Source organism: Spermophilus citellus (assembly GCF_964194105.1).
Source record: "Spermophilus citellus genome assembly, chromosome: X".
Taxonomy (NCBI): Eukaryota; Metazoa; Chordata; class Mammalia; order Rodentia; family Sciuridae; genus Spermophilus; species Spermophilus citellus.
Window position 1 is genome coordinate 97697665 of NC_138190.1, and position 288358 is coordinate 97986022.

The following is a 288358-nucleotide window of genomic DNA, read 5'->3' on the forward strand; positions in this document are numbered from 1 at the left end:
TGCTGTAGATGCGGTTAGGGCATGGAAAATTTTACAGGGGCATGGAGATTTACAAGGTCAATTATCTAAGGTAATACAAGGAACTAATGAACCTTACGCTGAATTTGTAGATAGGCTTATTCAAGCAGCTTCCAGAATTTTGGGGGATACAGAACAAGCAATGCCATTTATAAAACAACTGGCTTATGACCAAGCAAATCGTTGCTGCAGAGAGGTCATTAGACCATGGATACATGAAGATTTAAACACATATATTAAATTATGTAGAGACATTAATGAGCAAGGACAAGTCTTGGCACCAGTACAAAAGGCTTTAGATGCCAGGCCAAAAGCATGCTACAATTGTGAACAAACAGGACATTTTAAAAGGAGTTGCCCCATAGGAGGAGGGTTTAACAAAGCTAGGTATCAAAGAAATAGAATACCAGGTATTTGCCCATGATAACGTAGAGGAAGACATTGGGCTAATGAATGCTGTTCTCAAACCACCATAGAGGGTACTCCATTATCAAAAAATGGACAAGGACCAGGTGTTTACCCACGATATCGTGTAGAAAGGCATCGGGCTCCATTGCCAAAAAACGGACAGGGGGGCCCAATGCTCCGGGGCCCACAACCACAAATGTACGGGGCACAGGAGGAACCCAGAAACACCATGGAGGAACCCAGCAATACCATCAGGGTAGTGCCCAGGACACATTATTCATCAGATCTCTCTTCAGATGAACCAGAGGGAGCGCAGGGTTGGACATCTGCTCCTCTGCCAGAGCAGTATTAACTCCAGAGATGGGAGTTCAAATCATTCCCACAGGGGTAAAAGGACCTCTTCCCAAAAGAACAGTAGGCTTATTATTAGGACGCAGTTCTTCTACGCTAAAATGACTTATGATAAGTCCCGGGGTAATTGATCCCGATTATGAAGGTGAAATAAAAATCATAGCTAGTTCTCCAAAGGGTATATCAGTAATTTCACCAGGAGATAGAATAGCACAGTTATTAATAATACCCAGCCTGCATGATAAATTTTCCAGTAGTACTATGGAAAGAGGTTCCAGGGGATTAGGCTCCACAGGTGTAGATTGGGCTATGCTGTCTTTGAATTTAGATTCTCGCCCAATGCTAAAACTAAATATTCAAGGACATGAATTTAATGGGCTACTGGATACAGATGCAGACCTTAGCATCATATCTCGTCAAGAATGGCCAAAACATTGGCCATTACAACAAGCCACTCAAATGCTTCGAGGCCTAGGAGTGGCAACTAATCCCCATAGAAGTGCAATGGTATTAGATTGGAAGGATCCTGAAGGATGTGAAGGAACTATACAGCCCTATGTATTGGATCATCTTCCTATAAATTTACGGGGACAAGATGTCCTAGATCAATTAGGTTTGACATTAACAAATAACATCAATCCAAATGTGCCCACTATTAGGGCTAGACAAGGTTTCAGGAAAGAAAAAAAGATTAGGAGAACAAGGTATAGCAGCACCAATTCGAATAGATCAAAGGATAAATAGACACGGACTGGGTTTTCAGAAGGGGTCACTGAGGCAATAAAAATTATTTGGAAATCAGATAGACCAGTATGGGTTCCTCTGTGGACCCTGACTAAAGAAAAGATACAAGCAGCCCATGACCTTGTCAAACAACAATTAGCGGAGGGATATATACAACCTTCTGTATCTCCCTATAATACTCCAATTTTTGTCATTAAAAAGAAATCTGGTAAATGGAGATTATTGCAAGATTTAAGAGCCATTAATAATGAGATGGTTATTATGGGACCTGCTCAATTGGGGATCCCTCAATTGTCTGCTTTGCCAAAAGCCTGGTACGTTTTAGCTATAGATATTAAAGATTATTTTTTTTTTCAATTCCAATTCATCCTGGGGATAGTCCACGTTTTGCTTTTACTATCCCTGCACTGAATCATGAAGGTCCTGATCAGAGATATGAATGGAAAGTACTCCCTCAAGGGATGGCTAACAGTCCAACTATGTGTCAAATTTATGTTAACAAAGCAATCCAGCCACTTAGAAATCAAAATCCTGAACTACAAATATTTCACTATATGGATGATGTATTGTTAGCACACAAAGATAAAAACACATTGCTAGAATATTATGCCACACTTACAAATTTATTAAAAATTTATAATCTAGAGATAGCAATAGATAAAGTACAATTAAATTTTCCAATTAATGATTTAGGAGTTCTATTATCCTCAACCATAGTCTGTCCACCAAAAATTCAAATACGGGTAGATCAACTCAAATCACTTAACGACTTTCAAAAGTTATTAGGAGACATAAATTGGATAAGGCCTTATCTAGGTATACCAACAGGAGAGTTGGGACCTTTATTTGATATCCTAAAAGGTCCATCAGATCCAAATTCACCCCTCATGTTAACGCCTGAAGCAAGAAATGCATTAAAAATTATTGAAACATATGGAAAATATGCATTTGGATAGAATTGATATAACTTTGCCTTTATTATTTATTGTAATACCAACAAAAAATATTCCTACAGGCGTATTTTGGCAAGAAGGTCCATTATTGTGGATACATTTATCTTATTCTCCTAACACTATTCTTACTAGGTATCCTGAGGCTGTAGGACAATTAATACTCAAAGGAATAAAAGCAGCAAAGGGAGTGTTTGGAATTTCTCCCAATAAAATTATTACTCCATATACTATGGATCAAATTGATGAGTTAGCTAATGAGTTAAATACTTGGGCAATAATCATGTGTAAATCTAATGTTTCATTTGATAATCACTTACCATCTCATCCTTTGTTGTCTTTTTGGTCTAAGCATCCTGTAGTTTTTCCAAAAATGACAAGAAAAACCCCTATCATGAATACTCCAAATATATTCACTGATGGGTCAAATAATGGTACAGTAGCAGTAGTTACCACTGATCAAACCTTTACATTTTTAGTACCCAAACAATCAGCTCAAAAGGTAGAACTTAATGCAGTTTTACAAGCTTTTGTGATGTTTAAACATTCTGTATTTAATTTATTTTCTGATAGTCAGTATATAGTTAATGCTATAGTATCCCTTGAAGATGCTGGTAGGATTTCCCCTTCCTCTACAGTTTTCTCTTTGTTTTCTGCTATACAAAGTCTAATCTGGGACGAAAAGATCCATTCTTTATAGGACATATCAGAGCACATACAGGATTGCCTGGAGCCCTTAGTTTGGGCAACGATTTAGCAGATGAAACTACACATGATATACATATTTTCTCTACACTAGAAGAAGCTACACATTTTCATAAAAGGTTCCATGTCAATGCTAATACTTTACAAAAGCGTTTTAAAATAACTAAGTGACAAGCTAGACAAATAATAAAACAATGTCAAAATTGTGTGACCATTTACCAGAAGTTAATCTTGGAGTCAATCCTAGAGGACTGATACCTAACCATATTTGGCAGATGGACGTCACACACTTGCCAGAATTTGGAAAATTATAATATTTGCATGTTACAGTTGATACTTCTTCCAGATTTTTGATGGGCTCCCTTCATGCCGGAGAAAAAACTAGAGATGTTATAGCTCATTGCTTACAAAATTTTGCCACTGTGAGCATTCCAAAACAGTTAAAAACAGATAATGGTCCTGGTTATACTTCTACCTCTTTTAAACAATTTTGCTCATTATTTGGCATTACTCATATAACAGGAATCCCATACAATCCACAGGGACAAGGCATAGTTGAAAGAGCTCATCAAACTATTAAAATGTACTTATTAAAGCAAAAAGAGGGAATTGGAAAGGGGTATATATCCCCCAAAGATAAACTTAAAATAACCCTTTTTACTCTAAACTTTTAAAATTTGGATTCATCAGGACTTATTGCTGCGGAAAGGCATATGTGTCCAAAAAATGTACATAAGCCTAAGGTACTTTGGAAGGATATTCTAACAGGACAATGGAAAGGTCCTGACCCAGTGATTGTCTGGAATCGGGGGTCTGTTTGTGTATTTCCACAGGGAGAACAGCAGCCGATTTGGATTCCAGAGAGATTAACTAAGGTCCTCACCCAGTGATTGTCTGGAGTCGGGGTTCTGTTTGTGTGTTTCCACAGGGAGAACAGCAGCCAATTTGAATTCCAGAGAAACTAACCAAAGCAAATTCTACAGACTAAAACAAAACAAAACAAAAAAAAAAAAAAGGTGATTTGACTCAAATCCATAACTGCTGATATCCAGAGCTCCAGTTTGGCTATTCTTACATCTGCGACAGTGATTAACCAGGATGCTTTGTTCAATATTTATTTTATTATTGCCTTTTCCCACATCATAAAGTTCTATTTTATTTTTGAGCTCATACAGACCTAGGTTAATGTTTTTCTGATCAGTTTTACTTTTTGACTGTGGAGTTTTTAAACATTTTAAACATTGCAATGGAGATTTCACCAAGGTAAAGCTACAAGGCCTTTACTATTGTCTTATGTGTTTAATGATATGTGTGCACACTTCTGTTTTGTGTTGTATGTATGTGCGTATGTCCATATATCATATATGAAGAGCGCTCATGAATAAATGGATCCAAATTTTTTTTATTCACATGATTTTAATGGTTTAATTTAGATTGGGTAAACAGCTGTTGACAATTGTTTTAATATGTGAACAAATAAGGAGGTTAACAGATCTGTTTGTGTACTTTCACCTTTCCTTCTCATTATACTTAATAATTCTGTTCAGGATAATATAAATTGTTCAAAAATTGTTTTCTTAGTGCCTGTTGGAATGTTACATAATTTTTTTTTTTAGCCATCATTGCCAGAATTCCTATCTTCATCCCAGTGCCGGTGAAGACAAAGATAAAACCAAACTACAGCTTCTTCGATAGTTATCACAACAAACTGGATAAACTGATGCATCAATGAATAATAACTCAACAAGTAATGCTCAATCAAGGAGTCAATTTACTTTGGGAGGAAATGGACATATTGACAGATTCCTCTGCTTTGAACTCTAACTTGCCTGGACTATGTATCACTTGTATGCATTGTGAACTATCTGTTGGTGCAGCGAATTATGGTAGTGCTGGAGTATTTTTGCTGATGGTGTCACCGGTGGTACAATTTTTCAAAGGAGCTGTCAATTGGCTTAGTGTCATGGCATTTTGCATCCTCCTCCCTTGTACTAGTGATGGTCTAAAATTTGGGGGCCAACAGAGGTGAGGCAAAGAACCTCACCCCCCCACTGGCACCAAGGCCAAATTTGGGAGCCAACAGAGGTGAGGCAAAGAACCTCACCCCCCCACTGGTGCAAGGGCCTATCCACAAGTATGGCTGTATGCTGGACCGGTAGTCAGTGACGGGTATGATCCAATTGCAGTGGTACCAACCTAAAACAGGAGGCTGACGCCTAGAAGTCAGTTCATCAGATGACAGGTAAGGACCATATGTTCAATTGGACTACCTAACAGGCACGGTCCCTAAGCCACATTACTTGTTGTTTAAGTAAACAGAAGGGGGGAGATGCTGAGAGCCATGGCTGAGTCTATATGGCCCCTGGCATTTTGCCAACAGTATTGATTGACAGGCGAGGCATTAATATGCGCCTCTGCCGCTACTATTTTGGAGTTCTCGTGGGGAATTCCGGGGATTCCCTGAGAGTTCCCATTGGTTGGGGAAGTGCAGGAGAAAGGATTTCCGGGAGGATATTTCCGGCTGGGGGTTCCTGGACGAGCCGCGTGACATTTGGGAGAATTCCCCAGGAGTGTGTGTGAGGTTTTTTCTTGCAGTTCAAAAATAAAGTTTGTTCCTGCTTCAGTGGCTCATGATTTGTGCCCAGCCAGACTGCGGCATTCTTTACGTATTTTCCTCAGAATCTTCATGTGTGCACTTCTCCCATTTTTAAAACAAGCAAGAACAAAGTCTTTCTCTAGATTACTTACATTCTGTCTTCCCTCTTAAACTAAAACTTCATACCAGAACAAGCTTTATTTTTATTTTACTTTACTTATTGTTAGTTTAATAGCCCACCTTTTATTTTCTCAGTCATATATTCATCCATCTATTTAGTATATGTTTAAGAAAACTTATCCTATAACATGCATTGTTCTAGATTCTGGAGATATATCAGTACATGAAGATGATAATGTTATTTCCCTTCAGGATGTTTATATTTTAGAAGAGGTAACAGACACATTTTATATCAATTATCTAATAGATAATAAATATATGCATGAGATAAAATATGATACAGGTTAAGTGGATAAATAATACTGGTGGTATTTAGAATGTTTTGTATTACATATGGTATCCAAGTAAGAACTATTTCATAGAATGAAAACTGAGAAGTGAGGAAATTAGCCATTTCAAATTTGAGGTAAAAGATTTCTAGGTAAAAACTATAATAAATGAATTTTTTCCCAGAATGGGTGTTCTTGATATATTTGGAGATGAATAGCTGTATCAGAGGGAGTAAGAAAGGAGTGTAGGAGTTGAAGTTAGAGAGGGAGTCATTGGAATCCTTTAGAAAATTTGCATTCCTGTAAACCATTTTAAAGATCATTACTTTTTGGTTTTACTGCAATGGTTAAGAAATTAGAAGGTTTTAGTTATAAAATCTTTTGTAAAGTAACAAGATTTTTTTGAGTGTTCTATGCAGAAATGTCTATGGGAAACAAGAAACAAAATAGGCAAATCAGTTAAGAGACTTTTGAAATAGTCTCGAAAATATTCTGATGCTTGAAGTAGTAGTTGAGGAGGTAATGAAAGTGGTCAAAGAGACGATTTGTTTTGAAGGCAAAAAAAAAGGATTTTCTGATTAATTAAATGTTGAATCTAAGAGCATATGACAAAAAATATTCAATATGAATTGAGAAGTTTCCAGTTTCCATTTATTGACCCCGTTTTTGTAGACACACAGTGTGTAAGAGTAGCTTTGCTCCTATACCTTCACCAAAAATTATTCTTCTTTATATTCTTGTTGCTTGATGATTCATTCTATCTAGAGATGAAATTTTAGTGTACTTTCAATTCTCGTTTCCTTATTTACTAAGTACATTAAATTTTTTTTCATGTATTTGTCATTTATAATTCTTCCTTTGAGATTTTTTTTTTTTGAGTTCTTTGTTTGGTTTTAAGGTGTTTTTTTTTTTTTTTTAGTCCTTTTATATCCTGATATGCATCCCCTCTCAAAAGAAGATGGCAAAGATTTTTTCCCATTGTGTAAGCTCCACTTTTACATTATTAGTAGTTACTTGAATATGAAAAAGCTTGTATATTATGGCATCCACTTATTGTTTCTGGGTTTTATTTCATAAGCCTTAGGAGTCTTATTAAGTCAAAGCCTGTATCAATATGTTGGAATGTTAACCCTCTGTTTCCTTTTACATTTTGCAGTGTTTATTTTCAAATTATAAGGTCTTTGGTGAACTTACAGCTAATTTTTGAGCAGGGTGGAAGATAGTGATCCATTTTTATTTTTCTACATATGGATGTCCAGCTTTACCAGCACCATTTATTAAAAAATGTTATCTTTTCTCCAATGTATGTTTTTGGCAGTGTTGACAAGGAGCAGCTGACTGTAGCTATACAGCTGTCTCTGTTTTTTTCTATTTTATATATTTGTCATTCATATCTGTTTTTATGCCAATATCATGCTGTTTTTTCTACTCTAAACTCTATAGTATGATTTGAAATTAGGTATTGTGATGTCTCCCACATTGCTATAATTCTTCAAGATTCCTTTGTTTATTGTGGAATTTTTAATATTCTACATAAATTTTAGACTGTCTTTCTAGTTGTGTGAAGAATGTCATTGGTTTTTTGATGGGGATTTCATTAATCTATGGATTATTTTTTATAATATAGGCACTTTGACAATATTAATTCTGTCTATTTAAAAATATGGTAAGACTTTCCTTTATCTATGGTGAGAAATGACTGGGTGATGAGAGTCTTACACCAATCAGTGAATTTCCCCCTGATGGAATTAACTGAATTAACTACTATGTATCATCTATTAATTTTCCATTTGTAAATTGGAAATAGATGTAAATGATCAGAAATTTTCTTAATATTTTGTTTTAATTAGTTATAAATAACAGTAGAATTCATTCATGTACTTTGATATATCATACATAGATGGAATATAATTTCTCCTTTTTCAGAGTATACACGTTTCAGAAACCTATTGGTCATGTATTGATATATATATATATATATATATATATATATATATATATATATATAATACACACACACACACACACACACACACACACACTAATGATATCTGTTCTATTCTACTGTCTTTCTTATCCCCACATCCCCTCCCCTCTCTGCACATCATTCCCTCTACATAATCTAAGGTAACACTAATCTACCCTAGTGCCCCCTGCCTTACTGTGAATTAGCACCCACATATTACAGAAAACATTCAGGCTTTGGTTTTGTAGGATTGGCTTATTTTACTTAGCAAGATATTCTCTGACTCCAGCAATTTACTGGCAAATGCCATAATTTAACTCTTCTTTAAAGCTGAATAATATTCCATTAAGTATATATACCACATTTTCTTTATCTATTCATCTATTGAGGGACACCTAGGTTGGTTCCATAGGCTATTTATTGTGAATTCAGCTGATAGAGACATTTGTGTGGCTGCACTACTATAGTATGCTGATTTAAAATCCTTTGGATATAAACCTACGAGTGGGATAGCTGGGTCAAATGGTGGTTCCATTCCCAATTGTTTCAGGAATCTCCATACTGCTTTCCATAGTGGTTGCACCAATTTCAGTCCCACTGGCAATGTATGAGTGTACCTTTTTCATGATATTTTTGCCAATATTTATTGTTGCCTGTATTCTTGATGATTACCATTCTGACAGGAGTGAGATAAAATCTTAGAGTAGTTTTGATTTGCATTTCTCTAATTTCTAGAGATGTTGAACACTTTTCCATTTGTTGATCTATTGTGTTTCTTCTTCTGTGAAGTGTCTGTTCAGTTCCTTAGCCCAATTATTGATTGGGTTATTTTTTTTGATGTTAAGTATTTTGAGTTCTTTATATATCTAGAGATTAATGCTTTATCAGAGGGGCATGTGGTAAACATTTTCTCCCAACCTATAGACTCTCTCCTTCTTTATTAATTGTTTCCTTTTCTGAGAAGAAGCTTTTTAATTTGAATCCATTTGATTTATTGATTCTTGATTTTATTTCTTGTGCTTTAGGAGTCTTGTTAAGGAAGTCAGATCCTAGGCTAATATGGTGAAGACTTGGGCCTATTTTTCTTCAGTTAGGCACAGGGTATCTGTTCTAGTGCCTAAGTCTCCATTCTAGTGCCTAAGTCTTTGATCCACTTGGAGTTTATTTTTGTGCAGGGTGAGAAATAGAGGTTTATTTTAATTTTGCTACATTTAATTTTGTTTCTGAGGACTTCCAGTTTTGCCACAACCATTTGTTGAATAGGCTATCTTTTCTCCAGTGAATGTTTTTGTCACTCTTGTCTAGTATGAGATAACCATACTTATGTCAGTTAGTCTCTGTTTCCCCAATTCTGTACCATTGGTCTACAAGTCTATTTTGGTGCCAATACCATGCTGGTTTTGTTACTATAGCTGTGTAGTATAGTTTAAGGTCTGGTATTGTGATGCCTCCTGCTTCACTTTTCTTGCTAAGGATTTCTTGAACTATTCTGGATCTCTTATTTTTCCAAAATTTCATGATTGCTTTTTCTATTTCTGTGAAGAATGTCTTTGAGATTTTAATAAGAATTGCATTTAAACTGTATAATGCTTTTGGGAGTATGGCCATTTTGACAATATTAATTCTGCCTAGCCAGAAGCATGGGAAATCTTTGAATCTTCTGAGGTTTTCTTCAATTTCTTTTGTTAGTGTTCTGTAGTTTTTATTGTAGAGGTCTTTCACCTCTTTTGTTACATTGATTCCCAGGTATTCTAGTTTTTTTTGTTTGTTTGTTTGTTTTTGTTTGTTTGTTTTTTGTTTTTTTTTTGGAGGCTATTGTGAATGGAGTTGTTCCTAATTTCTCTTTCAGTGGATTCATCACTGATGTATAGGAATGCATTTGATTTCTGGGTGTTGATTTTTATATCCTGTTACTTCCTGAATTACTTTATTATATCTAGAAGTTTTCTGGTGAGTTTTTTTTATCTTCTAATTATAGAATCATGTCATCATCAAATAGTGATAGGATGAGTTTTTCTTTACCCATTTGTATTGCTTTAATTTCATTCAATAGTGTATTATTTAGTCTGCATTTGTTACAGTAGCTTATTTTTTATTTTATTGTTGATTTCTAATTTCATTCCATGGCCTTCTGATAGAATTCAGAGTATTATCTCTGGTTTTTTTTTTTGTTTTTTGGGGTTTTTTTTTTTGTATTTATGAAGAGTTTCTCTGTGGCATAAGATATGGTCTATTTTAGAGAAGAAGCCATGTGCTGCTGAGATTAAAGTATATTTGCTTTTTGATGGATGAAATATTATATATATATATATATATATATATAAAGTCTAAATTATTGATTGTATTATTTAATTCTATTGATTCCTTATTTAGTTTTTGTTTGGAAGATCTGTCCAGTAGTGAGACAGGTGTGTTAAAGACACCCAGTATTATTGTATTGTGGTCTATTTGACTCTTGAAATTGAGAAGGGTTTGTTTGATGTATGCATATGCTTCAATGTTTGGGGCATAAATATTTATAATTGTTATGTCCTGCTTATATAAACTTCCCTTAAGAAGTATGAAATGTCTTTCTTTGTATCTTCTGATTAATTTTGGTTTGAATTCTATTTCATCTGAAATGAGAATGGAAACACCTGCTTGTTTATGAAACACATATGAGTGGTAAGTTTTTGCCTATCTTTTCACCTTCAGCCTGTGGATGTCTATGCCCATGAGGTGAATCCCTTGAAGACATTGTATTGATGGGTCTTACTTTTTAATCTAATCTGCCAATCAATGTCTTTTGATTAAAGAGTTTAGGCCATTAATATTCAAGGTTATTATTGAAATATGATTTGTATTTCATGTCATTTTGATTTATTTCTGTTTTTTTATTTGTCTTAGTTTCTCATTTGGTTGAATGTCCCTGCAGTGCAGATCCTCCCTTTGCTGGTTTTTCACTTTTTTATCACATCATCCTCATAGAATAATATTTTGTTTAGAATGATCTGTAGTTTTGGCTTTATAGTTGTGAATTCTTTTAATTTTTGTTTATCATGGAAAGTTTTAATTTCATCTTCAAATCTTAAACTTAATTTTGCTGGATATGAAATTCTTGGTTGTCATTCAGTTTCTTTTAGAGCTTGAAATATCGCATTCCTGGGCCTCCTAGCTTTGAGGGTCTGGATTGAGAAATTCATTGAGTTATGAATTGGTTTCCCCCATAGGTAATTTGATTTTTTTTCTCCCACAAAATTTAAGATTTTATCTTTATTCTCTGCGTTAACCATTATCATTATAATGTGTCTTGGTGTTGGTCTGCTGTGATTTTGTAAATCCAGGGTCCTGTAAGCCTCTTGTATTTGATTTTTCATTTCATTTTTTAGATTTGGGAATTTTTCTGCTATTATGTCATTGAAAAGATTGTGCATTCCTTTGGTTTGTATCTCTGCTCCTTCATGTATTCTGATAACTCTTAAATTTGATTTTTTATGTTATCTCATAATTCTTGGCTGTTCTGTTCATGGTTTCTTATCATTTTCTCTGCATGGTCAACTCTACATTCAAGATTATTTATTTTAGCATCATTTTCTCAGGTTCCTCCTTTAAAGTTGTCTATTCTGCTGGTGATGCTTTCTATTGAATTTATAATTTGGTTTACTGATTCCTTCGTTTCCGGGATTTATTTTCTTTTTTCTTTTTTATGATCTCTCTTTATTGAAGTGATCTTTCACTTCCCCTATTTTTCTTTGATTTCACTCCTTATACTATCCTTGATTTCACATATCAGTTTAACTGTGTACAATCTGAACTCCTTCTTGGACATTTCTTGTACTGTTTTATCAGTGGCTTCTGTTGTTGAAGCATCTTGGTTTGTTTGGGGTGCTTTATTCCCTTGTTTTGTCATGTTGTTAGTGTGTTTTCCCAGTTAAAAGTATGGATATAAGGCAGGATAAATTTTACCCTGTAGACCTATAGTGGCTCTGAAGGTTTTCAGCACTTCACCTTTACTGGTGAGACCAATATCAACAGCACCTTTTGTGCACAATATACAGCCTTAATCCTAATAGCTCCAACTAAGGCATATACTACTTTCTTGCATTAAACCAAAATGATGAGTTCAATAACCACCTATAGTACAAACAGAATATTTGTTAAAAAATTTACAATTTCAAATGTTACATGAGAGAACAGAGGTAGTGCTGTATGCAATATTTGCAAGGGAGGAAGAGAGAAGCTAGAAATAAAAATGCACAGGAAGAGTGGAAGAGGAGCCAACAGAGATTGGCTGTTGTTTGGAGAAAAGTTGGATAGAAATCCAAGAAAATAGACAAGAGAGAGGAAAACGAAGGATCAGAAACTTTTAATTATCTATGGACCATGCGTGTGTCCTTCATACTTTCTAATTTTTTTTCTTGTTCTATATAAAGTGTTAAATTAAAATTAAATTAACTTTAATTTCCCCATGATGCTCTTTAAGATAAAGTTGTCCAAAATGATTCTTGTGTATAAGATTTGAAATGAATTGATTCATTTTCCATATCCTTGCATTACACAGCTGTCATTCTAATGCCATTGGAAACAGATTATCTTCACAGGTGTCTACTTTCCTTTCAGGATACAGAAACAATATAAGTATTTATGCATTAATTCATCATTTGGGTGAAGCATCACATATCAGGTGCAATTTAGGGATTTCTTAAGAGAATAAGTTTCAATTTAGGGTAACATCTGCATCTTGTTATTTCAGTAGTTTTCCTTGGCTGTACAAATGCTATCTAAAATATAATTCTGTCATTCTAATCTGTTTAGTTTTCTATTGTGAGCTCCTGCCTTTGGAAGCTGTACTTTGAACCCATATTAATATGAAAATTACATAGAAACTGACAATTACACAATTTTTAAAGTCTGAAACCAGATGGCTTCTTTGGGTAAAAACTTAACTTGATAATATGATTTTAACAAATGTGTGTAACTCACTGTGTCTCAAAATAACTATTCGATTTAATTTTGTTTGTCACTAATATTAACTATATTAAAATTTTATCCCAGAACAATTGTGTAATTTTTAAATTATGAAAAAAAATCTTAGAATATAAAATTTAACATAATAATGTAAATTTAATAATGTTAAATTATTAAATAATGATAATTTAATAATGTTAAATCATTTCACAACATCTCCATAATACATCTCCAGTACCTTTCATCTTGCAAACCTAAAATATGTACCAATTAAACCAAATCTCCTTATTCCTTTTTCTAATCCTTGGAAAATATCACTCTATTTTTTTCTTTGTATTTGAGTACTTAAAGTACCTAAAAAAGTTAATACAATACATATAATTTCATGAATAACTTACTTTTCCAAGAATAATTGCTTTCAGATTGTTCCCTGTTGTTTCATATGTCACAATTTCCTTCTTTTTTTCTATTTTACATATGTACCCTACATTGTTTATCCATTCATCCATCAACAGACACGAGTTACTTAATTTCCATCTTTAAGTTATTTTTTATAGTGCTTCCATGACTATGAATGCAGATATATCACTTCACATTTCTGCTTTCATTATGGGTGAAATATATTCTCAAAACTGGAATTGCTAGATGATGTGCTAATTTTATTTTTATATTTTTGAGGAATTACCATAGTGCATACAACACCATCATCATCTTATATTCCCACCAAGAGTTAACAATAATTCCTATATTTTCAGATTTGTGTCACTACTTGTTTTCTATTTTACCTCTGTTGATTTTCATCATCCTAATGGGAGTGATGTGTAGCTCATCACGATTTTGATTTGTACTTTCATACTTATTTGAGATAGTGACTGTTGAATATTTTTTCAAATACCCATTAACCATTTGTATGTTTTCTTTAGAGAAATATCTATTCAAATCACTTTGCATTTTTTAATCAGGCTGACTTTTTGTCAATAAATTTTGTGATTTTTTTTTAATTTTCTGTGTAGTAAGCATCCTCTTCTATTGAGTAAATTGTGCCCCTCAAATTCACATTTTAAACATTAACCCCAATGTTATTATACTTGGAGCTTGGGCCTATATGGAGATAAAGGTTAAATTAGGTCATGGGGTGGGGGCCCTAATACACTGTTTAGTGTCTTTATGAGACAACTTCCAATTTTTGCTTTCTAACATGTGAGGGCACAGAGAGAAGTTGGTCATCTGTAATCCAGAAAGGAATCCCTTACCAGAAACTAACCCTTCCAGACCTTGACCTGGGATTTCTACACTCCTTATATGTAAAGAAAAAAATGGTGCTGTTATTTAGGGCATAGAGTGTTTGGTATTTTGTTATGTCAACATTAGTAATCTAACCCAATCTCTGATTGGATAAATGGTTTACAAATAAATTTGCCATATGATGGTTGACTTTTTCAATGTTTATTGTGTCCTTTGATGCAAAGTTTTAATGTTGATACAGTATGGTTTACTTGTTTTGTCTTATGGGTGTTTGTTTTACTTTATTGCCTGTGCTTTTGGTGTCACATCCAAGAAACATTGGCAAATCCAAATATAAAATTTTCCCTTTATTTCCCATCTAAAAAAATAAGGGGAGACCTTCAAAATCATATACATTTTTTATAGTTTTATTTTTTAAGTTTAGTTCTTTTATTTACTTTTAGTCAATTTTTTCTATAATTTATAAGGTATAGACCAATCCATTGTTTTACATCTAGACATCCAGTTTGGTAAAAAGAACATTTGTTAAAAAACACTATGCTTTCACTATGGAGTAGTCTTGACATCATTGTTGCAAATCATTTGAACGTGTGTGAAGGATTACTTTTGGACCCTGTCTGTACATTCTTCTACATGTATAACTTTATGTATTTATCACACACTATTTTGATTCTTATAGATTCATAAAAAGCTTAACAACCAGTAAGTGTGATTATACTCTTTCTGGATTTTTTTCTCCTTTTATGTATTCCTTATAAGTCTATATGCATTTTAGGCTTGATTTTTCTATTTCTTCAAAAGTTGGTGGGATTTAGATAAGGATCATATGAAATCTGTATATAATTTTGGCTACATGAAACTTAATGATACTAAGTATATTAATCCATGGGTACTGGTTATTTTACCATTTATTGGTATATTATATAAGTTCTTTCATATATGTTTCATAGCATTAATTTTCAAGTGTTTCACCTTTTTAGAAAGTTTATTTGTAATATTCTTTTTAATGTTATTGTAAATTCATTTTCCCTTCATTCTACTTACAGATATTTTTATGGGATAGGTATGTTAATAAAGTTGGGTATTGATTTTGTATGCTGGAACTTTGTTAAATTTATATATTAATTCTGTAATTTTTGTGTATGCATAAAATGTCTATGTCTTCTGAGAATATAGACAATTTTATTTTTTTGTCCTAAATTGAGCACATATTTTTTTCTTTTTCCTGCCTAATTGCTCTGCCTAGTTCCAGTGCTGTTGAATAAAAATATGAAAAGCAAGTGCTCTGATATAAATATGTTTCCCAAAGTTCATATGTTGAAAACTTGATCTCCAATGTGATGGTGATGCCAAGTCCTTTTCCTAGAGCTCTGAAATAATGGCCTATTTTTGGAGCACATGCAGTGAGTACAGGCTGCAGCCATGCAAAGCCTGCCATGGTACTGTACACCTGGGGCATGGCAAGCCAGGGCCAAGGTGAGCCAGGACATAATCTGTTGCACCACAGAGGCTCTGCTTGATACTGGCCCAGTGTGGATACCAGCTCATTCTGCACTGTGCTGTAGCCCTGACCACCTAAGCATCCTTGATTCAAAAACCTCATCCTCCCATTTCCTAGCCAAAAGTGAGAAAGGAAAGTACAATAGACTCAGATGAAATTTCAGACTCAAGAGTTAACCAATAGCACTAGTGTTTCCTCCAAACCTTGATTAGCATAAGTTTCATGAGTTTGCACTAATAGTGTTGACCCACGTGCTATGTAAACCTAAGACTAGCACATCCAGGTTGTAACCTGCTGTAGGATCCTGAGCTGCCTCTGCCAGAGTTTTGATTAGATTCTTCAGACTTGAATAAATTCTTTTCCTTTCACTTTTGCCTTTCATTGGACCATAAAATTCATTCTTCAGATTTCCATGACAAGAACCTGGAAAGAAGTTGGCAGTGAGCTGGTAGAGTCTATCGCAACAGTGGAAAGCATAGCTCTCATTAAGATCTGCGACATACCACTCAATGGCAGTGGAGGAGAATTGGGCTTTGCTGGCTGTGACTCTCAGTGCTGATGCCAGGAAGCATTCCCTGTTATGATTAGCTGCTAACAATAAAATTGATTTTCTAAGCTTCAGGGACCTGAAGTTTTCACAGATTCTACCCACCAACAGAAGTAGGGAATTGATACTCATCTCAAACTCCAGTTTCAGTAGTGTTACTCCCCATCTACGGCCATACCACCCTGAACGCGCCTGATCTAGGAAGTATTCTCTAATGGAAAATATTTGGGTTATGGAACCACTACCATCATGAATGGATCAATGCCAATTTTGTGGGAATTGCTTTGTTATTGTGGGATTAGGTTCTTTATAATATAAAAGAGCAAATTTGCTCCTCCCTCTCCCTCATCTCTCTCCTCTCTCTCTTTTTTTTCTTTTTCCTTTCTCTCATCTTCTGACATGTGATTCTTTCCATCATGTTATGACACAGCAAGAAGGCCCTCACCATGTGCTAGCATCTTAATCCTGGACTTCTTAGCTTTCAATTATTCTGGATCAATTTTCTTTGAATATAAATTGTCCAGTCTTGAGTACTATGTTATAACAAAACAAAATGGAATTACAGAACAGGCAATCTTTTCTTATTTCTAATCTTAGAAGACCATCTTCAGTCTATCACTTTTATTATGTTGTGGCCACATTCTTTCTATTCATATTTTTTGAACACTTTAATTTTGAAACCTTAAGGATCCATAAATACTGGGATAATCATGTGTGTATTTTCCTTCATGTTAATGAGATTTTAAAAAATTTCTTGGGATGGACCATCTTTCTATTCCATAAATAATCCAAATTTATGATGGTTTATAATTATTTTAATGTGCTATTTGATTGACTTTACCAGTATTTTGTTAAGGATTTGTACATCAATGTCAGGGATATTGTTCCATAAGTTTTTGTAGTTGTTATAGTTTTCTTTCTTAGCTTAGTATTAAACTTGTAGAACTCACATTTCATTCAGAAGTCTCCTTTCTATTTCATTTTTTATTTTGAAAGAGGTTGAGAAGAAATGTCATTAATCCATGAAACATTTTGTAAAATTCATCAGTGAAGCCATATGTTCCTAAATATTACTATTGGGGCATTTTTGGTAATTGTTCAATGGCCCAATATTTGATAGTCTGAGACCTAGAAAAACTTGAAGTTTTCTCATTTTTACAGATTAATTTTTATATTTTTTCAGTCTTTATTCCTAATGATTTAATATATGCAACTAATTATCTTATAAGCTGATATCTACAGCTAAAGCACCTTGTAAAATAGGTTAATCACAAAAAAGAGTGTCTGATCAAAAAATTATATATCATTTGCTTCTTAATATAAATTTGGTGTTACTTAGTATGGCATGAATCTTTCTGGATAAGTACTTGTGTATTTTTCTCCTGAAACTCTCTTAAATTTTTAGACTTTATACTTTAAAAATTTTATAGTTCTTGATAAATTATTTATTTATTTATTTATATGCAGTGCTGAGAATCCAACCTAGTGCCTCACACATTCCACACTACCACTGAGCCACAACCCAGCCCTAGATTTTATATTTTACATATATACAAACCAATTACTCTATTCAATGCACACATAATCACTTTGCATACATGATCAAAAACTATCACATCGATACAACATGGACTACAAAGGGGTATATTCTAAAACATGTTGTTTTTTTAATTTTGGGATTTATACATCTTTGTATAATTTTCATTGAAAATTAACTAGATTTCTGTGACCATACCACCCTGAATGCACCCTATCCCATCTAATCTTGGAGGTTAAGCAAGGTCAGACCTGGTTAGCACTTGGATGGGAGAAAATAATGATAAATTACAGATAAATTATAAATATTAATCACATGAATTTCAGTATAATTTGGGGAAAGTTGAACAGTGGTATTTAATCTTCCCTTTTAAATTTTTTGTTAGCAGCTATAGTTGTTGCTCAGTGGTAGAGCACTTGCCTAGCACATGTGAGGCACTGGATTGTATCCTCAGCACCACATAAAAATGAAATAAAAGTATTGTGTCCACATACAACTAAAAATAAATATTTTTTAAAAAATTGTTTGTTACTCCTGTTACTGAGATTTGAGTTCTTTTGATAGTGATGATAAATTTGAATTTTGATATATTACTCTAAAAAAATACCAAGAATTAAATATTTATAAAATCACAAAATAAATTGAAATCTAAAGTATATTATATGAAAACTATATGAATAAGTACAGGAAGATGGGGGAGTGGAGCTAGTACAAAAAAGAGAAATGGAAGGAACAGCTGACTGGAGAGGTTCGTGACAGAATAAATGCTCTATGGTCCAATATTTGGTAATCTGAGACCTAGAGAAACTTGAAGTTTGGTCATCAGAACAAAAAATAAGGACAGAGTTCCTTAACCCCAAACATGGACCAGGGTGGGGTGAGGGGAAGGACCAACAAAGCAAGTGGTGAGAAGAAAAGCACATAAATTCACTTCCTTAACAACATCTGGAAAGAAAAGTAGATCAAATTGAAACATGAGAGGAACAGCAAAGTCATTGAAGGATATAAAGCAGTTTAACACAAATTATAGACAGAAATCTGTGCCAAGCATGGCAGCACTTTGTGTGGCCATCAGCTGGCCAGCTACCCTAGAAGAAATTAATCAAAACAACATCAACCCATTGTCAGACTGCAAAAATATACCCAGAGGGAATAATCCTGCAGTGGGATGTTTCATAATCTGACTAAAAGGAACTTGTAGAGGGACTGCTACTAGCAAAACTTGCTGAAACCCCTTTTCCTACATTATAAACAAGGAGAGTTGGTTGGAATTAGAATAGAACTGATGATGAATTGCTATCCTAAACACACAACTCACACAATCTCTGTGGGAGCTCAACAGAGACAAAGAGGTCACCTGTGATTCTCAGCAGTGGGAAGTGAAAACTCAGAACCAGGCAGGAAAAGTCTCTGCCCTGGGCAACAGAGGAGCATGGTGCCAGTGATTCATGGATACCATGCTGCTTGCAGGTATTTGGAAATACCTCTACCTCTGTCCCAGAGGAGGAGAGCATGCCTGAAGTTCACAATCTTAGGCAGTAGAAGCTGGACAAATCAGTTGAGTTTCTTTCTTGGGAGCAGGAATAGTGCCTCGGTGACCTGTGTCAGTCAGAGGAATATTTCTGCACCGCAGACCACTAACAGAGAACATGCAACCACAGGTCCCACACCTACGGGCAGCCATCAGGCTGTAAATTACTTTGGAGAGGATAATTTGGAGGGGAGCAGGTGCATGTTGGCCTGCAGCAGTCAAAATAACAACCCAGAGCCTGCTATCCCAAACTCCTGCCTGCTATAAAATAGCCATTAGACATAGCATGGCAGCCTCCAATCATCAAGTTTCAGGCCCTGGGTTGAAAAATGAGCACTACCTTGTGGGAGGTTCATAGTAACTAAAGAAAATGGCTCCTGTGCCCAGAACATCTGTGGGGATCCAAGCCAAAGAATTATGGACATTTTCTAAAGGTCTCAAATATCAATGACATCCAAATAAAGACTCAAAAAGAATTTTCTTCACCTTGGCATGGTTTACTATAAATATCTCTAGTGTCCATTTTGATCATTTTGATCATATATATAATATTTCATATATATAATATGTATCATTTATATCATACTTCATTTTGATTTGATAATTCTTATGAAATTATTCAATATTGTACCCTCAACCCATTTAATGATATTCCTTCTAAACTTATACCTTGGCAGAAGAGGGATGCAGAAGAAAAAACCTCAATCCATGGTAATTAGGAAGGATGGGAGGCAAGGAAAGAGAAAGAAGAGAAGAAGAAGGAGGAGAAAGAGGAGGTGGAGGAGGAAGAGGAAGAGGAGGAGGAGGAGGAGGAGGAGGAGGAGGTGGAGGAGGAGATGGTGGAGGAGGAGGAGGAGGTGGAGGACAGGAGATTGATCTCTGTTCATCAAAGGCAAAACATGTACTCCAAAGGCTTGACCCTAGGAACTCACCTCTTCCAGCCACACACTACCTGCCTAGAGTTATCATCCAGTTAATCTCTATCAGGGGATTAATGCAGACCTAAATAAAAGATTCAGAATAATAGGCTTAAAATTCATTTGGAAGAATAAGAGACCTAGAATAGCCAAAGAAATTCTGAGGGAAAAAAAAGCAGTGCTATGGAGTCATCACAATTATGGAACTCAAATTATACTATAGAAATATATAAATAAAATAGTATGGTATTGTCACCAAAACAGACATAAAGATCAATGAAAAGAATAGAAGACAAAGAAACAAACTCCACATGGACACAGGAGTCAAAACATCTTGGAGAAAAGAAAGCCTTTTTAACAAATGGTGATGGTAAAACTTGATATCCACATGTCAAAGAGTGAAACTTAATCTCTATATCTCAGCATGTAAGAAAGTCAACTCAACATAGATAAAAGACCTAGAAATTAACCCAGAAACTCTGCAACTACTGCAACAAAATGTAGGTTGAACAGTTAAACATATCAGCAATGGCACCAACTTTCTTTTTTTTTTTTTAAAGAGAGAGTGAGAGAGGAGAGAGAGAGAGAGAGAGAATTTTCAATATTTATTTTTTTTAGTTCTCGGTGGACACAACATCTTTGTTGGTATGTGGTGCTGAGGATCGAACCCGGGCCGCATGCATGCCAGGCGAGCGCGCTACCGCTTGAGCCACATCCCCAGCCCGGCACCAACTTTCTTAACAAGACTTCTAAAGCACAAGAATTAAACCAACAAGCAATAAGTTAAAATGCCATCAAAGATAAAAGCTTCTTGAAAGAAAACATAACAAGATTGTGAAAAGAGAACCTAGAGAATGGGCCAAAATCTTTGCATTTTTTTTCCTCAGATAGGGTTTAATACTCAGAATATATAAAGAAGTAAAAATACTTGACATCAAAAAGAAAAATCAAATAACTCATTCAATAATTGGCCAAAAGTTCCCAAGACGCATCTGAAAAGAAGAAATACAAATGGCCAATCATATATGAAAAATTTGCAAAATTTCTAGCAATTATGGAAATACAAAACAAAACTATGTTGAGATTTCTTCTCATGCTTGTCTAAATGGTAATCATCCAATATGTAAATAATAATAATAAATGTTAGTTAGGATGTGGGGGGAAAGGCACATTTATACATTATTTGAGGGACTGCAAATTAGTACAACTACTATGGAAAGCATTATGTAGATTCCTCAAAAAACTTGAAATGGAACAACTATATTACCCAGATATCATCCCACTGAAGCTTTAAAAGGAAATAAAGATTCCCACCATCTTCTGTTTGGCATTAACTGTTGGTCCTAATCATTGAAGTAAGGAAGAAATAAAACTTATTGTTTTTATACAACATTGCTATAAATATTAAAAATCAGATTTTTAAAAATTTTATGGTCAAAAACATAAAATTGTTCTCCTACTTACCACTACACATAAAATATGTTGACTCTGTATGCTATACTTAAATTTAAACAATGAGCTGGGTGCAGTGGCACACACCTGTGATCCCAGCGGTGATATATCCTATTGCTCTAACAAAATTGGTTGTGCGTATTACAACATTTTTGAAAAAATGAGTAAGAAAGAATTCTATTCCAAACTACCATGCTAATACCATTCTAGGATGTTAATTTTAGGGAGGTAATTATAAATATCCAGAAAGTGTACTTCACTAAATACATATTCCCCAGCATAATGAAGCATAGAGATCATATCATAAATATCAGTGATTCTTTTCTCTTTCTAGAAGGACTTTTTAGAGTACTTGGGAGGTGGCTTTTATAGAGGCCTGTTAGAGGAATTCTGAACTTGTCAAATAGTCCTAGTCATTACTCCTAAATGTATCATGTCTTCTTCCATCTTCCTGGTTTAGCTTATATAATTTTCTAGATATAGAAACATCATTAAAGTCAGATGAGTATCTTATACCTTGTAGAATCATTGGTACCTGGTATAATGAATTGAATAAGAAAGTTTTCTGCTTGATTATTGATTAGAATATCTCAAAATATTTACTAAACAAATAAATGGCAGAATAAATATATTTGTGTATGTGTGTGTGTGTGTGTGGTACCACTCTATCACTAAGCTACTACTCAGACCTTTTTTTTTTTTTTACCAAATGTTCTTTTAAATTTTTTATTTGTTCTTTTTAGTTATACACAACATTTGACTGCATTTAATTTATTTATGTATTTATTTTAATTAAATATATTGACAGTAAAATGCATTTTGAGTCATTGTACACAATTGCAACACAAATTTTTATTTCTCTGGCTGTACAGTGTAGCGTCACATCCTATGTGTAGTCGTACATGTATCTAGAGTAAAGATTTCCTTCTCAGTCCAACATCTTTTCTACCCCAATACACCCTCCCCACCCTCCCTCCCCTTTGTCCAAAGTTCCTCCATTTCTCCCATGCCTCCCCCTCACTGTTTTGGATCAGCATCCACTTATCAGAGAGAACATTTGGCCTTTGGATTTTTTTTTTTTTTGAGATGGACTTACTTCCTTTGCCATGACATTCTCCAACTCCATTCATTTACCTGCATGTGACATGATTTTATTCTCTTTTAATTCTGAGTAAATAATCCATTGTGTATATATACTACAGTTTCTTTATCCCTTCATCTATCGAATGGCATGTATGTTGGTTCCACAGTTTAACTATCGTGAATTGATCTACTATGAACATTGATGAAGTTGTGTTTCTATAGTATGCTGATTTTAAGTCCTTTGTATATAGACTGAGTGAAATAGCTGGGTTAAATGGTGATTATATTTCCAGTTTTTGAAGGAATCTCGATACTGCTTTCGAGAGTGGTTGCACCAATTTGCAGTCCCACCAGCAATGTCCTCTCCAACATTTATTGTTTTAACCCATGTCCTCTCCAACATTTATTGTTGTCTGTATTCTTTATAGCTATCATTCTGACTGGTTTGAGGTAAAATCTTGGAGTAGTTTTCATTTACATTTCTCTAACTATTAGAGATATTGAACATTTTTGCATATATTTGTTGATTGAATGTATATCTTCTTCGGAGAAGTGTCTTTTCAGTTCTTTAGCCCATTTATTGATTTGGTTGGTGTTTTTGTTGTTGTTAAGTTTTTTGAGTTCTCTGTATATCCTGGAGATTAATACTTTATCTGACCTGTGTGTGGCAAAAAATTTGCTCCCAAAATGTGGGCTCTCTGTTCACCTCATTGATTGTTTCTTTGGCTGAGAAGAAGCTTTTTAGTTTGAGACCATCCAATTTATTAATTCTTTAGTTTATTTCTTATTCTTAAGGAGTCTTGTTAAGGATCTCAGGGCCTAATCCAAAATGATGATTTGGGTCTCCTTTTTTCTCTATTAAGTGAAGAGTCTTTGGACTAACTCCTAAGTCCTTGATTCACTTTGAGTTGAGTTTTATGAATCTGTCTGGTCTGCAATTTTCTTGGTTGGTAGGGTTTGATGGTGTCTTCTATTTCCTTGCTTGAAATTGATCTGTTTAAATTGTGTATATCCTCTTGACTCAGTTTGCATTGATCATATGATGCATGGATAACAGGAGACAGCAGGGAGGAGATAAAAAAAACTTAGAGGTAAATGAGAACTCTGATACAACTTATCAAAATCTCTAGGACACTCTAAAGGCAGTGCTAAGAGGAAAGTTCATTGCATGGAGTTCCTACATTAAGAGAAGAAAAATTTTTGTTTTTTCAATTTTTTGAATTGTTTCTTTAGTTTCAATTTCAGGGATTTCTGCTCTGATTTTAATTATTTCCTGTCTTCTACTACTTTTGGTGTTGATTTATTCTTTTTTTCCTAAGGCTTTGAGATATAATGTCAGGTTGTTTATTTTTTTTTTATCTCCTCCCTGATGGCTCCTGTGATCCACGCATCATTCAATAGTGTATTGTTTAGTCTTAGGTATTGGAGTAGCTACTCTTTTTAGTTTTACCAATGATTTATAATTAATTCCATTATGGTCAGAGAGAATGAGCAGTAGGATTTGTCTTTTGGTATTTGCTAAGATTTGCTACGTGGCATAACGTGGTCTATTTTGGAGAAGTATCCATGTGCTGCTGAGAAGAAAGTGTATTCACTCATTAATGGATGGAATATTCTATTTATGTCTGTTAAGTACAAATTATTGATTGTATTATTGAGTTCTATAGTTTCGTTGTTTAATTTTATCTGAAAGATCTATCCAGTGGTGAGAGAGGTGTATTAGAGGCACCCAGTATTATTGTATTGTGGGCTTTTTGTTCTTGTATTTGAGAATGGTTTGTTTAACATATATAGGTGCAGCATTGTTTGGGGCATAGATATTTATGATTGTTAGTTATGTCTTGTTGATGTATCAATCCCTTAAACAGTATGAAATATCCTTCTTTATCCCTTTTTACTAGCTTTGGTTTGAAATCAACTTTATCTGATATGAGGATGGAAACCCCTGCTTATTTATGAGTTCCATGTGAGTGGTACATTTTCCCCCCTTTCACCTTCAGTTTGTGGATGTCTTTTCCTGAAAGATGAGTCTCTTGAAAGCAACATAATGTTGGGTCTTTTTTAATCCAATCTGTCATTCTACCTCTTTTGATTGATGAGTTTAGGCCATTCACAATCAGGATAATTTGTATTCCCAGAAAATCTCATTTATTTTTTGTTTTTGACTTAACTTGGTTTATTCTCTGATTAGTCTTTTCCTTAGTATAGTTCCTCCCTTTGCTGATTTTCATTGCTGTTTTTCATTTCCTCCAATCAGAATATTTTACTGAGGATGCTCTGTAGTATGGGCTTTCTCACTGTAAATTCTTTAAACTTTTATTTATCATGAAAGGTTTTTATTTCTTCATCAAATCTGAAGCTTAATTTTGCTGGATACAAGATTCTTGGGGGCTGGGATTATGGCTCAGTGGTAGAGCACTCACCTGGCATGTGCAGGGCCCTGGGTTTGATCCTCAGCACCACATAAAAATAAATGAATGGAATAAAGGTATTGTGTCCAAATACAACTAAAAAATAAATATAAAAAAGATTCTTGTTTGGCATAATTTTCTTTCAGTGCTTGCTATATGTTGTTCTAGGTCCTCCTAACTTTGAGGGTCTTGGTAGAAATATCTGCTGTGATACAAATTGGTCTTCCCATATATTGGATGTAATTTTTATCTCTTATAGCCTTTAATATTCTATCCTATTCTCTATGCTAGGCATTTTCATTATAATGTGCTTTCCTGTAGATCTGTTGAAATTTTACATATTTGATATCCTATAAGCCTCTTGTATTTGGTTTTCCAATTCATTCTTCATGCTTGGTTAATTTTCTGATATTATCTATTTGAAGAGATTATGCATTAATTTGGTTTGAAACTCTGTGCCTTCCTCTATCCCAATAATTCTTATATTTGGTCTTTTGATGCTATCCTATAATTCTTGGATATTCTGTTCATGGTTTTTTACCATCTTCACTGTGTGGTCACCATTATTTTTCAGACTGTATAATTTGTCTTCATTATCTGACATTCTGTCTTTCAAGTGATCTAGTCTGTTGGTGATGTTTTATATTGAGTGTTGTTTAGTTTTGTTTTCTATATAAATAACAGAATACATTATATTTCTTTTATATATAGAGGACAATTTTTTATATCTTTGGTTGTATACATAGTATATTCACACCAATTCGTGTCTTCATCCCTGTACTTTGAGTAATAATGATCATCGCATTCCAACATAATTAATTACCCCATGCCACCACCCTTCCCGTCCAACCCCTCTGCCCTATCTAGAGTTCATCTATCCCTCCAATGCTCCCTCTCCCTATCCCATTATGAATCACCCCTCCTTATATCAAAGAAAACATTTGGCATTTGCATTTTGGGAATTGGCTAAATTCACTTAGCATTATCTTCTCTAACTCCATCCATTTACCTGCAAATACCATGATTTTATTCTCTTTTATTGATGAGTAATATTCCTTTGTGTATATATGCAGCATTTTTGTTATCCATTCATCTATTGAAGATCATCTAGGTTTCTTCTACAGTTTAGCTCTTGTGAATTGTACTGCTATAAACATTGATGTGGCTGTGTCCTGTACTATGCTCTTTTTATGTCTTTTGGGTATAGAGCAAGGAGAAAGATACCTGGGTCAAATGGTGGTTCCAATCTCAATTTTCCAAGAAATCTCCATACTGCTTTCCATATTGGCTGCACCAATTTGCAGTCCTGACAGCAGTGTATGAGTGTACCTTTTGCCCCACACCATCACCAACAATTATTGTTGTTTGTATGCATAATAGCTGCCATTCTGACTGGAGTGAGATGAAATCTTAGTAGAGTTTTGATTTGTATTTCACTAATTGCTAATGATGATGAACATTTTTTCATGTAACTGTTATTGATTGTATATCATCTTATGAAAAGTGTCTCTTCAGGTCCTTCATCCATTTATTGATTGGGTTATTTGTTTTTTTTGGGGGGGTGTTTAACTTTTTGAACTTTAAACTAATTTGTAGATTCTTTTTTTTAAATTTTTGGTTGTTTACAACATTACAAAGCTCTTAACATATCATATTTCATACATTAGATTGAAGTGGGTTATGAACCCCCAATTTTACCCCAAATGCAGATTGCAGAATCACGTCAGTTACACATCCAAATTTTACATAATGCCCTATTAGTAATTGTTGTATTCTGCTACCTTTCCTATCCCCTACTATCCCCCCTCCCCTCCCCTCCCATCTTCTCTCTCTACCCCATCTACTGTAATTCATTTCTCTCCTTGTTTATTTTCCCATTCCCCTCACAACCTCTTATATGTAGTTTTGTATAACCATGAGGGTCTCCTTCAATTTCCATGCAATTTCCTTTTTCTATCCCTTTCCCTCCCACCTCATGTCTCTGTTTAATGTTAGACTTTTCCTCCTGCTCTTCCTCCCTGCTCTGTTCTTAGTTGCTCTCTTTATATAAAAGAAGACATTTGGCATTTGTTTTTTAGGGATTGGCTAGCTTCACTTAGCATAATCTGCTCTAATGCCACCCATTTCCCTGCAAATTCCATGATTTTGTCATTTTTTAGTGCTGCATAATACTCCATTGTGTATAAATGCCACATTTTTTGTATTCATTCATCTATTGAAGGGCATCTGGGTTGGTTCCACAGTCTAGCTATTGTGAATTGTGCTGCTATGAACATCGATGTGGCAGTATCCCTGTAGTACACTCTTTTAAGGTCTTCAGGGAATAGTCCGAGAAGAGCAATAGCTGGGTCAAATGGTGGTTCCATTCCCAGCTTTCCAGGAATCTCCATGCTGCTTTCCAAATTGGCCACACCAATTTGCAGTCCCACCAGCAATGTACAAGTGTACCCTTTTCTCCACATCCTCACCAGCACTTGTTGTTGTTTGACTTCATAATGGCTGCCAATCTTATTGGAGTGAGATGGTATCTTAGGGTGGTTTTGATTTGCATTTCTCTGACTGCTAGAGATAGCGAGCATTTTTTCATGTACTTGTTGATTGATTGTATGTCCTCCTCTGAGAAGTGTCTGTTCAGGTCCTTGGCCCACTTGTTGATTGGGTTATTTATTTTCTTATTGTTTAATTTTTTGAGTTCTTTGTATACTCTGGATATTAGGGCTCTATCTGACGTGTGAGGAGTAAAAATTTGTTCCCAGTATGTAGGCTCCCTATTTACCTCTCTTATTGTTTCTCTTGCTGAGAAAAAACTTTTTAGATTGAGTAAGTCCCATTTGTTGATTCTTGTTATTAACTCTTGTGCTATGGGTGTCCTATTAAGGAATTTGGAGCCCGACCCCACAATATGTAGATCGGAGCCAACTTTTTCTTCTATCAGACGCAGAGTCTCTGATTTGATATCAAGCTCCTTGTCTTCCTCAAATAGTGATAATTTAAGTTCTTCTTTTCCTATTTTTATGCCTTTAATTTCTTTCGTCTGTCTAATTGCTCTGGCCAGTGTTTCGAGAACTATATTGAATAGAAGTGGTGATAGAGGGCATCCCTGTCTTGTTCCAGATTTTAGAGGGAATGCCTTCAGTTTTTCTCCATTCAGAACAATGCTAGCCTGAGGTTTAGCATATATACCTTTTACGATCTTGAGGTAAGATCCTGTTATCCATAGTTTTTCTAGTATTTTGAACATAAAGGGATGTTGTACTTTGTCAAATGCATTTTCTGCATCTATCAAGATCATCATGTAGTTCTTATCTTTAAGTCTATTGATGTGGTGAATAACATTTATTGATTTCCGTATATTGAACCAGCCTTGCATCCCAGGGATGAATCCTACTTGATCATGGTGCATATTTTTTTGATATGCTTTTGTATTCAATTCGCCAGGATTTTATTGAGGATTTTTGCATCTATCTTCATTAGATATATTGGTCTGTAGTTTTCTTTCTTTGAAGTGTCTTTGTCTGGTTTCGGTATCAGGGTGATGTTGGCCTCATAGAATAAATTTGGAAGATCTCCTTCTTTTTCTCTTTCTTGAAATAACTTGAAAAGTATTGGTATTAATTCTTCTTTGAAGGTTTTGTAAAACTCTGCTCTATATCCATCCGGTCCAGGGCTTTTCTTGGTTGGTAGTCTTTTTATGGCTTCTTCTATTTCCTCCTTTGTTATTGTTCTGTTTAAATTGTGTGTATCTTCCTGACTGAATCTGGGCAAATCATATGACTTAAGAAATTTATTGATATCTTCACTATCTTCTATTTTATTGGAATATAGGGTTTCAAAATAATTTCTAATTATCTTCTGTATTTCTGTACTGTCTGTTGTGATATTGCCTTTTTCATCCCGTATGTTGGTAATTTGAGTTCTCTCTCTTCTTCTCTTCGTTAGCATGGCTAAGGGTCTGTCGATCTTATATATTTTTTCGAAGAACCAATTATTAGTTTTATCAATTTTTTCAATGGTTTTTATTTGTTTCAATTTCATTGATTTCCACTCTGATTTTAATTATTTCTTGCCTTCTACTATATTTACTGTTGTTTTGCTCTTCCTTTTCTAGGGTTTTTAGATGAAGTGTGAGTTCATTTATTTGTTGTTTTTTTTCTTTTACTGAGGAATGAAGTCCTGGCAATGAATTTCCCTCTTAAAACTGCTTTCATTATGTCCCGTAGATTCTGATATGTTGTGTCTGTATTTTCATTTATCTCTAAGAATTTTTTGATTTCCTTCATTATGTCTTCTGTAACCCATTGATCCTTCTGTAACATGTTGTTCATTTTCCAGGTGGTGCAGGATTTTTCCTTCCTTCTTTTATCATTGATTTCCAGTTTCATTCCATTATGATCAGATAAGATGCATGGTATTATCTCCACGCCTTTATATTTACTAAGAGTTGTCCTATGGCATAATATATGGTCTATCTTTGAGAAGGATCCATATGCTACTGAGAAGAACATGTATCCACTTGATGATGGTTGATATATTCTATATATGTCAGTTAAGTCTAGGTTATTAATTTTGTTATTGAGTTCTACAGTTTCTTTTTTTTTTAAAGAGAGAGTGAGAGAGAGAGAGTCTAGAGAGAGAGAAATAATTTTTTTTTAATATTTATTTTTTAGTTCTCGGCGGACACAACATTTTTGTATGTGGTGCTGAGGATCGAACCCGGGCCGCACGCATGCCAGGCGAGCGCGCTACCGCTTGAGCCACATCCCCAGCCCAAGTTCTACAGTTTCTTTATTCAGCTTTTGTCTGGTGGATCTGTCCAATGGAGAGAGCGGTGTGTTGAAGTCACCGATAATTATTGTGTTGTGGTCTATTTGACTCTTGAACTTGAGGAGAGTTTGTTTTATGAACATTGCAGCACCATTGTTTGGTGCATACATATTGATAATTATTATGTGTTGTTGGTGGATGATTCCTTTTAACAGTATATAGTGGCCTTCTTTATCCCTTTTGATTAACTTAGGTTTGAAGTTGATTTTATTCTATATGAGTATGGCCACTCCTGCTTGCTTCTGAGGACCATGTGAGTGGTATGATTTTTCCCAGCCTTTCACTTTCAACCTGTGTATGTCTTTTCCTATCATATGAGTCTCCTGAAGGCAGCATATTGTTGGATTTGTGTTTTTTTAATCCAGGTTACTAGCCTTTGTCTCTTGATTGGTGAATTTAAGCCATTAACGGTTAAGGTTACTATTGATATACTGTTTGTACTTCCAGACATGCTTATTTATTTATTTATTTTAATATGGCTCATTTTTTCCTTTTTGGTTATATTTTTTGTTCTTCCCTTTGCTGGATTACCTCCCAATGTTAGTTTTGGGTGCTGTTTTACACTTTCTCTTCTTGTAGTGTTTTGCTCAGAATGCCTTGCAGTGCTGGTTTTCTGGCTGCGAATTCTTTTAACTTTTGTTTATCGTGAAAAATTTTAATTTTGTTGTCAAATCTGAAGCTTAATTTTGCTGGATACAGTATTCTTGGTTGGAATCCATTATTTTCAGCATTTGAAATACGTTGTTCCAGGATCTTCTTGCTTTCAATTTCGGTGATGAAAAATTGGCCATTAACCTAATTGGTTTACCCCTGAATGTAATCTGCTTCTTTCTCTCATAGCTTTTAATATTCTCTCCTTGTTCTGTATGTTGGATATCTTCATAATTATGTGTCTTGGATTTGGTCTATTAGGGTTTTGTATGTTTTGGGTTCTGTAGGCTTCCAGCATTTGGCAATCCATTCCATCTTTCATATCTGGGAAGTTTTCTAGGATTATTTCATTCAATAGGTTGTTCATTCCTTTGGTTTCATTCTCTATACCTTCTTCTATCCCGATGACTCTTAAGTTTTTTTTTATAGCATCCCATATCTCTTGGATAGATTGCTGGTGATTTTTTAGCATCCTTTCTGTGTTGACTATATTCTTTTTAAGTTGATACACTTTGTCTTCATTATCTGATGTTCTGACTTCTATTTGATCTAGTCTATTTGTAATATTCTCATTTGAGTTTTTAATTTGGTTTAGGGTTTCCTGCATTTCTAGGATTACTGTTTGATTTTTTTTTTAATTCTCTATCTCCTGGTATAGCTCATTTTTTGCCATTTGAATTTGCCTATATAATTCGTTTCCAAAGTACACTTTCATTGTTTGGACTTGCGGTCTAAAGTCTTCTCTAAGATTCTCTTCCATCTGACTTAGGTATGCCTTTAGTTCTTTCTCTGTCCATTTTTCTGAAGCCTCTAGGTTCTCCTGTGAATTTAAGTTATCTTGCATTGTTTGTAATCTTTTTTTCCCTTGTTTTTTCATGGTGCTCACGTTGCTTTCCAACTCTGTTTGACTGCTGTGTTTCTGTTTTCTTCTTTAAATTTGTTTTTGTTTTTATAGTTCCAATATCTTTCCTTTGTGTTGGGAGACAATGTTTAGAGATGTTGGGTTTAATTGTGCTTTAAGGTAAATTCATTAGTTTCATTAGAGGCCTACAGAATTTGCTGGCATTTATATAATTGAGGTTTGAACTTAGGATTTTATGATGAGGTCGGGCGCTTTGATGGTATGGACGTTAGTATATGTTAGCTTCTTTGGGGGGTTGCTCAAATGCAGGCGGATATTAACAAGAGAATAGACAGGAGTACTTGGGGGTAGTTAAGGGCTTAGGTGGACTATGGACCGATTCCTAGCATTCACCTATTTGCATTTAGTAAGTTGTATGTAATCTGGGTGGTCATGCTTAAGAGGAAAGATGGGGAAAAGGTAAGGAAGCAAACCAAGAAAGAGAGAGGGAGAGAGGAAAGAAAGAGAAAAGAATAGAAAGGAAATGGATATGATAATTTAAAAAATTATAATAAAATGCAGTAAAATAGAAATTACAATTAAAAAATAATAGTATAATTGTAGAAAAGAAAAAAAATTAAAAGAAAAAGGGACACTGTTAGGCTTCTATTTTCTTCACTTCCAGTAGGTGGTGCTGTGCCTTAAGGGCCAAGATTTTGCCCTCCGGCTATAGGAAACAGTCCGCGTGAGGCCGCTCCCTCCTCCCCCCACTGGTGTCTCTCAAAACCTGTTAGCTTAGGTTAATTCCTGGTTTCTAGTCCCCTGGCTTCTCCTGTCAGCCAGGTCTATCCCCGTGTGATACCTCTTGGCAGTTCAAACTACACTCTGTGCCTGCAGTTTCCTGAACATTGAGTACGGCTTTTGGGAACCGGCACCTTATTGTTTTGATTTCCTCCTATAGCCCCTCCTCCTAGAGCTGGCAAAACAGGTTTCGTTTTTGCCACTTGTAGGAGGGAGGAGTTGGGGGTCAGGTGCCTTTGCCTTTCCTCCACGCCTCTACTCATGTTCACTCTGTTAATCACGCCCCCGGAAAGCCGGGGAGAGATTTTATGTGATTTCCCCACTGTATGGAAGATGGTTTTAATGTCACAGACCTGTTCTATGGCTGAATAAGCTGCGATCAGTCAAAAACTGGCAATGGTGATGTCAGCTCTCCAAGATGGTGGCCACTGGCTTCCTCGGTGGTCTGACCGGTGTGGAGGATAGAACTGGACCACTTCTTTCCCCTGTCTCAAACCCAGAATTCAGCACTGAGCACAGTGAGGGTACAGCCAGCAGGCGCCCACAGAATCAGCAGCGCTGTATCTCTGCGTTGCTAGATCGCCATTTCCCTGCGCGCGCCGCAGTCTCTAGCAGTGGGGCGAGCTGCTGAATAAGCAGCTTGAATCTCCATGCAGACAAATCGCTGGCGGTTGAGCCCCAGTAACTGATCCTCAGGCAATGGAAATCCTTCCTCTAGGTTTTGGTGCACCCCAATTTTACTGGAAATTCCAACATGATAGCTTTTGCTGTTCTAACTCATCATTCACTCGCACAGTGACGCGGTACACGGGGGTGATGCACTCCATTCACCACCATCTTCCCCCTGCTGTTGTAAAGCCTTCTCAGTGGGCAATTTTCTCCCCCGTAGTTCCTGCTCCTTCTTTCCTTCTGATAGAGTTCACCTACACAACCTTTTAGTTTCTGTTCTGGGAGGTTTGGCCTTGGTAGCACTGTCCGCGGGAGGCCTGCGACAAGCCTGGCTTGGAGGGGGGTGTCGGGCTGTGTGGGTGGCAGATGACTTCTAATTACCCTTTTACCCAGTAAATCCACTTCTGGAATTTATCCTGTGGCGCAGATGGGTTCCCCAGCTCCTATTCCCTGAATCCTCCTCCTCCCCTCCTCTTTCTCTCTGTCTCTCCCTCAGTCTGCCAGAAGCTCATGGAACCTCTCTGCTTCACTCTTCCTGCTAAGATTTTCTTTAGCTATTCTGGGTCTCTTATTTTTCCAGATGTATTTCATGATTTTTTTTCCATTTCCATGAGAAATGCCATTGGAATTTTGATCAGAATTGCATTAAATCTGTATAGTGCTTTTGGAAGTATGGTCAATTTGATAATATTAATTCGGCCTATCCAAGAACAAGATAATTCTTTCCATCTTCTAAGGTCATCTTTGATTTCTTTCTTTAAGGTTCTGTAATTTTCATTGTATAGATCTTTCACCTCTTTCATCAAGTTGATTCCCAACTATCTAATTTTTTTAAGACTATTGAAAATGTGGTAGTTTTCCTCATTTCCCTTTCTGAGGATTTGTCACTGATATACAGAAATGCCTTTGATTTATGGATGTTGATTTCATAACCTGATTCTTTCCTGAATTCATTTACTAGTTCTAGAAGTTTTCTGGTGGAACTTTTAGGGTTTTCTAGGTATAGAATTATATCATCAGCAAATAGTACCAATTTGAGTTCTTCTTTTCCTATGTGTATCCCTTTAATTTTTTTCCTCTGTCTACTTGCTCTGGCCAGTGTTTCAAGAACTATGTTAAATAGAAGTGATGAAAGAGGACATCCCTGTCTTGTTCCAGGTTTTAGAGAAAATGCTTTAAATGTTTCTTCATTTAGAAGGATGATGGTCTGGGGCTTAGCAGAGATAGCCTTTATTATGTTGAGATATATTCCTGTTATCCCTAGTTTTTCTAATGTTTTGAACATAAGGGAGTACTGTATTTTGTCAAAAGTTTTTTTCTGCATCTATTGAGATGATTAGATGATTCTTACCTTTAAGTCTATTGATGTGATACATTACATTCACTGATTTTTGTATGTTGAAACAAACTTGTTTCCCTGGGATGAATCCCACTTGATCATGGTGCACTATCTTTTTGATATGGTTTTGTATTTGAGTTGCCATAATTTTACTGAGAATTTTTACATATATATTCATTAAAGATATTGGTCTGAGGTTTGCTTTTTCTGATGTGTCTTTGCCTGGTTTTAGAATAAGATTGACCTCATAAAATGAGTTTGGAAGTGCTGCCTCTTTTTCTATTTCCTAAAATAAATTGGAAGTATTAATATTAGTCCTTCATTAAAGGTCTTATAGAACTTGGCTGTGTATCTGTCTGGTCCTGAGATTTTCTTGGTTGGTAGATTTTTTATGGCGTCTGCTATTTTGTCACATGAAATTGATGTGTTTAAATTGTGTATATCATCCGGATTCAATTTGGGCAAATTATATGACTGTAGAAATTTGACGATGTCTTCAATATCTTCTATTTTATTGGAGTAAAATTTTTCAATATAATTTCTAATCATCTTCCATATTTCTGTAGTGTCTGTTATGATATTTTCTTTTTCATCGTATATGTTAGCAATTTGTGTTTTCTCTCTCCTTCTCTTCATTAGCATGGCTAAGGATCTGTCAATTTTTTTTTCAAAAAACCAACTTTTTGTTCTGTCAATTTTTTCAATTGTTTCTTGTGTCTCAATTTCATTGATTTCAGTTCTAATTTTAATTATTTCCTGTCTTCTGCTGCTTTTGGTGTTGTTCTTTTTTTCTAGGGCTTTGAGATACAGTGTTAAGTTATTTATTTGTGGACTTTTTCTTATTTTAAGGAATTAACTCCATGCAATGAACTTTCCTCTTAGAACTGCTTTCATAGTGTCCCAGATATTACAATATGGTTTATCTGTGTTCTCATTCATCCCTAAAAACTTTCTAATCTCCTCCTTCATGCCTTATGTAAGCCATTGTTCACACAGTAGCATATTATTTAGTGTTCAGGTGTTGGAGTGGATTTTATTTTTTATTTATCATTGATTTCTAATTTCATCCCATTATGATCTGATAGAATGCAGGGTAGTATCTCTCCATTATTTTATTTGCTAGGACTTGCTTTGTGGCATAGTATATTGTCTATTTTAGAGAAGGATCCATGTGCTGCTGAGAAGAAAGTATATTCTCTCATTGAATGTTGGAATACTCTCTATATATTACATTGTATATATGTAGGGGATCTATGTTTGGAATTGGGGCCTACAAACTTTGTGATTGTGACATGTTTAGTGACTAGGAAGTTTCTGTGCAATGGCACAGAATGCCTGGCTGCCAGAAAACATCTGGCTACTGGGAAACTCCTCTGCAAAAGCATGTGATGCCCAGATGCCATGGCAGTTTTCTTCACAATTTTTCCCTATTTCCCAGGCCTAGGGTGCCCAGAAGTTTCCCCTTTGAAGCTATTAAGATAACTATACAGGTGCACTATCTGGCTTCCATGGTAACATCCTTGGAAGATAGGAGCCTTCAGTTTGTACTAACCTGGACTTTATCTCAGTCAGCTAGCACTTGAGATTAAAGAAATACTAATTAGAATATAGTCATGGTAACAGGTGGTATATAATTTTTTTTGGGGGGGGTTGATAAACACGATAGCAAGAGGAGCAGCCATTCTTTTGTCTGCCATCCTTCGGTCTGCCTGGTTATACTTCAAATGTCTGTGCCTGTTCTCTGTGTGTCTCCTCACAAGCTTCCTCCACAGGTGTTCTTCACAGTGGGATGACTGGATTAAATGGCAGTTCCAGTTCCAGTTCTCTGAGGAATCTCCATACTGCTTTTGAGAGTGGTTGCACAAATTTGCAGTTCCACTAGCAATATATGAGTGTACCTTTTTCTCCACATCCTTACCAACATTTATTGGTGCTTTTATTCTTAATAATTGCCATTCTGACTGTAGTGAGGTGAAATCTCAGTGTGGTTTTAATTTGCTAGTGAAGTTGTTCATTTTTTTTTAATGTATTTGTTGATGGATCATATTTCTTCTTCTGTGAAGTTTTTGTTCAATTCCTTGGCAAAGGGTCTTTCTAAGGTGCCCAGGTTATCCTTGAACTTGCATTTCTACTATCCTAGCCTATGAAGTAACTGGGATTACTGATGTGTGCATTTGAAACCACCTGCTTTTGCTTTATTTTACACAATATTTATTCAGTTGTAAGGTATGAGAAGTTTTTACTTATAACTTAATCAATCTCTATCAATGTGTATTACTAAACACATGAAAGTTTTTTTCTGTTTTTCACTGTCTCTGAATACTGTACTTTTTTGGCAAACCACTGAGAATGATGTTTTTTTTAAACTAATAAAAATATGTAAAATATGGCTTTACATCTTTAATAATGAAAGAGAATATATAAGCAAACTGAAATGAACTTTCAATTAATGCTCAAGAGCTTAATTTTGAGTTTCACATATGTTATTAGACATGTGATTAGACTACAGTGACCCTAAGTATGCTACAAAGTTCATTCATATTTTCTAATTGATTCTACTTTTTTTCCCTCCTTAAGAAACTAAGAGTAGTTGTTTGAGGGTTTTCTCTCTTGCATTATTTAGATAAGTTTTATCTGAATAATATTTTTTTGTATATTTGAAGTAATGGACCAAAAAGCCCTGAATATGAATATAGGATTGCTGAATTTGAAGTTTGCCAAGGTAAAGAAAAGAACACATAAAAACAGAAAATACACCTGGAGATGTAGTCCAGTTGTAGAGTTTGTACCTAGGATATACAAGGTTCTAAGTTTGAACCCCAACATTGCAATAAATAAATAGCAATAAGAAATTTAAGTTGTTATGCTAACTGCAGCATAAAATCATAATCTTAATACCACAAAATAGAAGAAAGTAAAGCCAGAAAATAGGAAAAAAAATTACTCTCATAGGTAGTATAGGTAACAAGAAATATGTGGATATATAATCTTGTCTATATGTATGTATGTATGTATATGTAATTATACATAAACTTATGTGGGTATATATGAAATTAATTGAAAATTATACCAACTTTTATTTTGTGATATTACATTGCTTTTCTGTCTATAAGTACATGAAAGTGCTAAGTGCCCCTGGGTGCAATCCCTGGTATCAAAATAAATAAATAAATATATGAAAAAATAAACCTATATTTCAAGAGATATATTTCTAATATTTGTTTTGAAAAATGTATCCCATTAATGAATTTAAATATAAATCAAACTAGAAGAAATGATGGCACTTTGAATCATTTAGATTTAAGGGATAAAAACAATATTTAAAAATGACTAAGTACTTGATTTTTCTTTTTATTACTAGGTAGAATAGAAGCACTTATATAGAAATTTATGTATAAACAAAGGGATTAAGAAGAATCTATGGAATGTAACATTTTCAGATAAACACTATATATTAAATAAGATGTCTGTATTAATGAATGTTCTTCAGAGACAGATAACCAATTTTGTGTTTATTGACACCAACTGATATCTTAACTCCTAGATGCCACATGGTTCCAGTTCTCCTCCTGGAATCCCTTATGTTACCCTTACTTTCTTCTTTAATTTTTTTTACTATAAACATTTATTGTTTTCATGTTTCTATATAATAGTCACTAGAATTCTAATCACATTGTGATCAAATTCTCCAGCCCATGATCCTCTTTATACAGAAAATCTCCATCTAGAGAACCCATGTGCAGCTTAAGTTCAGTGTGCATGGATTAGGATTTATGCTCTATAAAAATTGATGGCATGCTATTCTCCCATTCATTTAAGCTAGAAACCTGAGTTTGCTAACTTTCACTGATCTTCCAACCTAATTTTCCTAACACAATAAATCTCCAAATATTCATCTTTTCAATATTTGAAATTCATGCCAAATTCATCTTTTCAATATTTCTTATAGCTACCCCCTTTTCTTCAATCTTAGGTCTAATGCCTCAATTAATTCAGGCATTCATATCTTGTACTGACCAAGGCTCTCTAAATTGGTTTCTGCCTCTGTTTTGCTTAACTGAAGTATGTTCCTTATACATTTTGACCATTTGCATAGAAAAACCTGAGTTTAAAGTTTTAGACTGCATTGAGAAACTGCTTATCATAGACAAGACATTGTAGAAAAGACATTGAAGACGATAAGTTCTTCTTATAGCTAAAGTGGAAAAAATAATCCTTTTTTATCAGTGTTCAATAACAAAATGTATATGAAGTTTTAGTTCAAGTGCTGATACAGAGTATGTTTTAAATAAATACTACACATTATTTGTATCTTTCTAAATACTTGACAGTTTTCTTCTTATAAAACACATCTTTAATGATACTTCAGGTCTTCACATAAAAACTATACCTCTGCTCACTTTGATATCTGCATATTTCTCCATCACTGTCAAATATTTTATTCCTCAGCAATACCAAAATATCATCACAGACTACTTACACTGAGGTGCTTTTTGGTATTTAAGTTTCTTCATACGGTCTCTTCTGCTTGAAATATTCTTCTCTATTCAATCTCACACCCTGGAAACTGGATATCTTCCTACCTAATGTATTCTAGCCCCCAAATAATCTCTCACAAACAGACTTTTCTGACATACTCAGAAACTTATTCCTCATCCTTCTCTCACACCAGCAGTTTTAGTAGTTATTTTTCATGCTTCTGCAATATGTTGTACATATCTGGCATTATATTTTCATATTTTATTATTATTATCCAATCCTATATCACTATAACTTTAGTAACTAATAAATCTATAGAAGGGAAGGACTACGAGGACTACATCATAAGTGTTGTATGAGCAAATAAGTTCCATGTAACATGATTATTGTTTAAAATTAAATGTAGAATCTCAACAATTTGAAACTTTATTATTCAGGATTCTTAATCTTGTCAAGACCTTCCTTGTGGATGCAAATTTTGTCATGCATTACTAAATGCATATTTTTTCAATATAGCATAGTATTTCTACTATTAGTTCTTCTACAATTAATTTTATAGGTAGATATTATATATACAGCCATCTAAGTGAAAATATATCAAATTTATCTGGCTATGTAAATCAGATTTTGTTTAGGCAAAAATTATGCCTATATAATTTATTTTCAAATAATTTCTAATATCTTATTTTTGCATTTCTGACCTATATTGTTCACTTAGCCATAACCAATATTCTTCAACACAATTTACAAAGTATTTAAATTGATTTGATCAACTTTAAACTTTTTATTACTAGTGACTGGTATACACATTTTATTAATGTGAAATGTTGAATGTTTTCTTTGCATCAGCTATCCTCCAAAGATCCTCACTGTAGTGTCCTAGAAAAAGTAAATAAAAATACAATTATTTATATGACGTGTTTTTTTATCATGTTTTTCAAAAGGGAATTTTTGCAAGAGATGTGAGTTCCTACTTCCAAGAAGATGATGAGATTATGTTTTTGTGAAAGAAGCATTCGGAGATTAAGATTTATGGCTTTGAAAATTTTTTAACAAGTTCGACTTTATAAAAAAATCGTATTCACAGAGTTGTAAATATCAATGATATCCTTCTATAGTATCATAGTATTCAACACCTTAAGCTAACAAGGGAGATACTGAGTCTATAGAAGAAAATATGATTATATCTTTATCCAATTAAATACTCATTATATTTTTCATCATCACAGGTTTGTCTTAATATATGGGTATATTTTTTGAGCACTTAGTTTCTATAGAGTATTAGGAGTCATTGACAAGTTGTTTCAAATAGTAAATAAAAAAAATAGCTCACATAGCTTAATGCTCTGCTACTGCCTAACAGTTGGTCATTTTGCCAAAAGACAGGAAATTTTTTCAATGTCAATTGTCATCACTTTCTCTAATAGTGACTCATCAACTAATCTAATAATGATGTGGGATAACTCAATTTCATTATTGTTAGATGAGGCTTTATGTTTGACAACTTTCTAGTTCTCTTAAAGTTTGCTTAGGGTGAGTGACTAGCTGTCCTTAATTCTATTCTCTTCAAATAATGTCCATTATCTTTAATTTCTTTGACAGCTAAATTGTGAATAAATGATCTCTGCCTATACTCTATATTTCCTCACTACTCATGTCCTCATTATCTCTCTAGAAATCTGATTTTCCCTTACCATTTCAAATTAATTGCTTTCTCTAAGCTCTCCAATGACCTCCTTCCGGTCAAATCCAATGACACTTACACAGATCCCTTTCAATCTCTTTGTGTTACTTGACAAAATTGAACATCTATACTTGAACTTCAACCTCACCTTTAAGTGCAATTACACATCACCTTCTTCTTCCCATTTCATTGCTAACACATGCATTTCTTCCTTGTTATTTCATTTTCTGTAATCATTCACGCAACACATATTGATAAAACTTTTGACACTAGGCACTTAAAATTAGTACAAATTATCTACCAGGAAAACATCTGCATAGATTGGGAATACAACTAGGAATACAAGTTTTACAGTGTTCTCTTTGCAGATAAGGGGTGACAACAGAAAAAAATAAAAGAAAAATAATTTGTGCCAGTTTTAAATAGTGTAAAGATTAAATCTGAATGATGTCAATGCAAATAACTATAAGCACTTACATGTGAATTATAAAGACAATTTGGATCATTGATACTTGTGGGGAAACCTGAAATTTGTTGAAACTATTAATGCCTGTATATGGGCATATGAGAATGTGTCAAGAAAAATTGACTTACAATGACAAAGTGAGACTAGCTTGGCCTATGATAAGATTTCAAAACCTGTGTGACTGAAATAGGCAAAGAGAATAGTAGAAGATGAGATCAGGGAAGGAAGAATCATACAAAATTGGCTCTGTACACCATAGTAAGTTATTTTGTGTGTAGTAAAAGTTATTAGATATTTCTAAAGAGAAGATTGTTATGACCTGGTTTATAGTATTATCATATTATTAAAAACTCTGACTGTTGTGTGGAATATAGGATGTTAATATTAAAAGTAGAAACATGAGAACAGTTTTAATATTGCTGGACTCTGGGTAGAGACAATAATTGCTTAAATCAATGGAGATGAAAAAAATGGATTTGGGATGGGGTTTTGAGGTAAAGTTGATGTATCCTGCTGATAGATTATATGTAGTGAAATGATGAGGACAATGAAATGATCACAGAAGACTCCTGAGCTTTGTGGTTGCACAATGAAGGTGACAAAACCATGAATTGAGATTTATTTATATAAATGGAAAAGAAAGTTTATGGCAAGAAAGAAAAATAATATATTTTTATGTATCATTTGGCATTTTGATCATTTCTCTTCACATTCACCTTTTCAAATGCTTTGTTTCTTCTCAAAATTTTTATACTAATGATTCAGACACATACATATCTTACTGGAATTTGTCTAAATTCTCTTGATTTAGCATGGGATGAATTTCAGTGGTAAAGAGTCCTTGGCTAAGCTCCATTAATTTATATAAACCTTCCATTGTGATATTATTACAAGAAGTGCCAGTTAATTTATATTTGAATGTGTGGAGACAAAGATAATGCTGCTCAACTTGCCAATTGGTGAAATGATCAGTTAATATTCTAACATGTTTATTGTTATTTGTAAATACTTTATAAAGTACACAATAATATTTCAAAGATGAAGTATTTTACTTTCTCTCTTAAGGAAACACATTGCTTGGAAAACAGCCCAAATTATCTATAGGCTTTTTATTCCAGAATTTCATCTGACTATTGAAAATATGTGGTGTATTTTATTTAATTCAACATTACTTAATTAACTAGTATACCACCAAATGAACCTACACAAAGTGCCATCATTAATGATTATTCAATTCCTATTTATTTTTAACTTATTCCCATATTATAAAAGCATTTGCTTTCGTATACTATAATTCATTCTTAAGACTTTTTTATTTTCAGGTGTGTCTCACTATATCAGTAGTACTAGCATTGAAAAGGTAGTAATAAAGATAAAATATTAAAAGTTAAAAAATTAAATGGAGGGAATAATACTGTTATTACTTGTAGATATAATCATCTACTTAGACTAAAACAAAACTAGTAGATAAATAATTAAAAATAAGATCTTTCAAAAAGATTTGTACTTAGAAAAGGAACTTAAAAATATCAAGAGCAGCTGGGTGCAGTGGTGCACACTTGTAGTACCAGAAGCTTGGGAGGCTGAGGCAGGAAGATTATGAGATCAAAGTCAGCTTCAGCAATTTAGAGAGTCCCTAAACAACTCAGAGAGACCCTGTCTCTAAGTAAAAAATGAAAAAGGCTGGGGATGTGACTCAGCAGTTAAGCTCCCTTGGGTTCAATCCCCAGTACAAAAAAAAAAAAAAAAATCAAAAGTATCTCACTTCCCAGAAACAGCAAACTAGAAAAACAGAGGATGTTATTCTCAATGGTGGAAACAACTATGAAGAATCTAAAAATTACACACAGACACACACACACACACACACATACACAGAATTAGATAAAGCTTCCAATGGTCTAAGATGGGGTGATTTAATGCTATAAAGAAACCATTTGTCAGCTCATATAATGGTTCTATTGTAATATTTTTTAAAATCCATTCCTTTTTAAATAATGGATATATTAATTTACAATCCTACCAGCAGTGTGCAAGCATTCATTTTTTTTTCCTTTTCCATCCTAACACTTGACCTTAGGAAGATAGCAAGGTTAACTGGTGTGAGATGTTATCTCATTGAGATTTTAATTTGTGTTTCTCTGATGATTAGTGATGTTGATCCTTCTTCCATATATCTTAGTCATTTGTATGTCTTCTTTTGAAAAATGTCTGTCCAGGTTCTTGGCCCATTTTTCAGTGTGCTATTAATTTTCTAATTATTGAGTTGCTTGAACTCTTTTTATATTTTTTGATATTATTTTATCAGATGTATGATTTAAAAATAGTTTCTCCCACTTCATAGGTAGTTTCTTCACTCTGCTTCTTTTCCTTTATAAAAGTTCTTTAGTTTGAAGTAAACTAATTTGTCATTTTTTCTTTTGTTGCATGTTATTTTGATGTCATATAAAAAAACCCAGCAATCCCACCACTGGTTTTATAGCCAAATGAAATAAAATCTATATTTCTAGCTTAAGTGAAGCATTATTTAAAAATTCAAAGACAAAAAAACAACATAAGTATACATCAAAGGAGGAATGGATAAAGAAAATGTTACACTTTGTAATATTATTCAAACAGAGATAAAATGAAATACTGTCATTTATGACAACATGGGTGAAACTGGAGAACATTATGTTATGAAGAATAAAGGCAGCTCAGAAAGTGAAATACTACATGATCTCATTCATGTGTACAATCTTAAAAAAATACCAAACTTACAGAGGCAGAGAATAAAATAGTGATTATGAGAGGCTAGTGTGAGTGACTTGTGAGATGTTGATCCAGGATACAAAATTTCAATTTTACAGGAAAAAGTTCAAGATATTTATTTATAACATGGTAATTATTGTTAATAAAAGTGTATCACATATTTGAAAATTGCTAGGAGAGTAGATTTTTGAATGCCCTCACTACAAAAAAAAAAAAAAAAGGTATACATGTAAAGTAATGCAAAGGTTGATTATCTTGATTAAATCATTATACAATGTACACACTTTTCAAAACACCATGTTGTATACAAATTAAAATACATATATTTTAATTTGTGAATAAAAATAAATGATTTATTTAAAAATTACTACATGTTGTAAATGTGATCTCAAATTTTCATTTGAAAGTTTTGAAGACATTATAAACATATTCTAAAATGTACATGTAAGGATAAAATGTACATATAAAGATAAAAATGAATGAATGGTTAAACTAATATTGAAAAAAGTAAAAGAAATTGATAAATATGGTTAACAAGGAAAGGTTTGTACTTGCATAGAGGGTGTAATTACTAATGTTCTACAGCACATTGAGATAATTATGGTTGATAACATTTAAGTGTATATTTAACAAAAGATGAGAGGAATGTGGATGCTTCAAAACACAGAGAAATGTTAAGTGTTCAATGTGATATATATGCCAATTATTCTAATCATTACATGTTGTGTACATATATTAAAACATCACACTGTAACCCATTATTGTATATAATTATTATGTGTAAGTTAACTTTAAATGGAAAATATAGGACAATTTAACAAAATAGAGTCCTCAGAAGCATATGTGTGTGTGTGTGTGTGTGTGTGTGTGTGTGTGTGTGTGTGTGTGTGTATATATATATATATAAACTTCATTATAAATTTAGTAGCACAGTGAAATAAGGAAATGCTGGGCTAGATAATAAATAGTGTTGAGAAAATTTATTCCTCATGTGAATGAAAATTTAAGCATATTACCATCTCATGTGCAAAATTAAATTATATTTCCATTTATATACTAAGTATTAATGGTGATGCTATATAATTACTTGAATTAGAACAGTATCTTTGTAACCAAGGGATAGGAAATATTATTTTCACCAAAATAATAAAGATATAATACATGATAGATATAAGGAAAACATAAAAATATGATTATATAGGCAGTAAGAATTTTGATTTGATAAAATTTGGATAAAATTAACAAACGAAACATTGGGAGAACATATTTGCAATGTCTAAAACTGAAAGGGATTGATACAGAAGAGAAAACAGGGAAGGCATTCACACCAGTGCATTGCCCAAGTAAAATTGAACATATTAAATAATTTATTGTGACCATCATAGATATTAATGATTTATAAAAAACATGAAGGAGCTCTATATATGCTAATATTCTATAGTATCCTGAAGGATACTCTCATATTTCATGCTCAGGTTAAGTTAAAATTATATGACTGCATTTATACTTCCAGTAGACAAATTATGAAGTCTCCAGGATGATGTTGAGGAATATAAATATGTGATAGGAGTATCCTCTAGGTTTGGGACATAGACTTATATGACATGTCTTCCCATATATTTAAGCTTCAAGAATATTTATGATTTTTATATGCAGCCTCACTGTACTGTCCAGACTAGTTTTGAACTCCTGTTCTTGTGTTCCTAGTGCCTCAGCCACCCAATTAGCTAGAACTAGAGGCATGTACCACCACACACCCAGTTATTTTAAAAAATTTTTTAATATTGATTTTTTAGTTGTAGTTGGAAACAATACCTTTATTTCATTTATTTATTTTTATGTGGTATGCTGAGGTTTGAACCCAGGGCCTTGCATGTGCAAGGCAAGCGCTCTACCACTGAGCAATAACCTCAGCCCTCACCCTCAGTTATTTGATGACTATTTTTTGCTCATCAGTATTAAAAACTTGACTAGATTTATAGCTTAATTACAAAGTAAATGATTTTTCTACATTGAAGAAATATACCATTCTTTTAAAGTGGTGCCAATAGTTTCCGGGCCCAGGTGTCTCATTAAATATTTTTGTTCCTTCCAAAACAATCAAGTCAATGTATATAGGTACCTTGCTTACAGACTTTATGACATACTGTTACCATGGCAGTTCTCCTCTATACAATATTTTCAAACAGAATGCTCTTTGAGCTTGCCTTCACTTTTCACAAAATATATCCAATAATTTTTATCACTACAACTTAATAGAATCATGGCACTACTAAATGTGTCTGGTTTCATTAAGAAAAGCATTCTGACAGCAATTGATATTTAGATTGAGATAATCTTATAATTTTCTATGGTAAAGTCATATAAACATAAACCAATTAAAAGTATCAAATAAACCTAAATATTATGAAAATTTATAACAAACTAATTTGAGCTCATGTTTGAGAAGTCAAAAGCAATTTTAGAAATCAATCTTAAAAAGTTTTAGCAATTTTCAAAGAATAAACTGAAGTGCTTAGTATACTAAAATGTCATGCATATTTCAGAGAACTAGAAATAATTTGAATACGAGATTATTATAAAAATACATATAAAATTAGATTAATGAAGCAGGAAAGACAATATAATTTATATCAAAGATGCCACTCTCAGAGACGGAATGTTAATCAAACATGTCTTGATTCAAATTTTCTGCAGCACATATCTTGTCATGCCACTTCTTCATTAAGATAACCAATGGCTCCCATCATTGTTAGGCTTTGTCTAAGAACTTTTACATGGTGTATAGGGATTGAAGATATATTTAATTAAATTTGAATGTGTATGTTATAGAATCCTTATATCATTTTTTATCAAATTATTGCTACTTTAATGAAGTTAATTGGGCAACATTCTAAATTTTTATTTTTTTCTCCACAAAAGAATCTTATATAAAGTGAGATTATTTATTTTCTGGAATGGATATTGTAAATAACTTTTATATTATTATTATTTTAGGGGTAGAAATGTAGCTCAGTAGCATTACAACACAGTTCATACATACATACATTAAGTAAGTATGATAATTTATATGTAGTTCTACATTGAGAGATGGAGGTATTTCTTGAACATTTAAATTTCTTTAGTAATTTTACTATTCATTTTTTTAGAAACATATCAATTTTCATTGCCTCTCTAACATATTTGCATATATTTTTTTTCATGCTATTTTACTAGGTTTTTAAATCTCACTTATATCTCAAGTCTTTGACTTTTTCCTCTTTGTTAATTTACTTTCTTTTTCCTATAAATTTTTGTAACACCTTTCCTGAGATATAATTCACATATCATACAATTAAATAATTTGAAGTACATAACATGTTTGTTTACTTTGTTTATACTCACAGAAATGTACAACTATCAACAAAATGAAATTCAGGACATTTTTCTCCCTCCTAAAATAAATTTAATTTGCTTAAACTAGTTCATTGCAACTCCTCCATCATCCCCAGTTCTAATCAATTACTAATCTATATTATTGTCCTCATGAGTTTTCCTAATTTGTGCATTTAGTATCAGTGAAATCTTAAAATATGTAACTTTTCAATTTGCTTTATTTCACATAACATTGTTTTCAATGTTTAACAATGCCATAGTATGTATTAGTGCTTCAGTAATATTTAATGCTGAATAATATTAGAGTGTAATAATATTAGACATACTGCATTGGTATGGTTTGAAAGTGAGGTGTCCCACAACAGCTCATGTTTGAAACAATACAAGAAGATTCTGAAAAGAAATGATTGAGTTATGAGAGTCTTAACCCAAAAGTTAATTAACACCCTGATAGAATTAACTGAGTTGTAACTAAAGGCTAAGAGTGTGTGGCTGGAGGAAGTGGGCATTGGGAGTATGGCTTTGTGATATATATTTTGTATCTGGCAAATGAAGTCTCTCTTTCTTCCTGCTTTCTGATAATCATGTGAGCCTCTTCCCTATGATGCACTTTTATGCCATGGTGCTTTGCCTCACCTTGAGCCTCAAGGAATGGAACCAGCTCTCTAAGGACTGAGACCTCTGAAACTTTAAGCCCCCATGTAAACTTTTTCTATTGTAAAATTGTTCTTAAAGTCTATAAGTCACAGCATCAAAAAAGCTGACTCATATTGCTTTGTAGTACAGTTTGAACTCTGGTATCGATATACCTCCAGATTCACACTTCCTGCTTAGAATTGCTTTTGCTATTCTGGGTCTTTTGTTTTTCCATATGAATTTCATGATTGCTTTATCTATTTCAACAAGAAATGCCGTTGGGATTTTGATTGGCATCACATTAAACCTGTAGAGAACTTTGGGTAATATCGCCATTTTGATGATGTTAGTTCTGCCTATCCATGAACAGGGTACATTTTTCCATCTTCTGAGATCTTCTTCTATCTCTCTCTTTAGGGTTCTGTAGTTTTCATTGTATAGATCTTTCACCTCTTTTGTTAGGTTGATTCCCAAGTGTCTTATTTTCTTTGAGGATATACAAAAACAGCATGGTACTGGTACCAAAACAGGCAGGTGGACCAATGGTACAGAATAGAGGACACAGAGACTAATCCACAAAGTTACAACTATCTTATCTTTGATAAAGGGGCTAAAAACTTGCAATGGAGGAAGGATAGCATCTTCAACAAATGGTGCTGGGAAAATTGGAAATCCATATGCAACAAAATGAAATTGAATCCCTTTCTCTCACCATCCACAAAAGTTAACTCAAAATGGATCAAGGAGCTAGATATCAAATCAGAGACGTTGCGTCTGATAGAAGAAAAAGTTGGCTCCGATCTACATATAGTGGGGTCGGGCTCCAAATTCCTTAATAGGACGCCCATAGCCCAAGAGTTAATAACAAGAATAAACAAATGGGACTTACTTAAACTAAAAAGTTTTTTTCTCAGCAAGAGAAACAATAAAAGAGGTAAATAGAGAGCCTACATCCTGGGAACAAATTTTTTACCCCTCACACCTCAGATAGAGCCCTAATATCCAGAATGTACAAAGAACTCAAAAAATTAAACAATAAGATAACAAACAACCCAATCAACAAATGGGCCAAGGACCTGAACAGACACTTCTCAGAGGAGGACATACAATCAATCAGCAAGTACATGAAAAAATGCTCACCATCTCTAGCAATCAGAGAAATGCAAATCAAAACCACCCTAAGATACCATCTCACTCCAGTAAGATTGGCAGCCATTATGTAGTCAAACAACAATAAGTGTTGGCGGGGATGTTGGGAAAAGGGTACACTTGTACACTGCTGGTGGGGCTGCAAAATGGTGAGGCCAATTTGTAAAGCAGTATGGAGATTCCTGGGAAAGCTGGGAATAGATCCACCATTTGACCCAGCTATCGCCCTTCTCGGACTATTCCCTGAGGACCTTAAAAGAGCGCACTATAGGGATACGGCCAGATCAATGATTATAGCGGCACAACTCACAATAACTAGACTGTGGAACCAACCTAGATGCCCTTCAATAGATGAATGGATAAAAAAAATGTGGCATCTATACACAATGGAGTATTATGCAGCACTAAGAAATGACAAAATCTTAGAATTTGCAGGGAAATGGATGGCATTAGAGCAGATTATGCTAAGTGAAGCTAGCCAAGCCCTAAAAAACAAATGCCAAATGTCTTCTTTGATATAAAGAGAGCAACTAAGAACAGAACAGGAATGAAGAGCATGAGGAAAAGACTAACAGTAAACAAAGACGAATGGGGGGAGAGAAAGGGAGAGAGAAGGGAAAGCATATGGAAATTGTAGGAGACCTTCAATGATACACAAAATTATAAGAGGTTATGAGGGGCAAGGGGGAGGGGGAAAAAGGGGAGAGAATTGAACAACAGCAGAGGAGGTAGAGAGGGAAGATGGGAGGGGAGGGGAGGGGAGGGGGGATAGTAGGGGATAGGAAAGGTAGCAGAATACAACAGTCACTAATATGCCATTATGAAATAATGTGAGTATGTAACAGAAGTGATTCTGCAATTTGTATTTGGGGTAAAAATGGGAGTTCAAAACCCAATTGAGTCTAATGTATGAAAGATGATATATCATTAGCTCTGTAATGTTTTGAATAATCAATAAAAAGCTGACTCATACAGAAATTTTATTGATTCAACCATCAGTTGGTGGATATGTGGACTATTTGAGCATTTTTGCTATTATTTATATTGAAGCTATGATTATATGTTTACCGTTTCATATAAACATATCTATTGATTCTCTTGAATATATATCTAGAAATGAAAAATTCTGAATCACATGGTAAGGCTATTTAACTTTCAAAAGAACTGCCAATATACTTTGAAAAGGGATTGTATCATTTTATATTCTCAGTAAGAATTTATGATTGCTCCAATTTTACACATTTTAATGACACATTTTATTAGCTAGCTTTTTAATTACAATTGTACAAATGAATATGAAGTGGTATCTCAGTGTGGTTTTAATTTACAACTCCATATGGTTAATGACATTGAGCACTGATATGTGGTTATTGACAATTTGTATAACTTCTTTGGAAAAATATTTATTCATGTTTTGCTCATTTTTTAAATGGGATATTATTTTTATTTAGTTGTAAGGGTCTTTACATGTTCTAGATGTAAGTTTTTGTTAGATATTTGCTTAAAATATTTTCTCCCATTCTCTAGGATACCTTTTGACTTTTTCAATAGTGTTCTTTGAAGCACAAAATTTTTAATTTTTGAAATCCAATTCATTTATTACTTTTCACTTGCTTATCCTTGTGGTACCATATCTAAGAAATTGTTGTCAAACAAAACCATGAATATTTATCTGTATGTTTCTTTCTAAGAGTGTATATATATATATATATATATATATATATATATATATATATATATATATATATAATTATTACATTTTGGTCTTTGATATACTTTGTGCTATTTTTGTATATGGTACATGGTAGTGCATTTAGGGGAAAAACAGTACAAGAACTAGCTAAAAAAAGGTGAAAGTACTAGAGACTAAATAAAGGGGCAAAATCAAGAGTTGTGCATAGAGCAATTTTTTAGGGATTTATGGATTGAAGTATTTCTTGGGCAGTAAAAGACAGAAGAATCTTCACACATCAAAGCAGATGGAAGTTATTTACAATCTAAGCTAAACAGGGTGGGCCAAAACTAATCAGAATGTACTTGAGCTTTCTCAAAAACTGATAACATATCAAATATCAGTCAAGAAATACTTCAGGTTTCTGGGCGCCAAAGCACACACCTGTAAACCCAGTGATTTAGGAGGCTGAGACAAGGATTGAAAGTTCTAGAGTAACACTAGCAACCTAATGATGCCCTAATTACTTAGCAAGATCCTGTTTCAACAGGAGAGGGATGCCATCTTTCACAACTTCCATTCGGCATATTCCATAAAACCCTAGGCTGAGCAATTAGAAAAAAAAAGAAATTAAGTGATACAAATAGGAAAAAAAGAGCTCAAACAATCCCTACTTCTTGATGAGATGATTCTATATTTAGAAGACCCAAAAACTCCAACAGAAAACTTCTAGAACTCATAAACAAATTCAGCAAATTAGCAGGATATAAAATCAACACCTATAAATCAATTGCATTCCTGTACACCAGTGATGAATCAGTTGCAAGAGAAATTAGGAAAACTATTCAATTCATAGTAGACTCAAAAATAAAATGCTTGGGAATCAATCTAACAAAAGAGGTGAAAGACCTCTACAATGAAAATTACAGAGCACTAAAGAAAGAAATTGAAGACTTTAGAAGATGGTAAGACCTCCCAAGTTCTTGGGTAGGCAGAATTTTAATATTGTCAAAATGGCCATACCACAAAAAGCACTATACGGATTTACTGTAGTTATTATTAAAATTTCAATGATAGTTTTTAGAGAAATAGAAAAGGCAGCCATGAAATTCATTTGGAAATATAAGAGGCCCAGAATAGCCAAAGCAATCCTTAGCGAGAAAAGTGAAGCAGGATACTTCACAGTGTCAGACCTTATATTATACAACAGAGCTATAGTAACTAAAGTAGCCTGGTAGTGGCACCAATACAAATATGAAGACCAATGGAACAGAGAAAAGTCACAGAAACAAACCTATATAAATAGAGTTATCACATACTACGCAAAGGCACCATAAACCTACATTGTATAAAACATAGCACTTCAATACTAATTCTGGGAAAACTGGAAACCCACATGTAGCAGAAAGAAATTGAACACCTCTCACCCTGCAAAAAATTCAACCCAAAGTTTATCAAGGACCTAAGCATTAGACCAGAGACAGTGTGCCCGCTAAAAGAAAATGTAAGCCCAACTCTCCATCATGTTATCATGTTGACTTAGGAACAACTTCCTCAACAGGACTAGTAAAGCACAAGAAATAAAATCAAGAATCCATAAGTGTGATAGTATAAAACTTAGAAGCTTCTTCACAGTAAGGGGCCAAAATTAAGAATGATAATAGAGACTAGAAAATGGGAGAAAATCTTTGTCATCTGCAACTCATATACAGTGTTAATCTCTAGGATATATAAAGAACTCAAAAAACTTCATACCAAAAAAAACAACACAATCAACAAATGGGCAAAGGAATTGAACAGGCATGTCACAGAAGAAGAAATACAAATGGTCAATAAGTATATAAAAAAAATTCACTTCTAACTATTAGAGAAATACAAATTAAAATCATACAGACACTTCATTTTACTCCAGTCGGGATGGCAATTAGCAAGACTACAATTAACAATAAATGCTGGCAAGGATGTGGGGAAAAAGATACACTCATACATTGCTGGTGGGACTGGAAATTAGTGCAACCACTCTGGAAAGCAGTATGGAGATTCCTCAGAAAACTCTGAATGGAACCAACGTTTGACCCAGTTATTCCACTCCTTGGTACATACATAAAGTATTTAAAATCAGCATACTTTAATGATGTAGCCACATCAATGTTTATAGCTGCTCAATTTACAATAGCTAAGCTATGAAAACAACCTAGTTGCTCTTGAACAGATGGATGGATAAAGAAAATATGATATAAATACACAATGAGATATTACTCAGCCTTAAATAAGAATGAAATTCAATAAATGGTTGAAATTGGAGGATACCATGCTAAGTAAAATAAATCATAAACCAGTCCCATAAACCAGAGACTGAATGGTCTCTCTGATATTTGGATTCTAACACACAATAAGGGGGGGTGGGACAGGCAATAGACATTCATTGGATTAAAGTACCCAAGTATATCAGTGATGAAAACTAGTGTTTTTTTTTCATTTTTTAATGAATTCTGTAGGAAATTTGTCTGATTCATTCTATTTTTTTCCATTCCCATCCCCCTTCACTTTTTTTCATTACTGATATACTTGGGCACTGCTTTGCCAATCAACTAACCATAAATATGTTTTGATTTCAGGACATGTGAGTCCTTAAACTGTAATCATTTTTAAAATATTATTTTGGTTATGCTGGGTCTTTTGAGTTTCCACATGCCTGTATTGCTTGACTTAAAAATTGGCTGTATTCTAATAAATCCATTGTAAATTAAAAATATCTGAAACTGAGTAGACATTTAGAATATCTAAACCACCAAAATTTATAGCTTACCATAATGGTACAGTGTAGAATATTGTTTGTTTATTCTTCTGATCAGCTAACTGACTGATAATTGTAGCACACTTCTACTGTCTGACATTGTGAGAAAATATCATATTATATGTTGCTAGCCCTGAAAAATGTAAAAACTAAAATTTCAAAATATTGTTTCTATTGAATGGGTATTGTGTTGTACCATTCTAAATTAAAAAGATTGTAAACTGAATCAGTATAAGTCAAAGACTGATGGTCAGATCATTCAAATAAGACAACAGAGATTCTCTACAACAATATGGAGAGCATTTTCAACTTAATAGTATTGGAAAGATGAGGCAGGAGGATTGCAAATTCAAAGCCAACCTTAATATCTTGAGGCCCTAAGCAAATTAGTGAAACCCTGTCTCAAATTTAAAAATAAGAAATAAGCTAGGGGTATGGCTTACTGGCTAAGTACCTCTGGGTTCAATTTCCAGACCTCCAAAAAAGTCTTTATATATATTAACATAAAATAGTTTTCTGTTAGCTTAGTTGCTATAAATTATAATAATTATAGTATAATTTTTAAATAAATTTGTGATATCAGAGATGGATTTATTGCCATAATTTTTTTATATTCACTCTATTGGTCAGTTTTCTTATATAGGTAATTCTATAATTTAAGGAAGAATGACCAAATAGATATGATCACTACAAATTACTGACTACTAATGCAAAGCTCTTATTTTGATAACTTCATTGCACTTTGATTTTATTAACATTACAATAGTTTATACTCTCAAATACTATATCAAGCCTCTCAATAATAAGCAATTACCAAAGTATACAAATATATATGAAGCAACTATCTTTAGGTGGTATTCAACATGACTTTTTGGTAAAATCCCTAAGATAAAGGAAGGATATGAAAATTCCGCATTTATCCTTTCCTTTTCCCTTTTATTCACTCACACTTCTAATTGTGTCATAAGGAAATTTAAAAAAAAGCTTTCACTTCCTGTAACACAGAATGAAGGAAAGAAGATGAATTTAAAACTTCAGATAGAGGAATATGCTACATATAAGAGGAGTTAACAGAATATGATAAGATGCCACATCCTTGCTGTAGGTATTCCTGAAAAACATGCAGTGTGGGAAAGCTCTAAACTGAGTACTTCCTCAAGTGTCCTTCTACAGAGGTGGCAGAAGCACAAGCTAGGAGTGACAAATTGAGATTTTACTCTGGGCAAGCCACTGGTAGTGTGCTCAGCTGAGAAGGGGGCTCAGAGCCCCAAAGGGGCTACCCCTCTGAGAGCAGAGGCAGTGAGGGTATGCTTGTACCTGGCACTAATCTACTCAGAGACAGCAGTGGAGGCCAAGACCAAACACTGCCTCATGAGACTTTCTCCAGAACATTGCTACAATTTTATACACAACTGAGAAGAATTATGGAGATCATTTTTGACAATTTGCTTTTCCTAAGGTGTATTGGTACATGGATTTGCTCTGAAGTTATTGCACTTAATAGGGTTTAGTAACTTCTCTAAAAGTGGGCTAATACTGGGAACAACAGTAAATGCACACTGAGTGGGAGTACCAATTTCTGGCATTTGCCCAGCTTGGGGCACTTAAGATGAGATTGGGCACATTCAGGGTTGTATGACCATAGATCTGGGGCACTTAAGAGAAAGAAGCCTACTAGAGTCACTTGCATAAAAGTATAGCAGGTAATCATCTCAGAAGATGGGTAAACACACAAATAATGACAAAGCAAAGAAACAAATAACCCCAAACAGACCACAATACTTTAATAACTAATCCCATTGACACAACAGGGGAGAAAATGTTGGAGAAAAAATTTAGAAAATTTGTAGGGAAAATAATGTTCAATGAGGTAAAAAAATCTAAGAAATAAATTTAGAGAGAATATACTGAAAATGAAAGCTTGTTTAAAGAGATATCTTGGAAAAAGAATCAAACAAATCATAAAAATGAATGACACAATAAATCAAATTAATAATTCAGTTTAGTATACCACCAACAGAAGAGACCACATAGAAGGCTCTCAGGCTTCAAAGAAAATGTACATAATACTGAAGATAATGATGGCAATAAAGAGAAGATATTGAAATCATAAACAGAATACAAAAGAAATCTGGGATAATATCAAAAGATCAAATATAAGAATTATTGCCATAAAAGAAAGTACCAATATACAAACTGAAGGAAGGCACTATTTTTTTCAATGATATAATATTGGAAAACTTTACAAACCTTAGGAATGAGATGGAAATTCAAATGACTGACATTTAAATCCTCAAATAAGTAAGATCAAAAAAAGATTATTTCAAGAAATACTGTAATTAAAATAATTAATATATATAATTGGGATAAAGGTTTCTAGAACCACAAGATAAAAGCAACAGGTCACATTTAAATGTAAGCCAATTAGAATTTCTGCTAATTTTTAGCCCAGACCCTAAAAGCCAGTAGGACTTGAAATAATATATTCCAATCTCTGAAAGAAAACAGATACCAAGAAAGATTGCTATATCCAGCAAAACTATTCTTCAGAATTTAAGATGAAATGAAAACATTTCTAGAAAAATAGAAACAAAAATGAATTTATAACCACTAATCCAGAATGATAAGCATAATGAAATATCTCAAGAAGAATAAATTAAAAAATAAATATCAAAACCACTGTATGGATAAATATAACTATAATAATACTCAAAGAAGAATCAAATCTGAAGTAAGCATTAAAAATAATCAAAATGGCTTTAAATAAAAGTCACCACTATATAATAGCACTGAATATAAATTGTCCAAAATATAATTAAAAAATAGATTGGCAGAATGGATTATAATACAAGAACCAACCTTACATTATTTATAAGAGACTCTTTTTACTTGGCAAAGACATCCACAGACTGAAAACAAAAGGATGGGAAAATATGTACTATGCACATGGAGACTGAAAAATAGTAGAAGCTGTTCTCATATCAGACAAAGTAGACTTCAAGCCAAAATTAATCAGAAGAGAGAAGGAAGATCACATCATAATTTCTAAGGGAATCATTCAACAACACAATGTAATGAATGTAAATATTTATGCCCAAAGTGTCAATGTATCTACATATATAAAATAAACACTACTTGGGCTGGGGATGTGGCTCAAGTGGTAGCGTGCTCGCCTCGCATGTGTGCGGCCCGGGTTCAATCCTCAGCACCACATACCAACAAAGATGTTGTGTCCGCCAAGAACTAAAAATAAAAATAAATAAATAAATATTAAAAATTCTCTCTCTCTCTCTCTCTCTCTCTCTCTCTCTCTCTCTCTCTCTCACTCTCTCTTTTAAAAAAATAATCACTACTTAATATAAACAATCAGACAAAAATACACTAATACTGGATAATTTTAATACATCTCTCCCCACAATAGTTTGTCCACAGGAACTAAGACTCTTTTGAATTAAAAAACATGCTATTAATCAAAAATCCCCAGGAAACTTCTATAGAATGTTTTATTTATGAACAACTTAATTCATTTTCTTCTCAGTGGCAATTGGAACATTTTCTGAAAGAGATTATTTTTGGAACACAAAAAAAATCTTAGCAAATACTAATAGAGATAATTTCTTGCATATTATTATATTATAATTTAATGAAAGAAAAAAAATCAATGATAAGATAAAAAAAAGAAAAAAAACTCATTTTAAAACCTGATGGAGAAGATATGAGATGAGGTGGGCCCCCAAAATTTATGTGTGAGAAAATTCAGAAAATTTCAGAAGAGAAATGTTTGGATTATGAAACTTAAATCTAATCAGTACACTAATCCAATAATGTAGATTAACTTGGTGTAACTGAAGGCAGGTAAATTGTGGTTGGAGGAGGCAGGTCACTAGGGATATTTTTGGTGTTTATATTTTGTCTCTGATAAGCAGAGTTCTCTTGTTTCACTTCCTTGTTACCATGTACTGAGCAGTTTTCCTCTTCCACATCCTTCAACTATGATGTTCTGCCTCACCTGAACATAAATCAATGCACTTTGCTGTCTATGTACTGAGATTAATTAAACTGTGAGTGTCAAAACAAAATTCCTTCTCTAAAATGATTCTTGAATTGTCTTTTGGTCACAGAGGTGAAAAACCTCACTAAAACACCAGAATAAATAGAAAACTTTTAAATAGATAATTTAATGTTACACCTCAAGGCTGTAAATAGAGAAAAATCTAATTTGAAAATCAATAGAAGACAGGAAATAATTAAGATCAGATGCAAAATCAATGAAATTACAAATTAAAAGTAATGCAAAGGATCAGTGCAACAAATAGTTGGTTATTTGAGAAGATAAACAAGATTGAGAAACTCTTAGACAAACTAACCAAAAGAAATACATGACTCAAATCAATAAAATTAAGTTTATTTATTTTTTTTTTAATTTTATTGTTGGTTGTTCAAAACATTACATAGTTATTAATATACCATATTTCACAGATTGATTCAAGTGGGTTATGAACTCCCATTTTTACCCCGTATACAGATTGCTGTGTCACATCAGTTACATTTCCATTGATTTACAAATTGCCTTTCTAGTGACTGATGTATTCTGCTGTCTATCCCATTCTCCACTATCCCCCCTCCCCTCCCCTCCCCTCCCCTCCCCTTCTCTCTCTCCACCCCCTCTACTATAAATCGTTTCTTCCACTTATATAATTTTTCTCCTACCCCTCCTTTCCTCTTATATGTAATTGTGTATAACCCTGAGGCTCACCTTCCAATTGCATGCAATTTCCCTTCTCTCTCCCTTTCCCTCCCGCCTATCATCCCTGTTTAATGTTAATCTTCTTCTCAAGCTCTTCATCTCTACCCTGTCCTTGGTTACTCCCCTTATATCAAAGAAGACATTTGGCATTTGTTTTTTAAGGATTGGCTAGCTTCGCTTAGCATAATCTGCTCTAATGCCATCCATTTCCCTCCAAATTCTATGATTTTGTCATTTCTTATTGCAGAGTAATACTCCATTGTGTATAAATGCCACATTTTTTTAATCCATTCATCTATTGAAGGGCTTCTAGGTTGGTTCCACAATCTTGCTATCGTGAATTATGCTGCTATGAACATCGATGTAGCAGTGTCCCTGTAGCATGCTCTTGTTAGGTCTTTAGGGAATAGACCGACAAGGGGAATAGCTGGGTCAAATGGTGGTTCCATTCCCAGCTTTCCAAGAAATCTCCATACTGCTTTCCAAATTGGCTGCACCAATTTGCAGTCCCACCAACAATGAACAAGTGTACCCATTTCCCCGCATCCTCGCCAGCACTTGTTGTTGTTGGACTTCTTAATGGCTGCCAATCTTACTGGAGTGAGATGGTATCTTAGGGTGGTTTTGATTTGCATTTCTCTGACTGCTAGCGATGTTGAGCATTTTTTCATGTACTTGTTAATTGATTGTATGTCCTCCTCTGAGAAGTGTCTGTTCAGGTCCTTGGCCCATTTGTTGATTGGGTTATTTGTTATCTTATTATCTAATTTTGTTAGTTCTTTGTATACTCTGGATATTAGGGCTCTATCTGAAGTGTGTGGAGTAAAGATTTGTTCCCAGGATGTAGGCTCCCTGTTTATCTCTCTTATTGTTTCTTTTGTTGAGAGAAACTTTTTTAGTTTGAGTAAGTCCCATTTGTTGATTCTAGTTGTTAACTCTTGTGCTATGGGTGTCCTATTGAAATTTCTTAAGTCATATGATCTGCCCAGAATAAAATTAAGTTTAAAGAAGCTATCACGGGCTGAGGCTGTAGCTCATAAGCAGAGCCCTTGTGTAGCATGAGTCAGGCACTGGGTTTGATCCTCCACACAACATAAAAATAAGCAAATAAAATAAAGGCATTCTGTCCATCTACAACTACAATTTTGTTTTTTTTTAAAAAAGAAGCTTACACCATAGATATTTCTGAAATGCACATAATTAAAAATATTTTGAAAATTTATATTCAAATAAACTGGAAGATCTAGAAGATATTAACACATTGCTAGACACAGATGATGTATCCAAGTTGAAATATGAAGGTGTAGATAATCTAAACATAAAGATATCCAGCAATGAGATATATGTGGCAGTTAAAAATCATCCAAAAAAGAAAAGTCCAGAACCAGATGGATATTTAGCTGAGTTCTACCAAAACTTCAAAGAATAACTAATGTAATCATCTTCAAATTATTCCATAAAATATAAAGGAAGGTAGACTCCCAAATGCATTTTATGAAGCCAGTGTAACCTTGATACAAAAACTGACAAAGACACATCAAGGATATAAAATTCAAGGAGAAAATTTGAAAACTCTTCTAGAATCAGAAATAAGATAAAAATATCCACTGCTATTCATTATATTACTTAAATCACTAGTCAGAACAATCAGCAAATAAAGGAAATTAAGTGAAAACAAAGAGAAAAAAATAAATCAAATTGAGTTTCTCAATCTAGTTTATCTTCTTTGTTGATTACATGATCCTATATCTAGACAACAAGACACAAGATTAAAATGCATGAATTAATAGTCTGACATACTTCATTAATGAATCTCTAGAAAGAAATCAGAAAACTATCCCATTCAAACTTGGGAATAAATCCAACCAAGGAGGCAAAAGACCTCAACAAAGAACTATAAAACACTGAACAAAGAAATTAAAGAATGGCTGTGGTTTGTGGATCAGTGGTAGAGCACTTGCATACCATTTCTCCATGAGAAATGTCATTAGATTTTTGATTGGAATTGCATTAAATCTGTATAGTGCTTTTTGAAGTATGATCATTTTGATAATATTAATTCTGCCTATCCAAGAACAAGGTAGATCTTTCCATCTTCTAAGATCTTCTTTGATTTCTTTCTTTTGGGTTCTGTAATTTTCATTATATAGATCTTTCACCTCTTTGTTGATTCCCATTTTTTTTGAGATTATTGTCAATAGGGTAGTTTTCCTCATTTCCATTTCTGAGGATTTGCCATTGATATTCAGAAATGCCTTTGATTTATGGGTGTTGATTTTAAATCCTGCTACTTTGCTGAATTCATATATAAATAAAAAAGAAAGAAACTAAAAAATCATAAAAATAGAATAACACATATTAATACATTCTCTGTGGAACTGCAAATTTGAGCAATCACTTTAGACAGGTATATGAAGATTTGTCAACATAGTAGCAATGAAACCACCATATGAACCAGTGGTCTCCCTCTTTGGTATTTATCCAAATGAACTAAAATCAACATGCTATAGGGATACAGGCACATTCATGCAACAGAATCCACAGTAGCCAAATTATGTAACCAGCCTGGTTGCCTGTCAATAGATAAATGTATAATGAAAATGTGGTATATATACACACAGTGGTGTTTTACTCAATTATATAGAAAATGAAATTATGTTATCTGCTGGTAAATAGATGGAACTGGAAAATATCATGCTAAATGAAATTAACCAGATTCAAAAAATGAAGGGACAAATGTTCTTTCTCATATTTGGAAGCTAGAATAAAATAAGTAAAAAAAAAAGTGAGGGGATCTCATGAAATTAGAAGGGAGATCATTGGTGAAGAGCAAGATAATATAAGGTGAGTGATAAATTACAGAAAAAAGGAGAAACACCATCAAATAAAATATACCAAGTTATGATATTTATATATGTATGAATATATTACAGTGAATCTCCAACTTACGTATATCAATAAAACACAAATTTATAAAAAAATATAAATAGTAGGAAGACCTTAAGAGTAAACAAAGGAGAATAAGGGAGGAAGGAGGAGATAAAAAGAAAGTACTGAAAACTGAAATGGAGCAAATTACATTCCATGTAATTCATTGATTCTGTACCATTGGTCTACCAATCTGTTTTGGTGCCAATACCATGCTGTTTTTGTTACTATTGCTTTGTAGTATAGTTTAAAGTCTGGTATAGTGATGTCTCTTGCTTCACTCTTCCTGCTAAGAATTGCTTACATCCACAGTATATATAATTATGTCAAAATTAACCCCATTATTATGTATAACTAGTATGCACTAATATAAACATTATAAAATCAAGAGTTTAAAATTTTCATGTGGATCCTTCATTACTATGGATGATTGTAACTATGTATGAGCAGGTTGAGACTAAATGAGACCTAGAACAGAATGGATGTTAGAAATTTCAAATGTGAATAGTAATTCTAGAGATCATGTAGTGCCTCATCATGTAGTGCCTCATCATGTTGAAATACCTGTGTCAAGAGCAAATTCCCACATTAAACACTCTAGTAATTCAATGCAACCCCGGAAAGGATAAAACTAAGGGAAAAGACTTTTTTTTAACTCCAGAGTAAATACTATTCTCATTATTAAAATACCAAATGTTGCATTAGGGAATGTGGCTCAGTGATAGAGTCCTTGTTTGGCGTGTATGGGGGGCCTGGGTTTGATTCTTAGCACTGCAAAGGAAAAAATATATTGATAAAATAAACTAACTCACCAGTAAATTAAATATCTGCTAGAACAAAATTCAATACAGTCAATTCTACTTATCCACAACTTTTGCATATGGAAACTCAAATCCTCCACACAGATTATAAATATGTGAACAAACCTTGTATCCATACAGAAAAAATACACACACACACACACACACACACACACACACATATTCTCATTATTCCATATATTTTAATTGTAGCGTACCAATTATGCATAGTGCCATGGATGTTTTAAGTAATCCAGAAATTGCTTCAAGTATATGAGAAGATTGCATTTATAATAAACAACTGCTATTCCAGTTCATACAAGGGAATTAATTTTAATATATTTTGATATTATTGAGGGAATCTAGAAAGATTCCCATGAAGATATTGAAGGATATTTAGATATTTACATAAATAAGAGAAATATTTTTTAAAGTAGGATTAAGAATGCCAGATTTTTATAGGAATGAACTTCAGTGATAAGGTGGTTAACTGAAACAGAACTGAAAACCAATAAAAGGACAGATACCAGGCTCAGCAGAAAAAAAAAAAAAACTTTATACAGCTATCATAAATACATCTAGCAATCAATAATTTCAATTGATTTAAATCCATATAACTTAAATAGGAGGACCCCATAATTTTGTTATTTGTACTTTCAGGGCATTAACCAGAAGCTCAAAATAAATATTAGACAAAAATCATCCTGTGATTTAGCAGCTGAGAGTAAAATTAATCATTTTGAAATATATTGAAACATTATGTTTTTCTTAACAATTCTGACCTTCAAGAGAAACTATGTTACCATATCCTAACCGAATTGGGATTAACATCACCAAATTGGAGAAAAGAGAAATACTTAAGTCCATCCCACTGTATCCATATGGTTTCGATTAAAAGGGAATTGTTGAGAATCTATAATTCACAGTTCAGCATCAAAGGATCAACAGAAGCATTGCTGTAACTGTTAAGATTATGAGAACTGTTTGAGAAGAACTGAGCAAATTTTGCACTGTAAGATGGGTATGAACCATTGGAGGATAGGGGAAGACTGTTATGGTTTTTAATCTGAAATGGTTCCCAGAATCTCGAGTGTTCAAAGGTCAGGCTTTGAGGAAGTGATTTAATCGTGAAAACTCATCAGTGCTGTATAGACTATTGAAAGATAATATCTAGTTGGAGGTTCTATGGGCATGACCTGCAAGAGTTTATCTTTTGTCTGGCTCCTTAATTTTTTTCTCTCTCTTTCTCTCTCCTTCCTACTCTTCTATGTCTTTCCATATGATTTCTCTTCACCTCAAGTCCAAAGCAGCAATGCTAGTGGACCATAGAAAAACCTCTGAAACAATGAGCAAAAATAAACTTTTTTTTTTTTCCACTCAGAGTTGTTTATATGAGGCATGTTGCTCACAACAATGAAAAGTTGATTAACCCACAAGGTTAGGATATTCAATATTATCACTTTTAGTTGAGACTTTCTTTGAGGTCCTATTCATGTAGTAAGGAAATAAAGGCATAAAAATTGGAAAAAAATAAGTGTATTTGTCTCTCTGAAGATGACATGAACATTTTTGCATATAAAGAGGAGCGGACTACAGAATAACTAAAAAATATATGTTAGTAAATTTTCAAGGTCATACAATACAAGATATTTGTAAAAAATATTTTATATAAGAAAAATGTAAATAACATCAAAATATATATTTTATAATATGATAATAATAATAAAATATTTAGGAATAAATGTAATTAATGCAATATTTATTTTGCATCCATGCAGAAAACTATAAATTATTGCTAAGTGAAGTTTTTAAAAAAAAAAAAACCTGAATAAATGTGAACACATATTTTGTTTATATATTGGAAGTGTAACTATTGTTAATGTGTCAATTCTGCTATATTGAATTATATCTAAAACAATTCCTTTCAAAATATCAATAGAAGTTAGCACTATTATTTTAAGGATGTTTTACAGACAAAAAAAAATTTAAAAAAAGAAAATATAAAACCAAAATGGCTTAAAGACTTCTGGATTTGGCAATTAGTTTTTGGATATGATCTCAAAATGACAGGCAAGTAAAAGCTTAAAAATACATAACTTGGACTGCAAAATTAAAAATGTTTGTTCATTAATATTATCAAGAGTAAAAAAAAGGAAACCCATGGAATGGGAGAATTTATTTGCAAATCATCTGATATGAGATTGACATCCAGAATATATAAAGAACTTGTGCAACTCTACATAAATAAACAGCACTAATTATAAATGAACAAATGAACTAGATAAATTAAAGCCCATGTATATTATAGGTAAAATGTAAAATGTTGCAGCTGCTATGGAAAATGGCAAGGCAATTTCTCAAAAAATTAAATATAGAATTACCATTTAAAAAAAAGAAATTTGTAATACATCAAGTATTACTATGATATTATAAGAAAGAAGACAGTGTTGCTGGGTAAAATGATAGGAAAATAAATCAATAAAATGCAATATTAAGTTTTGATATTTTCATAAATTCTCCAAATCAAATAAATTAGAAATGAAAATTATTTTATTATATGCTGTTAGAACAACTGGATATCCTTATGGAAAATGTTTGGTAAAACATGATCTTTAATCCTGACTTTATGCCACTAATGCATACACAAAAATATTTCATGATGTATAATAGAACCACATTCAATAAATGAATCAATACAACTTACACTAAAGAGATTAATATCTTCATAACCTTGATATACAACAAACTGTCTCACACAGGACATAGAAATTCATAACCAACATTTAAAAAATACATAGCTAAAAGTTCATCAAATAAACTTTCCTGGTCTTTGAAAAGTACCATTTGGAAAGTAAATAGCAATTCCATATTCTGCTACAAATCATTCCACTGTATATTTGATGAAGTCTTTGTATCATGAATATATGAAAGTTCCATATAACTTAATAATGCAGATAAAAGCAAACTTATTGAAATGTTACAAGTTTTGAATACACAATTAATAAAGAGAGATATGTGAATAACCAACATGTAAATAAAAAAAGTACTCAAAATTATGACTCAGAGAAATGCAAAATAAAACAAAGATATACTACCTCTGACCCACATTAATTTGCTAAAATTAAAATACTTAAGAAATTCAAATGGTAGTGATGATTTTAAAAAATCTAAGTTCATATATACTGTTCGTCAGGTCTAAAAGTACTAAAATATCTAATAGTCACTTTTTAGATTTCCAATAAAAGTAAATACTCATTTATTCTGTAATACATAAATTACTGTAGTTACATGAATTTATTAAATAATACACAGATATCTACACAAGGCTTGCATGTGAATATTTATAACAGCATTATTTGTAACAGCCAAAACCTGAAACAAGACCATATCTTTCACCATACAAAAAATAAACAAACAAATTTTGGGTTATTCTTAAAAAGACTAAAACTTTGCAAGAATAATGAATTAACCACTTTTACTTGCAACTTCTGAATGAATATAGAAATATACTCAATAAAAAAGTCAGCCACAAAATAGTGCATATTATATGATTTCATTTATACAAAATTCTCAAATAAGCAAAATAAAATATTTTAATACAATTCTGAGCAAGGTTTATTCTGCAAGGGGATTCAGATTTGGACTGGAAAAGAGCACTTCTGTCGTGGTGATGCTCTGTATCTTTTTTAAGTTTAAAAATTGCTTGAATATATAAATTCATAAAACTCATTAAGTTGTACATGTATGCTCTATGAATTTAACTGTATTCAAATAATATGTATAAAAATATAAATGTAAATTCAATGCATAAGCATAAAATGCAAAATGAAACATGATAGAAAATGTAAGAAATATATATTTGTTATTTCTTAAAAAGTATCAGAAATTTTAATCCCATTCAAAAGTCATTTTTCATATTCTAGACAGATGTTACACAGAATAAGTTCTCCTAAATTTGAAAACAATCCATTTATGTAAATTGAAGCCTGTAAAACTAGAGATTTATAAGGGTTCTAAGAAAATGTTTTCATTTAGATTAATTCAATTTTAAAATCCAATCTCTAGCATGTTACTGCAACCAAACATTTAACCATCTCCCAATTTGGAGAGCTATAAATTGTACTGATGTATGTCTGACTCTTATGCTGTCCCCATGAGTCCACTGAATAAAATCAATTCATTTTACAATCTTCCAACCTCCTAAAAGACCCTCAAGTTTTTTGTAGACAAAAACTTCTCAGTAGGGTTACTCATTTCATAAAACTGAAATCATACAACTATGTCTGTAGCATGACACATTAATTAATTTGTAAACATTGCATTGGGAAATTAATTATATTTAACTATATTTAAACCCATGTGGTATTTCCTGACACTTAGTTTTCACTTAGTGTGACCTTTGACGATTCCTTTATACCTGTCAGTTAATCAAATTCTTGCAGGTAGATTTTCCTTTCTCACAAACATGTAGATATTATTTTTTTTAAAAGTTATAATCACAATATAATCAACATAGGCTTTTTTTGTACCAGGAATTGAATTCAGGGCCACTTGAACACTGAGCCACATCCCCACTCCTATTTATTTAGAGACAGGGTCTCACTGAGTTGGTTAGTGTCTCACCATTGCTGATGCTGGCTTTGAACTCATGATCCTCCTGTCTCAGCCTCCCAAACCACTGGGAGAGAAAAATTTTGACCCCGTGTTTCCAACTGTTAGTTAAAGGATTCCTCAGTAGCTTTCTCAATTATGATATTGAATCCCCTTAATAATTTTATATATTTTTTTATGAAAACATGTAATAAACAACTATTTTGGGTGTGAATTTTTGCTTTCTCAGAGAACAAAAGTTTATCTGGATATTACTTTATTGATATGAGTTCAGTGAATAATATATAACATTGAAATTACAAACCAAAGTCTTTTATCAAGGGGTTATTTTGATATTCATAAATGTTTTTGCTCATTGAAAATAGTCATTAATCATCAAATTATGTTTCATTCAATTATTACATTTAGGAGGTGAAATAAGCTTTCAAGTTCTTTTTTGTAAAATGATAGTAACAAATTTATTTTCTAAGGAATATATCCCAAGGGTCTCAGCAGTAGAGCATTCTTCTAGCACATGTGAGGCCCTGGGTTTGATCCTCAGCACCACATAAAAAAAATAAATAAAATACAGGTATTAGGTCCAACTACAACTAAAATATAAATATTAAAAAAATTTAAAAAAAGAATATGTCTTGAGGGGGCAAAATTGTGATGTATGCAGTCAAGGGGAGAAATAAAGAATGTCCATGTGCTTCTGCCCCTTTCAATGCTTTATTCAAATTACTCAATACAATTTCACTCTATTGTTTCTTAATCAAGAAAAATGACAATCATTAATGCTGGCATTCCAATGATCATAATCAATTCACAGCAACCAATTCTAGATTAATTAATTCACAGAAAACAATTCCAGATTAATTATAAGCACTGCAAAACACACTTAATCATGACAGGCTAATGACAGACATTCACTCTGCATGCTAAGATCAAAAGTCTTAAGCCTTAGGCTTTATGTCCAGCAGATGCACACCCACTCAGACTGCCGTGATCAGGTCTGGAACCAAGGCAGGGTTTTCCTGGGGTAGAGTGAACCACCAGATGAGGAGAGCATCTAGAGGGTCTTAGAGAGAAGTTGCAGCTCTCACCAAGGTCCACAGGAGGCAGTAGAGTTTGAAAGTAGTGAGGATCATGCAGAGGATCAGGAAATGATGACAAGTGATGAGATGTCAGGTCCTCACCAGCCTCTGCAGCTCGAGCACATCCTTGTTTCCGCTGGCTAAATCCCTGTTCATTTGCTCTATTGTTTATACTAAATATTGGGGCTTTTGACCCCTTTTTCAATCCTTATCATCTACCACCAGATTTCTCAGTGTCATCATTTACCTTGGGGTCTGAAACATCTGGTCTGATGGTCTCTACCCTGATCTTCTCGCCCTTCCCTCTTATCAGGCAAGGACAACCTGCCAGGGGCTTCACTCTGTTTATCAGGGTGAGGGGAAGTAACTTGTTTGAGGCCATACTGGAGGGCTCTGTGGGTGTGCCAGATGAGACTGCATGTTTCAAACTAGAGTTTTTAAAATGGAGTTGCTTAGGCTCAGGCCTAAGGCCATCCTCACAGTATATATCCCCAAATCTTCATGTTTAATTCTCCAAAATGGCAGGCTTAAAATTTTCACAAATATTTTTCACCTTCCTAAGAAACTTAGGATTCAAAAATTAGTCTTAATTACATTACAGCAAATAGCCCCTTAAAAACTCCTTTCAACTTGTAAAGATATAAATTTCAATTAAAGGATTTCCTAGTCCTTTAAACCACCAATTCTAATGAATTTAATTATTGCAACTTAAACTCAAGTTATCTCACCTAATGCTGCCTTTACTTATTAACATTTCAAATTTCAGATAAGATTTTATCCCCAAACAATTTCATTTGCCATATTGATGTCTATAAGAAAACTGAAGAAAAAATAATCATTCACAAACAAGACTTCCCTCAGTGCATGGTGAGTTGCAACCATATACACTTCTGACAATTAGGAATTTATTTTGTCCCATCATTGAATAAAATTTTGAATGGAATTTGATTAATTTTGTACTGCTGGTATAAAAAAATAACAAAAATTTAGTGGCTTAAAATAGCACATATTATCTTTCAGTCAGAGATCCAAACTCGGTCTCCCATTATTAAAGTCAAGATTTCAAACTGGCTGGTTCCTTCAGGAGAAAAGACAATCTGCCTCCTTGACTTTACTAGTTTTTACAGGCTGCCTGAATTCCTTTGAAGATGGCTTCTTCCCTGGTTTTCAAATACCATAGGGTTGTTTCATTCTGTCAGTCTTTTTTATTCCTTCTAGAGTTCCATTACCTGATTTTTACTTTTATGCCCCAACCCCTTGATAGGGCCCTCATGATTACATTGTGTCCATTTAGATAATCTAGAATCACTCTCTGTCTCAAGATTCTAAACTCAATCATATCTGTAAACCATTTGTGCCAAGTAAGGTAACATATTCAGATTCTGGAGGTTAGAATGGGAATATCTTTGGAGGGCCATTATTTAGTCTACTACAGACTAGTTTGCAATTGCAATAAGCATTAGGCATTTTTTATCTCATAATTTTTACTTAAATATACACTGACATTTGACAAGAACTATAAGAAGATATATTTTATGTCAAATACAATATTTGGACATCACTTTTTAAATTTTTTGAAAAAATTTTAATTGTAGGTAGATGCCACTGCTGTGCCTGGAGGTCTCTTCTCTGGGCAAGGCCTCAGTAGCATCAGAAACTACTTCCCACACTACCTTGTGCTTGCTGCTGCTAAACCAGAAGTCTCCTGTCAAGTCAATCAACTGCTGCTTGCACTGCTACCACCATCACTGCTGCCTCTGATTCCACTACTGCCAGCCTGAAGTTGCCTGGAGGTCTTCTTTCTGGGTGCTACTGCCCTCACAGTTGCAACCACCTGCTGCTGCCACAGAGAAGACACCTTTGCCCCACATGCAACTGAAGCCGACACTGCTACTGATCCCCAGAGATTGCCTGGTGATGCTCCCTCCACAGCTGCAGTCACTGCAGTCACAATTGCTACTGACCTGCTGCCTGCTGCCAACAACTGCCACCACTGCTGCTGCTACCATGGCCTATAGGACTACTGTGGAGAAGACTCCAGGTTTGGTTGCACATGGCTACACCCATTTTGGGACACCAGCCAGGGCCTGAGGCCCAGGTGCCAGTAGGTTTACTACCACAAAAGCCTCTGGGGACTCTAGCCAAGACCTGCATGTCCAGTGTAGGGGTGCTTGCAGGTTTGGAGGAGCCTGGGGTCTTCCTGCTGAGATTGTTGGTGGCCCTTGTCTTACTGCTGCATCTTGGGGTTACTCCTTTGTAGGAGTGTACCCCTGGTGATCTCTCTGCAAGTATGAGCAACATTGAGATCTTGAGACTGCAGCATGACCTAGCCTAAGGTATCTGAAGCCCAGATCAGTGAGATAGTGGCTGGGTTTGTGAGGATTGATCTGGGTTTGGTGATCCTGAAAAACATCAGAGACAGGGCTGAGAAAAGATTGAACACTAACAGAGATAGTTTGATCTTCCAGTAAGATTTATTTTATTTTATTTTATTTTTCAACTCACTACCATGTCAACCATATTTGGAATAGAATATTTTTCATGCATCAGTGTGTGGGGGACAATGATATATGAATGGTGTTTTAAACTTTTGTTGTATACTTATGTCTTTAATTTTTCTTTGTTAATATTCTTCCTCTTCATGTCTATTTTGTTTCCAACTTTTCTCCAAACAACAGCCAATCTTTGTCAGCTCTTCCTCCACTCTTCCTGTGAATTGTTACGTTTAACTTCTCTCTTCCTCCTTCACAAATATTGTGTACAACACTACCTCTGTTCTCTCATCCACCATTTGAAATTGTAAACTGTTTTAACAAATTTCCAGTTTATACCATAGATAATTGTAGAAATCATCATTTTGGTTTAATTCAAGAAAGCAGTAGACACTTTGGTGGGAACTATTAGGCTTAAGGCTATTATTGGTTTATAATGAGTGTTTTTTTATATTGGTCTCACCATTAAAGGCGAGGCACTGGAAAGCTTCAGAAAAACTATAGGTCTACAGGGTAGAATTTATGCTGCCTTAAATCCATACTTCTACATGGCAAAACATTCTAACAACATAAAAAAAAAAAGGGAATAAAGTGTTCCAAACAAACCTAATTTATTAACAACAGAAGCCACTGATAACACAGTAGAAGAAATGTTCAAGTAAGAGTTCAGATTGTACATAGTTAAATTGATATGTGAAGTAAAAGATAGTATAAGGAGTGAAATCAAAGAAATAATACAGGAAATAAAAGATCACTTAAATAAAGAATTAGAGATCATGAGGAAAAAAAGCAGAAACCCTGGAAATGAAAGAATATATAAACTGAATTATAAATTCAATAGAAATCATTATTAACAGGCTAGACCACTTGGAAGATAGAACCTCAGACAATGAAGACAAAATAAATAATCTTGAATGTGGAGTTGACCATGTAGCAAAAATGATAAGAAACCATGAACTGAACATGCAAGAATTATGGGATAATATAAAAAGACAAAATTTAGGAGTTATCAAAATAGATGAAGGAGCAGAGATTCAAACCAAAGGCATGCACAATCTTTTCAATGATATGATAGCAGAAAGAATGGAATGGAAAATCAAATACAAATGTCTTACAGGAACCAAAATTTACAAAATTACAGCAGACCCACACCAAGACACATTAAAATGAGAATGACTAACAGAGAATAAAGATAAAATATTAAATTTTGTGGGAGAAAAAAATCAAATTACATATGGGGGAAACAAAAATTCAGATCTCAACAGATTTAAACCCAGACCCTCAAACCTAGGAGGCCCTGGAAAAATATATTTTAAGCTCTGAAAGAAAATGGATCCCAACCAAGAATTTTAAATACAGCAAAATTAAGTTTCAGATTTGAAGATGAAATTAAAACATTCCATGATAAGCAAAAATTAAAAGAATTCACAACTAGAAAGCCTTCACTACAGAACATTATCAAAAAAAATATTCCATGAGGATGAAGTGAAAAAGTTTTAAAAAATGAAAACCAGCAAAGGGAGAATCTACACTAAAGGGACACTCAACCAAATGAGAAACTAAGAGAAATTTAAAAAAAAGCAGAAATAAATCAAAATGACAGGAAATACAAATCATATCTCAATAATAACCTTGAATATTAATGGCCTAAACTAATCAATCAAAAGACAGATTGACAGATTGGATTAAAAACAAACCCATCAATATGCTGTCTTCAAGAGACTGAACTCATGGGCAAAGACATCCCCAGGCTGAAGGTAAAAGGATGCAAAAAACTTTGTCACTCATAAGGATTGCGTAAACAAGCAGGAGTTTCCATTCTCAGGTAAAGTAGACTTCAAACCAAAGTTAATTAGAAGAGACAAAGAAGGGCATTTCATACCTCTACAGGCAAGTATATATAAGCAAGACAAAACAGTTATAAATATTTATGCCCCAAACAATGGAGCATCTACATACATCAAACAAACCCTTCCCAATTTCAAGACTCAAATAGACCAAAATACAATAATACTGGGTGACTTTAACACACTTATCTCACTAATGGACAGATCTTTCAAACAAAAACTAAATAAGGAAACAATAGAACTAAATAATGCAATCAATAATTTAGAATTAACAGACATATAGAGAATATTTCATCTGTCAATGAAAAAAATATATTTTCTTCTCAGCAGCACATGGCTCCTCCTCTAAAATAGACCATATCTTATGCCACAAAATCAACTCTTAGTAAATACAAAAAAAAAAAAAAACAGATAATATCCTGAATTCTATCAGACCACAATGGAATAAAATTAGAAATCAATGATAAAATAAAAAATATAAGCTATTGTAAGAAATCGAGACTAAATAATACACAATTGAATAACACATAGCTAGTAGAAGAAATCCAGGATGAAATATTTTTTTAAAAAATATTAGAGGTAAATGAGAACAATGATACAATATATCAAAATCTCTGGGACACTATAACGACAGTACTAAGGGGGGGGGGAATTTATTGTATTCAGTGTATTCATTAAGAAAATAAAAACTTGGACATCATCAGACTGCGGCGGAGGTGATAACTTCATTGAAACCTGTGGCTACAGCATCAAATAAATTTATAGGAGTAAACAGTAACTCAGCAGTCAAACAGAACAAGAAGTACCATGAGCAGCTTCAAAAAGCAAGGAAGAAAAGGAGTACAAACAATGCAGGACAGCCTAAATATTCAGGAGGACCTAGAGTCATCAGAAAAATGGTCATATAAAGAATTCAAGGAACACTTTAGACAGATGGAATGGAACCTTAAAGAGGATACAAGACAGCAAATTCAAGCAGCGAAAGAACACATTGAGAATGAATTACATAAACAGATAAAAGAAGAAGTTAAGCATCTTTATCAGGAGATAGAGATTATACAAAATAATCAAACAATAATTCAAGAAATGAAGGAAACGATAAACCAAATTAAAAACTCAATTGAGAGTATCACTAACAGAGTGGAGCAAGTAGAAGCCAGAACGTCAGATAATGAAGACAAAATATATCATCTAGAAAACAGTCTAGCCAACTCAGAAAGGCTGGTAAAAAATCACGAGAAAAACATCCAAGAGTTATGGGATAACATAAAAAAACCAAACTTATGAGTCATCGGGATAGAAGAAGGTACAGAGATTCAAACCAAGGGAATGAGTAACCTGCTGAACGAAATAATTACAGAAAACTTTCCAGAAATAAAAAAGGAAACAGATATACAAATTGAAGATGCATACAGGACACCGAGCACACAAAATCACAGTAGTCCAACATCAAGACACATTGTTATGAAGATATCCAATATACAGAACAAAGAGAAAATATTAAAAGCTACAAGAGAAAGGAGACAGATTACATTCAGGGGTAAACCAATAAGGTTAAAAACGGATTTTTCATCACAGACGCTGAAAGCGAGAAGGTCATGGAACAATGTATTTCAAACACTGAAAGACAATGGATGCCAACCAAGAATTCTGTATCCAGCAAAATTAAGCTTCACGTATGACAACAAAATAAAAATCTTTCATGATAAACAAATGTTAAAAGAATTTGGAGCCAGAAAACCAGCATTGCAAAGCATTTTGAGCAAAACAATACACGAGGAAGAAATGAAAAACAATAACCAAAACCATCAATAGGAAGTGCCTCGATAAAGACAGAGGGCGAGGGGAAAGATAATCATGGAGAAACAAACTAAATTTTTTTTAAAAAAGGATAAATAATCAAACATGGATGGAAGTACAAACCATATATCAATAGTAACTCTGAATGTTAATGGCTTACACTCTCCAATAAAGCGACATAGGCTGGTATCATGGATTAAAAAAACAAATCCAATAATATGCTGCCTCCAGGAGACACATCTGATTGGAAAAGACATACACAGGCTGAAGGTGAAAGGATGGGAAAAAGTATACCATGCACACGATCCTCGTAAGCAAGCAGGGGCGGCCACCCTCATATCGAATAAAATCGACCGCAAGACTAAGTTAATCAAAAGGGATAAAGAAGGACATTATATACTGTTAAAAGGAACCATTCACCAACAAGACATAAAATTATCAATATTTATGCACCAAATACTGGTGCTGCAACATTCATAAAACAAATTCTCCTCAAGTTCAAGAATCAAATAGACCACAACACAATAATTTTGGGTGACTTCAACACACCTCTCTCACCATTGGACAGATCCTCCAAACAAAAGTTGAATAAAGAAACTATAGAACTCAATATAACAATCAATAACCCAGACTTAACTGACATATATAGAATATATCAACTATCATCAAATGGATATACTTTTTTCTCAGCAGCACATGGATCCTTCTCAAAAATAGACCATATATTATGACATAGGACAACCCTCAGTAAATATACAGGGGTGGAGATAATACCATGCATTTTATCTGATCATAATGGAATGAAACTGGAAATCAATGATAAAAGAAGGAAGGAAAAATCCTACATCACATGAAAAATGAACAATATGTTACTGAATGATCAATGGGTTACAGAAGACATAAAGGAGGAAATCAAAAAATTCTTAGAGATAAATGAAAATACAGACACAACATATCGGAATCTATGGGACACAATGAAAGCAGTTTTAATAGGAAAATTCACCGCCTGGGGGTCATTCCTCAAAAAAAGAAAAAACCAACAAATAATTGAGCTCACACTTCATCTCAAAGCCCTAGAAAAGGAAGAGCAAAACAACAGCAAATGTAGCAGAAGGCAAGAAATAATTAAAATCAGAGCGGAAATCAATGAAATTGAAACAAAAGAAACTATTGAAACAATTAACAAAAGTAAAAGTTGGTTCTTTGAAAAAATATATAAGATCGACAGACCTTTAGCCATGCTAACAAAGAGAAGAAGAGAGAGAACTCAAATTACTAACACATGGGATGAAAAAGGCAATATCACAACAGATGCTACAGAAATACAAAAGACAATTAGAAATTATTTTGAAAACCTATATTCCAATAAAATAGAAGATAGTGAAGACATCGATAAATTTCTTAAGTCATATGATTTGCCCAGACTGAGTCAGGAGGTTACACACAATTTGAACAGACCAATATCAATGGATGAAGTTGAAGAAGCCATCAAAAGACTACCAACCAAGAAAAGCCCAGGACCGGATGGGTATTCAGCAGAGTTTTACAAAACCTTTAAAGAAGAATTAATACCAATACTTTTCAAGTTATTTCAGGAAATAGAAAAAGAGGGAGCTCTTCCAAATTCATTCTATGAGGCCAACATCACCCTGATTCTGAAACCAGACAAAGACACCTCAATGAAAGAAAACTACAGACCAATATCTCTAATGAACCTAGATGCAAAAATCCTCAATAAAATTCTGGCGAATCGAATACAAAAACACATCAAAAAAATTGTGCACCATGATCAAGTAGGATTCATCCCTGGGATGCAAGGATGGTTCAATATATGGAAATCAATAAATGTTATTCACCACATCAATAGACATAAAAATAAGAACCATATGATCATCTCGAAAGACGCAGAGAAAGCATTCGACAAAGTACAGCATCCCTTTATGTTCAAAACATTAGAAAAACTAGGGATAACAGGAACTTACCTTGACATTGTAAAAGCTATCTATGCTAAGCCTCAGGCTAGCATCATTCTGAATGGACAAAAGTTAAAGGCATTCCCTCTAAAATCTGGAACAAGACGGGGATGCCCTCTATCACCACTTCTATTCAATATAGTTCTCGAAACACTGGCCAGAGCAATTAGACAGACGAAAGAAATTAAAGGCATAAAAATAGGAAAAGAAGAACTTAAATTATCACTATTTGCAGATGACATGATTCTATACCTAGAAGACCCAAAAGGGTCTACAAAGAAACTACTAGAACTAATAAATGAATTCAGCAAAGTGGCAGGATATAAAATCAACATGCATAAATCAAAGGCATTTCTTTATATCAGCGACAAAACTTCTGAAACGGAAATGAGGAAAAACACTGCATTCACAATATCCTCAAAAAAAATAAAATCCTTGGGAATCAACCTAACAAAAGAGGTGAAAGACTTATACAATGAAAACTACAGAACCCTAAAGAGAGAAGTAGAAGAAGATCTTAGAAGATGGAAAAATATACCCTGTTCATGGATAGGCAGAACTAACATTATCAAAATGGCGATATTACCAAAAGTTCTCTATAGGTTTAATGCAATGCCAATCAAAATCCCAACGGCATTTCTTGTAGAAATAGATAAAGCAATCATGAAATTCATATGGAAAAATAAAAGACCCAGAATAGCAAAAGCAATTCTAAGCAGGAAGTGTGAATCAGGCGGTATAGCGATACCAGATTTCAAACTATATTACAGAGCAATAGTGACAAAAACAGCATGGTACTGGTACCAAAACAGGCAGGTGGACCAATGGTATAGAATAGAGGACACAGAGACTAATCCACAAAGTTACAACTATCTTATATTTGATAAAGGGGCTAAAAGCATGCAATGGAGGAAGGATAGCATCTTCAACAAATGGTGTTGGGAAAACTGGAAATCCATATGCAACAAAATGAAACTGAATCCCTTTCTCTCACCATGCACAAAAGTTAACTCAAAATGGATCAAGGAGCTTGATATCAAATCAGAAACTCTGCGTCTGATAGAAGAAAAAGTTGGCTACGATCTACATACTGTGGGGTCGGGCTCCAAATTCCTCAATAGGACACCCATAGCACAAGAGTTAATAACAAGAATCAACAAATGGGACTTCCTTAAACTGAAAAGTTTTTTCTCAGCAAGAGAAACAATAAAAGAGGTAAATAGGGAGCCTACATCCTGGGAACAAATTTTTACTCCTCACACGTCAGATAGAGCCCTAATATCCAGAGTATACAAAGAACTCAAAAAATTAGACAATAAGATAACAAATAACCCAATCAACAAATGGGCGAAGGACCTGAACAGACAATTCTCAGAGGAGGATATACAATCAATCAACAAGTACATGAAAAAATGCTCACCATCTCTAGCAGTCAGAGAAATGCAAATCAAAACCACCCTAAGATACCATCTCACTCCAGTAAGATTGGCAGCCACTATGAAGTGAAACAACAACAAGTGCTGGCGAGGATGTGGAGAAAAGGGTACACTTGTACATTGCTGGTGGGACTGCAAATTGGTGCGGCCAATTTGGAAAGCAGTTTGGAGATTCCTGGGAAAACTGGCAATGGAACCACCATTTGACCCTGCTATTGCCCTTCTCGGACTATTCCCTGAAGACCTTAAAAGAGCATGCTACAGGGATACTGCCACATCGATGTTCATAGCAGCACAATTCACAATAGCTAGACTGTGGAACCAACCCAGATGCCCTTCAATAGATGAATGGATAAAAAAAAATGTGGCATCTATACACAATGGAGTACTATGCAGCAATAAAAAATGACAAAATCATAGTATTTGCAGGGAAATGGATGGCACTAGAGCAGATTATGCTTACTGAAGCTAGCCAATCCCTAAAAAACAAATACCAAATGACTTCTTTGATATAATGAGAGCAACTATGAACAGAGCAGGGAGGAAGAGCAGGAATAAAAGATTAACATTAAACAGAGACATGAGATGGGAGGGAAAGGGAGAGAAAAGGGAAATTGCATGTAAATGAAGGGAGACCCTCATTGCTATACAAAATTACATATAAGAGGTTGTGAGGGGAATGGGAAAATAAACAAGGAGAGAAATGAATTACAGTAGATGGGGTAGAGAAAAAAAAGAAAATAAAAACTTAACAAATAAATGATCTAACACTACATCTCAAAGACCTAGAGAAAGAAGAACAAGTCAACACAAAAAGCAGTAGAAGACAGGAAATAATTAAAATCAGAGCTGAAATCAAAGCAAAAGAAACAATTGAAAAAATTGACAAAACAAAAAGTTGGTTCTTTGAAAAAAAATAAAATACCTGGCCATGCAAGTGAAGAGAATAAGAGACAAAAACTCAAGATTACTAAAATACAAGATGTAGAAGGAAATATCACAATGGACATGTCTGAAATTCAGAATATTATTAGAAACTATTTTTAAAATTTATATTTCAATAAAATAGAAAATATCAAATATATCAACAAATTTCTAGAGACATATGATCTTCCCAAACTGAATGAAAGGGTCATACAAGATTTAAACAAATCAATTTCAAGTAATGACATAGAAAATGCCATCAAAACACTACCAACCAGGAAAAGTCCAGGACCAGATGGACTCTCAGTGGAGTTCTACAAAACTTTAAAAGAATTAACACCAATACTCCTCAAAATACTCCATGAAATCAAAAAGGAGGGCACCATTTCAAACTCATTCTATGAGGCTAATATCACCCTGATACCAAAACCAGACAAAGACACATCAAGGAAAGAAAACTTTAGACCAATATCCCTGATAAACATAGATGAAAAAATTATCAATAAAATTCTGGCAATTTGCATACAAAAACATATTAAAAAGGGAGTTATCCACAATCAGGTGGGGTTCATTTCAAGGATGCAGGGTTGTTTCAATGTACAGAAATCAATAAATATAATACTTCATATTAATATACTTAAAAACAAGAACCATATGATTATCTCAATAGATACAGAAAAGAATTTGACAAAATACAGCACACTTTCATATTCAAAACACTACATAAACTAGGGATACTAGGAACATACCTCAACATTGTAAAAGGTATATATGTTAAACCCAATGCCAGTATCATTCTAAATGAAGGAAAATTGAAAGCATTCCTGCTAAAAACTGAAACAAGTCAAGGATGTCCTCTTTCACCACTTCTGTTCAACATCATCCTTGAAACTCTAGCCAGAGCAATTAGACAAAAGAAATAAATTAAATGGATAAAAATAGGTATAGAAGAACTCAAATTATCACTCTTTGGTGATGACATGATTCAATATCTAGAAGATCCAAAAAAATTCCACCAGAAAACTTCTAGAACTAGTAAATTAATTCAGCAAAGTAGCAGGATATAAAATCAACACCCATAAATCAAATGCATCCCTATACATCAGTGATGAATCCAGGTAGTTTTAGAAAAATCTACCCCATTCACAATAGCCTCAAACAAAATAAAATCCCTGGTTATCAATCTAATAAAAGAGATGAAAGACCTCTACAATAAAAACTACAGAGCACTAAAGAAAGAAATTGAAGAACACCTCAGAAGATAGAAAGATCTCCTGTGCTCCTGGATAGGCAGAATTAATATTGTCAAAACAGCCATATTACTAAATGCATTATGCAGTTTTTATATAATTTCTACTAAAATGCCAATGCCATTCTTCATAAAAATAGAAAAAGCAATCACAAAATTTATTTGAAAAAATAAGACATGCAGAGTATCTAAAGCAATCCTGAGCAAGAAAAGTGAAGCAGGAGGCATCACAATACCAGATCTTAAACTATACTACAAAGCTATAGCAACAAAAATGGCATGATATTGGCACCAAAATAGACTTGGAGACCAGTGGTACAGAATAAAGGACACATAAAAACCCCACATAAATATGGTTATGTCATACTAGACAAGGATGTCAAAAACATTCTCTGGAGAAAAGATAGCCTATTCAACAAATGGTTCTGGAAAAACTGAAATTCCATATGTACCAAATTGAAATTAAACCTCTATCTCTCACCCTGAACAAACATCAAATGAAAGTGGATCATATACTTAGATACTAGAACAGTGACCCTGCACCTAATAGAAGAAAAAATAGGTCTAAGTCCTCACCATTTCGGCCTAGGATCTGACTACCTTAACAAGACTCCTAAAGCACAAGAAGTAAAATCAATAATTAGTAAATAGGATGGATTCAAATGAAAAACTTCTCCTTAGCAAAAGAAACAATTAATAAAGTGAGGAGAGAGTTTACAGGTTGGGAGAAAATCTTTACCACATGCACCTATGATAAAGCATTAATTTCTAGAATATATGAAAAACTAAAAAAAGATAAACACCAAAAAAACCCAATCAATAAATAGTCTAAGCAATTGAACAAATACTTCACAGAAGAACAAACACAATTGATCAACAAATGTATGAAAAAGTGTTCAACATCTGTAGCAACTAGAGAAATGCAAATCAAAACTATTTTAGGATTTTATCTTCTATCAAAATGGCCATCATCAAGAATGCAGGCAACAATAAATGTTGGCAAGAATGTGGGAGAAAAGGTACGCTCATACATAGCTGGTGGGACTGCAAATTGGTGCAACCACTATGGAAAGCAGTATGGAGATTCCTCAGAAAACTTGGAATGGAACCACTATTTGTCCCAGTTATTCCACTCCTAGGTTTATATCCAAAAGACTTAAAGTCAGCATACTACAGTTCTGCAGCCACATCAATGTTTACAGCAGCTCAATTCACAATAGCTAGACTATAGAACCAATCTAGGTGTCCCTCAATAGATGAATGTATAAAGAAAAAGAATACTCAATGGAATGTTACTCAGCTTTAAAGAAGGGATAAATTATGGCAATTGCCAGTAAATGGATGGAGTTGGAGAATATTATGCTGAGCAAAATAAGCCAATCCCCCCTCAAAAAAAAAAAAAACAGCCAAATGTGTTCTCTAATATGTGGATGCTCATTTACAATAAGCTTGGGGGCACTAGAGAAGAATAGTGTTACCTTAGATTAGGTAGAGGGAAGTGAAGGGATGGCATGGGAGGGGATGTGGGCATAGAAAAGATAGTAAAATAAAACAGATATTATTACTTTATGTGTGTGTGTGTGTGTGTGTGTGTGTATATATATATATATATATATATATATATATATATATATATATGACTGCATGACCTATATGATTGTACAACATGTACACTCAGAAAAATGAGAAGTTATATCCCATCTATGTATGATATATCAAAATGCATAAATGCCTTCTACTGTCATGTATAACTAATTAAAACAAATTAAAAATAATTATAAAAAACCCTCAATTGTGGATGTGTAACCGATGTGATTCTGCAATCTGCATTTGGGGTAAAACTTGGGAGTTCATAACCCACTTCAATCTAATGTATGAAATATGATATGTCAAGAGCTTTGTAATGTTGTGAACAACCAATAAAAAACCCTCAATAACATTTTTGTATGAATTTCATACAAATGAAATTCAGTATGAATTTCATATTGACATGATAATATTTTGGATATATGTAGTTAAACAAAATATATTAATAAAATTAATTTGACCTGTTTTGTATTAAAAATAAATGTAGTTGTAGATAGACAAAATACCTTCATTTTGTTTATTTATTTATTTTTATTTTTTATGTGTTGATGAGGATTAAACTCAGTGCCTTACACATGTTAGACGAGTGTTCTACCACTGAACCACAGCCCCTGGGATCTTTGACAGTACAAATGAAACCATTTTCTAGTTACCCTAACCACCATGGGTTTTCATATTCCTGCAAATAAAATTCACTCGGTTTTTACTACTTTGGAAAATAAGTTTTTGTCTTTTATTTTCCCCTAGAGATCTCAGCACATATTCCCAGGCTGTCCTTAGTGGCACCATGGCTTTATTGGAATGAAATTAAAGCAATTCCTTCAAAAAATTTACTTTGAAATTGCTTTAAGCTGAAAGACACCGAGACCCATAAGCTGTCTTGCAGTGGAAACAACCTAGGCTGCCCTCAGAATAAAATATCCTCCCCAGCCCTGGTGAGTGGTGTGTCTTACTGTACACTAAGAACACCCTGCATACACACAGAGCCACTGCCTATGACATAGAAGAATCTGGGTCTCCTCAATCACCTAGACACATAGTGCTTCTCTCCGTACACCAAGGACTCTCCAGATGCCATGGAGGTAGCTGGGCATCTACCGCCACCCATCCATGTGGTCTTTTTCGGGGTTCACACAGAGCCATGACACAAACAAGTGAAGGATCAAACCACTAGAATAAGAATACAATGGCACCAGCTCCTGTACTTTCTCGGAGGGTCCACTGGTACCTAGGGATAGAGCAGAACTATGAGAGCTGATTTGCCTATGCTGGAGGAAGGAAAAAGGAGCTGAGCAGCCTTCCTCCACTCTCTTCTTTCCCCTTATGATGTTTTGCCTGTTCTTAAACCATGAGTTAAAATAAACTTCTCTAAGTTTTCCTTGTCAGGTGTTTTGGTCACTATCACACAAAGCTGTCTAACATAACATTGTTTTGTAGAGAAAAGATAACAACTCAGAGGAATCCAGAGTGATGCAAATTTCCCAAAAGTTAATTAAATCTGCAGTTATATTTCTGCAAACTGAGACCAAATAACCCCTGAGGTTACACTTTCAAGTAGGTTGGGGTTTTTCCCATACCAAGATACAATCTGAACATAGAAGAGAGAAAGGGAACCTATTGGAACTATGAAAAGTAGAGAAGAACAAAGAACAATTCCATTTGAAATTGCTAGACTGATCTGTGTGGTAAAGAGAGTGTCTGATAGGGGAAAGATATCTGGGTCTGAGCAGAATAGGACTCAAAGTGCCTTTCCCCAAGCATGGCAAAGGAACTCTTAGAATAAGAGGTGTAATTCAATCCACATCAGTCTACAAATTAATCACTTGAAGAAGATGTCAATTCCCCTGACAGACGTAAACTCTCACCTCTGAACACAGAAACAAATTCATTCTGAGAGAGAAAAGCTTATTCCCATCCTATGTTCTCAGTAGAGGTAGCTAAGCAAGAAAACAAATTCTCCACAAAGATTCACACGATAAGTTTGACTGGTTGGGTCACAATTGAAACCAGGAAATGGTAAAATAGTTTGCCTTTTAATGACTACTTCATAAAAATTTTGAAGCACTAAATAAAAAGACTTTATTTCAAACACATTAATAACAATTGGAACCACTGAATTATAATTAATACATTAACTAATTGTTAGTAACTTAAACCTAATGTCTCCTATATACAACAATTCTACTTTGTCATCTTATTTTCCACCCACTTAGCCTGTCTCCTCTCCCTAGCCTACACACTTTCATTCATGCTTCTTTTTTTCTTTATTCTCTTTGTTCTATTTTATTTTATATCATCCTCAATATCAATTTGACCTACAGTTATTAATGTTTAATAATTTCAAAGTATTTAATACTGATCCTCATCCAAGTTCCTTTGAAGAATTGAAGAGATCATTAATAGTTACATTTACAGTATATGTTAATAGAAATTTTAATTTTATATTATCATTCATATGTCTGGCACACTCATTTTAAAAAGGCATTGTAGTTTGAAACTAACACTTAGGTTATGCTAAGCTTATGTGTTGAAACTAAAATAAAAACAGCATAGAATGTATGACAAAAAAACTATTTACCAAAAGATGCCCACTTAAAAGAGAAAGAGAAATCCATCACAAGAGATGTGTAAGTCTAAGTCATCTAAAAACTTGAGGAAATTCAAACAAGTCTCCCCTTAAAATTTATAATATCCAAATTAAAAAAAAAACATGGATTTTGGAAGGGGATGAAATTATAGAAAGGGATTATAAAAAACAGATTATTATTTGGGGCTGGGGATGTGGCTCAAGCGGTAGCGCGCTCGCCTCGCATGCGTGCGGCCCGGGTTCGATCCTCAGCACCACATACCAACAAAGATGTTGTGTCCGCCGAGAACTAAAAAATAAATATTAAAAATTCTCTCTCTCTCTCTCTCTCTCTCTCTCTCTCTCTCTCTCTCACTCTCTCTCCTCTCTCACTCTCTCTTTAAAAAAATAGATTATTAAAAAAACATTATTTTAATAGATATTTTAATAAAAATAGATTATTAAAATAATTAATGACCTAAAATTAATTCTAATTTAAAATTAACCACAAAACACAGGCGATAGAAGACCACTGCAGTAAAGATATAGATTCTTAAGAAAACAATTAGAACTTCTGGAAGTGAAGAACACAAAAAATCAAATTCTGAATTTAGCAGAAAATAACATTGATAGATTACATTAAAAATTAAAAAAACACACACAACTTTTACAGTCATTGTAATTGAAGAGGAAAATGAAAATATATGCTAATGACACTAAGAAACATTTCAGAAAAAATAATTTTAAAAAATCCAAACTTTAGGAATGAGATGTATATCCACGTGCAAAAGGCCTATAGAATAAAAAAAGTATAAACATGATAAAAAGGACATCTCCAAGACATTTTGTAATCAAAATCCCTTACATAGAGAATAAAGGATGGAATATTCAAAGCCATCATGTCACATTGAGAGGAAAATTATTGAAGATCAATTCTTACTTGTTAGCCCTGATTCTAAAATCCAGAAGAGATTGGAATGAGATAACCAAAAGTTAAAGAAAGCAATTTCCAACCAACATTGATAAATCCATCAAAGCTATACTTCAAAATAGAATAAGAAATAAATACTTTCCTAAAATAATGATAAACTAAAAGAATCCAAGTTCATTAAGTCAGAAAATACTTAAAGGAATGCTACATAGAAGAACTTCAAAACAAATCCCAAAGGTTCTAAAATGATGATGCACACTAGAAGATCAGGCAAGCAAATGAAAGTTAAGATAAATATAAAAAAAATTAAAATGACAAGAAATAATAAACATCCCTCCATACTAACTGTGACTATAAATGATCTCAATTCACCAATTAAAACACATGGAATGGAAAATTTAATTAAAAAATAACACCCTACCATATTCTATTTTCAAGAAATTTATAGAAAGAAGCCACAGGTTGAAAGAAAAAGTATAGATAATGATATTCCATGAAAACAAGCAGAAGTAGTGATTATTCAGAAAATAAAATTTAAAGAAAAAAATGATAAAGGATGACCAGCACTTTATACCAAAAAAACGGGGGAAAACACAATGAGCATATATAATTACTGTAAATATTTCTGCCCCAAAAGTTGGGGCATATACAAACTCCTTGATGTAACTACTTAAATAGAACCAAAGGCAATAATACTGTGAGATTTCAACAAACCCCTCTCACCAATAAATAATCTATAAATACACTTCACATCTATATGAATAATACACATCAAATGGACCTAACAGACTTCTAGAAAATATTTTATTTAACAACAATTGAACTCACTTTATTCTTTTCAGCACATGAAACCTTTTCCAAATAGGTCAGATTTTTGACACAAATTCAAAAAAAACAAAAACAAGATAATTGTCTTGTTTATTTTTAGATTGTAGTAAAATAAATTTCTAAATTAGCATCAAGAAAAACTATAGAAATCACAAAAATGTTTGATACTAACTGATGCACATTAAAACAAAATTATTGGAGAATAAATGAGGGTAGAAGTTTTTAAAAATCCTAGAATTAAATAATGATAAAATATACCCAAATATCTGAGCAACTATGAAGGCAGTTCTAAGAGAAAATTTTATAGCATTAAGTGCCTACATTAAAAAAAGAAAGATCCAAAATAAACAGCCTAATATTTCATCTAATGTCCATTAAAAGCAGGAAATAACTAAATCCAAAACCAGTAGAAGAAAGAAATTCAAATCTGAGATAAAATTAATGAAAAAGAGAATAAGAAAACAACTCAAAGGATCAGTGGAACAAAGAATTCATACTTTGAAAAGGAAACAAGATTAATGAACCCTTAGAACAACTAACCAAAAAAAAAAAAAAAAGAGAGAGAGAGAGAGAGAGAGAGAGAGGGAAAAACAAAACCAGCAAATTTAGAGATGGAAATGTATATTTTGTCACAAACAGTTCTAAAACCGAGAGCATCATTAAGGATTATTTTGAATATATTATATTTAGTAATCTATGTTCTATGTTTAAGTAATCTATATTTAATTTATATTTAATCTACATTTAAATATATAAGTCTAGAAAATATTGAGAAATCTCTAGACATATATTATAAGTCAGGTCTTGTCCTAGAGCTGCAGAGTGGAACACCAGGTGGGCTAGAATGCAGGTATAAGTGAACCTAAGTATGGACCACAGATATGTGGAACCTGCCACACCTGTGTGAACCTGAGGCACAGCAATCTAGGGCTAGGCCAAGCCAGGGCTTCCTGACCTGTCATACTGGGGCAACCCAGCCCAGCCTGCTGTGGAATCCTGCTCTACACAATACTTGAACTCTAAACCTCCTGAGCATCCACAATTTGATTACCTCAACCTCCTGCTTCCCAATGGGTTGAATGAAACTGGAAGTGGGCAGATCTGAATGGGATTACAGGACTAACGAATAGCAGTGTTACATTTCCAAACCCTGATTAGAATAAATTTGCACCAATAACCTTAGTATTTTTCCAAATCCTTATTAGCATAAAATTGGACCAATAATATTGATCCAAGTGCTATATAAATCCCAAGAACTGCAAAATCGAGTGAAAACTCCTAATGGGTTTCCCTCTTGCTCCTGCAAGAGGTCTGTTTCTATTCTTCACACTTGAGTGAATTCTACTCCTTTCACTCTTGCCTTTCATGGTCTCATGAATTTTATCCTCAAGATTCGTGAGATGAGAACCCAGAAAGAAGTTGGTGTTTAGCTTCTGTGGTTGGTTGTAATACTGGAGGATGTAGCCCATAATTTAGAGCTGCAACACTATGACCTGCAATACACCACTGGATAGTAGTGAAGAATTGCTGGCTGTTACCCTTGGAATAGATGCTTGTAAGTATCCCCTGCTATGATTTAATGCTAACAATAAAATGGGTTTTCTAGGCTGCAGAAGCCTGAAAGTTGCATATGCTCCACCTGCCAAATTTCAGAAAATTGATTTTTATATCAAAATCCATTTCAATATAACCTACCAAAATTGATTGAAGACAATATAGAAAATTGAAACCTGACAATACAAAGCAAAGATATTGAAAGGACAAGAAAAGCCCAGAACCAAATGGAGTCTCAGTTTCACTCTACAATTCCTCTAGATAAGAACTAATTATAATACTCCACAAATTATTTCAAGAAATAGAAAGGGAAGTAACATTTCAAAATATGTTCTATAAAGCCAATGTCAATCTAACACTAACACAAGTTAAAGATATATCTAGGACAGAAAATTACAGAAGAATATTTCTTATGAATATAGAGTCAAACATTCTAAAAATATTTTAGTAATTTTTATTCAAAAACACAATAAGAAGATTGCACATGATGACCAAGTTGGTTTCATCTGTGTAATACAAAGTTAGTTCAACAGGAAAATATAAATATATATAATTTGTCACATAAGAAAAATTAAGGATAAAAAAATCACATGATCATTTCAAGAGAAATAGAAACAACCTTCATCAAAATTTAATACCTAGCTGGGTGTGATGGCATTTGCCTGTAATCCCAGTGGCTTGGGAGGCTAAGGCAGGAGTAATGTGAGTTCAAAGCCAGCTTTAGCAAAAGTGAGGCTCTAAACAACACAATGAGACCATGTCCCTAAATAAACTACAAAATAGGAGTAAAGATGTGGCTCAGTGGTAGAGTGTCCATGAGTTTAATCCCTACTAAACACTCCCCTAAAAAATTCAGAATGCATTCTTGTAAAAACAAAGAAAAATCTGGGGATAGAAGAATTTTTTTTTCCACAACACTATATACAATACACCCAAAGCCAATATCATAATGAATCTAGAAAAAATGAAAACATTTTCAAAATTCAGGAACAAGACAAAAATGTTCACTCCCACCACATTTATTCAATATAATACTTATACTTTATCCAGATAAATTTGTCAAAAGAATGTAATTAAATAGATATGAACAAGAAAGAAGAAGCCAAATTACCTGTTTTATGATGACATTATCTTATATCTAGAAGACAAAAAAATTTCCACCAGAAGACTTGTAGAGCTGGTACTAAAAATCAGCAAAGTATTAGGGAAAATATTAATATAGAAAAATTAATAGCATGCCTTTATAACAAAAGTGAACCCTTTGAGAAAGAAATCAAGAAAACAATTTCATTCACACAACTCTCAAAAACATAAAATATCTGACAATAAAACTAATGAAGTGTTGATCAACCTATACAATATCAATTGTAGGACACTGAAGATGAAAATTGAAAAAGATAATAGAAGGTGGAAAGATGTCCCATGTTCATAGATGAACAGAATTGATATTCTCAAAATTACCATATTACTGAAAGCAATATAGAGATTTAATGCAATCCCCATGAAAATAACAATGATATTCTTCACAGAACCATAAGAGCCAGTCTCAGAATTTGTATTTAAGAATACAAAATCCATAATAACTAAAGCAATACTGAGAATAAGAGTAATACTGGAGACATCATAACACCTGATCTCAAATTATACTACAGAGCTATTGTATTAAGAATGGCATGGTATTGGCATAAAAACAGACATAAAATCACATGGAATAGAACAGAGTGCAGAAGAAAAAATTCACATTGAAACAGTCATCCTATCCTTGGCAAAGGAGCCAAAAATATATGTTGCAGAAAATATAGTGGTTTTTTTTATATTTATTTTTTAGTTGTAGTTGGACACAATACCTTGATTTTATTTATTTTATTTTTATGTGGTGCTGAGCATGGAACCCAGGACCTAGCCCGTGCTAGGGAATCACTCTACTGCTGAGCCACTACCCCAGCCCCAATATAGTGTTTTTAATGAACAGTGGTGCAAAAGTTGTATAAATATGTGCTGAATAATGAAACTAGTTATCTCTAAGTCACACAAAATCCGTTTGTTAGTCTAGAAACAATGAAACTTCCAAAAGAAAACATTGGATCAACACTTCAACATATAGGCACAGACATATGCTTCATTAATAAGATTCCTGAAGTTCAAGAAATAAATCCAAGAATCAATAAGTGAGATGGCATCAAGTTTAAAAGCTTCTGCACAGCAAAGGAAAAAAGAATGTGGAGAAAGTCTACAAAATGAGAACAGATCTTTGACAGCTAATCTTCTGACAGGGAATTAGTATCCAAAATGTATAAAGAGCTTAAAAAGTAACAACAAAACCCAAACAATCAAATAACCCAACCAATAATTGGACAATTAAACTGAACAGATATTACACAAAAGAAGAATTGCTATGGTCATTAAATGGATGAAGAATTGTTTGATATCCTTAACAATCAGGGAAATTTTTATCAAAACTACACTGAATTTTTATTTCACTCCAGTTACAATGGAAATCTTCAAAAATGCAAATAATAATTTCTGGTGAAAGTGTGCATGAAAAGCACACTTACATGTTCTTGGTGAAACTTTTGATTAGTTCATTCATTTTAGAAAAACATATGTAGATTCCTTGAATGTCCAAAAATGGTACTGCCAATGACCTAGCTATCTCACACCTTGGTATTTACCAAAACTTCTAAAAATCAGATTATTATAATGATATATCCATATTATTTTTAAAAAATTTTTAATTGTAGGTTGACACAATATCTTTATTTATTTGTATGTGTTGCTGAGGATCAAACCCAGTATCACACAAGTGTAAGGCAAGCACTCTACCACTAAGCCACAACCCCAGCCCTGTATATCAATTGTCATAGCAGTAAAATTAACTAAAGCCAAGCTGTGGAACTAGCCTAAGTGCCCATCAGTAGTAAGAAATACTACAGAAGCTATAAAAAAATATAGGGACAATGACCAATACATTTTGCAATTATAAGTGGATAATTGAAAATCCAGGGATAACTTTTTTGTTTCCTAAAATTGAATAAAATAGAAACACAATTATCAAGAATCTGTGGAATACACTGAAGGAAGATCTAAGATGGAAACTTACACCTGAGTGTGTACATTACAAAATAAAGGAGCTCTCAAATAACCTAATAATGTGTCTTAACATCCTAGAAAATTAAGAAATAATGAACCTCAAATCAGAAGAAAAAAATAATAAAGATTAGAACTGAAATTAATGAAATAAAGACTAAGGTATCATGACAGGTTTCAATGAATCCAAGAGATGATTCTTTGAAACAATAAAGAAGATTCATAAACCCATACCAAAACTAACCTCAAGTAAGAAAGAGAAGACCAAAATCAATAAAATTAGAGATTAAAGATGGTACATAAATATTTAGCTGTTAATGCTTTTGCTCTAATGGGAAAACTGCCAAGTAACAGGATTTCTCTGGTTCTCATAAACTGATAAAAGAGGAAAAAGGAAAAGAAAGTAGAATTGAAAATATAAACATAAATTTTAAATATATATTGTTGAATTTCAGCTGTATGCAGTTACTCATCCATTAATAGTAATCTGTAGAGAATATATTCCAATAGAGTTATTCATCTCAACTAAAGAGAAAAATTTATTAAGCCTTCATATAAAACACTATATAAAGATTACTTAAAAACAAATAGATTCTTACCAAGGCTATGCATTGGCAAATAAATGCCTATATTATGAATAAACATTCTATATTTTAAAAATATTATTGACATTTTAATATATTTACAAAACAATGTGAATTAACTGTTAAATAGTTAAAGACCTTGGAATTAGTAGACTAGTGTAAGATACCCAGAGATCCAGTTAGAAGTCTTTGGTAATTTCATCAGTCATTATTTAAAGTTACATTTACCATTTATTTTTCCATGATTTTATACAAATACTAAGGGTTTTTTTTGTTCAGCTTTGCATTAATTGGCTTAAAAATATAATTTCAATACTTGAATAATTAAAATATTTCTAAGGATATATGCTATAATATGTAGTAAGAAATGTCTTTGTACATTTATCTATAAGTACTTCTCTTATTTATTAGAACATATTCTTAAAATGGAATGGTTGTTAAAACAGAAATCTACAAATTTAATTTTAAAGTTTTTATTAATGCATTAGCGTTATACATAAGAGTGGGGTTCATTTTTACATAATTATACATACATGGAATATAATATGCTGCATTTCAGTCCCCAGTATTTCTACTTTCCTTTCCCTCCTCCCTCCCCCTATTCCCCTTACACTACTTTATTGTTCTTTTTCTAACATGACTGTAGTAAACTATTCTTACAAAAATTATACCAAATTATCACTTTATATGCTTATATTTGTGAAGAGAGAGAAAAAAAAATAAAAGAAAGCCTTTTCCAAAATGAACCTAGAATGTCTTTAATGAAGAAGGATTTATGGATGCATCAAGCTGCTGCTCTGGGATAAGAATTTTTGGTCACAGTTGCCCTTTGTAAGTATCCAGAAAAATACATTGTGTTCAAACACTCAAGATCTGCATCAGGGGTTTTCTAACAATTGTTTCACAAACCTTTTTTAGATGTAGACACTTTTTAAAATCTTCTATCAGTCACATAGGTTTTGTGGCCTTTGCATTCTTTCCCAACTTCAATATAAGTTGAATTTTCTTCAATTTTAATTACCTTGCAATTATTTAGATTTTTTGAACACACCAGCTCCTGCTTTCTCTTCTATCATGTGGACATTTTTATAGTTATCTTAATCTGTGTCTCTCAAAGTGCAACTTTTAAGGACCCAAATAAAGTCTTTGCTCTTGATAGACTCTGTGTTTAAATTTACCAAAACATCTATTAGCTTTTGTTAATACTACTATGAACAAAATATGACACCTTAATAATTATAAGGTGCCTTTTTTCATTTAATATGCATTTGTTTAGAAATTGATATTTTATGTGTAGATTATTTTCATTCATCATTTTTAAATTATTTGCTGATGTTCTTTTAGTCTTTATTTATGAAGAATTAAGTAAGTCCCATCTAAAAAAAAAGATGATTTTAGGAAATGGCTGACATAGTTGTCCTTTACTTAATCTTCACTGTGAATAAATGGGAAATATATATATATATTTAGCAATTTTTACCTGTTTTTTTATATACCCATGGAGTTGAAATTCTTCCCAGAGATCATTTTACAGTGATTAAAAATTCTCAAGTCTTAGCTCATAATGTCATGTATTGGACCCTAATTTGGTATGCCAAAGTAATAAAGATGAAAGTTGCACCAAAAAGAGAAACAACTCAATGGGAAACTTGTACTATTTGTCCTATTTCTAAATTTAGGTTGTAGTAAATTTCTCCCACATAAAAGAATATCTAAGTAAACATTCATAATTGGTGCTACTTAATCTTTTATCATTGTTATCAATTTTGGGATTAAAACAAACACTTAAACATAGACTATAATAAATTAAAAAATAACCTAAACAACTTTATAAGAATACCTAGGATATGTAAATTATAGGGAAAATGTGAAATATGATTTCAAACTAACAAATATAATCCTAGCTTTTATCTCTATCTTAAATCAAATATCAATATGCAACTTATTACCCTCTAGTCCTAGAATAGTTACTGTTACACCATGCTGTTTCCCCTGTTTTCATTCTACCTAAAACTTTTTCATTACACCCCAGAAATCCCTTGCATACTTTAAATCCCAATTTATGTTCTTCATTTCAAATCTTCCGCTCTCTCAATGCTAGTGTGCACTGTTCTATAATGGAATATAGAGGTTTTCTCATTAATATTTTATACCAAACCTTAATTTATTAATTTATGAAATTATCATTCTGTGGTTCTATCTAACCAGATAAAAGAAAACCAGGCCAATTATCAGCTTATTCAAATTGGAAATATATGTTATTGACTTTTATTGTCCTTGCTATTTGATTATATGTTTCTTTTAGTAATCTTGGAAGTACTTCCTGATAACCTTTAATTAATTAATTAATTAATTAATTTTTTATACTGGGGCTTGAACTCAGGAGGGTTTTAACATTAAGCTACATCCCCAACCCTTCTTTTATCTTTTATTTTGAGCCAGGGTCTCACTCAGTTGCTGAGGATGGCTTCAAATTGTGATCCTCCTACTTCAGTATTGTTAGTTACTGGGATTACAAGTTGCTTGATCATTTTGTCCTACTCTCTAGTACAATTTAATACATTCGCCATTTACTAAATTTGTGTTTGAAGTGTTTCCTTTAGTATTGTGTGTTGGTTTCTGTGTGTAGTAGGTGTGATATGGAAATGAATAAGCCCACAGTCTATAATCTCAAGAAATTTATAATCTAGTGGAAGTAAAACATGCATATATAAATAATTAGCAATATTATATTTTCAGTACATTAAGTAACAAATGAACTAGAAATAGATACGTGAGAAATGGGTTGTTAATATTCCCAATAGCTTTTAATAAAAAACACTTAATTGAAGGAAGCCTGAAAATAAAAGTAAAATCTTAATGGAAGAGAGAGGCAAATAAAGAGCAGAACGAACTAAATAATATATTTCTATTGTGTGCTTTGTCAACTAATATTAATTTTGTAAAAAAGCCATAATAAGAAAAGAGTGAGGAATGAAAATTAAAACAAATTTGTGTTAAATTTAAATTTTAATCTCTCCATAATGAAGTTCAGACTTTGCATTCAGTATCAACTAAGCCATTATGAGTGAAGGAAGTACAGAAATTGTTGTCTGCTCTAAAAAAGTTAATTTTGGAGGTTGGAGATGTAGCTCAGTAATAGAGTGCTTACCTTGTATGTGTGAGGTCCTGGGTTTAATTACCAGTAATACAAAAACAAAAAAAAAATAACTTTTGTCACAGAGGAAATAGAACAAGCAGTCCTCAAAATCTGCAGCACAGAGGAATTAAAAGACTATGGCAATATTAAATGACAGATAATTTCCCAGGCATGATGGATGTAGAACAGATAAGATTTGGTGATCTTTTGAAAAGAATAGACCACAAAGCCCAAATGTGTGGCATTTTATAATCAACGATGAAAAAAAACCAATATATTTTACGACATAAATATTCAATGTGAAAATTGTATTAAAAATTTATTTCATGGTAAAATTCCCACAAAATCTCATGCCGTTCATTTATTCTTGCTTAAAAACTATATTATGAGTAAATCAGCCTATAAAATTCAGTTGAAATTATAGAACAATTGTTATTGAAATGCATTTGAGACCTCCTAATTATATTGATATTTTCTATTTCAAAAACTCTCAGTTCTTGTCTTTTTCTTTACTTATTTTTTTACTATTTTTTTATTTCAATGTTCTCCTCGTTACATTAAAAAATTCAATAAATTTACCAAATATGGGATATCAGGTTCTCTCACTTCCATTCAAAATTGATATTAGTGAATATATTGCTTCATATGCAACTGAATTAGATCTCTGATATATGGATGGTGGGAAAGTAAAATGATACAGGACCTCAGAACAATTGTATCCTAGTTCATTGTATGAATAAACATGAACTATCATATGGGAGAGTTATCTTACTTTCAGAAATTTATCCTAAACAAATGTTAATACATGTCTATACAACAATCTGTTTTAAGCAACTTTATTTGTAGTAGCTCACAACTGGAAAAAATAGATATTATTCCATGAGTGCACTGTTAAACAAACTGTTGCATATCTATATGTTGAAAGAGTTTTCAGTGATAAAAATCAATTAACAAGGGCTGGGTTCGAACCTCAGCACCACATACAAACAAAGATGCTGTGTCTGCCGAAAACTAAAAAATAAATATTAACATTCTCTCTCTCTCTCTCTCTCTCTCTCTCTCTCTCTCTCTCTCTCAAAAAAAAAACAAAAATTAAAATAAATCAATTAACAATAAGATATGTGCAACAAATTGGATGAATCTTCTGGGAGTTAGAATGAGTAAAAAAAAAAAAAAACAAAATAAAAGACCACATAGTATATTTTCTATTGAGTAAATTTTGTTTTCCTCCTTCCCAAATCCATATACTAAAATCCTAAATGCTAATATGATGGTATGTAGAGGGTAGGCCTTTGAGAAGTAATGAGGTTCTTAGGATTGCTTCCTCTAGAAAAGATTACTGCTCTTTTACAAAAAGAACAAACCTTCACAGCATTCTGTAAACAGGAAGAAGGCTCTCATCAAAATGTGGCCATAATGGTCCCCTGCTTGTAAACTCCCAACCTCCAATACCAATGGAAATGCCTGTTGTTTAATTCACACAGTCTATGGTAATTTCTTACAGTAGCCCAAAGTAACAAAAAAAATGGTTTTATGTATGTGTATTATTTATGAATTTTCCATCACTATAATAAAATACCTGAGATAATGAACTTCTAAAAAGGAAAGGTTTATTTTGGCTCATAATTTTGAAAGTTCTAGCCAAAGTTTAACTGGAGTGATTGCTTTAGGTCTCTGCAGGGCATTACAGATATTAGTGGTGGAGCCCATGTAGTAACTGAACTGTTCATTTCACATTAAGGAAACAAAAGAGAAAAAGGAAGTGGCCATAGCTCGACAATCCCCTTGGAGTGCATGCCCTCAATGACCTAAAGATCTATCATAATTCCCCACTTTCTAAATGTTCCACCACCTCCCAACATGGGGGACCAAGACTTTAAAACACAGGCATTCAGAAACTCTCATTCAAGACATAGAAGATGTTTTTTTGTTAAATGGCAAAATTATAAATAATGAAACAAATTTTTGGTTTCCAGTGGTTAAGGATGGTGTTGGGTGAGAAGGAAAGTGTGTTTCAACAGATAATGGAACAGTTCTGTGCCCTGATTGCAGTCAGAGTTAATCAGAATCTAAACATGTGAGGAAATGGCATAGAACTACATGTATATATTATAATAAATCATTTTTCTCATTTTAATATACTCTTATTCTGAAAGGTGTAACTAATGGGGGAATTTGAGTAAAGAGTATATGGGACCCTTTTATACATTTTTTGCAACTTATCATGAGTCAATAATTCTTTAAAAATAAGCTGTCAAAAAGTATTTTAAGACATTTTTTTTTCCTTCAAGGCTAGTTTCCTCCAAGGCAACCCATGTATGTACATAGGATCTCACCATCAAAACGACTCTGAGTTTATTTTAATGCTGTTCTGTTGCTATGTTGAAATTCCTAATAACTTGTGTGTGTGTGTGTGTGTGTGTGTGTGTGTGTGTGTGTGTTTGTGTGCACGCATGTTTGTGGTGCTGGGGATTGAACCCAGGGCCTTGTGTATGTTAGGCAAGCACTCTATCAACTGAGCTATATCCCCAACCCTTCCTAATAATTTCTTTTTTAATTAGTTTTTAAGCATTTTTTTAGTTGTTGATAGACCTTTATTTTATTTATTTATATGCAGTGCTGAGAAATTAACTCGGTGCCTCACACATACCAGGCAAGTGTGCTATCACTGAGTCATAGCCGAGCCCCCTAATAACATCTAAAAAGGATTTTGCATTGTTATTTTGCACTAGACTCCACAAATATGTATTCGATCCCTGCTTCCATCATTTTTTTCCTGATATATATTTAAAGGTAGTTTTAAAATTTTCTACATGGTCCTTAGGGAACTTTACACATTACTAAGTAGTAATCACCATGGTTGTTTCCATTACCATGTTAGAATGAAAATTCTATCGTAATTTTCTTTTTCCACAAATATTTCAAAAGGGGTACAATTCTTAAAAGTTGACACAGACTCTTGAGGCAATACTAATGTTTTATATCTCAGAATTAAAACATAATTTGATTTTTATTTAATTTAACAGAAGTCAGATGACAAACATAAGGAAATAACTTTAAGGATATATTCTCAATATATGTTATTTTTCAGATTTAAAAAAACAACATACATGAAGAACATTTTGATTCATGGTTGTTTAAAAAAGTGTTACTTTTTCTTTTTCTTTTCTTTCTTTCTGTTTTTTTTTTTTTTTTTTTTTTTTTGGTACCAGGGATTGAAGTCAGGGGCCCTGGACCACCGAACCACATCCCCCTCAGCCCTATTTTTGCATTTTTAAAATTTAAAGACAGGGTCTCACTGAGATGCTTAGTGTTTCTCTTTTGCTGAGCCTGGCTTTGAGTTTGTGATCCTCCTATAATCCCTCCCAAGCCTATGGGATTATAAGTATGTGCCACTGTGCCTGGCTTTACTTTTTTTTTTTTTAAACAACAGTGAATCTTCATAAAGCTCAGGACATTTTTCCTTCTTTTTTATTTGAATCTACACATGCCTTTTGAATTGGATATAGTATACTTCTTTGTTTGAAAAGAAGAATCATTTTAGGTGACTTATTATACTAAAAGCAATGATAACAATTTAAAAATTTTTAATTGATGTTTAGTAGCTATATTCATTACACATTTCATGCATATTTGAATTATTTATTTTGATATTAACTTTACCTGCATATTAATTATCATTTCAAAATAAGAAGAGAATATCACATGAGGAATATTAAAATAGTCCTGCTGTAGCTTCTCATCCCTAGTGCCAGAGAGAGGAGCATCTTACTCCACATCTACTAGTGCTAAATGGAAGAGAGGTAAGGGGAAAAAAACAGGAATAGTTTAGACACAAGACCTAAGTATTCTGCTTTCTTTTTTCTAACTTTACATTTTTATTTTGCCAATTCCAAAATTAAATATGTCACAGCAATTTTTTTTTGTCTCTTGTCATTTTCTCTTACACTATTTTCTTATTCTCTTCATTTTTCTTCTTCTAATACCCCCAGAGAGGCAGTGGTTCAAGAAAACAAGTAGTATTCAAGTTCATTATCATCATCAATCCTCAAAATTATGGTAATTAGAAATATTCATTTCAATTTTCATTTAATTTTTATCACATGTATTTTACACTCCTTTTCTTCTGCTTCCATATAATATTATTTTAAATATAAACTTTCATTTTAACTAGAATAATTACTTTACATACAAGATACAAGAAAAATATTTTTATACATAAAACTATTATAAGTTCCTTTGCAGTCTCTGAGAAGGAGAGCTTTAAGGAAAAATTGACATTCTTTACAAAAACAGTTCCTTTTTTTACATTAGCATTGAATTATCTAAACTACAAAGTGAAGTCATTTATGGTAACTCCCAACACACTCCAGAGAGAGAGAGAGAGAGAAAGAGAGAGAGAGAGAAGGAAAAAAAAAAACCAAATAGTTAGGAGTTAATTTATCTAAAGAGGTGAAAGTCTCTGGTTTGTACAATGAAAAATTATTAAACATTGATGAAAGAAGTTGAAGACAACTCAAATATTTTTAGTATTTTAAATATGAACTGATGCATGTAAGGATTAACAATAAAGGGAAAGCTATGTAAATTTATTATTTTAATGCATAATGGTGATTTCAATTATCTACACATATGTAACATTTATGTTATTTTTATTAGAATCCAAAAATTTCACTGATTTCATAAAGAACTAATATCTTAGGAAAAGTACTATAATGATTTTTTGATATTAAAACTGTAATAAACATGAAAAAAATTCAAAGGAAATTGTGTCTCCATATATGAATTCAGAATTTTAATTTGTTAATGGTAATTAGGTAGGTGAAATTTTCTTTGAAAACCTAATACCTGTCTATCTGGCAGCAACAAACAAGTAAAAATTTGAACACCTAAATAAAATCAAAGAAAGAAACAAAATATAATGTCTAAACATTCAAGCGTAATGAGGGTAAAATTATAATGGTTTTGTTATTGCCATAAATATCATGCCCAGGAGGAATTAATTGCATATAGAATTTCTATCTGGAAATTATACCTGCTGATCTTTTTGCATAATTTTATTGGCTCTCTAGAGTTAAGTAAATCCTACAGTTGGCTACTTAGGATACAATTAAACTTGAACTCTCCAGAAAATCTCTTCAATAATGATATGAAATAAGTACCTTAAAAATTATGGTGAAGTAAAATTTTACATATGAAATGAGGAAAGTCAGTAATTATTTTTAACTACTCTTATTTTTAATAATGTACTCAAGCAGAGTACTGTGAATTTTAGTGCTATACTATAAGCCATGAAAAATGACTTTGCTTTACTTATGATCATATTTTAAGGAAAGTCTATCAGTAATAGTTTCTTTTTCTACTCAGAAATTTCTGACTTTTCTTAAAAGATACTGTGACTTAATTTTTGATTAAGAAAAAGGTACAAGCTTTTATCATTTTAAATAATGAAAGGACGTAAATATTCTGCAAGGTTTCTGGAATTCAAAACTTTTCCACAAAATTGAACCATCAAATAACCGAAAGGCAGTTTGTTGCAATCTTAACATGAACAATTTATTGTCAAATCATTAACAAAACTTTGAACCAATTTAATTTATTTCCATACCATAAAACAGAATATGGATGAGTTGAAACTCAGTATTCATATGTTGTCTACATTTGCAATTATGTACAGCTTTGTTGCAAAACATTCATTATTGTTTCAGTGACATTGCCTCCATGCCCAATTTATCACATTTTTCCATTCAGGGTAGAAAGACAGTAAGTGTGAAAGATTAATGAACCCCATATTTTTAAATGACAATTATTTTAAAGTCAATTCATTTAATAAATAGTTACACATATTCATTAGATCAACAAAAATGTATATGATTTCATTTTGACCTCCCAAAAATATATTTGAGAAAAAATAAACCAAACTAAAATTATTTATATTATGATTGACTTTAACTTATTCATAATTTCAAGCCCAGGGCTCTAGAAATTTTGGTATTCAGTCTATTTTGTGATGATATTAACCTTTGGACTCTTGTAACTTCCCCCAAAGACAAAGGGCAGGACATGAAGGGTAAAATGAACTGAAAAAAGACTTCCTTTTTTATAAAAGCTCATACTCCAATATATAGTCTATAAGTTTTTTTTTTTAATTTTATTATGTTTCCTCTTGACAAAATAACCAAGTAAACTTCCAGAAGAACAATAAAAATCATGAAATTGCTCAACTAGAATTAAAGGTTCTTCTGAAGACTGAGGTGATTTATTTTAAGACAAATGAAAGGGATGAAATTGCTGAAAATAGCCTCCCATAAACATACCCATTTCTTTACCCCAAGGTATAAAACAAGATGGCACTACCAATGGATATCAATAGACTAGTTATCATTGGAAAATCTATAATAATTCATTAAATAAACTGAATTAGTTTCTAAGGTTAAACTTTTATTCATAATAAGTTGTTATAAAAGTAACAAAATATCATGATTAAGTTCTTTAATTCAGAAAATCATATTGAGAACAACATAAATAAATAAATAAATAGATATTTAGATATCATCCATGAAAAAATGTTCAATATTTTGTGATATATCCTTCTGTTTTAACTTATTTTGTATTTTGTTTCCATTTATGTATACAAATATTTATTGAGGACCTATAATAGGCCAGATACTAAGATAAAAGTTTGAGCGAAAGTTCATTTTGCCCCTACCTTTATGGAACTTGCAGTTTAAGGGCAGAGACTGTTATTAATAAACTAACTGAAATAACAAATTTAACAACATTTCCATTAGATTGAGTTCAAAGAAATCAGATATGAGACTTTTGATGAACCTTGGTGAGAAAAGCGTTTGGTTTATGGTTTTATTTGCAATGGATGCTAGTATAAAGGTTTGTAAGCTTTGTGGATATTGATATTTATGTATACATAATATTATAATTTGATTCAAAAATTTTCACCCAAACAGCTCATAAGTTAGTGTAGCAATGTTCATGGATGAAAAGATTGAATTATGACAGATGTAATATCATCAGTAAATTAATGTATTTGATTAATGATTTGAATGGATTACTGGGTGTTAACTATAGGTGGGTGGGGCTCAGTTGGAGGAAGTAGGTCTCTGGAGGTATAGACTTGGACTACATTGTGTTCCTGGCTGTTTGCTTTCTCTCTGTTTTCTGGCTGGCCTAAGGTAAGCAGGTTCTTTTCTCCCATGGCCTTCTGCCATGCTGTTTTGCTTCATCCAAATCCTGAAACAATGAAATCAGTAGACCATAGACAGAACTTCTGACACTGTGGGCCTAAAATAAACTCTTTCTCCTTTAAGTCGTTCTTGTCAGGTATTTTGATCACAGTGCCAAAATGCCAACAAACATACCCCATTAAGTAAAAAAAAAAAGAATTTGGATCATTTTTTATCATATCTCAATGGTATGTTGTTTTCAGTCAGCTTTTTCAACACTGAGACCTAAAGACCTGAAAAGAACAACTTTAGAGGAGAAAAAGTTTATTTGGTACTCATAGTTTCAGAGGTCTCAATCCATAGCCAGCTGAATTCATTCTTTATGGTTTAAATTGAGGCAAGAAATCATCGCAGAAGGGTATAGAGGAAGAAAAGAGCTCGGGTCATGATAATAAGGAAGCAGAGACACACAGATCTCTGCTCAACCAGGACAAAAATAGAAGCTTCAAAGGTACATCCTCAGTGACCCACCTCCTCTAGCCACATCCTACCTGCCTATAGTTATCATCCAGTTAATAGATTCAAGTGGATTAACACATTAATTATGTTAAGACTTTCATAACCCAATCATTTCACCTCTAAATTTTCTTGCATTGTCTTATACATGAGCTTTTGGGGTGACATCTAATATATAAACCATAACATATATTAATGGTATGTTAGTAGTATTAACAAGTGGTTTAAGATTTTAAATTTTTTTTTGTTCCCCCTCATGGAGCTTTGTATAATTACCCTAGCATAGCCAGGCTTACAGTAATAAAAGCACTTTAAAATATTTGCTACAAGGAAAAATCATAATTTACTGTGGAATTATAAGAAATAATCTAATTTTAAATTGTTACTAGTTTAGAGAGTATTTCACAAAATTACTCAGTCCCCCATATAGGATTTATTGTAACTAACTAATATAATAAAAATATTAATAATTTTAAAAATTTAGAGATTGAAAATCAAGATTTATAATTACCAAACATTTTACATATTACATATTTGTTCCTACTCCACAATGCACTTTAACTAGTTAAATTTTTTATAAAGTAAATAACATTTTTGAGTCAATAAAAATGAATGACTTGGAATGAAATTTTCCTCTCCTTTATATAATTTTTTCTCTTAAATGTAACATTGAAGGGTTGTTTTTCAAGATAATTTTTCTGTAAAAATCAGTATTTTCAGAGTTTTCCTATCAAAGCTCAACTGGTTGTCCAAAACCAGACGACAGTAATAAGGATCTTGTGGTCCTTCTGGAGGCTGCCTCCACCTCCCATCTGGGCCACCAAAACTCCTTACATAGGTTACAGAAAAGTGAGTTTTACCAAAATGAATCCTTCTTCATTTAACTGATCAAATGGATGAATCTGACCCTCTAGGTTTCTTTCCCCAGCGGGGAGCTGGTCTGAGTATTGACTGTTGGCTTCACTGAAGCATCTTACCCTGAAGGCCTGAAAAGAAGCACAGTGGCCAAGCTGGGCTTAACTAGTAAGCCGCGGTTGGCCACGGCTGCTGGAGGCTTCCTGCTCAGAGAAGGAGACAGGGAACTGAAGGAATAGTCAGGGGGTCAGAGAGACTAGGTTGAGTCTGGTTTTCCAGATGAATGAGAAGGAAAGGATTGGTGGAGGGTTTGGTGCTACAGTCGGAAGATTTGCAAATGCTAACACATTCCTGTGTGAGGCCCATCACCATTTGTCAGTTATTGTGAATATGTGTATTTTAAGCAATAAGATTCAGCTGGTCAGATTTTTCTGGGCAGTCTCAGTGACGAATTTCCTGTGCTGTGATTGTTCTGAAGACAGAGTGGCTCTAACCACTGTGAGAAGCCCAAATAAAAATTCATCCCCCCCCAAAAAAAAAAATCAGTCTTTTCCTAATACCTCACATGACCTTCATAAAATAGCATATAATTGTAATTCAAAATCTCTGCAAAACAGCATTCTTCATATATTGTAAAAGTGTGGTTTAAGTAAAACCTGGTTATGATATAATGTGTCACTGTTTCAATTTTTAACTTTATTCAATAAAGTCGAGAAAAAAATATGCTCAAAAGATTTAATATTTTAGAGTTCTCTTCAAATGATATATATCTTTATTAGCCTGATTTTTCATGTATCTTGTAAATTTCACCTTTCTTAGACTGGTTTTGTAGCAATTTTGCAGCAATTTTTCCTCTTTTTAATATGATATGAAAAATATTTGATATGAAAAATATTTTCCTATAACAAATTATAATAAAATTGGTAATTTTATCATTTATATCATAGATACTTTGATGAACAATGTAATTAAGTTTTCCACTAGAAAAAATATTATCTTAGGTATTAAAATTCTTTTGAAACATGGTCCAAAGGTCAATTTTTATTCAGTATTTTATTTCTCTTGTCCTTCCCTATCCAAAAAGGGAAAATAGTTTCCTTTGTTAACTGCATCTAAAGACACTGAGATATTGTTAGGAAAAAAAAATAGATAGGAATTGACATTTGCCTCCCTCAGGAGAGTTTGTAAATTGTAAATCAGTATTTCATCACTGGCCTAGTTTGATCACAAGCTAAAAGTGAGCCTTGCTTTTTTTCTGACTGTTAAAGGCCCATCACAGTACTAAATTTGTTTAATGAGAAAAAATGTAATTCAATCACAAAACAATTACTTAGAAAAGTGTTCTAATTAAATCAGAGAACTAGTTACTAAGAATGTTTTAAAAAATAACACCTAGTAATGTTTTCAAACCAATTAATGTAGTGGGTATAGACATTCACACATCCCATTTTGCAATTGGAATGTATTTATTTGCATTTCTAATTGAGAATTTGGTGACCTGTTCATCTCTGAATTGATAAAAGAGTATATTCATATTACTGTGTGTCACCAGAACAGACTATTGAAATTATCAAATTGCTTGTGGAAGCATAAACAATTTTTTTTACACTGCTTCCAGCTTAGGGAATTTTCACAGTTTGTTTATAGTTATCTGCACACTATTTACTCTTAAACTTTGATTTAATAATATCCTTTAAATTTCTAAAACTATATTATTGGAAATAAAGCAACTTAATATAACATGCTCTTAAATATTGACAAAGGCAGGGGAAATTAAATGGAATAAGGCATGATATTCTTCTCGATATTAAACGCAACTGAAAACTGGAATAAAAAGGAATGCAACCTTAAGGAAGTAGATAACAAACTCACACAAATTACAACTTTTTCTATAGCTAATGCATCCATTATTTAAAATATACTCAAATATGCAGTATATTTTATAGTAACCTATTTTAAGGTATCATGAGTTAAGCAATAAATGTGTACATTCATTAAGTATACTTAAGTATGAGTTGTGAAGACAATTTGATCTTTAATTAGAAACATATTATTTTAAGGCTTATGTATGTGATGACATTCCCTTGAGGAAAATAAAATAATACAGACACCTCGGTAAAGTTTGAGAGGAAATGGATTCTGAATTAGAAAAAGATCTAGTCCATGCTTGTATAATTATGTCAAAATAGATACTATTGTCATGTCTAACTAAAAAGAACCAATTAGAGAGTGAGAGTGTGTGTGAGAGAGAAAGAGAGAGAGAACAAAAGACAATGAGAAGTAACTACACAAAAGGGATGCTCTCTTCTCTATGCTCTAGTTTTTGTTGTTGTTTTGTTTTGTTTTGTTAATGCTATCCTTACTTAGACTATCCCATTGTAGAATGAAATGGATGTTAGATTCCTAGAATAAATGAATAGGTGTATATAACCCTAGTCCAATGTTGTGATAAATAATCACTTAATATGGATTATCCCTTGACTACCTCCTTTCTTTAGTTTAACAAACTATTTTATATTCCCATGTTCTACTTAAAATTCTGTTTCTACCAAGTACCTATTCATATATATTTGTGTTACTCAAATAAGAGTACATTCATTCAGTGGAAATCATAAAGGCACAACCTAGATTGATTCATCAAATTATAATATTGAATAAAGAACTGTGTTCTAAGGTAAAAAAGAGCAAGACACATGGGGAAGAAAAAATTATCTAAATGTTAATAACTCAAACTCTTATTTAAAAATTTTGACTTGAGAACAGTTCAAGATTACTTGTTTAGGAGGACTAAGAACATTAAAAATACCATAGGGTAGATTAATAAAGGTATATTTCAACTTTATTTAAGAATTATTTATTGACCAAATTAATGAAAGGCAGGGACAGCAAAACTGGAGTTGTAGTTTAGCAGTCATTAATTAATTGGTCTATTTGGTTTTACAAGGTTAATGGGGAAAACATTTACAAGGTTAATGGAGAATCTGGGGAAACTTTTTCATTTTGTGTCATTTTCACAAAGACAAGTTTGGTAAGTGAAGAAGTCCCAAAACAGATGGGACTTAAGGGAACTGATATGAAATGTCAAGTCTGAGAAGAGTGAAATATGCTATTTATAAACAAAGAGGCCAGTATAAGAATATTGGATGCCAAGAATGAGGTGTGCACAGAAAAACAAAGAAACAGGAAAACAGAAGACACTGATCAAACACAAAATCCATTCTGACTATTTATTCTACTTAAAAAGATACCTGTTTTATATTATTTGTTTTATAAAATCTATTAATAGCTCTAAAGGTCCAGTTTCAGGAAGAGCAGAACTTAAAATTCCTTGGTTAACTCTAGAGAAGAAAATCAGGATTGTTTATTTGAATTAATCCTACCTAGAGTCACATTTAGCTTTCAGAACAACATTTTAGTTAGGAGAGCACATTTCAGTTTGTGCTTTGTTGTATTTCCCTATAACACATTTCAGTTGTCAGTCAAAGGCTTTATGACAAATGCTAGTACTAGACACCTTGGAGTTAACAAAGAAATAGACCTGAAGGAAGGAAAAGATGGGACCTCTAATCTGGCCTTTCTATATCTCCAACACCTTAGGGATTTTTCTTACTTCAGGCTTCTGTCACATATATTGCCACCAAAACTCAGCAGAATATTTTTCTTTAATACTTTAAGGTTAAAGCCTGTAGCAACTTTTATTCAGTTATCACCTTTGTCCTGTTTCTTAGAGCCCTCGGTTATTCATCCTTCACTGATTCCTGGTGTGTTTTTTGAATAAAAGAAGAGCCTCAGTAATACACACTGCCAGGACATTGGGCTATGTAGAATGTTCTTTTCTATTTCCTTCTTAAGTGTTTAACATATAATAAAGAGGGCTATATGAGTTCACTAAAGCATTCCTGGAGTTAGAAACTGCAGGCACAGTTCACAAACTCTCTCCAAAATCTCTGTGCTTGGTAATGATCAACTGGAAAGATTTTTCAAAAGATAATTAAAATTATTTATTGTTAATCTTCCCTGATTGACCTAAGTATAAATTAAAGTAGTTACATTGTCCCTTAAAAGAGATAGGGCATCCCTTTGCTGTGTTGTGTCTTACTATGCTATATCACTCAGAAATAATATATTTTCTTTTGAACTTATTTATGTTACCTCCAAAATCTCACACATCATTACAACAATTACAGACTTTTGTCAATGGGAACCAGGAAAAAATGCAAATAATGAGTTCATTAAAACCTATTTTCAAGGTTAGGGAGCAGACATTCAAGCAAAGTTCACTGTTTTATAAATCTTTCAAGTTTAATTAACTTATTTCTAACCAGATAAAAGACTTACCTTGACCTTATAACAGTTTAAAATTATTATGTTACTCACTATGCAGTTACCAAATCCTAAGAAATCCAAATGCTCTCTCACATGCTTCACACTTCCATAAAATTTATGACGTTTTAACTTTAAATGTTCACATTTGAAATAATGTAGATATTATAGTTTTTAAAGTATAACATTGTGAGCCAAAAAGTTATATTTTCATTTATTGTTAAGTTATAGAATATATAATAATGAGTTAAACTGTTATAATTTAGAGAAATAAGACTATATTTCTCCACAAAATGTGTTCATGTTTTAAAGCACACATTATGCTATAGAATACAAAAAAATCTAGTGTAACTTTAAGATAATTATTCATGAAATTGGGATGATAATGTGACTAGGTGATAATACATATGACAGTTGGACAATATAAAGAACCATATTTAGTTAGTAAATTTACTGCTATTTGCTATAAAGTATGACCACAGGGAAGCTATAATATACTTGAAGATAGAAACAATACTATGAGAAAAAAAATGTTCATTCTCCATTCTCTCCACATTCCTGAAACACTCAGCCAGTCCTATTATGAGCAGAACACTCATCAAAAACATAAAAGGAGCCCTTGGGAAATAAAATCTACCTAAGATCTTGGCTAGAGTAGATGGTTGGACACATCACTTTCTTGGGCCCTCTGAATCTTCTCTTCTCATAACTCTATGCACAAGATTTTAATTTTTATTCTGGAAAACAGAAACATCTTTATCCTACTACCACTGATACCACCAGTTTATTGGAGATGAGTTCTGCTCCTTCACATTTTGAAGTATAACATTACAGAAGCACGCTGAGGCAAGCATATAAAACAGGGTTTATTTTAAAAAGGGGTAACATAGACTTCTCCCAGGCGGGAGAAGGAGGCCAGAGCTGGTATCTGGTATCCCAAGAAGTGAGCGCATTTTGCCTTTTTATATGTATTAGACTTCCTTAGTTCTCCTGTTCTTTTCCCCCTATCTCTCTCCTTACTGTGTATGTGACTAGGCCCAAGAGATGTTCAGTGGGATGGCTAAAAAAGGTGAGTAGCAGGTGGACTGGAAGGACCAAGTTCCAAGAAGAAGTGGACAAGAAGTGGGCATAATTAACAACTCCCTGTAGGGAGGGACAATCCCTTAGACAGGTTACCTTAGCAAGAGGTTGGAGCAGGGTTAGGTTATCTTGATAAGGGTGGAGGAAAATTTTTGAGGGAATTAACATTTCAATTCCTCCATTCTCTGAATTCCATACTTCCCTATCTGCCTGTCTAATTCTGGCTTGACCACCACACCCACCAACTAATAAACTGCTGTATCTATTCAATCTATGCCATTCTTTCTTCATATTCCTTTGAAATGTGCAGCTTTTTAAATAATGAGGGCTTTTCAATTATTCTATTCTCATTTCCAGTGCAGAGTTGTAGCACAAGATCAAGGTCAATCTTCTTTCATCCCCTTCCAAACTTAAGATATAAAATTCAGGTCATGTCTCCATTTGACACTACTTTCTTTGTTACAATTTCCAATCCAGCATGAATATGACAAATAAACTGAGGAATATTTAAATGGGGAAGAAGTATGGCATGGAATTCAATATATAATTGTTCAAGTCTAAAACTTGCTGTTCATTAGCTATATAGTCTTGAGAAAATAATTTCATTTTTTTCAGACTAAGTTTCCATATCTATAAAGTGAACATTATGAAATCTAATTTTCCTTTTGACTAAAGCAATCTCTCAGTGGAAGTATTTTAAATTAATTTAGTTAGAAAGCCAAATATGTGTGATTGATAATCCACATGGCAAGCATAGGACATAGTAGAGGCCAAGAAAGACCAAGATATCAGAAAGTATGAGTATTGAACACTTTGGTGGGTATTGTAGTATGGATTTGGAATGCCTCTCAAAACCTCACGTTAGTGTTGATATTCAGGTTGCACTATTGAAAGATGCTAGAAACTTTTATGAGATGGGACATAATGGGAGGGTCATGGTCGCTGGAGGCACACACTTGAAAGGGATAGAAATACATGAAGTCTCTTCCTTTCTCACTCTTTGTTTCCAAGTTGCTACTAGGGGAGTAAAATCTTACTCTATGCACACCTCCTAAATGTCACGCCTCCCCACAAGCCCAAAAGCAATAGTGCCAATTCACCATGGACTAAAACCTCCAAAACTGTGAGGTGATAAAAACCCTTTTCTTTTCTAAGTTGATAATTTAAGGTGTTTGGTTACAGTAATTGAAAGCTGACTAATAGAGTGAGTATAGTAATTCAGAGAAGTGAAATAACATTAGCAAATAAATTAATCAAGATAGGCTTCTGAAGATGTGGAAAATTCTTAAAGATACTAAAAGAACTATGATATCTGGATTACCAAAAAAAAAAAAAAAAAAAAAAAAGAAGTTCACTGAGCAAGTTGAAACAAAGGCCAGAGGTAGGAATAAATATGATATATTGAATATAAATTAAGTGGAATAGGTTCATTGAAATATAAGGTTATTATTTTATGGTAGTGAACGATCAGTCTTATTTTAGATGATGTAATAACTAATCAATAATAAATCAAAGGAAAAAATATCAGGAGAAATATGTGGCACAGTAAAGAAAATCATACTTATTAATTTCCTTTTAGTTAGAGCACCTAATCTCAACCCAGATGAGACATTGATACCTTAAAAAATTCTCTAATGATACATTACATGAGCATATTTTTAGTACCTACTATGAGCTAGGTACTCTGCTAGTTGGAGGAGATACAGTTATATTCTTAGATTGTGAGGAATAGAGGTGAAAAGTAAATAAATTATATATTAGAAACATCATTACATAGTAGAAAATTATTAACTATAATATATCATAAGAGAATAATTTATTTCTGTGTTGTATAGAAACAAAGTTTAGGGTAGGCTCCCATTATCCAAGACTCTTGATGCTTACCACTTTGTTTAATTAACTTTCACTTGAATTCAGCTTGGACTTGTGACTTATGGGTCAACAACTGAATAAGACAAAGGTGATAAAATGCCATTTCTGTGTTACGTAGTATTGTAAATTATGTCTTATTAACAGACTTTCTCACTTGTTAATTTTGATGAAAGTTTTCATGGTATAAGTATTTAGAACTGAAGATCTCATTGTATTTCACTAAAGAGACAATAATGTATTTGTTATAACTTTAATAGGATATATCAAAAATGGATACATGTGACTTGGCTATAATCTATTGGTTCAGCAACCTGTATTGATACATGTATGTATTTAATACAAATTTATAAATATATTAGTTATATCTTACAGTTCATAAATATTAGTACCTTAGTTCTGGCTCTGCACTAATTAGGTGTTTACATATAGTCACATAACTAACAATTTTTTGTCCTCAGTTTTTCCAACTACAGTATTAAGGAGACTTTCAAAAACAGTTCCTTTATAAAATTCTATGGTTGGTGATAAATACATGTAAACAATTAAAATGAATAAAATGTAGAATTTTTCCTTCTAACTCTCAGAAACATTTCCTCCATGAAGTTTGCTTTCCACCACTATACAGATTTCTAATTTGCAAAGGAAGTCTTAGAATGGTCAAGTGTCTATTTTGATGAACCACTCTTACATAATTTTGCTGAATTTTAATTAATGTCACACGGTGCTGCATTAATTTGTGATATATACAGTATTTATTACAGATTCTTCTGTATATGATATCAGGAATGATTAAAGTTATCACAATAAGTATTCTTATATAATTTTATATTAAAATCATTCTGTATTAAAGCACTGTGTTTGACATTTAGATTAAAACATAGGGAGAAAGAAAAGAATATATACTCCTATGTGTACTCCTTGGATGAAAGTTAAATTTAAACATATTATTTGTTAATAACCATAGTCTTCTGGCTTTTCCTATAGATTGACTTATTCTTGTAATATGGAAAAAAGATTTTGTAATATTGTTATTGTTTGGATAGGAGGTGACCCCCCCGCCAAAAGCTCATGTGTTAGCCAATGCAGGAACAGTCAGAGGTGAAATGATTATAAGAGCTAGAACCTAATCAGTTAGTTAATACATTTAATGGATTAATAATTTGAGTGGACTACTAGGTAGTAATGATGGGAAGGTGGGAAGTGGCTGGAGGAACTAGGTTACTGTGGGGTATACCCTTTGGTACCATATTTAGTCCTGGACTCCTTACAATATCCTTATCCTTATCCTTATCCTTCTTGGCTATCATGAGTTTAGCAGAATTCTTCTACTATATCTTTCCTCCATGATGTTCTGCCTCACCTAAGGCCCAGAGCAATGGAGAAACTGAATATGGTCTGTACTATGACCTCTGAAACCATGAGCCAAAATAATGTTTTCCTCCTCTAAATTGTTCTTGTCAGATATTTTAGTCATAATGAAAGAAAATAGAATAAAACACAAGCAGATTAAAGAATTTCAAGATACCAATGAAAAACATCATTAAACAGACAAATGATCAGATATATGACCAAAAATCCATGAAAGAATGTATCAGAAGGTAATGAAACTTAGCATAATAGTCTTTAGATCTATCCATTTATAGGCAAATGTCATAAAGTCATTCTAGTTTATGGCTGAGTAATATTCTATTGTGTATATATACCATATTTTCTTTATCCATTCATCTATTGAAGTGCACCTAGGTTGGTTCCATATCTTAGCTATTGTGAATTGAGCTACTAAAAACATTATTGTGGCTGTATCCAAAGAAATCAAAGGTCAGATGTTCTCTCTGATATATGGATGCTAACACAAAACAAGGGGGCAGGGATAGAAGTTTAGTGGATTAGACAAAGCAGAATTAAGGGAAAGAAGGGAGGGTAGGAAGGACAGTAGAATGATTCTGACACAAAGTTCCTTTATCCATATATGAATACACCACAATGAATCTCCACATTATGTATAACAAGACTGGGATATCAGTTTAGAATAAGATATTCTCCATATTTGTATAAATATGTCAAAATGAACCCTAATGTCATACATAGCTAAAAAGAACACATAAAAATGTACCACAGTGGAAAATGAAGGGAATGGCATATTAAGTGCATTCAAAATCACTAATAATTAGGTACAAAAATTTAAACAAAATGACATACTATCTCACACTTGTCAAACTGCCAGAATTATTTAAAATATAGAAAATAGTGGTGATGACAATATGGAGAAATAATAATTTTCACCCACTATTAGTGGAAGTATAATTAGTACAATTCACTTGATATGCAATTGAAAAATATCTAATGAGATTAGAATTTTTTTTAATATACAACAACTTTCTTTCCTAATTATCTCTAGTAGAAAAGCTCAGACATACGAAAAATAATACAAATAAAATATTTGTTATGTGGCAACAGTTATAACCATATTTTTAGTTCTCCAAAGAATGAAAAGTCAGAGCACTTAACACCATCAGAAGCTCAGGTGAGCCTAGAAAAATTTTTGAGTTATCATGTGTCAAAATAGCTGTGTAAAGCAACATAAAATGAGGCTTTAGTCTTTGATTACTTTCTGCAATGGTCCAGGCAAGAGAAGAAACTAGAATAAGTGTTCTTTTTTCCTGTTCTTTTTTCAAGATAGACCGACACACTAGTTGAGGTTCAGGTGAATCAGCACAAATGAGAGATCTCTGAACAAAAGGCCCTGGCAGTTTTATGAACCCAGGGGCAGAAAGGAAGAAAAGAAGAGGGGGCTAGGAGTGGAATGAACTGAGTACTATTTTAAATTAGGGACAAGAGTCTTTAATGTTTCTTTCTGTTAAAGATAAGCATAATTTGATAATAGTTAAAAGTTATAAACAAAATTTATTCTGTAATCATTGAGAGTACCAGGATGAACTGCACTCCATTCCTGCACTCCATTCCCACTGTGCAAAACAGACAATCTATTAGAGAGAGACTGATGAAAGGAGTTCAGAAATGCTATAGAATCAGAGAAGTTGAAAAAACTATAAAGGGATGGTCAGTGTGTGATTAGGCTTGGTGTGTCTGCTATCTGGTAGTTCTTGAAGTAAAGATTTTATCCTCCAAAGAGACTAGTAGACAGATGCCTTATTCTTCTTGATGATTACATTTCAAAGGAATGGATCTCAGATCCTTGAGAGAGATGCTTCTGAGTCTTAAGAAGCATTTGTTCAGAACTGTAAGTGCTTTTTAGTAAATGCACTAAGAAAGATCAAGAGCATGTCATCTGACCTTGACTAGAACAAATAGTACATTTTCTTGATATCACTGAAGTTCTTAGGCAGGCATTTTAATGGTAGGCTGGGTTCATCCTAAGGATATGGCTTAAGGCTACCAGAAGCCATGTAAGCATTTGGGCAGAAGTTTGAATGGGGTATAATATATACTGAGAGTCTTGTAGTTCCCACTCCTCATTCTCCAAAGAGAAGGTGTTGACAGGGGTGCTTAAAAATAACTCAAACAAATTATTCAGATAAAAAGATCTAGAAACAAAGGCACTAGAGCTAAAAATGCAAATATATAAATAGCATGAGTGGCAAGGGAACCTGAAACCTTGGCTGTATCTCTCCTTAAAGTCTGCAGTGTACTTGCTGGCCCCAGATCTGGTGTAAAGAGGGCAAATTTCCCTTCAAGTTCTGACAGCTAATGTATTTGTAATTGCATATAATTGTTCCTAAATATCACATATAGTATTTAACTAGGAGTCAGAGTTCTCAAATATGCCAAGTAGTAAGAATATGAATAAATTAGAAACAAAACAATAAATCTAATATATTCAAAAAATAAATCATTTGAAGCAATTAAAACTGAAGTATAACTATGTGTATAAAAAAACATGGATTTCCAGGATATAATTTGTGGAAATAAAAGAAAACTCAACAAAAATGGAAAGTGTGGGTTGGACATAGTGGTGTGCACCTGTAATCTCAACTGCTCAGGAGACTGAGGCAGGAGGATTGAAGATTCAATGCCAACTTGTGCAAATTTATGAGATCATGTCTCAAAATAACAAAATAAAAACAATCAAACAAACAAAAAGGGATGGATATATACCTCAGTGGTAGAGTGCCTCTGGGTTCAACCCCAAGACCAAATTTGAAATAACAACAAAAAATAAGTTAATTTTTACATTGGAGAGTATGATGCCATAGGCACACATATAAAACTATATAAAATGCCCAAATATATATTTTACAAATCTTAATATATAATGAAACCATATTCGAAAAAAATGAACAAGAGGTTATGTGCCCATTTCATATTTGTTGCTTTCTGAGAGGGAATATTGGAAATAAAACTTGGGATGGATAAAGTATATTTCCAGATGATATGACATTTTATATAATCTGAAGTAAATATTCCAATAGAAGAATTTGATTTGTTAACTCTGGGTGGTATGTTAATAGTGTATTGTTATTTGTTTTCTGCATTTTAACTATATTAAAGCGTTTTCAAAAGTATATGACTATATATATGTATGTGTATTCTATCTGAGTAGTAAGCTATGTGGTAGAAAACATTTCCAAAAATGAGAAAGTGAGGTTCTGGTTCTCCATATGGTGTGTGTGTATGTGTGTGTGTGTGTGTGTGTGTGTGTGTGTGTGTGTGTGTGTATATATATATATATATATATATATATAATAAAAATGAGAGAATTTGCTTCTAAGACAGCACTATAACATATTTTGATTGATTGATTGGTGCCAGGGATTGAACTCAGGGGCACTCCAACACTGAGCACATCTCCATCCCTATTTTGTATTTTATTTACAGACAGGATTTCACTGAGTTGCTTAGCACCTTGCTTTTGCTGAGGCTGGCTTTGAACTCCTAATCCTCCTGCCTCAGCCTCCCAATTGGCTGGAATTACAGGCTTGCACCACCATGCCTGGCTGATATTTGAATATTGATTCTTCATTTTTATCATCTTCATGTTTTAGTCTCTAGAGTTCTCATTATAATATTTAAAGGAAAGATGGGACAAACAAAGCAAGAAATTTAAAATCCATTGCAATTAGAGAAATGTGTGTGTGTGTGTGTGTGTGTGTGTGTGTGTGTGTGTTTCAGGATATATTTCTATTTTCCAAATCTTGTTTCCTAAAATATCACAAGCAAAACTGCTTTTACTGCTTACTGCTTACTATCTTAACAGTTTTAGTATTGTACAGAGTGGGAAGGATAATATCCCAATACTGATGAGGTTTTAGGGTCTTTTCAATGTGTGGGCCTGGTTTAGATTGGGTAAGGATTATGCTATTAAAAGTTATTTATCATTGGACATGAGGTAAGAATTTTGAGATGACAAATTGAAATAATGCAGAATTTGTTTCTAACTATTGAAAAAAAATGATGAGTTTCATATAGATTATATTGTCTTCCTGGGAAAGAATTAGAATAATAAAGCAGTATTAATGTACCAGTCTAATAGTGTGGTGATAATAACACTGACAGTATTCTGAAGGTGTTTGGTTTTCACTTTAAAAATGTAGTCCTAAATCATGATTTCTTCATCTAAAGATGATGATTAGACTGATTTCTTTAGATAGTTTATGATGAATTATAAGGTTTAGATGCTATTATCTAAATCTTACATTTTAAGTTCATATCTTTGAACAGTGTGCAATATTTTTTATAAATAGAAATCCTTTCAGTAAATACATCAAATATAAAATAGGTATTTTTTGTTGTTTTACATTAACCCTTTTGCTTCTATTTTATTCATCTCTCCATTATAACTATTATCAAAGGTATCCTGTAAGAAGGGAAAATACAACATAAAAACTGACAATCTAGGAGAATTGATTTTTTTTTATTTAAACATGGGGAGAAAATGAATAAGGATGTAGGTTAGATAACTGTTACATATTTTAAGATACATATTTATTCATTCCAGAGTTGACCTTCAATGATAAATGAAAGACAAACAAGAAATAACATAAAGAGTTTAAGGTGGGGTTGTGTATTTAACATGTCTCTATCTTTTATAAATTTGAATTTTTATCATTTGTTCCACATGCATATGCTGGCACACCTTATTCTGGAAAAAAAAAAAAAGAGGGGACAAATGCACCTGTCTTTGGTGTTCTACTTTCCTTATTGATCCTTCTCCTTGGTAACAGTACTCATTTTGGTTCATGTTTTTTGAATATACCAATTAATCCACAGCCCAAACATCCATCCATCTTTTTATCAGGCAATCATATTCTAGGCCACTATTTTCTTACACTTATCACTCCATGGCCAAGTTCCAGACAATTAGGGAATGGTCCTAAGTCTCAAAGCCCACTAAAATTATTAAAATGTGCCAATTGTAAGCCTGCTTGCAATGCCTAACCTTTTCTTTTCCATGAAAACCACAGTGAAGGCTCTTCTCCCCCTGCCCCAGATTGATCTCAGTGCTTTCATGTATTGCCCACCTGAGGACTGTTCTTTCTTTTGGGGAACTCTAAGTAATAAACTCTCTCTTTAATGACAATTTCTTTCTGTTCTGTTAGCCTTATTATACTTTAATTTCCCCACTAGCATACTTAATATAAAATAATATATAGAATACACTTATGCATGTGTGTGTGTGTGTATGTGTGTGTGTACATGGACTAAAGCCATTATCCCCAAATAAAGTTTTTCTCCTGTATAGTGTTCTTGTTATGTTTTATATTTTTTTTATATTTTTCCTTATCATATGCATAGCTTGAAAATATTTTCTCTTTATCCATAAGATGCATTTTTGTTGGGACAAGTGCATGGAGTACTGTATACATGGCATACATTAAGGTCATCTAAGTGGCAAACCATTCCCCTGTGCTAGGCATGTGAGCAGTAAACCAGTTATCCCATACAAAGCCCTGAGCATGAAGCTTATGCTTGCTCCACGGCCTGCTCCTTAATTGTTTGCTACAAGAATGGTTGGCCAGAAATTGTAATCTGCTTAGCTACTGCCTGAATATATATAGTAACTGTGCAGCAATAAAATCAGACCTGCTTACTGCTTGGTCTCCAGAGTTCTTGATTAGTGACTACACAGCCACACTCTCCTGTACCCTGTTCCATTGACTTCCTTGCTGGAGAAGAGAGCCCACGTAACTGGTGCCTGGGCAGGGACCCAAGGTAAGCCTATAAGACAGGGTGTGGCTCCTCACAGAGCGGTGAGGAAGTGGAAATGGGGAACCTACCAAATTCCACCAAAGACTCACAGCTACACTCTCTTAGATACTAAAGGTTTGACCCTGAATAAGAGAGAAGCCCAGAATTTCTGGGACATTGTGATTGTGATTGATATCAGTCTATGGATAAATGCTGCTGATTTTTTTGATCCTAGGACAAGATAATGGCAAATTCATGGCAAACTGAAGTGAGACAGGGGTATACTTTACCACTACTTTTTTTTCCTATTATGACAGCCATTCAGCATAGTTTAGGGGGCCCTGCAATAGACACTTGTCATATAATGGTGGCCCTGAGGGAAAATCAAGCTGTGAGAGACAGAAAAGGGGGAAAAAAGCAGGGGAAAAAATCTACTTCAAAGCAAGAAACCACAGCAGGCACAGGAAAGCAGGGGTGAGAATCTATCTCAAAGCAATCAACCACCACAGGTGCAGGAGGGAGAGAGGCAGGAAATAGTACTCTAGCCTTCATGGTTCAGGAAGAAGTGACCACAAATGGTGCAAGCGTGCCTTCTACTGTCAGGCAAAGATTATAAACTTCCCTGAGTCAATGGCAACTGCCTCCTTATGAGGCAACACCAAAGCCAGCAAGGGACTGTGACAGCTTAGAAATGACAAGGCCGCACAAGCCATGGTCTCCCAGAAATCCATTCCAGGAGGCCAGAGATCGTTTTGAAGATCTATGTAGGATAAGAGATAAAAAGTGGGGTAAGGGAATATAAGCCTTTCCAGTCATCATGACCCCCACACCACACCAGAGCACTTGGTATCCATACCCATTGGGTACCCTGAAGGAGTTAGAAGGCAGTGAAAGAGGATGGGCCCTTGGGGCCATTTTCAGAACAAATGCTTGAATCACTCAGTATTGAACTTAATTGCTCTCAGGACTGGAAAGACCTAGCCAGAGCAGCTCTTGAGCCTACAACATTTTTGAAGTGGAAGGCATTTTTCTATGATGAATGTGAACAACAGGGGGATAACAACCACACCACAAATGTTAACCTCCCTGAATGCTTGCAGGGAGAAGGAATACACAAGTTCCCCTGTGGTACAAGCTACAGGCCCACCAAATTATTTCAATCAGGTGCGGTTCTGTGCTCTCAGAGCCTGTAGGAAGTTACCAGCTGGGGAAAGTACAGTTTCTATATAGGATTTAAGGCAGAAAGCCACTGAAGACTTGCCACAGTTTACTGACAGAGTAAATAAGGCATTAGAAGGAAAGTTGTCTCATGAACAAGCTATGGAAGCCTTAGAAAATGAATTGACCTGTGATGGTCTAAATAAGGAACACAGCACCAGTGGTAGCAGTGTGAAATGGCACACTTGATGACTGGATTTTGACCACCCAGGACATAGGGACACAAGCAGCTCAAGACTCTCTGCTGGCTTCAGCCATAGCAGTTGCATAAAATCAGCATTAAAGACGCTTGCAAACAGCTAGTCAGAGACTGCAAAAAAATGTGCAGCATTTCTTCCCATTGGCCCTTTAAAACCTGCTGGAGTGAATCTCCAAGTGTAAAAATCTAATGCTTTATGGCAAATGGATGTCACTCATTATGTACCTTTTTGGAAATTAAAAATATATTCATATAATCATTGATATCTATTCAGGGTGTGTGATGCCATAGCTTCCACAGGAAAAACCACAAAGATGTCATCTATCTATTATCTACTTAAATGTTTTGGAATTATGGATGTTCCCATGTCTATTAAATAGACAATGCTTGCAGGGAGAAGGGGCCAGCCTATACTAGCAAGATTTTTCAAGTGATTTGCAATGATTGGCATATACAGCACTTAAATGGGATCTCCTATAACCCTCAGACTCAAGGCATATAGAAAGAACACAAAAGGAATTAAAGACCATGCTACAAAACAGAGGTGAGAAACTATACCAAGTCCCCTTGTGATGCCGTGAAGGAAACCTTATTTTCATTAACTTTTCTTTCAATTTCAAACTTTTCTACAGAAACAACAGTCCATAAACATTGCCCCCCCCCCATGGGGCCCTCTCATCTACCTATGGTCACATGGAAGGGGATCCCATAACAAATGCATGGGATGGTCTAGAGCCCCTCCTAAACATGGGTTGAATGTTTCCATATATTAACAGGAGCCTCATCCCATCTGGGTGCCTGCCAGAAATTGAAGCCCTGGGCCCCTAGAACCACCACCCAAGAAGATGAGGGGCCTAACTTTGGAGGAGAAACCCCACAAGCAAAGGACTGAACAACACAAATGGGCCTCATGTAAAGTAACCTGTGGTCATCTTAAAGGTCTTGTTGACCAAGCCACAAGATTGGCTCCTTTGCCTGATGGCAATCCCATCCCTGGGCCTATGATGATGGTCCTAGTGTGTGCAAGGCTCACTGCTAACAGTGAAGCCTCCCATCAGGCAAATTGAGCATTGGTCATTAGGCCACCAACTTTAGCATTTGCTGATTGGGAAGGGGCTTTAGCCAAGCTCCTCTCTAATAATCCCAACCTTATTGATCCTGCATTATCCATCCAGGAGGAAACTGTACCAGGAATGCCAGCATTTCGATACTTACTCTGCCCATTGTTTCTCCATAGTAGATAATGAAACCTAAAATCCAGGGAGTCCCCTCTCTTTAGCTCTTGCCAAAGAAACTATTTTAGATAACTATAATAAGTCATATGTTGGGCTTTTTCTCATTGACCTTAGAGTTATAATTAATACTACCTATATCCATAAACTCCCCCATGGAAAATGCAGGAAACCCTTGCTGCCAATATGCCCCACAACGCTTTTTGGAAAGCCCTCCTCAGATAATGATAGCATCCGGTTGAATCAATGTGTCACTGACATACTTATCTCCTTGATAAGTGAAATTTATTTGAGGAAGAACAAATCTATGTACCTGGGCAGGCACAGCCTCTGGCATGTAACTGATGTACCCCCAAACCACATGGGTTACTGCAGTACCTGCTACATGGGACAAGTTGTTACCAACTGCTATGCAGAAAATCAGTATGGCATGATGGGTATCACACCAATATTGCTAGCTGGTAGACTCATCAAATGGACAGCAGCTGGCTGTATGAATGGGTCTATATTGAGTCCAGATCCTGACCATGGATTTGTCTTGGTGCCAAATTATACCCATACCCACTATGCACAAGCTTGTGTTACACAACCCTTTGCCATGCTAATAATCAATGATACAGATGGCATAAATATTACTCATACAGATATCCCTTGTGCAGTCAACACATCCTGCTAGCTCACAAATTGTCTAACCTCTGCTATGAAAGCTAAACATATATTTATATTCAGAATGCCCCCAGCAATCTGGCTTTCGGTGAAACTGTTCAGAGAGTGGAGGAGTCCATGGGACATGGAGATGAAGAATCTTCTGAATGAGATCCTACACTGGACAAGGCATGCAATTAGCCTCATCATCGCTGGAATTCTTGCCCTGGTAGCCACCATTGCCACCACAGCCACTGCAGCTACTTTGCTCACTCAGAATATTCAGACTGCTGAGACTGTAAACAATTTGTCTATTGCCATGGCAGAAGCCTTTGTCATTCAAAGTGACTTAAATAAACTGCCCCAAGCTGCTATTTTAGTCATTCAGCAAGAACTAGACCTCCACCAGGTTATGTTGCAAAAGCTCACTTATGACCCTGAATTTCATAGTATTTTTGTCACCCAATATACTGTATCTGAAAATATGACCTTACATTTCTCCAATCTTTCTCAGTATATTAAGAGCTCTTGGGATGATAACTATGCTATGACTATTAAAACCTTACCAAGGCAGGCAATTGTCAAAATCAATGAGACTAAGGTGTCTGTCTTGACAGTCTGTTCTTTCTTCCAAGTATTAACTGAACATTGAAAAACCTGGTAGCCAAATTATCTAATCCTTATAATGCTATTACCCTGGCCCGACTGTTTATAATAGTGATATTTTTTTCCTGCGTTGTGAGGCACTTATGTAATCATGTAAATGCCACCAAATGAAAAACAGCAATGCTGGCTAAAGTTCTTGCAGCATAATCAGGGGGAGAGATATGGGGACAAGTGCATGGAGTACTGCATACATGGCATATGTTAAGGGCATCTGAGTGGCAAACCACTCCCCCATGCTAGGCTTGTGAGTGACAAACCACTTACCCCATAGACAAAGCATTGGAGGTGAGACCACTTGTTGCAGTGCCTGCACTTGCTCCATGGCCTGCTCCTCAATTTGTTGCTGCAAGAACAGTTGACAAAAAACTGTATTGGAGGCTGCCTGTAATCTGCTTAGCTACTTCCTGATTATATGTACATGGTAACTGCCCCCCAAAAATCAGACCTGCTTTCTGCTTGGTCTCCGGAGTTCTTGATTAGAGACTCCACAGCCACATTCTCCTCCACCCTATTCTGTGGACCTCCTCGCTGGCCAAGAGAGAGCCCATGCACATTTTAATCTTGTTGTTTGCTTTGATGTACAGAACTTTTTAATTTGTTGTACTCCCACTTGTATACTGGCTTTTGTTGCCTTGGCTTTTGATGTTAAATCCAGAAGAATCACTGCCAAGTCCAATGTAATAGTATTGACCCCTTGCTTTCTAATATTTCACAGCTTACATTTATTTCTTTAATCCATTTTGAGTCATTTTGTGTAGGTTATTAAAAAATATCCAATTTAAAAATTTTGTATGTGATTATCCAGTTTTCCCAACTGAAATTTTTTTAAAAAGACTATCCCTTTCCTGTCTATATTCTTTTTTTTTTAAAGAGAGAGTGAGAGAGAGAGAGAGAGAGAGAGAGAGAGAGAGAGAGAGAATTTTTAATATTTATTTTTTAGTTCTCGGCGGACACATCTTTGTATGTGGTGCTGAGGATCGAACCCGTGCGGCACGCATGCCAGGCGAGCATATAATATTTTAATAAATATTAAAAAAAAATTCTCTCTCTCTCTCTCTCTCCTCTCTCACTCTCTCTTTAAAAAAAAATATTATAGAACAATTATATTTTTCTTATATTTGGGTGCCCAGTTTGTCTTATAGATTTGTATTTCATAAAGAGCACTCTATAATTCTTACATAACTAACATGCCTGCATGGAATGCTTGATAGCTCACAAAAAAAATCAATGTACTCATCTATGGGAATTAATATACATCTTTTTAGATAAATATCAACTTTATACCTGTTAGCGATTCTGATAAACACATAGGCAGCTCACTGTTTCCAAAATATTTAACTTTGCATCAAATTAATATTTGATGGTATAGAATATTGAAGGAACACAGTCATATTTTAAGAAGCTTTAGCAACATGAGAATGAAAATCTGCTATCATTTAAATGTAAAGTTGTCTAATAAAATTTTTGAGAATTTAAATTTTATGTAACATTTTGATCTATAGTAAGTCATTTTAAATATCCAAGCCTCTGTTAACTTATGTGTACAATGAAAATTATGATAGTATAAGTTAATACAGTAGTCTTTATTGAGATTACAAAACTTACTAACATATTTTTCCATTTTGTTTATGACATATCTATATAATAATATCATCAAGATTTGAAAATAAAGGTAGAATATACAATAATATTCTCTCAATTATCTTGCTTTCAAGAGATCATTTCAGTTAACCTTGTTAAAAAACCAGAAAGGATGCATCTTATGAAAGAAGTAAATACTTTCATGAAATTCGTGAAGCAAAAGTTTGTAATTATGAATAGGTAAGAGTTTTATTCTGCATGTGTGAGTGTGTGTGTGTGTGTGTGTGTGTGAGAGAGAGAGAGAGAGAGAGAGAGAGAGAGAGAGAGAGAGGAGAGAGAGAGAGAGAAGAGAGAGAGAGAGAGATACTTAATTTTTTAAATTATACCTGTTTCAGGAGAATTCTATAACTTTGCATGTGGTGTGACAAATAGTGCAAACAACCTGTTCCTTTTTTTTTCTTATTTTCTCCAGTGGTATTAATTGTAGAAATATAACATAATATCATAAAAGTAACACTGACATTGATATAATCTATATGCTATTCAGATTTTACCAGTTTTGCAATCATTCATTTGTACATATTTAGTTCTACGCAACTTTTTCTTACTTTTCTACAATATTAGATTTTCATGCATTGCTGGTATTTGTTTGGTAATGAGGTAAATGTTTTATAAAATCTCCTTTGAGTGTTAGTAAGCTTTCTATAACTGTGACAAAATACCTGAGAGAATCAACTGATAAGGAGGAGAGTTATATTCTGGATCAGTTTCACAGATTTCAGTTCATGGACACTCATCTCTGTTGTGTTGAATTTGTGGCAGCATAGTTCACCATGGAGGTAACATGGTAAAGGAGGCCTGTTTACCTTATGGCTGGTGGGATGCAAAGAGTGGTATAGGGAGGAACTAGGCTCCTAATATCTGCCCCAAGGGCAGACCCTAATGACCTAAGTTCTACCCACTAGCCCTCACCTAGTTCTACCACTTCCCAACAGTGTCATGGGCTAGGGATAAAATTGTTAAAATGTTTTTATTTGGGGGATGTGGTAAATCCACACCATAACACTTGGAATTAATGAGCACTGGGACATTACTCTTAGGGTTAAATACCTGTCATCATCATTTATCTACTGAACAATTAACAAGCATTTTTTTTTAATTTAAAGACCCCTTGTTTTCTATGTATTGTTTCTATTTAAAAACACTTAATTTAGTGTGTATTTTTGATTCATTAACATTGAACTCACAACCAAAGGTATTGTAATTCATTACTGAATGAAGCTTATCTTAACACATGCATTTTCTTTATTAGGTACATCCAATGCTTCATCTTAATTTTTTGTTGTTGTTGTTCTTTGAGATACACATGACAGTAGAGCATATTTTGACATTATATATATATACATGGAGTATAACTTACTATAATTAGGATCCCATTCATGTGGTTGGACATGATGTGGAATTTCACTGGTAGTGTAGTAATATATAAATGTAGGATAGTTATGAATGATTCTTGAGCTTAGAGACACTAGATAGCTGTTTAGCATTATGCTTTGTGGTCATTTTTAAACAGCAAAATAACCAACAAAAGGCACAAAAATGTAAAAAAAAAAATATGGGACTACACACATCACAAAAAGCCTATTTCTTTAAAAAAATAACTAAAATATGAAGTCAGAGGAGGCTTATGCAACCACAAGTAAGAATATATATATATATATATATTGTAGAATTTTTATTTTCCACAAAATGTGGAATCTGGTGATTTTTTAATTGTATGTATATTGATAAGAGGTATAATTTTTTCAAAAAATCATAATAAAGTGTCTGATTTTCTCCATTGTTTTCCCTTTCCCTTTATTGTTTACTGTTCTTATTTTAATATGTTCTTTCTTCTGTTTTATGTATGATTATTTTGCTCACTGTTTTATTTCTTTAGATAAGATGTCTTTTTTTCTAGTGTAAACATTCGGTGCTTTAAATTGTTATCTCAGCAATGTTTCAGTTGAATCTGGTTTTGATATTTTATACTCTCATTTTCATTTACACTTTTGTATGTGATGATTTTTTAAAAATTTTTATAAGACTTTAATTTTGCTGCATGAAGTATTTAATAGGCTGGCAGTTTAATAATTGTTTACATGTTCTTTGAAAGTGCTGATTTTGGGCTGGGGATGTGGCTCAAGCGGTAGCGCGCTCGCCTGGCATGCGTGCGGCCCGGGTTCGATCCTCAGCACCACATACCAACAGAGATGTTGTGTCCGCCAAGAACTAAAAAATAAATATTAAAAATTCTCTCTCTCCTTTCTCTCTCTCCCCTCTCTCACTCTCTCTTTAAAAAAAAAAAAGAAAAAAAAAAGAAAGTGCTGATTTTCCTATCAGTCTTCTGTTATTCATTTTAATTTTTATTTCCTTATAATCAAATAATGCATTTTTTATGATTTTAGTACTTTTAAATTTGTCATGTTTTGTTTCATGACCTACCTTAATGGGTGTTCTTTGGTTTCTTGAAAGCAAAGTTCTGTTTTGTTTTTTTGTTTGTTTGTTTGTTGCTTTTGTTTATTTGTTAGTTTTGCTGTTGTTGGATGAAGTATTATAAATACATCACTTACTCATATTGATTAATTTTGTTTTTTATTTCATTATCCATATCCTTTCTGATTTTATAATTCATATTTTGGTATATTGCTAATAGATTTGAAAGTCCATAGATTGTTTGTTTGTTTACAAAGTCACAAAATTAAATTTATTAACTTACTAGGCAAAGGATAGCATGCCAGTGAAGAAACACACTGATTTGTTCACTGAGAGAAAAATGCAGGGGATTTGAAAATGGGGGATGGGTGTAGTTGTTATGTTAATTAAGGAGTTAAAACTAGTACTTGGAATGCAACAGAATGAATCCATAGGTATTATGAGGTTGGTTTACTCAATTCCTATCATTCATTGGTGAAGAAAATATCAGTTAGGTCCAGTGTCTGGCTTACCAACAGCATTCAAAGCATGGTCTAATATCACTTTTTGCTGGTTACAGTCAGTCATAGTGCTATCTTCTAGGTAAGTGCTGCTACAAGTGGAATATCTCCCCTTGGATTTGTCTGTAGCTCCTTTTCTTCTTATCAGTTTTTTTTTTTTTTTTTTTTTGCTTTTTGAGATTACTTTTTGGTATATTAACATTTATTATTACTATATCTTCTTGTAATGTTGATTTATCATTATGTTGTAGTTTTTCAAATCTCTAGTAACATTATTTTCTCTAAAGTTTACTTTATGAAATATTAATATAACACTATTTTCAAAAACTATTTATTTGTTATATCTTTTTCTATTATTTACTTTAAACTGATAGATGACATTGTTTTTAAGTGAATTTCTTGTAAACAGCAAACAAATGGACATAGTTTTCTTATTTTCTCTCCTAACATCTGTCTTTTAATTATTATATTTAGAGCATTTTCATCTAAAATATTATTGATGAATTAAAGCTTAATCTATCATTTCATTATGTTTTCTGTTTGTTTATCTTTCTCTGCTTCCCTTTCTTGGGAATTAAATTAATATTTTTAAAGCTTTATTCTTAATTTATTTATATTTTTTGAATATTTTACTTTGTACATTTTTTAGTGGATTGTCTTGATATCGCAATATAAAATAATAAGTTTCTCTATTGGTACTGATGTTTTAACAGAGTGAGGGAACTCTTCTTTTCATTTAGTTATCTGTACCTCCCCTGTAAAAAGTGTTGGATATTTCTTCTGTATCTATTGTGCAAGATATAAAATGCTATTATAATATTTGCTTCAGCAATAAAATATAATGTAAAATATAATGAAAAGGATGGATTTACCATTATTTATACACTTGTCTTGGTTTTTGATTCACTTTCTATTGCTATTCACTTTCTGCTTGGGTAACTTCTTTTGGTAATTCTTTAAGAGTTGATCTACTAATCACAAATTTTATCAATTTTCTTTCAATTGAAAAATATCTTTCCATTTTCTTTAAGTCCTGAAGAGAAATATCACTTGATATAAGAGTTAGAGTTAACAGATCTTCCCTTTTGTAGCTTCATATAAATCTATCATCTCAATTGATTTTACTCAATAGGTAATATGTCATATATCTCTGGTTGACTTTAAGACTTTGTCTTTCATTCTCATGTGCTTATGATGGAGGGAGTTTGTTTAGTTTATTGAATACGTATACTGTCTTTTACAAAATATAGACATTTTCAGCAGTATTTCTTATCATACACTTTCAGTCTCACTCATTCTTATCTTTATAAAATCTAAAGATATGAATATTAGATTTTTCAGTATTATACCAGAGATCCTTGAGTCTTGCTAATTTTTATTTAGTTTGTTTACTTTCTGTTTTTCATGAGTAAATAGATTGTATCCTTTATTATTTACACACTGTTATTGTGTTTCTTCAGCAAGTTTTTTTAAAATATTCAGTTTTTAAATTTCTCAGTTCAATAATTTTAAAACAGGTAAAAACCTGATTTATATATATGAATATATCTGTGATTTATTTGATGAGAATTGTTTTCTTTCTTTCCCCACCCCCTTTTTTTTTTGGTACCAGGGATTAAACCCTGGGGCTCTTAACCACTGAGCCAAATCCCCAGCCCTTTTATTTTTTATCTTGAGAAAGGTAACTAAGTTGCTTAGGGCATCACTATGCTGCTACAACTGGTTTTGGGCTTGTAGTTGCAATGCTCCTGCCTCAGACTCCCAAGCTGCTAGGATTTTTGTCATTTGTTTAACTGGAATTCATAAATGTGGCTGAAGAAATTTTATGATAGCTAACTTAGAATCCTTGTCAGACAGTTTATATATTTGATCATCTTGTAATACTATTAATTTATTTTCATTGAAGTTGTTCTAGTATGATTCTAGTATTTTGAGTGATTTTAATTGCATCCTAAACATTTTTATTATGTTCACTGAGGACTATGTGTATCTTATTTAAATGTATCTCTGAACAACTTGTTATCCTAGGGATACCACTCAGAATTTTTGTTTGAATTATTGGTATATCTGGTGTCTCTGAATTCTGAAAGAATATTTTATACTGTAGCCATTCTGTTCAGTCATTTGTTTCCAAAGCACTTCTCCATCCTGCCATCTCTAGGTGGAAGAAAAGAGTCTATTACTCATAGCAATGGAAGGAAAAATCCCAAGACTGAACCCAGGATACTGGCATTTCTAGTGAATCAATGCAACCTCTATCCATTGAGTAAAAAAATGCTTTCCTGGTTTGAGCTATTTGCAGTTATAAAAATCCCATATTCTGGTTCCAGTAGAGATTATGTATGTGTGTGTATATATATATATATATATATATATATATATATATATATATATATATATATATATTTTTTTTTTTAAATTTAATGGAAATTTATTTTCCATTTATTTTAATTAAAAAAAACATTATATATGTTGTTCTTCAGTCCTAACATGTATAATATATATGGAATATATATCATACACCAAATATATATATTTAATATGTATATACATATATATACACACAACTATATTTATGAAATATATAATTTTAAATTATATAAATACACACACACACACACACACACACACACAAACATACATATGCATTGTTAGTTAGTCCTGAACTACCTACCAGTTTGCCTCAACATTTCCACCTTTCAAAGTCCTTCTATCATTGCTTGATATATTATTTTCAGGATATGTCATTATATTTAAGAAGAAAACCAAAGAGAGACAAGTCTACACCATTATATCTGGACTTCAAGTTCTAATTTTTTAAAAAAATAGGTTTTGGGAAGTTTTCTCTTTGTTAATATTTTTGACACTCATAGAGTGTAGTGAAAAAAAAAAACACACATGAAAGCAGTATCTGATTCAGAGAAATTGTTGAGTGAATATGTGCTCATAATTAAAGGTAACCAGAATCAAGAAAGAAAACCTAAAGGATATACAAAGCACCAAAATCGTAAAGTTAATTTAGGTGCATCTCAATCACAGCAAGAATAACTACATCATTTATGAAATGTGAGTCATAGCCATTTAAGAACCAATGAGTCCTGAAATATCTCAAGATCTTTGCAAAGGATCATAGGGAAATAAGGCTAGATTAATGTCAAATGTCATGTAGAATTAGAATGGTAAGGTAAAAATGATATTCCTGAGAAAGGATGTGTCTGTTTTTTAGTACAGTTAGAATCTATATGAATTAATTTTCTAAAATTTACATATCTTCCTCTCACTTTATTACATTCCTTAGAAATGACAGATCACATATAATTTTGTTGGAACATGATAAGTTCTATATTGAAGAAGGTAATAGGAAATAATAGATTTAACTTCTGTAAATAATGTCTGAAATAAGTGACCATAGAAAATATAGAATTCCTAATCTTAATGTGCCACAATTTTTTTTTAAAAGAGAGGCTTCTGATTCTATGTAACATTTGTTATACATTCATTTCTTTTTGACATTGCACTGTATAAGCACCATGTAAATGAAATATGTAAAATTCCTTAAAGTTTTTGAAACAATCTAAATAGCATATTGCCATGAGGTATAATAGGTATTTTAAAATTTATTTTTATTAGTTTTTTATAATTAAACACAATGATGGGATTCATTACATCACATTTATTCATGCACACAATTTGATCAATCTCATTCTCCAGTACTTCCTCCCCTTCTCTTTCACCCTGATCCACTTGTTCTAATCTACTGATCTCAGTTTTGTTATTAGTAGCAGTATGTTAATTAGTGCAATATAAGTATATACATATAAGAAGGATTCATTGTATCATACATGGACATAGTATAATTGGTAGATTTGTTTCCCAGTATTTTCCTATCCCCCCTCATACCTCCTCCTTGTTAACCTTCCTCAACTTTATTGGTCTTCCTTCTATTTTTTTGAGATCTCCCCATTTTATTATTTTCCTCTCTCCCCCTTTAGGCTTCCATATATGAGAGAAAACATGCAACCCTCGACTTTCCGCATCTGGCTTATTTCACTTAGCATGGTGCTTTCCAGTTCTATTGATTTACCAGTAAATTGAATAATTTTTCTTCTATTTTTCTGGATAAAATCCCATGGTGTGTGTGTGTGTGTGTGTGTGTGTGTGTGTGTGTAGTATAAACATACCACATATTCTTTATCCATTCATTTGTTGACAAGCACCTGGGCTGGTTCCATCACTTGGCTGTTGTGAATTTTACTGCTATAACATTGATGGGCCTATGTCAATATAGTAGGCTGATTTTGGTTCTTTTGGATAAATTCCAATGAGTTGGGTCATATGCAGGTCTATCCCTAGTCTTTTGAGAAACCTCCATACAGTTTTTCAATGTGGTTGTAGTAATTTACACTTATGCCAACAATGTATAAGTGTAACTTTCCCCCGCATACTGGTCAGAAATTGTTATTTATACTTTTAATGAAGACCATTCTAATGAATCAGATGAAATCTTACTTGTAGTTTTGATTTACATTTCCCTCATCGCTAGCCTTCTTGAATATTTTGCATATATTTGTTGGCTCTTTGTATTTCGTCTTTTGAGAAAAGTCTGTTTAGATAATTTGCCCCTTTATTGACTGTGTAATCTATTTTATTTTTGGTGTTAAATGTTTTGAGTTATTTAAAATCCTGGATATTAATCTCCCTGCCAAAAGAGTAGCAGGCTGGGGTTGGGAACATAGCTCAGTTAGTAGAGTGCTTGCCCCACATGCACAAGGCCCTGAGTTCAATCCTCAGTACCACACACACAAAAATAAAAGAGTAGCAGGCAAAGATTTTGCTACCATTCTGCAGGCTCTCTTGTCATGCTCTTGTTTATTTTGTTGTGCAGAAGCTTTTTAATTTGATGTAATACCTCACTTACTGATTCTTGTTGTTTTTTTTTTTTTTTTGAGGTTTTAAAAGTCTTATGCCAATATGTTCGAATGTTGATCCTATGTTTTCTTATAGCAGTTTCAGTTATTCTGGTCTATGTCCTAGGTCTTTGATGTACTTTGAGTTCATTTTTGTGTGGGCTGAGAGATAGGAATAAAGCTACATTCTTCTATATCCAGGTTTCTCAGCACTGTTTGCTAAAAAGCTGTCTTTTTCTCCAACATATGTATTTGGCACCTGTGTCAAAGATCAAATTACTGTATCTCTATGACTTCTGCAAATTTCTTTGCAAATATCTGAAACACTAATTAGCATACATTATAATATGTATAATAGGTATTACAGATAAAAATGTTTGAGGGTTAGTTACTTCCATCAAAAACTATGTTCATATATCAATATACCATGGTAAAACTCCACATCATGTACAACCACAAGAAGGGGATCCTAATTAGAATAAGTTATACTCCATGAATGTATAATATGTCACACCATACCATCTTGTATATCTAAAAAGAAGAAATAAAAAGAGAGAATGCAATTATTTGAATAACAAACTAGCAAAGGCAAATTAAAACAAAATGATAGGTTTATTTAGGCTGCTTGAAGCATGAAATTCAAGAAGCTGCCTATTGAAGGTTTGTGGACTATATTCTTGACATCTGTTTTTAAGTTGAGGAACAGTATATGATAGTATAGACAGTGAAGTAATAATGATAAGAAATTATGTGTTTTCTATCCCTTTTAAGTTAAAAAATAATGTCATTGTCTGTATACACAATTCATGAGAAATACCTGCTTATCCAATGTTTATGCAATAATCCCACACAGAATTTATTCAATAGGCTTCATCTGTATATATCAAAGGAGCTGATTTCCTCTCTCTTTCTCTCTCTTTCTGAGGAGCTGCTGATTATTAAGGCTGGAAATAAAATGATTTGAGGTAAAAGTCCAGCTAAGTGGAAAGGGTTCAGTCATTAGCTTTTCCTCCTAGGACACCAACTGACGTATTATAAATTTTATGAAATCATGGGGTGGTTGTATTCTTTTTTTTTTTTTAGAGAGAGAGAGAGAATTTTTTTAATATTTATTTTTTAGTTCTCGGTGGACACAACATCTTTGTTGGTATGTGGTGCTGAGGATCGAACCCGGGCCGCACGCATGCCAGGCGAGCGTGCCACCGCTTGAGCCACATCCCCAGCCCCGATGTGGTGGTTGTATTCTTGATGTTTTGATGTTTTGATCATACGTGTGTTCTTGAATCTACATTCTCAACTTTTCTACAGGTTTTAAGATCTAAGTATCATCTACTCTAAAGAGAATGTCTCTGTACAGCATTCAGTTAACATTCAATCTGTTTGGGCTTACATCCAGGACTCTGCTGTGAAAACAAACCTGGTTGCCACCAGAGAACCTAACCACTGAATATGTCCATACTAGTAATTTTGTGTGGGGGTTGGGGGGTGGGGGTGGGATTATAAAACAGTTCATTAGCAAGCAGTCTTATTTATCCTTTATCCCATTCTCCTATATTAACAGAGTTGGTTTAGGCATAAATATACTTAGTATCTAAAGAAGAACAATATTAGCAGTCTATAGGTATAGCTATCCATCCATATGTACACATGTATTTGTATGAAAGCAAAGTAAATATTTGATAAAAGAAATTTAGAACATTGCTATGTATTATCTTACATTCTGGACACTCACACTTTTAAAAGCAAATACATTATATTTTTGATGTATTAATTTTAGTAAATTTCATCTCTATGATTAATGAACATTATACTAAAACGTGCTGTACTGTTAAATTGCATTTACTATTTATTTGAATTTAGAATATAACATTGCATTTAGAGAATCTTGTATGTGTTTTCAATTTCCAATTTCTACCTGTTTTCTACAATGCCAAACTCAATACCCTGCTCCTATGTAAAGTATTACTCTAATTTAACAAATTCCACATTATCTGTATTAGCATATTATTTATAGTTTATATAATCAAATTAGCAATTATTCTTTATCAAAAATTTGATATTTACTATGATAATCATAATTTAGGGTTCATTACCTCAATGGTAAGTTGTTGAATTTTTTTTTATTGTTTCATTCTTTTTTTAACTGAAAGTTCACATATAGTTAATCATCTATTTATGCATCCAGTTGTTATGTTTGTTTTTTCCAGTCTGTTATTATATTATGTGTATTTGTTTGGAAATACGTTGCAGTGCTGGGTATGGTGGCACACACCAGTAACACCAGCTACTTAGGAGGCAGAGGCAGAAAGATTGCAAATTCAAGGCCAGCCTGGTCAACTTGGCAAGATCCTGTCTCAAAATTTAGGGGTTGGGGATGTACCTCAGTAATCAAGTGCTTGCTTAGCATGTGCAAGGCCCCAAGTTCAATTTCCCCCACATTATAGGGGAAAAAGTTCTATCTTGTTTGGAAACATAATGTAGTTAAGTTTGGTTTAAAAACTTTAAAAACCTTAGATGATAGTGGCAGATGTACACAACAGTTGCACTTGTAAACAAAAACAAATGAAAAGTTATTATGGCAGTTCTACTCAAAAGTCAGTGTATCTCAACACCAGTGTATCTCAACACCAGAATAACTTTGTTTTACTAAGTTACAGTTGTAGTCAACTGAAAAAGTCAAGAATTAACTGTGCCCTTCTGTGAATTATAAAATGTAGTCTCATTAGAACTTGCTCTATATTCTTCATATCAAGATATTATGCACAAGTAAGTTGAATAGATTTTATATCAGAATTGGAACTAGGATTCCTGCTTGGTTCTCAATACAGTGTCATGCACAGTATTCCTTGAAGGGGAAAAAATCAATAGTAATGAAAGCTGGAGTCGATTATTTTTAAATTAACTGCTTTAAGATTTGAAGTTTTAGACCCTTAAAGTGATGGCTCCAAAAGTACCTTTTGTAACAAAAGTCTAACAATTATAATTGAAACAATGTTTATTTTTGTTTCATAACATCTTTTTTTTAACATAAACAGGATTTACTTTATTTTAAATTTTCATTTATTGTGTACAACTTTTTTTTATTGGTTGTTCACAACATTACAAAGCTCTTGACATATCATATTTCATACATTAGATTGAAGTGGGTTATGAACTCCCAATTTTACCCCAAATGCAGCTTGCAGAATCACGTGGGTTACACATCCACAATTTTACATAATGCCCTATTAGTAATTGTTGTATTCTGCTACCTTTCCTATCCCCTACTATACCCCCTCCCCTCCCCTCCCATCTTCTCTCTCTACCCCATCTACTGTAATTCATTTCTCTCCTTGTTTATTTTCCCATTCCCCTCACAACCTCTTATATGTAATTTTGTATAGCAATGAGGGTCTCCCTTCATTTCCATGCAATTTCCCTTTTCTCTCCCTTTCCCTCCCATCTCATGTCTCTGTTTAATGTTAATCTTTTCTTCCTGCTCTTCCTCCCTGCTCTGTTCATAGTTGCTCTCATTATATCAAAGAAGACATTTGGTATTTGTTTTTTAGGGATTGGCTAGCTTCACTAAGCATAATCAGCTCTAGTGCCATCCATTTCCCTGCAAATTCTATGATTTGGTCATTTTTTATTGCTGCATAGTACTCCATTGTGTATAGATGCCACATTTTTTTATCCATTCATCTATTGAAGGGCATCTGGGTTGGTTCCACAGTCTAGCTATTGTGAATTGTGCTGCTATGAACATCGATGTGGCAGTATCCCTGTAGCATGCTCTTTTAAGGTCTCCAGGGAATAGTCCGAGAAGGGCAATAGGAGGGTCAAATGGTGGTTCCATTGCCAGCTTTCCCAGGAATCTCCAAACTGCTTTCCAAATTGGCCCCACCAATTTGCAGTCCCACCAGCAATGTACAAGTGTACCCTTTTCCCCACATCCTCGCCAGCACTTGTTGTTGTTTCACTTCATAGTGGCTGCCAATCTTACTGGAGTGAGATGGTATCTTAGGGCGGTTTTGATTTGCATTTCTCTGACTGCTAGAGATGGTGAGCATTTTTTCATGTACTTGTTGATTGATTGTATATCCTCCTCTGAGAAGTGTCTGTTCAGGTCCTTGGCCCATTTGTTGATTGGGTTATTTGTTATCTTATTGTCTAATTTTTTGAGTTCTTTGTACATTCTGGATATTAGGGCTCTATCTGAGGTGTGAGGGGTAAAAAATTTGTTCCCAGGATGTAGGCTCCCTATTTACCTCTTTTATTGTTTCTCTTGCTGAGAAAAAAACTTTTTAGTTTAAGTAAGTCCCATTTGTTTATTCTTGTTATTAACTCTTGGGCTATGGGCGTCCTATTAAGGAATTTGGAGCCCGACCCCACTATATGTAGATCGGAGGCAACTTTTTCTTCTATCAGATGCAACGTCTCTGATTTGATATCTACCTCCTTGATCCATTTTGAGTTAACTTTTGTGGATGGTGAGAGAAAGGGATTCAATTTCATTTTGTTGCATATGGATTTCCAATTTTCCCAGCACCATTTGTTGAAGATGCTATCCTTCCTCCATTGCATGTTTTTAGCCCCTTTATCAAAGATAAGATAGTTGTAACTGTGGATTAGTCTCTGTGTCCTCTATTCTGTACCATTGGTCCACCTGCCTGTTTTGGTACCAGTACCATGCTGTTTTTGTCACTATTTCTCTGTAATATAGTTTGAAATCTGGTATCGCTATACCGCCTGATTCACACTTCCTGTTTAGAATTGCTTTTGCAATTTCCATATGAATTTCATGATTGCTTTATCTATTTCTACAAGAAATGCCGTTGAGATTTTGATTGGCATTGCATTAAACCTATAGAGAACTTTTGGTAATATCGCCATTTTGATGATGTTAGTTCTGCCTATCCATGAACAGGGTATATTTTTCCATTTCTAAGATCTTTTTCTACTTCTCTCTTTAGGGTTCTGTAGTCTTCATTGTATAAGTCTTTCACCTCTTTTGTTAGGTTGATTCCCAAGTATTTTATTTTTTTTGAGGATATTGTGAATGGAGTGTTTTTCCTCATTTCCATTTCAGAAGTTTTGTCGCTGATATACAGAAATGCCTTTGATTTATGCGTGTTGATTTTATATCCTGCCACTTTGCTGAATTCATTTATTAGTTCTAGTTGTTTCTTTGTAGACCCTTTTGGGTCTTCTAGGTATAGAATCATGTCATCTGCAAATAGTGATAATTTAAGTTCTTCTTTTCCTATTTTTATGCCTTTAATTTCTTTCGTCTGTCTAATTGCTCTGGCCAGTGTTTCAAGAACTATATTGAATAGATGTGGTGATAGATTGCATCCCTGTCTTGTTCCAGATTTTAGAGGGAATGCCTTTAACTTTTGTCCCTTCAGAATGATGCTAGCCTGAGGCTTAGCATAGATAGCTTTTACAATGTCAAGGTAAGTTCCTGTTATCCCTAGTTTTTCTAATGTTTTGAACATAAAGGGATGCTGTACTTTGTCAAATGCTTTCTCTGCATCTATCGAGATGATCATATGGTTCTTATCTTTAAGCCTATTGAAGTGGTGAATAACATTTATTGATTTCCGAATACTGAACCATCCTTGCATCCCAGGGATGAATCCTACTTGATCATGGTGCACAATTTTTTTGATGTGTTTTTGTATTCGATTCGCCAGAATTTTATTGAGGATTTTTGCATCTAGGTTCATTAGAGATATTGTTCTGTAGTTTTCTTTCTTTGAGGTGTCTTTGTCTGGTTTCAGAATCAGGGTGATGTTGGCCTCATAGAATGAATTTGGAAGAGCTCCCTCTTTTTCTATTTCCTGAAATAACTTGAAAAGTATTGGTATTAATTCTTCTTTAAAGGTTTTGTAAAACTCTGCTGTATACCCATCCGGTCCTGGGCTTTTCTTGGTTGGTAGACTTTTGATGGCTTCTTCAATTTCATCCATTGATATTGGTCTGTTCAAATTGTGTGTATCCTCCTGACTCAGTCTGGGCAAATCACATGACTTAAGAAATTTATCGATGTCTTCACTATCTTCTATTTTATTGGAATATAGGTTTTCAAAATAATTTCTAATTGTCTTCTGTATTTCTGTAGCATCTGTTGTGATATTGCCTTTTTCATCCCGTGTGTTAGTAATTTGAGTTCTCTCTATTTTTCTCTTCGTTAGCATGGCTAAAGGTCTGTCGATCTTATTTATTTTTTCAAAGAACCAACTTTTAGTTTTGTTAATTGTTTCAATAGTTTCTTTTGTTTCAATTTCATTGATTTCCACTCTGATTTTAATTATTTCTTGCCTTCTGCTATATTTGCTGTTGTTTTGCTCTTCCTTTTCTAGGCCTTTGAGATGAAGTGTGAGCTCATTTATTTGTTGGTTTTTTCTTTTTTTGAGGAATGACCCCCAGGCAATGAATTTTCCTCTTAAAACTGCTTTTATTGTGTCCCATAGATTCCGATATGTTGTGTCTGTGTTTTCATTTATCTCTAAAAATTTTTTGATTTCCTCCTTTATGTCTTCTGTAACCCATTGATCATTCAGTAACATATTGTTCATTTTCCATGTGATGTAGGATTTTTCCTTCCTTCTTTTATCATTGATTTCCAGTTTCATTTCATTACGATCAGATAAAATGCAAGGTATTATCTCCACCCCTTTATATTTACTGAGGGTTGCCCTATGGCATAATATATGGTCTATTTTTGAGAAGGATCCATGTGCTGCTGAGAAAAAAGTATATCCATTTGATGATGGTTGATATATTCTATATGTGTCAGTTAAGTCTAGGTTATTGATTGTGATATTGAGTTCTATAGTTTCTTTATTCAACTTTTGTTTGGAGGATCTGTCCAATGGTGAGAGAGGTGTGCTGAAGTCACCCAAAATTATTGTGTTGTGGTCTATTTGATTCTTGAACTTGAGGAGAATTTGTTTTATGAATGTCGCAGCTCCAGTATTTGGTGCATAAATATTGATAATTGTTATGTCTTGTTGGTGAATGGTTCCTTTTCACAGTGTATAATGTCCTTCTTTATCCCTTTTGATTAACTTAGTCTTGCAGTCAATTTTATTCGATATGAGGATGGCTACCCCTGCTTGCTTACGAGGACCGTGTGCATGGTATATTTTTTCCCATCCTTTCACCTTCAGCCTGTGTATGTCTTTTCCAATCAGATGTGTCTCCTGGAGGCAGCATGTTATTGGATTTGGATTTTTTAATCCATGATATCAGCCTATGTCGCTTTATTGAAGAGTTTAAGCCATTAACATTCAGAGTTACTATTGATATATGGTTTGTACTTCCATCCATGTTTGATTATTTATCCTTTTTTAAAAAAAATTTAGTTTGTTTCTCCATGATTATCTTACCCCTCGCCCTCTGTCTTTATCGAGGCACTTCCTACTGATGGTTTTGGTTATTGTTTTTCATTTCTTCCTCGTGTATTGTTTTGCTCAAAATGCTTTGCAATGCTGGTTTTCTGGCTGCAAATTCTTTTAACTTTTGTTTATCATGAAAGATTTTTATTTTGTTGTCATACCTGAAGCTTAATTTTGCTGGATACAGAATTCTTGGTTGGCATCCATTGTCTTTCAGTGTTTGAAATACGTTGTTCCAGGATCTTCTCGCTTTCAGTGTCTGTGATGAAAAATGCATTGTTAACCTTATTGGTTTACCCCTGAATGTAATCTGTCTTCTTTCTCTTGTAGATTTTAATATTTTCTCTTTGTTCTGTATATTGGATATCTTCATAACAATGTGTCTTGGCGTTGGTCTACTGTGATTTTGTGTGCTCGGTGTCCTGTATGCATCTTCAATTTGTATATCTGTTTCCTTTTTTATTTCTGGAAAGTTTTCTGTAATTATTTCATTCAGCGGGTTACTCATTCCCTTGGTTTGAATCTCTGTACCTTCCTCTATCCCGATGACTCGTAAGTTTGGTTTTTTTATGTTATCCCATAACTTTTGGATGTTTCTCTCGTGATTTTTTTACCAGCCTTTCTGAGTTGGCTAGACTGTTTTCAAGATGATATATTTTGTCTTCATTATCTGACGTTCTTGCTTCTACTTGCTCCACTCTGTTAGTGATACTCTCAATTGAGTTTTTAATTTGGTTTATCGTTTCCTTCATTTCTAGAATTATTGTTTGATTATTTTTTATAATCTCTATCTCCTGATAAAGATGCTTAACTTCTTCTTTTATCTGTTTATATAATTCATTCTCAATGTGTTCTTTCTTTGCTTGAATTTGCTGTCTTGTATCCTCTTTAAGTTTCCATTCCATCTGTCTAAGGTGTTCCTTGAGTTCTTTATATGACCATTTTTCTGATTACTCTAGGTCCTCCTGAATATTTAGGCCATCCTGCATTGTTTGTACTCCCTTTCTTCCTTGCTTTTTGAAGCTGCTCATTTTACTTCTTGTTCTGTTTGACTGATTAGTTACTGTTTACTCCTATAAATTTATTAGATGCTGTAGCCGCAGGTTTCAATGAAGTTATCTCCTCTGCCGCAGTCTTAAGTTGTTGAATTTTGAAAGTGGTCATATGATACAAAATCAAGTTAAAAAAATTGATTAAACACATAATGTCTGGTATTCACAGGTAGACATAATGTGTTTAGCATACTAAGTGGCTTCTTAATATGTACCTCATTATTTGTCCAATAGTATAAAATGTGTTATCCTCCAGAAAACATCAATTAAATCTGGATCAATCTTAGTTGAATGGATGTAAGGTTTTATTAGAAGATAAAAATCACTTCCCCTGAGGTGTTTTTAATATCAATAGTTAAGTAAACAAAGGCTTTGAGAAAGTTTTACAACTCAATGTGAAAGCAATGTGTTAATGAAGAGAACTTTCTTTGTATACTTTATTTTCTAAAGTATAAAAATCTCATTATTCCATATTTTCCTAATCTTTTCCATATGAGAACATTTATAAGAAAGTTATAAAAAGCTTATTAATTGCTATTAATATTAATATGATTTAGATAATTTTCATAGTTGATTTTTGTATGCTACCAAAAATTTAACTTTATTCTAATTGGCCATATTTTTTGGTAATTTTAAATTAAGAATAATTTAAAATGTATTGCAGCAAAAAGCCATCATTTATATGACATGAATCAAAATTGATAATAAAAACAAATTATGCTTATCCTTATATTAAGAAAGAATAATACAGTTATATTTTACTTTCAAAATACAGTATAATGTATAGGTCAAAATAATAATTTTATTTTTATGGTTTATCTGTGTAAATGAATTTTCATTTTCATTAATGTCATATGAATAAAGAAAGCTTTTACTGGAAACAAGGCACAAAGCACATAATCTTTGCTGGTAAGACTGCTTTTTAACATCAAGGTAGCAAGTCACTTAGCTTTTTATATTCTTCCTAAAGTGTGTGGTTTTAAACTACACAATGTAAATAACTTAAAAGCCAAGGTCAAAAGGCCTCTATGAGTAATGCCATCATTATTAAAGAATATTTTTTTCAGAAACAACTTGAGGCTTTATATTTTTATGGTTGAAGATAAACCTATTTCTAAATAGAAATGAATTTCCATGAATATTTAAAGCTTGATACAAAATAAAATGCATACTCATTTGATCATCTCTTTCCTCAGAATGAAAATACTAACATTCTATCACTTTCTATGAACAATAATTTTTAATGACAATAATAAAGACTGACTCTCAGTTTTTCTTCAATAGTAGCCCATAGAAATGTAAAAAATATCAACATGTCAAAAGTGCATATTATCAACTGTTTATAAAGTAATACAATGGGAAACAATGAAAAATACCTATTTATTTTTTTAAAGACAGAGTGAGAGGGAGAGAGAGAAAAATTTTTAATATTTATTTTTTAGTTTTCGGCGGACACAACATCTTTGCTTGTATGTGGTGCTGAGGATGGAACCCAGGCCGCATGCATGCCAGGCGAGCACGTTACCGCCTGAGCCACATCCCCAGCCTGAAAAATACCTATTTAGAACTACAAAAGCCTTTATTCTCCATAGAGGAAAGAACTGATGTACAGATACTCTGAAAATCTGTTAAAAAAAAGAAAAATATACACTTATAGAGAAGAAATCTCTAACCCCAGTAGAGTATTAAATTCTATCCAAAAGAACAGAGTAGATATCTTCCACAAGCTGATGAGTTAGATTTAATTTAAAAGACAAGGAGTATTTAAATAAATAATTTTCTGTATAATAGGTGTATCAAAACAATATTGAGACAATATAAACAATATGTTAGATTATAAGATGGTTGATGAAAAAGCATGATGGAAGACATTAAGGTAAAATAAAAAATTTGGAGATATATCAGTCATCTATTTGTGTAATATTGAAAATGGGCCTAGTGTCACAACATAAACATTCAAACTTAGACAAGTTAACATTAAAATTAAGTCAATGGAAGTGATTTCAGTAGAAAAAACAGTCTAGGCCCCCAATACAAAATAATGTTTTTCAAATATTTTGTATTAACCAGAGTTGTCTTCTAAACCAAATTATTCTTACCTTCCAGTATAAAATGCATTCTTTCCTAAGAAATTCTGGTGCTGATTAAATTTTTGAAGTTTCTTATGCTAGTTGCTTCCAAATCCATCATATAGTTACCTGAAAAGTTTTAGTAGGAGAGTAGATTTTTCCAGGTTTCACTTCAGAAATGAAAGAGAACAAATTTTTCTTTCTGTTCCTTAGAGGAGGTTGATATACAACAAGGTTTGTAATCAATGACTTAATGATTGTAATGGTGTTTAAATTTATACTTCTTGGATACATGTCCTAGTTCTGCCACTCTGTGTATTTTATGGAAAAGGGACAAAGAGAAGGTGTGGCATATCTATTTTGTAATAAATATCTGAAGATGGAATTTTTATATTTTGTTCATTTATTGATTGGTTTATTTTGGGGGGAGTGGGTAATTTTTTGCATTCTTTATATATCCTGAAGATTAATGCTGTATTGGATGTTAAGGAGGATATGATTTTATTCTATTTTGTGGGTTTTCCATGAGCTTGATTCTTTATTTTCCTATAAAGAAGTTTTTTTTTTTTTGATACTATCCCATTTATTTGTTCTTGATTTTAGTTCTTGCCCTTTAAGACTCTTATTGAGGAATTTTATTCCTAAGCTAACATGATGGAGATTTGGGCCTACATTTTCTTCTAATAGATGAAGGTCTTTGATCCACTTTCAGTTGAGTTTTGTGCAGGGTCCTCGTGAACTCTGAAAAGTTGTTCTGCTATATTTTTTATTAAATATTTTCTGACAATATGTCAGTCATTCTTATTGCCTTTTTCCTGCATATCCTTTATGGTTTCTTAGATTTGACTTTCTTTGCATTCAACTTGGGTATTAGTAAATTTTTGCAGTTGTTCATTATTATTTTTCATCCAGTTAACTTTTTTTCAGGTAATTGCCAGGTGCAGTGGCTTACACCTGAAATCCCAGTGGCTCAGGAGCCTGAGCAAAGAGAATTGCGAGTTCAAAGCCAACCTCAGCAAAAGTGAGGCACCGCGCAACTCAGTGAGCCCCTGTGTCTAAATAAAATACAAAATAGGGCTGGGTATATGGCTCAGTGGTAACGTGCACCTGAGTTCAATCCTTGGTAACAATAAAAGAAAAAAAATAGCTAATATTTCTTTTCAAGTATTTTCCCATTTGATTTTTCTTTATTCCCTCCTTACCTCTGAAAAAAAGAAATATATATACAAAAAAACTTCTTGTTCTACACATCATTGAGATAATTTATTTCATTTTCTATATGTTTTAATTTGGAGAATTTCTACTTACTTGATTTCTATGTCAGGTAAATTTTCTTTCTGGCATTTTTTCTTCTACTAATCTTATGTCTTGAATTTTCATTATGAATATATCAGTTTTAAGAACAAAGATGTCTATTTTGTTCTTTTTAAAATTATTCCTTTTCTCTCCTAAACTTCTCCATGTCTTCAATAATTATATAGAGCTTTTTTTTGTGATTCTTTAATGCATTTATTGCCAGTGTTTTAAATCACACATCCGTTAATTAAGGATCTTTCTCATTTGTGCATCTGCATTTGTTCATTCTATTCTTTTCTCCCTTTAATTTTCTGTCACGTTTTCTTCCTTCTTTATTTGTCTGGTAATTTATGTTATCTGGTAATTGTATATATTGAACATTGGAGTCAGTATTTTGTAGACACTCTGCCTTTATTTTCTTCTATAGAGCATTATGTTTTCTTCTACTGAATGATTAAATTAGTAGCAAACACTTTGATCTTATGGAACCTTCATTTTCTAAATTGGTAGACTTTGTTCTCTTAATTTCACTCAACTCTACAAGGTTTCCCTTAATTTTGTGATGCTTTTCTCCTATGACATGATCCTTTTACAGATTCAATAGACAATTTTAGGCATCTACTCAACCTTTTTACTGGCAGCATATAAAAGCCCATCAGCTCCTTGAAGCTACTAAAATCTCTGTACAACTCAATCTTTTTTTCAGGTTCTTTCTTTCAGCCATTTCTTTCTGATAATCTCCACAAGTTTTGCTTACTTCTCTTTCAAAATATCATAAAAATTTTTCTAATGCAAAGGATGGTTATCCTGGAAAAGTGGAAAAAAACATCACAAGGCAAACATGAGCTGTATTGCCAGAGTGTGAACTGTGGTGGAAAATATCTAGAGTTAGAATTCAGAATTGCTGTTAGAATGTTATGCACTCCACGTCCACATACATGTGGGCTCTAACAGTGAATATATCTGCTCAGTTTTATTTCCACATTTTGATTAATTTTATACCTGTAGCATGATTATTCATTTATGAATAATTGACATCCTGGCCTTGGAATTCTTTTGACTTTCCAGTATTCTGTGACACTATGTCAATAATAAAGTTCCTATTTATATAAAACGATTCTTTCTTCACATCAAATTGTTTTATAAGACATTTAATTTAGTGGACTTTTCTATTGTAAAAAACTTTATCTCTTCCCTTTCATAACAATTTTTAGTAAGCTATTTTTCTTTAGTTTGAATACAAATTTCTCACAAATTATTCATCATATTAATATCATTCATTGATATCAAGTGTCATTATTTATTATTATTTTATATGATTATGATCAATTATTTTATTTATTTATATATTTATTTTTATGTGTTGCTGAGGATCGAACCCAGGGCCTAACACATGCTAGGCAAGCACTCTACCACTAAGCCACAACCCTATCCCCATGATCAATTATTTTAGTACTGTGGAATTTCTGTTTATTATGGATCTATAGAATTATGGCAGACTACATGTGCTGTTTGGCCAAGATTTGGAGAATAGAGAACCTTTGTATATGGTTGATAAAAATGTAGTTAGTACATCCATTATAGAAAACAGTAAAAAATGGTGCACAAACATTGGTAAGAGATGTATCATGTGATCCAGCAATTCCACTTGGTTATATATAAAAAATAAAATAAAATAAAAACGACATTATTATGCAGCAGAGATATCTGCACACGCAAATTCATCAGAGTACTATTCACAATGACCAAGAATTGAAAACAACCTGCAGGTCTATAAACTAACAAATGGATAATGAAAGTGGACATATTCATGCAATAGAATAGTATCCAGCCATAAAAAGAAAAAATTCTGTATTTTCTAACAACATGGATGGAAATGGAAATAATTAGTTTAAGTGAAATAAGTTATGCAAATAAAGACAAGTACCTCATGAACTCATATAAAATCTAATAAGATTGACCATATAGCAGCTGAGAGTTAAATGGCGGTTACCAGATTCTGGGAGATTGGTGTGAAAGGGAGGACTGGGAAATGGTTGATCAATGAGTACTAATTCATAGTAAATAAGAAGAAACAAGTTATTCCTATGTGCTATTAAAAAGAATGCTTGAAAAAGAAAACAATAATGTACTGTACATTTTTAAAAGATAGAAGAAATTATTTTGAAAGATTTTACCATGAAGGATGATAAATATTAGAGGAGATATATTTAATGTAATTTAAACCATATTCAAAGTATACATATATTAAAGCATGACACGATACAGTATTGATATGTAGAACTTTAATTTTTTATCTGTCAGCTTAAGGATAAATTTAATTTTAAAATAAAATCAAATTGATTCCTTCAAAAAATAATAAATAGTAGACATGAGGGAAAACATACATGCTTGACTAATGTGGTGAATTGAGCAAACGGATATTATGTAATAGAACATGAACAATATTCTCTCTAATATAAAAACACATGAAGAAAAGCATTTTAGCTAATATTCTGAAGCTGTTTATTTGTGTAATGCTTTACATTTATTTAGAATCAAATTTAGAACCTAAAGTGAAACTTATGGTTTGGGATTGTCTCAAAATTTTGACCATATGCATTACTGATCTAGTCATTCTGGCTTCATGAATGACCACATAAGATTGCCAAATGTTCCTTTAATCTATTTTCAACATTAATTGTGATGATAGTACAAACTAAGGAATATATACAGCTGGTACTTATAAATGAGCCTGACAGCATGTATTTTTATATGTGAAATGTAATATATGCATATTATATTTTCTGTATTATATTTTGCATTTTATGTAAGATAAGCCTTTATTCATGAACTTAATATGGTTTCTTCTCTAAATATTTTAAATTTTTTGATTTATCTTCATTATTTTAGGAAAATCAACTGCTTAAGGAGTATGTATAAGTTTTTATTTGGGGTTGCAGTATTAATATCTTGGGTTTGCAGTATTAATATCTTGTCTAGTAACATACAAATAGTTGACTAAATAATTTTTCTCAGAAACAAACACCACTTGATAGAAAAAGTACAGGAAGCAAATATTATATTATCTATCCTATATTTCTAAAATCAATCAACTGAAAACTATAAAAAAAATACAACTCCATCAGTACTTCTCATGGGTTCTGGTAGAGAAATCAACTTTAAAAAGAACAACTAAAGGGGGAAAAATATAACTTTTGTTCTAATATCCCAGGAATGCTAAATAAAAGTTATGAAATAATTCAAAATTATTGTGGTAAAATAGTTAATAATAACACTTTAATTTTGTTGTTTTATATATCTATGAAAGCTGCTACATTAGGTAGAAAAATTACTGGGCTGTCCAAATAATTAAAAGACATTAATTTAAAAAAATGTGAAAGGAAAGATTAGTTGGTGACTGAAGCATTTCCTAGGATTTTCTTTTACTTCCTCAAATACAAATCTATTACCATTATGGAGAAAATGTGATATGGGTCCCAGAGTACATAGCACTATTATCCATATAATGTTTCCTATTCAAGTTCTTTTGAGAGAAGCTACACTATTTTTGTATTCTGTGTACTTACAATGCAATATCATAAAAACCTACAAAAAAAAATACTAGACTGTCACTTGGCTATATTGCCACAAATTTTGTGATATATTTTCTTTCATGATATGTATACATAAATAATAAATTTGTACTTGAATATTATAATATCAAGTATGTGCAAAATTTTATGAATATATACATATAGAAGAAAATTAAAACTATAACTTCTAAAAGTATTAGAGCAGTTTTCAGGAAACAAAACATGTTTACTAATCAGTATTACCTTCCAATTTATGCCAGACTGAACACACTAATATTTTAAAGTATTCTAATATACTTATTTAATTGTTGCATCCTCATTCACACCTATGCTCTTTTATTTATTGTTTTACTGTTTATTTTTGTTAGAGATGTTAGTATCACAAAGTGCTTGGTAATATTTTACATCCATCTTACTACTAAGAACTAATTTGATTTGCTTTACAGTTGAGTGAAAAGCACACATGTTATTTTATTTCAATGATTTGTTGATTACTTTGGTGATCTGTGTTGTGTATAGAATTTTAATTTTTTCACATATTAATACATGATTCTCTTCATTGATTTTCTACATTCTACATTTTAAAAATAATATCCATAGAGACTTATTTTTTAAATTTTTAATTATTTTTATTTTATTTTTACACCAATGTAACACAACTTGTCATTTCTCTGGTTGTACATGGTGTTTACACCATTCATGCAATCATAGCCATATATATGGTAATAATGTCTGTCTCATTCCACCATATTCTCCCCCACACCCTCTTGTCTCCTCTCCCTCCCCTCTGCTCAATCCAAAGTTCCTCCACTCTCCCTCCCACCAGTATGGATCAGCATCCACTTATCAGAGAAAACATTTGGCCTTTGCTTTTTTTTGGGGGGGGAGGCATTGGGTTACTTCACTTAGCATGCTATTCCCAAACTCCATCTATTTACCTCAAATGACATAATTTCATTCTTAAGGCTGAGTAGTATTCCACTGTGTATATAAACCACAATTTATATAGATTATTTACTGAAGAGCATCAAGGTTGTATCCACAGTTTAGCTATTGTGAATGGAGCTACTATAAATGTTGAGGTGGCCGCATCACTGTAGCATGCTGATATTAAATCCTTTGGGTATAGACTGAGGAATGGAATAGATGGATCAAATGGTGGTTCTATTCCAAGTTTTCTAAGGATCTCCTTTGGTAGGTTCTCTATTCACATTCTTGATTGTTTGTTTTGCTGAAAAGAAGCTTTTTAGGGGGCTGGTACTGTCTCAGTGGTAGAGTGTTTGCCTAGCATGTTTGAGGCACTGGGTTTGATCCTCCAGACCACATAAAAATAAAGAAATAAAATAAAGGTATGGTATCCATCTACAACTAAAACAATATTTACAAAAACAGAAGCCTTTTAGTTTAATTCTATCCCATTTATTGGTTCTTGATTTTACTTCTTGTGCTTTAGGAATCTTATTAATGAAGTAAGTTTCTAAACAGACATGGTGAATATTTGGGCCAACTAGGGGCAGAGTCTTCTATTAGGGGCAGAGTCTCTGTTTTAGTGCCTAAGTCTATGATCCACTTTGAGCTGAGTTTCATGCAGGGTGAGAGATAAAGGTTTAATTTCATTTTGCTACATATATATTTCCTGTTTTTCCAGCACCACTTGTTGAAGAGGGTATATTTTCTACAATAAATGTTTTTGTGCCTTTGTCTAGTATGAAATAACTATATTTATCTGGGTTTGTTTCTGTGCATTACAAAGCCATGGTAATAAAAATGGCATGGTATTCGCTCCAAAACATAAGCTTAGACCAATTGTGCAGAATATTCTTTTTCTTTTTATTAACCTTTTGCTTTTTATTATAAATTGTATTATTTGTTGTCATATTTGTTCTTTTTTGGTTTATTTGTTCATTTTTCTTTTGATTGCTTTGTTTCACTTTCCGTCCATTCTCCCTCTAAGTCACATTTCTATATTATTTTTCTCTCTTTATATGTCTTAATTTTATTCCCTTTCTTTTCTTCCTTCTTTTCTATGTTCTTTTTTTAAAAGAGAGAGAGAATTTTAATATTTATTTTTTAGTTCTCGGCGGACACAACATCTTTGTTTGTATGTGGTGCTAAAGATCGAACCCAGGCCGCACGCATGCCAGATGAGCACGCTACCACTTGAGCCACATCCCCAGCCCTTTTCTATGTTCTTCATGTGCAAAATCTCTTCTGCTCTCTGTCTTCTTACCTACTGAACATTCATACTTTCCTGTGGCCTTTCTACACTATACTCTTTTCTCTTCATACACTATATTTTAGCATATTATAAATTTGCCTAGTTTAGTCCTTCAGGAAATAAAATAAGTCAAATCAGACAAACATAAAATATCACAGCAAATCCCCAAGAATGAATCAAAGCAACAGTTCTGCAGTGACAGATTGAGCCTAAAGAGCTAATAAAAGCAAGGGCACTTTCAATTGGAAATTGAGTTCTGGCACGACTTTGGCTGAAATACAGGGTACCAACATAGAACAGTTTGGGTTCAGACAGAATGCAGGGTACCAACATAGAACAGTTTGGGTTCAGACAGAATGTGGTAAATCCTGAATCAACTCTTCCAAAGTTAGAAGGGGCTAGCATAAAGGATGATGAATAACACATACTTTCCCAAAGCAATTAACTGAGGATATCAAAAGAAGTGGTGTGATAGAGCTGGGCAGTCAAGAAGGTGGTAAAATGTGAATACAGATTTCCCTAAAGTGATTGATCTGTTTGAGTCAGAACTGGGAACAAACTGCTTGCTATCAAAAACCCCAGAGCAAAATGACTGTTTTAATCATCTCAGCAAGAAAAATGTAAACTAAATTTTGTCAATTGCTTGATATTAATTGATGCACAGTGTCTCCAAATCTCCCAAAGTTTTCTGTTTTGTCATAATTGCATATAATTTGAGATATTTTGTCAATTGATTGGCCCTCTCTTAATTGCTTTGTCTTCTTTCAATCTTCATTTGCTTCCCTTCTCTTTGATCATTCACACTCACTTCATTTTAATTTCTTTCTCCCTTCCAACCCTCATGCTTTTTCTTTATTTGTCCTTTTCTCTTTTTTTGCTTGATTTTATTTTTTATTATCCTTCTCCCTATAAAATTTAGTGAAATATCATTAACCCTTAATCATCTCAGCCTATTCCAAAACAATTCTTATACATGTTTGTCTTTAAAATTTGCATAGCACATGTTGCTATATAGTGTGCTCTGAAATTATTACTGTTACTGGCTGTTACTCTTTTAATTTAGTGCAGTAGTGGAATTTAAAATTAACACTTAGGTTACTCTGATTGTAATCATTGAAGATAAAATACATTCCTAATCTAGAGCTTATATTTTAGTGAAAACTACTCATTAGTGGTCCCTCACATAATATTCCATGAGGAAGAAATTAAAAACAACAATGAAAATAAACAGAGGGAGGTATTACACTAAATGAAAAACTAGTCAAAGGAGAATCCTAGACAGTTAAATACCAAAAATAAACAAGAATGTCTAGAAATACAAATCATATGTCAATAATAATACTGAATGTTAATGACCTAAACTCACCAATCAAAAGACATAGACTGGCAGATTGGATTAAAAAAGAAAAAAGACCCAACAATATGCTGCCTTCAAGAAACTCTTCTTATAGGAAAGGACATCCACAGACTGAAGTTGAAACATTAGAAAACAACATACCACTCACATGGACTGTGGAAACAAGCAGGGGTTTCCATCCTCATATCAAATAAAGTAGACTTCAAGCCAAGGTTAATCCAAAGGAATAAATAAGGACATTTCATACTGCTCAAGGGAAACATACATCAAGAAAACACAGTAATTATAAATGTATATGCCCCAAACAATGGAGCATCTATGTTCATCAAACAACTCTTGTAAAGATCAAGAGTCAAATAGACCACAACACAATAATTCTGGGTAACTTTAACACACCTCTTTCATCACTGTATACATCTTCCAAATAAAAGCTGAACAAACTATAGAACTCAATAAAATAATCAATAAATTAGACTTAACTGACATATGTTGAATATTTCATCTACAAATGAGCAAATACACTTTATTCTCAGCAGCACATGGATCTTTCTATAAAATAGACCTTATATTATGCCACAAAGCAACTCTTAGCAAATATAAAAAAGTAAATACATTGTATCTATCATATCATAATGGAATGAAACTAGAAATCAATGATAAAATTTGAAAACTACTCCAACACTTGGAGACTAATGATATGCTACTTAATGAACAATGGGTTGCAAAAGACATCAAGAAGTGATTTAAAAGTTTGTAGAGGGAAATGAGAACAACTGATAAAACATATCAAAATCTATAGGACACTATAAAGACAGTACAAAGAGGAAAGTTCATTGTGTGGAGTTCATTCCTTAAAAGAAGAAAAAGTGAACAAATAAATGAATTAACATTACATCTCAAAGCCCTAAAAAGTAAAGAACAAATCAACACCAAAAGCAGTAAAAGACAGAAAATAATTTAAATTGAAGATGAAATCAATGTAATTGAACAAAAGAAAAAAATTGAAAAACAAAAATTTGGTTCTTTGAAAAAATAAGTACAATTGATAAACCTTTAGCCATGATAATGAATAGAAATAGAAAGAGAACTCAAATTAATAACATACATGATGAAAAAGGAAATATCATGATAGACTCCACAAAAATACTGAAGATTATTAGAATTTCCTTTGAAAATTTGTACTCCAATAAAATAAAAAATACCAAAGGCATTGAAAAATTTCTAGAGTCACATGATTTTCCAAAAACTGAATCAGGATGATGCACGCAATTTAAACACATCAATTTCAAATAATGAAATAGAAGGTTCTATCAGAAGCCTACCAACAAAGAAAAGCCAAGGAATTGATGGATACACAGCTGAATTTTCCAAAACCTTTAAAGAAGAACTAATATCAATACTCCTCAAATTATTTCATGAAATAGAAAAACAGGGAACACTTTCAAACACATTCAATGAGGCCAATATCACCCTGATTCTAAAATCATTCAAAGACACATTAAAAATAAAAGAAAATTTCAGACCAATATCTCTAATGAACATAGATGCAAAAATTCTGAGTAAAATTCTATAAAATTAAATACAAAAAATATCAAAAAGATATTGCACCACTATCAAGTAGTGTTCATCCCAGAGATGCAAGGTTTGGTAAACATACAGAAATCAATAAATGCAATTCACCACATCAATACACTTAAAGATAACAATCATATGATCATCTCAATAGATACAGAAAAAGAATTCAACAAAATACTACACCCCTTCATGTTCAAAACACTAGAAAAAAATAGGGAAAACAGGTACTTATCTCAATAATTTAAAAGCTATCTATGCTATTCCCCAGGCCAATATCATTCTAAAAGGGGAAATATTGAAGGCATTCCCTCTAAGAACTGGAACAAGACACGGATGCCCTGTTTTACCACTTCTACTTAACATTGTTCTTGAAACACTAACCAGAGAAAATAGACAGATGAAAGAAATTAAAGGACTACAAATAGAAAAAGAAGAACTCAAATTAGTACTATTTGCCAACAATATGATTCTATACATAGAGGACACAAGAGATTCTACCAGCAAACTTCTAGAACTATTGAATGAGTTTGGCAATCAGCAGGATATAAAATGAACAGCCATAAATCAAAGATATTTCTGTATATCAGTGACAAACCCTCTGAAAGAGAAATGAGGAAAACTACCCCATTTATAATAACCTAAAAAAATAAAATATTTGGGAATCAACTTAATGAAATAAATGAAAGACCTGTACAGTGAAATCTACAGAATGCTAAAGAAAGGAAATGAAAAAGACTTTAGAAGATGGAAAGATATACATTGATCTTGGAAAGGCAGAATTAATATTGTCAAAATGACCACACTACCAAAATTACTATACAGATTTAATGAAATACCGATCAAAATCCCAATGACATTCCTCAAATAAATAGAAAAAGCAGTCTTAAAATTTATCTGGAAAAATACGAGATCCAGAATAGCTAAAGCAATCCTTAGCAATAAGAGTGAAGCAGGTGGCACTATTATACCAGACCATAAACTAAACTACAGAGCTACAGTAACAAAAAAGCATGGTACTGTCACCAAATAGACTTACAGACAACTTGTACAGAATAAAAGACACAGAGACTAAACCTATATAAATACAGTTATTTTATATCAGACAAATGTACCAAAAATATATATTGGAGCAACAATAGCCTCTTCAACTAATGGTGCTGGGAAAACTGAAAATCCATATGCAATAAAATGAAACTAATCCCTGTCTCTCACCATGCACAAAACTCAACTCAAAGTGGATCTCGGACTAAGGAATTAAACTAGATTCCATACACCTAATATAAGAAAAAGTAGGTCTAAATCTCCATCATGTTGGATTAGGCCTCAACTTCCTTAATAAGAATCCTATAGCACAAAAATTAAAATCAACAATCAATAAATTGGATGGATTCAAACTCAAAAGCTTCTTCTCAGCAAAATAAACAATTAGTGGAGTGAATGGAGAGCCTACAGAATGGGGGCAAATTATTACCACACACACATCAGATAGAGCACTAATCTCTAGGATATATAAAGAAGTCAAAATTATCTTAGCACCAAAAGAACAAATAACTCAATCCATAAATGGGCCAAGAAACTGAACGGACTCCTCTCAGAAGATTATATAAAATGAATCAACAAATATATGAAAAAATGTTCAACATCTCTAGCAATTATAGAAATACAAATTAAAACTACTCTTAGATTTCATCTCACTCCAGTCAGAATGGCAACTATTAAGAATACAAACAATAAGTGTTGGTGAGGATGTGGAGAAAAGGACACATTTTTTTCATTGCTCGTGGGACTACAAATTTGTGCAACCAATTTGGAAGAAATTATGGAGATTCCTCAGAAAACTGGGAATGGAATGATCATTTGACCCAGATATCCCACTCCTAGGTTTATACCCAAAGGACTTAAAAAGAGCATTACTATAGGGACATAGCCACATCAATCTTTGTAGGCGAACAATTCACAATAGGAATATTATGGATCCAATCTAGATGAATGATAAACAAACTGATATATATATATATATATATATATATATATATATATACACACACATAAACAAAATGGAATATTACTCAGCATTAAAAGGGAATAAAATCATGGCATTTTCAGGTAAATAGATGGAGTTGGAGAATATAGTGCTAACTAAAATAAGCCAACCCCCCCCCCAAAACAAATGCAGAATGTTTTCTCTGATATAAGGATACTGACTCATAATGGGGACACTGGGAAGAGCATGGGAGGAATAGAAGAACTTTAGATAGGGCAAAAAGGGGGAAGGGAAGGGAGAGGGCGGGGGTAGAAAAGATGGCAGAATGAAATGGACATCATTACCCTAAATAAATGTATGAAAACATGGTGAGACTCTGTGTTCAACCAGAGACATGAAAAATAGTGCTCTATTTGTGTAATATGAATTGAATTGCATTTTTCTGTCATACATAAAAATTAAGATAAATAAAATTTTAAAAAATTTTAAAAGAGGAAGAAGACTATATCTCAGTAGTTGTAAATAAACCAGGTTATCAGCAAATATAAAAACAAACAAACAACAAGATAATTCCAAAAAATAAATAAATACATAAATAAATAAATAACCCCTCTAACAAATGAACTCACAAGGATTAATGTAGAAGAAATTCCAAAGAACTTAAAATGTTGATAGGTAAAAATATCAAAAAAACTAAAATAACTTTAAAGAAATGAGATAAGAGAAAAATGCTGAAAGAATAGAACATTTTGAAAAAGAAACAGCAATTCTGAAAAACAATAAATCTTTAAATCAGGGAAGAAAATATTCAATATATCAAATTTTAAAATTCCTTTTTAGGTAAAAGTAAAATTAGACCCTGCATAAGATGTTCTGGCCACAAAGTCAGGGTTCATGAACTTGAAAACAGAATCAACAATAAAAATAAAAAGAGATAATGATCAGAATATTCAGAAAATGTGTGTAACCTAAGGAGATGAAACATAAGAATCATTGGAATCAAAGAAGATTCTGAGATAAAAAATATGTGCATATGAAATTGCATATTATTTCAGTGAAATAGTATCAGAAAGTATTCTGAATCTTGAGAATGTATTTAATATATGGTTATAGAAGGCATTTAATAAACAAATAGACAAAATGATAAAAGAATCTTTCACATATTTTAATTAAAATACCTAACACAGAGAACAAAGATAGAATTTTATAAGTCTCAAGAGGAAAATGTCAGTTCACTTTTTGAGGCAAAACAATAAGAATAACCTCTGGTTTCTGAACACAAATACTAAAATTCTAGGAGGTCTTAAAACAATGTACAAAAACTATGAAAGTAAACTACGAAACAATGAACAAAAATTGATAGTCAGTAAATTTATCCTTAAGAATTGAAGATGAAATTAAAAATCTAAGATAAAACAAAGAAATGTATGACTCCTAAGATATATATATATATATATATACACACACACACACACACACATACATACACATACACACACACACACACACACACACACACACACACACAAAGAAATCCTACACAGAATAAATTAAAAAACAAACTTTAGCACCACTGAATGGATGAATATTATTAGACTAACAATTAAAAAATGAGAATTAAAACTGAAATAAACAATAAAATAGAAGTAAAATGGCAGGTAACAATAAACATTGTTTTCTAAAATAATGATGAATGTAAGTGGTTTCAGCTCTCTAATTAAAAGACAAAGTAGAAGAATGGATTGAAAAGAAAGTTCCTAGTATATATGTTGTTTGTAAAATACTAATTTTTATAGGCAAAGACATTCACACGCTGTATGTGAAAGTATAGAAAAAGATATTCAATGAAAATGAGAATAAATGTATTCCTATATAGGAAAGAAGACTTGAAAACTGATCAGAAGAGAAAAAGAAGGTCACTTCATATTGGTAAGGGGAGACATATGGCAATAAGATAAAATGATAGTATTTATGCACCAAATACCAGTCCACTTAATTACATAAGTCAAATATAAAGACTTACATACATTAAGTATGTAAGTCTTTATATTACAATACTAGGTGATTTCAACAGAGCTGTATCACCAATAGATAAGGCATGCATATATTAAATCAGCACACAGATTCTTCAGACCTAAAAAGTATTATAAATCAATGGACCTAAGAGACATCCATAGATTATTTTACCCAAAAACAACCAAATTCACATTCTTCTCAGCTATTCATGTAATTTTCTCTAAAACACATCATATTTTAGGACTCAAAGCAAGTCTCAGTAATAAAAATAGAAATGATATTACTTTTGCATCATATCAGATCATTTGGGAATAAAATTACAAATCAAAAGCAAGAAAAACCATAGGAATTACATAAAACCATGGAGAATAAATAGTATACTATTGAACAATAAATGAATAATTGAGGATTTTTAAAAATAACATAAACATGATAAACTCAAATTACAATGGAGATATAATATTCTAGATTCTCTGGGACACAATGAAGGCAATTATAAGATGTAAGTTAATAACTATGAGTGCCTGCATTAAAAAAAAATAGCAAGTCTCCAAATAAACACCCTACTAATTCAATTAAGGATTCTAGAAAAACAAGAACAAACTATTTTCAAGTTAAGTAGAAAGAAGAAAAATAAAAGCCAAAATTATTGGATAAAATAATAAAATACTCTAAATCAACAACTTGGTTCATTGAAAAGAAAACTAATACTAATAAACACTTAGTCTAAATAACCAAAAGAAAAATAGAGAAGACTCAAATCAACAAAACTACAGATGAAAAAGAGACACCACCACAGACATCTCTGAAATATAGAAAATCATTACTGACAAATTTGAAAACTTATATACCACTAAATAGAAAATACAGAAGAAATAGTGCTATTTCTAAACACATGATCTACCAAAAGAGAACCAGGAAGATATAGAAAATGTATACAAATAAAAAGCAATGCAATTAAAGCAGTAATAAGCAGCCATCTAACAAAGAAAAGATAAGGACCATATAGATTCATATCTGAATTTTACCACAACTTTAATGAAGAACTAATGCTCAAAACTTATTCCACTAAATTGAAAGAGGGGGAACACTCCAAAATAATTATATGAAGACAGATAACAGCATATCATGTAAAGAAAACTATAGACTAACATGCCTTATGAATATACAAAGCTCTCAATAAAATATTAATAATTCATTTTCAAGAACACATTAAGAAGATTATATGTCATAATCATGCCACTTTCATTCCAGAGATGCAAGCATGTTTCAACACATGAAAAACAACATATGTAATTTGCCACAGTCTGGCTGGGCACAATTCAGGAGCCACTTGTCAAAAGAAACTAACTTTATTTTTAGAACTACAAACGCCAAACAAAACAGCTCTTCAGGAAAAAACCCTCAGAGCCCAACTGCCACTACCGGCTTCCCACAAGCCTCTCACCCCCACACAAACCTCACCACCTCCCACAATCCTCCTGTTCTTGAGGCTGATTGGCTGGGTCGCATGGGCAGAGCCAAAGAAGTCCCCTAATGAGCAGCTCCGTGGAGGAGCCAATCAGCTAGATGTTGCTGGGGCCACTGTGAGCCAATCATCAGCTGGCAGTCTGAAGGGCAGGGGAATAGCCCAATGAACATCACCGCAGAGGATCCAATCAGCTAGATGTTGCTGGGGCCGCTGTGAACCAATCATCAGCTGGCAGTCTGAAGGGTGGGGAAACAGCCCAATGAACATCACCTCAGAGGAGCCAATCAGCTAGATGTTACTGGGGCTGCTGTGAGCCAATCATCAGCCGGCAGCTGGAAGTTTGCTGGCAGCTGGAAGTTTGCTGGGGCCACTTTGGCTGTGGCTCTCAACAGTAATTCATAACATGAATGGAATTAAGGACAAAAATTTTATGTTGATCTCATAAAATACCTGTATTAAAAGTTTACTCAGCCCAAAATGTGAATAGAAGTTGAAAATCATAAGCTAGACTATTCCTCAAGAGAAAGAACACTTTTTAAACATGAGAATGCTTAATTATATATAAATATATATATATATATATATATATATATATATATATATATATATGCAATTAAATTGCTTGCACGCATTATAGCAACAGTATTAATCTGAAATATATATCTTCCTAGAAAATTTTTGTTAATTTTTTAATATTTCTCGGATCTTATATCCTTGATGAAACTCTTTCTCTGGAAATTTACTGTGGACCCAACATTAAACATTTAAACATGTTATTCCTTTCACTGTGCTGCTTTTCTATGCAGCATTCATATCAATATTTTTGTTTGTTGTTATTATTATTATTATTATTATTATTATATTTATAACACTGTCATATGTTTATTTGGCTAAAATAACTCTTTGATACCATATTGAAGTTACATTGAGAGCTGACACTCTTTCATGTCCATTTTCTATCACTGAAATTTAGAACATTACCTAATGAATACTTATTTTACTTATATCAAGTTGTGCTCAATTGAACTGTATGAAAAATAATTTCTTATCTTTGATATGACATTTTTTTTTCTGCAGCTATAATTAAACAGTATGATCAAAATGGCCATTCAGGGCTGGGGGTTTTGCTCAGTGGTAGAGCAATTGCCTAGCACGTGTGAAGTTGAATCCTCAGCATCACCCAAAAAATTTAATTAAAGCAATTATTATGTCCATCTTCAACTAAAAATGTTTTTTTTTAAATTACTATAGAAAATTGGTATTCAGCAATTGATCACCTCCTCAAGTTACCTTAACAATGAGGTCTTGCATATTTGACTAATTTCTGGTTCTAAAGGAAAGAAAAAAATAGCATGAATGGTGAAAGGAGACCCTCATCACTATACAAAATACAGGTAAGAAGATGTGAATTTGGTGTCAACATACCTTATATATAATCAGAAATATGATAAATTATGATATAATGGTATATTAAGAATCGTAATGCAAAAATAAATAAAAAAATGGTAACCCCCCAAAAAGGAAAGAAAAAATATAGGTGCACCATTGAATTGCTTATTTGTTGTATTCAAAGAAAATCATCTACTCTTTGTCTTTCCTAAATATTTTAGTCACTGTTTCATGACTGTGACCAAAAGACCTGACTAAAACAATGTAGAAGAAGAAAAATGTATAATGGCTCACAGATTCAGAAGTCTAAGTGCAATGATTAATGGTTGACTCCTTAGCTCTGGGCTCTAGAGAACATCCTGGCAAAAGAGCATGGCAGGGGAAAGCAGCTCAGGACATGTCAACAAGGAAGCAGAGAGAATGCTCTGCTCATCAGGAACAAAATATAAACCCCTAAGGCATACCCTTAGTGACCTACCTCCTCCAACCACACCCTATCTGCCTACAGTTATCACCAAGTTAATCTGTATCAGTTGATTAATCCACTATCCACTATTTAGTTTATAATTCTCATATTCTTTTAACCTCTGAAAATTCTTTTTTTTTTCACAGATTGGAAGAATTTATTTATTTTTTTAAATGTTTTTATTATTAGTTGTTCAAAACATTACAAAGCTCTTGACATATCATATTTCATACATTTGATTCATGTGGATTATGAACTCCCATTTTTACCCTGTATACAGATTGCAGAATCACATCAGTTACACTTCCACTGATTTACATACTGCCATACTAGTGACTGTTGTATTCTGCTGCCCTTCCTATCCTCTACTATCCCCCCTCCCCTGCCCTCCCCTCCACTCCCATCTTCTCTCTCTACCCCATCTACTGTAATTCATATCTCTGTCTTGTTCTTTTTTCCCTTTTCCCCTCACTTCCTCTTATATGTAATTTTGTATAACAATGAGGGTCTCCTTCCTTTACCATGCAATTTCCCTTCTCTCTCCCTTTCCCTCCCCCCTCTCATCCCTGTTTAATGGTGATCTTCTTCTCATGCTCTTCCTCCCTACTCTGTTCTTAGTTGCTCTCCTTATATCAAAGATGACATTTGGCATTTGTTTTTTAGGGATTGGCTAGCTTCACTTAGCATAATCTGCTCTAGTGCCATCCATTTTGCTGCAAATGCCATGATTTTGTCATTTTTAGTGCTGAGGAGTACTCTGTTGTGTATAAATGCCACATTTTTTTATCCATTCATCTATTGAAGGGCATCTAGGTTGGCTACACAGTATAGCTATTGTGAAATGTGCTGCTATGAACATCGTTGTAGCAGTACCCCTATAGTACGCTCTTTTAAGATCTTTAGGGAATAGTCCAAGAAGGGGAATAGCTGGGTCAAATGGTGGTTCCATTCCCAGCTTTCCAAGGAATCTCCATACTGCTTTCCAAATTGGCTGCACTAATTTGCAGTCCCACCAGCAATGTACAAGTGTACCCTTTTCCCCACATCCCCGCCAGCACTTGCTGTTGTTTGACTTCCTAATGGCTGCCAATCTTACAGGAGTGAGATGGTATCTTAGAGCGGTTTTGATTTGCATTTCTCTGACAGTTAGAGATGGTGAACATTTTTTCATGTACTTGTTGATTGATTGTATGTCCTCCTCTGAGAAGTGTCTGTTCAGGTCCTTGGCCCATTTGTTGATTGGGTTATTTGTTATTTTATTGTCTAATTTTTTGAGTTCTTTGTATACTTTGGATATTAGGGCTATATCTGAAGTGTGAGGAGTAAACATTTGTTCCCAGGATGTAGGCTCCCTATTTACCTCTCTTATTATTTCCCTTGCTGAGAAAAAAAACTTTTTAGTTTAAGTAAGTCCTATTTGTTGATTCTTGTTATTAACTCTTGTGCTATGGGTGTCCTATTAAGGGATTTGTAGCCCGACCCCACAATATGTAGATCGGAGCCAACTTTTTCTTCTATCAGACACAGAGTCTCTGATTTGATATCAAGCTCCATGATCCATTTTGAGTTAACTTTTGTGAATAGTGAGAGAAGGGGATTCAGTTTCATTTTTTTGCATATGGATTTCCAGTTTTCCCAGCACAATTTGTTGAAGATGCTATCCTTCCTTCATTACATGCTTTTAGCCCTTTTATCAAATATAAGATAGTTGTAACTTTGTGGATTGGTCTCTGTGTCCACTATTCTGTACCATTGGTCCACCCGCCTGTTTTGGTACCAGTACCATGCTGTTTTTGTTACTATTGCTCTGTAGTATAGCTTGAAATCTGGTATTTCTATACCGCCTGATTCACACTTCCTGCTTAGAGTTGCTTTTGCTATTCTTGGTCTTTTATTTTTCCATATGAATTTCATGATTTCTTTATATATTTCTGTTCAAATTGTGTGTATCCTCCTGACTCAGTCTGGGCAAACCTTATGACTTAAGAAATTTATCGATGTCTCCCCTATCTTCTATTTTATTGGAATATAGGGTTTCAAAATAATTTCTAATTGTCTTCTGTATTTCTGTAGCATCTGTTGTGATATTGACTTTTTCATCCCGTATGTTAGTAATTTGAGTTCTCTCTCTTCTTCTCTTTGTTAGCATGGCTAAGGGTCTGTCGATTTTATTTATTTTTTCGAAGAACCAACTTTTAGTTTTGTCAATTTTTTCAATAGTTTCTTTTGTTTCAATTTCATTGATTTCCACTCTGATTTTAATTATTTCTTGCCTTCTGCTACATTTGCTGTTGTTTTGCTCTTCCTTTTCTAGGGCTTTGAGATGAAGTGTGAGCTCATTTATTTGTTGGATTTTTTTTTCTTTTTTTGAGGAATGACCTCCAGGCAATGAATTGCCCTCTTAAGACTGCTTTCATTGTGTCCCATAGATTCTGATATGTTGTGTCTGTATTTTCATTTATCTCTAAGAATTTTTTTTATATCCTCCTTTATGTCTTCTGTAACCCATTGATCATTTAGTAACGTATTGTTCATTTTCCATGTGATGTAGGATATTTCCTTCCTTCTTTTATCATTGATTTCCAGTTTCATTCCATTATGATCAGATAAAATGCATGGTATTATTTCCACCCCTTTATATTTACTGAGGGTTGCCCTATGGCATAATATATGGTATATTTTTGAGAAGGATCCATGTGCTACTGAGAAAAAAAGTATATCCACTTGATGATGGTTGATATATTCTATATATGCCAGTTAAGTCTAGGTTATTGATTGTGTTATTGAGTTCTATAATTTCTTTATTCAACTTTTGTTTGGAAGAGCTGTCCAATGGTGAGAGATGTGTTTTGAAGTCACCCATAATTATTGTGTTGTGGTCTATTTGATTCTTGAATTTGAGGAGAGTTTGTTTTATGAATGTCACAGCACCATTATTTGGTGCATAAATATTGATAATTTTTATGTCTTGTTGGTGAATGGTTCCTTTTAACAGTATATAATGTCCTTCCTTTTCCCTTTTGATTAACTTAGTCTTGATGTCGATTTTATTCGATATGAGGATGGCCACCCCTGCTTGCTTACAAGGACCATGTGCGTGGTATGTTTTTTCCCAACTTTTCACCTTCAGCCTGTGTATGTCTTTTCCAATCAGATATGTCTCCTGGAAGCAGCATATTGTTGGATTTGTTTTTTTAATCCATGTTACCAGCCTATGTCGCTTTATTGGTGAGTTTAAGCCAATAACATTTAGATTTACTATTGATATATGGTTTGTACTTCCAGCCATGTTTGATTATTTATCTTTTTTTAAAATTTGGTTTGTTTCTCCATGATTAGCTTTTGCCACACCATCTCGCTTTACTGAGGTACTTCCCACTGCTGGTTTTGGTTATTGTTTTTCATTTCTTCCTCGTGTAGTGTTTTGCTCAAGATGCTTTGCAATGCTGGTTTTCTGGCTGCAAATTCTTTTAACTTTTGTTTATCATGAAAGATTTTTATTTCTTTGTCATACCTGAAGCTTAATTTTGCTGGATACAGAATTCTTGGTTGGCATCCATTGTCTGTCAGTGTTTGAAATACGTTGTTCCAGGATCTTCTCGCTTTCAGCGTCTGTGATAAAAAATCTGTTGATAATCTTATTGGTATACCCCTGAATGTAATCTGCCTCCTTTCTCTTGTAGCTTTTAATATTTTCTCTTTGTTGTGTATATTGGATATCTTCATAACAATGTGTCTTGGCATTTGTCTACTGTTATTTTGTATGCTTGGTGTCCTGTATGCATCTACAATTTGTACATCTGTTTCTTTTTTTATTTCTGGAAAGTTTTCCATAATTATTTCATTCAACAGATTTCTCATTCCCTTGGTTTGAACCTCTATACCTTTCTCTATCCTGATGACATTTAAGTTTGTTTTTTTTTATGTTATCCCATATCTCTTGGATGTTTTTCTCATGATTTTTTATCAGCCTTTCTGAGTTGGCTAGACTCTTTTCAAGATGATATATTTTGTCTTCATTATCTGATGTTCTGGCTTCTACTTGCTCCACTCTGTTAGTGATACTCTCATTTGAATTTTTAATTTGGTTTATAGTTTCCTTCATTTCTAGGATTATTGTTTGATTTTTTTTAATAATCTCTATCTCCTGATGAAGATGCTTATTTGCTTCTTTTATCTGTTTATGTAATGCATTTTCAATGTGTTCTTCCATTGTTTGAATTTGCTGTCTCATGTCCTCTTTAAGATTCCATTCCATCTATCTAAGGTATTCCTTGAATTCTTTATTTGACCATTTTTCTGATGCTTCTAGGTCCTCCTGTATATTTAGGCTGTCCTGCATTGTTTGTACTCCTTTTCTTCCTTGCTTTTTCATGCTGCTCATGTTACTTCTTGTTCTGTTTGACTGCTGAGTTACTGTTTACTCCTATAAATTTATTTGGTTTTGTGTATCTCTGGGGTCTCTCTTTTGTGATGGGAGACTATGACTAGAGATGATGTGTTTTGTTGGACTTTAAAGCAGATTCTTCATTTCTTAAACTGTGTACGGATTCTGATGGCATATAGTGGTCTGCAGTTTGGTCTTGGAACTTATATTTAGGTAGAATGATACGATGGTATTGAGGTTGGTATCTCTTGGCAACCTTGGAAGGTTGCTCTACTGATGAGGGATATTAACAGGAGAATGGTCTGGAGTATTGGGAGGAAGCTAGGGACTTGGTAGCACTATGTAAAGCCTCAGAACATTTACCTATACATATTTAGTAAATTACACATAAACAGCATCGTGATGCTTGGGAGGAAAGGTATTAGAAGGGGAGGGAAGAAGTCACTAAAGTGAATGAGAATAAACAGGTAGAATTCAAGGAAAGGGGAAAAAGAAAATTGAAAAGAAATGAAAAGACAAAAGAAAAAATAGAAAATTAAAAAAAAATTATAAATATAATTAAAAAAAATTAAAAATAAATTAAAAAATTAAAATTTAAAAAATAAAAAATATTAAATAAATAAATAAATAAATAAATGAATAAAAAGAGAAAAACAAATTTAAAAAATTTAAAAATGCAGTCTTAGAGTTCGATTAACTTCTCTTCCAGTAGGTGGAGCTGTGCCCAACCGGGCCAAGCTTGTCCTCTCTATACATAGAAACCAATCACTGTGCAGCAGCTCCTCCTCCTCGACTGGGCGGGTCTCCATCCTGAGTGCCTAGGGCCTTTTCTTGTATGTAGTCACTTACCCACTTTTCCTCCAGCCAGGCCCCGCTCACCGGTGATGCTCACCACAATACTGGCTACACACCAGGTCTGTTGCTCCTGGGAGCCCTATTTTCTTGAATGACTGGGCACAGTCTCCCTGCTTGCCATTCCCTCAGAGCCTAAGGTTGTGGAGCGTGGGGCTGAGAACCTCTGGTAGCCACGCCCCGGGTAGCTGGTGCAAGAGACCTCAGTTGTCAGCGCTGGTGGGAGCAATAGCCGGGGGTCCGGCACCGCGGGTCCCATGCCGCTCCTGGTTCCCTCTGTCTGACTATCGCACTCTCAGGAGAGCTGGGAGGGGCCCTTGAGGTTTCCCCACTGTGTGGAGAGGGAGGGCTAGGGGGTTACACACCTGCCACAGCCAGTTTCAATGAAGTTATCTCCTCCGCCGCATTCTGGTGATGTCAGTTCTCTGCCATAGTGATATCCCATACGAATGGCAACAGTTCATTCCCTTTGCCAGGTGTCCGATGCAACAGGTGGGTCCTGACCGGCTCTCCCAAGCCCCGTCTCAATCCTGTGGCCACTGCCTATGAAGGCTCGGTTGGTATTAACCTCCGCATGTTCAGGAGTAACGGACAAGTTGAATTAGCACTGAGTCACAGCAGTTTGTCTGCGAGACGCAGGCGAAAGGGAGCATGGATTCAGCCACTCTGGGCTCCGTGTGTGTTCTGAGAAGTGCAAACTGTTCGCCCAAGATCCATGTCAACTCAGCATTGCCTAGTGATCCTCAGCAAACAGCATTTAGACGGTTTAAGACTCCCTATGTGCAGGGGCCATGCTAATCTTCTCTGTATCGTTCCAATTTTAGTATATGTGCTGCTCCAAATTCCTCAATAGGTCACCCATAGCGCAAGAGTTAATAACTAGAATCAACAAATGGGACTTACTCAAACTAAAAAGTTTTTTCTCAGCAAAAGAAACAACAAGAGAGGTAAATAGGGAGCCTACATCCTGAGAACAAATCTTTACTCCTCACACTTCAGATAGAGCCCTAATATCCAGAGTATACAAGGAACTCAAAAAATTAGACAATAAGATAACAAATAACCCAATCAACAAATGGGCCAAGGACCTCAAGGACCTGAACAGACACTTCTCAGAGGAGGACATACAATTAATCAACAAGTACATGAAAAAATGTTCACCATCTCTAACTGTCAGAGAAATGCAAATCAAAACCACCCTAAGATACCATCTCACTCCAGTAAGATTGGCAGCCATTAGGAAGTCAAACAACAACAAGTGCTGGTGAGGATGTGGGGAAAAGGGTACACTTGTTCATTGTTGGTGGGACTGCAAATTGGTGCAGCCAATTTGGAAAGCAGTATGGAGATTTCTTGGAAAGCTGGGAATGGAACCACCATTTGACCCAGCTATTCCCCTTCTGGGTCTATTCCCTAAAGACCTAAAAAGAGCATGCTATAGGGACACTGCTACATGGATGTTCATAGCAGCACAATTCACAATAGCAAGACTGTGGAACCAACCTAGATGCCCTTCCATAGACGAATGGATAAAAAAATGTGGCATTTACACATAATGGAGTATTACTCTGCATTAAAAAATGACAAAATCATAGAATTTGGAGGGAAATGGATGGTATTAGAGCAGATTATGCTAAGTGAAGCTAGCCAATCCCTAAAAAACAAATGCCAAATGTCTTCTTTGATATAAGGAGAGTAACTAAGAATAGTTGGGACGAAGAGCATAAGAAGAAGATTAACATTAAACAGGGATGAGAGGTGGGAGGGAAAGGGAGAGAGAAAGGAAATTGCATGGAAATGGAAGGAGACCCTCAGGGTTATACAAAATTACATACAAGATGAAGTGAGGGAAAGGGAAAAATAATATAAGGGGGGGAAATTAATTACAGTAGAGGGGTAGAGAGAGAAGAGGAGAGGGGAGGGGAGGGGGGATAGTAGAGGATAGGAAAGGCAGCAGAATACAACAGACACTAGTATGGCAATATGTAAATCAATGGAAGTGTAACTGATGTGATTCTGCAATCTGTATACTGGGTAAAAATGGGAGTTCATAACCCACTTGAATCAAAGTGTGAAATATGATATATCAAGGACTATGTAATGTTTTGAACAACCAACAATAAAAATTAAAAAAAAAAAAAAGACTCCCTATGCCTGCGCAGCTGAAGAGGTCAGAGACTTGATCTCTCCACGCCCGCCGCCATGTTGGATCCCTGGGATTGGAAGCTCTGAAAATTCTTGCATTGTCTCACACATAAGCTTTTGGGGGACACTTCATATCTAACCTATAATATCAAGATTTATATGTAGAAGACTTATATAATTAAAAGGGACAATGTTTCTGTTATTTTTCTCTGGGTTCATTTTGCTTGCAGCAGTTGGAGAATTCAACTAAAAAACTGCCTATGAAAATTTCAAATATTAACATTAGCTTTATAAATGAAATTGTTAAATTGACAAATAATTATATTTCTGAATTTGCTTATTTCCATACTCAGTTACTTCTAAATTTATCTTTTCAATTATTTGAATAAATAAAAATGCTAGGTTCAATTTTACATTAATAATTAATCTTATCAAAGAAGGGAGACTAAGTTTTGCACTCTTGGGTATGTTCAGAGTGGAAAAATAAAAAGTGTTTTCATAGACTTGTGGCTTTAATGCATATCATTCCAATGGAAATGAAAGGCTGAATTTAGACAATTATAATATCTGGTAGACAATGGTATGTATCCAGAAAACAGAACTAATTTATATACAATATAATTTTCTTTACCTATCTAATAATTTAACCTAGATCAAGTGTACTTATTTATGGGCTACTAAACAAGATTACAGGCAATTGCCAATTGCTGCTGAACTCATCATTGGATTCTAACCTACCTAAAAGGTAAAAGGTCATTATTATTTAATCCTCTGTATAAGCAGAGATAGGAGGGGTAACAACTCTTAAACTTCAAACCTGAGATCTTTATTGATGGGCCAACGAGAAAGTTGATTAAGTTTCACCTATCTCTCAGGTAACAATCTCCACCCATTAATGCCTACCTGCTGCTCTACTTGTGGAAATTTAGTTTTTCCTTGTACATTTTTATATTATATACATAAAATATATATTGTATTATATATTTAAATGTATATTATATATTTATTTATTTTATTTATAGATTTTATTATAACTTAATATATATTTTCTTGCTAGAATAACATCATTTGATTTTGGTGATTTAACATGAACTAAATTGCAAAGAAATTTCTGTGGGGTCATTTTTTTGTTGTTGTTTTTCTTTTTTGGTCCTCTTGTTATTGTTTTGAACATTCAATCTAGTCTTCAGCATATGTAGGTAACTATTTCAGTGGGGAAATATTTCTTCACTGACTATATTGGCATTTTGAGAAGTTTCTATTTTGCTCTGAATTAGAAGAACTGGAAAATGCAACATCATCCATTGCCTACTTTCTACCATAACCAAGTACTAGATGAGCTTCTTTTTTATCTGTGTGGTGATGAATAAAACATAGTCCCCAACCTCAAGGAGCATATAATTAGTGATTTTTCATAAACAATAGTTGTCTTTCACGGATCCTGGTGAAAATAGCCCTAGAATGTATCCATGAATACATATTCTAAAGGCATTTTTAAAATGACAAAACTTCTTTTAAGCAAATAAGATATTAATATAATTGACTAATTTATTAAAAAAAAATTTATGGGTATATTAATTATTATTAGAAATACATTTTGACTAACAAATAACATGTTGGCAGTATTCTATAAATTAAAGTCCTGAAGTCACATGTATAAACATGCTAAATATTTTGAAAAATTGAATGTTTTTCTCAACAGGTGACTAATATATATAAACAAACTTGGATTCTATTTTATGGTTTTTGTTTTTGTAGTCCTGGAGATTGAACTGAGGACCTTGAACATTCAAGACAAGCACTCTATCCCTGAGCTGTTTCTTACCCCCATTTTTTGCTTGATTTTGTATTCTTTTAGAACAGTCTTATGTAACCGAAAAAATAATCATAAAGTACAGACTGTTTCCGTATATGTCCCTCTTTTCCCCAAGGTTTTCCCAGTTATTTACATATTAGTGTAGTACATTTTCTATAACTGATGAACAAATGTTGGTACATTATTAACTAAAGTACATATCTTAACAGTAAAGATCACTCTTAATGACATGTGTTCACCATTATAGCTTCATCATTTATCTATTTTTAAGCTGTGCTATGGTGTGGTTCATGTGTCAATAAAAACTAAGTTTGTAGTCTGGTGGTACATGCCTGTAATCAAAGTTACCTAAAGGCTTAAGCAAGAGGATTGAAAGTTCAAGGGCAACATGAGCAACTTATTTTTACAGCATCTCAAAGTTTACAAAAAGAAGAGGGGAGTGGAGGTTGTAGCTCAGTGGCAGAGTGCAGGAGGCACTGGCAATAGGGCATGGCAGGGGAAAGCATCTCAATTCCATAGTCACTATCACAAAAACAAACAAAAAAATAGAAACAACTATTCTTGACATATGATGAGAAATGGGAATAAATGTCACTTGAAGATTTACTAACTCATATCAATAATCAGTAAGTGAAGCAAGAGGCATTAAGTACAAAGGAGCCTTCAGAAATTAAGCAAGAATATATTAATTGTGAGCACTCTGAGTGAAGCTGTAAATTAAGGACAGATTTTAAAAATGAATTGCCAAAGAAATCTCATTGACAAATGTTCAACATGGGATTTATGCTGAATATACATAAATAAAAGTGGCAAAAATTGATTTTTATGAAGTAAGAATGATACCTACTCTCAAATTCTATCATGTATTCCTCTCTTTTGCAAGTGCCCAATGTCCTTCAGTCATGAGATCCTTACCAGAAGCTGATCACCATGTCCTTGAACCTCCAGGATTGTGAGACACCAAGCCTTTGGTACTTTGTTATGCAGTGCAGTTATAATATAGGAGTGATTTATATAGAAAGTCATTTGAGTATAAAACAATTGTATGTAAATTTCTTTGCAAATTACAACCAAAGAATATTTTCTTTGATTCATAATATAAGTCAAATCTTCCTGTTCATTTGTTGTTAAAAAGACTTTAAATATAAAATACCTACAGACAACAACAACAACAAAAATTCTTATATATTCAATCATACTTTTAAAATACTGACTTCTCTATTTGCATTGTTATTCCATGTGTCAAATAATGTACCAGATATAATTTTAAAAATTTATGTTCTGTTTCTTCAATTTATGGGTAGTATTGGCAAAGTATCACTGTAACTAAAATTGATAAATGCCAGAATGAAGATCATATTTTCTTTCCTTACAATTTATATTAAATAAAATGTCCAAATTGATAAGGTGTCTTTTTTCTATTATAAGTTAAATAAATGAAATTTGCCTTTGTAAAAGAGATAGACTATAAAAATTTAGTAGAATCTGTCCTTTTTGTTTTACTCAGTTTTCAATGGCATAATTATAACATGTCTCAGCTTTATTGAAAATATTGTATAACGCATTATGCTAAGTGAAGTTTGCCAATCCCAAAAAAACAAATGTCAACAGTTTTCTCTGATATAAGGGGAGTGACTCAAAGTGGGGTAGGGAGGGAGAGCATGGGAGGAAGATTATTTCTAGATAGGGAAGAGGGGTTGGAGGGAAGGGGAGCGGGAAGGGGAATAGCAAGGATGGTGAAATGTGATGGTCATCATTATACAAAATACATGTATGCAGATTTGAATTTGTTGTCAACATACCTCATATACAAACAGAGATATGGAAAATTGTGGCATATATGTGTATTAAGAATTGTAATGCAAAAAAAGAGTATATGTATAGTGCCATAATTTGGTATGAACATACTTTATATAAAGAGTTATGAAAAATTGTGTTGTATATGGGCAATAATGAGTGTAATGCATTCCACTATTGTCATGTATTTTAAAAATAAATAAATAACGAGAAAATATTGCATAATCCACAATAGTGCAGATTCCACTTGTGCTTAGTAGAACTCTAAAACTCAATGAGTGTGAGTTTAGCACAAATCACAATGATATATCGAGTACAAATTTATATCTTTCTAAAATAACAGCAGTGACTACATTAAAAAGTAAAACTTGACCTCTGAGTAATAACATCAAGGATGAAAACTGCATTAATGTGAAACTAGTGCCTCATATAGATTTTTGTTAAAATATAGGTCTTCCTATAAGTCATTTCTTTTTATACTAAATGTACAAATATAGATACACTGAAGTATTTACCACATTCACTCTCACATACCACTGAAGGACATGTTTCAATAAGGATTTCTATCATAATTACATAAAAACTCTCTGGCTACACATTCTGGGAGAAAAACTGTTGACTTGTAAGAGAAAATTTTTGGCAGGTGGGCACATTGGATTTTGCCCCATTTGAGATTTTAATCAATGCTGGCACTGTCACTCATGCTGTCATCATCAGTAATCCTGATTATGTTGACAGGAGAATACACATCACGGATGAAGTAAGGAAAACTTCCAAACACAAGAGGAATTTGTATCACAGGAGAAATGACTGTGTCAGTCACTGCATTCCCGGTTAATGCTATAGTTCTTGTGGTTATTGATGTTCTGTTTACATTGACACATGTCTACAGAGTTGTGCCCATTTTTTTTCTGTTGTTCAAGCTGTTATGGAATTAGTAAAGTCAACAGAAAGGAAGCTATATTTGTTCACAGAGACTGATGTGTGGCAGGCCCTCAAGAATCCCAGTATTTGTGAAAGCAGAATGAAAGGTGTGACTGGAGAATTGAGCACCAGTTGTGTTAGTCAGCTTTCCAACAACTTAGAAGAGAAAATGTTTCATTTTGAGCTCATGGTTTCAGGGTGTCTTTCCATGGTCAGTTGATTCCATTGCTCCAGATCTGATGTTAGTCAAAATATCACAGCCAAAAAGCATGTTGGAGGAAAGCTTCTAATCTCATGTCAGCCAGGAAGCAGAGAGAAACAGAAGATGCCAGAGACAGATATAGTTAAATGTCACACTGTCCAGAGATCTACTTTCTCCAGCTGTGCCCACTTGCCTAAAGTTACCATCCAGTAGTACATTAAGGTATCATGTATTAATCCACTGAGGTGATAGCTTTCATCATCCAATATTTTTCTAATAGCTATATCTTTGAACCTTGCTTGTTGTGGACCATGCTTTGAAAACATGAGGTGTTCTTGAGGTCAAATCAATATCCAAACCATAACACTGGTAGAAAGGCTGATATATGGACAAAAAGCTTTTCAGTGGATTTGTTAATACTTTTATGTAAGAAATCTGGTTTTGCTTCTTAAACTCATAAAATGAATCCACACATTTCAACTCTTCCCCTAAACTACAATTGTTCCTCAGGTGTGCTACTCAACTTCAGTGATATTTCTATTTATTTATTTACTTATTACCATGGATTGAACCCAGGGGCAAACCCAGGGGCACTTAACCACTGAGCCACATCCCTAGCCCTTTTCCAATTTTATTTTTAAGTGGTATTTATCAAATCAGCATATCATATTCAAGCAAAATTTGCTGAAGGAAAATTTAACATATTTTCAATTATTGTAAAAGAAATAAAAGGTAGCATTTCTTTGCCTTTCTTAATTGGTGCTTTATGGAGGCCACTGTAAAATTATAAAATTCATTGAGAAGTTAAGAAATCTTTCCTCTATCACCTTCAGTAGTGAATAGATTTTTTTTCAAAATGAGAAACTTTCTTGACAACCTCCTATTAAATTTCTCATCAATGACTATAAACCTCTATAGCAGAGTGTGATATAATACATGGTTCAGGTTTTGTGAGCAAGGGGAAGGTTGTGTACTAAAAGACATACCTTACTGAGGATGATTTGCAAATATTATTCATGTTTTTTAAGACATTTTCTTCAGGAGTATAACAACTATTTCATATTATTTATTAAAAAGTAATGAGCTGTTCAGTGAAAAAATGATAGAGTTTCATAGGAATAAAAAAGTAAAAAGAACAAAAAGAATATTGGGGGAAAAAAGGCCTTCCAGATACAGTGGCAGTGTAATCTCAGCCTCTCGGGAGGCTGAGACAGAAGGATATAGAGTTCAAAGCCAGCCCCACCAATTTAGAGAGACCCTAAGCAGCTTACCAAGACCCTATTTCAAAATAATAAATAAAATTGAAAAAGGAATGGGAATGTGACTCAGCTGTTAAGTGCCCCTGGGTTTACCCTTGGGTTCAATCCCTGGTAATAAATAAATAAATTAAAAACAGATAAGGCCTAATATTCTGAAGAAATTGCTCTGCAGAAATAGTGCTCTCATAATTAATTTTGAACAAATTTCTTTCCTGTTCATACAAACTGGATATTACATTATAAAATTAATTATAAGAAAAATGAATTTATTTCATAATCATAAAAGTAGTACATGTATTCAATGTGCTGTGCACTGTGCTAAGTTCTTTATAGTGAGACTCAGATGTCATCATGAGGACAACACTGTAATGTAGTTATAATTGCTTTTTTTAATGAAAGGCCCACTATTCCAAGCATCCAAATTTATGTACCCAGTGAAATGAAAGAGCAAGAACTCTGACCCTGAAAAATTCTGTGGGAAATGGTCAACAGATTTTACATAAAGTATGTCTCATAAATTTTGGGGGGCTTAGATTAAGAAATGTGCATAGATGTGTTCACAGTTTGGTCCAAATACAATGACAAACCTTAGGAGTAGTGACCTTTATCAAGGGACCCTGAATTTCCAAGCAGATGGATTCTTCACCATTCACCAGGAATATCTCAAGGCAAAGAGTATACCTCTTCCCTTTCTTTAAATGCATAGTGAAAGGGGAATTTAAAAAAAAAAAAAAGAAATAGTGCTCTCAAAGGAATTCTCCACTCTAGTCAAGCTTCCTCCCCAAACACTATCAGAACTAACTTGTTTACCTAGACTATTTGAAGACTCAAACAGATTTACTTACCTGCTTTGAATTCCTCCACATTCTCAATTTTATTCTTTGTTTCTTCATTTTCTCTCCCCTTTGTTCCATCAATCTATCAATAAATTTTTTATTTATTTTGCTTCTTTTGAAAAATAGTTTTAGAGAGGGAACATGGCACGGGTGCTGAAGGAGCAATCCCATGACCTCCTTAGCTACCCTGGAAAAGAGAGACTTAAGAATGACTGGATGCTGTCTGCTCAGGAACATCCAGCAATGTTGGGTTGAGACGGAACATAAGCGAGGAGTTTGAGCTTCTCAGAGGCCACAGCACACTCGAGTGTGGGTAAATCCAGGCCACTCCACACGCGGAGCTACTGGCTGGTTGATTTGCGACCTGCTGCCAACCCACAGCAACTCAGTGCTAGAGAGACCGTCCAGAGGAGTAGAGAAAAAAAAAACTTCGGAGCTTTGCGGGGTCTTTTGAGGTGGTGCTAACTGAGCCTCCATGGACCAGTGGACTGAAATCCTAGGTAGGATTTAGGAGAGATAGACCAGACCCAACCTTCCCATTGTACACCCCAGCAAGGAGACCGGCATCCACCATGGCAGAGAACTGACATCAGAGTTCAGCTGATGTATTGCTCCACAGCAAAATCGGCGACCACAGGTGTGTGACTCTCAGCCCTCCCTCTGCATACAGCTGGGAAATCTCAAAAATCTCTCCCCAGCTCTTCCTGAGCGTGATTATCGAAGCTGAGGGAATCAGGAGGGGCACATGACCTCCATCTCCTCCTCCCACCAGCACTGACAGCCGAGGACTTTTTTGCCAGCTCCCGGGAGCGTGGCTACTGGAGGGAATCAAGCAAAATAAGCCGACAGCCCCCAGCTCCCACGCTCCACAACCTCGGGATCTGGATGAATGGCCAACAGAGACAGTGCCCAGTCATTCAAGAGAACAGGGCACCCAGGGGGCTGTAGGCCCAGAGTGTAGCTAGATCTGCAGAGAAAAGCACCAGTGAGTGGGGCCTGGCTGCAGGAGAAGTGGGGGGCTAGAGACCAGGAACTGCCCTGGGCGACCAGGATTGATAAGATGCCCAGCTAGGGAGGAGGAGCCGACTCACAGGAATTGTTTCCTGCATCTTGAGGGAAGAAGCTTGGCCTGGATGACACAGCTCCACCTACTGGAAGAGAAGATAATCGAACTCTTAAGACTGCATTTATCTTTTTTTTTCATTTTTTTTTCATTTTTCCCCTTTTCTTTTATTCTTCCTATTTTTCTTTCTCTCTTTCTCTTTAGTGACTTCTTCCTTCCCCTTCCCCTACCTTTCCTCCCAAGCATTACGACTTCAATTATGTGTAATGTACTAAATGCATATAGGTGAATGTTCCCAGGCGGTTTATAGTGCCCCCAAGTCCCTAGCTACCCCAAAATATGCCAGTCCATTCTCCTGTTAATATCCCCCTTCAGTAGAGCAATCTTACAAGGTTGCTAAGATATACCAACCCCCATAACATCACATCACATAAAGTCCTAAGACCAAACCAAAGATTGCTATATGCCATCAGAATCCATATGTCTTTTATGAAATGAATCAATTTGCTTTAAAGTACAATAAAACCCAATATCTCTAGACATAGTCCCTCATCACAAAGGAGAGATCCCAGAGATATACAAAACCAAAACAAATTTATAGGAGTAAATAGTAACACAGCAGTCAAACAGAGCTGCAAAGTAACATGAGCATCATGAAAAAGAAACAAGGAAAAAAAGGATTATAAACAATGCAGGACAGCCTAAATCTACAGGAGAACCTAGAGGCATCAGAAAAAATGGTAAGATAAAGAACTCAAGGCATACATGACACAGATGGAATGGAATCTTAAAGAGGTCATTCGACAGCAAATGCAAACAATGAAAGAACACCTCAACAATGAATTACATAAACAAATTCAATAAGCAAATCAACAACTCTACCAGGACATACATGTTATAAAAAAAATCAAACAATAATCCTAGAAATGAAGGAAACTATAAACCAAGTTAAAAACTCAAATGAGACCATTTCTAGTAGATCAAGTAGAAGTCAGAACATCAGACAATGAAGACAAAATATATCATCTCGAAAAGAGTCTAGTCAACTCAGAAAGGCTGGGAAGAAACCATGAGCAAAACATCCAAGAGATATGGGATATCATAAAAAAATAAAACTTAAGAGTCATTGGTATAGAGGAAGGTATAGAGGTCCAAACCAAAGGAATGAGCAATCTGTAGAATGAAATAATATTAGAAAACTTTCCAGACACGAAAAATGAAACAGATGTCCAAATCCTAGAAGCCTACAGGATGCTGAACATACAAAACCACAATAGACCAACTCCAAAACACAGTATTATGAAGATATCCAACATAGAGAAAAATGAGAGAATATTAAAAGCTAAAAGAGAAAGGAGGCAGATTACATTCAGGGGTAAACCAATTAAATTAACGGCTGATTTCTCATCACAGATGCTGAAAGCGAGAAGATCCTGGAACAACGTATTTCAAACGCTGAAAGACATTGGGTGACCAACAAGAATATTGTATTCAGCAAAATTAAGCTTCAGGTTTGACAACTAAATAAAAATCTTTCATGATGAACAAAATTTAAAAGAATTTCCAGCCAGAAAACCAGCACTGCAAAGCATTTTGGAAAAAACAATACACGAAGAGGAAATGAAAAACAACAACCAAAACCAACAGTGGGAAGTACCTCAGTTAACGGGGGGGAGGACTAATCAAAGAGGGAAAACAAACCAAATTAAAAATAAATAAACAAATAAACAAACAAACATGACCAGAAGTACAAACCATATATCAATAGTAACCCGAAACGTTAATGGTTTAACCTCACCAATAAAGTGACATAGGCTGGTAACCTGGATTAAAAAAACAGATCCAACAATATGCTGCCTTCAGGAGACACATCTGATAGGAAAAGACATGCACAGGCTGAAGGTGAAAGTTGGGAAAAATCATACCACTCCCATGGTCCTCGGAATCAAGCAGGGGTGGCCATCCTCATATCAAATAAAATCAACTTCAAGCCTAAGTTAATCAAAAGGGATAAAGAAGGACACTATATACTGTTAAAGGGAAACAATCACCAACAAGACATAACAATTATCAATATTTATGCACGAAACAATGGTGATGCTACATTCATAAAAAAAAAAAAAAAAAACTCTCCTCAAGTTCAAGAGTCAAATAGACCACAACACAATAATTATGGGTGACTAAAAAACACATCTCTCACCATTGAACAGCTCTTCCAAACAAAAGTTGAATAAAGAAACTATAGAACTCAATATCACAATCAATAACCTAGACTTAACTGACATATATAGAATATATCAACCATCATCAAGTGGATACACTTTTTTCTCAGCAGCACATGGATCCTTCTCAAAAATACACCATATATTATGCCATAGGGCAACTCTTAGAAATTATAAAGGTGTGGAGATAATAACATGCATCTTATCTGATCAAATTGGAATGAAACTGGAAATCAACGATAAAAGAAGAAAGGAAAAATTCTACATCACTTGGAAAATGAACAATATGTTACTGAATGATCAATGGATTACAGAAGACATAAATGAAGAAGTCAAAAAAATTCTTAGAGATAAATGAAAATACAGACACAACATATTGGAATCTATGGGACATATGAAAGCATTTCTAAGAGAAAAATTCATTGCTTGGAGTTCATTCCTCAAAAAAAGAAAAAAACAGCAACAAATAAATAATCTCATACTTCATCTCAAAACCCTAGAAAAAGAAGAGCAAAACAACAGAAAATGTAGCAGAAGGAAGAAATAATTAAAATCAGAACTGAAATCAATGAATTTGAAACAATTGAAAAAATTGACAAAACTAAAAGTTGGTTCTTTGAAAAATAAATAAGATCAACAGACCCTTAGCCATGCTAAGGAAGAGAAGAAGAGAGAGAACTCAAATTACTAGCATATGGGATGAAAAAGGCAATATCAAAATAGACACTACAAAAATACAGAAGATAATGATAAATTATTTTGTAAACTTATATTCCAATAAAATAGAAGATAGTGAAGACATCAATAATTTCTTAAGTCATATGATTTGCCCAGATTGAGTCAGAAGGATACACACAACTTAAACAGACCAATATCAATGGAGGAAATAGAAGAAGCCATCAAAAGACTACCAACCAAGAGAAGCCCAGGACCAGATGGGTATAACAGAGTTTTACAAAACCTTTAAAGAAGAACTAATACCAATACTTTTCAAGTTATTTCAGGAAATAGAAAAAGAGGGAGCTCTTCCAAATTCATTCTAAAAGGCTAACCTCACCCTGATTCCAAAACCAGACAAAGACACTTCAAAGAAGGAAAACTACAGACCAATATCTGTAATGAACTTAGATGCAAAAATCCTCAATAAAATTCTGGCAAATCGAATACAAAAACATATTAAAAATATTGTGCACCATGATCAAGTAAGATTCATCCCTGGGATGCAAGGCTGGTTCAATATATGGAAATCGATAAATGTTATTCACCACATCAATAGACTTAAATATAAGAACTATAAGATCATCTTGATACATGCATAAAAAGCATTCGACAAAGTACAGCATTCCTTTATGTTCAAAACACTAGAAAAACTAGGGATAACAGGAACTTACCTCAACATTGTAAAAGCTATCTATGCTAAGCCTCAGGCTAGCATCATTCTAAAGAGAGAAAAATTGAAGGCATTCCCGCTAAAATCTGGAACAAGACAGGGATGCCCTCTCTCACCACTTCTATTCAACATAGTTCTTGAAACACTGGCCAGAGAAATTAGACAGATGAAAGAAATTAAAGGCGTAAAGATAGGAAAAGAAGAACTTAAATTAGCACTATTTGCAGATGACATGATCCTATACCTAGCATACCTAAAAGGTTCTACCCAGAAACTTCTAGAGCTAGTAAATTAATTCAGCAAAGTGGCAGGATATAAAATCAACATGCACAAATCAAAGGCATTCCTGTATATCAGTGACAAATCCTCTGAAATGGAAATGAGGACAACCACCCCATTCACAATATCCTCAAAAAAAAATAAATAAATAAAATACTTGGGAATCAACCTAACAAAAGAGGTGAAAGACCTATACAATGAAAACTACAGAACCCCAAAGAGAGAAATAGAAGAAGACCTTAGAATATTGAAAGATATACCCTGTTCATGGATAGGCAGAACTAACATCATTAAAATGGCGATATTACCAAAAGCATCATTCTAAATCAAAATCCCAATGGCATTCCTCGCAGAAATAGATAAAGCAATCATGAAATTCATCTGGAAAAATAAAAGACCCAGAATAGCAAAAGCAATTCTAAGCAGGAAGAGTAATACAGGCATTATAGTGATACCAGACTTTAAACTATACTACAGAGCAATAGAAACAAAAACAGCATGGTGCTGGTACCGAAACAGGCGGGTAGACCAATGGTACAGAATAGAGGACACAGAGACCAATCTATAAAATTACAGCTACCTTATAATAGTCAAAGGTGCTAAAAGCCTGCAATGGAGAAAGGATAGCATCTTCAACAAATGGTGCTGGGAAAACTGGAAATCCATATGCAACAACATGAAACTGAATCCCTTTCTCTCACCATGCACAAAAATTAACTCAAAATGGATCAAGGAGCTAGGGATCAAACCAGAAACTCTGCATCTGATAGAAGAAAAAGTTGGCTCTAATCTCCATCTCATGGGGTCGGGCTCCAAATTCCTTAATAGGACACCTATAGCACAAGAGTTAAAATCAACAATCAACAAATGGGACATACTCAAACTAATAACTGTTTTCTCAGCAAGAGAAACAATAAGAGAGGTAAATAGAGATCCCACATCCTGGGAACAAATTTTTACCCCTGGCACTTCAGATAGAGCCCTAATATCCAGAGTATAGAAAGAACTCAAAAAAATAAACAATAAGAAAACAACCCAATCAACAAATGGGCCAAAAATCTGAACAGACACTTCTCAGAGAAGGATATACAGTCAATCAACAAATACACACACAAAAAAGCTCACCATCTCTAGCAATCAGAGAATTGCAAATTAAAACCATTCTAAGATACCATCTCACTCCAGTAAAATGGCAGCCATTATGAAGTCAAACAACAAGTGCTGGTGAGGATGTGGGGAAAAGGGTACACTTGTACATTGCTGGTGGGACTACAAATTGGTGCAGCCAATTTGGAAAGTAGTATGTAGAGTCCTTGGAAAGCTGGGAATGGAACCACCATTCGACCCAGCTATTCCCCTTCTAGGACTATTCCCCCAAAACCTAAAAAGAACATACTATAGGGATACAGCCACATCAATGTTTATAGCAGCACAATTCACAATAGCTAGACTGTGGAACCAACCTTGATTCCCTTCAATAGATGAATGGATAAAAAAAGTGGCATCTGTACACAATGGAATATTACTCAGCAATAAAAGATAACAAAATCATGGCATTCGAAGGGAAATGGATGGCATTAGAGCAGATTATGCTAAGTGAAGTTAGCCAGCAATCCCTAAAAAACAAATGCCGAATGTCTTCTTTGATATAAGGAGGGTGACTCAAATTAAAGCAGGGAAGAAGAACAGGAGAAGAAGATTACCATTATGCAGGGAGGAGAGGTGGGAGGGAATGGGAGAGAGAAGGGGAATTGCATGGAAGATGGAAGGAGACCCTCATTGTTATACAAAATTACATATAAGTGGATGTGAGGGGAAAGGGGAAAAAAAGAGAGAAATTAATTACAGTAGATGGAGTAGAGAGAGAAGAAGGGAGGGGAGGGGAGGGGGGATAGGAAGGGGATAAGAAAGGCAGGAGAATACAACAGACACTAGTATGGTAGTATGTATAAACGTGGATATGTAACCAATGTGATTCTGCAATCTGTACATGTGGTAAAAATGGGAGTTCATAACCCACTTGAATCAAATGTATGAAATATGATATGTCAAGATCATTATAATATTTTGAGCAACCAATAAAAAAATAAAAATAAAAAATAAAGTTAAAAAAAAAAGTAGGGCTAGATGGAAAGAAGGAAAGCAAACTGCTTTGCAGAGCTCATAGATTATGACCCTGTTAAAATAAACAGACTTTTGTTATAGTAGATATTCTTTGTGGGCCTACAGTTTAGATGCCAATAAATGTGAATGGTTAAAAAATAATAATTTTCTTTTAAAATAACCCATTTTCTAAAATATGCAAATCAAGACCAGCGCAACAAATATATAAGAGGTGTCTTAAAAACAGAATCACAGAACCAACCTGAGGATCAATTATAAAATTTGATGCCTCTTAAATCAAATAGAGCAGAGCCGATGCCAGGAAGGCTCACCACCCATTACAAGGAGGAACACAGAAGTGCAAGGAGGGACCCATAAAAAACACCAGCGCGTGAAACACCGCCAACCCCATGTGGTTGCCAAGGAGAGCACGTAACTGGGCTGCATTCTCATGCTTCTCTCTGCAAAGTATGCTGAGTGTTAATTAAAATGTGTAAGTCGATTTTTGAGGTAGCTGCCTGGGAAAGGGGATCCTGCTAAGAAGTCTCTTCTGCTGATAGACTTCATTTGGAATCCTGCGTTTTCTGCAAATAAAATTGTCTACAACAACAAAAAAAAAAAAGAAAGACAGTTGTATAAGAATAAATTAATGGTTACTCAAATAATTAAAACCCTGGACTGTTATTAACTTTGTGGGCTTAAGAAAGATAATATTTAATTTTTTTTTAAATATGTATTAATATTTATTAGTGTATTATAGTTCAATATTATTGCATCATTCATTTGACAAATACATATAATTAGCTCCATTTCAATCCCCAGTATTACCTCTTTCTCGCTTCTCCTCCCTTCACTTGCTCCTCTTTCTAATAAAATTGTTGAAATTAAATTATGTTAGTGTGTGAATATATCACCATGAATTTAACCTTTACATAGAAGTATAATGTATTAATTTTAAAATCTAATTAATAAGAAGAAGAACAAGGAAATAGAAGATAGCTGTTTTATAAATCTAATTTTCCTCATCTTTAAAGTATAAAAAATAATATATATTTTACAAGTTTCATGTAGGAGCTAAAATTGTAGAAAATATCTAACACAATGTTGTGCACAATTTTGATGTTTAATAAGCATTAATTTATTTTATGTGGTAGACAAAATAATGCCCACCTGAAGACTTCCATGTGTTAATCCATGGAATATGTGATTATATTAATTTACACGGAAAAAATGTCTTTTCAGATGTCATTATATTCACCATGCTGAGATAGCAATGTTAGGGGAGTCCTATTTTAAATCTAAGGGTCTCTAAAAGTAAAGAAAAGTCATGGTTGAGAAAAAAAATTGTGCGCAACATTGATTCTTTCTTTCTTTCTTTCTTTCTTTCTTTCTTTCTTTCTTTTTGTACTAGAACCCATGGGTGTTCTACCAGTGAGCTATAATCCATATCTCTTTTTAAATTTTATTTTTATTGATTGATTTTATTTTGAGGCAGAGTTTCACTAATTTGACTAGAGCCTCCAAGTTGCTGAATCTGACCTTGAATTTGTGAACCTCTTGCTTCAGCCCTGGAGCTACTGGGATTATAGTTGTGTGCCATCTCACCTGGCACAACATTGATTTTGATGATGAAGAATGGAATCTAAGGAATGTGAGTAACCTCTAAAGCTTACAGTGATCCAAAGGTGGCATCTGGAAAGGTAACAGGTACCAAAGTCCTATACTACATGGAAAAAAATATCCTGTAAACACTATTATGATCCTGAAAGTAGAGTCTTCCCTGGAATCTTGAGTAAGGAATACAGCCTTGTTAACATGTGTATGTTAGCTTGATGAGATCATGTTATATGTATGATCTACAGAACTGTGAGGTAATAAATTTGTGATTTAATATACTTACTCATGTAGCCATAGTGAGGTAGAATTTAATAAATAAAAGGTAAGTAGTAAGACATAAGAAAGGATAAGGAAAATCTAACTTTAATATAAGAGCATTGTGCTACAGTTTCTCCTGTCTTTTCTCCCCAAACCAGTTCTCACTCCCAGGCCTATTATTCCCCAAGTCAGTTTACTCCAAGATCTTCCACTTCCAAATTTCTGGTAAATCTGCAAATCTTAGTTATCACACATTCACTTACTTATGAAGGTTACTTTATACACTCTCAATTAGTTTATGTAATAAACAGATCAAGCAAAGGGATTTATGATATTCTAAGAACCCTGTAAAACAGGGTACTTTTAAATTTTATATACTGATTATATAGTAGAGACCATGCCATGATCCTGAGAAATGCCAGACCACCAAAAATCATCTTGTGATCACCAAACTCACATCATTTTCACATACCTTTCCATGACCAAGTTTCCTTTAATAGAGACTGAGGACCCCCAAACATAGTCCATTCTTGAAATGTCTCACATTCTCCCTTGAAAGCATAACCCTTAACTTATTGTGTACATTTCTATATTTCTAAATGATATTTCCTTAAATTCATATCTGAAAATTTTTCAAGAATCCCACTTGTCCTTAGTAGAGTGCACCTTTACTGGGAACTCCTTGGACTCTTTCCAGTGACAATTTCTCCAAATTCATAAATTATTGGTTGGAGAAGTTTAGAAATAAGTCCCATCTAGTGTCTATGATGTGATATTGTGAAGTATTTGATCTTTATTCACTTTTTTTAGCATAGGTCTCCAAAAAAATCATAGGAATCTTCAAAGTAATAAGTGCATTTTATATTAATAATTTTATTGATGACCAGAAGCCCCTGGCTAGCTTAAAAATGGAAGCTGTTCACTAGAAAGAACTTCTATGTGCTCAAAGGATTGAGATTTTTAATTCCAACCCTCCACCTGCAGAGAGGGGAGAAGCTAAAGGTTAATTTGTTTGCTGATGGCCCATAGTTTAATCAATCATGTCTGCATAATGAAACTTCCATAAAATTCCAAAAGGACAAGCTTTAAAGAGCTTCTAAATAGCTGAACATGTGCAGTTTCCTGGAGGGTAGAGCACCTACAGAGAGCATGGAAGCTCCAACTCTTCTCACATACTTTGGCTAATGACTTCATCTAATATGTGCTCTTATTCTTTGTAATGGCCTTTAAAAGAAACTGAGTTATTTCCCTCAATCCTGTGAGCAGATTTACGAAAATACATGAATCCTAGATGGGTTTTATGACCACATTTTATATCAATTTATAAGCAGCCAATTAGATGTTAAAAAAAATCAGGGCTTAGAATTGACATTTGAAGGAAAGATGTCTTAAGGTCTGATCCCTCAACACGTTGGATCTCATGGTATTTTCAGGTTGATAATGTCAGAATTGGATTAATTAGAGGACACCTAACTGGTGCCTGCTGCTGCAACATTGCTTGCTTGGTGGTTGTCGTAAAAACCCATACACCAGGTATCAGAAAAATGTTGTGAGATTACAGTGGAAACAAAATTATATATATGTGTATATATATATATATATATATAATATATGTGTATATATATACACATATATATATATATGTGTGTGTGTGTGTGTATATATATATATATATATATATATATATATATATAAGAGTTAATTGTTATTTTTGTCATCAGAGTGAAATTTTTATTCTGAAAAATTGATCTTAGTAGAATCAATAATTAATCCATCCAGATAGCTATTCCTATGTTAGCCTGTAATTTAAAACAATCAAATAGCTATCAAATCAAAATTTTAATCTAATGACTTTTTAAAAACATTTGCTTTTATAAAAAATCATATATGTACACATATACAAAAATAGAATCACATGAAAGACATCTGTATATTCATTCTTCATTCTCAACAATTATCTGTTCTTCCTCAATCTTATTTCTTATAAACTGGGCAGTGTTTTTTACTTTATTTTATTTTTTCTTTTCTTTTTGGGGATTGAATTCAGGGGCACTGGACCACTGAACCACATTCCCAGCCCTATTTTGTATTTTATTTAGAGACAGGGTCTCACTGAGTTGCTTAGTGCTTCACATTTGCTAAGGCTGGCTTTGAATTTATGATCCTTCTGTCTCAGCTTCTGAACTGCTGGGATTACAGGTGTGTGCCTCCACACCTGGCTGGGCACTGATTTTTTAAAACAAATCCTAGATGTTTTAATCATACTCTCTGTAGACACTTCAATATATACCTTTAAAAGACAAAGATTCTTCATCAGGTAGGACAGGGAAAGCAAGATCTTTTTCTATTAACAAATCAAAAAGGAATAAACAAAGAAACCCAACTTCCACATCTTTCCCAGAAAAAAGCATAGGAAGGCCTAAGTAATTGATTTATTTTCCAACTGAAATGAGCCTGTCGAGACCAAAACAAAGAGTTCTATTTGTGGCCCCCAACTGAAGACAGCAGATGACTCAGATAAGATTTCAATTTCTAAATACCTTTTTTTCATTGAAGGCAATCTGCAGAGACTGGATTCCCATGCCACACTAGCACTGGAAGGAAATACCTCTGACTTCCAAATGACAGAGTGAGAGGACAATGAGATGGAAGAGGAACCTGGAGAAAAGAGATATTGAAAGCCAGAATGAGAAGATCTGAGGAAACCCCTTAAGACCCAGATGTGAAATTCACCAGATTTAACATGCCAAAAGTTTGATTAAATAATTACAATTTTGCATTTCACCCACATTTTCAGTGGTCTCTGAATAGTACATAAATGAAGAAGACCCAAATACAACCTCAAGGACTATGAAAACTAAAGTTATACTGGAACAACAGCCCACAAGTTAGGCAAAGGTTTTTCTCTATAAATATACAATATGCTTAGTTTCAAAAGTATAACATTTAAATTGAATCAAGAGTCTACTAATAAAACACCTGAAACCTCCATGATTTAATTGAAAACCATTTTATGAAGTTGAATGAGAAATGAAAATCAATCCATACTGAGATATCATATAAACTGGATTTTAGGTATCATATGAACTGGATTAAGTAATACACAAGTAGCTGGGAAAACATTGCTTGCTGTCAAAGCTTTATTTCTTGTACTAGAGATTGAATCCAGAGGCATTTTACCCCTGAGCTGCATCACTAGCCCTTTTTATTTCTTCTTCTTCTTAATTTTTTTTTTTAATTTTGAGAAAAGGTCTCACTAAGTTGCTTAGAATCTTGCTGGGGCTATCCTTGAACTTTCAATCTTCCTGCCTCAGCCTCCTGAGTTGTTGGGATTACAGGCATGTGCCACCAGGCCTGGTACTGTCAGTACTTTAATAGGAACTGAATACCTTTCTCATAGGCAAAACCAGATAGTTTGTCTGGAAGGCCAAAATTTGGACAGGAAATAATAGAAAAATTATTCACAAAAAGTTTGGAAAGAGTTAGGCAGATAGCCACCTTTGAATGGCCAAGGGATGTGAAGACATTTGTGTTGAATGTAAATATTCATAAAAAAATGACCTCAGCAGAAGAGACATTTAATAATGTAATAAATAGGTGATCCATTCTGTGAGTAACAATCAGCTTCTTTACCCAGTCACCTATGTAATCACCGAATTGCTTCATGAATACACATGTTGGAGAGATGGATCCCATAAATGGACTTCACAGTGCAGATTTAACTCACCAAATGTGGCCTTACTTTGGCCATAGTATTGTGCCAGGCACAGATGAGTGCCTGATTTACCAGCAGCAGAGACCATCGCTTAATCCTAATATGGGATTATTCTCTGGTGTTATCAGAAGTTACCTAAGGGATAATTAAAATAGATGATTTCCATTATGAAATGGGCAATATTTTATTCTTATTGGAGTAGATATTTACTTGGTATATGAATTATCCTTCTCTGTATTAATGCATCTATCATTATTACCATGTGTGTAATTACAGTATATCTTATCCACTGTCATGATATTTCATTTAGCATTGCTTTTGATAAAGGAACTCACGTTATAGACAAAAATGTATACCAATGGACTTCTACTTATAGAATGTATTGATCTTATCATTTTCACCATCATCATCCTAAGGTGTCTGGTTTTATAGAATGATGGAATGGCTTTTTTAAGACACAGGAACACTAGCACCTAGTCAATATTCTGATACTGGCAGAAATGCCTTTACCAAAACTATTGCCATGCTGTTTGGACAGTCAACCTTCAAAATTGTAAGATAAATATAACCCTTGTTATATATCAGCCAGGCCCAAATACTTTGAATAAACTGATAAATAAATATGATAGTGATTCTCTTTATAGCCAACATTCATGGGTCAAGGAATCAATAGTTATGATCTCACACCATTATTCCTAGGGTCACACTAGAAAAATTTTAGCTTCCTGTTCCAATTACTTTATGTTCTGCTTGCCTGGAGGTCTCAGTTTCAGAGGGATAAATAAAACACAATAAATATTTTTTTAGACATTAACTCAAGATTATCACCAAGGCACAAAATGCCTTCTTGCAGCTGGGTCAGCAGGCTAAGAGGGGAGTAATAGTGCTGACTGAAAGTGGTTGATCCTGACTACTAAACGGAAATTAGATTTCTACTTTCTAGTGGAGATAAGAAAGATATGTCTGGCATATATAAGATAAAATAGGGTGACATGGGGTGTGATTATGTCAATTAGAAATTAGAATAACAATCCAGACACAATTACAAATGGCTCAGACACTTCAGAAATAATGACTTGAATGAGGCCTCCATATGAAGAATAACAACCGGCTGAAGTACTAGCTGAAGGCAAACGGAATACAGAATAAGCAGCTGAATAAGGAAGTTATAAACACCATTTATGATCATATGACAAGTTAAAGGAATGGGGTCTAAAATTAGCATGAGATTTCCACATTAGTTTTTTTTTATTTGATCTAATTAGTTATACATAGCACTAGAATGCAATTTGATACATCATACATAAAGGGAGGATAACTTCTCACTTTTCTGGTTGTATCTGGTGTAGAATAACACCAGTCATGTAGACATATGCACAAGGGGTAATAATGTCTGTTTCATTCTACTATTCATTCTACCACAATAGCACCTCCCCTCCTTTCAATAGCTCTGCCTAATCCAAAGCAACTCTATCCTTCACTGCCCCCACTCCCATATTATGAATTAGCATCCATATGCAGACAAAATCAGGCTTTTTGTTTTTTGGATTGGCTTATTTTGCTTAGCATGATGATTTCCACCTTCATCAATTTATCAGCAAATATCATAATTTCATTCTTCCTTAAGGGTGATTAGTATTCCATGGTGTGTGTGTGTGTGTGTGTGTCTGTGTGTATGAATTTATATATAATTCATATATATATGAATTATATATGTATATAATATAATTATATATGTATATAATTATATATGTATATAATATAATTATATATGTATATAATTATATATGTATATAATTATATATGTATATAATATAATTCATATATACATATATATACACACACACACACACATATATACATATACAGGGTGTTTGTGTATGTGACATTTTCTTTATCCATTCATCTGTTGAAGGGCACCAAATTAGTTTAGCTAATATGAGTGGAACTGCTTTAAACATTGATGTGGATGTGTCACTGTAGTATGTTGATTTAAATCCTTTAGTTATAAAATAAGGACTGGGATAGCTGAGTCAAATGGTGATTCCATTCCAAGTTTTCTGAGGAATCTCCATATTGCTTTTAGAGTGTTTGCACCAATTTCTAGTACAACCAGCAATGTATGAGTGTACCTTTTCCCCCCACAACATTGCCAACATTTATTTTTAGTTGTAGTCTTACTAATTTCCATTCTGACTGGAGTAAAATTGAATCTCAGTATGGTTTTAATTTGCATTTCTTCTAATTGATAGAGATGTTGAATATTTTTTAATATATTTGTTTGCCATTTGTATTTCTTCTTCTGACATGCCTGTTTAATTACTTTGCCCATTTGTTGATTGGGTTTTTTTTTTGGAGTTTTTTTTTTTTTTTAATTCTTTATATATACTGAAGACTAATGCTCTATCTGAGGTACATGTGGTAAGGATTTTCTCCCATTCTGTAGGCTCTCTCCTCATGTTCTTGATTGTTTTCTTTGCTGAGGATAAGCTTATATAATTTGGATCCATTCCATTTATTGTTTTTTTTTTTTTTTTTTTTTTTTTTTTATTTCACTGCTTGCATGATAGGAGTCTTGTTAAAGAAGTCAGTTCCTAAACTGACATGATGAAGATTTGGGCCAACTTTTTCTTCTATTAGGTGCAGGGGCTCTGCTCTGGTACCTAAGTTGTTGATCCATTTTGAATTGAGTTTCATGCTATGTGAGATAGGAGTTTAATTTCATTTTGCTACATGTGTATTTCCAGCTTTCCCAGCACCATTTGTTGAAAAAGATATCCCCTCTTTAATGAATGTTTGTGGTGCCATTATCTAGTATGAGATGTGTTTATGAGTTTGGTTTTATGTCTTCTATTCAGCAACATTGGTCTATGTGTCTATTTTGGTGACAGTACCATGTTGTTTTTGTTACTCTGACTCTGTAGTATACTTTAAGATCTGGTATTGTGATGCCTCCTGCTTCACTCTTCTTGCAAAAGATTGCTTTGTCTATTCTGGATCTCTTATTTTTCCAAATAAATTTCTTGTTTGCTTTTTCTAGTTCTGTGAAGAATCATTGGGATTTTAAAAAGAATTGCTTTGAATCTGAATAATGCTCTTGTTAGTAGGCTCATTTTGAAAATATTAATTAATTCTGCATATCCGAGAGCATGGGAGATCTTTCCATCTTCTAAGTTCCTTTTTAATTTCTCTCTTTAGTGTTCTCTAGTTTTCATTGTGTAGATTTTTCACCTCTTTTGTTAGATTGATTCCCAAGTTTTTTTTTTTTTGAGGCTATTGTGAATGTGGTAGTTTTCCTAATTTCTCTTTCAGTGGATTAATCACTTATGTATAGGAATGCATTTGATTTGTGGTTGTTGATTTTATATCCTGCTATTTTGCTGAACTCATTTGTCAATTCTAGAAATTTTCTGGTGAATTTTTTAGGTCTTCTAAATATAGAATCTTATTCTCAGCAAATAGTGATAGTTTGAGTTCTTATTTTCCTATTTGCATTCCTTTAATTTCTTTCATCTAATTGTCCTAGCTAAAGTTTCAAGGACAATGTTGAATAAATATGGAGAAAGACATCATCCTTGTCTTGTTTCAGTTTTTAGAGGGAATGCTTTCAATTTTTCTCCAGTTACAATGATGTTGGCCTTGGGATTAGCTAATTTAGTTTTTACAATGTTGAAGTATATTCCTACTATCCCTAGCTTTTCTAGTGTTTTGAACTTTCAAGGCTGCTGTATTTTTTTAAATGCTTTTTGTGCATTTATCGATATGATCATATAATTCTTATCTTTAATTTTATTGAACTATGTTTATTGATTTTCATATATTGAACAAACCTTGCATCCCTGGGATGAACGCCACTTGCTCATGGTGCACTATCTTTTTAAATAGGTTTTTGTACGCAATTTGCCAGAATTGTATTGATATTTTTTCGCATCTATGTTCATTCAGGTTATTGGTATGAAGTTTTCTTTCCTTGATGTGTCTTTGTCTAGTTATTTTAGCAGGGTGGAACTAACCTCAAAGAATGAGTTTAAAAGTATTTCCTCTTTTTCTGTTTTATGGAATGATTTTAGAATTATTTTGTTAATTCTTCTTTCATGATCATAGGATTTATCTGAGATTCTGTCTGGTCCTGGTCCTTTCTTGATTGGTAGGCTTTTGATGGAATCTTCTCTTGCATTGCTTGAAATTGACCTATTAAAATTGTTTATGTCCTTCTGATTCAGTTTGGGTAAAAATTTTTTGATGTCTTCAGGATTTTCTATTTTATTGGAGTATAACATTTTGAAAAATAGCTTCTAATACTCTTCTGTATTTCAGTAGTGTCCCTTGTAATATTTCCATTTTCAATATGAATTTTAGTAATTTGAGTTTTCTCTCTTTCTCTTCATTAGTGTGGCTAAGGGTTTATCAGTTTTATTTATTTTTTAGCAATACATATATATTGATTTTAGAATCTATGTGAAAAAGCAAAGTAGCAGAATAATTTAAAAAACAGAAAAATGGAAGCAATCACACCACCTGTGATTAAGATTATATATATACATATTTTATAATTTAGTATCTGATATCTCCCAAAAGATCATGTGTGAGAGAACACCAAAGGGTTTAGAGATTAAATTATTGGATTATGAAAGTCTTAACCCAATCAGTGAATTTATCTTTGACAGAGTGGTAACTGAAGGCAAATAAGGGGTGACTGAAAATGATAGGTCTTTGGGTTTATACTTTGGGGTATGTATTTTGTATCTGGCAAGTGGAGCCTCTTGGCTTCCTTGTGTCATGTTCCCAGCTGTTCTCCTCTGCCACACTCTTCAGCCATATTGTTCTACTTTATCCTAGGCCCTGAGGAATAGATTCCACCATACTAGGGACTGAGAACTTTGAAACTGTGAGACCCCCAAATAAACTTTTCCTCCTCTAAAATTGTTGTTGTTGTTGTTGCTCTTCCTCCTCCTCCTCCTCCTCCTCCTCCTCCTCCTCCTCCTCCTCTTTTTCTTCTTCTTCTTCATCTTCTTCTTCTTCATCTTCTTCATCTTCTTCATCTTTTTTGATGGTGCTGGGGATTGAACCCAGGTCCTTGTGCAAGCATTCTACCAACTGAGATATACAATAATTCTTCTTTAAAAAATTAATTGTAGATGGACATAACATTTTTATTTATTTTTACGTGGTGCTGAGGATCACACCCAGTACGTCACACAGGCTAGGCAAGCACTCTACCACTGAGCCACCACCACAGCCCCTCTAAAATTGTTATTTTCAGATCTTTTGGACACAGAAAAAAACTGACTAAACCAGAAATTGGTACCAAGAAGCAGGGTCATTGCTGTGACTAACCTGATCAGGTGGTTCTAAAGTTTTGGGAGATTTGGGGAATTTATGAGAGAAATTTTGGAAAGTTTAGTAAGCTGGAAAAGTTTCATATTGTTGTAATAAGAGCTTAATGAGTGTTTCTGGTGGGAGCTCAAAAGACCAACATGCCAATGGGATTACACACAATAAAGACAGAGCTTAAGAGGTTGCAGAGGAAAAGAAGGACATTATTGGTCATTGTACTAGAAGATTTTATTGTTACCTTCTGACTAAGAAATTTCTACATTTTGTACATGTCCAGAGACTTTCTGTGAGGCTGATTTTAAAAGTGATGAACTTCTTAATGGGGCAGAAGAAATTTCTAAGCAGCATAGTATTTAGGCAGTAGCATGAACATTGCTGGCAGCTTTTAGCCACATTTATTGTGATACTCAGAAACACAAAGCAGAGAAGAAAGATTTAAAAAACTTGGACTTGAAAAGTGGAAGTAATACTGTTGCTAAGGAATGTGTGGTTGTGAAAGGGTTTACTTCCACTAAAGAAATTCTTTTGCCCAGAGACAATAATAAAGATGGATTGAGGGCATCTCAAAATTTAGCAACACAGCTGTCATCTGAGGCTCAAAGGAGTAAAAGCAAAAATTCCTTTGAGAAGCCCGCACAGTGGCATACACCTGTAATCCCAGTTCCTCCTGAGGCTTACAAAGGAGGATCACGAGTTCAAAGCCAACCTCAGCAAAAGTGAGGCACTAAGCAACCAGTGAGACCCTGTCTCTAAATAAAATACAAAATAGGGCTGGGGATGCAGCCCAGTGGTCAAGAGCCCCTAAGTTCAATCCCTATTACCCCCCAAAAAAATTCCTTTCAGAAGAGACAAGTGTGACACCATGCTTGCACAGGGAGACTTAGGAAGTTGTTTCACCATGCTCAGCCACTCATTTACTCAGAAGCTTCTGGAACCAGGTACCTAGAGGCTTGGCTACTGCCCAAGATAGCAGAAGATCTTGGTGGTAACCATTTGGTGCTGATTCTTCAGGATTGCAGAATTCTGAAGTTCAGAGATCATGGAGACTTCCAACCAAGATTTTACAAGAAGGCATGGGAGGCCAGGAAAAGTGCCCCAGGGTCAGAATCCCAGTGGGCAGTCCATTTTTTATAGGGCAATAAGTGAAGATGTGAGGGGGAAGCCAAATCTGCAGTGGAGAGCCCTGAGATTAAATAATGCAAGTATCATGAACATCTGCTGAAGAAAATGCAGGAATCTATCAGAAACAAACCGTGAGAGAGGTCATATGGGCTGCAAGTTATGGGAGTGGAGCTATACAGTTCTTTGGGAAGAATATCATGATATCATGTACTCCAGATGCTGAACATGAAACAATAGAACTTGTTTGCCAAGCTGGAATCTGATCTTTCTTTGGTCCCATCCCTTATTTCTATACCCTTATTTTTCTGAAAGGAGATGTTTACTCTAAAACTTTATATATTGGATACATATAACTTGCTTTCAATTTTTGAGACAGTTAAGACTATGGGAATGATTGGAAATTAACTCAATGTATTTTGCATTCTATGAGCTTTGGGGGACCAGAGGTGGAATGTTATGCTTTGGATAAGTGGTGTACTCCATAAACTCATGAGTGAGATAATGCAAGATGATTTAGAGGTAAAATGATGGTGTTAATGTAATCAGTGAATATATCCCCTGATACAAATTAATTGAGTGGTAACTGAAGGCAGGTAGGATATGGCTGGAGGAGATGAGACATTGAGAGCCATGTCTTTATAGTGTATATTTTTTATCTGGCAAGTGAAGTCTCTCTTTGCTTTTTGGTGCCATGCTTCTAGCTGCTTTCCTCTACCACCATCTTCTGCTATGACGTTCTGCCTCATCCCAGGCCCTGAGAAATGGACTTGGTCATCAATGTACTGAGAACTCTGAAACTGCAATACCTTAAATCAGTGTTCCCCTCCTAAAATAGTTCTTGTCAGGACTTTTGGTCACCTTAGCAACAAAGCTAACTAAAGAGCAGATAGTCACAGTAATATAAACAATTTGGTATTTTCAGAGGCATAGACACTTAGAAAAATGCAATAAAATTTTGGTACAATAACAGTCTTACAAAAAACTTACAACTGATATCTGACATAGGCATAAAAATTATTCCATAAAGAAATGATTTTCATTTCAAGAATAGTGCTGAAATATATTGAACACTGATATGCAGAGAAAATTAATATTGACTTGGGCCTCACATACTTCACACAAATTAATTTAACATACATCATAAATCTAAACGTAATGCTATAATACATTTCAAAAAAATTAGAGAATGAAAGGTTTGAAACTCAGGGTTAGTCAATGTTGCATAGACATGACACCTATAGGAGAGAGGATAACTCTTTTTATGACCTATTAGGAGGTCAGAAAAGAGATTAGGAGGTTCATGTTTACCCCACATGTTAAAAAAAAAATGGGATATTAAGAGAAAACTGTACAAATGTATTTAATGCAAGTTTCACATAATGTAGAGAAATTCACAATGAAATGACATCCTAGAGACAAGTAAATGTGTATTTTTATTTTTAGGTATTATTAAGAGTAGATATTTGCAGATAAATATAATTAGAGAACAGAAAGGGGGTGGCTTATTGGTAATATACTTGGGGTAATACATAAAAGCCTATTTATTCATATCCTTCTCTATTAGTTATATTCTAATAGGTGAAACTATAACTCTGTTATTATATGGAGATTGATTGTGCTTTATTGAGATGCATATAATTCCAGGTTGAAAAAGAATGTACTACTGATGATTTATTTGGAGTGTCAATTTGATTGAAGTTAAGGATATCAAGATAACTGGTAAAGTATCTTCAGAGATACAGATTTTTTTCCCCTCTGGGCATAGGAATGAACCTCTTTTTGGAGTATGTTATGCTTGAAAGAAGAAGAGTGGGGAGAGATAACAGTGCCTTTTCTGCTTCTGCTACTGTCCAAGATGCCAAAGTTGCCATATTTGAGAGAAATGTGTCCTAAATATCTTCACAATGAAAGTACAAACCACAAAATTAATAATAATAATAATAAAAAATTAAACTTTACCAAAATTCAAAACATTTGCTTTGAGAAAAAAAAATGATAACTGAAAAGTAAAGTAAAGTAAAGTTTACAGGCAAGTAGAAAATATTTGTGCAACAAATATATATATATATATATATATATATATATATATATATATATATATATATATATATCTTGTATCTAGGATAAAAAAGGATTCTCATATTATAATATTAAAAAGATAATCAAATAATTTAATTAGAAAATGGACAAAAGACTTAAACAGACATTTCAAAATAGAGGATATAAAGATGGAAAATCAAGCACATAAAAGATGATCAACATCATTAGCCATCAGAATCATTCAAATTAAAACCACAATAAGGTATCACTATATACCATTCTGAAAGCCAGATGCAAAATAGAGCACAACTCTAAATGTTTTTAAATATATAGAAAAACTGAAACATTTGTACATTGGAAATGTATAATGTTACTGACAGATTGTTTGAAAACCACTAAGCAGTTACTTTTAAAACTGAACATACAACTCCCATATAATTCAGCAATTATACTCTTGACTTTTATCAGAGAAATTAAAATTGGCAATTACACAAAAAACTGCATATTAATATTTATGACAGTTTGTTTATAAGACTCAAAAAATGAAAACAATCCATATGTTTTCAGGGGGAAATTATCAAAAGCATTGTAGTTATACATAGTAGCTGGATTCATCCCAACAAAATAATAACAGGCATGGTATCTGCCCTACTCCATTTCAGTCCTTGTTTCTCCCCCTCCCACCTCACCTCCACTCCACTAATCTTCCCCTTGCTCATCCATTTATCATTCCTTAATGGGTGCTTTCCACACACATATATCGGTGAAATTCCCTGTGGTATATTACATATGCACATAATGTAAAATGAATTGTTAAATTCATTCCACATTTCCTCCTATTTCCCTTTCCTACTCCCTCCCTCTTGATCTCACTTCTGCTGCACTGAATTTTTCTGTATCTTTGTGATATATCATCCTCCATTCTTTGCCTTATTTTGCTCTAGCTTCCACATATAAGAAAAAAGAATTTTGACAAATGATTTTTATTTTCTGAATATGGCTTATTTCACTTAAAATAATGTTCTCCAATTCCATCCACTTTTCAGCCAATGCCATAATTTCATTCTTCTTTATGGCTGAGTAAAACTGCCTACTGTGTGTGTGTGTGTGTGTGTGTGTGTATAAATCTATTAATCTATGGCCGGACATCTAGACTGACGTCATAATTTGGCTATTGTGAATTGTGCTGCCATGCTAATTTTAGTTCTTTTGGATAAATGCCCAAGGATTTGGTACAGTTGACTCATATGGTGCCTCCATTCCTAGATTTCTTAGAGGAATCTCCATACTGCTTTCTGGAGTGGTTTTATTAATTTATGTTTCCATTGACAATGTATGAGTGTACCTTTTCCCCCACATCTGGACAAATTATTAAATGAATTGTGGTACATGAAATGCTACTCAGCAGTAAAATTGAGTAAGTTGTTGATACACACAACTTGAAAGAATCTTGAGTGAATTATACTGAGTAAATATTCTAGTAGCAAATTTTTATTTATTATATATACATATTAAATTTATAAAATTATGGAGATGGAAAGCATATTTTTTCTTGACAGATGTTAAAAATAAGTGAAACAATAGAGAAACAATGGAGGTGGATAGAGTTATAAAAGAGCTGAATAGATCTTTGAGGTACTAGAACTATTCTGTATGCTTACTGACCTTGTGATCATAGAAATCTACATTTGATGAAATTTGATAGAAGTAAATAAACATAAAAACATGCATTTGCACACCATGAGTACATGTAAAACTAATGATATCAGAATAAAGTTGGCATCTGTATTAATCCAATTTCCTGATTTTAAGCATTTATTACAATTATTTATGATAAGTGAGTGAAACAAGGACTGTTGTACAGGGAAACTTTATCTAATGGTTTAGCAACATTTTGCAACTCTATAATAATTTTCATTAAAAATGATTAAGAAACAATGACTAGTCTTCAAGAAAACTTATGAATGCAATGACATTATTACACATAAAAACTAAAAATATTTTCTTCATATCATCAAATATCCAGTCAATGTTCAAATTTCCAATATCTCATTCTTACTCTTTTTCTCTCACCACATCCCCACACATGTTTCAGTATACATTTTAGTATTGATAAAAACAATGTAGATGCCATGCAGTTGGTTTTATATGACTCTTAAACCTTTTTAGTATATGGGTTTTCTTTTAGTATACTGGGAAGAGAGATTCAAGTTGACTGAATAGAGAACCAGTGCTCACCTCCACTTGTAAGAGTAAGAACCAAATTAATAGTCTGATAGCTGCATTTTTTAGGTGAATGACTATAATGGAGCACTGGAAATTAATAAGAGAAGACTAGAACCTGGTTATGTTTGCAGACCTGGTACAGTAGCATGATAAGAAAAATATAATAATATGGCATGTGCCATCCCAGCTTCCCATGTGCAGGCCTGAGTGTTAAAAAGAGAGTCCCCCGCCAAAAAAAAAAAAAAAAAAAAAAAAAAAACACTATATTATTACAGATGCTGGCATTTATTGCTAGTGGGCAGTTTCAGAATCCTAACAGGCTTATGGCCATCTGACATAAGTTATTTGAGATCTGAAAACTAGTCTTGCTTTGAAAAAGAATCTCACATCATATCCCAGTGAACACACAATATGATTTAGCCAAGAACCATCGTGAGAAATTAGCTATTATTTGAATTTGGACTACTCCAGGGATTACAAATCCTTGCATAATCCCATCTCTGGGATGCCGCAGATATTCCTCTGCATTGGCATGGGGAATAGCTGACTCACAAACTACATATGACCAAGCAGAAAAAATATGACCTAAGCCCACTGGGGATCCTGAATTTTAGAGTAAGGGAATTGCCATACAGAGCAGAATAGGATATGCCACTTTTGTGAACCAGAAGATAAGGTCATTTACTCTTTGAGACAATAGATATGGCCAGCCACATGCTGAGTTCGTAAGTGCTAGGACCAAAGGCAAGAACACATATGGTTCCCATGAACCCTCTTCCCCACACTGTACTCAGGCACCTGCTATTGACAAGGTGGGAAAAGAACACCATGGTTCTGCTCTTACACTGCCCAGAGGGATGTACTAAGGCATCTCTGAGAAACTCCATATGTTTAATCTTCCCCACCCATGCATACATGGATACAGAAGAGCCATGTAAGACATAGCATGGGTCTGCCAAAAGTTCTATTACTAGGCAGACTTTACCACCAAGGCAGAAGAAACAAATGCATAGTTCCTGATGCTACCAAATCTACATTGCTACTACCACTTGTCACCGCCATGCTTTGTCTTAAAGCATGTCCTCTATCAGGACTTGAAATGAGAAACATTGACAGAGTGGTGTAGTTCCTGCCACTGCTTTTCCCCATTTAGTGTCTGCAACTATATCTTTGATTGTTGAGAAGACAAGTGCTTAATACCATTTGCCATGGTGGTACCTGAAACAGAGTCTCTTGCTAGTAGCAAATTTAGCATCAATGGTTCCTGAGGAAGCCCCCATTTTCTATTAATGACCACCACTGTAGGAGTCCACACTGTAGGAGTAATTACATAACTACTTTGAACCAACTATACCCTACATCACAAATGTGTGAACTACTATGGTGTCCCTACCCTTGCAAGGCCAACAAATACAGCAGGTGTATCTGATTATACAAGTATTCTCTGAGTGCAAACACAATATTTGCCAAAGGAACTACAGGGAGACTCTGCATTAGTGCCAAACCAGAATCAAAGCCAACATTGAATTAAAAAAACATACTATACAAAACAAATGTTCAAGAAAAAGCCAGTTACTAAGGAGCCCACCCCCAAAAAGCAGTAGAGATACCTCATCCATCAGTTAAATGGCAAGGTAAGAACACAAGAAAAGGCATATTAATATAATGCTTGAAAGAAAACATAATAACTCTAACAATAGGCTCCAAGTAAAGCAAAATAAAAATATATTAATGAATAGAAAAGGAGGAAACAAAGTTATGTGTATGATGATGAGATGATTCTATACATAGAAAAAAAGTGAAGACTCAACCAAAACACTATGAGAAGAGATAAACATAATTCAATAAAGCATATAATTTAATACAGTATATAAATTATTCACATGTACTGTAATTCAACACAGTACATAAAATTAAAATGAAAAAATCAGTAGTTTTTTATATACCAATAATAATTGTGAAGGGAAAGAAACCATGAAAGCAATTCCATTCACAGTAGTTATACAAATAAATGAAGTATCTATGGATAAACATAATGAAAAAAGTAAAATACCTCTAAAATGAAAAATTCAAAGTGCTAATGAAATTAATTGAAAAATATACAAAACATGGAAAGAGTTCCTATTTATATTGTTAAAATATCTATACTTCCTACAGCAATCCATAAATTAAATGCAATCACCATAAAATCCCCATAACATTTTTCACAGAACTAGAGAAAACAATTCTAAAATTCATATGGAAGCACAAAAGCACTAAATAATGAAAACAATCATGAGTAAAAAGACAAAAAATGGATGCATCACAATTAATATTTCAAGACATATTACAGAGTCATAGTCACTAAAACTGTGTGGTATTTCATAAAAACAGACATAAAGACCAATGGAACAGAACACAGATCCACAAAATGAACCTACATAGTGGGACACCATAGTAGTTCACACATTTGTGGTGTAGGCTGTAGTTGATTCAAAGTAGTTATGTAATAACTCCTACATACATATCTATACCTAATTAATTCTTGACAAAGGAAACAAAAATATACTTTAGAGAAAGGACAGTCTTTTCAACAATGGTACTGGGAGAAGTGGATTTCTATATGTAAAATATTGATAGTTAACACCTATGTTTGACTTTGTACAAAAAATCAACTTAGTACAGAGGAAAATCTTAAGTATATGATGTGAAATTCTGAAACTATTAGAAGAAAGCATAGAGAAAGCACTTCAAAACATTGGTATGGTCAATTATTTTCTGAAGAAGACTCCAAAACTATAGAAGATTTTTTTAAATGGCAAATGGGATTACATCAACCTAAAAAGCTTCTGGGACTGCAAAGGAAACCATCAACCAAATTAATGAACAACCTATTGAATGGGAGAAAATATTTGGAAACTATTGATCTTATACAGATTTATTATCCAGAATAATCAACGAGCTAAAATCTTAATAAAAACCAGGTATCCATGTTTTTTTTTTTTTAAATGGATGAAGAACCTGAATAGTGACTTCTCAAAAGGAGAAATACAAATGGCCAACACATGTATCTAAAAGTGCTAAATATCATTAGACATCAAGGAAATTCAAATCAAAACCACATGAGATATCATATCAACAATGTTTGAATGGTCATAAAAAAATTAAACAATAACAAATATTTGTGAGGATTTGGTAGAAAGATGTTCTTATATAGTCTGAGAACATAAACTTCTTCAGCTACTATAAAGAAAAAAAAAGGAGTTTCCTCAAAAAACTAAGATACAGACACCATATGATCCATTGATATACCTCTAGATATAAATGCAAAATAAATTAAATTAGCATAGCAAAAAGTTACCTGCAAAACCATGTTTTTTTGTGGTACTATCCAAAAGAGTTATGGTATTAAATCATACTAAATGTTCATCGACAAAAAAAATGGATAAAAAAGTTTTTTATATACACACAATGGAGTATTTTTAAGTCCTAAAGAATGTAATTTTGTAATGTGTAGCAAAATGGATAGAATTAGAGACCATTAGATTAAGTGAAAAAGAACAAAGAAAGATAATTATGGCATGTTCTTTCATATTTGGAAACTAAAATAAGAACAATGATTATTAGAGATTGGCCAGGGTTCAAGGGACAGGTAGAAAAAAGGGTTACTGAATTTATCAGTTCATATTGTATGCATGTATAAAAACATTATACTGGGATAAATATGTATATTAATATGTGATAATAAAAATTTTATATGAAAATATATGAATCATGCATTTGGTATTATTTGCCATGCTTTGTACTTCTGTGTTTGAAATACTGAGGTGGTCTTTATTTAAATTATTTATGCTTTACTTAGACATAATATTTTCACACATTTATGAGGTAGAATATGATAATTTGATACATGTATACCATTTATAAAAATCAAATCAAGGTAATTAACCTTTATGTTAGAGTGAAAGCAGCCAGAAACAGCTATATATAAGGAATTCATTGTGGTCATATTTAATGTGTTCTTCTGTTTTCTGCAGGTCCTATAAATTTGTAGTCAGATGCATAGGTCAAACCAGTTTTAAATTTTCTTCCAGGATAAAGAACAGATTAATCCATGGGTTTGTTGTCATCCAGAAACATTTATGTCTGGTTAGTTGTCTTTCATTCTGTGATATTGTGACACATTCACCAATATCTAAATCCATTAATTCACTAGAAGATGTGAACTCAATTTGTTCTTTGGGTTTGCAATTAACAACAAATTTTGCATTCTGTAATTATGTTTACTTATATCAACTCAGTATTTGTGCCAGTGTGCATCCATTGCATGCTTAATTAGCTTTCAGATCATTACATGATTACCATAAATGTGTGCCTAATTACCAATTACCTAATTTTCTACAATTGGCTGTGTTAATGTGAAAAGTTTTGAATGGAAAATTGGAGGTCAATACCTAAAAAGAGAAAATATTTATAATCATCATAATTAGCAATCAACAACATATATAAAAGCACTTAGGCTTTTTTGGCCTCTCAAGACTATTCTTTTGTGAGATATTTTACATGTAACATGTGGGTAAAAATAGAAATATGATAGTTGTATATTTATTAAGCTGTTACACAAAGGTTCTAATGCCTAACCATGAACTGGAAAATGTTTCTTCTGATTATCTCTTAGAATGACCCTTACAGTGGAGAAGGATATTGCATAAAGTATTATATAGATACAATAATACAATTGTTTGTGTCTATTGTTTTTATAGTACTAATAAAGAAAAATTTATTGACATCAATACTATTTGAGATTTGGTGAGTGAATAAGAAATAACCAATACCTACACTAACAAAAAAGACAGAAACTGTATAACTGAGGCTTTTAAAATATTCTTTAGCATAATATATGATGAAAATAGATTCTTTATATGTGTCCATCTAAGTGCAAAAAAAAAGGACATTTAATGGGTATTTCATAAGGAAATTAATTCAGCAATTAAATTCTTATGTTTTTCAACTTTCAAATTATATAAGGGAAAGGATTAAAGGTATGATGAATTCTTTGATTCTTTGATTTTTAACTTCTAGTCACATTTTTTATTTAAGCAAAAGCAAAGTCATCATTTTTCCTCTTTCTTTTCTCTTTCCAACCTCCACTGCTTTTTGACTTGGAAATCTCTAAGATTTCAATGCCTCATATACTTCTAGAAAAATGTCCATTCTACTTCAAAATCTAAATAATGTGGAAAGTCTATAAAATATTTCCTTGTCCCTTGACACCCCTTCACCATAATGGTTAATTACACTTTTCTCTTATTTCTTTATTTATCAATGATTTATTGTATAAATTGGTGGGATTTTTTTGTTTGTGTTTTGTTTGTTTTTAATTTGCCTTGCTATCCTTTAGGAGCATGAAGTTCTTTGAGCCAGATTTAGCCCAGCCCTGCACAGAAACTGCTGCTCAAATAGCGGCCTCCCTCCAGTCTTGGCACTCTGTCAGGAGCCCCCAAGGAACCAGTGCATGCTGCTGGCTGAGAGGGAAGCGAGGCTTATGGATTCTCCTCATCTTTCTCCTTCTGCTGCTGCTGCTGCTGCCACCTGTGCCCAACCAGTGAGCACCCCAACACCTCCACTAGCAAGGCTTTGAGGTCTTAAACTGACCTTAGCAGCTTAAAAAATACTTAAAGAGATTTCAGCAAGATGGCAGGCTAGAGGAAAAAGGCATTTCTCATAGCTCTGGTACTTGGATTCAAGAAGTTGGATTACTGTTTCTCTGCAAGACAACTAGCCACACAATAAAGCACCAGGGGCCTCACTAAACCTAAGACCCACTTCTGAGAGCTTCATCTATAAGAACTCATCTCACAGAATCCAGCTTTGACTTCACCCTGGAGCATAGATCACAGTATTTCTTATCCCAAACTATATCATCTGGATGAGAAGGATAGCACAGAAGTTTTGAACTCCAATTGGCATCTTAGTGAACAACATAATAAAAAGAAAAGATTGGACAGCCTGTAACCTCAAGAATAATACATACTTCAAGAAGAAATGGAAAGAAAGATAGTTAGGCACAGAGAGTGAATATATATATATATATATATATATATATATATATATATATATATTTTCTTATTTTTTATTTGTGTTTTTGACATATGTGACAGTAGAATGTATTTTAACACATTATACATACATGGAATATAACTTATTCAAATTAGAATCCTATTCTTGTGGTTGTAAATGATGTGCAGTTACAATGGTCCTTTATTCATATATAAACATGGAAAGTTATGTCAAATGCATTCTGCTGTCTTTCCTATTCCCATCCCACTTTCTTTCTCTTCATTTCTCTTTGTCTAATCCAATAAACTTTTGTTCTTCCTTTCCTCCCTTATTGTGTGTTAGAATCCACATATCAGAGAGAACATTTGGCCTTTGTTTTAGGGGGATTGGCTTATTTCACTTAGCCTGACTGTCTCCACTTACATCTATTTACTGGCAAATGGCTGAGTAATATTCCATTGTGTATATAAACCACAATTTCTTTATCCATTCATCTGTTGAAGCAGACCTAGGTTGATTCCTAGCTTTGCTATTGTGGATTGAAATGCTATAAACTTTGATGTGACCACATCACTATAGTGTGCTGACTTAAATACCTCTTGATATATACCAAGGAATGGGATAGCTAGGTCAAGTCGTGCTTCCATTCCAAGTTTTCTGAGAAATTTCCATACAGCTTTCCAGAGTGGTCGCACTAATTTTCACTGTCACCAGTAATTATATAAGTGTATCTTTTCCTCCACATCCTCACCAACTTTTGTTATTTGTATTTTTGATAAATGGCATCTGACTGGAGTGAGATTATACATTCAACATATAACATATACATTCAACATATACATTCAACAATTAAATTGAAAGTGATGTAAGAGAAAAAGCATCACTGAAACCTGGATTAAAAAAAAGTTTTTCTAGAATGAGAGAATTCTTACTCATATTAAACACAGAGAAATACAACAAAGAATTCACCAAACATTTCCACCCCCAGGAAGCGGGAAATTCAATTTCACAGGCCTCAACAATTACTCGTTATAACATCATTTGTAAATTAAAATATCTCTAGATTAATAGCCATATGAATTTGTCCTTCATATTTTAATACTACTAATACATAAACAACACAGTAACCAATAATAACCTAACTTTAAAAAAATCTTACTTGGTTTACAGTATTGTATTAAATCAACATTATTTTTTTAGGAACTCCAAGAATTAATAATTATTAAAACATCAATCTTTAATAAAAGGTTAATGACATCCCAACAAATGTGTTCATAAAATAATAGCTAAATTTCTAAAAATATTTTCATGGTTAACTGATGCTGATAATACACATAAATATATGTACAGTTGACTTTGATTTCCATTATTGTAAATAGTATGCTTAGTAACAATTTGCTGGGTTAGATAATCTGGATATGAATACTTGTATTTAGAATTTTATGAAGGTAATACATTGACTTGCTAGGGTAATACAAGTGGAAGAAAACTATTATAGGGTAGAGGAGAGTTATTTGTGAGATAGAATTATTTCCATACCCCAGAAACTTAAGGTGGCAGTGGTGAATTTAAGGTCAGTGTTTTAGTCAGATTTCTTGCCTGCTGTGTCTAAAGACTGACCAGAACAGGTTTTTTTTTTTTTTTTTTTTTTTTTTTTTTTTTTGTGGGTGGGAGTTTATTTAGGATCTCACAGTTTCAGAGGTTTCAGTCCATAAGAGGCTGGCTCTGTTCCTCAGGGCTAGAGGTAAGACAGAATATATCATGACTGAAGAGTGTGGCAGAGAGAAGCAGCTCACATGATGGTCAGAAAGCAGAGAGACTAAGTTCATCTCACCAAATATATACTCTAAAGACATGATCCCAATGACCCACCTCTTCCAACCACACCCTACCCACCTTCAGTCTCCACTCAGTTAGTCCCTATCAGGGGATTAATTCACTGATTGTGTTATGGCTTTCATAAACCATGATTTCACCTCTGAATATTATATTATTGTATCACACATTAGATTTTGGGGAACACCTCACATCTAATCCATAACATTCTTTCAATGTCTCCCAAAATTTTATGACCATCTCATAGTGTGAAATACATTTTGTTCATTTCCACAAGGCCCATAGTTTCAGAAGTTCAAAGATTGTCCAAAGGTTCAAGTCCAAAGTCTCCTCTGAGACTCATGGTAAGCTCACAATGTGAGTTCCTGTATCAAAAGAGATTAACAAGTATTCAATACATAAAGGTACAGAGTAAACATTTCCACTCACAAAAATACAGACATGGAAATAATCCATAGGACCAAAGCAAGACTGAAATCCAGCTGGGCAATCAAGTCCTATAGTTCTGTGTTCGACATCTGAAGCATATGGCATCATGATATTTCCTCTTAAGGGCTTGTGTAGATCTACCCCTGTGGCCTTGTTGGTTGTAGCCCAAGTGGCCTTTCTGTTGGCTTGTCTTTGCTTGATTCCTGTAGATTTCCTCAATGGACATTCCAGAGTACTATTGTTTCTTAATTTCAGTGTCCTCCAATGCAGATTTGGCTTCCTCCTCACATCTCCATGTTTTGCCCTCTCAGGGGCTGTCTGTAGGGACTGAACTCTGAACGTGCTACACTTTGCTTAGCTGCCCTGGCCTTCCTTTGAAATCTTGGTGGAAGCCTTCATAACCCCTTAACTGCAACATCCTGCATTACTGCATAACAACCATGTGATTGCTACCAAGGTTTGACTCCATCTCAGACAGTAATCAAGCATCCAAGTACCCTGGCTACAGCAGTCTCTGAGCACCTGTGTAGCTAAGCATGTTGAAAAAACTTCCTAGGGCTACTTGTGCAAGAAGGGTACCCCACCGGTCTCTTCTCAAGACAACTTTTACTTTTACTTCCTTGAATCTGAGATGAATGTGACCTTGCTGATTACAGAGATGCCCTCAAGCCATCTTTCTTATTGTCTCTGGACAGAGTCTTTAATCTTTAATGGCAATAATGTATTTAAAAACAGCAACTTCCTTAGCCTCAGTTTTACTCCCACCTTTCAAGTCCAAATTTTTCAAATCTTTCTTTTGTGCTTTCTGCTCCTGAATATCACAGCAAATGTGACTAAAAGCTGCCAGCAATATTCATGCCACTGCCTGACTGATATGTTATCTAGAAATTTTTTTTTTCACCAGGTAAAGAAGTCCATCACTTTTAAAATCAGCTTCACAGAAAGTCTCAAGACACTGGCAAAATGCAGACAACTTCTCAGTCAGAACATAACAGAAATGGCCTCCAATCCAATTATGAAAAATGTCTTTTATTTCTTCTAAAAACTTTTGAGCCTTGTCTTCATTGTCCATAGTCCTATTATCATTCTGGTCTTCTGTATTCCCACCAGAATTTCTCATTAAGCTCTGCTGACAACAGTCTAAAGAATTTCCAGCTTGCACTGCTAAACATCTCAAAGTTTCTCCCATCAATTTCAAAGAGTTCCAAATGCTTATGAACCACATGATCAGGTTAATCAGAGAAAAGACCGCCCTTCTTTGTACCAATTTCTGTTTTATTCCACTCTTTTATTGTTGTTATTGATGTTGTTCTTGTGACTAACATGTCCAACTAGAACTATTGTAGAGAAGGACAAGTTGGTTTAGGAGCTCACACTTTCAGATCATTCAGTCCATAGGAGGCTGGCTCCATTCCTCAGGGCTCAAGGTGAGGCAGAACATCATATTAGAAGAATGTGGCAGAGGGCAGCAGCTCACATGATGATCAGAAAGTAGAGAGAAAGACATAACTCAGCTCACCAAATATATAACCTAAAGACACACCCCCAATGACCCACCTCTTCCAACCACAACCTACCCACCTGGAGTTACCACTCAGTAAATTCCTCTCAGGGAATGCATTCACTGTGTTAAGGCTTTCATAACTCAATCATTTCACCTATGAATGTTATTGCATTGTCTCACACATGAGACTTGGAGAAACACCTGACATTGAAACCATAATAGTCAGCATTCTTAAATATAAAAACTTTGTTCTCTATGAAGGAAGATGGTGGGTCAGAGGGAGGCAGAATTCTGTGTTGCTCTGTGACCCAGATCTCACCTAGTCAGATTACTGCATCTCAGAGAGTGTAAGAGGACCCCATTACAGCTGATTTCCACAGAAATCACCAGGGCTATGACCCCCTTGCAGGGCTCAGAGCCTCAGTTTTTGAGTAGGACTCCAGACTCCTGGCTCCCTAAACCCAAAGCCCACAATTCTAGCCCATGCACACCTCTCAAGAGGCTTGAATCACCTATCAACACCTCTACAGAACTCCAGACTGTGCTATGCTCCCATGAAGGGCTACTACCTACACACAGCACAACGCCATTGCCAGACTCTCCCCCACTTCACCAGACACCACTGGGCTGGAAGCAGACTGCCTCTATGCTGGATAACCTTTCTCACTATATTTGGTGGGGGAAGCTCTCAGATTGGATCTCCATCTGGCTAGGTGCCAGGTATCCAACCCCTTCCCCCCATCAGCAGTAACTCAGCAAATTTATTACCCAACACAAAAACAGCTCTCAATTGGGCAGGTGTACAGTGTGAATAGGGCGCTGCCCACCTGGTGGGAGCTTTGGTGTGAGAGATCCCGAAGTTGGGAACTGTAAAGTGAGAGAAGGGGCTAAAATTGGGAGCCTAACAGAGAGATCAGGAACTGGGAAATCTCCAGGAAAGAGAGGGAGATAGTACCAGGCACTCAAGTCAGACAAGCAGTCCCAAAGAGACTCGTGAAGTGCAATCTCCCTGCAGGAACTGGCAGGTGGCACTCCCCACTTCCAGATGCCCTACAACAGGACCAGTCTTTCCACCCCGGTTACCTCCTGACAACAGAGACACCAGTTTACAAAAGACAACCCCATCTGGATGAGAAGAGAAACAGAAAATATATGGATATCTAAAACTAGCAATAGCCTTGGTTTTTTCTTTCAAGTATTTTTTTCTCTTTCTCTTCTACCCCTCTATCCTCAACCCCTCAAAACCCAAAATATCGGAAACCAATAACTTTGCATAAAATAGGATTTTGAGGACTGAGTCATCTGAAAAATATAATATAGAGATGTAGTATATGCCCCCTTTTTTCTCTTTTTTCTTTTTTTCATTTTTTCTTGCCCCTCCAAATTTTACTATTTTAACATCCTATATTTTTCTAAATACATATGTGTGTTTGTTTTATGTACTCTACTACCTTCCAACGTATTTATCTACAATAAATTACTTCCTGTTTATTCTCTTGCTACTAAACCTCTTCATTAGATTTCTCTTCCACATTTCCTAAGATATATTAACTCTATATCCTCACATCCTTCCTCCTCAGCATATCATCCTATGCCCCACCTCCAGTTGATTGTCCACCATCAGAAACTGTAAACTATTTTACAAAACTACTGATTATATTTTAGATAATAATTGAATCCAAAAATCCTGTACATTGAGACTAAACTGTAAACATCTTAATAACAACAATTTGTTCATAAGTGGTATATTGTTGATATTGGGATCTGTTAACATTGTCCTTCCCCACAAAGGAGGAATATTGGAACCCTACAAGAGCACTATAAATCTATAGGGCAAGAACAATAACACCCTAGACTCACAGAGCTGGAAAGGAAGACACCTGACTTAGGCAGAAGACAGACTTAACTGACATATCTAGAAGATTTCAACCCACATCAAGCAGATACACTTTCTTCTCAGTAGCACATGGATCCTTCTCTAAATTAGATCCTATACTATGTCACAAAACAAGTCTTATAAAATACAAAAATGGATAGATACTATCATGCATATTTGTCATATCATAATGGAATGAAATTGGAAATCAATGACAAAATAAAAAATAAAAAAATCTCCAACACCTGGAGAATAAACAATATGCTAATGAATGAACAATGAAGACATCAAGTAGGTGATTAAAATTTCTTAGAGGTAAATGAGAACATAGACACAACATATCAAAATCTCTGGTACAGCATGAAAGCAGTTCTAAGAGAAAAGTTCATTGCATGGAGTTCATTACTTAACAGCAGAAAAAGTCAACAAATAAATGACCTCAAACTACATCTCAAAGCCCCAGAAAAAGAAGAGTAAATCAACAGCAAAAGCAGTAGGCAAGAAATAATTAAAATTAGAGCTGAAATCAATGAAATCAAAACAAAAGAAACAATTAAAAAATTTGACAAAACAAAAAGTTTGTTCATTGAAAAAATAAATAAAATTGGCAGACCACACTTCTATTTAACATAATTCCTGAACCACTTGCCAGAGAAATTAGATAGACAAAAAAATTAAAGGGATATGTATAGGAAAAGAAGAACTTATATTAGCACTATTTGCTGATGATATGATTTTATACCTAGAAGACACAAAAAGCTACACCAGAAAACTTTTAGAACTAGTAATTGAATTCAGCAAAGTAGCAGTATATAAATCAACAACCATATACCAAAGACATTTCTGTATATCAGTGACAAATCATGTGAGAAAAAAAATGAGGAAAACTACCCCATTTACAATAACCTCAAAATAAAATAAAATAAAACACTTGGGAATCAACTTAACAAAAGAGGTGAAAGATCTACAGTTGTCAAAACAAGAAATAAAAGCCTATACATTCTTTAAAAAAAAACGATCTGTAGAATGAAAAATACAGAACCCTAAGGAAAGAAATCAAAGAAGATCTTAGAAGATGAAAAGATCTATCTTGGTCTTGGATAGGCAGAATTAATATTATCAAAATGATCATACTTCCAAAAGCAATATACAGATTTAATGCAATTTCAATCAAAATCTCAATGGCATTCCTCATAGAAATAGAAAAAGCAATCATGAAATTCATCTGGAAAAATAAGAGACCCAGAAGAGATAAAGCAATCCTTAGCAGGAAGAGTGAAGCAGGTGGAAAAACTGTACCAGACCTTAAACTATACTACAGAGCAATAGTAACAAAAAGAACATAGTATTGGCACCAAGACCGAATGATAGACCAATGGTACAGAATAGAGGACACAGAGACTATCCCACAAAATTATAATTATTTTATATTAGACAAAGGTGCCAAAACTCAATTCACAGTGGATCAAGGACGTAGAAATTAAACCAGAGATTCTGAGTCTAATAGAAGAAAAAGTAGGCCCCAATCTTCATCATGTGGGATTAGGTCCCAACTTCCTTAATAAGACTCCTATAGTGCAAGAATTAAAACCAAGACTCAATAAATGGGATGGATTCAAACTAAAAAGTTTCTTCTCAGTAAAGGAAAAAATCTGTGAAGTGAATAGAGAGCCTACATGATGGGAGAAAATTTTTACCCCTCACACAAGAGATAGAGCACTAAACTCTAGGGTATATAAAGAACTCAAAAAGCTAAACACCAAAAAAACAAATAACCCAAACAATTAATGGGCTAAGGATATGAATGACACTTCTCAGAAGAGGATGCACAATCAGTCAAGAAATATGTAAAAAATGTTCATAATCTCTAGCAATTAGAGAAATGCAAATCAAAACTACTCTAAGATATCATCTCACTCCAGTCAGAATGGTAGCTATTATGAAGACAAACAACAATAAGTGTTGGTGAGGACGTGGGGAAAAAGGTACACTCATACATTGCTGGTGGAACTGCAAATTGGTACAGCCAATATGGAAAGCAGTATGGAGATTCCTTGAAAAATTGAGAATGGAAGTACCATTTGACCCAGCTATTCCTCTTCTTGGTCTATACCCAAAGGACTTAAAAACAGCATACTACAGGGAAACAGACACCTCAATGTTTATAGCAGCACAATTCACAATAGCTAAACTGCGGAACCAACCTAGATGTCCTTCAGTAAGTGAATACATTAAAAAATGTGGCATATATACACAATGGTATTTTACTCAGCAATAAAAAAGAATACAATCATGGCATTTGAAGGTAAATGCATGGCATTGAAAAAGATGTTAAATAAAGTTAGCCAATTAAAAAAAAACACAAATGTTCAATGTTTTCTCTGATATAAGGAGACTGATTCATAGTGAGGTAGGGAGGGGGAGCATGGGAGGAATAGACGAACTCTAGAGAGGGCAGAGGGGTGGGAGGGAAAGGGAGGAGGCAGGGGGTTAGCAAGAATGGTGGAATGTGATGGATATCATTATCCAAAGTACATGTATGAAAACACGAATTGGTGTCAACATGCTTTATATACAACCAAAGATATAAAAAATTGTGCTGTATATGTGTAATAAGAATTGTAATGCATTCCACTGTCATTTATTTTTTTAAAAAATCAATTACAAAATAAAATTTTAAAAATAAGACTTTTTTTCTAATTCTATTTTTCTTGTGTATATGTGAGTAAAATCCTTAGTTATCCAAGTTTAGTGGAATTTTGGAAGTGAACATATATATACAAAGTAATGTGTATACATGTATATCTGTACATGCTTTGAATAATGTGAAAGTGATTTTAAACTCACATGTAGTTGTAATGCTTTTAAAAATTATAATAGCACTTAAAAATCTACTGAGTATTCTGAGCATTTGACTGTGCATACTTATTCAGAATAATGTTCTGTTGGTTGACTCTAAAATAATGGCTCTGGTTGTATCAACCAGATAGCCATTAGCTTATTGCTATTACAAAAATTTTATTGATTCCTTAAGCCAAGAGAAAGCATTATTAATTGTAAAAATGATTACTAATTGTAATTTCTTATTTTTAATTCAGTAGTAGAAACTAATTCATTTATTTGTTTATATTAATTTGTTATACTACATTTTATGTTGTTTTCTCTCACCATATTAAATCTAATGATAATCAATTTATGAAGTGAAAAGTTGGTTTTGGCTCATAATTTTGGAAGGTTTAGTCTATGACTGATTGACCTTACTGCTTTTGGACCTATAGTGAAGCAGTAAATCATGGGAAGAGCACAGGATAAAGAAAACCCACTCACTTCATGACTGAAAAATGAAAAAGATAGGAAGAGGATTAAAGAAAGATCTCACAATACCTTTCAATGACCCAACACCTCCTAAGAGACCTAAACTCTTGAAGTTTTTGCTATACCCAAAAGTGCAAAGCTGGGGAGCAAGCCTTAAACTTGTTGGCCTTGGGGCACATTTAAAATCAATAATATAGCATCCTCTTAAGACTTCTTATGATAAGCTTATCTTTCCATTTCATTTATAGAACTATTTCTTACTTAAAATATATTATGTAAACTATTCCCTCATCTTTTTTGCTTCCTCATTCATAGAAATCCTTTATTGAAAGCATACTTCCTCATGATTCATATTATTCAGTGATTCACGTTTTTATTTTGTGTATCAGAAAAAAATGGTACTTTCTAAATTAAGGCTATGGCAAAATGAAGAAAAAAAATAAATGAAATTAAACAGGATGTTTTTGATATGAATGGGCAGAATACAAAATCAGAGAAAAAAAACAATGGAAGTTGCCAAGGGACTTTGCAAGTAGACTGAACTAATTTAGAGATACTAAAAATATGGCATTTTGAATTGCAGATTATTTGAATAATAAAACAATTATAAGAAGAGAAGAGCACTGGAAAGGCTTCTAATGAAAGCAAAATAATGTCAATTAAACATAAAAGGAAAATTAAAAGAAAAATGAAAGAAATAGTTCAAAGAAAAATATAATTCATAAAACAATGAGGAATGAGACAATTATTAATAATGACATTATTGAGTCATATTATGTTGTACATTGAAATATCCACTTTGTTAACAAAATTAATGAAATAACAAGAATGCTTTTAATATTACTTCACATTCTTGATTGAAACAAGAAAAATATGTTTCTATAAAAGTGCTTTTAGTGGGAAAAATAAGGTCAATTAGGAAAGAGTTAGGCCACTAAAATCCTAATTAAAGGAATGCTGATTTTTTAATAATCACCGTGATTATAGTGAAATTACTTTACCTCAAAGGGGAAACAGCTTACTTCAACTTTCTGGGATTCTATTTCATAGGCAGTTTATATTACATAGAAGACTTGAGTTCTTAGCAACCATGGGATTGCCTTGCATTTGCAAACTAATTCAAAACTTTTGGTAAAGATATAAGAAAACACATCAAACTATTGTTTCACAAAACAAAAAATAAATGCCATTAATATAAACAAACAATAGTTTATATGTATTTTTATTCAATAGATGCTAATGCTGTATATCATATCTGTCACAGAAAAAAGATTTTTAGAGATACTTCATGCACTGATCTATTATCTTTATTCTAAAATTCTCTGGAGTATTTTTAAGGAAATGGATAAAAATTTATTATAGTTACTTATCCAAACATATATTTTTGTGAAATATTATTTTTTTCTTTATCAGTTTTTGCTCAGAAATGAGAGAAGGTGAGAGAGAAAGAAGAAAGTACTTATAATCCAATTACTTAACAGTTATTATCTGGAATTTACTAAAAGTTCTATATTCTGCTTTATTCCTTTTTTAAATAATTTTTAGTTGTAGATAGACAAACTTATTTATTTATTCATTTTAGATGGTTCTGAGGATCAAACCCAGTGCCTGACATATGCTAGGCAAGTGCTCTATCACTGAGCAACAATAACAACCCCTCTTCTTTGTTTTACATCCTGTAAGTTTTATATTCTCTGAAAATTTGAAAATGAGCTTTTCCTTCTACTTTGATAGGTATTTTTATAAATTAGCTTTATTTTACTGTCTCTCCTGGATAAACATTTTTCAGATAATAATAAATGTCATTTCTTCTAGAAAAATGTGGTCCAATACTTAAAGTTACCAGGTTAAAACTATAAATACAATTTACATGATTTCCAACTCTTCTGTCCTTATTTTCAAAATTTTTAAATGCTGCAGGCACAAAAAAAAATTGTGATATCTTCTTCATCCATCCTAAGAGTCACAGAGAATATTCCTATAGCAAAAGATAGTTTTATAATAAGAATAAAAAATATTTAATAAAAGTTTAATGTGACACAGAAGCATTCAAAAATGAGGACCTAATAGAACCAGAGAAAACTGTCTATTTTTATGTTTAGACCAATGAAGAATGTATAGTCCTACAAAAATATGATTGTGTAAAAGGGTATTATTTAATAGCAATAAACCAGAGGGGAAGACTGAAATGCCTGCTTGTGGGATTATTTTTGGCATCTCTATGGGTTATTCCTCCCTCCTTTGTACATAGGATAGATCTTCTCTGAAATAAGGTTCTTAAGACCTAATATCAGACAATGTAGATAAATTAATGATTTTATGTCCATGTCTTACACAGAAAGATGATGGATGGTTAAATTAATGTTTCTAAGTTTTATGGCTTGCTTTGCAAAACATGGGTTCAATATTTTCTATTGCCCACCTTAGGAAGAGGTATTCTGGTTTCTGTGAGTAGATTTGAAGGAAAGGATAGGTTAGAGGAAAGCTGGGGAAGGTAAGAGAGAAACTTTGCTCATGAGGCTGCTTCTGGGGCTTTCTAATTTTCCTTAGCTCAAAGTACTCAGAATTTCAAAGTACCATACTCAGGAACTATTTTCTGAGTCCCCAATTATGCCCACCACTTTAACCAATGTTACTCAATGTCCAATGTAGTTCAAATTCTCTGTGGACACTTCAATGTACATTCATTATTCATTAATAATGAGACTCAGAAATACTCAATGAATTTCAAAGTGAGGGTAAGCATGTGTGCAAATATTATCTTACCAAAAAATGTGGAGTAATAATTGAAACAGTTAATTGGATACTCTATTTAAAAATAATAAAGTTCTTCAATAATGTTGGCAACTATACAATACACTATTAGGTTTTCACTTGTGAGTGAATAACAACTATAAAAACTGGAAGAAAAGTATTCATGAGCAATTAGATTTGAAGTATATTAATGGGAAAATTTTTTTCAAATGTTTGGATTTGTCATTGAAGATGCTCTACAACAGGTTCTCAGGCTCCACTATTCCTTTCTGAAAACAATAATAGTAGAACCTCTCTGTTTTGTCTTGTTCCTCTTTCTATTCACTTCTCCAATAAAAGATAATGTGCTTTTTCACCTCATGTTTCTCAAAACACATCCCTCTTGATTACGTTTTAAACTTGGAAGATTCTACGCTACATTTACATATTTGGTAGAATGTAATTATATTAGATGAAGCATCAATAATTTTCTGCTCTTTCACCACCTCATCCTTATGAAAATTCCACAATCTGAAGCCATTTTTGTCTAGTCAGCTAATTTTTGTGTCACATAATTCTACTGTCTTAACTGTAGCTAACTGTATACAAGAATGAGTCATCTATAGGTTAATCACCAAGTGAGCAAATATGTTGATGGAAAGATCTTCACCCATATAAATATGATTTTTATAAATGGAAACCTTTGACTTCAGGATCAACACTAGAGGCAGGGAAAGATGTTGGAATTTTGCAATGGTGCTGAAAGAAGCAAACATGCCTAAGGTAAACAATGATTTACCACTGGTAAGTGTGCCATTAGTAGAACTTGGCAACATCTCATTTAATCCTCATACCATCTTCACAGGTACATATTAATACTATTACTTCCAAATGAAAAGTGTCAGCTTTAGTTAATTTACCTAAAATCATGCTTTTAATGATTGATAGAGTGTAAAATTATCTCCAAGCAATTTTCATCTGGAACCTTTATTTATAACCACATTATAGCTTTAAAAGTCTCATAAAAAAATCTTAAAATTTTCTGGAATTCTTGGATATACATGAAATTCTTTAAATATTTCTGCTCTGACAGCCTATCTCAATAAACTTTTCCTTTTCTTACCTGAACCAGCAAGAGCTTGCATAATTAGACAAGACTCTTAAAAACAAACATTTACCAGTGTGAATACATTTTTCACTGAAACACCAGGAAGTTAACTTGCCATTCCAGTTCAAGTATTGGATCCTCAACTTCTATAATACTACCCTTCCATTTACTTGAGTTGATAAGATTTATAAAACAAAAAGGTTTATTTTTTCATGTTCATATAAATGTAAATGATGAACTTAAATTTCTAGTACAGAAAATGCTATATTTGTTCAAAAGAGAAATCTAAAAATTATCAAAACAACAAAATATGAAGAAACAGTAAAATATAGACAAAACCCAGAAAACTAAAAAAGCAATGATATATTTAAACACCACTAAAACATACATGAAAATAAATCTTAGCCCTTTGTGAAATTATGAAGACATAGGGAAAATTACATTTTTTGGTGGGGGTTTTTGACAATAATAGTATAAAATTGCCATACTGGGTCTGAGAATTTCATCTCTGAAGGATGTTTTAGATAGAAATGTATTTTTCTAAGAATGAACAAATAATATTTAATGAAAATGCAGTACCAAGATTTTTCTTCTTTTAACTAATCCTGGTCCATATGTTAAGCAATTACTATTTTGCAATGATTTTTTTATTATTTCAATTCACATAGCCACAAAACATGAGTTGGCTGGTTTGTTTTTATAAGAACTGCTAGTGTGATTAAATTACTTATCTAAAGAACAACATTGAGAGTATATGAAAGAGAAAATAAACTTTCAAATTGCTATGGTATGAATGCTAATTAGGCATCAAAATGACCCTAATTTACCACCTAGCTAACCCGTTCATCACTAAGCCTGCCAAAATTTACCAGTAAGTACTTATATCACTGCTTCATTTCCCAGGGTGATTCACTTTTCTATATATTTTTTAAAAGTTATATTATGTTAGCTTAAGAAAATACAAGTTAAAGTGTAGAAGCAAAATTCACAAAACACATTTACAATAGCACCTATAGAAAGAGTGATCCTTTACTGCCATTAATTGTCATAAAACATAAGCATGAATTTTGACAAGCTAAAATAGTTTGGCACAGTGCCCTAGGAATAGTAAAAATGAACGTTAACAATTCCTTGACATAATTCAGGGAGAGATCATTCCCAAATAATCCAACCACAGATAATCATCATTAAATCTTTAAAAAATATTCATTATTGGTATCACATGCTTAAAATTGTCAATTAACTTTATCCAAGTGAAAACTAAAATGCATATATAATGTGCATTTATAGAGGTTTTTGTTGTTGTTTGGGGGTTTATTTTTTTGATTATCAAACATTTATTTAAATTACATTACTTTGGGTAATTTTGAAAACAATAGTCAGCATTTAATTACTTCTATTTTGATCATATGTAAATATATAGTATAGATAATTCCCAGCAAACATGATTATTAAAAAATAGAGGATAATATTTAGGTATTATAATAATTGATACTAGGTCATGTCAGACTTTTTAAAAAGAGTAGTCTTGGAGTAAAGGCAGTGAATTTTTAGTTTTTGTCTTTTAAAAAACATTTTGTATGAATATATTTTCTTGAAGTAATAAATTAAGTTTCTTTCATATACAATGGAAATTAAGAAATCAGGTAATTATTTTAAAATTAAAACAAAAATAACTACTTTTGTCCAAATAATCTCACTGTAGGTATGTGTAATTGTGTTTACTTTGTGATTTACTGAGGGTTATATGAGATTTATTAAAAGATTTGCCCCAATTACCTTTGCAATTGCTTTAGTCATTAGTAATAATGACTTTTTATTTGCTTGTTATTTCAAAAGGAAGCAGAAAATTTAGAACCAATACATTTCTATTTAATATAGCCAGCTTTGCATTTATATTAATACCTACTATAAAACAGGAGTTACACATGCAGTATAAAAAGTTTTGAATACTGTCATTTCAAATGTATAAAAAGTTTTATATGAACCTGTGCAAAACTTTAATAGTGAGCATATCTGCATATGACACAGACATACACACTCTTATGGCCTAGTACGGTGAATTAATTGTTCCTTACAATATTCCTTTTTGGATGACAATTTATTCTCTTAAGATTTGCTAACAGTAAACAAAGACGAATGGGGGGAGAGAAAGGGAGAGAGAAGGGGAAAGCATATGGAAATGGTAGGAGACCTTCAAAGATACACAAAATTATAAGAGGTTGTGAGGGGCAAGGGGAGGGAAAAAATAAGGGGAGAGAATCGAACAACAGCAGAGGAGGTAGAGAGGGAAGATGGGAGGGGAGGGGAGGGGAGGGAGGATAGTAGGGGATAGGAATGGTAGCAGAATACAACAGTCACTAATATGCCATTATGTAAAAATGTGAGTGTGTAACCGATGTGATTCTGCAATTTGTATTTGGTGTAAAAATGGGAGTTCAAAACCCAATTGAGTCAAATGTATGAAAGATGGTATATCATGAGCTCTGTAATGTTTTGAACAATCAATGAAAAAAAAGAAAAAAATAATGAAATGAAAACAGTCTTAAATATTATCAGCATAATATTTTGAATTTAATTTATACCTTTTCTTTGTATTTGGTAATCAGCTTTCAATACATTTTTAGTGTGTCAAGACATGGATACTTTTGTAACCTCTGAAAATTCTTTTTATTCTTAAGACTTTTATATAATAAAATATTAAAAGTTTCCTCATTGTAAAAAAAAGGATATGTCAATTTGCATTTTTCCTTTTAAATAAATTATTTTCAGTAAAGGACAATATTCCAGTTATTGCCTAAAACATACCATTTAACTTTGTGGATTTTCAGTGTCCCAATACTTTGATAATTTTCTGTAGCACACAATAGGTCACTTCCTTTATAATGAGGTAAGATCAATAGTTTTATTATATTTTTCAAATATATCACATCAGAGATATCAAATGTAAGCAGCCAGATTAATATTTCTCCTACCCCACTGCTTTTATGATGAGTTCTTGCTAATTTCATAGTATTCTAATTTATGATTTCTATATTCAATGTTACAAAATGTTACTATAATCTTCAAAGGTTATTATAATATGAGCATTTTTAAAATTTGGGATAATTTCAAACGTCATTAAAATACAGCACAAGAAATAAAACCCTTGAATTTTCATTTTGATAAGCACAAATGTATCAAAGTGATGACATCAAAGATTTTAAATAAAGTAAGCTTAGCAATAAACAGAATACCTATCTTCATTCTTATTTAAAGATGGTCTTGTACACCATGTGATTCCTATTTCTCTTATATTCATACCCACCTTCTGGAAGTTATACACATTTTTTCTTGGGTATATGAGTGTTCTTGTTCTTGAAAATTTCTGTCAAGAAACTTAACTCTGGGGCTGGAGTTGTGGCTCAGCAGTAGAGCGCTCACCTTGGATGAGCAAGGCCCTGAGTTCAATCCTCAGCACCACATAAAAATACATAAATAAATAAAATAAAGGTATTGTGTACAACTACAACTAAAAAATAAATTAAAAAAAAAAGATAAAAAGAAACTTAACTCTGTAGTTACTGCTCCCTTAATAATTTTTTATTTCAAAATCAATGATCATATAGGTATACCTATAATTGTTTTCATAAAAATAAAATCCACTGATAAATTATTATATTGCATATTCAGAAAATGAATATATAGCTACTAGATAATTTGCAATGCATTTAGATTTATTTTTTAAAAGTTACAAAATAATAGAGTTCATGTACCACAAATAATTTTTCCTTATTGCTAATATTTTACATTTTCATTATGTATTTGTCAAAAGTAAGAAACCATGGTTAGCATGTTATTGTTAATTAAACTTTAGACTTCACGTAAAACTCATATAATCCTTTTCCTGTTACAGAATTACATCCAAGATATTATATTATATTTAGTTGGCATACTTCCTTGGACATGCTTAGAAAGTGAGTTTCTCTGACTTGTCTTATTGTTGATGACCTTGACAGATTTTTTTAATATTTATTTTTTAGTTGTAGTTGTACACAATACCTTTATTTATGTATTTTTTATGTGGTTCTGAGGATCAAACCCAGGGCCTTGAACATGCAAGTCAAGCGCTCTGCCACTGAGCCACAACCCCAGCCCCCCTTGACAGGTTTGAAGAGTATTGATCACATATATTGTAAAATGGCATTCAATAGAGAATTGTAAGATGTCATGTCTAAAGATTAGATGTGGTATATGGGTATTTGGTAATTTAAAGTGCCATTTTCATCATATAATATTAAGGTTACATTTTATCAATATTCCATATCACTATTGATGTCAATCTTGTACTATTGTTGAATCTAGAAATGTATACCTAAAAGCTCATGATCCCCAGTGCAGCAAGTTGAAACTTTTAAGGGAGTGATTAGAACTGTAATGTCATTAAATGATCAATCAATTTGATTTATTAATAATTGAATGGACTATTGGTGGTAACTATAGGCAGACTGAGCATGGATGGAAGAAGCAGGTCACTGGAGATCAGAACTGCATTAACTAAAAATGTCCATGGAAACTTGTTCTCTGTCTGTTTAATGGCTGCCATAAACTGAGCCATGTTTTAAACCTCATCTCTGGCCCAGAGCAATAGAATTACATTGACTGAGAACTCTGAAACCATGAGACCAACTTAGTTTTGTCTCCTCTAAGTTGTTTTTTTTTTTTTTCAGGTACTTTGTTATGGTGATGAAAAGCTAACTCACACACTTTGATTCTCTGGCTGAAGTATTTTCTGTCAAATTTCTCCACAGTATAGTTATTCACCCTCCCCCCAATTTTATGTTGGGTATTTTCTGGGGGCAGGAAGAAAATCCCTAAGAATAGCCCATACTCAAGAAGAGTATGGTTAACTTCTGCCTCTCAAAATGAAAGGAAGTATCTGTGTAAGGTATTTGAAATTCTTTTTATAGATTTGTTTCTCCTCATTTTTATACAGTTATTTATATTTATATGAATTCACATTTATTTACAGCTTATGTTAGAATTTAATACTAATTTGTTTTTTTTCTTTCTCAAATTACTTTAATTAAGCAATTGGAGGCACTTTTAATTTGGCTTTTGTATTCCTTTAACATGACCCATTCTTTTGATTTTGAGTATTTCCTTATTTTCTGGCACTTCAAGACTTCCAGTTCATATTGTTTTTTTGTTTTTTTTTTTTCAACTCTTCAAACTAGGAATCAAATTTCCCATACATAAAAACAAAACAAAACATATATCAAAGTCTTCACTCTAATACCTTACAATTTAACCTTATTTGGAAATAGTTGCTGAAGAGGTATTAGATAACATAAGAGATTAGCATGGATTCCTTGTGCAATAAATCTAATTTCCTTGTTAAATACACAGAAATACAAACTAAGATAATCATGTGAAAACAAAGGCAGAGACTAAATCTATAAGCCAAAGAATACAGAAAAATTGCTGGTAAAAAACAGAAATAGAAAAGGCAAGGAAGGATTCCCCTGTGAAGACAAAAGGAATTTCTCACCTCCAGATCTATGAGACATCATTTCTGTTGTTTTACATCATTCAGTGTGTGGTACTTTGTTACATCAACTCTAGCAAACTAATATATTGGAAATCAAAAATTTCTTCACAAGCACTGATTTCTGTAAGGGGGAACATTATTAATAAAGATCTGAGCAATGGAAAAGTTCATTAGTAATGCAGTTTCACTGCTTCAAGTTTCTAGTTGCTTTAAATGCAAAGAGTTAAATGGTGTGTATGTATGTATATAGATGTATATGTATTTATTCAACCACTGCCATTAACTGGATAAGTTTGACTTATCCATTATTTTAAACTAATAAAATGATAAAACATTTAGTATTTTGATTCTGGGTTCTTTTTCTTGGGAAAATTCAATGTTAGTGCTTCAAGTAGTAGTCTCTTCTTTTATATTGTTGAATAGCATCCCATTGGTTGTTCCTATTTTCTTAGAAATTATGAATAAAGTTTTTGTGTGAATCCAAGTTTTCTTTATTCTTAGCTAAACCATTGGGAGTGATATTGCCAGATTTCATGACAAATATGTTTTATAAAAGACTTCTAAAAAATATGTTTTTGTTGTTGTTTTATTCACACCAATAACAAATGAAGACTTCTTGTTTTACAACCTCATCAGCATTCAGTGTTGATAGTTTTAGAATTCAGTCTTTAAAAAAACTGTATAGTGGCATGTCATTTTCATTTTCTTGCCCTAAATACAAATATTGTTGAAAATTATTTTTATCTGTTGCAGCCATACCATTTTATACACCCATCAAGATTTATGAGAGGTTCTATTTCTCCATATTCTTGAAAACATTTATTATTTTTCTGGATTTTTAATTATAACCATGCAAGAAATTATAAATGCTTGCTATCTTGTTATGATTTTTTGAAAATGACCAACAAAGTTGCATATCTATTCATGAACTTATTGACTATTTGAACATCTTCTTCATAGTGATATTTCTTTAAATATTTTGACTATTTTCAAATTTGGCTATTAGACATCTTATGACTGAATTATATGTGTATTTTTTTGTATTAAGGATATAAGTCTCTTACAAAATATATTATTTACTAAATTTTATTCCTATTCTTTCACTTTCAGCTTTCACTTTCATCTGCTACACAGTTTTTCTTTTTCTTTCTTTTTTTAAATGTAGTTCATTATTTCTGATTTTTCTTTTGTTACATTCAGTTTGATGCCATATCTAAAGATACATGGCCTAACCCAAGGTCAGAAACATTTTCTTTTATATTCTTTTTTATAAATTTTATACTTATAAGTATTTAATTTTATGATATATTTTGATTTAATTTTTGTTTATGGTGTAAATTTTGGTCAAAATAAATTGTGTTGTATATGGTAAACTTAATTTCCAGTACTATTTGTTGAAAGACCATTTCAGGGGCTGGGGTTGTGGCTCAGTAGTACAGTGCTTGCCTAGCCTGTGTGAGGCACTGGGTTTGATTCTCAGCACCACATGAAAATAAAATAACAATATTCTTTCCATCTAAAACTAAAAATACATTTTAAAAAGACCATTTCATTTTTATTCAACTTTTCTGAATTCTCTTCAAGCTGCCTTTTGAGAAACTGGTTGAAATCTTTAAGTCTATGAATACTCCAGTATGACTTCAAGTCATAGGAGCCTCACAATTTCACACTAGAACACGGTTAGCAACTAGTAATTTAATAGAATATATCATTTGATTTTTTTTACTAGTGTCTGTGGCCCTCTGTGATATCCATCCCTTATAAGAAAATGATTGTATTTTGTTTCTCACTGAAGATGATTGTTCCTCCAGAATTTGGGATGTTTGTTTAGCCTGAAATTTAAGTTTCCTAATAGGTTAAAAAGCCCATTAATTGTCTACCTTTTCAGTGTCTCTGGTATAAAGATGGAACCAAAGTCTTTTTAGCTTTCTATATTTTTCAGCTGAAACTACTCATAGATTTTTTTTTGGTGTTTGTATCTCTAAATCATATCACCATTGATTCATGTCATTTTGATTACAGATATTTTTATTAGGTCAACATTCATTGATAATTTTTATACAATACTGTCATTTATTGAAGTAAATGTACTATCAGATTAAAAGAGATATAAAAGCTATCATTAATTGATTTTAATGTTAACTAATGGACATTTTAACTTAGATATTTAACATAATACATTTATTTTTTTTTTTAAAGAGAGAGGAGAGAGAGAGAGAGAGAGAGAGAGAATTTTTTTTTAATATTTATTTTTTAGTTATTGGCGGACACAACATCTTTGTTGGTATGTGGTGCTGAGGATCGAACCCGGGCCGCACGCATGCCAGGCGAGCGCGCTACCGATTGAGCCACATCCCCAGCCCAACATAATACATTTAAATGAGTAACCAAAAGGATTTTAATTACTGAATTTCATTTTTTACAATTTCTCTACAGTATTTTAAAATTTATACTAATTAGTTTTACATGAGAGTAGAATGCATGTTGATACACCATACATAAATGGAGTATAACTTATTCTTCTGGTTGCACATGATGTAGAATCACACCAGCCATGTAATCATATATGTATATAGCATAATAATGTCCAATTCACTCTACTATCCTTCCTATTGCCTTACCCCCTCCCCTCCATTCACATTGTTCTGCATAATCCAAAGTGCCTCTATGTATGGGTTAATTTGATTTGTCAACTTGATGGGATTAAGAGATGTCAATGATTAAGAGTCTTCTGGATGTGTCAATGAGTGTGTCTAGGAACAATTGGCATGTGGAATAACGAAATGAAGTGGAGACCCTACCTATGCGTGGGCAGCACCAAGCAATAGGATGGTGACTTGGATAGAATAAAATTTGTAATAACAAAGAAGCAGCAGCAGATGCAAACTCGATTCTTCTTTAATGGGTTCTTGACTGCTGCTGCTATCGCCTGAGGATATCAGATCTCACTCCTTTACTCTTCCAAAGTGGACTCTGCCAGTGTTTCTCCAGGGAGTTTCCAGAAGACTTTGGTCTCAGACTAGGGTAACACCATTGATCCCACTTGTTCTGGGGCTTCAGCATCTTAGACTGCACAACTGCTGGTTCTTCCAGATCTCCAGGTTCTGATCACAAAAGCCAATGTAATAAATCCCCTTTTTATTTTCATACTCCCCATGGATTCTATTTCTCTACATAACCCTGATTAATAAACTCTATTTTACCCTAGGACCATTATTGTGAATTAGAATCTGCATATCAGAGACTGCATTTGACCTTTGGTTTTTTAGGATTGGCTTATTGGGCTTAGCATGATATTCTTCAGCTCCATCCATTTAGTTTCAAATGCCATAATTTCATTATTCTTTAAGGATGAGTAGTATTCCATTATGCATATATACCATATTTTCTTTATCCATTCTTCTGTTGAAGGTCACCTAAATTTGTTCCGTAGATTGGCTATTTTGAATTGAGCTGCTATAAACATTGAGGAGTCCACATAGTTGTAGTGTGATGTTTTTAAGTCTTTTGGAATTAAACCAAGGAGTGAAATAGCTGGGTCAAATGGTGCTTTCATTCCAAGTTTTCTGATGAATCTCTATACTGCTTTCCAAAGCAATATACCAATTTTCAATTACACCAGCAATGTATGTGTGCACCTTTTCCCCCACATCCTGGCCAACACTTATTATTTCCTGTATTCTAAATGACTCCCATTCTGACTAAAGTGAGATGAAATCTTGGAGTACTTTGATTTGCATTTATCTAATTGCTATATATGTTGAATATTTTTTCTTATATTTTCTGACCATTCATATTTCTTCTTCTATAAAGTTTCTGTTCAGGTACTGAGCCCATTTATTGATAGAGTTATTTGATTTTTGGTATTAGTTTTTTTAATTCTTTATATATACTGAAGATTAATGCTCTGACTGAATTGCATATGGTAAAGATTTACTCTCATTCTGTAGGCTATTTCTTCATGTTCTTGATTATTTTCTTTGCTGAGAAGCTTTTTAGTTTGAATCCATCCCATTTATTGATTCTTGATTTTCTACTTGTGCTTTTAGGAGTCTTGTTTAGGAAGTCAGTTCCTACACCAACTTGGTAAAGATGTGGGCCTAATTGTTCATCTTCTTGGCTAAAGATCTCTCTTCCAGTGCCTAAGTCTTTGATCCTCTTTGATCCTCATACAGAGTGAGAGATAATCTTTTAAGTTCATTTTGCTACATATGAATTTCCAGTATTCCCAGCACCATTTCTTGAAGAGGTTATCTTTTCCCCCATTGAATGGTTTGGGTGTGTCTAGTATGAGATAAGTGTATGTAAGTGGGTTTGTCTCCATGTCTTCTATTCTGGACCATTCGTTTATGTGTCTTTTTTTGTGTAAATATCATGCTGTTTTTATTACTGTGGCACTTTAGTATTTTTTAAGTTCAGTATTGTGATGACCCCTGCTTCACTTTTCTTGCTAAGGGTTTTTGTGGCTATTCTGGGTCTCTTATTTGTCCAAATGAATGTCATGATTGCTTTTTCTTCATCTTTGAAGTATGTCATTGGGATTTTAATAGAATTTGCTTTAAATCTGTATAACTCTTTTGGTAGTATGGCCATTTTGACAATACTAATTCTGCCTATCCAAGAACATGGGAGATATTTTCATCTTCTAAACTCTTCTTCAGTTTATTTTCTTAGTGTTCTGTACTTTTCATTGTAGAGATCCTTCACCTCTTTAGTTAGATTGATTCCCTCTTTTCTTTCTTTCTTTTTTTTTTTTCTTTTGAAGTTATTGTGAATGGGGTAGTTTTCCTAATTTATCTTCGGTGGATTCATCAGAGATGTGTAGGAATGTGTTTGATTTATGGGTGTTGATTTTATATCCTTCTACTTTGCTAAATTCATTTATTAGTTCTAGAAATTTTCTGGTGGAATTTTTTTGGATCTTCTAAATATTGAATCATAGCATCAGGAAGTAGTGATAGTTTAAATTCTTCTTTTCCTATTTATATTTGTTTAATATCTTTCTTCTCTCTTTTCTGGCTAAAGTTTCAAGGACTATATTGGTTAAAAATAGAGAAAGACAGCATCCTTGTCTTGTTTCAGTTTTTAGAAGGAAGACTTTCAATTTTTTTTTTTTCATTTAGAATGATGTTGGCCTTGGGCTAGGCATAGATAGCTTTCACAATGTTGTGGTATGTTCCTACTATCCCTAGATTTTCTAGGTTTTTTTTTTTTAAACATTAAGGGGGTGCTGTATTTTGTCAAATGCTTTTTGTGCATCTAACAAGATGATCATAAGATTCTTATCTTTGTTTATGTGATGAATTATATTTACTGATTTTCATATATTGAAACAACCTTGCATTCCTGGGATTATCCCCATTTAATCATGGTGCACTCTTTTTAATATATTTTTGTAGGCAATTTGCCAGATTGTTATTAAGAATTTTTGCACTCATGTTCATCCAGAATATTAGTCTAAAGTTTTATTTATTTGATGTGTCTTTGTCTGGTTTTAATTTCAGAGTGATACTAGCCTCATAGAATGAGTTTGGAAGGGTTCTTTCCTTTTCTATTTCATGGAATAATTTGAGGAGTATTGGTGTTAGTTGTCTGTTGAAGGTCCTGTAGAAAGAACTCAGCTGAGAATCTGTTTCTGGGCTTTTCTTGTTAGGTAGGGTTTTTTGATGTTACCTCTATTGCTTGAAATTTATCTATTTAAATTGTGTATGTACTCCTTATTCACTTTTGCCGCAGTCTGGCTGGGCACCGAATCATGAGCCACCACACACCTTGTAGATTCAAACAGCAATTCTTTATTCCCGAACTCACACCGGCCCTCTACAAACACGTTCTGGGGAAATTCACATTCTGCCGCAAAATTCAGGTACTCCACCAGGCTTTGAATCCCAAATACTTTCTGAATTCCACGAGAACTCAATGGGAACTCAGGCAGCAGGATACGCCCTATTCCCAGCAGGAATAACCTTAAACCTGGAACCGCCCTAAACCCAGATTGTTCTAAACTGGGAATGCCCTAAACCCAAGGAGCAGGATACTCCCTGAAACCTGATCCGCCCTAATCCAGTAGGATCCTCCTTAAACCCGGATCCATCCTGGTCCTTGAGCAGGGTCACCTTTCTCAAGCATACATGCAATGTCACAGCGAATGTCCAAGGCAAGTCCATTTCCACGAGTCCTTCCTCTAAGCAACATGGGGTACGCTGGCAAGGAAATTTCGATGCGTCATTCCTACTTGGCAATGGCCCTCAGCACACTTTGGGAGATCATATTCCTCTAGAAATTTGTTGATGTCTTTGATATTTTCTATTTTATTGTAGTATAAATTTTCAAAATTATTTCTAATTATCTTCTGTATTTCAGTAGTGTCTGTTGTGATAGTTACATTTTCATCATGAATTTTAGTAATTTTATTTTTCTCTCTCTTCATTAATGTGGCTAAGGATTTATAAATTTCATTTTTTTTTTAAAAGAACCAACTTTAGGTTTTGTCAGTTTTTTTAAATTCTTTTGTTTCAATTTCATTGATTTCATCTCTGATTTTATTTATTTCCTGTCTTCTAATGCTTTTGGTATTGATTTGTTTTTCTTTTTCAAGGACTTTGAGATATAATATTACATCATTTACTTGTTGACTTTTTATTCTTTTAATAAATGAGCTTAATGCAAAGAACTTGCACCTTAGCATTGCCTTCATAGTGTCCCAGAGATTTTTATATGTTGTATCAGTGTTCTCATTTACCTCTAGAAAATTTTTTTTAATTTCCTCCATGATTTCTTATGCTATCCATTCATCATTCAATATCATATTTTTTAGTCTCCAGGGGTTGGAGTAGCTTCTATATTTAATTTTTTCTTTGATTTCTAATTTTATTCCATTATGTTTTGATAGAATGCAGGGTAGTGCATAGTGTGTGTGTGTGTGTGTGTGTATATATATATATATATATATATATATATATATATATATATATTGTATTTACTAAGAGTTGCTTTGAGGCATAACATGGTTTATTTTAGAGAAGGATCCATGTGCTGTTGTAAAGTGTATTTGTTCATTGATCAATAAAATATTACATATACAATGGAGTACTATGCAGCAATAAAAAATGACCAAATCATAGAATTTGCAGGGAAATGGATGGCACTAGAGCAGATTATGCTTAGTGAAGCTAGCCAATCCCTAAAAAACAAATACCAAATGTCTTCTTTGATATAATGAGAGCAACTATGAACAGAGCAGGGAGGAAGAGTAGGAAGAAAAGAGTAACATTAAACAGAGACATGAGATGGGAGGGAAAGGGAGAGAAAAGGGAAATTGCATGGAAATGAAGGGAGACCCTCATTGCTATACAAAATTACATATAAGTGGTTGTGAGGGGAATGGGAAAATAAACAAGGAGAGAAATGAATTACAGTAGATGGGGTAGAGAGAGAAGATGGGAGGGGAGGGGAGGGGGGATAGTAGGGGATAGGAAAGGTAGCAGAATACAACAATTACCAATAGGGCATTATGTAAAATTGTGGATGTGTAACCGACGTGATTCTGCAATCTGCATTTGGGGTAAAATTGGGGGTTCATAACCCACTTCAATCTAATGTATGAAATATGATATGTCAAGAGCTTTGTAATGTTGTGAAAAACCAATAAAAAAAGGAAAAAAATATTACATATATATAAATATGTATATATATATATATATATATATATATATATATATATATATTCTAAATTAGATTGTGTTATTTAGTTCTATAGTTTCTTTGTTCAGTATTTCTTTCTTTTTTTTCTTTTGTTGGAAGATCTATCCAGTGTTGAGGGAGATGTGTTAAAGTCACCTAATAGTATTGTGTTGTGGTCTATTTGATTCTTGAAATCGAGAAGGATTTTTTTTTTTTTTTTAATGTACATAGATCCTTCTTTGTTTGGAGTGTAAATATTTATGATTGTTATATCTTTCTGATATATGATTCCCTTAACTAGTATAAAAGGTCTTTCTTTATTATTTCTGACTAAATTTGGCTTACACTCTACTTTATCTGATATGAGGATGGAAATCCCTGCTCGTTTACACAGTCCATGAAAGTGATAGGACCTAACCCATCCTTTCACCTTTCATCTGTGGATGTATTTTCATGTGAGATGAGTCTCTTGGAGACAGAATATTGTTGGGTCTTTCTTTTAATGCAATTTGTCAGTCTCTGTCTTTTGATTGATGAGTTTATACAATTAATATTCAGGATTATTATTGAGATACTATTTGTATTCCCCATCATTTTGGTTTATTTTTGTTTTTTAACTTGACTTGGTTTCTCCTCTGATTGACTTTTCCTTTAGTATACTTCCTCCATTTGCTGTTTTTCTTTTTTTTTTAATTTCCTCCTCATGGAATATTTTGCTGAGTATGTTCTGTAGTACAGGTTTTCTAGTTGTAAATTCTTTTAACTTTAGTTTTTCATGGAAAGATTTTATTTCAGCATCCAATTTGAAGCTTATTTTTGCTGAATATAAGATTCTTGTTTGGCATACATTTTCTTTCAGAAGTTGGTATATGTTGTTTCAGGACCTCCTAGTTTTTTTTTTTTTTTAAATATTTATTTTTTAGTTCTTGGCGGTCACAACATTTTTGTTTGTATGCCGTGCTGAGGATGGAACCCAGGCCGCACGCATGCCAGGCGAGCGCACTACCGCTTGAGCCACATCCCCAGCCCCAGGACCTCCTAGTTTTAAGGGTCTGGGTTGAGAAATGAGCTGAGATCCATATGTAATCTGATATTTTTCTCTCATGGCATTTAAAATTATATCCTCATTCTATATGTTAGTCATTCTCATTATAATGTGTCTAGGTGTTGGTCTGTTGTAATTTTGCACCTTGTGGTCCAGTAAGCCTCTTATATTTGATTTTCCATTTTATTCTACAGGTTTGCAAAATTTTCTGATATTATTTTATTGAAAAGAGTTTGCATTTCTTTGGTTTGTATTTCCACTCCTTCTTCTATCCAAATAAATCTTAAATTTGTTTTTGTTTTTTCATGTTATCCCATAATTCTTGGAAGTTCATAGTTTCTTACCATTTTCTCTGTGTGGTCAACTTCATTTTCATGATTATATATTTTTTCTTCTTTCCCATTGGTTGTGTCTTCCAAGTTGTATAGTCTGTTGGAGATACTTTCCATTAAATTTTTCATTTGGTATTTATTCTTTCATTTTGAGGTTTTATTTTTTATTTCTTTTCAAAATCATTCTTTATTGAAGTTATCACCTCCTGAAATTTATCTCTGATTTCACTCCTTACATCATCCTTTATGTTGTGGATCAGGTTAACTCTGTACATTCTGAACTCTCTGACATTTCTTCTACTGTGTTGTCAATACTTTATATTATTGGATCATCTTGGTTTGGGGTGACACTTTTTCCTTTGGTTATTCATGTTGTTTGTGTGTTTTCCAATTTAGTTATGTGAATCTGAGGCAGTACAGCTTCTACCCTGTAGAATTATAGTGTCCCTAAAGTCTTCCAGTACCTCACCTTTAAGGTGGAAATTAATATTAATATCACCCAATGCAAACAATATACAACCTTAAACAAAATAGCTCCTATTAAGACATTAGGCTGTTTTCTCACAGTCCTAAGGGTTAAGCACTGGGACATGAGTGCCCATTGTGAAGAGCTGTTTTGTATAAGGAAGATCAGGACCTGGCACTGACAGCTGTCATCCATGTATCTGTGAGCACTAGGCTGGGTTTGTTGTTAGGGAGGTGTTGGGAGACTGGGGATTGGGGAAGTGGAGGGCCTTACTGGGTGCCAGATTCATGCTGGAACTGGCAGGACCAGGGGAACCATGGATGGTGGACTGCAGAGGGAGTCAGGGACCAGGCTGTTTCCAGGGCCCATGGAGTGCCAGCCCAAGTAGGTCCTAGGATGGGTGCTGGACCAGCTGCGTGGGCAAACCAAGAGCAAGATGCCTTCACACCCTCCTTCAACTTTCCAAACTACTGCAGCCAGTCTTGTCCTTCCTTGGTGTGCTACAGGACTCAAGGAGCTGGAGAGAGCCCAGCTCTCTCCCACCTCTGCAGCAAGATGGTGGCTATCAGCAACACCCAACAGAAGACCTCAGGTGCAATCAAACCTGCAGGCACCTCAACAATGGACTTCCAGGCCCTGGCCAGTGTCTCAGATATAGGGTGGTGGCCATGAGTGCCTCCAATAAAGCCTTTTTGAAAAATGTGAAATCATATCAATTGTTATTGAGCATAAACTGTATAAAGCATTATGGCAGACAATGTAAAAACTGATGTAAAATTGTTTAGTTATGATTCAAACTTTCAAATATTTGAATATTTAGGGGAATAAGAAATAAATTATAAATAATTCTTTTGAAAATTATTATAATAACCACATAATATGAAAAAGGGAACAAGGTGATTCGTAAGCAGTTAACATGGTAATGATAAAGTCATTGAGTGCTAAGAATTTAGAAAAAAATATTGTGGACAAAAATGAATGATATTAAGAAGCTTTATGAAAATTAAGAATATCAACTGTTTGATGGTAGAACTTTTCTAGGAAGAGCAAAGTGGAAAAATCTGAGGTAACTTAAAGGAAATAAAAATCAGAAAGCACGATATCATTAGCTTCCGAAAACATTGTTTATTTGGAGTGATGTAGTTTTTTAAAAAAATAAATAAAACATAATTTTATTATAAACTCATAAGATGATCATTTATGTTAATCTACTCACATTCAGAAGAATATGAGGAATTTTAGTGGTTTTCGCATTCAACTCTTTTCCTCTGAACAAATATAACTCAGAATTCTGATGTTTGAGATACAACATAATAACAGCATTCTTTAGACAATGTTGTGGGAAATATTTTGGTTCTTTGACAACTGGAGTATTGGGGAATCCAATGAGTAAAACATTATATTTTTGTAATAATTAGGATATTTAACATTTATTTTACCACAGAAAACTCTAGAAAGTGTTGTAGCTATACACAGAGATAATACAAACTCATATGAACACAAGTTAGGAGTTGGTAGTGAACAATAGAAAATTCATTTCTAAATATAATGGGAAGCCATTGAAAGTTTGTGATAGACTTATGGATTAAATCAATATTTTAGGAATATTAAGCATATTGTGAGTTTTCCAGTATCTAAAAAATAGTTTAGCAAAACATATACTATTTAATTTCTATTATATTTGAATAATATTTTTCAGAATGAATATGTAGCATTAATGTATATTGTCTTCTTACAGAAGTATCATACAGACACTCCAAAACTGCCGAGTTGAGCTCAATTAAACAGATGTCATATTTTCATATAATGTTATGAAAGCACATGTGTAGGCCTGAATTGCCTGGAATTTAAAACAATGCTTAAGGTCATGTCTGAAAGCACTAAATCACATTGGATGTCATTCTCTAACTGCAAATTCAGAATTTCTATGAAATCTCATTACTAGTAGATTTTTATTGAAATTTTGTAGGTAAGTGAGGTATTATGGGAGCAACAAACTCTTCTCATTTCACAAAGCTTGAACATAATTATGTGGACAAGATCCAGAACTATATGAAACACTTTAATAATGAAGAATAATTATGTTACTAAAAATTTGTTATAGCCTTAGAATTTTAAGAATCAACATTACATCTGTAGTTAGTGGAGTCCTTGGACTTGTAATAATAAAACAGAGTAAACAGACATACTGTTTTTTTTTTTATCTTAGCATATATTCCTAAGTCATTTCTTGTTAAATATAGCTTAATTAAATATTTAATTTTCATTAAATAAACATTTATATGTTACAGAAAATTACATGGTAGGTGACAAAGAAATATCATTGCATGAAAAATAAATCAAAGGCAATGTAGAACTCCTTATACTTACATATCATCTGGAAAATATAGAATTTTTCTCTGTGTTCAAATAAATTCAAAGCTTTTGCATGAGACTATCAAAGTTTATTAAGCATTCTAGCGAATTCTTCCATGTTGTATTATCTTTTTCAAATGAATTTTTTAAGAAAGATTTTTTGTTATTATTTTTATGATGAAAGAAACTAGAAATTCATCAAGTTTTTATATATATACTTATATACACTTTGTTTAAGACACCAAAGTTCTGACCCATGAATTATTCAGGATTTTTATAAACTAATCTTGAAGCCATCAAAAATTGAATGGAATCCTATATTTAAAAATAATTACATCAGTTTTTTGAATTGCTTTGATCAGACAATTTTCTGTTTTTGTATTTTTGTGTGTGTGAAGATAACACTATTGTGTCTTGAAGCTTAATTTTCTAAACTTTAAATGAAACATTTGAGAGAAGAGACATAAAAAATTTAGAAAATTGCACATAAGGGTTAAAGGTCTTTGTCAGTACTTTACAGAATAATTTTATTTAAGAACATTTACCAATGGCATTATCTTAGGTGTTTAAAAAATATAGATATGTAGAAAAGGATACCATCTATATTTTTAAATTAATGAAAGGAGTCACTTTTTGTGGTTAATGGCATAATGGCAAAAAAGAAACTGTATATACAGTATAAATTTTTTTTTAAAAATATTTTTGCCAATATTGCCTACATATGCATCTTTTTCAAAATATTTTTTAGTTGTAAATTGACATAATATTTCTACTTTTATTTATTTTTTATGTGGTGCTAAGGGTTGAAGTCTACCACTGAGCTACAACCTTAGCTCCTACATGCCCATCTTAATTCAGCTGTGGCTTTTCTTAAATTTTACCAGTCACTTTTTTTTTCAATACAATGGAAGCATGGGAAACATTTACATTTATAAAACAAAATATTTCATGATAATGAAACTCAACTCCCACCTTATCCCTGAAGTAACAAATGTGCTTTGTTATAATGTGTAATTGTGTAATAGTGTGTAATTCAAAGGATTTTTTATTATACCTTTGATACCATAATGACCTATCTTGTTTTGTTTGACATAAGTAAAGAAAAAAGGTTAGGTATTCATTAAGAAAACAATAATATGTTTGTTGGAGCTTTAATAGAACTAATGGAAAAAAATATATGGGACTTGGTTATTATCAGTTCAGCAATTTGTACTTGTATTTGTATATAGTTAATACAAATTTATAAATTTATTAGCTATACCTGCAAGTTCACCAATATTGGTATATTAGTTCTGGCTCTTCACTAATTAGGTGTTTACATAGAATCATACCACTGACAATTTTGTGTTTTCAAATTCTCCAACTATAAAATTAAGGAGCATTCAAAGATCTGGTTCTTTTATAAAGTTCTATAATTTTTGGTGAAACATAAATGCAGATAAACCAAATAAACTTTGGTATTTTTTTAACTGTTAGAAATGTCTCCTACATGAAATAATTTGCCATCACTTTAGATTTTCTTTAATTTACAAAACAAGTTTTAGGTTAAATATTTCTTCTTACATATTTTTATTAAATTTAAAGCAATGTCACAAAGTGCTGCATTAATTTGTAATTTTCAGTATTCATCAGGGCTTCAATATATTGTCTAATTATCATATTCTGACTTTACTTATAGTTTAACTGATTCCAGTTACATGGAAAAAGATTTTTTTTTAATAATGTTATGGCTTGTATAAGAGGTGTCCCCATAAAAGTTTATGTGTTTGGCAATAAGATTCAGGTGGATGATTAGATTATGAGATTTTGATGTCATCAGTGGATTGATTCATTTGAATGATTTGACTATGGGTAGTAATATACACATATAATAATTGAAGGAGGTAGGTCACTGATGGCATGCCCTTGAGGATTATATCCTATCCCTGTCTCTTCATACATTCTCTCTCTCTCTCTCTCTCTCTCTCTCTCTCTCTCTCTCTCTCTCTCTCTCTCCCCCTTCCTGACTGCCATGGACTGAGTAGCCTTCCTCAACCAAGTCCTTCCACCATGATGTTCTGCCTCATCTTAAAGCCAGAGCAAAGGAGTCCGTTGACCATGGGCTGAATCTCTGAAAATGTGAGTTAAGAATGAACTTTTCCTCCTCTAATTTTTCTTGTCAGGTATTCTTATTACAGTGATGAAAAAATGACTAATAAGAATGCCAATGTTGGGCTGGGGAGGTGGCTCAAGCGGTAATGTGCTCGCCTGGCTCTGGGTTCAATCCTCAGCACCACATAAAAATAAAATAAAGATGTTGTATCCAACTAAAACTATAAAATAAATATTAAAAAATTCTCTCTCTCTCTCTCTCTCTCTCTCTCTCTCTCTCCCTCTCTAAGAAAAAAAGAATGCCAATGTTAAAATCTTATTACAGAAAAAAACAGGATTATTGTTTCCCAAATATATCTTTAGTTATTATATTTTTTCATGAATGTTATACTTTGAAATTGACTATGCTGGAAAGAAATAAGAACTAGTTTTGCTCCATATCTAAGCAATTGATAATTTAGATTAATTTAGATCAAAAATCCTTATCCAATTTTAAAAGTACACATTTGGATTGTTGATATTTGTAAATAGTGCATTAGCAGTTTAATATATATTTAGTCTTAAACTTTTAAGTAGAATAAAGCCAGAGAGAAAATATATTTTTCCCAAATTTCTAAGTAGGAGAAATAAAATTTAAAATCTGTCTAGAAAATTATAAGCATTTCTCAAATAAGATTAATATTGAAACAAAAGAAATTTCAGTTTTTATGAAAAACAATAAGAAAGCTAGAAAATACACACTAAAATAATATTAAAACAAATTTTGTTGATGTGCTTTTGGAATCATATTCAAAAATTGTTGCCAAAACTAATATTAAGAAATTATTTCCCTATATTGTCTCCTAAGAATTTTTTTACAGTGTGTTATATCATCTTTAATCTCTAATTCATTTAAGTTGAATTTTGCCTATTGTATAAGGTTCCAATTTTATTATTTTTATAAGAATATAGTTTTCTTAACACCACATATTCAAAAGACTATCCTTTCCCTCATTGTATATTCTAAGCATACATACTGTCTAGTTTCTGTCATTGTTCTATTTATCTGTTTTCTGAGAGCATCATTCTGTTATCCTATAGCTTTGTAATATAATTTGAAATCAGAAAACATCATGCCTCCAGTTTTGTTTTTTCTCAAGATTTCTTTAGATATAAGGGGTCTGTGTGGTTCTATATTAATTTAGCAATGCTTTTACTAATTGTGTTAAAATGTCTTTGAATTTTAAGAGAGATTTCATTGAATATTGCTGTGGGATATTCTGAACACTGTGTGGCTACTGATACATAGAATGCATTTTTATTTATTTGTATCTTACACAATTTATTTCACCAAGGTTGGATAGCTTTCAGCATAAAGATCTTTCACAGTGTTAGTGCATTTGTGTAGTGTGTGTGTGTGTGTGTGTGTGTGTGTGTGTGTGTGTCTGTGTCTGCGTGATAACTGAAGTTGGAACCCAGGAGCATTTTACCACTGAGGTACATCCACAGCTGTATTTTATTTTTTTATTTGGAGACAGATTATCACTAAATGGTCCAGACTGATCTCAATTTTGCAATTCCTCTGCCTCAGCTTCCTGAGTAGCTGGGATTTCAGGTGGGTAATCCTGTGTTTGACTTATTTCCTTGATTAAATTTATCCCTACATATTTAGTTCTCTATAATAATGTTGTAAATTAGATTATTTTAAATTATTTTAAATTATTTATTACATTTTAAGAAAGTTTATTGTTAGTGTGTAGAAATACTTCTGAGTTTGATATATTGATTTTATCTTATTAATTTAATTAATTTTAAAAATTATTAGGTATTTTAATGGAGTCTTATAATTTTGTTATGTGTGAGATCATATAATCTGCAAATACAAAAAATTTTGCTTCTTCTTTTCCAATTTGGAGGCCTTTTATTTCTTTTTCTTGCCCAAATACCCTGACTAAGGAGGCAGGAAGACAGATGTTCAATAGGCAGCCAGGATAAGGGCCTTAGCGATGGAAAGGAAGGGAGGGAGATATTATGCCAGCCTGAAAGGAGAGAGAGATTTCATTGTCTGAAAAACAACTTGTGACACGCTACTTCCTGCCAGTGTTAACAACAATGCATTCTCCTTAGTTAAAGTATGTATTCCTGTTTCTCACAGCTGAAACCACAGCAGCCCTTCTTTAGTTACCCTTACCCTTATTCCCAGCAACAGGATACTACAAGCGGACTCCTACCCAAAATGCTTCTTCTTTCTAACAGAACTGTCAAAAACTACCAGGGAGACCTTTCCTATTAATAAAGGATTAAAATTATGCACTTCTAATTGGCTTATTTGATGTGGAGCTTTGAGAGCTTCATTGGTTCATGCCAGAATCCCTCACCCCACCAATCACTTGTGCTACGCCATCAGATATGCCTTTAGAAACCGGTAAACAGCAGACACACATTGGCATCCCTCTCTTGGGGCCCTCTTTCCTCCAGGAGATCTGCTTGCTTTCTTTCTATTACTCTAATAAATCCTGTACTTTTCTCTCACCCTTGTGTCCTGGATTTAATTTCTCAAATTCACAAGACAAAGAACCCAGCTTCTTAGATCCGTGTTACACTAGGACTTCTGGTACTATTGTGAATAGAAGTGGTAAGAGCAGGCATCCTTTTCTTGTTCCTATTGTTAGAGTAAAAGCATCATATCTAATGCTATCTGTGATCTTGTATACTATGTGGCCTTGATTAGGTTGACAGATATTCTTTCCTTACATGATTTGATGAATTTTCATCATTAATCTTATTAAATATTCTTTCTACATTGTTAGAGAATATCGTATTGTTTTTGTCCTTCATTTTCTTAATGGGGTGTAATGCTTGGATTTCCTTATGGTGACTCATCCTTGCATCCCAGGGATAAATATTACTTGATCATATTGTATGATGCCATTTATGTGCTATTGAATTTGTCTTGCTGAATTTTTCTCTAGCAAGATTTTTATATCAGAGTTCACCAGATATTGATCTGTAATTTTCTTTTTATGTAGAGTCTTTGGCTTATATATAAGAGTAATGCTGGCCTGATGTTACGAGTTTTTAAGTTTTTATTTATCTTCATTTACTTTTTGAAAAGTTGGAGTAAATTCTGTATTCATTCTTAAATATTTCATAAAATTGACCAGTGAAGGCCTGAGATCTTGGGCTTTTCTTTTTTGACAAGTTTAATTACTGATTCAGTCTCCATGCTCTTGAAGAGTTTGCTCAGATTTTTAAAGACTGTTTTCATGATTCAATCCTGGTATGTTGCATGTTTCCAAAAATGTATCCATTTTTTTAAGTTATCCAGTTCATTGTTATAAAGTTGCTCATAGTAGTATTCCATGACACATTGCATTTCTATTGTAGTATATCTTCTTTAAATTATACTCTTATATGCATCTATTTTTCTTAGTCTAGCTAAAGGTTCTCAATTTCAACTTTCCTAATAACTAATTCCTATTTTATTGGTCTTTTCTGTTGTTGGTATTTTGTTGTCTTTATTTTATTTAGTTTTATTATAATCTTCTTACCTTTGGCTAACATTGGGCTTTGTTTTTTAACATGTTCTTTGACATGAAAATAAAATTGTTTATTTCACATTTTTATTGTTATTTATTTTTTTATTGTTGGTTGTTCAAAACATTACATAGTTCTTGATATATCATATTTCACACTTTGATTCAAGTGGGTTATGAACTCCCATTTTTACCCCGTATACAGATTGCAGAATCACATCAGTTACACTTCCATTGATTTACATATTGCCATACTAGTGTCTGTTGTATTCTGCTGCCTTTCCTATCCTCTACTATCCCCTCTCCCCTCCCCTCCCCTCCGCTCTTCTCTCTCTACCCCCTCTACTGTAATTCATTTCTCCCCCTTGTATTATTTTTCCCTTTCCCCTCACTTCCTCTTGTATGTAATTTTGTATAACCCTGAGTGTCTCCTTCCATTTCCATGCAATTTCCCTTCTCTCTCGCTTTCCCTCCCACGGGCATTTCTTGTAGAAATAGAGAAAGCAATCATGAAATTCATATGGAAAAATAAAAGACCCAGAATAGCAAAAACAATGTTAAGCAAGAAGTGTGAATCAGGCGGTATACCGATACCAGACTTCAAACTATACTACAGAGCAATAGTAACATAAACAGCATGGTACTGGTACCAAAACAGGCGGGTGGACCAATGGTACAGAATAGAGGACACAGAAACCAATCCACAAAACTACAACTATCTTATATTTGATAAAGCTGCTAAAAGCATGCAATGGAGGAAGGATAGCATCTTCAACAAATGGTGCTGGGAAAACTGGAAATCCATATGCATCAAAATGAAACTGAATCCCTTTCTCTCGCCATGCACAAAAGTTAACTCAAAATGGATCAAGGAGCTTGATATCAAATCAGAGACATGGCATCTGATAGAAGAAAAAGTTGGCTACGATCTACATACTGTGGGGTCGGGCTCCAAATTCCTCAATAGGACACCCATAGCACAAGAGTTAATAACAAGAATCAACAAATGGGACTTACTTAAACTAAAAAGTTTTTTCTCAGCAAGAGAAACAATAAGAGAGGTAAATAGGGAGCCTACATCCTGGGAACAAATCTTTACTCCTCACACTTCAGATAGAGCCCTAATATCCAGAGTATACAAAGAACTCAAAAAATTAGACAATAAGATAACAAATAACCCAATCAACAACTGGGCCAAGGACCTCAAGGACCTGAACAGACACTTCTCAGAGGAGGACATACAATCGATCAACAAGTACATGAAAAAATGCTCAACATCGCTAGCAGTCAGAGAAATGCAAATGAAAACCACCCTAAGATACCATCTCACTCCAGTAAGATTGGCAGCCATTAGGAAGTCAAACAACAACAAGTGCTGGTGAGGATGTGGGGAAAAGGGTACACTTGTTCATTGTTGGTGGGACTGCAAATTGGTGCAGCCAATTTGGAAAGCAGTATGGAGATTTCTTGGAAAGCTGGGAATGGAACCACCATTTGACCCAGCTATTCCCCTTCTGGGTCTATTCCCTAAAGACCTAAAAAGAGCATGCTACAGGGACACTGATACATGGATGTTCATAGCAGCACAATTCACAATAGCAAGACTGTGGAACCAACCTAGATGCCCTTCAATAGATAAATGGATAAAAAAATGTGGCATTTATACACAATGGAATACTACTCTGCATTAAAAAATGACAAAATCATAGAATTTGGAGGGAAATGGATGGCATTAGAGCAGATTATGCTAAGTAAAGCCAGCCAATCCCTAAAAAACAAATGCCAAATGTCTTCTTTGATATAAGGAGAATAACTAAGAACAGAGTAGGGACGAAGAGCATGAGAAGAAGATTAATATTTCACATTTTTAATTTTTCTTTTTATTAATTATTATACAATTCCTGCTTTGAATGTTTCTGCTGCTTTCCAAGGGTTTTGTGAAATTTTTAAATTACTTTTATCTCAATATATTCTTATTTCCCTTAGTATTTTTCTTTCACTTACTGAAAGCTTAAGACTCTGTAAGGTAATTTCTATATAGTTGTGAATTTCCCAGTATTTCTTCTATGATTAATATTCAGTTTTATATTACTAGGTTAGGAAGATTCTTGGTGTCTACATTATTGTGTATGTGTGTGTGTGTGTGTGTGACCTAATACATGGTCTATACTGTTGAATATTCCAAGTGACTTTGAGAAGAGCATACATTCTGCTGCTGTTGGGTCATAAAATCTGTATATGTTCATTAGATCCATTTGTTTGTATAATTTTGGTCAAGTCAGAACTTTTTATAAATCATCTGTCTGGATGATGTATCAGTTGTGGAAAATGAAGTTTTGCAGTCATTTATTATCATATTGCTATTTCTCCATTCAGGCCTGTCATTATTTGCTTTGCATATTTTGGTACTCTAATGTGGGGTATGTATATATTTAAAATAAATACATCTTCTTGATTAATTTGCCTATTTATCTGCATATAATGACCTTATTTGTTTCTATTTACAATTTTTGATTTAGTCTATCTTATTTAATATAAAAATAAAAATACCTTCTTTCATTTGTTTTCAATTTTCATGAAATATTTTCTTCCATTACTCTTTTTGCCTATGTATATCTTTAAAGCTAATGCCTCTTTTCACCAGTACATAGCCACATACAATTTTATTTACTCTTTAACACACTCTCTGTTTTCTAATTATAGCATTTAAATCATTACATTTAAATATACCTAAAATATTGAATGTAGAATTAAATAAGGTTACCAATTTGTTTTAGGAAGGTAGTATAACTCTGATATCAAAGCTGATATCACACATACACAGACTTCTATGAAAAGTATTGACATCTCATTTATGAATAAAACTAAATGGTAAACAAAACATTCAATCAAGGGCTGGGGATATAGCTCAGTTGGTAGAGTGTTTACCTTGCATGGGTTCAATCCCCAGCACCACCAAAAAAAAAAAAAAATATTCAATAAAACCCAGAAATATATTAAGAGATTAAAATACCATAGCACCAAGTAGATTACTCAAATGTCAAAATCTTTAATATCAGCAATCCATAAAGTATTCTATATTAATAAAACAATAATGTAGTGTCTATATAACCATCTTCTTAAATTTGAATGTATCCCCCAAAATTCATCTGCTAAACGTAATCACCAATATAATAATATTAAGAGGTGAGCATTTACAGGGTAACCCTATTAGGATATGTTTAGTGTCCATATAAAAGAGGTGCAATTGAGCAGCCTTTTCCTTCCACCATGTGAATATACAGCAAGGTGCCACCAATGTGGGAAACAAAAAGTAAGCCTTTGGCAGACACTGAATATGCTGGTGCCATAATCTTGAACTTCCTAGCCTCTAGAACTGTGAGAAATAAATTTAGGAAGCTTCTAGCTTCTCAGCATGGACAATGATATCAAAACCACAATAAACAAATTCAAAACTTAAAAAGTTGGATTACATCATAATAAAAAGAATTTACACAACAAAGTACAAAAATGAAAATGTAATTTTCATCATAAGAGATAATGCTTGCCAAATGCATATCTGTTAAGGTATTAATATCACAAACAACAACAGAATGAAAACCTAAAAATCAAGAGCAAAAATACAATTATGCTTATTAAGAAATGGTCAAAGAAGCTAAATAGACCAATCTCCAAACAAGATATAGAAATTTCCAACAGGTATATGAGAAAGTACTCAACAAAAATCATCAGAGAAATGCAAATCAAAATCACAATTAGATATTACTTCAAACCTAATATCAAAAAGTTATAGTATAAAAAATATTTGCAAGGATGTTTATGAAAAATAACACATACCCAGTTGGGGGATTGTAAATTTGTATAGCTATTATATAAGAGAATGGGGGGAGAAGGCGTGGCTCCACAGAGAAGGGATTAACTGGTAAGCAGGGAGATAAGTGGCTGCAACACGGTGGTATCCCACCAGCCAAGCCCGCACTGACCCCCGGGCTGACTTCGGGATTGCAGACGGGGAAGGAAGCGGTACAGTCCCATCTCCCACAAGGGACACTCCACTAAGGCAACCAGCGGCCACCATCTTGGAGAGGAGAGCTGAAGTATCCACTGCCACTCTCCGACAGATTGCAACAACAAAACAGGTGTGTGTCACTCAGTTTAGCCCCCATACATAGGGGGATTTCGCATAAAATCTCTCCTAGACTTTCAGGGGAAGGGAGTATCACAGTGAGCTTGCATAAAGACTAAAGGAGAACTAGAGGCACCTGACCTTCAACCCCCCCTCCCATCAGCAGCCAAAACAAAACCTGTCTAGCCAGCGCTGGGGGAGGGGTAAACAGAAAAAATCAAAACCATAGAGTGCCGGGGATCCCAAAAGCCAATGGTGTGACCCCGGAGATCCAGGCTGTCTGATTTGTGCGGCCTGCCCCACGGCTACAGAAGGCGTGGCAACGCAGAGAAGGGATTAACTGGTAAGCAGGGAGATAAGTGGCTAAGAAACGGTGGTATCCCACCAGCCAAGCCCGCACTGACCCCCAGGCTGAGTTCGGGATTGCAGACGGGGAAGGAAGCGGTACAGTCCCATCCCCCACAAGGGACACTCCACTAAGGCAACCAGCGGCCACCATCTTGGAGAGCTGAAGTATCCACTGCCACTCTCCGACAGATTGCAACAACAAAACAGGAGAAACCAAGACTAGCAGGAGAAACCAGGAGACTAGAGGCAAGGCACTCGCGACTGGGCAGCTGTAACTGCAGGACCGCCGGCGACAGTTCACCCACTGCCCGCGTAACTGGGCGGTAGGAGAACGCCCACCCGCTGGCGATTGATCACCTGCCCACGGCCTGTGATACTGGGTGGCTGGAGACTGCCCGCCTGCCGCGACCGGGAGCTGAAACCAAACAGAGACAGTCCAGTCACACCCCCCCATTAGGGCACCCCGGCAAGGAGACTGGGGCCCATCATAGCAGAGTAGTGTCGTCACTGGAGCTCGGACGCCGGAATTCCTTCCCAGCGGAATCCACGTTAGCAGGCATAGTTTAACAACACAAAGGAGAGACATCAGAGTGATACAGAAACAAAACAAATCTATAGAAGAGAGCAGAAACACGACAATCAAAAAGAGCTGGAAAGTAACATGGACAACATGAGAAAACAAGGGAAAAAAGGATTACAAACAATGCAAGACAACTCAATTCTACAGGAGGACATAGAAACATCAGAAACAGGGATAGGGAAAGAACTCAAGGCATACCTAACTTGAATGGAAAGGAATATTAGAGAAGATATGAGACAGCAAGTCCAAGAAATAAAAGTATATTTTGAAAATGAATTAAACAAACAAATTCAAATGGCAAAGAACGAGCTCTACCAGGAGATAGAGATCTTAAAAAAAATCAAACAATAATCCTAGAATTGCAGGAAACTATAAACCAAATTAAAAACTCAAACGAGAATATTACAAATAGACTTGATCAAGTAGAAGTCAGAACATCAGATAATGAAGACAAGGTTTATCAACTTGAAAAGAATATAGTCAACACAGAAAAGATGCTTAAATCCCACGAGCAATCTATTCAAGAGATATGGGATGTCATAAAAAAACCAAATCTGAGAGTCATAGGGATAGAAGAAGGCACAGAGATTCAAATCAAAGGAATGGACAGCATATTAAATGAAATAATTCTAGAAAACTTCCCAGAGATGAAAGATGGAATGGATTGCCAAATCCTGGAAGCCTACAGGACCCCAAACATTCAAAACCATAATAGACCAACTCCAAGACATATAATTATGAAGAAAGCCAACGTACAGAACAAGGAGAGAATATTAAAAGCTACGAGAGAAAAGAGGCAGATTACATTCAGGGGTAAACCAATTAGGTTAACGACCAATTTCTCATCACAAACTTTGAAAGGGAGAAGATCCTGGAATAATGTATTTCAAACGCTGAAAAATAATGGATTCCAACCAAGAATACTATATCCAGCAAAATTGAGCTTCAAATTTGACAATGAAATTAAAATCTTTCACGATAAACAAAAGTTAAAAGAATTTGCAGCCAGAAAACCAGCACTGCAAGGCATTTTGGGTAAATTACTACAAGAAGAGGAATTGAGAAATAGCACCCAAAACTAACAGTGGGAGGTATCCCAGTAAAGGCGGAGAAAAATAACCAAAGAGGAAAAACTAGCCAAATTAAAATAAATAAATAAATAAACATGCTGGAAGTACAAACCATATATCAATAGTAACCCTAAATGTTAATGGCTTAAATTTACCAATCAAGAGACATATGCTAGTAACCTGGATTAAAAAAAACAGATCCAACAATATGCTGCCTTCAGGAGACTCATAAGATAGGAAAAGACATACACAGGCTGAAGGGGAAAGGTTGGGAAAAATCATACCACTCACATGGCCCTCGGAAGCAAGCAGGAGTGGCCATACTCATATCAAATAAAATCAACTTCAAACCTAAGTTAATCAAGAAGGATAAAGAAGGTCACTATATACTGTTAAAAGGAACCATCCACCAACAAGACATAACAATCATCAATTTGTATGCACCAAACAATGGAGCTGCAACGTTCATAAAACAAACTCTCCTCAAGTTCAAGAGTCAAATAGACCACAACACAATAATTATGGGTGACTTCAACACACCGCTCTCGCCATTAGACAGATCCTCAGACAAAAGCTGAATAAAGAAACTATAGAACTCAACAGCACAATCAATAACCTAGACTTAACCGATATATACAGAATATATCAACCATCATCAAGTGGATACACGTTCTTCTCAGCAGCACATGGATCCTACTCAAAGATAGACCATATATTATGCCATAAGGCAACCCTTAGTAAATATAAAGGTGTGGAGATAGTACCATGCACCATATCTGATCATAATGAAATGAAATTGGAAATCAATGATAAAAGAAGGAAGGAAAAATCCTACATCACATGGAAAATGAACAATATGTTATTGAATGATCAATGGGTTATAGAAGACATAAAGGAGGAGATGAAAAAATTCTTAGAATCAAATGATAACACAGACACAACATACCGGAATCTATGGGACACAATGAAAGCAGTTTTAAGAGGGAAATTCATTTTGTGGAGTTCTTACCTCAAAAAAAAAAAAAAAAAAAAAAAACAACAAATAAATGAACTCACGCAACACCTCAAAAACCTAGAAAAGGAAGAGCAAAACAACAGCAAATGTAGTAGAAGACAAGAAATAATTAAAATTAGAGCAGAAATCAACGAAATTGAAACAAAAGAAACCATTGAAAAAATTGATAAAACTAAAAGTTGGTTCTTTGAAAAAATAAATAAGATAGACAAGCCCTTAGCCATGCTAACGAAAAGAAGAAGAGAGAGAACTCAAATTACTAACATACGGGATGAAAAAGGCAATATCACAACAGACACTACAGAAATACAGAAGATAATTAGAAAGTATTTTGAAACCCTATATTCCAATAAAATAGAAGATAATGAAGATATCGATAAATTTCTTAAGGCATATGATTTGCCCAGATTGAGACAGGAAGACACACACAATTTAAACAGACCAATAACAAAAGAAGAAATAGAAGAAGCCATCAAAAGACTACCAACCAAGAAAAGCCCAGGACCGGATGGGTATACAGCGGAGTTCTACAAAACCTTCAAAGAAGAATTAATACCAATACTTTTCAAGCTATTTCAAGAAATAGAAAAAGAAGGAGCTCTTCCAAATTCATTCTATGAGGCCAACATCACTTTGATCCCAAAACCAGACAAAGATACTTCAAAGAAAGAAAACTACAGACAAATATCTCTAATGAACTTGGATGCAAAAATTCTCAATAAAATTCTGGCGAATCGAATACAAAAACATATCAGAAAACTTGTGCACCATGATCAAGTAGGATTCATTCCTGGGATGCAAAGATGGGTCAATATACGGAAATCAATAAATGCTATTCACCACATCAATAGACTTAAAGACAAGAACCACATGATCATCTCGATGGATGCAGAAAAAGCATTTGACAAAGTACAGCATCCCTTTATGTTCAAAACACTAGAAAAACTAGGGATAACAGGAACTTACCTCAACATTGTAAAAGCTATATATGCTAAACCTCAGGCTAGCATCATCCTAAATGGAGAAAAACTGAAGGCATTCCCTCTAAAATCTGGAACAAGACAGGGATGCCCTCTATCACCACTTCTATTCAATTTAGTTCTCGAAGTACTAGCCAGAACAATTAGACAGACAAAAGAAATTAAAGGCATAAAAATAGGAAAAGAAGAAATTAAACTATCGCTATTTGCGGATGACATGATAATATACTTAACAGACCCAAAAGAGTCTACAAAGAAGCTGCAAGAGTTAATAAATGAATTCAGCAAAGTGGCAGGTTATAAAATCAACACGCATAAATCAAAGGCATTCCTATATATCAGCAACAAAACTTCTGAAATGGAAATAAGGAAAACCACTCCATTCACAATATCCTCAAAAAAATAAGATACTTGGGAATCAACCTAACAAAAGAGGTGAAAGATTTATACAATGAAAACTACAGAACCCTAAAGAGAGAGATAGAAGAAGATCTCAGAAGATGGAAAAATGTACCCTGTTCATGGATAGGCAGAACTAACATCATCAAAATGGCGATATTACCCAAAGTTCTCCAGAGGTTTAATGCGATGCCAATGAAAATCCCAACGGCATTTCTTGTAGAAATAGACAAAGCAATCATGAAATTCATATGGAAAAACAAAAGACCCAGAATAGCAAAAGCAATTCTAAGCAGGAAGTGTGAATCTGGAGGTATAGCGATACCAGAGGTCAAACTGTACTACAAAGCAATAGTAAAAATAACAGCATGGTACTGGTACCAAAACAGGCAGGTGGACCAATGGTACAGAATAGAAGACACAGAGACTAATCCACAAAGTTACAACTATCTTATATTTGATAAATGGGCTAAAAGCATGCAATGGAGGAAGGATAGCATCTTCAACAAATGGTGCTGGGAAAATTGGAAATCCATATGCAACAAAATGAAATTGAATCCCTTTCTCTCGCCATCCACAAAAATTAACTCAAAATGGATCAGGGAGCTAGATATCAAATCAGAGACACTGCGTCTGATAGAAGAAAAAGTTGGCTCCGATCTACATATTGTGGGGTCGGGCTCCAAATTCCTTAATAGGACACCCATAGCCCAAGAGTTAACAACAAGAATAAACAAATGGGACTTACTTAAACTAAAAAGTTTTTTCTCAGCAAGAGAAACAATAAAAGAGGTAAATAGAGAGCCTACATCCTGGGAACAAATTTTTACCCCCCACACCTCCGATAGAGCCCTAATATCCAGAATGTACAAAGAACTCAAAAAATTAAACAATAAGATAACAAATAACCCAATTAACAAATGGGCCAAGGACCTGAACAGACACTTCTCAGAGGAGGATATACAATCAATCAACAAGTACATGAAAAAATGCTCACCATCTCTAGCAATCAGAGAAATGCAAATCAAAACCACCCTAAGATACCATCTCACTCCAGTAAGATTGGCAGCCATTATGAAGTCAAACAACAATAAGTGTTGGCGGGGATGTGGGGAAAAGGGTACATTTATACACTGCTGGTGGGGCTGCAAAATGGTGAGGCCGATTTGGAAAGCAGTATGGAGATTCCTGGGAAAGCTGGGAATGGATCCACCATTTGACCCAGCTATCGCCCTTCTCGGACTATTCCCTGAGGACCTTAAAAAGGCGCTCTATAGGGATACGGCTGCATCAATGATTATAGCAGCACAATTCACAATAGCTAGACTGTGGAACCAATCTAGATGCCCCTCAATAGATGAATGGATAAAAAAAATGTGGCATCTATACACAATGGAGTATTATGCAGCACTAAGAAATGACAAAATCATAGAATTTGCAGGGAAATGGATGTCATTAGAGCAGATTATGCTAAGCGAAGCTAGCCAAGCCGTAAAAAACAAATGCCAAATGTCTGCTTTGATATAAAGAGAACAACTAAGAACAGAACAGGAAGGAAGAGCATGAGGAAAAGACTACAGTAAACAAAGACGAATGGGGGGAGAGAAACGGAGAGAGAAGGGAAAGCACATGGAAATAGTAGGAGACCTTCAATGATACATAAAATTATAAGAGGTTATGAGGTGCAAGGGGGAGGGAAAAAAAGAGAGAGAATTGAACAACAGCAGGGGAGGTAGAGAGGGAAGATGGGAGGGGAGGGGAGGGGGGATAGTAGGGGATAGGAAAGGTAGCAGAATACAACAGTCACTGATATGGCATTATGTAAAAATGTGAATATGTAACAGATGTGATTCTGCAATCTGTATTTGGGGTGAAAATGGGAGTTCAAAACACAATTTGAGTCAAATGTATGAAAGATGATATATCATGAACTATGTAATGCTTTAAATAATCAATAAAAAAAAAGAGTATGGAGGTTCTGCAAAATTCCAAAGTTAGAATTAAACATGATAATCTGAGGAGAGGGATATCTGGGTCAAATGGTGGTTCTGTTTAGATCCAACCTAGATGCCCTTCAGTGGATTAATGGATTAAAAAAAAATGTGGCATATATACACAATGGAATTTTACTCAGCAATAAAAGAGAATAAATCCATGGTATTTTCAGGTAAATGGATGGTGTTGGAGAAGATAATGCTGAGTGAAGTTAGCCAATCCCCCAAAATAAAACAAATACTGAATGTTTTCTCTAATATAAGGAAGCTGACTCATAGCGGGGTAGGGAGGGGGAGCATGGGAGGAATAAATGAATTCTAGATAGGGAAGAGGGGTGGGAGAGAAAGGGATGGGGCAGAGTATTAGCAAGGATGGTGGAATGTGATGGACATAATTATACAAAGTATATGTATGAAGACATGAATTGGATGTCAACATACTTTATATACAAACAGAGATATGAAAAATTGTGGTATATATGTGTAATAAGAATTGTAATGCAATAAAAACAGAGTACATGTATAAAGACATGAGTTGGCATGACATACTTTATATACAAAGATATGAAAAAATGTGCTCTATATGTGTAATAAGAATTGTAATGCATTCCACTGTGGTTTATTTAAAAAAATAAAATAAATTTAAAAAAGAGTTAAAACATGATCCAACTCTAGGTATATATACAAAGAATAGATAATTAGTACGTACAAGATATTATCTGCAATTTCATGTTAAATGTAGCACCATTCTTAACAGTCAAGATTTCAAAGCAACTTAAATGAGGTAATATTACCATCAAAAAGGAGGAAATCATGCTGTTTACTCCAATGAAGAAGACCCTAAAGAACATTATGGTAAGCAAAGTAAATCAAATAAAAATACTGCATAATCTCACATGTGGAATCTGAAAACAAAGAACTTTTAGAGAGTCAGAGGTGGTTGACAGAGTTTGGGGGATGTTGGAAATATGGCAGGTTTTAGTTAATAGTGACAAAATATCACTTATAAAAGTATAAATTCTAGAAGTCTTAACGAACAAAATTATAGCTCTTATTAATATCAATGTGCTATACATATGAAATTTTCTAAGAAAGTAGATATTAAGAGTTATTACCACAAAAATAGGGTAACTTCATGAAATGATATTTTAATTTGTGTACTCACTTCAAAATCTATGCATATGTCAAAAGATCACAGTTTACAACTTAAATATATATATATATATATATATATATATATATATATATACACATACATATATAAGTTATGTATCAATAAATTTGGGAAATTTATTTTAAAATCTTATTGACAATGTGGAGAAAAGGGAACCATTTTGCTCTGTTGCTGGGAATAATTGGTGCATAGTTAATGGAAAACAATATGAATATTACTTTAAAAATTAAAACTAAAACTAACATATGATTCATCCATCCTACTTCTAGAACTATGTTCAAAGAATTAAAATATATGTATTAAATAGATTTTATGCTCCCAAGTTTATTGTAGCATTATTCACAATTGCCAAGGTATGATGGGAAACTCTATATGTCGATGGACAGATAAACATGTAAGGAAAATATGATATTATGCATAAAATGGAATATTATCTACCCTTAAAAATACTAAAATCATTCCATTTGTGACAACACAGATAGACCTAGAGGGCATTAAGCTAATGACAATAAACCAAATACAGAAAGGTAAATGTGGCATAACCATGTGTATATGTGAAGCCTAAAAGCATCCAACTCATACAAGTAGAGAGTAAAATAGTGGTTACTGGTGATTTGGTGGTGAGGGGAAATGCTGTTAAGAGGGAACAAAATTTCAGTTATATAAGATAAATTATTTCTGGATATCTATAGCTTAGTACATATAGCTAACGATATTTTTATTATTTGCTGAAAATGTGCAAATAGTTTAGATATGTTAAATGTTATTATCATAACATAAAAGTAAGGGGAAGTGAAATAAAACTTAGGGAGGCAATAGATTTATCTATGGTATTGATGATGATGAGAGTTTCACAGGATTATATGTATCATTCAATTCACTGAATAAAATACAGCAAGTATATATAACTTTTTACCTGTTAATCATATCTCAATGAAGTGGTTTTGAAAACTGGGAGATATAGATTTCAAACTAATTAAAATTAAATTTATATTATAGATATATAATCTATTTCTTATAAAAATCAAATTTTCTATAAATTAAAATCTTAAAGGTAGAGCATTTATGTATTGCCAACAGAATATTAGTTTAAATATAATAGTAGTGAAGTTACCGCATGTCTCCAGCTGAAAAAAATATTTTGTTCTTTTCTTGCTTAAGGCGACAATTATCACCTCTAGGGGTTCATTGCAATTGAAATATCTTTCAGATTCTACAATGTGAATTTGGATTATTTTCCTTATGTTTAAAATTCTTTTAAATGATGATTATCAAAGAAGCATAAACTTTTTCCAGTTTCCATATGTAACTTCTTGGCTTTAGTGTGAAGATTGTAGTCAGTTTTTAAATTCCAGTTAACTGGGAATGATTTATATTTTCCTTAAACATTAAAGCACTAGGCTAAGTGTTATAAAGAGAAGAAAATGTGTTAAGTTCTCACAGTGTAAATTTGAAATCTTTAAAAATACTTGTTTTTTAGTTGTAGCTGGACACAATATCTTTATTTCATTTTTATGTGGTGCTGAGGATCAAACCCAGTGCCTCACACATGCTAGGTGAGCACTCTACCACTGAGCCTCAACCCCAGCTCTAAATTTGAAATTTTAAATAATGTTTAATAAATATAAATTTAAATCAGAAGCACATTTTTAGTAATGAGGAGATTGATTTTTTAATATTTTGAATTTCATAGTGTTTTGAATGTATTTCAATTGCTTGGCCCTCTACTTGATGATATACTTAGTCTGAAATTTAGAGTGATGTGGTAGTTTCTTCTTTAAAAATGTATATTTTAGCTCCAAATTTGAATTGATGATGTACTGTATGACTGATTTAAATATGTTTATCATTAATAAAATTTGAAAATTAATTTGTATGTTATACTTTTCATAACCAAAGTCACAGAAAAAGTGATCTTATATCAGATACATTTTTTTTCATTGTGATCTCAAGGCAAATTTTATGCAATCCCATTAACATCTATCACATTTAAAGGATTTTGAGATATAACACTCTATTAGCATATGCTTATTTTTAATGAAAGTATTATTAAAGCAATAAGTGTTTTACAAAACATATGCATAAAAAGAATAAACAAAAGCCAATTTATACTTATAGAATAGAATAGTTCCATTGATATTTGACATAAAAAAGTAGTTAACTTGGGAACTATATAAATATATCACTCAAAATAGTTATCGGTACAAATTTATAAAAAGTGACTTACCAGAGAAGGAAGTAATTGCTAGTGAATCTTCTATGAGATTATAACTCCTTTTTGTCATTAAAATACTTTAGTGTCAATAATCAATATATTGAATTCCCTCATGCAATAATTACTACCTTTAAGTGGTCACATTCTCTTCTGTCTGTCCAAATCCAGTTACATATTAATAAAACTCCATCTAAAACATGCAAATTTATAAAACTTTTTAAAGCAGGTTAATTATTGTGAAGCCTTACTTTCATTAGAAATAACATCTCTTTCAGTTAAAAACACTATGTCAATACTACCTCTATAGATTGAATATGATATAATTTGAGTATAAATGTTTCTGAAACATGATGAGAGTTATACCTGTAAACAGAAAATGATTTCACTACTTAAATCTAACCATATTACAAAGCTGAAAAGTACTTTAGAAATAGCACATTTGAAAAAGATATAGCACTAGTAATAATGTACATGTCAAGGTTAAACACTGAATATATACATCAAATAGTATTAAATTTGGGGAAAAAGAGATATAAATTTGAGTATACATATCACTATTTACAAGCAGGATGAAACTACACAAGTGAATTTACCATTCAACTTCAACATAATCAGATGTAATATAGACTATTTTTCTTAAAAGATGCTTGAAAATTTTAACAGTGATATTTTTGAAATTGCTTACTCTAGAAGTTGTCATATAGTAGTAACTCAGCCACTTCAAAAAACTAATTGTAACAAGCTGTAATAGCACTCACCTGCAATCCAAGCTCTTCAGGAGGTTAAGGTAGGAGGATTCCAAGTTCTAGGCCAGCCTAGGAAACTTACTAAGACCATATCACAAAAAATAAATAGATGATAGATAGATAGATAGATAGATAGATGATAGATAGATAGATAGATAGATAGATAGATAGATAGATAGATGATAGATAGATAGCTGAGGATGTAGCTCAGTGATATGAAGTAGCTCCCCTAAAAGCAAAAAGCTTGTGTTAGGCAATGTAGCAATGTTCAGAGGTAAGATTATTACATTATGGGAGATATAACCTAATCTGTAAATTAATACATTTGATGGATGAATAATTTGAAAGGATCATTGTACTGGGTGGTAGCTACATGGATTGTGGAGTAAATAGATCACTGGGTAATGTCCTTGGGGACTGTATTTTGTCCCTGACTCTTGCCACTTTCTCTGCTTCCAGTCTGCTAAGAATTGAGCAGCTTTCCTTGGGCATGCACTTCTGCCATGAGGTTTTGCTTAGTTTCTGTCCCAGAGCAATCAGTCTGCTCATCATGGACAAAACTTCTGAAACCATGAGCCCAAACTAAACTTCTACATATAAGTTATTTTTGTCAGATATTTTGGTCACAGCATGAAAAATCTGACTAGCACAGAAATTAGTACCAAGAAGTGGGGCCATTGTTGTGAGTAACATAACAATGTGGTTCAGGGACCTTTGAAACAGGTTTTCAGGAAGAGTTTGGAAAAGTTTGCAGATGCAGGCTGGAAAAGCATTAGAATGTTGTAAGTAGAACTCAGTGGGAAATTCTGCTGGGAGATCAGACCAGAAAGCAGATAGGAATGTGGACAGTAAAGATTGCCCAAGAGGTTTCAGATGAAAATGAGAACTCAATTGGGAATTTGACTAGTGGCCATTTGTGTTACATCCTGGCAAAGATGTTTCTACATTTTATCTATGTCCTGAGGCTTTCTGTGAAGATGAATTTAAAGGTGATTCTTTAATTAAACTAGTGGAAGAAATTTTGAGGCAGCATAGCATTCCATCAGTGGCATGGGTATTGCTGTCACTTTTTGCCAGGTTAACTATGAGAATTGAGAGAAAAATGTGGAAAAGAAAGATTTGAAAAACTTGTAGTTTGTTCAGAGAAGCTCATGTAAAACTGGGGCCAAGAAAGTTGTGGTTTCTGAAGAAAGTATAGTCAATAAAGAGAAGTGTTTTTCAAAGGCAATAGAAAAGATATCCTACTATAATGTATATTTTAAAAAAAAAGAAAAAGATAAAAACAAAAAAGAATTTGAGATCAAGAGTGGGCATTCACATAGGCCTCAAAGTGTGAAGGAGGTTGCTAAACTCATATTGAGAAAAATCCAGTGTGACTGAAAGGGAGAAAGAGTGAAGTGGAGAGGCTGGAAGCTTGAAAGGTCAGTTTAGTGAGCAGTAAGACATATTAAAGGGCTTTAACCAAGAAATGAAAATAAATAAATAAATAAATAAATAAAAGATTCCCTTAGGTTATCCCAGGAATTAGCAAGACCACACCCATGGAAGGATTAAACTTGTAAAAGGAAAAACTATTATGAGCAGAGACACTAGGGGCACCCTCCTCTCACAGGGTTGCCTAGGTACTTATTTTGCCAGAACTTGTTTCACCAAGATCAGCTAAACAGACACTCAGAGGCCACTGTAACTATAATCCAAGGAGGCCTGTCTACTGCTTAGGCTGGTATCTGACATTGGCATTATTCAGCATCATTCAGGATGCTGCACTTAGGGGGTCATGGAGGTTTTCACCAAGATTTTGAAGAAGACCTGGGAGGCCAGACTAATTGTGGCAGGATCAGAATTCTTGTGGCCACAGTCCCTGAGAAGATGATGTATGAAAATGTAAAAAAAAATATTGAAAGCTGCACTAGAGACTTTAGGAATTGCCAGATGTCAGTAATATGGACAGTTTGTGGGAAAAAAAGCTACTGGATGTGTATATTTCTCACATCCCACATCCCTTGGTAACCACCATTCCACCCTAATTCTATGAATTATTTATTTCACTTAGCTTAATAACCTAAAGGTGCATTCATGTTGCATGTGGCAATATTTTCTTATATTTTAAGATGGAATAATATTCCATTGTGAATATATACCACATTTTCTTCATCCATGCATTATGATATTCTTTTTGTGTAAAAAATATATCAGCATTCTTGTCCTTGATATTTACCTGTTCCAACAGAATATATTTAAAAGTGCCTGAACATATTTACCTTAAAACAATCAGTAGAAGAAACAAAGAAAAGTACTATGAAAGACTTTCCTTAAAGGAACTGACAGTATAGCATGGGGCTATGAAGAGAGATGGGGAACCCAAACCCTGGGGCCTAAATTTTAGCTCACTTACAAATTGAATCTGTGGCTTTAGGTAATCAAATTTTCTGTTTTAATTTTCTTTCTATAAAATCAGGGATAATAATAGGACCTATCTCTTACTATTTCTGTAGGGAATAAATGTATAAACAACTTGATATTTCATATGCCACGTATGTATTAGCTATGGTGATTATTTTTCCTTAAAAGGCCCATACTAATGGATAAAATTTCCATAAAAATGTTTCTGTTAACTCTTCCTGGTGTGAACTCATGAATGAATTATTTATTGATTTTAGCTACTCTTTCAAGATAAAAGACAAATTTTTATTTTGGGTATTTGGAGTTCAAACATATAGAACTCTGTTATCTCTGAGGTTATCTTAATAAAAAAGTAAATGAATTTAATTCATTAATATGATAAGAAGAGATTACCCAACCATTTCATATAGGATTGACTTTAACATGCTCATATTTATGCCTCTCAAAATTTCATCAGTCTCTTTAATCAGGGCCTTTACACAAACACAATACAAACCTGCTTTGAAGGCTTTTTTTCTTGGATATAGACAAGCAGTTTAGGCCCTTAAACATTTCATCTACAAACAGGGAGCTTTAGGATAATCTGACTAATTTAGAACATTTTTCAAGAGGCCAAAGAGAAGTAATTGAGTCTTTACTTCTTTATAAGTAATTAAGGCAATGTAAATCAAAGTAAAAATGCTATTTTGGATTTGGTCCTGTTTAATGTCACATAAATTTATGTGGGACGTAAGCTTATGCAGTTAAAGCATAAAAATAATAATATGAAAAAAACATACAAGTGTCATATTGATATTTTACTTTAGTAGTATAAGAAAGATGGGAGTGGCTTAAAGAAAAATGATTAGATACACGACCACACAACCAATGAAACTCCCCATCATGTACAACTGCAGGAATGGAATCCTAATTAGAATAAGTAATACTACATGTATGTATAATATGTGAAAATTCACTTTACTGTCATGTATACCTAAAAAGAACAAATAAAATAAAGATAATTAGGTGATTTCAAATGTATTATGATTTTTTTTATTTTCCTAAATATTTATAGGAAGCTTATAGTTTTATTCATTATTAATGTGATGAAATATAGGTTTTGCTATTCCTTTAATTATCTATAACTTTTTAATAGAAAATCAAATAAAATAGAGCAATGCAAAAAAGTAGAGAATATCAAACACATAATATACAGATGACATATGAAATCCTTAAATTTAGCCAACTCTTTTGCCTGTAAATTATCTAGGAAATGATCATAATGGCTATTGACTTAATAATACATTTTTTATTTCCTTTACAAGCTGTTGTAGTATTACCATGTAAATAATTACAATTGACCTCAGGCATTTTCAACATGTTCCCCACTCAAATTTCATTTAATGAATGCTGCTTTTCTATTTTATGTATTCTGGGAAACAAATTGATAGGTACTAGTATTATTGTGGTCTATTAAGTTCAGATATGACTACTTAAAACTTATTAGTGCTTCTTCCTAGTTGCTTCTATAATATAACACCATCATTATACAATATATAAGGAAAAATTACAGAAAGTGCCTGGCATGAGCAGTGTTAAGGGGAAATTTCAAAAAATAGGATGTGGAAGGTCAGGGGGTAAAGATAAAATAGATAAATAGAGACTGAATTATATGCTTAGCTTTATATTTCAGGTTTGTGATGAATGAAAATGATAGTTATAACCCTGGACACACAGAAATTCACTTAATGCAAGTCATAGTAAGAGAAAATTGCCAGTGGTAGGAAAGTGATAGGAATTTGTTACCAATTGGCCTGCTGTGGTATTTGTGTCATACAATCAAGTTGATGGTGAAGGATAACAATAATATCCTGCTCATTCAAGAAAAGGGCAACTAGTTCCCTTGACCTTTCCATGGAATATGTAGAGGATTAGACAAAACCATCAAGGAAGTACTTATCAACATCCACACAGACCTATGAGAAGATGATTTATGATCAATCATTTTTTTATTTCAAAAGATAAGTTATTGATTTTAGTAAATGACTACTTTAAGTAATGTGTGTGTGTGTGTGTGTGTGTGTGTGTGTGTGTAATGGGGAGATTGAATCCAGGGTCTTGTGCATGCAAAGCAAGCACTCTAGCAACTGAGCTATATCCCCAGCCCAACTCTGACTACTTTGAATATCTGAATAATCATAAATAAATTGAACTGGAGAATCCAGGCACAGTGGCACACACCTGTAATCCCTGCAGCTCAAGAGGCTGAGGCAGGAGTATTACAAGTTCAAAACCAGAGTAAGCTATTTATTGAGGGCCCAAGCAACTTAATGAGACACTGTCTCAAAATAAAAAGGGCCAGGGATGTGGCTCAATGGTTGAGCACTCCAGGGTTCACTCTCTAGTACTAAATGAAGAAAATAAAAGGAAATTGAACTGGTTACGAAAATATTTCAAATACTGGTATTTGTAAGTAGTAAAATTACTCAGTAATTGAGCTATCTATATAATAAATATTCAGGTTCACTAAAATACAGATACACCTGTTTCTAAATATATATTTTACACAGTTCCGAATAATATATGCTTTACTATTTTCAGATTCTGGCATTAGATATCAATCCATCCCAAAAAATGATATTGATGAAAATTGTAGGTTGTTTGTATTAATGCCATCCTTTATTCTAAGAAATTTTACTCAGTAATAATTACATTCCTTCTCATTTGATTCTGCATAACCATTTTTCTTATTGTGCACATAATTACATGTTCTGCATCAAAATGATACACAAATTGAGTTTATATCTTTATGTATGCAGCAATGAATTTTGCCAATTATATTCCTATTATAATGTTTTTTTCCTTATTTTTTAAAGAGAGAGAGAGAGAGAGAGAGAGAATATGAATCTTTTTTTTAATAGGTGGACACAACACAATGCCTTTATTTTTATGTGGTGTTGAGAATCGAACCTGGGTCCCACCAGACCTAGGCGAGTGCTCTACCACTGAGCCACAATTCCAGCCCAACTTTTTATTGTATAATTCTTTGCAGTCCTGTATTCAGCTTCATCACTCTTCTATGAATAATTTTTGCTTTTGTTTAGTAAAATCCAGTCTTTTCTCTGCTACATTAAGGTGACAGGTTTGGGGTTTTGTTTGTTTGTGTGTTTGTTTTTTAATTTGGGGCACAGATATGATGGCTTTCAGTTGAATTATTGCTTTGACATATATTAATAACTCTTCAAAATAACATAAATTATGTAAATACACCGAGTGTGACATTATGTTTACTTATTTTGGGGAAGCCATTGCCTTGAGCGAGCACATTTGAAAGTTGGTCAGGTAATATGTTCACTATTAAGGAGTGTTCTACAAACATTACATGAAAAATAAACACCCTAGAGATTACTTTTGACACACCTTTTGAATCCCAGTCTCTATATATCTCAATCAATAATAATGCTGTGCTCGTTAGTGAACGCCAAATAGGGATACTTTTTGGTTAACAATAATAAATGGTAGTATGTGATAGTAGCATAATGAATGCTAGTAATGTCCTCTATTAGTGGAATTGAAGTTATTCATTACTAGCATTCATTATCAGTAAAAATATGATAATTTGGATCAGCTAAAATATTTTAAGATTGTCTTTACCCTCACATGAAGAAAGATGTAAAATTCTTAAGATTTGTATCATTAGTTATTATGCTCTAACTTAAGTTGCTAAGTTTTTCTATGTCAGCTGTGAACTCTGGATGCTGTTTGCCTACTGCTAACTGTATAGGTGAAAGAATCAAGGCTCAGAAATCTTAGACTTCGCCTCTAGGCAATCTTATAACAGGCAGTACTAAGAGCAGTTAAAACCTAGGGGACATTGAAATTTCTCAATAAAAAAAATAAGTTGTTGCAATTATTTATTTTATACAACTCAACCTAAATATTCAATTAAGATGTGTCCATTTTGAAATAAGTGTTTGTAATAACTTGATCTGAGATTTGGTACCATTATAAACATCTGCTATTCAATTATTTAGTAGCTAATTTTAACTACCAGAAACAACTTAAGGAGTTTTACATGACCAAATATTTTAGGTCGATTCATAATTGCTTCCTCTGCCTCTCTCCCTGATGCCATCATTCTGAAAGTAATAACTCATTAATAAATGTTGTGTGTTCATTGAGTGTAAAAATAATTTAGAGCTGGGCATAGTAGCACATGCCTGTAATCCAAGCAGCTCAGTAGTCTGAGGCAGAATGATTGCAAGTTTGAGCAAAGCCTCAACAATTTAGCAAGGTCCTAAGCAACTTAGTGAGATCCTGTATCAAAATTTTTTAAAAAATAATTAATAAATAAATAGGTCTGGGTATGTAGCTTAGTGGTAAAGTTCCTCTGTGTTCCACCTGAGTAATTCTCAGATATGTTTTCTAATTTTAGTTAATCTTCTTAAACTGATAATACATATTATTATTTAGTTGTCTATAGAGCTTTGAGCAGAATCAGTGAGTAGGTCTCAGCATAGTACATAAATAGGTAGATTTCTTATAAACTAAATGTGTAATTTATTATCAGCTCTTTGACAAAAAGTGACTGGAAAAGTACAACATGCGTGAAGATTTGGACTCCTGGGCATATAAAAGAGTATGATAAGAGCAGTTGACTGTTCTACTTAAGATCATTCACACAGTGTTATATGGCTATATTAAAAGACAAAATTATGAAAAATCTAGTTTTGTAGTTCTTAATTGTGCTTCTAAAATCAAGCCATCATCAGATAAGAAGGGATTCAAAATTCTTTAGCCCACAATATGCACAGATTATATTTATAATCAGAGAAGAGAAAATGATGTAGACAACATAAGGGATGTATGCAGAGACAAATAGATTTATTGCAATGCAGCATTTGCCTTATTTGAACAAGGTTTAAACAGTTGGCTTCCTATGATTGACTGAAGGTCAACCATTGTGATTTGGTTGAGACTCAGGTATTTGTCACAAAGGCAAATATTTATAAGTTAGATTTTCAGTTCATTTATGTAAGTTAAGCTGCAGCTTCTTGTCTAAGGACTCATGCAGATGATTCTTCAGGAAAAATTTAGTTTTATTTAGTAGTTATCAAGTTTATGCAACTACTATTTAGGCAGTTTTTTGCTGTAAGTGTACTTTCAGAATAATATACATTGTGAAAATGCTCCAAAAACTCATAAATGTAGATATTGATGGAATTTACTTAACTGTAACTTCCTTTGTATCTCTAATGAACAATTTTTAAATTATTTCATAGATTTCATAATAAGTAAAATTTTAGAGGCAATTCATTGCCTTTTTTTTTTTTTTTGGTATGAGAGATTGAACCCAGAAGAGCTTAACCACTGGCCCATATCTCTAGTCTTTTTATAATTTTTTGGTGTTTTTTTTAATTATTTCTTACATACACCCAATAGAGGAGTGCATTACATTCATAATTTTTTTGCATTGCAGTTCTTAATATACCTTTATACCACAATTTTTCAAATCTTTGTACACAAGGTATGTTGACACCAAATTCACATCTTCATACATGAATTTTATATAATGATGACCGTCTCCTTCCAGTAAACTTGCTATTCTCATTCTCCTTCCCTTTCCCTCCCACACTATTCCCTATCTAGAGGTAATCTTCCTCCCTTCTCCCTCCCAACCCCACTTTGAGTCAGCCCCCCTTATATCAGAGAAGACATTCAGCATTTGTTTTTTGAGGGGATTGGCTAACTTCACTTAGCATAATCTTCTCTAATGCCATCCATTTCCCTGCAAATGCCATGATCTTATTAATTTTTAATGCTGTGTAATATTCCATTGTGTATGAATAACACTTTTTTTAATCCATTCATCCACTGAAGGGCATCTAGGTTGGCTTCACAGTTTAGCTATTGTGAATTGTGCTGCTATAAACATTGATGTGGCTGTGTCCCTGTAGTATGCTGTTTTTAGGTCCTTTGGGTATAGTCCGAGAAGAGGAATAGCAGGGTCAAATGGTGGTTCCATTCCCAGCTTTCCAAAGAATCTCCATACTGCTTTTCCATTGGCTGCACTAATTTGCAGTCCCACCAGCAGTGTATGAGTGTATATAAAGAGCTCAACAAGATAAGCACCAAAAAAATAAATAATACAATCAATAAATGGGCCAAGGACCTGAACAGTCTTTTTTTTTATCATTATTTATTTTTTTTTTTTATTTTGAGCCAGGGACTCACTAAGTTGCTTAAAGCATTGATAAGTGGTTGAGTCTGGCTTTGAACTTGTCATCTTCCTGCCTCGGCCTCCAGAGCCATTGTGATTACAGGTGAGCACCACTGCACCAAGCTAATTTGCCTTCTTTATACATAGGTTTAGCATGGAATGCCAATATTTACTGATCAAAGGACAAAATAATTGGAATAAGAATATCTTTGATTAATTTCTGTTACTATCATTAATATGTTGTATATGCTTAAGTAGGTCATTTTGTGAAAGAACAAAAATGATATGGTGCTGGGTTGTGGCTCAGTAGTAGAGTGCTTGCCTAGCATGTGTGAAGCACTAGGTTTGTTTTTCAGTACCACATAAAAATAAGTAAATAAAATAAAGGTCTATCAAGTACTAATAAACCTATAAAAAAGAAAGAAAATGATACATATTCTATGTCCAAAAAATGATTATTTCAGTTAATAAAAAAAACTTGTTTGGCATGGTGGTGCATGCCTGTAATCCCAGTGGCTCGGGAGGCAGAGGAAGGAGGATCACAAGTTCAAAACCAACCTTAGCAAAAGCAAGGCACTAAACAACTCTGTCTCTAAATAAAATACAAAATAGGGCTGGGGATGTGACTCAGTGGTCAAATGCCCCTGAATTCAATCCACAGTACCTAAAGAAAGAAAGAAGAAAGAAAGAAAGAAAGAAAGAAAGAAAGAAAGAAAGAAAGAAAGAAAAAAAATTCTCCTAAATTGCCTCAAAAATATAAGATAGCTAAGCAGCTATAAATTTTTAAGATAAAAATCTATTTCTTAAATATATACCAAGTGTTCTTAAACTTCAGGTGCTTTTAGGTGTTCACAGAGACTAGGGAACACAACCAGAATCTAGCATAAAGAAGATGCTATATCTGATATGAATAGTTCAGTCCTGTTAAATGGAAACTTGTCCTACCCAAAGTACCAATAGCTTTCTAGTTGACATTTTGTTAGAACTTAACTGCTTCACCTTTAGCCCTATAAGCCAAATTACCTTATCTATCATAAGCTTAGTTTAGATTTTTGAGCAAAACTATAAATGGCATAGTTTGGTCTGATTCTTTTCACTATGACATCTCTTAAACTCTCCACTATCAGTACCATGAGCTATTATTACACTTCTTACATTTACCTTACTGCATGCAGACTCATTTTCTGGAAACCATGTTTTTATGCTTATTTAGTTTTACTGTTGATGTTGCAATACCTGGATCCTCATTTCACAACATTCCTGGACATTTTTAAATTTTGGTCTCTCTTTTGTTTTCATGATTGTCTAGTGTGTTATTTTATATAATGTCTCCCCATTTTAAAACTTGGCCCAGAAAAAGCATTGCCATTTCAACCTCTTTTATTACTGTTTCCAGATTTTTCAACTCCTAGTTGGAAATAATATAATTTGAAGTATTTTAAATTTGGGGAAGCCAGTCAAGGTTTACCCATATTCTGTACATATAGAATTTTAGATTTGAAACATAGGTATTTCCACACCAGCTTCATAATTAAGGTAGAATGTATCTATATTGTATGCTCAAAAAAGGTAAAGTCTTGGTATGAAAATGCTCAAAGAAATATAATTAGGTTACTCATAATCACATTTCAGTTGTTCTACATTTAGGAATTTTTTATAGTGAAAGGAAAAGTCTTTTCATAAATTATATCAATTTGTTCTGAAACTAATCTCTAATTATATAGGTAATATCTGACATTTCTTCCACAAAACATTGAGTTTTTTATAATATATATCATATCTACAGTCCAGTTCTTAAAATTCCATCATATAAACCAAATTCTAAAATATTTAAGCTTCAAATTCAAGAAAATGTCCATGTTTTGATCTTTTGTTAAATGTCTTTCATATATTCATACAACAACATATCAATAAAAAAAATTGAAGCAACACATAACAAACTAATAATCCCTGTAGATTGCCTTTAAAACACTTGTCTGTAGTTTGGCAATGCTTCATTATTCCTTAAGTAAGTAATCACTTATCTGTCATGACAGTCAATTCATAATTTCTCACTTTGTACATAAGAAAAATTATATAGCCAGGCATAAAATCCTTATCTAATTATTTAATAACCTATAAGAAAATAAAGTAAAACTAGCTAAACAAAGATATTTTCAACTAATATTTATTTTGGACAAAAATGTGGTTGACCTCAGCAAACCTAAGGAATTAGATAAAATTCAGCTTTCTCCTTCTGTATGTTTTCTGTGTGTGAATTCATTCAGCTCTACATTTATCTCTTTTTTTACACATAAAGAAGTCACTGCCATTATTCATATAGCTTCACATTACACAGCTTTAACTACTTAGAGAAATGCTATTGTTCAAAAGTCCAAAATTCCCAATTAAAAGATTCATTTTTGGCCAGACATGGTGGTACATACCTGTATCCCTAAGTGAATTGGGAGGCTGATATAGAACGATCACAAGGTCAAGGCCAGTCAAGGCAACTGAACAAAACCCTGAATCAAACAAACAAACAAACAAATGGCTAGGGAAGTTGCACAATATTATTTAAAAAAAAAAAAAACTAGGTATGAAAAAATTTATATGTCAGGTTGATTTCAATGTTCATTCTTAAAATAAAATACCTATGGACAGAAACAGCCCAATATGTGTATACCATAGTTAGTTTCTGGGGTAAGGGGACATGAGAAAAAAGCAATGAAATCTATAAAAAGATGTTGTAGTGTTAGGCATGCAATTCTAATTACATCCATTTTATTGGTATTTTGTAAAAAAAAAGAGGAAAAAATGAGATTAGTTAGTTTTAGCTAATACTTAGTCAACTAATCTACAATGATTGACTAACAGTTATTTGGAATATTTTAAGTTTGTTTTAGATTTCTAATATAATCTTTTAAAATTTTTTTTTAGATATTTCCTATGCATTAGTGTTAATCTCACTTTCTTTTCTTTATGAAATCTATTATATTATCCTCTTTGAAAATCATGACAACTTCAGAATTTAATCATTTGTAACTCTACATTTTAGGATCTTCAAAGGTTAATGTCAAAGGCTAACAAAATTTTTTCTTGTTGATAAGAAAGAAGGATTAAATTTGGCGTCTTCTTTTCATTTGTAATTTCTTAAAAGTTACAATATCTTTCCTAACCCTTCCTATTCCTGATTTTCTTCTTTTTTACCCCTTGCCTCCTACTTCTCTTTTTCCATCTACTTCTTTTTTTGTCCCTTAAAACATAAAACATGATATCTAAAATTCACTGTCAAAGCCCATTCTAAGTCATTGTATAGAATATTTTACTTTAAATCACCTAGCAAAAATCCTATTCAACTTACTCAAATTTTACACATGAAAAGTAGGCAGGGGGAGGCAAGAATGGGAAAAGTTAGATCAATAGGTACTAAGGTATAGGTAGATAAGAATAAGAGGTTCTGGCGTGGTATTGAACAGAAGATTGAGTAAAGATGATGATAATATATGATATATTTATAAAAGGCAGAAGAAAAGATTTGGAAGTTTTCACTACCTAGAAATAATAAACAGATAAATGTTTGAAATGGTGGCTATGTTTATCTCAATTTAAACATTATGCAATATGTGCATGTGTAAAACATCATACAAAACCCATTAATTTATATTTAAATATATGACCTATGGCAGATAAACACAGATGCCCCATTATCTCACTCAGTATGTTTAATCTAAAAGGTTGATATTATACAGTTTGATAGTAGAATGTGTGGGATAGATGTGGAAGAGTTGATCAATGTAGAATAAGTTAGAGTTATGTGATAGAAAAAAGATATGAAATGATATTCCCTAGTAGGGTGGATATAAAGTACAATAATGGAGGAGATTCAAGATGGCAGATTAGAGGAAGTCTACAGTCCTAGTTACTCTGTGGCTTCGGTTTCAAGCAGTGGGAGTACTGCTTCTTAATAAGGTGGATGAAAGGAATTTTTTTGGTGAAGAGACTTTCAATTTTCATTAAGAATTTTTTTTCAGGGGTGTGTGAGAGTATGTATGTTCTTACTATGTTAATTGGTTCATGGATATATAATTTGTTCTCATTCTTAGCAATTTTAATGGAGTTACTTTAATTTGCCTTGTCTTTTGAGGTTTAGGGGTTTTTATTTATTTATTTATTTATTTATTTATTGGATTGTTATTTATTTCTCACCTATATCTATTTCTCTCCTTTCTTCTCCTAATTACAGTGAAATTCTCATGTTCTTTCTTTCTCTCTTCATTTGATTTGTTTTTTTTCTTCCCCCTTCCTTATAACCATATCATGTTATATTACTTTTGCATTCTATCTGTTGACATTTTGAATACTATGAGCTCTCTTCTACCTTCCTATCACATTTTCTTTTTATAAAATGAACTGTATTTTTGTTACAATTTATAACTAATTGTTTATATAACACCTGCCCCACCATTCATGTTTTTACAATCATTGCTGCTATGAATGAAATAGTTGATACCTACTATATGTTTTAATTTCAGATCTAGTTCATGGTTATCTATTGCTTTTGCTCTAGGAAATTGCTGACCCCACCATTTCTGTTTTTGTCATAATTAATTTTGTAGATGCCATTGTAGGAACCAGATATTTATTTTAATGCTATATATTGTTTACATCAGTTGTTGATAATTTTTGTTTCCTACTTTTATGGGTGGTGCTTGGAACCTACAGGGACACTACAAGTTCATAGAGTAGAAACTCTGCTGCTGAAATAAACAGCCTAAAGACATTGCACTTTGCTTCACACACAAATTAATGGCACTTGAATTTCAACTATACTTTCATATAAAGATTAGAAGATATTAAAACCCAAGCTAATGATTCGATTCCAAGTAGAAAGGGCTATGTTTGGGTCCTCAAGTCCCATGTATATACATCAACTCTTACAGCAAAAACAGAAAGCATTAACACAAAGGATATGGATGTCACACCTATGGAAGGGATCTCAATATAGATCACTCTAGAACACTTTACCAAAAGAAGACCATACCCAAAAAAGGAGCACACATAAGAGCTGAAGAGAAATTATTCCCAACTAATGGATAAATTCAAACATAGGATCACAAGAAATTTGAATAAACAGGATGGCATGATGCCTTCTGAAGATCATAATTCACCAGCAATTCATCCAAAGGATATTCAAGTGGACACAGTATTGATGGAAAATTCAAAAGAATGATTATAAAAATGTTCAATCAATCCCAAGAAAACACAGAGAAACAAATGAATTAATATGAATAGAAATTCAATGAGGATATAGACATGTTGAAAGAACAAAAGAAAAATTTTGGAAATAAAAGAAACAATAAATGAAATAAAATGTGGAGTTGAAATCTCTCTAATAGAGTATACCATGCTGAAGACAGAATCTCAGATCTGGAGACAATGTGGCTTTCTCTGAACACTCAGACAATATTAAAGAAAAGAAAACAAATAATCATGATGAGACTATACAAGAAATATGGGACCACATTAGGCGAAACAATTTAAAAATTGTTGGAAATGAGGAGTGTTGTGAGATGCAGACTAATGCTATGGATAACTTCTTCTGGGCAATAACAACCAGAAAATTTCCCAAACATTGAGAATGACATGGACATCCACATATAGGAGAGATTCAGATCTGTAAATAAACAAAATCAAAAAATAACCTCTTCATGACACATACTATTAAAATGCCTAACATATAAAACAAGGATGGAAGTTTAAAGTCCTCTATACAAAAATATCAAGTCCTATTTATAGGTAAATCAATTAAAATTATATCTGATTTCTCAGCATAAACTCTAAAATTTAGACAGATAGACTTGGAATAATGTTTTCCAACTCCTGAAAAAAATAACTGTCAACCAAGATTGTGATATCCACCAAAGCTTCCCTTCAAAATCATAGAGAAAATAAAATCCTTCCACTATAAGTATGTAGGGCATGATGTAACATCTGGGGCATGTTGCATCAGAAAACAGGAAACTTAACTTGCTGGCTGCTACCTGCTTCCCAGTCCTGGGGCCACATGTAGCTAAGAGAGCACCCAGTAATTAGCCAGAAGGCATTGCCAGTGGGTTGTGATGAAGAATCAGACCACCTCTAGGATAGGCTCAGAATTCTTCTGCCCTCATGGACAGCTCATGTCTCCCATTACTGCCTGTAGGATGGGTGTAGATGTAAATTCTCCCCACCCTGCTGACCTTTACCCTGACTGGCTCCTGTACATTATATTAGCTGTGTGTGTTTTCTTAATAAACAAGATCCTGCTTTGACTGGTCTCCCTGGCGCTTCTGATTGTCCTCCAGTAAGGGAGGGCTGGGTGTGGGCGACCTTTGCCTTTCTCAGCTAGTCCTGGTCAGGGTGTGCTAGGCTAAAAACCCCTGACATAAGTAGAAACAAACACAAAAAAACAAACAAACAAACAAATTCCCACTACTAAGCCAGCACTACAGAACTTAAAAAATTCACACAGAATTTTAAAAAAATCCTAGAGCTCACAAATGAAAAAAAATCTCATTTGAAAAACAGCTAAGCAAATGAGAAACAGGATCACAAAACCAAAATAAACATTAGAAATAAAAATAAAAGGAGTTAATATTTATCCTCATATAATAACATTGAATATAAATGATTTTAATCCTCCTATTAAAAGGCATAGGCTGACAGAACAGATTAAAAACAAGACACAACTCTGTCTTATTTGAAAGAGGCCCACTTTACAAGCAAAGACACCCACAGACAGAAAGTGAAAAGATGGAAATTTATGTACCTGGAAAAAGGGCCTAAAAACAAGCAAGATTAGCTACTCACATATGTAACAAGGCAGATTTTCAACCAAAATTAATCAGAAGCAACAAAGAAGGTCACTTCATACAGGTAAAATAAATAATCCAACAAGAACATACAACAGTAATAAATATTTATGCCCCAAATAAGGGTGTAACTAATTACATGAAAGAGATGCTACAAAAAGTAAAATCTCAGATATACCCCAGTACAATAATTCTGGATGATTTCAACACACTTTTCTCATCAATATATAAGACATACAGACATAAACTTAATAAAGATTCTTTGGACCTGAAAAACATTATATATCAAATTAACTTAATAGACATTTATAGAATATTTCATCCAACAATAGCTAACTCTACTTTCTTCTCAATGCCTCATAGAACTTTCTTTAAAAGAGACTACATTTTAGGCCACAATGCAACTCTTAGGAAATGCAAAATAATTTATATAATTCCTTGTATCTTATCAGACTATTATGAAATGAAATTAGAAATCAGTACCAAAAACATTACAGAAAATACACAAACACATGGAGATTGAACAATACACTTTTGAATGATGAAAGGATTATAGAAGAAATAAGGAGAGAAATTTTAAAATTTTAGACACAAAAGAGAAATAATGAGGAAAGTTTATAGCCATGACTGCCCATAAGAAAATTAGAAAGATCTCAACTAAAGAATCTAATGATGCATCTGAAGACCCTTGAAAAAGAAGTACAAATTCTAAAGTCAGTAGGAGAAAGGGCATAATTATAATCAGAGCTGAAATCCATGAAATTAAAAATACAAAAGATGGATGAAAGAAAGAGTTGTTTCCTTGAAAAGATAAAGAAGATTGATAAGCACTTAGCCAAAATAACCAAAGGAAAAAGAGGGAAGACCTAAATTAATAAAATTAGAAATAAAAAGAATAAATCACCACAGACATCACAGAAATCTAGCAGATCAGTAGGGAGTATTTTGAAAATTTATACTTTGAGGAATTGGAAAACTTATAATGGATAGATACATTTCTACACACATACAACTTGCCAAAATTGAATCAAGAGAACATAGGCAACCTAAACAGATCAAGAACTAGTGATGAAATAGAAGCAGTAATAAAAAGCCTTCGAACAAAGACAAGTTCAGGAGATGGTTTCAGCTGAATTTTACCACAACTTTAAAGAAGAACTAATGCTAATGCTCCTCAAATTATTTCATGAAATGTAAATTGACAGCACACCTCCAAATACACCGTATAAAGCCAGTGTCACACTCATACAAAAACCAGATAAGGACACACAAGGAAAAAAAAAACTATAGACCAATGTCCCTGATGAACTCAAATGCAAAAAAATCTTGATAAAATATTAGTAAATTGTAAAAACTAGATATTAAGAAGATTGCACATCATGAGCCAATTAGTTTTATTCCAGACATGCAAGCACAATTTTACATACACAAATCAATAAATGTAATATATCATATAAATATAACTAAGGACAAAAATCACTTTGTCCTTAGTTATATTGATATGAAACTAGGGATAGAAAGAACCTACCTCAATATCATAAAGTCAGACTGTGGCTGTGGCTCAGTGATAGAGCACTTGCCTTGCATGTGTGAGGCATTAGGTTTGATCCTCAGCACCACATAAAAATAAATAAACAAAATAAAGGTATTGTGTCCATCTATGACTAATATATATATTAGGGCTGGGGATATAGCTCAGTTGGTAAAGTGCTTTCCTTACATGCACAGGGTCCTGGATTCAATCCCCAGCACTATAAAAAAAAGAGTATTGAAAAATAATTATAATATATTGTAGGCTATCTACAAAAACCCAAAGTCAACCTAATAATAAATGGGGGAAAACTGAAAGCATTTCCTTTAAAAATCTGGGACAATGATGTTCATTCTCACCACTCCTATTCAGAATAGTACTAGTAATTCTAGCCAGAGTAATTAGAAAATAGAAAGAAATAAAAAAAATAAAAGATGAGGTCAAATTATCACTGTTTTTGAAAATATGATCCTATACTTAGAAGATCCAAAAAACTCCACCAAAAGACTATTAGACCTATGAAAGAAATTCATCAAAGTAGCATGTTACAAAATCAATAAATTTTATATATACTAGCAATGAATCTACTAAGAAAGAAACCAGGAAAAAATTTCCATTCACAATAGCCTAAAAAACAAAACAAGAAATAAATCTAACCAACAAGGTGAAAAATATCTACAATGAAAAGTATAGAACATTAAAGAAAGAAATTGGAGAAGACACAAGAAGGTAGAAGGGCCTCCCGTCTTCATAGACAAAATTTTTGTAGAAATTCAAAATCTTATCCTAAGGTTACATAACCATTTTGATTCTAAATCATATAGAATCAGAAGAATGATAAGTTATACTCCATTTATGTATGATATGTCAAAGTGCATTATACTGTCATGTATAACTAATTAGAACAAAATTTTTAAATGGCAAAAAACGTTATCCTAAAGGCTGGGGATATAGGTCAGTGGAAAAACACTTGTCGAGCATGTGTAAGGACATGGGTTTAATCCCTAAGATTACACACACACATACACACACACACACACACACACACACATACACACACACAATCTATCTTAAAATTCATGTGACTATCAAGGTAACCCAGAGTTACTCCAAAAGAATATTGACATATCTCAGTTGGTAGAATGCTTTTCTCATATGCACAAGGTCCTGGGTTCAATACCCAGCACCAGAAAAAAAAAAGAGTATTGAAAAATAAGAACATAAATGAATGTCGCATGCACACAAAGTTATAATAAATGCAAAAAAATGCAATGTGGGACTAGAATGTAGACATATATACAAACAGAATATTATAAAAGCCCCAAAATAAACTATCATGAAAATATTCCCATGCCTATACAGTTGGGGGAAAGGCATTGTACTAAACAAATAGTGCAGGGAAACCTGTATATTTACATTCAAAGAATGAAGTTGGATCCGTTTTTCATACTAGAGACAAAAAAATAACTCAAAATTAATCAAACACATAAACTTAAGAGCTGAAAACATAATATTCCTAGAGGAAAATCCAGGGGGAAATCCTTCATGCCACTGCATTTGTCAGTGTTATCTTGGATATAAAAATGAACATATGCAGACAAAAGAAAACAATATAGAAGAATTGGATTTTTTCAAAATTAAATAAATAAAACTATACATCAAAGCTTGCTATCAATGAAATAAATTAAGAATTTGTTTAATGGGATTTTTTTTCAAATCTTACATCTTGATAATTTGTTAATATCCATAATATAGAAAAAATTCTTATAGCACAAAAAAGGCAAATTTCCAAATCATAAACTAAAAACTTTGATATTTTCTAATGATGATATGCATGTAGTACTGAGCACATTATACAAATCCCAAAAATACAAATTGTTAGAAAAATACAAATTGCAGTCATGTGATATCACTTCATAAATATTAGGAAAATTATAATAAAAAATTAGAAAATAAGAACTATTGATAAATATGTGGAAAATTAGAACCCTTGAGAACTGCTAGTGAGACTATAAAATGATGCATCTGGTATGGAAAACAGTAGGGTGGTAACTATAAAAATTAAAAATAGAATTATTAATTTATATATGTAAATATAATTCTATTTTAGTATAATTAAATGTTCCATTAATTCCATTTTGGGATATATAGGCAAGGAAGTTGACATCAAGACCTCAAACAGGTATATTTACTTTCATGTTTATGGCCAAAAGATGAGTACAACACAATTTTCCAGTGGCCCATGAGGGGATAAACAAAACCTGTAGGCATGTAATGAAACATTCAATTTTAAAAAAGAAGGAAATTCTGACATAAGATTTAACAGAGAAGAAATATGAGCACATTATTCTAAGTGAAATTAGCCAATAAAAAATGAACAGATATCTTATTAATCAACTTGTATGAAGTACCTGGAGGAGTCAAATGCATCCTCACAAGTTATTCAAAGAAATCTCTTTCAAACTGTCCTCCTGTTAAGAACAACTAGACTAAGCAAGGACTGTCATATTTTCTCCTATATTTTCTTTTTCAATATGTTGCATGGAGTTATCAATTGTCAGAGCATCATTTTATAAAATATTAACTTTTTATATCTAATTTTAGGAGTAAAGTTTTCCAAAATTAATTGACCTAAAACATAATTTATTACTGAGTTTTAAATTATGTTCCTTTTATTTATGTGTGTATTTATATGCAAGTAATACACTATTTTAATAAGTGTAGTTTCTTAATAAGTTTTGACCAGGAGTAAGGAACACATTCCAAATTTGTTCTTCATTTTAGGAATTTTTTATAATTCTGGTTTTGTTGCACTTTTCTAGAATTTTTTAGGTCAGCTTATCAATATATTCAGGAAAAAACGTCTGAGAATTTGATAAGGATATACTGAACTGCACATCAATATAGAAAAAATTGTTTTCCTCTAATATTTACTCTTTCAATAAATAAACATTGAATATCTCAACATCTATTTGGTTGTTAATTTCCATCAGTAATATGTTGTAAAATTTAGTGCCTGATTTTTTTCTTTCCTTTTCATTAGTGTTTTTATTATATTATATCCTGTTGTGAATGGAATGTGCTTTTCTGAGATGATCAGAAAAAAGGCAAATTTCCAAATTTAGAGTAAGAGTTGCATTTTATTCCATGTTTTTGAGAATTTTATTAAAAAATGATTATTATATTTTTATCTACTAGGAGGTTAATCATTGTAATACTGTATTATATACTATATTTTTCCATTATTGGGAATTTTTTTGAATGAATAGATATTTTTTAATAATTATAAAATCACTTTGATTTATAAAATAAACTGTTTCTCATCAGTAAGAGTAACACCTAGAATTTTTTTAAATAGGAATTGTTTTTGACTCATCTTTTTAGATTCCATTTATCCTATTAAGTATAATAATACAATTATGCATATTGATAAACTTTTCAATTAGCAACCTTAACATATTAATAATGTCAATCATTTTAGTGTTATTTAAAATGTCTTTTCTGATTTTTACATCTATGTCAAAATTAAGTTTTGCTTTGTATCTTCATATTGTGTTTTGCTTGATTTTATATCTCATAGTTTTTGTTGAAATTTGAATATTCTGTGTGTTATAGTGGAGGTTATTTATTATTGCATAAATTATATTTTTATAAAATGGATAATTTTCCCTCTCTATTTTCTTTTTGAATTATTATTATAATTGTACAAATTCATGAGGTACAATGTAATAATTTCATAGTTGTGGTACTTTTCTGTGTGTGTGTGTGTGTGTGTGTGTGTGTGTGTGGTGCTGGGAATTGAACCCAAGCCCTTGTGCATGTGAGTCAAGCACTATACCAACTGGGCTATATCCCCAACCCCTAATAATTTTCTACTTGTATGCCATGTGAAATGATCAAACCAGGGTATTTACCACTTAAAACGGTTGCTTTTTTCTTTAGGTAGGTGTTTTAGCATTTGAGTCAAATCCATTGAATAACTAAGCTCTCTTATTTTGGTTTCCACGTTACTATTTTTATTCTTCTTACATCATAAGCTTTAAATTCCTCTGGTATTGGTCTAAGTTAAGGACTGGTTGTCTGGTGGATTCCATTCAATGACTGTTCTAACCTTAGTTTTAAGCATTCCCTTTGCAACTGCACCCCAGGGGATTTCTCTGTCCCTCCTGAGGCAAATTTACAAATACTCTACAAATAGAAGATGTGTTGTTTTTCACTCAATGATGTTAGCCTTGATATGAGTAGAAAGAGGGCACTCACTGATGTATTCATTCTGCATCAGTCTTAGGCAATTTCTAAGCCTTCAATTCTCATGGTTGGGGGAGATCTCTCCCTTGTGACTATTTGGAAGATTATTTAGTCAGGATAGTGGACAGACAGCTGTTGTGTTGGGATCATGAGGATAAGGGAATAATTTTATAAAATGGGCTCACCGCCCTGAACACCATATGCTTTCACCTTCAAAAAACAATTTAACTGTAGCCCTGCCTGATGTAAGTGGACAGAATATGTTACATTCCTCAGCAAACCATCTGTTATCTGCAGAGAATTGTGGGCCCCAAAATAATTCCATAAGTGGAACACAAAGTTACCCTGAATGGGGAGACTATTGTAAGCCTTACACAGACCAGATTTTAGAATTCAGGGAGATAAAGATAATTCCTCCTGGCCATTAAATGTGTAAGAACAGGTTCCAATTAGAACTGGTCAGAATGGGCCAAGTGGCCTAGAATTGTAATGGCAGCAAGGTCTTAAAATTCTGATTTCACCTGGCTGTCAGTCGAAAGTCAAGATGTGAATTTAGAAGGGACTCTCTGGAAATTTTCCTGGGACCCTCAGGGAAAGTAAAGGACAGGAGAAACATGCTCTTCCTTTCTTCTCTGAGAAGACCCACTCTCTCCCTTATGAGTGTCCCTTTTTTCCTTTTTTCATACCTTCTATTAAACTCATATATGTTACTCTGATCAAAATGTTTGAAATCTTTCTGACTTGATCACAATAATCAGAGTTCAAAGGAGGTCTTTGTGCTGCCTCAGTTTCCCAAAAGACTCCAGCCCTGTGCTTCTATGTAATCCTGTTCCTCCTCAACACACAGAAAAATTTTTCAGTTACTCTCCTCAACTGCAATGGGTCTTCAACTTTGACCTAATGACAATATTTGTCAACATTTACCCAGCAGCTTATGACTTTTGTTTCATAAGAAAGGGAGAGAGTGAGGGAAAATATGTATGAGACAGTGTTTTGCATGAAGCAACTACTCTTCCCTTCAAACAGCTCTGCAACAATAAAGGAAGCTTTCTCAGAATTTTCAACGTGTTGTCAATCCTATCAAATAAATTATGAGGTCAAAGGTGAAGAGCTTGTGAGTGGATACAATTCATTTTTCCATCTAATTTTTTTAAGAGTATATATTTAAATGCTAACCCATAATCAACCTGTAACAATAAAAATAACAATTTTTCTCACTGTACTTTATGATGACCATTTTCTAGCATCCACCTAATCCATGTAATCAAATGCTTTCCTTCCATCTCTTTAGGGCCATACCAGACTTTTGTTATGTTTCATGTTAGTTGGTTGTCTTGAAACCTGTTCTCTCTGTTATATTCCAAAAATATAGTGTTCTTCTGATTCAATAGAATTCTGTTGCTCTGCTTATATTTTGTCGTTGTTCTTCTTCTTCTTTATAGCATTCTATATCTTAAGTGAAAGCTAGACTCCTATGGATACCTTTTGAATTGTTTCATTTTCTTTTGTATTTTGAGAGTTTAGTTAAATACCTTTGATTTCTCAAGAAAACTACACTAACAGAATGTAACTTCCAAATAAATAATGTAGCTGAAAAATACAAATTTAATTATTATTAAAAACTGAGCATGAATGTCATTATTAAAATTTTGTTTTACAAGTTCTGCCTTAGGAGTATCATTGTTTTTCTCAATAATTATTGAGTATCTAATATCGTCTGGGAATAATATTAAATTCTAAATAAATAGAGGAAAACAAGAAATACACAGTATCTACATTCACAGTGTTTATAGTGTAGCTTGGGACAGGAGATAGATCATGTTGATAGGGGACAGACAAATCTGAGTGTTGGTAACAGATATTAATGAAATAAATATATAAAATGGGCCCACTGTGCTGACCCCCATATGCTTTCTTTTCCAACAAGCAATTTACCTGCAGAACTGCCTAGCTTAAGCAGACAGGATACACCACATTACCCACAAACTAACTCTTATCTGCAAGAGAAATGCAGATCTGAAATTCTGTAGATAATATTATGTAGGTTAGTTAACCAGAAAAGATCCGTGGAGGGAAAGGACAATCAAAGACAGACATCAGGACTATACACCAAGAAAAATTCATAAAACTTAAACAGTGAAGAAACTTTTCTAAATAGTTAAGCATTTGGGAATGAGATCAGAATGTCCAACCTGCCCCAAGCTATAAGGAATCAAAATCCCTTGAGGGAATTGTTGCTTAAAATCCTGAGGACCATAAATAAAGCAGATAAGCATCAGAGAAATCAGAGAAGTGGGGTCTGGTACATCAAGATTCCTGTCCCAGCTACAGTTCAAGGGCCACTGTTGTTTCCAGAAAAAAAAATAGTCATAATAATCTTTTGCAACCAAGTTACTGGAACCCTCCCTTATTACTGAAACTGTGTCACAACCATTTTCTCAACCAGAATATAAAGACTCTCACAAAGAAAGTTGCTGAGGGTATTTCAAGTGTAATAAATTAAGGGGGAACAGGGAAATCAAGGCAAGTACAAAGGACTCAATTTCCCTAAAAATTCCAGTCCTGTGGGTAAGTATAAAATGACAGATTAAGAACTAAACAGATTTAGGAAAGCCATTTATTTATTCATGGACTTGGACACCATAAGGGCTAATTTTCTGGATGCAAAAATGGCCTTTGGTTACAGAGGGGATTTTAGTTTTATAAGGTACACTTAGGGTGGTTTAATCATTGGAACTTGTGGATGCACCTTTCGGATAATCAGAGGCTAGTTGTATAGGTTAAAACTTTAACTTAGGAGGGCAGTTGTAAAAAGGTTGAAACTCTTTGTTACTTGGACAGATGGGAGGCCAGATTTCCAAAGATGAGTACTTAAATTTTGCCCATTCCTTTTTTTTCTCTGGGATTCATTGTCTCCTAGAGTTTCAATATTTAGTGTGTTTCTGTTTAGGACCAATTTGCAATGCCCCACCCTTTCCTTCAGAGCCCATTGTTACTGGGAAATAATTTACTGGGAGGTTAAAGTTTGGTTAGTTCCCAACCCCTTCCTCTGCACCATCTCTCTGCTTTTTTTTAAGGAGTATTTTGTAGGAATATTATTTTCCATAACTTTATTTTTAGTTGTAATTGGAAACAATACCTTTATTTTTTTCTATTTATTTTTATGTGGTACTGAGGGTCAAACCTAGGTCCTCCAACATGTGAGGTGAGTGCTCTACCACTGAGCCACAACCCTAGCCCCTATTTTCCATAACTCTTCAATGTGAACACTACATCATTCTGTCTTTAAGGCAGTCTGTGTGATCCTTATGCTGTACATTACCCTTGCTTCTCACTCTCTTTTTCAAATTTTTGCTTACTACTCTGTTTTCCTTGGATTCCAACTGGCAGAGTCACAAGAAGCAGCACCCAAGGACTGTGGTGGCTGCCCCAGCTCAATATGACAGCCATCCCAGCCCCATAACCACAAGAGGAATCCAAGTTACCTTAAAGGGGGAGACTTTCATGACCATTTTTCCTGACCAGATCACAGAACTCAGGGAGATAAGGTTAATTGCTCATAAACATAAAATACATAATTTACAGTTAAGAATCCAATTAGAATCAGTCAGCATGGACCATAGAATTGTCATGGAGTGGGGAATTGAAAGTCTGATGTTACCCTGCTGTCAGTTAAATGTCAAGAGGTAGAACTTGTCATCCCCAACAGAAGTGGAGTGCAGGAGAGACGTGCTGTTCCTCTCTTGACAGGACACACTCTCTCCCTTGAAGGGTCCTTTTGATAACACTTGTTATCCATAATGAGTCCTGCTTCCTCACATGTTAAAGTTTGAACATTAGAGAAGCACACTAAGGCAAGCATATAAATCAGGTTTTTTTTTTTTTTTTTTTTTTTTTTTTTTTAAAGAGATAACATAGACTTTTCCCGGGAGGGAGAAGGGGGCCATAGCTGGTACCTAGTATCCCAAGAAGCAAGGTGTTCTGCCCTTTTTATATGACCTAGGCTTCCTTTGTTCTCCTGCCCTCTTCCCCATATCTTTCTCCTTCCTGTGTAGGTGACTAGGCATTTGACTAGGCCTAGGAAATATTAGGTGGGATGGCCAAAAGGTGAGAAACAGTTGGGCTGAACTGGAAAAGGGCAGAATGGAGCAGCCAAGGACACATACATATTAATTAACAACCTTATAGCTTCCTGTAGAGAGGGGCAATTCCTGGGACAGGTTACCTTAGCAACAGATTGGAGTAGGAGGAGGTTCTTTATAAGGATGGAAGAAAGGCTGTGAAGGCATTTCAATCCCTCAGGAGACAGGCTCCAACTCACTCAAAATTGCCCTCCTTGATCCAACCTGACTCTTTTTACTTATATATACTGACTGCCTGTCTAATTCTGGCTTCATTCCCCCCTGTAACTTTAGGAACTCCTTACTGCTGTAAGGAAATGGGATGATGACCATTCTGGCTTTTTGGAGTTGGAAGGGGACAGTGTGTGGGGCAAGCCGTTTTAGAGTTCCCTTTTAGAAGTCAAGGCAGACTGAAGTCTGGTTAGGGAAAAACAGATTGTAAAGTCATCTGGGGATGGGTGCTTCTATGACACAGAAACAAAACAAACAAAACAAAACAAAACATGAGTACTGAATAAATGTTGCAGCATCTGGAACATGTCAGTGTATATCGTGGAGATTATAGAAGTCAATAATCTCTCAACAGGATGTGTGAAGGCTAATAAGTTGTTTCTGTAACAAGGTTGGAAAGAACAAGGCCTCATTTGGGGATATAAATCTTTAACATTTAACTTTTAATGTTATAGATATCCATCCCCATAAGATGTAGTTAAGCTACTTAATGTCATCTGATCTTGTAAAATCTTTCTACTGGTATTACCTGTGTCTAATAGATAACCCCTTATTTCTGTTACTTAGGTCTGCATAATCATACTAGTGAACATCAATCCTACCTGTATAGGTTAGGAATATCTGTAGGCCTTAAACTACTAAAAACTTCTATCTCTGGCAGTACCTCTTGATAGTTATCAGGCATTCCTGCCTAAGAATCTCTCTTTTGTAGGCTCCAGTCTTACTTATTCCTAGAGATCAACACAAGTTATACACCTTAAGTTACATTTAACTATTATTTTTTTAATGGCCAGGAATAGCTGTGTTTTGGTTTTAACTGTTTTTGCTAGGTTTTTAAGATGAAGCAGGTTAAACTGACTTTTATTTCTATCTGTTGTTAAGAGTCAGCTGAGTTTCCATGGGAGTCACTCCTGGAGGAACTTGAGAGAAGCTTGTAGTTTGGTTAGTGCCATTTAGGCTAGGATGGGTCCAGGTCTTGCTGACTGTGTGGCTTCCCTTGGAAGCATCAAGGATGTCTCCTTTCTCCAGTGACCCTCCTCCTTTTCATGGTAATTGCCCTGATTGGCTTTGTGTTCTCCAGTGGTCTCATTAATTTTCTTGAACAGGAGGTTATGTGGCCCAGAGTTGCAAAGCTCTTTAGAGAAGTTCCCTGTTCTCTGGGTTCAGACTGACACTTCTACCTTTTTCTTCTTCTTCTTCTTGGGCCTCAGATCAGTCTCCTTCTGAGCTTACAGGCTTTTTTCATTTGCATTTCAATGTAAGTCCTAGCTGAGGTCTGGAAGTAGCTGAAGGAAACTGCTATTTTGAGCAGAAACTTCATGCTTTATTTAAAAAAAAAAAAAACTGGTAATCAGACAGGTTTGAATGAAAATTATGATACCTTAGTTTTTATTGCTTTTGATAACAAAGCTAGGATGTTAAGCTCCTTACTGAGATAAGCTATTGGCTGTTAAACATGTTTATTATTTTTGTGTGACCATATCTAGTGTTATTCCTTCTCTTTCAGAGTCAAACAAGTTGCTTTCTCTATAGGTAAATTGAGTACGGAGGGTCAAGACAAAGCCCTTCTTTAATGTCTTAAAGTCTTTTAAAGCCTGTTCATAACTCAGAGGTGAGTAAACCTTTTTGATATCCTTTAAAAGTAGGTGACCCTTTATGCATTCAGGATTTAGAGTGGTGTGTTTTTACTTCTTCCCTGAGTTTTTCCATGAAAATAGCAGGGCTTTCCTGGGGGCCCTGAGTAATTTCAGAGACCTTGGGACAATTAATGGCCTTTTGTTAGATCCTCCTGATGGCTTCAAGGACCAACATTTGGAAATGTGTAATCTCCCAAGCATTCTGTTTATCATTTGGGTCCCAGTCAGAATATTTCTGGGAATTGCCTGTGCTCTAGAAGAATAATTAGGTTTGTTTCTAGTTTGGGATGCTGGGGCATAGGCAAGGTGTAGGCCCATCCCCAAATTCTTTAGCTGCTTGCTTTAGGGTGGTCTCCTTATTTGAGGCTAAAGATTGGCTAAGTAAAAACATAATATCTTTCCACATGATTTCAAATACCTGGCATAAGTTCTGAAATATATCAATATACTTATCTGGATCCTCTGAAAATCTCCCTAAATTTGTTCTTATTTGTTTTAAGTTGTGGGTGTCCCCTTAATTTTTTTTCCTCAGTAGGTGATTCCTTAAGGCCTTCTCTCATGGTAGAGATTAAGGTTAGGCCTGAAAACACATGAAAATGAGGCATGTTTCCTGATCATTTGTAATTTCCCAGTATGTAGACTAGTGGTCAATCTACAAACTGACTTGAGAGAGAAGCTCCCACCTGAGTGATGGAAAATTCAAGTTTTCTCCCACATCAGATAAAACTGTTTATCCAATATATTAGATATATTAGGGATGTCACCCTAAACTTGAGCTTGATTACGGTCCAGAAAACCTATGTCTCATCACCTGGCTTTGTCAAAGTTATTTCTGGCCCCCTTTGTCAAAGTGCTAGGGTCCCAGTTTGCCCTATGCCAGAGACCATAGGAGTATTCAGACTTAAGGGCATTACTGCTTTCTTCCCTGCCACTATAACACCTGATTATGAAAAAACCATGAAAAAAGAGAATAATTGTCTTTGTCTTAACCTTTTGTGCCTAATTGTTGTTCTGTAGACTAAAAGAATCTCCAGACTATAAGGTGAATATCTATTGGTTGTTAAAGCAACAAACACTCTTTTCCAGATGAATTTATGGGAGGGGCTGGTTAAAATAGAGTGTCTCCCTCTTGCAGCATTTTTCTTAAATACATTGAGTACATCTGAGCACAGAAATAGTAATGGGAGATTTTAAACTGGCTTGTGAAGACTAATTATGCAAACAAAGGGAACCTGGATGTTTTCTTGTTAATAATCCCATGTCTTTCTTTAGTCCTACAATCTGAATTGCTAGTATTTCTGATCTGCAAAGGAAGGGGAGCATCCAGGAGGGAATGGATGCTGAGGTGGGGAGGGGGGGGGTTGCATGGCCCAAATAGAGGCAAATGTAATTGGGGCTTTCCCTCAGTTTCATTCATCTACTGATCACCCTAGATACCCTTTAAGGCAGTTTGGAGGGGGTTCCAGAGAAGAAACCTTAGGATTTTCACCTGAGTGCAGCCCAGACTGCAGTTGAAATTCTGCAGTTGTTCCATGCTCCTTTATCAACTTCCTCGCATCCAAGACAGATCGAGACTAGGGACACTGTGTAATCATGCCAATTGCTCTTCAGGCCTGGACAGAAAAGAGCAAAACAAATTCAGCAGAAACTAACATGCCTCCTCTGTATTGAACAGGTGATTGAGAGCTGCCAAGGCCAGGAAACTTTTCTCCCGAGTCTTGAAGAGTGGCAGTTGCACTAGCTGCACATAAGTAGTCGATGGGTGTCCATCATTCTCCAAAATGAAAGAGAAAGAAAGATGCACCTCAAACAGATGTGAGGGTGCGTAAAGAGGAGCTTACCTTGGTGTAGGTCTCCATGGGACCTACAAATATGATACCACTGGTTATCTGAGATGAGTCCTGCTTCTCTAATGTTCAAACTTCAACATGTGAGGAAGCGGGACTCTTCACTGATAACCGGCAGTATCATCTTTCATATCCCTTCTAATAAATTAATTGCCAGTTTCTCTGAGCAACATGTCTGAAATCTTTCTGACTTGATTGCAAGAAGCAGGGCTTAAAAAGGGAGGAGGTCCTCATTTTGCCTCAGTCTCCAAGAAGGCACCAACCCTGTAATGATATTTAACAAATAATTGACTGGTAGCTCTGAAGTTGCAATTACAAAGTCTTGTGAAGTTATTGCAGTTTTAAATATTATTATGAAATTCTATTTATTTATTTGGTACCAGGGATGTAACCCAGGTGTCTTACCACTGAGAAACATCCCCAGCCCTATTTATTTATTTATTTATTTTGAGACAAGGTCTGACTGAGTTGCTGAGGGACTCACTAAATTGATGAAGCTGGCTTTGAACTTGTTATCCTCCTACCTCAGCCTCTCAAGCCACTATGATTATAGGAGTACATCACCACACCTGGCTGGAAATTAATTTTTGTGGCCCAAAGGAGAACTTTCTTTTTTCACAAAAAGTTTTCTGTGGTCTATTACTGCATCATTTTTAAATGGTTCTAAACTCACTTAAGGAAAAATTTCACAAATCTCCTTAACCTTTAGAACAACTGGCTTTTCTTCTTTCTTTCTTTCTTTCTTTCTTTTTCTTTCTTTCTTTCTTTCTTTCTTGTTTGCTTTCCTCTGACATTTCTTTAAATTCCCTAATGAACAAGAAGCCAGTAGCGCACTTCATCAGTTCACTGTTTCCTTCATTTAAGATAAAACGTTTCCAGGTTCATCCTTCAAAACATTTTATCTGCAGTTCTTTTATGCAATATTAATGTAATGAATATATTTTATTCACACTCTTACACATTCTTTTTCTGACTTTAACTAACTCTTTGTTTTTGGCTTGGCTTAACTTATTTTTTAATTTTTAATTTAGAGTAGGCTTCTTCCTAGCCCATTATATAGCACAAACTAGGTACCAAATAAAGAATTTCTTAAATAAATGAAAAAAAATAAGAAATATATTTTGGTCACCTGTAAGTAAAATCCTAGAACTTGAGAGAAAATGGCAGTACTTAGTGAGGATTTAAACAAAATTATTATATACTTACCCCATTACTGCTAGATGCTATTTAGAAGCTTTTGTGAGGTTCTATGCAAAAAGACATTCACACTGCAAAATAGGACCAGATCCTATTCAGTTACAATAACAGGATCTCATCAGTTTTGTTCTTGAAAAGCCTATCAACCAAAAAAAAAAAAAAATGTGATTCTCCTGAGCTCCTGGGGTTCAGGGGCACTATAAAGAAAAGGGGTTGATTTGCTAATGCTTATGTAGTCAAGTCAGCTGCTAATCCATTAAGCAAATGCAAAGCACCCTAAGGTTACACAGACCCAGGCTTGTTGCATTTTCTACTAGATTTCTGTCCTTTCTCACCTTGGTAGCTATGTTTGCCTACTTAGCAGCATGAATGACCACTTGTTATTCATGAACCAGGGTGCAAATGGCTGAATGCAGCTCTATGTGAATACTCATTAATGCACAACTCTTTTGTGTCTGCGACCATTTAATTCATTTTGCAACACTCAACATACACAAAAAGCAGAATTGAACAGTACTCTAAAATATACTTAAAATTGACCAAATATAATTTTGTCATTCATTCACAAATGTAAAATATTAAAATGTATGAAATTAAGATATTTTCCTTAGTAAATCATTTTCCTTAACTCTGTACAGGTGTATAAAGTACATGATTTGCATGGTAAAACATGTACTTTATAAACCTGCTTTGAATTTCTGAGCACTTCTATTTCCATAACTGTCCCAGAGCTGCAGGTGCACAGGATATTTACACCAAAGACAGATATAATGTATGAATTATTCCCTCTTCTAGCTACTTCCCCTCTTCACTTCCCAGCCTGATAGTTTGATAGTAAATAGGGCTATGTTCAAGAAAGAGAGAAAAGAAAGAAACTTTACAATTTGTGCCAAATGACTTTAATCCATCCAAGAAAAGCATAAAATTAATGCTCTTTTTGTCTCTACCCCCACTGAGCATAAAGCTAGACACAGAATTTGTGCTTTGGGTCTTTAGGAGCCCTCATTCTTTACTGAATTGAATAGATTCCACTGATTTCAACCACTAATTGGTTCAATTCATTAACAACATATTTTTTAGTTCTCTTTTCCTTTTTAATGTAGAATTAATGAAATACTTCTGTTTATGTGTCACTTTCCCACAGAAAAAAAGAATTTTATTAGAGAACACATGAACAAAACCTTGCCTTATTTCAAAAAGCCTATGACTACTTAATAACACAAATTGTTGTTGAGTAACTAACACAACAGAGAAAGCTCTATAAGTTGTTCATAGGATGACATGTTTGCATTTCGAATTATAAAGTTTAATTGCCTGGCAATAACTTTGAAATGGTGTGTGTAATTTTGTAAAAGATATTCAAGTATCTATTTTGAATAAGGGCTTAGTGGATTTATGTTTAAGGGTAGGGGAGAAAGTAAAAATATAGTTATCCTTCTATTATAATAAAACTTTCTGGCTTATTGGGATCAAATTATATTCAAACAGTGAGAGAAAAATAGTTGCTCAATTTCTTCTATTCTGTTTTTAAAAAGTTCAATTATAAATCCCTTTATAGAGATTAATTTACTTAGGTTATAATTGAGAACCCACATATATAAACAACCCAGTAAGTTAGAACACAAACCCACTTTTTTATATAGATATGGAACTAGCTTCTAAATGGACAAACTAATTAATTAATTATGTGTGTCTGTAAACTGCAAATTAGATGTTATAGAAATGGCAACTTGGAAAAAGTTAAATCGGAACTTTTTACTTCCCTTGTTTCTGCTATACATGGTTGTCATATTCTCTACAAAAGTTTTAGCACATTCTTTTTCTTGCACAATAGTAAATTACTGATTATAGCAGATAGGAGATTGTTTTTCTCTTTGTTTTTCCTCTTTGTTGCATTTATCCAAGGGTTAATTATCATTTAGCACTATCTATGTATTATGCTCTATGTTATGTGCTGAGGATATAATATTGAATAACACACAATCTTCAATGAGCTTAGAGTTTTAGAAATATATGAAAGCAGATAAATAGTCATACTGCTCTTCCTATATTACATATATAATAGTCCTAGTCAATATTTTGCATTTTCTTCTTTGTTTATAACTCTGTTGCTTTTGATAAGGATAATTTTAATTAATCTTTCTCTTTTAATGAGCATGCTTATCTTGATGCAGTTGTACTGAAAGAGAAGAAAAAATCTAACATCTCAGATTGGGGTTGTGGCTCAGAGGTAGAGTGCTCGCCTAGCATGTGTGAGCCACTGGGTTCGATCCTCAGCACTACATAAAAATAAAATAAAGGTATTGTGTCCACCTACTACTAAAAAGTAAATGTTTTTTTTTTAAAGAAAATCTAATATCTCAAAGATGAATAAAGGTAGGGTGAAATGTGCAATCTACTCCCATTATTAAACTGGTATACTAAATTGTCTATGGTTCTATTTTTTATCAAGGATATTTTGGTAATAGCCTCTTTATTTTCTTTTTTCCAGAACTCCAGTAAAGCTCATAATTGTGAGAGTAATGCAAAGCCATACCTCATAGACATTGTGGTTCCATACCACCAAAATATTGCAAAAAAAACAAGTCACATATTTTTAAAATTTTTCCATTGCACATAAAATTTATGTTTACACTATACTGTTGTCTACTAGGTATGCAACAGCATTATGTTTAAAACTATTTACCTTCCCCAAAAGTATCATTAAAAAATGCTAATGATCATCTGAGTCTTCAGTGAATTGTAATGTTTTCACTGATTAGGGGTTTCACCTTGATGTTGATGATTGCTGACTGATGAAAATGGTGATTATTGAAGGTTGGAATGGCAGTGGTGGCAATTTCTCAAAATAACACAACAGTAGAATTGAGAAAGTAAAATAAGAAGAGAAAGGAAAAAGGGCAGGGGCACCAAGGACTGAAAAGAAGTAAATCAAATTCCATGCTTGTATAATTTTGTCAAAATGATCTCAACTATTATGTAAAACTACAATGCAATAATAATAATATATTTTTAAAAAGCACAGCAATCAAGTTTGCCACATCAATTGACTCTCCCTTTCAGACAAAATTTCTGTGGTGTACAATTCTGTTTGATAACATTTAGCCCATAATAGAACATCTTTCCAAATAAATCAGTCCTCTCAAATCCCGCTATTGTTTCATAAACTAAATTTGTCTAAAGTTTGTTGTCATTTCAACTATGTTCACACATCTTCAGGTAAAGATTCTGTCTCAAGAAACCACTTTCTTTGCTCATGCATAAGAAGTACCTCCTCATCCATTACAAGTTTATTATAACATTTTATTTATCTGGAAGCAGACACTAGCTCATGCCCACAATGCCAGAGACTAGGGAGTTTGAGGCAAGAGGATCACAAGTTTGAAGCCAGTTTCAGCAATTTATTGAGACTTGGTGAGACCCTGTCTCAAATTAAAAAAACTTAAAGGGCTTGGGCATTCTGATAAGTTGTAAAGCGGCCCTGGGTTTAATTCCCAGTACCAAAAAAAAAAAAAAAAAGGTCACTCATCACATATTACTCATACATAGCTCAGTATGGTGGTATATGCACATATTATTAGTAACTCAGGAAGATGAGGCAGGAGGATCACAAGTTTAAGATCAGTCTGGGCAATACTGTATCTCAAAATATAATTTTAAAAAAGAAAAGAACTGTGAATGTATCTGAGTGATATAGTGTCCCTGAGTTTAATACCTATTACATAATAAATAAAATATTATAAATTCAGTCACAACATCAGGTTCCACTTCTAACTTTGGTTCTCTTACTATTTCTGCAACATTTGCTATTATTTCCTCCACTGAAGTATTGAACACCTCAATATCATCCATGAGGTTTGGAATGAACTATTCCAAATGCCAGTTAATACTTGATATTTTGATCTCTTCCCACAAATGATGAATGTTCTTAATGTCATCTACAATGGTGAATCCTTTCCAGAAAATTTCCAATTTTCTTTTCCCATATAAGAAGAGTCATTATCTATGGAAGCTATAGACTTACAAAATGTATTGTTTCAATATTAATCTTAAAACTCTAAATTACCAATTGATCCATGAGCTACAGAATTCACCTTGTATTAGCAGGCATAAAAATAATATTTATCTCATTGTACATCTCCATTAGAGCTCTTTAATAACCAGGTGCTTTGATCAGTAATATTTTCAAAGGGATGTTTTGTTTTTGTTTTGTTTTTTGGTTTTTAAATGAATAGTAGCTCTCAATATTGGGTTTAAAAATTTAAAAATAAACTTCATTGAAAGCACATATCATGCCATTCAGGCTTTATTGTTCCTTTCATAGAACACAGGAAAAAGTAGATTTTCTGCACTTCCTGATAGTTCCAGGATTTCTAGAATGGTCCTCAACTTAAGGATGCTAGTTATGTTAACACTTAACAAGAGAGTCAGCCTGACATTTAATCTATTGAATCTCTGAAGCCTTGAATTCATATCTCTCTAGGTATGATATATAGGAGAAATCATATATATATAAAATTTATAATATATAATATACATGGTGTATATGACATACCATATATAATATAAAATATATGATTAAATATAATTATATTGATATATAATAATTGTATTATTAAACATAATTACAATATTATATAATATGTAGTAAAATATATAATATACATAATTATATGTGTATATATTTTTTCAACAAATATCCACTTCATTAACATTGGATTTCCACTATTTGAAGTATCTCCTAACATCAATTATACTAGCTTGATCTGGATCTGAAGAATAACTTCCTGCATGTTTTATATCAGCACTTGAAACTTCCCTTTGAACTTTTATGTTATTGAGTCAGTTTCTTACTTTAAGTAAGTCATGAACCAATCTGAGTTAGCTTCAATCTTTTATTCTGAAGCATTCTCACTTTCAGAGAATTGTAGAGAGGGCCTTTATCTGGAATAGGCTTTGGCTGAAGGTAATGTTATGGCTGGTTTATCTTCTACCTAGATCATTAAAATTTTCTTCATGTGGTCAGGAGAATTGTTTTGCTTTTTTATTGTTCATGTATTCACTGAAGTAGTACTTTTAATTTCTTACAAGAGTGTTTTTTTCCTTTGCATTCACAACATGTTTAACTATCTGTCACAAGGGGCCTAGCATTTGACCTGTCTTGCCTGTTAACATGCCTTCCTCATTAAACTTATTTTTAGCTTTTGATTTAATATAAAGGACATGTGAGTATTCTTTTGATTTGAGCACTTAGATATCATTGTACTATTATTAATTGCATTAATTCCAATATTGCTATGTCTTAGGGACTAAAGAGTTTGATGAGCAGAGAGATGGAGAATCATTAAGTAGTGCAGTGGTTAGAACACACACATTTGCACATCAATTTTACTGTTCTATGTGGTTTCCATTTGTAGCACCCATAACCAATAATAATGGTGTTGTCAAAGGTCACTGATCATATATTACTATAACAAATAAAATAATAATGCAAAAGTTTGACATATTATGAGTTACCAAAATATGATGTAGAAGCATGAAGTGACTTCATATTGTTAGAAAAATGGCACCCATAAACTTGCTAGGCACAGGGTTGCAATAAACTTTTATTTGCTTAAAATGCAATAAATTAATATTTAATAAAATTAGATGTGCAGATATATGAAAATTTTTAATTTTATGAAAAGTAAATCAATGCTTTGAATTAACATTGGAATAATTTTTTATGGAAAGATACGTGAACTATCTAGGCATTCACAGTGCTAATTATAGATAGATTTGTGTTGTTTGATACAGCTTTAATTGAGAAAAGACAGTAAGTAACTAACCTACTGAGTAATGCATATTTTTTACCCTATTGTGAGATATCTGATGAGGTTTACATCCTCATAAGTATACTTCTGTGTTGTATTTTGAATTCCAACATTGTTATTTTTTGTACTTTAATATGTAGCTTGCCTTAATCACATTTGATGCTAATTTGAAGTATATATGTATCCATGCTTGTCAAGTGGCATTTCTACTTCAGAGAAGGAAAAAACTGTCTAGAAATTATATGTGTGTGTGTGTGTGTAGATGTATATATAGATATAGATATATAGATGATATTTTAAATTTCGT